At 42.2% G+C, this 220,648-nt stretch overlaps 1 protein-coding gene and 2 pseudogenes across 7 annotated transcripts, besides 13 other annotated features; 2 read left to right on the forward strand and 1 right to left on the reverse strand.

Moving 5' to 3' along the window:
• Nucleotides 30,861-31,398: an enhancer, noted in NCBI's record as "OCT4-NANOG hESC enhancer chr4:39821819-39822356 (GRCh37/hg19 assembly coordinates)". NCBI's record gives its function as "activates a minimal SCP1, AML or CMV promoter by ChIP-STARR-seq in naive H9 embryonic stem cells {active_cell/tissue: H9 hESC(naive)}" and the evidence as "EXISTENCE:reporter gene assay evidence [ECO:0000049][PMID:30033119]".
• PDS5A (PDS5 cohesin associated factor A) lies at nt 33,525-188,573 on the reverse strand. Of its 7 annotated transcripts, XR_001741185.2 has the most exons (34): nt 187,910-187,930; nt 187,102-187,279; nt 138,623-138,826; nt 137,437-137,523; nt 136,498-136,595; nt 133,284-133,410; nt 130,981-131,061; nt 127,710-127,850; nt 124,273-124,388; nt 120,906-121,000; nt 119,057-119,202; nt 114,702-114,853; nt 113,009-113,122; nt 111,088-111,169; nt 109,439-109,487; nt 109,051-109,190; nt 100,911-101,026; nt 90,390-90,495; nt 87,655-87,815; nt 84,951-85,074; nt 83,648-83,806; nt 80,056-80,124; nt 77,523-77,659; nt 73,998-74,121; nt 73,531-73,735; nt 72,881-72,995; nt 60,182-60,314; nt 59,513-59,632; nt 56,480-56,542; nt 55,318-55,463; nt 52,610-52,718; nt 48,518-48,870; nt 48,140-48,236; nt 33,525-36,150 (listed from the first exon to the last, which is right to left on the reverse strand). XR_001741185.2 is itself a non-coding variant. In NM_001100399.2 (33 exons), the coding sequence occupies exons 2-33, from the start codon at nt 187,237-187,239 to the stop codon at nt 36,147-36,149; spliced, it is 4,014 nt and encodes a 1,337-aa protein (NP_001093869.1). In that variant the 5' UTR covers nt 187,240-187,279; nt 188,119-188,573; the 3' UTR covers nt 33,525-36,146. The 7 variants fall into 7 exon arrangements, 5 of the variants coding, with proteins under 5 accessions (NP_001093869.1, XP_011511974.1, XP_047305888.1 ...); XR_001741188.2 differs by lacking the exons at nt 187,102-187,279; nt 187,910-187,930 and adding an exon at nt 142,123-142,291; NM_001100399.2 differs by lacking the exons at nt 48,140-48,236; nt 187,910-187,930 and adding an exon at nt 188,119-188,573.
• Nucleotides 147,415-147,517, forward strand: RNA5SP159 (RNA, 5S ribosomal pseudogene 159; annotated as a pseudogene).
• Nucleotides 151,750-151,799: an enhancer, noted in NCBI's record as "active region_21469". NCBI's record gives its function as "activates an Ori minimal core promoter by ATAC-STARR-seq in GM12878 lymphoblastoid cells {active_cell/tissue: GM12878}" and the evidence as "EXISTENCE:reporter gene assay evidence [ECO:0000049][PMID:35858748]".
• Nucleotides 172,646-172,705: an enhancer, noted in NCBI's record as "active region_21470". NCBI's record gives its function as "activates an Ori minimal core promoter by ATAC-STARR-seq in GM12878 lymphoblastoid cells {active_cell/tissue: GM12878}" and the evidence as "EXISTENCE:reporter gene assay evidence [ECO:0000049][PMID:35858748]".
• Nucleotides 181,451-181,745: a silencer, noted in NCBI's record as "tiled region #4409; K562 Repressive DNase matched - State 5:Enh". NCBI's record gives its function as "represses a minimal TATA promoter and a strong SV40 promoter by Sharpr-MPRA in K562 cells {active_cell/tissue: K562}" and the evidence as "EXISTENCE:reporter gene assay evidence [ECO:0000049][PMID:27701403]".
• Nucleotides 184,105-185,001, forward strand: PABPC1P1 (poly(A) binding protein cytoplasmic 1 pseudogene 1; annotated as a pseudogene).
• Nucleotides 186,912-187,820: an enhancer, noted in NCBI's record as "NANOG-H3K27ac hESC enhancer chr4:39977870-39978778 (GRCh37/hg19 assembly coordinates)". NCBI's record gives its function as "activates a minimal SCP1, AML or CMV promoter by ChIP-STARR-seq in primed H9 embryonic stem cells {active_cell/tissue: H9 hESC(primed)}" and the evidence as "EXISTENCE:reporter gene assay evidence [ECO:0000049][PMID:30033119]".
• Nucleotides 186,912-188,107: a biological region, named in NCBI's record as "NANOG-H3K27ac hESC enhancer GRCh37_chr4:39977870-39978778".
• Nucleotides 187,358-188,107: a silencer, noted in NCBI's record as "silent region_15373". NCBI's record gives its function as "represses an Ori minimal core promoter by ATAC-STARR-seq in GM12878 lymphoblastoid cells {active_cell/tissue: GM12878}" and the evidence as "EXISTENCE:reporter gene assay evidence [ECO:0000049][PMID:35858748]".
• Nucleotides 188,158-188,797: a silencer, noted in NCBI's record as "silent region_15374". NCBI's record gives its function as "represses an Ori minimal core promoter by ATAC-STARR-seq in GM12878 lymphoblastoid cells {active_cell/tissue: GM12878}" and the evidence as "EXISTENCE:reporter gene assay evidence [ECO:0000049][PMID:35858748]".
• Nucleotides 200,627-201,324: an enhancer, noted in NCBI's record as "H3K4me1 hESC enhancer chr4:39991585-39992282 (GRCh37/hg19 assembly coordinates)". NCBI's record gives its function as "activates a minimal SCP1, AML or CMV promoter by ChIP-STARR-seq in primed H9 embryonic stem cells {active_cell/tissue: H9 hESC(primed)}" and the evidence as "EXISTENCE:reporter gene assay evidence [ECO:0000049][PMID:30033119]".
• Nucleotides 209,497-210,001: an enhancer, noted in NCBI's record as "NANOG-H3K27ac hESC enhancer chr4:40000455-40000959 (GRCh37/hg19 assembly coordinates)". NCBI's record gives its function as "activates a minimal SCP1, AML or CMV promoter by ChIP-STARR-seq in primed H9 embryonic stem cells {active_cell/tissue: H9 hESC(primed)}" and the evidence as "EXISTENCE:reporter gene assay evidence [ECO:0000049][PMID:30033119]".
• Nucleotides 210,639-211,152: an enhancer, noted in NCBI's record as "H3K27ac-H3K4me1 hESC enhancer chr4:40001597-40002110 (GRCh37/hg19 assembly coordinates)". NCBI's record gives its function as "activates a minimal SCP1, AML or CMV promoter by ChIP-STARR-seq in naive H9 embryonic stem cells {active_cell/tissue: H9 hESC(naive)}" and the evidence as "EXISTENCE:reporter gene assay evidence [ECO:0000049][PMID:30033119]".
• Nucleotides 211,153-211,668: an enhancer, noted in NCBI's record as "H3K27ac-H3K4me1 hESC enhancer chr4:40002111-40002626 (GRCh37/hg19 assembly coordinates)". NCBI's record gives its function as "activates a minimal SCP1, AML or CMV promoter by ChIP-STARR-seq in naive H9 embryonic stem cells {active_cell/tissue: H9 hESC(naive)}" and the evidence as "EXISTENCE:reporter gene assay evidence [ECO:0000049][PMID:30033119]".
• Nucleotides 211,669-212,182: an enhancer, noted in NCBI's record as "H3K27ac hESC enhancer chr4:40002627-40003140 (GRCh37/hg19 assembly coordinates)". NCBI's record gives its function as "activates a minimal SCP1, AML or CMV promoter by ChIP-STARR-seq in primed H9 embryonic stem cells {active_cell/tissue: H9 hESC(primed)}" and the evidence as "EXISTENCE:reporter gene assay evidence [ECO:0000049][PMID:30033119]".

The following is a 220,648-nucleotide window of genomic DNA, read 5'->3' on the forward strand; positions in this document are numbered from 1 at the left end:
GAGGCCGAGGCAGGAGGAGTGTTAGAGGCCAGGGGTTCAAGATCAGCTTGGGCAACATAGTGTTGCCTGAGAAACACCACACCTGTTTTCTGTTTGTTTGTTTTTTGGCAACATCTCTGCCAAAACAAAACAAAACAAAACAAAACAAAAAAAACACCAGGTGTGGTGTTGCTCAGGCAAGAGGATCTCTCGAGACCAGGAGATTGTGCTCGAGGAGCCATGATTGTGCTACTGCACCCCAGCCTGGATAACAGAGTGAGACCCTGTCTCTTAAAAAATAAATATATAAAAAATTAAGTTTTGAGTGAAAAGTTAGATATTGTCAGATACTCAAGATCTCAAATTTTGTCTTCCATTTGGATTTTCTCAGGAAGCACCTGAGTGATACACTCCTCCAAAATGGAGGAGAGTAAGTCATGCAAATGAAACGGGATACAACACAGGAGCTGGCTATTTCTGGGGTGAATGAAGTCCAGAATGCCAGTTGTGCAGCAGCCTTACATGCAGCCATTCTCGTCCATAGGACCAGAACTGTGAAATACTCCAGAATGGAGATCAACAAAATAAATTGATGATAGGTTATCACATACATCTTATGTGTGTAATTACATTGCGATGAAGTGCAAAGAAGGAATTAGCAAAACTAGGAAGAACTAGTAGAAAAAGAAAACTAATCAAATAGCAAAAGATGTAAAGAAGCATTTTTACACCAACATGGCACATGTATACGTATGTAACAAACCTGCACGTTGTGCACATGTACCCTAAAACTTAAAGTATAATAATAATAAAATTAAAAAAAAACATTTTTAGTAAGCTCATTAAGCAACCAATAATTAGTCATAATGTAAGAAGAATGGAAGTTGGGGTGGACCATGTAAAAGAACCAAGTAAGTACTCAACTACCTTCAAAAAGTATGTTTTAAATGCAGTGAATAAAAGTAGGGCAGGGCGCGGTGGCTTACGCCTGTAATCCCAGCACTTTGGGAGGCTGAGGCAGGCGGATCACGAGGTCAGGAGATCGAGACCATCCTGGCTAACATAGTGAAACACCATCTCTACTAAAAATACAAAAAAATTAGCCGGGTGTGGTGGCGGGCGCTTGTAGTCCCAGCTACTCCGGAGGCTGAGGCAGGAGAATGGTGTGAACCTAGGGGGCGGAGCTTGCGGTGAGCCGAGATTGTGCCACTGCATTCCAGCCTGGGCGACAGAGAGAGACTCTGTATCAAAAAAAAATATATATATATAGATATCTATATATAATATATATGTATATATATAGATATCTATATATCTATATATATACACACAAAAATTAGCTGGGTGTGGTGGTGTGCACCTGTAATCCCTGCTACTCAGGAGGCTGCTGTGAAAGGATCACCTGAGCCCAGGAGGTCCAGGCTGCAGTAAGCTGCGATCGCACCACTGCACTTCAGCCTGGGAGAGCCTGTCTCAAAAAATAAAGTACAATACAGGCCAGGCACAGTGGCTTATTCCTGTAATCTCAGCACTTTGGGAGGCCGAGGTGTAAGGATACGTTGAGGCCAGGAGTCCAAGACCAGACTGGGCAACAAAGCGAGACTCTACAAAATTAAAATTTTTTAAATACAGTATACAGTACATTGGGACATATTGTACACAGTATACATAATTTTTGCCAATTATATACCTCAATAAAGCTGGAGAAAAAAGTGTCTAATTCAATGACTTTTAGTATATTCATGAAGTTGTGTATCTATCACCACTATCAACTTTAGAAATTTTCATTACTTGAAAAAGAAACCCAACATCCCTTAGCAGTCATGCTTTTGTTTTTTAAAATAATATTTTTAGCAATATTTGACTTTTAAAATGTATATATTCCTTTGATAAAACAAAAAATAATGCCGTCTTAAACCACTGTATGCATTTCAGATTATTTCCTTAAGGGCACTCTTCAGAACCTTCCTTTATTGCCAGTATTTCCCCATCATGTTGTACTAGTAAATATTACCACTCATGGCCGGGCACAGTGGCTCATGCCTGTAATCCCAGCACTTTGGGAGGCCGAGGCGGGCGGATCACCTGAGGTCTGGAGTTCGAGACCAGCCTGACCAACATGGTGAAACCCCCGTCTCTACTAAAAATACGAAAAATTAGCCTGGCGTGGTGGCGGGCACCTGTAATCCCAGCTACTCGGAAGGCTGAGGCAGGAGAATCGCTTGAACCTGGAAGGCGGAGGTTGCAGTGAGCAGAGATCGCGCCACTGCACTCCAGTTTGGGCAACAAGAGCAAAACTCTATCTCAAAAAAAAAAAGTATATATATACATATATATATATACACACACATATATATATACACACATATATACACATATATATACATATATATGCATATATATGTATATATATATAACCATTCATGTATATAAAAGGTTCACACTACTCATGGCAAATATAAGTATTCTCTTCAAAAATACTCATATGGCTGGACATGGTGGGTTTATACCTATAATCCCAGCACTTTGGGAGACTGAGGTGGGAGGATTGCTTGAGCCCAAGAATTTGAGACCAGCCTGGGCAACATAATGAGACCTCATCTCTAAAAATATTTTAGAAATTAGCTGAGGATGGTGGACCACGCCTGTAGTCCAGCTACTATGGAGACTGAGGTGTGAGGATTGCTTGAGCCTGGGAGGTCAAAGCTACAGTGAGCTGTGAGGGCGCCACTGCACTCCTGCCTGGGCGACAGAGCAAGACCCTGTCTTTAAAAAAAAAAAAAGTTCATATGAAGGTGAAAGTAATGGGGATTTGTGTTTAAGTGAAGATTTGGTGTGGTTGAATGTATCAGATGGCATTTTCAGTATGGCATATTATTTCATTGAATCCTTCAAACAAATTGAGTACTTTTTTTATTACAGTCTTTTTACAATTGAAGAAATAGTAATATACAACTCACCAGAACTCAACAAAGCATAACCTGACCAAACCAGGTTTCAAACTTCCTGAAACCAAAACTCTTGCTACCCGGCCGGGCACAGTGGTTCACGCTTGTAATCCCAACACTTTGGGAGGCCGAGGGGGCAGATCACTTGAGCTGAGGAGTTCAAGACCAGCCTGGGCAAAATAGTGAGACCTTTTCTCAAGAAAAAAATTTTTAAAAGAGCCAGGTGTGATGGCGTGCACCTGTAGTCCCAACTACTTGGAAGGCTGAGGTGGTGGGACTGCTTGGGCACGGGACATCAAGGCAGCACTCCATGTGTGCAGAGGATTGTGGCCTCTGCACTCCAGCCTGGATGACATAATGAGAGCCTGTCTCCCCCCCCCAAAAAAAAAAGAAAAAAAAGAATTAACTGAAAATTGGAATTATTCCCACCCTGCATGATTATCTTACAGTCACACTGCTCTTAATCAGCCTTTTAGTGCCTCACTCTTAACCATAAGGGGAACTAAGATTAAAACTTTGAGAAGACCAGCCTGGGGAACATGGCAAAAACCCATCTCTACAAAAAATACAGGAAATTATCCAGGTGTGGTGGTGGTGTGCGCCTGTGGTCCCAGCTACTAGGGAGGCTGAGATTGGAGGATCACTTGAGCCTGGGAAGTCGAGGCTGTGGTGAGGTGAGATGTTGCCACATCACTTCAGCCTGGGTGACAGAGCAAGACTCTATCTCATAAAAAAAAAATTAAAAAAAAAATTTTTTTTAGAAGAGCCTTCAACATAAAAGAAACCAAGACGAAAAATAACCTGGATGAAACTTAATCTAGGGATCAGAATTATTAAAACAAAAATCTAGGCTGGGCGCCGTGGCTCACGCCTGTAATCCCAGCACTTCGGGAGGCCGAGATGGGCGGATCACGAGGTCAAGAGTTCAAGACCAGCCTGACCAACATGGCGAGACCCTGTCTCTACTGAAAATACAAAAGAAATTACTGGGTGTGGTGGTGGGCGCCTGTAATCTCAGCTGCTCGGGAGGCTGAGACAGGAGAATCGCTTGAATCCTGGAGGCAGAGGTTGCAGTGAACCGAGATCTAGTTATTGACATCAAAGAAGTCATTGGGCCCATATAGAAACAGGATGCTATAAAAAGGAATTTTAAGAAAATAAGACTGTTAGGAATTCTATAAATTTCTTCTCCAACCCTTCCTTCCTTCCTTCCTTCCTTCCTTCCTTTCCCTTCCTTCCTTCCTTCCCCTTCCTTCCTTCCTTCCTTTCCTGACGGAGTCTTGCTCTGTCGCCCAGGCTGGAGTGCAGTGGTGCGATCTTGGCTCGCTGCAATCTGCCGGGTTCAAGCGGTTCTCCTGCCTCAGCCTCCCAAGTAGCTGGGACTACAGGCGCCCGCCACCACGCCTGGCTAACTTTTTGGCCAGGATGGTCTCGAACGCCTGACCTTGTGATCTGCCCACCTCGGCCTCCCAAAGTGCTGGGATTACAGGCGTGAGCCACCGCACCTGGCCTCCAACTTTATTTCTGTCCTGACAGGATTTAAGGGAGACCCACAGCATTCCTTGTAGGGAATAGGGGGTATAGTCTTATCTATATGGATAGACCACTATGAAAATGTTACCCACTTTACCAATGCCTAGGGGACTAATCATGCTTTTCATCTCAATTTACCTCGGTCACTCACTTCAGTATTTTCCGGTTATTTGGCATAAAACTCTGTATTTTCTTTTTTTTTTTTTTGATGGAGGGGCTGGTGGACAAGGTCTCACTCTGTTGCTCAGGCGGGAGTGCAGTGGAACCATCAGGGCTCACTGTAGCCACGACCCCAGGCTCACGTGATCCTCCCATCTCAGCCCCCTCAAGTAGCTGGGACTACAGGCACACACCACATATCCCTGGCTAATTTTTCATTCGTTAATTTTTGAGACAGAGCCGCATTCTGTTGCCCAGGCTAGAGTGCAGTGACTTGATGTCAGTTCACTGCAACCTCCACTTCCTGGGCTCAAGTGATCCTCCCATCTGAGCCTCCTGAGGAGCTGTGACTACAGGCGCACACCACAACAGGCTAATTTTTGTAGTTTTTGTAGAGATAGGGGTCTCACTATGTTGCTCAGGCTGGTTTCAAACTCCTGAGCTCAAGCAATCCACCGGCCTTGGCCTCCCAAAGTGTTGGGATTACAGGCGTGAGCCACTGCACCCTGCGTATTTCCTAATCTTTATCTAATCTTACTAACTGGCCCCCTATCTGCCTCCTTCCTCCATTCCCAAATTCTTAGGAACAGTCATGAGCAAAATTCCATGTAACTTTAACTTTTTTTTCTTTGTATGGAAACATGCTTTAATTTCTGTTGGGTAAACAGCTTGGAGTAGGTTGGGCGAGGTGGCTCACGGCTGTAATCCCAGCACTTTGGGAGGCCAAGGTGGGCGGATCACAAGGTCAGGAGATCCAGATCAGCCTGGCCAAAAAGGTGAAACCCCGTCTCTACTAAAAATACAAAAATTAGGCCCGGCGTGGTGGCTCACGCCTGTAATGCCAGCACTTTGGGAGGCCGAGGCTGGCAGATCACGAGGTCAGGAGATGGAGACCATCCTGGCTAACGCAGTGAAACCCCGTCTCTACTAAAAATACAAAAGAAAAAAAAAAATAGCTGGGCGTGGTGGCGGGCACCTACAGTCCCAGCTACTTGGGAGGCTGAGGCAGGAGAATGGCATGAACCCAGGAGGTGGAGCTTGCAGTGAGCCGAGATCACGCCACGGCACTCCAGCCTAGGCGACAGAGCTAGACTCCATCTCAAAAAAACAAAAACAAAAACAAAAAACAGCTTGGAGTAGAATGGCTATCACCACATCTCTTTATCCATTCAGTTTCTAACTCAAACATGACCATTCCCTGAAGCTACTGTTTCCACTAGAGCCTCTTCAGTTGGTGGCTATATATATTTTTTAATGTTGACAATCATGTCATGTATGAATAGAAGACTTTTACTTTTTTCTTGTCTTTCTTTCTTTCTTTGTTTTGTTTTGTTTTGTTTTGTTTTTTTTCAGAGATAGAGTCTTGCTGTGTTACCCAGCCTGGAGTGCAATGGCGTGATCATAGCTCATCATAACCTCAATCACTTAGGCTCAAGGGATCCTCCCACCTCAGCCTCCCAAGTAGCTAGGATTACAGGCATGCACTACCATGCCAGGCTAATTTTTTTTTTTTTTCTGTAGAGTGGAGTTCTTGCTTTGTTGCTCAGGGAGCTCTCGAACTCTTGGCCTCAAGCAGTCTTCCCACCTCAGCCTCCTAAACTACTGAGATTACAGGTGTGAGCCACTGCACTCCAGCCTGGCTAACAGAGTGAGACCCTGTCTCAAAATAAATACTTTATGTTGTTTAATTCTCAATATTAGGGGATTTTCCAGATGTTTTTGTCATTGATTTCTAATTCTGTTATAGCCTAAAAATATATTTTCCACGATTTTTTTTTAGGGACACTCAGCCTGGGGTTCAGTGGCATGATCATAGCTCACTGCAGCTGGGAACTCCTGGGCTCAAGCAGTCCTCTAACCTCAAGCATGAGCTATCATGTCAGGCTGAATTTTGTTATTTTTAATTTGTTAAGATTTGTTTTTTTGGCCGGGTGCGGTAGCTCACGCCTGTAATCCCAGCACTTTGGGAGGCCAAGGTGGGCGGATCACCTGAGGTCAGGAGCTCGAGACCAGCCTAGCCAACATGGTGAAACCCCGTCCCTACTAAAAATACAAAATTAGCCAGGTGTGGTGGTGGGTGCCTGTAATCCTAGCTACTCGGGAGGCTGAGGCAGGAGAATTGCTTGAACCCAGAAGGTGGAGGTTGCAGTGAGCCGAGATTGTAACACTGCACTCCAGCCTGGGCAACAAGAGCGAAAAGAACTCTATCTCAAAAAAAAGAAAAAAAGATTTGTTTTTTTACAACCTGGAATATGGTCTTTTTTTTTTTTTTTTTTTTTTTTTGAGACAGGGTCTCACTCTGTGTCACCCAGGGTATAGTGCAGTGGTGTGATCTTGGCTCACTGCAGCCTCTGCCTCCAGGGTTCCAGTAAGTCTTGTGCCTCAGCCTCCCGAGTAGCTGGGACTACAGGCACTAGCCACCCCATCCAGCTAATTTTTAAAACTTTTTTTGTAGAGGCCAGGTGCGATGGCTCATGCCTATAATCCCAACAGTTTGGGAGGCCAAGGTGGCGGATCACTTGAGGTCAGGAGTTCGAGACCAGCCTGGCCAACATGGTGAAACCCCGTCTCTACAAAAATACCAAAAAAAAAAAAAGGCCGGGTGCAGTGGCTCATGCCTGTAATCCTGACCCTTTGGGAGGCCAAGGCAGGTGGATCACCTGAGGTCAAGAGTTCGAGACCAGCCTGGCCAACATGGAGAGAACCCCATCTCTACTAAAAATACAAAAATTAGCCAGGGATGGTGGTGTGTGCCTGTAGTCCAGCTACTTGGGAGGCTAAGGCAGGAGAATCACTTGAACCTGGCAGGTGGAGGCTGCAGTGAGCCGAGATTGTACCACTGCACTCCACTCTAGCCTGGGTGACAGAGCAAGACTCTGTCTCAAAAAAGAATAAAGAAAAAAAATGTATAAGCTGACATTATTGGGTGGAGTATTCTGAGTGTCAGGTCACTTTAGTCGATAGTGATGTTGCTCAGGTCATCTATGGCCTTACTAATTTTCGTCCTGCTTCCTCTATCAATTACTGACAGGAATATTGACATCCTCAAATGTAATTGCAGATTTATGTATTTTCTTTTCAGGTATATTATTCTTTCTTTTTTTTGGGTGGAGTTTTGCTCTTGTTGCCCAGGCTGGAGTCCAATGGTGTGCTCTCGGCTCACTGCAACCTCCGCCTCCCAGGTTCAAGCGATTCTCCTGCCTCAGTCTCCCAAGTAGCTGGGATTACAGGCATGCGCCACCACGCCCGGCTAATTTTGTATTTTTTAGTAGAGACAGGGTTTCTCCATGTTAGTCAGGCCGGTCTTGAACTCCTGACCTCAGGTGATCCGCCCAGCTTGGCCTCCCAAAGTGCTAGGATGACAGGCATGAGCCACCACGCCTGGTCCAGATATATTATTCTTGCCTCAGTTGTTTGAGGTGCGTATACATTTAGGATTGTTCTTCTTAGATAATTGACCTCTTTTTTTTTTTTTTTTTTTTGAGACAGTGTCTCACTCTGTCATCCAGGCAGGAGTGCAGTGAGGCGATCTCAACTCACTACAGCTACAGCCTCGGCCTCCCAGGCTCAGGTGATACTCCCACCTCAGCCTCCCAAGTAGCTGGGACTACAGGCGCACACCACCAAGCCTGGCTAATTTTTTTTTTTTTTTTTGAGATGAAGTCTCGCTTGGTCACCCAGGCTGGAGTGCAGTGGCACAATCTTGGCTCACTGCAACCTCTGCCTCCAGGGTTCAAGCAATTCTTCTGCCTCAGGCTCCCGAGTAGCTGGGATTACAGGCACATGCCACCACACCCAGCTATTTTTTTGTATTTTTTAACAGAGATGGGGTTTCACCATGTTGGCCAGGCTTGCCTTGAACTCCTGACCTCAGGTCATCCACCTGCCTCGGCCTCTCAGTGCTGGGATTGCAGGCGTGAGCCACCGCGCCGGCCTCTACAAATTTTTGCAGAGGTGGGGTTTGGCCATGTTGCCTAGTATGGTCTGCAACTCCTGGGCTCAAGTGATCCACCTGCCTTGGCCAGACCTCTGTCATTTTCTTTTCTTTTTTTTTTTTGAGACAGAGTCTCCCTCTGTCACCCAGGCTGGAGTGCAGTGATGCAATCTTGGCTCACTGCACCCTCCGCCTCTGGGGTTCAAGTGATTTTCCTACCTCAGCCTCCCGAGTAGCCAGGACTACAGGCGCATACCACCACGCCAGGCTAATTTTTGGATTTTTAGTAGGCACAGGGTTTCACCATGTTGGCCAGGCTGGTCTCAAACTCCTGACCTCAGGCAATCTGCCTGCCTAGGCCTTCCAAAGTGCTGGGATTACAGGCATGAGCCACCTCACCAAGCCATGAGTCTTGCTTTTTAATTCAGTCTGACAATCTCTCTTTTAGCTGATGTGTTTAGACCATTTCCATGCTTTTTTTAGTAGCTTTTTTTTTTTTTTTTTTTTTTTTTTTTTTTTTTGGAGACAGAGTCTCACCCTCTCACCCAGGCTGGAGTGCAGTGGTATGATCTTGGCTCACTGCAAATTCCATCTCCTGGGTCCAAGTGATTCTCCTGCCTCAGCCTCCCTAGTAGCTGGGATTATAGGCATGTGCCAACATGGCTGGCTAATTTTTTTGCAATTTTAGTAGACACAGCGTTTCACCATATTGGCCATACTGGTCTTGAACTCCTGACCTCAGGTGATCCACCCGTCTGCCTCCCAAAGTGCTGGGATTACAGGCATGCGCTACTGCAGCCAGTCCCTAGTCCCTAGTCGCTATTATTATTATTATTATTATTTTTTTTTTTTGAGACGGAGTCTCGCTTTTGTTGCCCAGGCTAGAGTGCAATGTCACGATCTCGGCTCACTGCAGCCTCCATCTCCCGGGTTCAAGCAATTCACCTGCCTCAGCTTTCTGAGTAGCTGGGATTACAGGCCTGTGCCACCACGCCTGGCTAATTTCTGTATTTTTTAGTGGAGATGTGGTTTTATCATGCTGGCCAAGCTGATCTCGAACTCCCGACCTCAGGTGATCTGCCCGCCTTGGCCTCCCAAAGTGTTGGGATACAGGTGTGAGCCACTGCACCCAGTCCCTATTAGCTATTTTGGATCGCATGCCCCACATTAATGAAGATGGGACAGATACAGTCCTTGCTATTCATCTTTATGCAGCTTAGATTTCATAGGCCGTTACTGTAATAAGTTTCTTTTCCCTTGCTTCCTGACTGACCTTGCAAAATCTCAGTTCTCTGCCCAGTCAACTCCTATGCCTAAGTAGCAGAATTGTATGTCTCCCTGTTCACTCTCCGAGGTGACTATTTCACAACTTCTCTCATTTTGAATCCCCAACAACTTATTTGAATCCCTTACAGCTCATAAACCAATTTCTTACATTGCTAATAAATAGAAGCAAAGAGTGATGCATCTCATCATCAAATGTATCCTATCTGCACCAGTGGTCACATACTCTGTCTTCACTCGCTCTCTCATTTTTTTTTTTTTCCTGAGACGGAGTCTCACTCTGTTGCCCAGGCCGGAGTGCAATGGTGCCATCTCAGCTCACTGCAACCTCCGCCTCCGGAGTTCAAGCAATTCTCCTACCTCAGCCTCCTGAGTAGCTAGGATTATGAGCGTGCACCACCACGCCTGGCTAACTTTTTTGTATTTTTAGTAAAGACAGGAGGTTTCACCATGTTGGCCGGGCTGGTCTTGAACTCCTGACCTCGTGATCTGCCCACCTTGGCCTCCCAAAGTGCTGGGATTAGAAGCGTGAGCCACCGTGCTCAGCTTGTCTTCACTCTTGTCTCTTCAAGGACTTCACTCCTATAATTAATCCTTCTTTTTCTCCAGTATCGTTCATCTCTCTCTTTTTGCTTTAGCATACAAACATGCTATAATATCTCCACTTTAAAGAGAGAAAAGAAATTTTTGTACACTCCATGCCCTATCCAGTCTAGAATTTAATCTAACGCTGTCTTCCTCCAGAATCCATGCTTTTAACCACTGTGGTGGGACATTTCAAACTTATGTCTTTTTGTTTTGTTTTGTTTTTGAGATGGAGTCTCGCTCTGTTGCCCAGGCTGGAGTGCAGCGGCACGATCTCAGCTCACTGCCAGCTCCGCCTCCCGGATTCAGGCCATTCTCCTGCCTCAGCCTCCTGAGTAGCTGGGACTACAGGCGCCCGCTACCACGCCCGGCTAATTTTTTGTATTTTTAGTAGAGACGGGGTTTCACTGTGTTAGCCAGGATGGTCTCGATCTCCTGACCTCATGATCCGCCCGCCTCGGCCTCCCACAGTGCTGGGATTACAGGCGTGAGCCACCGCGCCCGGCAAATTTATGTCTTAGAAACAAATTCCTGGCTGGGTGCAGTGGCTCATGCCTGTAATCCTAGCACTTTGGGAGGCTGAGGCAGGTGGATCGTTTGAGCCCAAGAGTTTGAGACCAGCCTGGACAACACGGCGAAACCTTGTCTCTACAAAAAATACAAAAATTAGCCGGGAGTGGTGGCGGGCACCTGTAGTCCCAGATACTCAAGAGGCTGAGGTGGGAGGGTCACCTGAGCCTCGGTGGTTGAGGCTGTGGTGAGCCATGATTGTGCCACTGCACTCCAGCCTGAATGACAGAGTGAGACCCTGTCTCAAAAAAAAAAAAAAAAAAAAAAAAAAAAAAGGCCGAGGTGGGTGGATCACCTGAGGTCAGGAGTTTGAGACCAGACTGGCCACATAGTGAAACCCGTCTCTACTAAAAAACAAAAAATTAGCTGGGCATGATGGCGGACGCCTGCAATCCCAGCTACTCAGGAGCCTGAGGCAGGAGAATCGTTTAAACCTGGGAGGTGGAGGTTGCAGGGAGCCGAGATCATGCCACTGCACTCCAGCCTGGGCGACAGAGTGAGACTCCAACTCCAAAAAAAGGAAAGAAAAAAACAAAACCTGGCCGGGCGTGGTGGCTCACGCCTGTAATCCCAGCACTTTGGGAAGTTGAGGAGGGCGGATCACCTGAAGTCGGGAGTTCAAGACCAGCCTGACCAACATGGAGAAACCCCCGTCTCTACTAAAAATACAAAATTAGCTGGGGTGGTGGCGCATGCCTGTAATCCCAGCTACTCGGGAGGCTGAGGCAGGATAATCTCTTGAACCCGGGAGGCGGAGGTTGTGGTGAGCCGAGATCACACCACTGCACTCCAGGCTGGGCAATAAGAGTAAAACCCTATCTCAAAAAAAAAAGAAAGGAAGAAACAAGGAAAAAAAAAACAAAAACCTTATTCCACTCCACCATCACCCAGACTTGCTGCTTTCTTTGTCTGTCCTTAGGCAATTGAATGATACCATTATTTATTCAGTTGCTCAGGCTAAAACTGCCCAAATCGTCCTTCACTCCTTTCCTTGACTAATTGCCCATATTCATCAGCAACTCTTATTAGCTCGGCCTTCAAAATATATTCTAGTTCTGATTTCCATTTACTTGTCTGCTACTTTGTAACCAAGCCAGTGTAACATTTGCTTTGACCACTACGCTAGACTTATATAGGTGTTTCTACTTATACTCTTGGCAAACAGATTTTTTTTTTTTTTGAGACACTGTCACCCAGGCTGGAGTGCAGTGGCACAATCTGGGCTCACTGCAACCTCTGCCTCCCAGGTTCAAGCAAGTCTGGTGCCTCAGCCTCCCAAGTAGCTGGGATTACAGGTGGGCCACCGGGATCGGCTAATTTTTGTAATTTTAGTAGAGATGGGAACTCCAGGATTTTACCATGTTGGCCAGGCTGGTCTGGAACTCCTGACCTCAAGTGATCCACCTGCCTCGTCTTCCCAAAGTGCTGGGATTACAGGCGTGAGCCACCATGTCCAGCCAGAATGTTGTTTTTAATGGCAGTTGCCTGCTTAAAATGCCTTTTAACTAAATTAGAATAATATCCATGCTCCTTACCATGGCCACAATACCTTACACGGCCTTACTACCTCCTTTGTTCCTGACTACCTCTCTGACCTTATCTCTTTTCTTTCGCTCTTTATTTACTTTTTTTTTTTTGTTTTTTTTTTTTTTGTTTTTTTTTTTTTTTTGGTGGTGGTTGTTGAGACAGTGTCTCCTTCTGTCGCCCAGAATGGAATGCAGTGGCACCATCATAGTTTGAACTCTTGGATTCCAGTGATCCCCATGCCTCAGCCCCCAAGTATCTGAGACCACAGGCGTGTACCACTATGCCTGCATTCCTGGATTTTTTTTTTTTTCAGCGAGATGGGATCTCACTATATTGCCCAGCCTTGTCTGAAATTTCTGGGCTTAAGCGATCTTCATGTCTCAGCCTCCAAAAATGCTGGGATAACAGGCATGAACCACCATGCCCAGTCTCTCATCTCTCACCTTGCTCACTCTGCACTAGACATGCTAGCCTCTTTCTGTTCATCAAACACACTAAGCTTGTTGCAAACTCAGGCCTTCTGCCTGAAATGCTCTTCCTGGAGGTCTTCACATGACTTGCTCCATCATCTCATTCATGTTGCTGTTCAAATGTCAGGCCTTCCTTCCCTGACCATCCTAGCTAAAACAGCTTCTAGCCCCACTCACCTTCTCTTCCTCTCCTGGCTTAATTTTGCTTTATGGCGCATTTTGGCACTTACTATTAACCCACTTTTAAATTTTGTCAAAAATGAGGATGAGGATTTGTCTTATTCGTTGTTGTATCTACAATGCCCAGAACATTGCCTGGACACAGAAGAATACTGTAGGTCAGTCATCAGTAAATACTTGTTTCAGTCAATGAGTAAATGAATGAACTAAAGGATTAATGAATAGAGGAAGTCTCAATGGAAAAAATTTAAAAAAGGAGGCTAATTTAAAAAATAGGACCAAGATGCTGAGAGCAGTGGCTCACGCCTGCAATTCCAGAACTTTGGGAGGCTGAGGCAGGTGGATCACAAGGTCAGGAGTTCAAGACCAGCCTGGCCAATATGGTGAAACCCCATCTCTACTAAAAATACAAAAATTAGCTGGGCATGGTGGTGCACGCCTATAGTCCCAGCTACTCAGAAGGCTGAGGCAGAAGAATCGCTTGAACCTGGGAGGCAGAGGTGGCAGTGAGCCGAGATTACACCACTGCACTCCAGCCTGGGTGACAGAGCAAGACTCCATCTCAAAAAAAAAAAAAAAAAAAAAAGGAGCAAGAATGTGAGAAATATGTCAACCCAGAAGTTTCGATAACTGATCATCCCAGAGAGAGAACAGAGAACAATTGAGCACCATCAAGAAAAAAAAAAAAAAAGAAAATGAGGCTTACATTACCAAAGAAAGAGGACAAAAAAATTTTTAGAGCTAAAGGACATGAATTTTCAGATAAACTTACTAGTTCAGTGCAATAAAAAAAAAAAAATGCCGGGGCACAGTGGTTCATGCCTGTAATCCCAGCACTTTGGGAGGCTGAGGCGGGCGGATCACAAAGTCAGGAGATCGAGACCATCCTGGCTAACACGGTGAAACCCCGTCTCTACTAAAAATATAAAAATTAGCTGGGTGTGGTGGTGTGTGCCTGTACTGCCAGCTACTTGGGAGACTGAGGCAGGAGAATCACTTGAACCTGGAAGGCGGAGGTTGCAGTGAGCAGAGATTGCACCACTGCATCCAGCCTGGGTGAGAGAGACTCCGTCTCAAAAAAAAAAAGACTTACACATCTCTGACTAATTTTAGAGCACTGGGCAGAGGAGAGGACACTAAGGGCCCCCGGAAAGAAAAGAGCATGAATCAATCCCATTTTGTTATTTTTTTCTTTTGTCTTCTTTCTTTCTTTCTTTCTTTTTTTTTTTTTTTTTTTGAGACAGAGTCTTGCTCTGTCGCCCAGGCTGGAATGCAGTGGTGATCTCAGCTCACTGCAAGCTCTGCCTCCCGGGTTGAAGTGATCTCGTGCTTCAGCCTCCTGAGTAGCTGAGATTATATGCAGCTACCACCATGCCTGGCTAACTTTTGTGTTTTTAGTAGAGACAAGGTTTCACCATGTTTGCCAGACTGGTCTCGAACTCGTGACGTCAAGTGATCTGCCCTCCTCGGCCTCCCAAAGTGCTGGGATGACAGGTGTGCATCTGATTGGCTGTTGGCTGGGCTAGTCTGGAATTCCCAACTTCAGGTGATCCGCCTGCCTTGGCCTCCCAAAGTGTTGGGATTACAGGTGTGAGCCATTGCACTGCCAGATGCAATCTTTTTTTTTTTTTTTCAGATTTCTTATAAACTATTAATACACTATTACAAAGAAAGTGAAATGGTTTTATTTATTTATTTTTATTTTATTTATTTATGTTTTTGAGACAGAGTCTTGCTCTGTCGACAGGCTGGAGTGCAGTGGCATGATCTCGGCTCACTGCCGCCTCCTCCTCCTGGGTTCAAGCGATTCTCCTACCTCAGCCTCACTTGTAGTTGGGACTACAGGAACGCATCACCATGCCTACCTAATTTTTGTATTTTTAGTAGTGACGGGGTTTCACCATGTTGGCCAGGATGGTCTTGATCTCTTGACCTCGTGATCTGCCTGCCTCAGCCTCCCAAAGTGCTGGGGTTACAGGCATGAGCCACCGTGCCCAGCCTTTATTATTTATTTATTTATTTAACTTATTTTTTTGAGACGGAGTTTTGCTCTTGTTGCCCAGGCTGGAGTGCAATGGCGTGGTCTCAGCTCACCGCAACCTGCGCTTCCCAGGTTCAAGTGATTCTCCTGCCTCAGCCTCCCGAGTAGCTGAGATTGCAGGCGTGTGCCACCACCAAACACCACCAATGTTTTTGTATTTTTAGTAGAGACAGGATTTCTCCATGTTGGTCCGGCTGGTCTCGAACTCCCGACCTTAGGTGACCCACCCGCCTCGGCCTCCCAAAGTGCTGGGATTACAGGTGTGAGCCACCGTGCCCAGCCTATTTATTTTTTTTGAGACAGAGTTTCGCTCTTTTTGCCCAGGCTCGAGTGCAGTCATGCATCGCCGTTCACATGAATCGTGCCTCTTGGATTCAAGCGATTCTCGTGCCTCAGCCTCCCGAGTAGCTGGGATTACAGGCATGTGCCACCGCGCCCAGCTAATTATGTATTTTTAGTAGAGATGGGGTTTCGCCATGTTGGTCACGCTGGTCTTGAACTCCTGACCTCAAGTGATACATCCGCCTCGGCCTCCCAAAGTGGTGGGATTACAGGCGTGGACCCCCGCGCCCGGCCAACGGTTTTATTTTCAATCTAAATTTTCATCCAAGCTCTAAGTCATTTATTAGGATGAAATATTTTGTTTGTTTGTTTCTTTTGAGACAGAGTCTCACTCTGTCCCCCAGGCTGGAGTGCAGTGGTGCAATCTTGGCTCACTGCAACCTCTGCCTCCTGGGTTCAGCAATTCTCCTGCCTCAGCCTCCCGAGTAGCTGGGATTACAGTCATGTGCCACCAGGCTCGGCTAATTTTTGTATTTTTAGTAGAGACAGGGTTTCACCGTGTTGGCTGGGCTAGCCTGGAACTTCTGACTTCAAGTGATCCACCTGCCTCGGCCTCCCAAAGTGTTGGGACTGCAGAAGTGAGCCATCGCACTGCCAGATGCAATCTTTTTTTTTTTTTTTTTTGAGACGGTGTCTTGCTCTGTTGCCCAGGCTGGAGTGCAGTGGCGCGATCTCAGCTCACTGCAACCTCCGCCTCCCCAGTTCAAGCGATTCTCCTGCTTCAGCTTCCTTAGTAGCTCGGACTACGGGCACCCGCCACCATGCCCAGCTAATTTTTTGTTTGAGTTTTTAGCAGAGATGGGATTTCACTGTGTTAGCCAGGATGGTCTCAATCTCCTGGCCTTGTGATTCACCTGCCTCGGCCTCCCACAGTGCTGGGGTTACAGGCGTGAGCCACCGCGCCCGGCCTCAAATGCAATCTTTTTTTTTACATTCAAAGATTCAGGGCTGGGCATGGTGGCTCACACCTGTAATTCCAGCACTTTGGGAAGCTGAGGTAGGAGGATCACCTGAGGCCAGGAGTTAGAGATCAGCCTGGGCACTACAGTGAGACTCTGTTGCTACAGAAAGTTTTAAAAATTAGCTAGGTGTGATGATGGACACCTGTAGTTCAACTACTCTGGAGGCTGAGGCAGGAGGATCACTTGAGCCCAGTAAGGCTGTAGTAAGCTTTGATTATGCCACTGCACTCCAGCCTGGGCAGTAGAGTGACTCTCAAAAAAAAAAAAAAAAAAAAGAACAAATATTCAGAAGTTCTACTTAGGCACGTCATTTTAAATTGCTTGTAGGTATACTGTGGCAAAATGCAGCAAGAAATAAACCCAGCAGGAGATAGACTGCAGTGAGCTAGGATCGTGACACTGTACTCCCAGGCTTCCTTGCTGGGGTGACTGAGCAAGACTGTCTCTTAAAAAAAAGAAGGGCTGGTAATCCGGGCACTTTGGGAGGCCAAGGTGGGCAGATCACTTGAGGTCAGGAGTTCAAGACCAGCTTGGCCAACATGGTGAAACCCCATCTCTACTAAAAATACAAAAATTAGACCAGGTGCGGTGGCTGACGCCTGTAATCCCAGCACTTTGGGAGGCCAAGGCAGGTGGATCATGAGGCCAGGAGTTCGAGACCAGCCTGGCCAACATGGCGAAACCCCGTCTATACTAAAATTACAAAAATTAGCTGAGCGTGGTGGCGGGTGCCTGTAATCCCAGCTACTCGGGAGGCTGAGGCAGGAGAATCACTTGAACCTGGGAGGTGGAGGTTGCAGTGAGCTGAGATCATGCCATTGCACTCCAGCCTGGGCGACAAGAGCAAGACTCTGTCTCAAAAAAAACAAAAACAAAAACAAACAAACAAAAAACCTAAACTAAACTAAAAATACAAAAATTAGCTGGGCCTGGTAGTGCATGACTGTAATCCCAGCTACTCGGGAGGCTGAGGCAGGAGGATCTCCTGAACCCGGGAGGTGGAGGTAGCAGTGAGTCAAGACTGCACCATTGCACTCCAGCCTGGGTGACACAGCAAGGCTCTGTTTCAAAAAAAAAAAGAAAGAAAGAAGGAGAAGAAAGAAAGAAAGAAAAGAAAGAGAGAGAAAGAAAGAAAGAAAGAAAGAAAGAAAGAAAGAAAGAAAGAAAGAAAGAAAAGAAAGAAAGAAAGAGAAAGAAAGAAAGAAAAAGAAAGAAAGAAAGAAAAAGAGAGAAAAAGAAAAAGGAAGGAAGGAAGAAAGGAAGGGAGGGCGGGCCAGCCAGCTGGGCGCAGTAGCTCACGCCTGTAATCCCAGCACTTTGGGAGGCTGAGGCAGGTGAATCACCTGAGGTCGGGAGTTCAAGACCAGGCTGACCACCATGGAGAAACCCCGTCTCTACTAAAAATACAAAAAATTAGCTGGGCATGGTGGCACATGCCCTGTAATTCCAGCTACGGCAGGAGAATCACTTGAACCCGGGAGGTGGAGGTTGCGGTGAGCCAAAGATCACGCCATTACACTATAGCCTGGGCAACAAGAGCGAAACTCCATCTCAAAAAAAAAAAAAAAAGATTGCATCGGGCAGCGCAGTGGCTCACGCTTGTAATCCCAGCACTTTAGCAGGTCGAGGTGGGTAGATCACTTGAGGCCAGGAGTTCAAGACCAGCCTGGCCAACATGGTGAAACCCCGTTTCTACTAAAAATACAAAAATTAGCTGGGCGTGGTGGCGGGCGCCTGTAATCCCAGCTACTCAGGAGGCTGAGGCAGGAGAATGGCGTGAACCCGGGAGGCGGAGCTTGCAGTGAGCCAAGATTGCGCCACTGCACTCCAGCCGGGGTGACAGAGCGAGACTCCATCTCAAAAAAAAAAAAAAAAAAAAAAAAAAAAAAAAAAAAAAGCCAGGCGTGGTGGCACATGCCTGTAATCCCAGCTATGTGGGAGGCTGAGGCAGGAGAATCGCTTGAACCCGGGAGGTGGAGGTTATAGTGAGCCAAGATTGTCCCACTCCAGCCTGGGCAACAATAGCGAAACTCCTTCTCAAAAAAAAAAAAAAAAAAAAAGAAAAAAAAGAAGAAAGAAAGAAACAAACAAAAGAAAGAAAGACACTTGGAGTCAAAGAAACAGTGGATCTAACTCAGGAGCGCCATACCGGAAAGACTCGTGAAGACAGCACTAAAAGAGTCTACCTTTATTAGAGCTGGACAAGGGCTTCAGGACAGGCGGCTCTGGGAAAGGGGGACTTGATGAAGTACTTGATATGGAGACAGACTGCCTTATTGCAGAACCCTGTTTATTCTTTCCATTTGAATGAGACCCCTGGAAGTGTGCAGTTCATGACCTACATGAATGGAACTATTGGAAATGCCTAAGAGAAAGACAATTATAAACTGTAGGACAAAACTCCACAGTAAGAGTAAAAGGTGACACTTTTGAGTGTATACTAAGTGCCAGTTGTTCTAAGTCCTTTTACGTGTATTAACTCATTTAATCCTTACGAGAGCCCTGTAGGTCTTATCCACATTTTGCAATGAAGAAACAGGGACAGAAAGATTACATAACTTGCTCAGAATTAATACAGCTAGGAGGTGCCCAAGCACTTCCTAGGGTTTGACCCTAGCCGGGCTCCAAGAGCTGATAAACTCTTTTTTTTTTTTTTTGAGACAGAGTTTTGCTTTTGTTTTGGCGCAATCTCGGCTCACTGCAACCTCCACAGGAAGTGTTTCTCCTGCCTCAGCCTCCCCAGCTAGGATCCTCCCTGGGATTACAGACATGTGCCAGTGCGCCTGGCTAATTTTTGTATTTTTAGTGGAGACAGGGTTTCACCACGTTGGCCAGGCTGGTCTCAAACTCCTGACCTCAGATGATCCACCCACCTCGGCCTCCCAAAGTGCTGGGATTACAAGCATGAGCCACTGCACCCGGCCAGAGCTTTTGATAAACTCTTAATTCATATTCTATAGATCCTCTTAAGAGAAGACATATAATTAAAATAAAGAATTTGGCTCTTCATGAACAACATTTGCAAGGTAACAACTACTAATAATTGATTTAACCAAATAAATCTGTACTGCAAGATTGATAGTTCTTTTTTTTTTTTTTTTTTTTTTTTTTTTTTTTTTTTTTTTTTTGAGATGAAGTCTCACTTTTGCCCAGGCTGGAGTGCAGTGGTGCGATCTTGGCTCACTGCAAGCTCTGCCTCCTGGGTTCACCCCATTCTCCTGCCTCAGCCTCCCGAGTAGCTGGAACTACAGGCGCCCGCCACCACACCCGGCTAATTTTTTTGTATTTTTAGTAGAGATGGGTTTTCACCATGTTAGCCAGGCTGGTTTCTATCTCCTGGTCTCGTGATCCGCCCACCTCGGCCTCCCAAAGTGCTGGGATTACAGGCGTGAGCCACCGCGCCCGGCCGTTAGTTATTTCTAAGAATGTCAAGTTTTCATCTTCCAGGGCACATTTGTTGCTATACTTGATATGGTTAGGCTTTGTGTCCTCACCCGAATCTCACCTTGAATTTTAATTCCCATATCCCCGTCTGTCAAGGTGGAGGTAATAGAATCATGGGGTTGGTTTCCCAGTTTTCCCCATGCTATTCTCATGACAGTGAGTTCTCATGAGATCTGATGTAGTTTTTTTGTTTTTGTTTTTGTTTTTGAGACGGAGTTTCACTCTGTCGCCCAGGCTGGAGCGCAGTGGTGCAATCTCAGCTCGCTGCAACCTCCGCCTCCCCGGTTCAAGTGATTCTCCTGCCTCAGCCTCCCGAGTAGCCAGCACTACAGGTGCCCACCACCACGCCCGGGTAATTTTTGTATTTTTGGTAGAGATGGAGATTTACCATGTAGTCCAGGCTGTTCTCCAATTCCTGACCTCAAGCAATCCACCCACCTTGGCCTCCCAAAGTGGTGGGATTACAGGCGTGAGCCACCTTGCCTGGCCCAGATCTAATGGTTTTATAAGGGGCTTCCCTCCCACACTTCATTGTACACTTCACCTTGCTGCCTCCATGTGAAGAAGGACATGTTTGCTTCCCCTTCCGCCATGATTCTAAGTTTCCTGAGGCCTCCCCAGCCATCCTGAACTGTGAACCTCTTTCCTTTATAAATTACCCGGTCTCCAGCAGTTCTTTATAGCAGTATGAGAAAGGAGTAGTTCGGGTGCGGTGGCTCATGCCTATAATCCCAGAACTTTGGGAGGCCAAGGCAGGTGGATCAGCTGAGGTCATAAGTTTGAGACCAGCCTGGTCAACACGGTGAAACCTCGTCTCTACTAAAAATACAAAAATTAGCTGGGCGTGGTGGCGGCTGCCTGAAATCCCAGCTACTCGGGAGGCTGAGGCAAGAGAATCGCTTGAACCCAGGTGGTGGAGCCCTGCACTCCAGCCTGGGTAATAGAGTGAGACTCTGTCTCAAAAACAAACAAACAAACAAACAAAAACGAAAACAGACTAATACCCAAAATGTATACATTAAGAAATAGTTCCCATTTCAGTAGGTGTACCTAAAAAAAAAAAAAAATTCAAAGCATGTTATTTTAAAATATGGCAACTATCTGAAGAAACAGTTAAGAAATCTTGTCAAGAGTAAGCTTTGGGACTAGAAAACACTAGGGCAGAAGACTTACTTTCATTGTAAGCCTTTTGTTTCTTTAGCCACTGTGTATTCTTTTTTAAAAATAAAAGTTGATAGTCAAAGATCTTTCGTTTTCTCTGTATTTTAATTACATTTCTCCAAGTACACATTGTGCTTCCTGTCACTGCGCATTTAAAATTACTGTTTCTCCTTTTGTAATGCGATTCTCTTCCATTTCTTCTTTTTTATTTTCGAGGTAGAGTCTTGCTCTGTTGCCCGGGCTGGAGTGCAATGGCATCATCTCAGCTCACTGCAGCCTTGACCTCCCGGGCTCGAGCGATCCTACCACCTCAGCTTCCCAAGAAGCTGGGATACAGGCACAAGCCACCACACTCAGCTAATTTTTGTAGTTTTTTTGTGGAGACTGGGTTTCACCATGCTACCCAGGCTTTCCATTTCTATAAATCGAAATCTTATCCTTTAAGGCCACCTCCAAATTCGACCGCTTCCATGAAACTTCCCAAATCTCCCACAGGACTCAATTGTTCCAGTAGTGATACATATTCCACCTTTTATATTCTTTTTTGTTGTTGTTTGTTTGTTTGAGACAGGGTTTCACTCTGTTGCCCAAGCTAGAACGCAGTGGCACACTCATGGCTCACTGCAGTCTCAACTTCCTAGTCTCAATTGATCCTCCCACCTCAGCCACCCGAGTAGCAAGGATGACAGGTGGGTGCTGGCTAATTTTTTTTTTTTTTTTTGTAAAGATAGGGGTCTCGGCCAGGTGTGGTGGCTCACGCCTGTAATCCTAGCACTTTGGGAGGCCAAGGCGGGTGGATCACAAAGTCAGGAGATCGAGATCATCCTGGCTAACACGGTGAAACCCCGTATCTACTAAAAATAAAAATAAAAATAAAAATTAGCCGGGCGTTGTGGCACGTGACTGTAGTCCCAGCTACTTGGGAGGCTGAGGCAGGAGAATCACTTGAACCCGGGAGGTGGAGGTTGCAGTGAGCCGAGATTACGTCACTGCACTCCAGCCTCAGTGAAAGATGAGACTCTGTCTCAAAAAAAAAAAAAAAAAAAAAAAAGATAGGGGTCTCACTGTGTTGCCCAGGCTGGTCTCAAACTCCTGGCCTCAAGCAATCCTCCTGCCTCGGGCTCCCAAAGTGCCAGGATTACAGGCGTGAGCCGCCATGCCCAGCCTCACCTTCTATATTTTTGTTAGCTGTCTGTTGATTGTAAACTCCTTATGCACAATATTTTTACGTCAGGGCATGTAACAAGCACTTAATTAATATCAACTTTATTAAATTTGTCATAAAAATCAAGAGGAGCAGAGGAAATGGGACTAAGGAGGGTGCCATCAGTGACATTAAGTGCATCAGAAAGGTGGAGCATATTAGAGCTAGACATTGTATGTGGCCAACGGTTTGAGCATTTTTTTTTTTTTGAGACGGAGTCTCGCACTGTTGCCCAGGCTGGAGTGCAGTGGCACAATCTCCGCTCACTGCAACCTCCACCTCCCGGGTTCAAGTGATTCTCTTGCCTCAACCTCCTGAGTAGCTGGGATTACAGGCACACACCACCATGCCCGACTAATTCTTTTGTATTTTTAGTAGAGATGGTGTTTCGCTATGTTGGCCAGGCTGGTCTCGAACTCATGACCTCAGGTGATCCACTCACTTGAGGATTGCAGGCATGAGCCACCGTGCCTGGCCTGAGCATTTTGTTAGTTGTTCTCTTCCAATCCCTGAGGAGGTTTGATCGACTGATGGGATTAACAGCTAGTGTAGAAGTTAGAGGGTGATGAGCTAAAATTTTGGGGAACAATCTGACTGTTTAAAGGGAACTACAATAATTACAAAATAGAGTCAGGTGTGAGACACTTGTGCCAGGCACATTTTGTGACAGAAGGATACAAGTCTGTAGGGAGAGAGAAATGGAAGATGTTGGAGAGATGGAAAGTTCTGTCTTTTGGTGGGAAAGGTGGGATACAGAAAATGAATGAATTCTATAATCACGGAAATATATAAAGACAGTAATAAAATGCTGTCTAATGTATTGTGATTGCTTTGAGCTATTTGGGAGGCCGAAGTGGTAGGATGGCTTGCATCCAAGAGTTTGAGACAGGCCTGGGCAACATAGTGAGACTCTGGCTCTACAAAAAATAAAAAATTAACCAGACGTGGTGCTGCTCACCCTGTTGTCCCAGCTACTCGGAGGCTGCAGTGAGCCGTGATTGTGCCACTGCACTTAGCCTGAGCAACAGAGTGAGACCCCATATGGGTGCGGGTGTCTGTGAGTGTGGGTGCGTGGTTGTGATTGTGGTGTGGGTGTCTGTGGGTATGGGTGTGAGTGTGGTTGTGATTGTGTGGGTGTGGGTGTGAGTGGTGATTGTGTGTGGGTGTGGGTGTGAGTGTGGTTGTGATTGTGTGTGGGTGTGGTTGTGATTGTGTGTGGGTGTGTGGTTGTGATTGTGTGGGTGTGGGTGTGAGTGGTTGTGATTGTGTGGGTGTGGGTGTGAGTGTGGTTGTGATTGTGTGTGGGTGTGGGTGTGAGTGGTTGTGATTGTGTGGGTGTGTGGTTGTGATTGTGTGGGTGTGGGTGTGAGTGGTTGTGATTGTGTGGGTGTGGGTGTGAGTGTGGTTGTGATTGTGTGTGGGTGTGAGTGGTTGTGATTGTGTGTGGGTGTGGGTGTGTGTGGTTGTGATTGTGTGTGGGTATGGGTGTGAGTGGTTGTGATTGTGTGTGGGTGTGAGTGTGGTTGTGATTGTGTGTGGGTGTGTGTGGTTGTGATTGTGTGTGGGTGTGTGTGGTTGTGATTGTGTGGGTATGGGTGTGAGTGGTTGTGATTGTGTGTGGATATGGGTGTGAGTGTGGTTGTGATTGTGCGTGGGTGTGGGTGTGTGTGGTTGTGATTGTGTGTGGGTGTGGGTGTGTGTGGTTGTGATTGTGGGTGTGGGTGTGAGTGGTTGTGATTGTGTGTGGGTGTGGGTGTGTGTGGTTGTGATTGTGTGGGTGTGGGTGTGAGTGTGGTTGTGATTGTGTGTGGGTGTGGGTGTGAGTGGTTGTGATTGTGTGGGTGTGTGGTTGTGATTGTGTGTGGGTGTGGGTGTGAGTGTGGTTGTGATTGTGTGTGGGTGTGGGTGTGAGTGGTTGTGATTGTGTGTGGGTGTGGGTGTGTGTGGTTGTGATTGTGTGGGTATGGGTGTGAGTGGTTGTGATTGTGTGTGGGTGTGAGTGGTTGTGATTGTGTGTGGGTGTGGGTGTGTGTGGTTGTGATTGTGTGTGGGTGTGGGTGTGAGTGTGGTTGTGATTGTGTGGGTATGGGTGTGAGTGGCTGTGATTGTGTGTGGGTGTGGGTGTGTGTGGTTGTGATTGTGTGTGGGTGTGAGTGTGGTTGTGATTGTGTGGGTGTGGGTGTGAGTGTGGTTGTGATTGTGTGTGGGTGTGGGTGTGTGTGGTTGTGATTGTGTGTGGGTGTGAGTGGTTGTGATTGTGTGGGTGTGGGTGTGAGTGTGGTTGTGATTGTGTGGGTGCGGGTGTGTGGTTGTGATTGTGTGTGGGTGTGTGATTGTGCGTGGGTGTGTGGTTGTGATTGTGTGTGGGTGTGGGTGTGAGTGGTTGTGATTGTGTGGGTGTGGGTGTGTGTGGTTGTGATTGTGTGTGGGTGTGGGTGTGAGTGTGGTTGTGATTGTGTGTGGGTATGGGTGTGAGTGTGGTTGTGATTGGGTGTGAGTGTGGTTGTGATTGTGTGGGTGTGGGTGTGAGTGGTTGTGATTGTGTGGGTGTGGGTGTGTGGTTGTGATTGTGGTATGGGTGGGTGTGGGTGTGGTGATTGTGGTGTGGGTGTCGGTGTGGGTGTGGTTGTGATTGTATGTGGGTGTGGGTGTGAATGTGGTTGTGATTGTGGTGTGGGTGTCTGGGTGTGGGTGTGGTGATTGTGTGAGTATGGGTGTGAGTGTGGTTGTGATTGTGGTATGGGTGGGTGTGGGTGTGGTGATTGTGTGTGAGTGTGGGTGTGGTTGTGATTGTGTGGGTGTCGGTGTGGGTGTGGTTGTGATTGTGGGTGTGTGGTTGTGATTGGTGTGGGTGAGTGTGGGTGTGAGTGTGGTTGTGATTGTGTGTGGGTGGTTGTGGGTGTGTGGTTGTGATTATGGGTGTGGGTGGTTGTGAGTGTAGGTGTGGTTGGTTGTGATTGTGGGTGTGTGGTTGTGATTGTGGGTGTGGGGTGGTTGTGAGTGTGGGTGTGTGGGGGTAGTTGTGTGCTTGTGATTGTGGGTGTGTGGGGTGGTTGTGAGCATAGGTGTGGTTGTGGGTGTGTGGTTGTGATTGTGGGTGTGTGGTTGTGATTGTGGGTGTGTGGGTGGTTGTGAGCATAAGTGGTTGTGGGTGTGTGGTTGTGGGTGTGAGTGTGGTTGTGATTGTGGGTGTGTGGGTGGTTGTGAGTGTGCTTGTGGTTGTGATTGTGGTGTGTCTGGTTGGTGGAGCTCGGGTCGTGTCTGAGTCCTACTGCACATGCAAGGCTGGCAAGTGTGTGTTGCATTTTGTTTCCACAGAGAAAAATGGACGCTGCCTCATAAGGTAGCAGTTGTGGGGAGGGTTCCCCAAATACAAAACGGGGGCTCAGGTACTGGCTGGGCAAGAAAAGACGAGAAAGTTTTCCTGTCGATGTGGCCTCTTGGAGGCTGAACTGTGTGGCAATGTAACTAGAAACTGGAGACTTTATTTATTTATTTATTTTTTCTTTATTTTATTTTATTTTATTTTATTTTTTTGAGACGGAGTCTCGCTCTGTCGCCCAGGCTGGAGTGCAGTGGCGCGATCCCAGCTCACTGCAAGCTCCGCCTCCCAGGTTCATGCCATTCTCCTGCCTCAGCCTTCTGAGTAGCTGGGACTACAGGCGCCGCCACCACGCCCTGCTCATTTTTGCTATTTTCAGTTGAGACGAGCTTTCACCGTGTTAGCCAGGATGGTCTCGATCTCCTGACCTCGTGATCTGCCCGCCTCGGCCTCCCAAAGTGCTGGGATTACAGGCGTGAGCCACCGCGCCCAGCCCGAAACTGGAGACTTTATACCCTGGCTCAAGAAAGCCTGATGCAGGCCCAGAGCCTGGAGAGCAGATGCTGCACCAAGCAGGAACAGCGGAGTCTGCGAGCGCGCCCACCTGCTGCCTGAGGATGTCCTGGCTGGGGACACCCCTTCTGCTTCAGCAGTGGTAGCCGCTGCGAGCAGGCGAGCGGAGGCGGATCATGAGGACGCCCTGGCCGGCTGTCCCTGCGCTTCCCAGAGCTCACTCGAACTCAGCCGCCAGGGAGACTTCCCATGCAGAGAGCAAGAAGCCATCCATCATGAACATATGGGCTTCTGGTTACACAGTCTTTTGTGTCTTTGCCTTATCATAAGGGCAGTCTTGAGTGTGGCCATGAGTGCGTGGAGGAAACTTTCAAGATCTTTAGGCCGGGCGCGGTGGATCACGCCTGTAATCCCAGCACTTTGGAAGGCTGAGGTGGGCAGATCACAAGGTCAAGAGATGGAGACCATCCTGGCTAACACGGTGAAATCCTGTCTCTACTAAAAATACAAAAAATTAGCCGGGCGTGGCGGCATGCGCCTGTAGTCCCAGCCACTTGGGAGGCTGAGGCAGCAGAATGGCATGAACCCGGGAGGCGGAGATTGCAGTGAGCCAAGATCATGCCACTGCACTTCAGCCTGGGCGACAGAGCGAGACTGTCTCACAAACAAACAAACAAACAAACGAACAAACAAACAGATCTTTAAAGGTGGCTGGGCGCAGTAGCTTACACCTGTAATCCCAGCAATCTGGGGGGCCAAGGTGGGTGATCACTTGAGGCCTGGAGTTCGAGACCAGCCTGGCCAACATGGCAAAACCCTGTCTCTAGGAAAAATACAAAAACTAGCCAGGCATGGTGGCGGGCGCCTGTAGTCCCAGCTACTCATATAACTCGGTATATGTCATGCATATCATTGAATTGTACATTTAAAGCAAGTGGATTTTATGGTATGTAACTTGTATATAAGTCCCCTCCTGAGTAACAGGGTAGGTGGGAGGGCTTCCTAAGAACTCCTTTGTCCAGGAGCCCCAGCTTTAGTCTCCTGAGTTGGACTCTGCATCATTTTATTTGTTTATTTATGAGACACAGTCTCACACTGTCACCCAGGCTGGAGTGCAGTGGTACAACCTCGGCTCACTGCAACCTCTGTCTCCCAGGTCCAGGCGATTCTCATGCCTCAGCCTCCCGAGTAGCTGGGATTATAGGCATGCACCACCATGCCTGGTTAATTTTTGTATTTTTAGTAGAGACGGGGTTTCACCATGTTGGCCAGGCTGGTCTTGAACTCCTGACCTCAGGCGATCTGACTGCCTTGGCCTCCCAAAGTGCTGGGATTACAGGCATGAGCCACCATACCCGGTCTTGCATCATTTTAAAGGCACATTTCCACCCCTGCCTGGTTGCTGCCACTTGACTGACACCGTAAGGTATTCAACCCTTGCCTTACAGGATTCCTGCCGGAATTTACACAGCAAATGTTTCTCTTATATTTGAGGATTCCTAAGGCGCAGAGAATCGAGTTTCAATGCCAGCCCTTTCTGGGCTTCTGCTGAATTATCATTGTTGTATGATATTAATCATAAGCAGGGACATTAAAATGGAAATGAACTCAGGCAGAAATCCTGATCTGCTCTTCCTCTGCTGTCAGAATCCTGCTCTCCCCAAAGCCAAATGGCAGTGCAGGCCATGTGTGTGCACAATGGCTTCCTCTTGTTTCTACCTGTTCTGGAATATCTGTAATTCCTTTCATCCTTCTATATGAACTGTAAAATCTAGGTAACTGTGACCCTTAAAACACAATAATTGTCAGTAAGATAGAAATCATGCATCAGTGAAGAATAAGGTCTTCAGAGGCTGGGCACGGTGGCTCACGCCTGCAATCCCAGCACTTTAGGAGGCTGAAGCAGGCGGATCACGAGGTCAGGAGTTCGAGATCAGCCTGGCCAACATGTTGAAACCCCCTTTCTACTAAAAATACAAAAATTAGCCAGGCGTGGTGGCGCACAACTGTAATCCCAGTTACTCGGCGGGCTGAGGCAGGAGAATTGCTTGAACCTGGGAGGCGGAGCTTGCAGTGAGCCGAGATGGTGCTACTGCACTCCAACTTGGGCAACAGAGCAAGACTCCGTCTTGGAAAAAAAAAAAAAAAAGGCCTTGTGACAACAAACACGTCTCTACCATTTCCATGAAAAGGTGGAATTACCCTGAGACTGGAGATGATGTAATATTTGAGATATATATATATATATTTTAGACAATCTCCCTGTCACCCAGTGGTGTGATCATGCCTCACTGTAGCCTGTAGCTCCTGGGCTCAGGTGATCCTCCCACCTCAGTCTCCCAAATAACTGGAACTACAAGTGCACGCCTGTCACCATGCCCAGCTATATATATATATATATATATATATATATATATATATATATATATACTTTATTTTATTATTATTATTTTTTTTAAAGAGATGGAGTCTCGCCATGTTGCCCAGGCTGGTCTCGAACTCCTAGACTCAAGCAGTCCTCCTGCCTTGGACTACCAAAGTGCTGGGATTACATGCATGAGCCACTGTGACCAGCCTACTTAAAGTCCCCATTTTACAGGCAAGGAAACTAAGGAAAATTTAGTTGGTGGCTCGCCGGAGTTGATAACATCTTTGTTAATGTTTTCCTTTGAATAGCTGTGGGGACTGAGAAATGTTCGACTACCATGCTGTGTGGATGCCTTGTCATTAAGACAACCTCCAAGCTGTGTATGTGTAGAGAGAAGAAAATGAGGCCGGGCGCGGTGGCTCATGCCTGTAATCCCAGCACTTTGGGAGGATGAGGCGAGTGGATCACAAGGTCAGGAGATCGAGACCATCCTGGCTAACACGGTGAAACCCCATCTCTACTAAAAATACAAAAATTATCCGGGCGTGGTGGCGGGCGCCTGTAGTCCCAGCTAGTCGGGAGCCTGAGGCAGGAGAATGGCGCAAACCCGGGAGGTGGAGCTTGCAGTGAGCCGAGATTGCACCACTGCACTCCAGCCTGGGCGACAGAGCCAGACTCTGTCTCAAAAAAAACAAAAAGAAAATGAGAACCAGTCTACTTTTAATATCCCTAATGAGCCATGGCTTCTAAAAAGACAGATCCTGTGCTCGTAATTATAAGCTTCCATGGGCAGCCGAGCTGCCAAATGGTCAAAAAATGCAGAGCCCTTAGTCCCTGGGTCCGGCCTACATCTAAAAGTAAGGCAGTTTTGGGGTAACCAGTATTTTGCTTTTCAGCTTTTGGCCTGAGGTGGGTTGCAAAGGGACAGCTTCCTTTCAGTCCCTGCGGTTGACCTTCCTCTTGGAGGGGACATGCCAGATGCATCCAGAAGGCTAAACTGCCAGGGTTTTCTTGGGGTAGGGGTTGGGGGGCCACCAGGGTGGAGCTCTTCAAAAAGGCTCTGAAAAATGGGTGCTTCGCGGGCTGCCTTGCTTTGGAGAAGTCCACTAAGCTCCTAAGGTGGCACAAAATTTGTCCAAAGGAGCCACAGGAATTACTGACACACAGAATTTGTGCTTTGAGTGGGGCGTGTCCCCTGTCCCTCAGGACTACAGTGGATAGAGAGGTTTCAGGGCTGGGACCAGCTCTTCCCCAGAGCAGGGAAGTTTAAGGCCCAGGGAGGTTTAAGGAGTGTTGGGATTCGCTGAAGTGGTGGCCTTCTTGTCTTTCCCCAGCCCTCAGCCTGGAGAGCCACCTCCAGCTTCAGGCCCAGCTCCTTGTGCCCTGAGGTAGGGCAGTTTGCTCAGGCCAGTCACTTCTTCTTTTTTTTTTTTTTTTTGAAACGGAGTTTTACTCTTGTTGCCCAGGCTGGAGTGCGGTGAGCGCGATCTTGACTCACCACAACCTCTGCCTCCCGGGTTCAAGCGATTCTCCTCTCAGCCTCCCAAGTAGCTGGGATTACAGGCATGTGCCAGCACATCTGGCTAATTTTGTATTTTTGGTAGAGATGGTTTCTCCATGTTGGTCAGGCTGGTGTTGAACTCCTGACCTTAGGTGATCCGCCCACCTCGACCTCCTAAAGTGCTGGGATTACAGGCGTGAGCCACTGCGCCTGGCCCAGTCACTTCTTTAGACACCTACATGCTCATAACAGTTCTCAGAATTGCACTTCAGTAGAAAAGGTGAGGATTTTCTGCTTCTACGGCATCCATCAGGGTTCTGAAGTCCACACAAAATGTATCACCTGGAACAGTCGCAGCTGCCTGTGTTATGTTGCTAGTCCTTGTAAGGCACCAATCCTGGTGTTTTTAATGTCGGCTCCTGGCATCGTGCCTAGTCTCTACAGATTACAAATGCCTGAAATGATGAAAAATGGCGACTCCCTATTTTCTAGTTGGCTTTTGCAGATCCAGAATCAGCACTACGGTGGCTCCTTACATGTCTTACTGACTTCTAGTGGTTTTTTTTGTATTAGTCCATTCTCATGCTGCTATAAAGAACTCCCTGAAGCTGGGTGCAGTGGCTCATGGCTGTAATCCCAGCACTTTGGGAGGCTGAGGCGGGTGGATCACCTGAGGTCAGGAGTTCGAGACCAGCATGACCAATATGGTGAAACCCCGTCTCTACTAAAAATACTACTACTCAGGAGACTGAGGCAGGAGAATCGCTTGAACCCAGGAGGCGGAGGTTGCAGTGAGCTGAGATCGCACCATTGCACTCCAGCCTGGGCAACAAGAGCAAAACTCCGTCTCAAAAACAAAAAAACAAAACAAAACAAAAGAAAACAAAAGCCTGCCTGAGACTGGGTAATTTAGAAAGGAAAGGTTTAATTGACTCAGTTCCGGATGGCTGGGGAAGCCTCAGGAAACTTAATCATGGTGGAAGGGGAAAGGGAAGCAAGGCACTTCTTATACGGCAGCAGGGGAGAGCCAGAGCAAGGAAGGGCCACACCTTTTAAACCATCAGATCTCATGAGAACCACTATCAAGAGAACAGCATGGGGGAAACCGCCCCAGATTCAATCACCTCCCACTAGGTCCCTCCCTCGACATGTGGGGGATGGCAATTTGAGATGAGATTTGGGTGAGGACAAAGAGCCAAACCATGTCACTATTCAAGCTTCTTCAGGAAGAATGGATGTAGTGCTATTTACTAAAAATAACAGGTTTTATTCAGAATGACACGGTCCTTGCTCAAGAACAACAGGAGTAACCAGAGAATGAGGGGAGATAAGTTAGCAATCAGTATTGATAAAGAAACATTTGAGAAACACCCCAAAACTGAAGTACTGATCAGCAGCCTGGCCCAGGTTCCTTAGAAATGAGACCTGTATATGTTCCCGTTAGGCTTTTTTTTCTTTGACACAAGGTCTTGGTCACCCAGGCTGGAATGCAGTGGTGTGATCTCAGTTTACTGCAGCCTCTGCCTCCTGGACTCAAGCAATCGTCCCACCTCAGCCTCCCGAGAAGCTGGGAAAACAGGCACGCACCACCATGCCTGTCTTATTTTTTTAATTTTTTGGTAGAGATGGGTTGTATGTTGCCCTGCTAAGACTTTGAACTATGATACAATAGTGAAATAAATGAAGGTTATTACTCTCATGGGAATGAAAAGTTGAAGGTATGGTTTACAGCAGAAAGGCACTTGATTCTGCACTCTCATTTCCATCCTCCCTACCTTGCTGGCTTATAGCGAACTCCTTGTAGGAAATGCTGTCACCGTTACCTAAGCAGGCTACAAAGCTGCTTGTCAGAGCAGGACAGTTCATGTGAGTAGCAAAGACAAAAAAGTCTTGTCAGTGCAAGTATTGGGGGTGGAAGGTCAACCCATTATGGGTAAAATACAAAACTAGGCATGATAGCTTTTCCTTTTTTTTTTGAGACAGGGTCTCAGCCTGTCACTCAGGCTGGAGTGCAGTGGTGCAAAATGTACGTTTCAGGCCTTTATTTACTTATTTTGAGACGGAGTCTCGCTCTGTTGCCCAGGCTGGAGTGTAGTGGCACAATCTTGGCTCACTGCAACCTCCGCCTCCCTGGTTCAAGCGATTCTCCTGCCTCAGTCTCCCGCGAAGCTGGGACTACAGGCGTGCGCCAGTATGCCTGGCTAATTTTTTTTATCTTTAGTAGAGACAGGGTTTCACTATGTTGACGAGGCTGGTCTCAAACTCCTGACCTCAGGTGATCTGCCTGCCTCAGCCTCCCAAAGTGCTGGGATCACAGGTGTGAGCCACCGTGCCCAGCCTATTATTTTTGAGACAGTTTCATTCTTATTGCCCAGGCTGGAGTGCAATGGCGCAATCTCGGCTCACCACAACCTCCGCTTCCCAGGTTCAAGTGATTCTCCTGCCTCAGCCTCCCACGTAGCTGGGATTACAGGCATGCGCCACCAAGTCTGGCTAATTTTTTTGTATTTTTATTCAAGACGGGATTTCTCCATGTTGGTCAGGCTGGTCTCGAACTCCTGACCTCAGGTGATCCACCTGCCTCAGCCTCCCAAAGTGCTGGGATTACAGCCATGAGCCACCACGCCTGGCCTATTTATTTTTGAAACAGTTTTGCTCTGTTGCCCAGGCTAGAGTGCAGTGGTGTGATCTTGGCTCACTGCAACCGACGACTCCCAGGCTCAACGGATTCTCCCACCTCAGTCTCCTGAGTAACTGGGACTACAGGTGTGCACCACCACACTCGGCTGATTTTTGTATTTTCGGTAGAGACAGGGTTCACCATGTTGCCCAGGCCAGTCTTGAACTCTTTAGGTCAAGTGACCTACCTGCCTCGGCCACCCTCCCAAAGTGCTGGGATTAAAGGTGTGACTCACTGCGCCCAGCCATGATAGACTTTCTTACCTCTCGTTCTGGTCACCTCTTACTCCAGATACATTTATGTAATCTGCTTGCTCTCTTGAATTTGTTATGGAACTAAATATGTGAGTGCAGAACTTGCAATGAATGGATGAACCATAGACTAATATGAATCAAAGGCTGCTATTAAATTCTTAGGTTAAAAAAATAACTTCTTGGCCAGGTCTGGTGGCTCAGGCCTGTAATCCCAGCACTTTTCTAGGAGCCTGGGGCAGGAGGATTGCTACAGTGAGCCATGATCATGTCATTGCACTCCAGCCTGGGCAACAGGGTAAGATCTCATTTCAAAAAAAAAGCCACCCCCTAAAACAAACCTCGTTTGGAAATTCCGAATGTGCCTCAGAATTTATCATCCACTATGTTCTTCCTTAGCCACTGTAAGCTACCTCAGAGTACCCAGCCAGGAAGTTTGAAGGTGGCTTTTGATTTCTAATTAGGATATTCAGACTCCAGCATCTCAACAGAAAATATGCAGAGACATTTTATCAACTTGTGACATACCAGGGGTACATGAATATTCAGGGCTCCACACTACTATATAATGCTGCATTTCTTGGTTTTATTTGAAACAGTGCATATTTTTAGCATTTTATGGTAGGATTTTACACTTGTCATTTACACAAATTACAAGGTTCTGCTTCAAGTTTTTAAAAAAAATTTAAAAATTCAGCCCATGTGCAGCACAAGAATATGCAAAACTACTTTACATTATACACACTTTTTATCAAAGGAGATACAAAATTCTGGCTTGTTGTTTTAGACAAATACAAGAAGCTTCAAACTAGACACAAAGGGTTAACATTAATTCTCAAATATAAGTCTGCACTTTTGTGTTGTAGTTCTCTGAGATGTGAATACCAAATTCCTAAGGGATTTTAATGTTTTCCTTTGAAAAGGAAAACTAAAAAAATTCCCGTAAACAAGTCCCTCCCCATCAGCTTGGTCTTTCCACAACCCTACTCTTGCTTCCCTTAGTGCCAGACACTTGCATCATGTTACAAAATTGGGGTGGGCCACTTACATCATACAAGGAGCAAATCCTTTTAACTTCTCTCCTGCAAAAATCTAAACAGGAATATATTGATGCAGATGGTTCTGCTACATTTTATTTAATATGATGTAACACTTGGTAATCTAGTAAACTGTGATGCCGGGCAATTAATCAAAGGGAGGAAGAGACAAAGGTCCCTATCAATGCACTTTTTGTTGGTGACACACTGGAAACCTTAGGAATCAAGTTGTCTGATGCTAAGAGAACTTTAAACTCTCTCTAAATAGAACACACCTACTGATTGCTTGAGGGACTTCTCTGATACTTATGCATAGATACTCTTTTTCAGCATGTTGGAGGCAATATTTTATACTTTCTAAAGGGTTCTGAAGAGGCAATAAGGAAGAGTGGGGATTTTTCTGCCCCTGTAAAGGTATCATTTTCTATCATTGGTATCCATTGTTCCCTAAGCATCTTCTGATACCTAAATGTGTGTAAATGCATATTTAAAATAATTACCCATCTTTCAGTCAATACACAGCCAACTCTTGATTATCTATGAGAAACGTAAGTGACATTTACTCTCAAACTTCACTCTAACAGAATCATCCACCTTTGATACACTTGTTTGTTTTACATCCCATGTACACTACAGCCTATCAAGACGAAGTTATAACACAAATGTTGTTTCCTCTGACCCATGCTAGAAACGTGTAAGGAAATGGAGTGAGCACATTCTGCTAGGGCTTTGCGGATGACCCTACAGTGGACAGTGGGGGCAGGATAGAACTCTGGACATGAGAAAAGACAAATTTCATGTTCCTCCAGAATCAGGTCTTACATGCCTTCGTTATTTTGTTATCACAAAATTAAAAACCTGAGGCTTAGTCACTATTTTATATAGATAATGGAGAGTTGACTGTAATCATGTTATGACTTTAGCTCTTTAACATGAAAAAATTCACAAGAAAGCATATGATAAAAAGATTAAAAAGACTGCCATGACATCTAGAAGCATTTATTTTATGCAAAAAACTTAAATATGATTATGTGTACACATAAAGTGCACACATTACCTATGCTGAACAATGCCAAGAAACATAATATATTGATGCAACAGTTTTCTAAAATAAACATAAAAATGAGCCCAGACCATCAGACAAAAGCAAAACACTTATTTCCAAATAGCACAATGCTGAAAATTGATAGCAATCCTAAAACACCTCCAACTTTCCTTAAAAGCTGCCAAAGTCCAACTATTTTTTAAAAATTGATTTTTTTTACATTAATAAAAATCTGGTGACAAACATTATAAAACCAAATGCTGGACAGTCTTTACTCCTTTAAAATTCCAAATATTCCAACATAATCACAGGAGTAAAAACCATTTTAAAGTGATATGCTTTATGAAACAAACAACAATATGTACATTTATTGCAAATTATATTAAACTAAAATGAGGGGAAATCAAAATATGAACTGTTTACTACTTGCAAATCAATAATTTTAATTTTCTCACTCTGATAAAAATCAGAAAGCAACATTTATAAAATTGCTACCACATCACTTTTCATAGCAGGGAACCGAAATCTGTACATCTCATTTTTGCAGAAAAGTAGGCAGGCAGAAAGAATTATACATAAAAGTTTCCAAAAGGAAAAACAAAGAAATATTTAATCTGATCTCTTTTCTTTTAAAAAATTAATTCAGTAGACTTCTATTTTTTCCTGTGTAACATGGGAATTCCTGGCTCTAAAATGGATGAATTTTCAGTGTCAGTGTAAAGACATCTTGTTACTTTCTTTAAAATAAAAACTGCAGCGTGGAAATTAATGGTGTATTACGCATTTAAACTCCAGATAGGCAGGAACTGGAACCAAGTGTTAAGCAATTTGCTTAATTATTGACTTTTCGTAAGAAAAGTCTAGGGGAAGGGGGAGAACAGAGTTGCTTTTAGCCTCTCTCTCAAGAGTTTCTGCTGTACATTTCCATCAGAGGACTTGTGGTCATGTGAAAAGGAAGTAATAGTCTCTTTAGTTTTCAAGGCAGAGAGTGTGTGTTCTGAAGTGAGCTTCATTTTCTGTTCAGGGACATTTGTGAATCCAAGTTTTTGCAGAAGCTGGAGCCTGCTTCTGTTTGGCCTTCATTTTCTCCCTTTGCAAATGCATTTTTACCTTAGGGTTAAGAATAGAACGCAAAGTTAGAAAAGATGTGGAGAAGATATAAACCAAACGAAAATGATTTCATTTCCATAGTTGTTATCTAAAATCTTTTTTTTTTTTTTTAAACTTAAGCATCAGGATCTCACTCTGTCACTCAGGCTGAAGTACAGTGGCACGATCATGGCTCACTCAGCCCCAACTCCTGGGTTCAAGTGGTCCTCCAGGCTCAGCGTCCAGCCTGAGCCTCCCAAATAGCTAGAACTATAGGCGCACACCACCATGGCTGGCTAATTTTTAAATTATTTGTACAGACGGGATCTCATTATGTTGCCCAGGCTGGTCTTCAACTCCTGAGCTCAAGCGATCTGGGAAGCCTGCGCTTCTCAGATTCACTACTGGGATTACAGGCATGAGTCACTGTGCTTGGCATGTTATCTAAAATCCTTAAAAAGTTTTTTCATTTTTTCACCTGAAACTTGGTTTAAAGAGCCTTTCCCTAAACTATATAAAAACCAAACACCAATAAAGAAGTTTTTGTTTTCAATGACTTAGTGCTGCTATCCAATGCCCTATTTGCTTACAACATTAAAAGCTATTTATCATACTATGGCAAAATGAATTTATAAGCAGCAAAATAACTTCTGACTCATGAGCTGGGTAAACATAAACGTTTTAGCATACTAAAAACATCCCAACCAAACTGGCGTGTTTTTTTTTTTTTTTTAAACGCATTTCCCTAATAGGGAGGGAAATTCTGATCCCTGGAAGCACAGGAGAGTGGGACATGGCCTCTTTCTCACCTCCTCTCACCTACTCCTCTTTGGGAGAAGGAGGAACTCATCTAATAGATGAGATTAGGGAAAAGGAATGAGCATGTTGGGATTGACTTCATCAATATTTGTTCTTTTGCCCTGAGAAGTGCATTCTGGTTTGTCTGTGGCTGTTCAATTCAGTGGCAAGGCATTAGCAGCCCAACTTGCCTAATTCATTCCACATTTTTATTTATTTATTTATTTATTTATTTATTTGAGATGGAGTCTCGCTCTGTTGCCAGGCTGGAGTGCAGTGGTGTGATCTGGGCTCACTGCAAGCTCCACCTCCCGGGTTCAAGCGATACTCCTGTCTCAGCCTCCTGAGTAGCTGGGACTACAGGTGCGTGCCACCATGCCCAGCTCATTTTTTGTATTTTTAGTAGAGACGGTGTTTCACCATGTTGGTCAGGATGGTCTTGAACTCTAGACCTCGTGGTCTGCCTGCCTCGGCCTCCCAAAGTGCTGGGATTACAGGCATGAACCACCACGCCCGGCCCATTCTACATTTTTAATCAGCCTGATCAGTAGTAAGACTGTCTCCTTTTCCACAATTTTACACCTAAAAGAGAAAGAAAGATATATTCCCAAACTCCTTTACTACATACATATTTTATAAAGGTAACAATGCTAAAAGAGCTAAGTGATTATTACAATTCATACAGAGACTATTAATTTGTTATACTATTTGAAGCAATTTTAACAATATGCTATTAAAGAATTTTTTTTTTTTTGAGGCAGAGTCTTGCTCTGTTGCCCAGGCTGGAGTGCTTGGCATGATCTCGGCTCACCACAACCTCCACCTCCCAGGTTCAAGCGATTCTCCTGCCTCGGCCTCTTGAGTAGCTGGGACTATAGGTTGCGCCCCCACGCGCAGCTAATTTTTGTATTTTTAGTAGAGATGGGGTTTCACTATGTTGGCCAGGCTGGTCTTGAACTCCTGACCTAGTGATCAGCCTGCTTTGGCCTCCAAAGTGCTGAGATTACAGGCATGAACCACTGGACCCGGCCAAAGAATTATTTACAAGCTGCCTGCTACACCTTCAGGAAGCTTCCCTTTCCTAGCCCTGAGTCCTCTGTATTTCTTGGGCTGCTCTCACAGACTTCTGAAAGACCCAGGTCACTGGAAGAGCTCCTGGACTTGATTCTATGTACCAAGATGAACTGCCATCACTGCAAGCACTTGGCTTCTGAAAAATTTCATGTTATTTTGAGAAAAATTCACTTGTTACTAAAAAAAATTCATATTGAACTAATATATAGCTGTTTAACACATGAGGATACACATTTGAGGATATATACTTAGGGGTTAATTTTGAGATACGAACCCACATGATGGGAGGAAACCTTCTCATTATACAAATGAGCACAAAAACTCAGTCAATTCTTTGCTTTAAGAAAAACAAATTCTAAGATCCTTGAACACTCCCACACTAAGCATGCTAAACAAAACATGTTAATCCAACGACTAGAAACCCACAGTCTGTTATCCTACAGATATTCTCTTTAAATTCAAATTCCCCAGAAGTCACAAATTTGGGGTTATTTTTCCATTGATGTTTATTGACAAGCTCATCTTCAAGGAAGAATTTGGCCTTAAGTGTAAGCAAAACATACTCAACAATCAGCAAATCTATTCAGAACATATTTTCAATTCACAACACCGGGAACTGTTTGCCCTCTGAATGATAGCCTTAACACAAAGAGGAAAAACAAGTGAACTAAACTACTGAAATGATCATTCCTTCATCCGAAACTCAGAGACCCAACACTAATGTCCAGCTAATACTGTTGACTGTTTCCTGACCACACTGCAAATGGCTGATTTTTACTGGTTTTATTGGGTGAACTCAAGGAATTTTTGCAAAAGGAATAACAAGTCTAAATGCAGCCCAAAACATAAACAGGAATACTTACTGAAACCCACATACATGCAAATAGCTGAGGGAATACATTTACCACAAAAATCCGATCTAAAAATTCTAACGTTACCTTTACAAGTTAAAACCTTTAGCATCAGCTCCCAGCTAAAACTGAGGCCAGGAGAATTTTGCATATCTTCCTCTCTCTGTTTTGGTGGAATAAAGTATCCTTGAACCAGTAAATAAACCCTATAGGTAGGAATCAAGCTAAAAATAATCATTACTGACCTAATGTTTTGAGTAAAAACCTAGTAAGAGGAATTCTGCGAGGGTTAGCACTTGCCACATATTAGAAGTTATGGCTGTGGTATTAAAATGGCTCTAGAAGCCTCACACATCAGAAATCTACCTAAAAGAGCTGAAGATGAAATGAAGTTAACAAACCTAAAGTGTAAACTGTAGTTGGCATATACTAGGGCCTCAAAAATGGTTTTCACTAATTAATGATAATAAAATATGATAGTAAATACCAAGTAATACAACTGCACAAGCTTTCTGGAGGTGGTGCAAGTGTAAAGTACCACTCTGGGGTGGGATTCTGTACTCAGATCGACAAAAGAGCACCTATAGATGACTGGGGTGAGGTTAAGAGGTAAGCTCTTTTGAGATATTACTGCAGAGTTGTGAACAGAGCCGAAAATGATCATCTAGGAAGTGAAAAATAAAGCAAGTGAAAGGTGTGGAGAATCATGCAAGGAAAAATAAAAGACTGATAAATTGGGCACCTGGAGTTAGAATGCAGGGCCACAGAGAAGCACAAGGGTGCCAGGCCTTCTTTATCAAATAAAACCCAGGGCTGAACTTAGTGCAGCAATCCCGATCAGACTCCACAATGCAAGGCCCCTAAGGAGAGCTGATTCTATCACCCTGTAGCTCAGCGGTGTGTTTGATTGCTCTCAGGTTTGGCACCTCTATGTCTTCTCTTACCAGTTAGTTGGTTGAAACTGTAATGATATAAAACCTTAACAGGATGATCCTCACCAGGTCTCAGGAAAATGCAGGTGGAATGTCAAATCACTCACAGGGAATACTAGCAGTTAATGAGAGCTATGTTTAGAATCTTGTAGCAAGGTGGAAGCTGCAGTTCCACATGAAATAAAAATAGTTGGCACTTTCAGGATTTTGACCATTCAACTGAAGGGCAGTCAAAACATCAGCTGAGGCCGGGCATGGTGGCTCACACCTGTAATCCCAGCACTTTGGGAGGCCGAGGTGGGTGGATCACGAGGTCAGGAGATCAGGACCAGCCTGACCAATATGGTGAAACCTCATCTCTACAAAAACACAAAAATTAGCTGGTGTGGTGGCACACACCTGTAGTTCTAGCTACTCGGGAGGCTGAAGCAGAAAAATTGCTTTAATCCAGGAGGTGGAGGTCGCAGTGAGCCAAGACTGCGCCACTACACTCCAGCCTGGGTGACAGAGTGAGACTTCATCTCCACAAAAAAAAAAAAAAATTTCCGGCCAGGCGCGGTGGCTCACGCCTGTAATCCCGGCACTTTTGGAGGCCGAGGCGGGCGGATCACAAGGTCAGGAGATCAAGACCATCCTGGCTAACACGGTGAAACCCTGTCTCCACTAAAAATACAAAAAATTAGCCGGGCGTGGTGGTGGGTGCCTGTGGTCCCAGCTACTCAGAAGGCTGAGGCAGGAGAATGGCGTGAGCCCAGGAGGTGGAGCTTGCAAAGAGCTGAGATCGAGCCACTGTACTCCAGCCTGGGCGACAGACTGAGACTCCAACTCAAAAAAAAAAAAAAAAAAAAAAAAAAAAAAAAAAGAAATTTCCAAGCTACCGCCATGAGCAGTATCATGAGGCAGACAGACAATAAGTGATATGCTGGGATCTTAAGCCATGCCCTGTGTAGCACTAGCCAAGTGACCTGAGCAAGGTCCGTTCAGGTCTTCATTTCTTTATGCTCATATAGTGTGATACTTGCTTAATAATGGATGTTGGCAGGTCAGATATCTGCTCATAAAACACTTCCTACTGTCACTACTAATACAGATGCCAGGCACCTATCACTCAGGCTGGAGTACAGTGGCACTATCATGGCCCACTGGAGCTATGAACACTGAGGCTCAAGCAATCCTCCTGCCACAGCATCCCAAGTAGCTGGGACCACAGGTGAATACCACCATGCCGGGCTAATTTCTTTTTAAATTTTTTGTAGAGACAGGGTCTTGCTATAGTACCAAATAACATTTGAACTAATTTTTGTTAATTTTCATTTTTTTGAGACAGAGTATCACTCTGTTGCCCAGGATGGAGTGCACTGGCAAGATCTTGGCTCACTGCAACCTCCAACCTCCCAGGTTTAAGCAATTCTCCTGCCTCAGCCTCCTGAGTAGCTGAGATTACAGGTGTGTGCCACCACGCCCAGCTAATTTTGTATTTTTAGTAGAGATAGGGTTTCACCATGTTGGCCAGGCTGGTCTCAAACTCCTGACCTCAAGTGATCTGCCCACCTAGGCTTCCCAAAGTGCTGGGATTAAAGGCGTGAGCCACCATGCCCAGCCCATTTGAACTAATTTTCACCCCAGTCTTGTTCTTGGCATTGGGTGTTAGATTCAATTAAAGTATGCCACTTTCAAAAACATCTGATCTATCTCTCGGTTTTCCTCTCTAATCCTAAAATGCAAGGATTTTGTTTGCATGTACTACCAAAAGAGGTGAAAAAGATGAGTAGAATTGGTCTAATTTAACCCGTGATTATTTCAAATAAACTAGTGCTTTTACTTACAGTTCTGCCGGGCGCAATGGCTCACGCCTATAATCCCATTTATGTAAGGGATCAAAAGCTACATAGCCCTTTATACCTGGGTTTCCTCCACTTTTGGGAGGAAATGATAGTACTGGGGAGAATGCAGTACTTAGCCACATAGAGTTGTTTTTGTTTTTTGAGATGGAGTCTTGTTCTGTCATCCAGGCTGGAGTGCATGGTGTGATCTTGGTTCACTGCAACCTCCGCCTCCCAAGTTCAATTGCCTCCTGGCAATTCTTCTGCCTCAGCCTACTGAGTAGCTGGGACTAGAGGCGCGTGCGCCACCATGCCCGGCTAAATTTTGTATTTTTATTATAGATGGAGTTTCACCATATTGGCCAGGCTGGTCTTGAACTCCTGACCTCGTGATCTGCCCACCTTGGCATCCTAAAGTGCTGGGATTACAGGCGTGAGCCACCGTGCCTGGCCATAGAGTTGTTTTAAGGATTCAATGGGTTAACAAATAAAGAGCTTATTATTGAGCTTGACTTATAATAAGCACTATATTACCATTAGCTGTTTTTTAATGCAGCAAAATTTAAAATTATGATAAAATATATATCAAATACAATTTATCATTTTAACCATTTTTAAGTATAAAGTTTAATGGCATTAAGAATATAAAGGGATGGGTGCGATGGCTCACGCCTGCAATCCCAGCACTTTGGGAGGCCAAGGTGGGCGGATCACCTGAGGTCGGGAGTTCAAGACCAGCCTGACCAACGTGGAGAAACCCTGTCTCTACTAAAAATACAAAATTAGCCAGGCTTGGTGGCGCATGCCTGTAATCCCAGCTACTAGGGAGGCTGAGGCAGGAGAATTGCTTGGACTGGAAGGCGGAGGTTGCGGTGAGCCGAGATCACACCATTGCACTCCAGCCTAGGCAACAAGAGCGAAACTCGTCTCAAAAAAAAAAAAAAAAAAAAAAAAAAAAAGAATATTAGGGGTCTGGCTGCCCAACACGGTGAAACCCGTCTCTACTACAAATACAAAAATTAGCCGGGTGTGGTGGCGCACATCTGCAGTCCCAGCTGCTCCGGAGGATGAGGCACAAGAATCCCTTGAATGAACCCGGGAGGCAGAGGGTGCAGTGAGCCGAGATCTCACCATTGTACTCCAGCCTGGGTGACAGAGCAAGACTCCATTTCAAAAACAAAACAAAACAAAAACCCAAAAACAAGAATATAAGGGGTCTTCAAAAAGTTTGTGGAAAATGAATGTTACGAAATAATTATGCATGGATTTCAATTATTTTTTTTTTTGAGTTGGAGTCTCACTCTGTCGCCCAGGCTGGAGTGCAGTGGTGTGATCTCTGCTCACTGCAAGCTCCGCCCCCTGGGTTCATGCCATTCTCCTGCCTCAGCCTCCCGAGTAGCTGGGAGTACAGATGCCTGCCACCACGCCTGGCTAATTTTTTGTATATTTAGTAGAGACGGGATTTCACCGTGTTAGCCAGGATGGTCTCGATCTCCTGACCTCGTGATCCACCCGCCTCCCAAAGTGCTGAGATTATAGGCATGAGCCACCGTTCCTGGCTCAAAATTTTTTTTTTGCACCAAAATAAACTCATACTAACTTGTTATGTCTGATCAGGATCTAGTTTGAGGCACTGAAAATATTTGAGAAGTTTGAGGGCTGGGGCAGGAAGATTGCTTGGGGGCAGGAAGATTGCTTGATTCCAGGAGTTTGAGACCAGCCTGGGCAATACAGCAAGACCCAAAAAATTTAAAAAGAAATTAGCCAGCCATGGTGGTGCACACCTATGGTCCCAGCTACTTGGGAGGCTGAGGCAAGAGGATTGCTTGAGCCTCAGTGCTCTCATAGAACAAAGTGAGCCATGATGGTGCCACTGCACTCCAGCCTGAGTGACAGAGTGAGACTGGTCTCTCAAAAAAGTTTGAAGAGGCTGGGCGTGGTGGCTCACGCCTGTAATCCCAGCACTTTGGGAGGCCAAGGTGGGTGGATCACCTGAGGTCAGGAGTTCAAGACCAGTCTGGCCAACATAGTGAAACCCCATCTCTACTAAAAAAAAGAAAAAAATAATAAATAAATAAATAAATATATATATAAAATTAGCTGGGTGTGGTGGCGGGCGCCTGTAATCCCAGATACTAGGGAGGCTGAGGCAGGAGAATTGCTTGAACCTAGGAGGCAGAGGTTGCAGTGAGCTGAGATCGTGTCGTTGCACTCCAGCCTGGGCCACAAGAGTGAAACTCCGTCTCAAAAAAAAAAAAAAAAAAAAAAAAAGAAAAAAGTTTGAAGAGAGTCCCTATCAGAGCAATAGGATTCTGCTAAAATTGAAGCAAGAAAAGCATCAAATGTCTGGTGAAGCTTGGGTGGAAGAATGGCGAAATCACTGATGCTTTAGGAAAAGTTTATGAGACAATGCCCCAAAGAAATCAGTAGCTTAAAATTGGTATTTTGTGTGTGTGTGACAGGGTCTCCTCGGTCACCCAGGCTAGGGTGCAGTGAGGAGTGGCATGATCATGACTCACTGTAGCCTCGACCTCCCAGGCTCAGGTGATCCCCTCACCTCAGCCTCTGAAGTAGCCAAGACTATGGGCACATACCAGACACCTGGCTAATTTTTCTATTTTTTTTGTAGATATGGGGTTTTGCCATATCGCCCAGGCTGGTCTTAAACTCCTAGGCTCCAGTCATCTGCCAGCCTCAGCCTCCCAAAGTGGTAGGATTATAGGCATGAACCATGATGACCAGCTGGATAAATTGTTTCAGGAAGGGTTGAGATGATGTTGAACATCATGCCCTCCACATCAATTTACGGGGAAAAAAATTCATCTTGTTTCTGCCGATTCAAGAGGACTGACAAGAGCAGAAACAATAGCCAACACTGTGGTCATTTCAACTGGTTCAGCTTACAAAATTCTGACTGAAAAATTAAAGTTGAGCAAGCTTTCCACTCAATGGCTGTTAAAACCCTTTGCACCCAGATCAGCTGTAGACAAGAGCAGAGCTTTGGATAGAAAGTCTAGACAAGTACGATCAAGATCCTGAAGCACTTATTCGAAGAACTGCAATAGGAACTGAAACATGGCTTTACCAGTACAATCCCGAAGACAAAGCACAATCAAAGCAATTTAGCTGGGCACAGTGGCGCGTGCCTGTAGTCCCAGCTACCAGGGAGGTTGAGCCTGCAGTGAGGCAAGACCGCATCATTGCACTCTAGCCTGGGCAAGAGAGCCAGATATTGTCTCAAAAAAAAAAAAAAAAGGGTACTAAGAGGTCAAAGTGGCCAAGTGGTCCAGTGAAAGGAAAAGCAGACTGGTCAAGAGTAAAGGTCATGGCAATAGTTTTTTGGGATGCTCAAGGCATTTTGCTTGTTGAGTTTCTGGAAAGCCAACAAATGATAATATCTGCTTATTATGAGTGTTTGGACAAAGTCAAAGCTTTAGCAGAAAAATGCCTGGGAAAGCTTCACCAGAGAGTCCTCCTCCACCATGACAATGTTCTCGCTCATTCCTCTCATCAGACAAGGGCAATTCTGCAAGAGTTCCCATGGGAAATCATTAGGCATCCAGCTTACAGTACTGATTTGGCTCCTTCTGACTTCTTTTTGCTTCTTAATCTTAAAAAAATTTTTAAAGAGTGCCAATTTTTCTTTGGTCACTAATGAAAAAAAGACTGTTTGAAATGGTTAAACTCACAGGACCCTCAGTTCTTTGGGGATGGACTAAATGGCTTCTATCATTGCTTACAAAAAGTGTCTTGAAGTTGATGGAGCTTATGTTGAGAAAGTTTCTATTTTTATCTCTTAACTCCAGTTTTCCATGACCTTTCTGAAGTGGCCAATTATTTATATTGTGTACAACCATTACCACCATCCATCTCTAGAACTTTCTCACGTTCCCCGATTGAAACTCCATCCCCATTAAACACTAAAGCCTATTCCCGCTAACCTCAGCCCCAGGCTCAAGCAATCCTCCCACCTCAGCTCCCTGAGTACAGGCACACAACATCATGCCCGACTAATTTTGTATTTAATTTATATTTTTATTTTTGAGATGGAGTCTCACTCTGTCGTCCAGACTGGAGTGCAGTGGCACAATCTCTGCTCACTGCAAACTCTACCTCCCGGGTAGCTGAGATTACAGGGGTGCGCCACCACACCCAGCTAATTTTTTGTATTTTCAGTGGAGACAGGCTTTCACCATATTGGTCAGGCTGATCTTGAACTCCTGACCTTAAAAGATCTGCCCACCTTGGCTTGGCCTCCCAAAGTGCTGGGATTATAGGTGTGAGCCACCGCACCTGGCCATAAACATTTAATTTAACCACCTACTGTCACTGAGATTAGAAAACCATCACAGAATACTGTATTCTGAATAACACACTGCCCATTGATCTACTACTAGCATATTTAAGATCTGTAATGTGCCTTTTCAGTCTGTAAAGAGAAGGCCAAATGCCATTTGATGATATTGGGGCACATAGTGCAGCTAAAAGCAAAGCAATGGATTTTACAATGCTGTATATGAGAGAAGGTCTAAATGCTACTGAAAAAGTTTTCAGGGTTCCAGCATGTATCCGTTTTTTTGTCTTTCTGTTTTTTTGAGACAGAGTATCGCTCTGTTTCCCAGGCTGGAGTGTAGTGGCCGGATCTCGGCTCACTGCAACCCCCGCCTCCCGGGTTCAAGCAATTCTCCTGCCTCAGTCTCGCGAGTAGCTGGCACTACAGGTGTGCACCACCAAGCCCAGCTAATTTTTGCATTTTTAGTAGAAATGGGGTTTCTCCATGTTGGCCAGACTAGTCTGAAACTCCTGACCTCAGGTGATCCGCCTGCCTTGGCCTCCCAAAGTGCTGTGATTACAGGCGTGAGCCACCGTGCCTGGCCACAAGTATGTATCTGTACATTTTAGTTAGATGGTACAGGGACAGCTAATGGGAGGTAAGGTCAGGTGGCTTAGGTAGCCTGTGTGTGATGATTAGTACTTTTTTGTGTGTAGGTGAAGAATAGGACAGATCTCTTGAAACCGTTCAGAGAATTTTGGCAATCTCCAGGGAAACGTTCAACTTTTGTATAACTGAAAATGTATGTTAAGGGGTAAGGAAACTAGAATTTAAAACAATAGTAACAATAACAGTTGGGCGTTTATTTTGTACTAGGCACTTTGCTAGGCGCTTTCTTTATATTTACTGATCCATTTAATTCGTAGAGCAACCCTTTAAGATACATACTTTCATACTAATGAAAAAGGGAGGCAGAGGTTCAATAAAGGTCCAGGTTTGAGAAGAAAGTCATGTAAAATTTGTCCCTAATACTGGCTTTCATTACTACACTTATTAGTTAATAGAAACAGAAGTGAGTAGGAGGAACACACTAGTACTCAGATCAGGTTTGAGCCTTCTGGATCAGATGCCATGAGAGGATGTGAAAGATTGCCAAGAGGGCACTTAGATGATGTAGAAATTTAATAGCCCAAAATTTCAGAATTCCGTAAATGCTAATTTTTTTGTTTTTTTTGAGATGGAGTCTCGCTTTGTCGCCCAGGCTGGAGTGCAATGGCGCAATCTCTGCTCACTGCAACCTCTGCCTCCTGGGCTCAAGTGATTCTTCTGTCTCAGCCTCCTGAGTAGCTGGGATTACAGGTGCCCATGCCCACGACCACACCCGGGATTTTTTTCTATTTTTTTTTTTTTTTTTTTTGTATTTTTAGTAGAGATGGGGTTTCACCATGTTGGCCACGTTGGTCTCAAACTCCTGACCTCACGTGATCTACCCGCCGTGGCCTCCCAAAGTGTTGGGATTACAGGCGAGAGTCACTGGGCCCAGCTCATAAATGATAATATTTTAAATGTTTTTACACACATGCTTCAGTAACTTTTTTTTTTTTTTTTGAGACACAGTCTCCTTCTGTCACCCAGGCTGGAGTGCAGTGTCGCAATCTTGGCTCACTGCAACCTCTGCCTCCTGGGTTCAAGTCATTCTCCTGCCTCAGCCTCCTGAGTAGCTGGGATTACAGGCATGCACCACCACACCTGGCTAACTTTTTGCATTTCCTTTTTTTTTTTTTTTTTTTTTTAGTAGAGATGGGGTTTCACCATGTTGGTCAGGCTGGTCTTGAACTCCTGACCTCAGGTGATCCACCCACCTAGGCCTCCCAAAGTGTTGGGATTACAGGCATGAGCCACTGAGCATGGCCTGACATTGAGTTTTATAAAAATACTGAAGCAGGATAGTGGGGGTATCCTGAGCTGATCAAATCTGGGACTCTTCCCTAGAAGAAACTCAAATGCCTACAGTCTAATTCAGGGGTAAATGAGTTAGGTATGTAAGGAAAAAAGGAGGATGAGTTAAGTTCTAAGGCCAAGGTGAAAGGAGCCACCTTCTAGATTTCCAACAGGAAAAGTCTGAAATCTCAGCACAAGAATGATCAAAGATGAACAGTTTGGTAAGTTGTTTTTCTGGGCAGGGTGGGGAAGATGTAAGTTGTTGACCTGTGTTAGAATTAACTATAACACGAAGAATTAAAGAGTGGGACCTATTACCTATTGACATTTCGTGACTGTTTTCTCCATTTCTGGGACCTTGTATCCAAAAGGTAGCCCTTATTTTATGTAAACCTCTGCAACCACTTGAAAGGCACTAAGCAAAAGAAATATTTGTCTTGTTAATAAAAATAGAAATATCAAAATACCATATCCTAAATAAAAATTACACAAAGAAAAAAGATTTTTCTTCAAATTTGTGCCTTAAAACTGGAAGTTATGAGATAATAACAGATGCTATTATAAACGGACCCAGGAAAACCAGATGCAGGTTTCTCTCTCAAATGCTTAGGTGTTTGGGGTGACTGGCACTAAGAATATACTACGAATAAAACAAAATGTCTAAATTCCCACTTGAGGAAGAATGGCGTACATTACCTTTGTAAGTCAATTTGTCTTTCTGCTGGTGCTGCCTTTTTGGCTAAATCTTGCAGTTTGGGTGCTTTGGCATTACCTGCTTCCAAACCCCCAGGGCTCTCCTGACCCACTGCAGCTCTCTTCCTTCCCTTGTTAATAGGTTTATTTAGATCATCATTTTTGGTAGCATTGCCCTGAGATTCAGACTTGGGTCGACGTCCTCTCCTGGGTTTGGAAGGGGCGGGAGGTCCCGATTCATCTACTTTCTCATCTGTTTTTTGTTGGATATTCTCTGCACCAGCTGCTGTTACTGTTCTTTTCTTTCCTCGGTCACTGCTGATGTTGCCCTGGGTAGCCTGATCAGAATTAATTTCCTAAAAAAGCACAAAACAATTCTATAAACACAAATTCCTTAAATATTAATGATCTCTATTAGAAAAGAGTGTTTTGAAAGTATTTTAAAGGAGTCTGGATTTGAGGGCTTCCAGTTAACTGCTTACATCACATTAGGAAAGTAAGCTCCTTGAGGAGAGTGACTGTGCCTGGTACCTACCATGGTGTATAGCATATATAATGTGCTCAATAAATGCTCATTAAAAAGCAAAGGCTGGGAACAGTGGCTCACGCCTGTAATCGCAGCACTTTAGGAGGCTAAAGCGGGAGGATCGCTTGAGCCCAGGAGTTCCAAACAATCCCCGGCAACATAGTGAGATCCCATCTCTACAAATAATTTAAAAAATTAGCCGGGCATGGTGGCTTGTGCCTGTAGTCCCAGCTACTTGGGAGGCTGAGGTGGGAGGATTGCTTAAGCCTGGGAGGTTGAGGCTACAGTAAGCAGAGATTATGCCACTGGACTCCAGCCTGGGTGACAGAGGGAGATCTTATCTCAAAATAGTAATTGCAAGCCCGGCACGGTGCCTCACGCCTGTAATCTCACTACTTTGGGAGGCCGAGACGGGTGGATCACCTGAGGTTGGGAGTTCAAGACCAGCCTGACCAACATGGAGAAACCCTGTCTCTACTAAAAATACAAAATTAGCCAGGCATGGTGGCCCATGCCTGTAATCCCAGCTACTCAGGAGGCTGAGGCAGGAGAATAGCCGAAATTGCACCATTGTACTCCAGCCTGGGCAACAAGAGCAAAACTCTGTCTTGGGGGGAAAAAAATTGCAATAATAAAAATATAAAGCACAAATAGTACTTGAAAAATAAAATCTAACTCTCAATGTAACTCAATGTCTATGGCAATATGCATTTTTCTATGTAAGTTTGTTTAAGTCAAGACTGCTTAATTTTACACAAGGATCCCACAATATTCTAATCTATTGGTATCTGGATTCTAAGAGTTTTGATAATAAGAGGTAACTTGTTACCTGAATCCACTGACATGCTGTGTTTCAAACACCAAGCAGAAAGAGTTTAGATAGCAAGAGATTGATCTAAAAATGTAACGTCGGGCGGGCATGGTGGCTCACGGCTGTAATCCCAGCACTTTGGGAGGCCAAGGCGGGTGGATCACGAGGTCAGGAGTTCAAGACCAGCCTGGTCAAGATGGTGAAACCACATCTCTACTAAAAATACAAAAATCAGCTAGGCATGGTGGCAGGTGCCTATAATCCAGCTACTCAGGAGGCTGAGGCAGGAGAATGGTTTGAACCCAGGAGGCGGAGGTTGCAGTAAGCCGAGATCGCGCCACTGCACTTTAGCCTGGGCAACAGAGAAAGACTCCATCTCAAAAAGTATCCTCATGTAGCTGAGTTCAGAAAATGAGAGTTTGGATAGGAAAAGTTAAGCTACTGTGGTGTAACTGCATAATCCTAGTATATTTAATGTACCCAAGGGTAATATCTAAAATATTTGATGACTACAATAAGTATATGGTGAGCAATAAAAAGATAAGCACTTCAAGAATATGATTCTGGGGGGGGGGGGCAGGGGAGGAAATAATATCTTCAAGCCATTCTTACTGAGATAAATTACCAATTTCATTTAATAGTTGAGCCGTAATTCCAGCACTTTGGGAGGCCAAGGTGGGCGAATCACGAGGTCAGGAGTTCAAGACCAGCCTGGCCAACATGGTGAAACCCCGTCTCTACTAAAAATACAAAAATTAGCTGGGCATGGTGGTGCGTGCCTGTAATCCCAGCTACTCAGGAGGCTGAGGCAGGAGAATCGCTTGAACCCAGGAGGCAGAGGTTGCAGTGAGCTGAGATTGTGCCACTGCACTCCAGCCCAGGCGACAGAGACTCCGTCTCAAAAAACAAAAGAAAACAAAACAAAACAGAACAAAAAAAAAACAACTGAAAGAAGACCAGAGAAGTCAAGCGACCTGCTCAAGTCAACACTTAGCCAGTGAGTGGCAGAGCCAAGAGGCAAAAGTCAGATATGTGTGATGCTCCTATCGATTATGCACCACTCCTCTCCTGCCAAAAAATTAAGAAATTGGGTTGGGCATGGTGAGATCCTGTTTCAAAACAAAACAAAACAAAATTGGGCGGTATCGTTTAAAGATCAACAAAGTCGTCAAGCACGGCTCACGCCTGTAATCTCAGCACTTTGGGAGGCTGAGGAGGGTGGATCACCTGAGGTCAGGTGTTCAAGACCAGCCTGTAGCACAGTGGCGTGATCTTGGCTCACTGCAACCTCCACCTCCGCGGTTCAAGCAGTTCTCCTGCCTCAGCCTCCCAAGCAGCTGGGATTACAGGTGCACACCACCACGCCCAGCTAATTTTTGTATTTTTAGTAGAGACGAGTTTTCACCACGTTGGCCAGGCTGGTCTGGAACTCCTGACCTCAGGCGATTTGCCTGCCTCGGCCTCCCAACGTGTTGGAATTACAGGTGTGAGCCACTGCGCCGGGTCGCCTCCCGCATAGCTGGGACTCCAGGCAAGTAATTTTTGCACTTTGTTAGCAGAGACAGGGTTTCACTTCAGGTGATCCACCAAGTCTCACTCTTGTCGCCCAGGCTGGAATGCAATGGCATGATGTTGGCTCACTGCAACCTTCACCTCGAGGGTTCAAGTGATTCTCCTGTCTCGACCTCTTGAGTAGCTGGGATTACAGGTGTGCGCCACCATGCCTGGCTAATATTTTGTATTTTTAGTAGAGACGGGGTTTCACCATGTTGGCCAGGCTGGTCTCCAACTCCTGACCACAAGTGATCCACCCATCTTTGCCTCCCAAAGTGCACGATTACAGGTGTAAGTTACTGCACCCAGCCAAGATGAACTTTTAAAAACACAGTAGAAACAAAGCAAAGGGCTGATCTCTGGTGGGAATCAACAAACTTTTGAAATATTTCAAAAACTCTCAATTCCTTTTTTGAGACAGAGTCTCGCTCTGTCGTTCAGGCTGGAGTGCAATGGCACGATCTTAGCTCACTGCAACCTCCGCCTCCTGGGTTCAAGCAATTCTCCTGCCTCAGCCTCCTGAGTAGCTGAGATTACAGGCGCCTGCCACCACGTCCAGTTAATTTTTGTACTTTTATAGAGACGGGGTTTCGCCATGTTGGCCAGGCTGGTCTCAAACTACTCACCTCATGATCCACCCGCTTCAGCCTCCCAAAGTGCTGGGATTACAGGCATGAGCCAACGCACCAGGCCTCAATTCCTATTCTTTAAAAGAGTTGAAATGGGTAGTATAGGAAAAGGATACCACTACGGGTAGGTGACCACACAAATTTTTTTTTTTTTTTTGGAGGCAGAGTCTGCCTCTGTCACCCAGGCTTGAGTACAATGGCGTTATCTCAGCTCACTGCAACCTCCACCTCCTGGGTTCAAGCAATTCTCCTGCCTCAGCCTCCTGAGTAGCTGGGATTTTGGTGCCAACCACCACGCCCCGGTAATTTTTTTATTTTTAGTAGAGATGATTACAGGTGTAAGCCACTGTGCCCAGCCAGACCACATAAATTCTTATAAAGTGGGTGGAGGTAAGCAGAATCATTTTTGGGAAGTATAGCCGGGGTGCGGGAAGCGGGGAGAAGGTGTGTGGTAATACACACAAGTTTAAAATGTAGCATGTGCATTGAAGTGTTGGCTGTAGATTTCTTATCCCTACGGAAAAACTGTAATAATCTCCATGGAAAAAATCCACTTGTTAAATTTTAAAATTTACCTTATTCTTTACTGGGTCAATATTCTTTACAGGTGTGACTGAAATAATCCTCACAGGGTTCTCTTCATTTTCACTAACTCCAGTTTCTGCTGCCTCTGAACTCTGTTCCCTGTTTAAAACAAATAAACCAAGACTTCATATTTCCATGAAGAGAAAGTTCACTCTCTCACCGTACCAATAAAGAAAGGCTTAGGCTGGTTTCGAAACCTTGACAATTGAAGCAACAATAGCAAGATTCGGATACTCTGTAGTTATAGACTATTGCTTTAAAAATATCATTTTCCATTTAGCTTTGATAAAGTGGTATCAATTTCCATTTTGCCTTAATAACATTAAGACAGAAATGACTGCCTAAGACTACTTGACAAAAGGGTTAATTGTCAAGAGACAAAATAACACAACCACTGTAAGCTTTATCTTTTGGGAATAGAAAATCCTAAAACAAAAATAAAACTACAGACCATAGTATAGTTGTCATTTCCATAGTGTTCTACTAAAAAGGGGGCTGTCAGAAGAGGCTATTTGGTAGGTATTTGAGGCCCCACTATTCTTTAAACCATGTTAACTGATTTCATATCTTGGGCTTCATTTTTGCTAAAAGTGGTTTAAAACATCATTGGTTGAGTTTATTCTTAAGATTTCATGTGTAAGAATAATATCTATAAAAACCACAATATTAAGTGTTCCTAAGAGTAGGGTCAGAAATGATAAAGGTTTGATGTGACGGATATCCTAATTACCCTGATTTGATCACTATACATGCTATGCATATACCAAAATATCACAAACACCCCATAAATATGTACAATTATTATATATCAAAATAAGTATGTTTATGAAAAAAATTGCAGGTAGAAATTCTTATGCAGTAGCTAATATACTGAATACTTAACATGTTAAAATAAACATGGAATATTTTTATAATTAGAAAATGTTAGAACAATGTAAACTTATCCTATTTTTATATATATATATATATATATATATATATTTTAAGAGACAGGGTCTTAGGCTGAAATGAAATATGTAATCATAGCTGATATAGCCTAGAACTCCTGGGCTCAAGTGATCTTCCTGCCTCCGCCTCCTGAGCTCCCAAGTAGCTGGGACTACAAGTGTATGCCCCCATGATGCCCAGATTGGTTTCGAACTCCTGGGCTCCAGTGATTATCCTTCCTCGGCCTCCCAAAGTGCTGGGATTACAGGTGTGAGCCATCACACATGGCCTTTTCTTTTTATTAAGAGACAGGGTCTTGCTTTGTCACCCAGGCTGGAGTGTAGCAGAGACATCATAGCTCACTTTAGACTTGAACTTCTGGGCTCAAGTGATAATCCTGCCTTGGCCTACTAAAGCGCTGGGATCACAGCCATAAGGCACTACACCCAGCCCTCCTATACTAATTTGAGTTAAAAATTAAAAAGCATTTCAATTTATTTAAAAGTTAATGTTTTCATAGTTTTCCTAAGGGTTGAATTTTCTTACGTATAAAAAATAAACATTTTGGGCCAGGCGTGATGGTTCATGACTGTAATCCCAGCACTTTGGGAGTCCAAGGTGGGCAGAGACTAGCCTGGCAATCATGGTGACACCCTGTCTCTACTAAAAATACAGAAATTAGCTGGGAGTGGTGGCGTGTGCCTGTAAGCTCAGGAAGCTGAGGTGTGAGAATCACTTGAAACCAGGAGGTGGAGGTTGCCGTGAGCTGACATCCCATCACTGCACTCCAGCCTGAGTGACGGACAGAGACACTCTGTCTCAAAAATATTAAAAATAAGTATTTTGATATAAATTGGTTGTATTATTAACTCTTATATTATTTTCTGTTAATTTTTCTATACACTTAGAATGCTATATATTAATAGTTTCAAAGTGTGCAGTACATTCTTGATTTCCTCATTGAAAATACTAAAATGTGCCCAGGTGCAGTGGTTTGCGCCTGTAATCCCAGCACTTTGGGAGGCTGAAGGGGGTGGATCACTTGAGCCCAGGAGATCGAGCCCGACCTGGGGAAGATGACGAAACTCCATCTTTATGAAAAGTACAAAAGAAAATTGGCTGGGGGTTGGTGGTGCATGCCTGTAGTCCCAGCTACTTGGGATGCTGAAGCGAGAAGATCCCTAGAGCCCAGGAGTCTGAGGCTGCGGTGAGCTATGATCCTGCCACTGCCCTCCAGCCTAAGCAACAAAGTGAGACCCTGTCTCTTAAAAAAAAATTACATAAAATTAAGAAAAAAAAGAAAATACTGGCTGGGTGCGGTGGCTTACGCCTGTAATCCCAACACTTTGGGAGGCTGAGGCAGGCGGATCACCTCAGGTCAGGAGTTCGAGACCAGCCTGGCCAACATGGTGAAACACCGTCTCTACTAAAAATACAAAAATTAGCGGGGCGTGGTGGCAGGCGCCTGTAATTCCAGCTACTCGGGAGGCTGAGGCAGGAGAATTGCTTGAACCCGGGAGGCAGAGGTTGCAGTGAACCAAGATTGCGCCATTGCACTCTAGCCTGGGCGGGGACAAGAGCGAGACTTTGTCTCAAAAAAAAAAAAAAAACAAAAAAAAACCCAGAAAAGAAAATACTAAAATTCATCAATATTATTTTGTACCAGAACACCGCTAATGACAGAAGACCATTTTATGAGACAGCACTTTAGGAATAAAAGATAAACCAAGTAGTGAGTGCTAGTAACAAAATAATTGGAGAGAAAAGTTGCCTTGATCGATTTCCGGTTGAAGGGTTCAGCTCTGAATTTACATTAATATTGCTTCCAGTCTCAGTGCCAGTGCTTCTAACATAGGGTTTCCTTCCCGTTGCTGATAAAGGCTTATTTACTGCACCTAGTACTCCAGCAGGCTTTGGCTAAAAACAAAAACAAAAAACCCCCCAAAAACACACACGTTTATACCTTACCATGTATACATGTAAATTTAGACACAAGTAAGAGATATTGTTAAGTGCTAATTAGTTAAATTTACCAGAAATGTTCATTCTGGGCCAGGCATACTGGCTCCTGACTGCAAATCCCAGCACTTTGGGAGGTGGATCACTTGAGGCCATGAGTTCAAGACCACTCTGGCCAAAAGAGTGAAACCCAACCTCTACCAAAAATACAAAAATTAGCCAGGTGTGGTGGTATAAGCCGGTAGTCCCATCTACTCGATAGACTGAGGCATGAGAATTGCCTGAACCCAGGAGGTGAAGGTTGCAGTGAGCTGAGATCGCAACATTGTACTCCAGCCTGGGTGACAAAATGAGACTGTCTCAAGAAAAAAAAAGATCATTCTGTAAAATTGTGTTTGGTTGCCTTAATACAATCAAAAGTCATAAGCATATCTCTACTTAATAATAACTAGGTAATATTAATGTATCCTTTATTATTCAATCAAAATACAAAGTTCCCCTAAAATATAGCAAAATACATACATAATAAATGCTCCTATAAATAAACTATTGGATATATATATAGTAATAGTTTAGGAACTATTTACAAAAAACTAAATTTCCTTTTGCTGTTTTAGGTGTCACCATATTACTTACATAGAACATGAATTGTCTAATTCATTAGTAGTATAAAATTATTTCTTTTATCTTATATACCTAAGTTGGTTATACCATTTCCCAGGAAAGTCTTCTTTGTGAATTGTAAATAAACTGTGCTTAACATTACTGATGAGAACACACAGTGGCATTTCAGAGGAGTGGTTGCTGGCAGAAAAATTCTAAAAGCATGGCTGCTTTAGATGCTTTAAATCCATAATGTGATCCCTAAGAATCAGGAACTATACAATCTAGTGGTCATTTAAAGGTATTTCTAGGAATAGCAGAAGCAAGATACACATGAAACAAAGATCTCAAAATTATTAAGTAAATAATACCTTTCCTGTTAACAGAAGTACTCTTGTCTCTTCTGAAATATAACTCTTATCGTTACAGAAGTCCTATTAAAAAAAAAAAAGAAAAAGAAAAAAGAAACACCAATCAAAGGAACATGAGTATTTTAATTATCTCAATAAGGCTTTTTAGGTATTGTGCCTTGCAATAATAAATACACTTGTGCTAACACATATACCAATTTATCAAACAATCAAAACAATCAAAGCCATACCATAAGTCTAGCTTTAAATTAAACTGATGGCACGCAGACTTAGGCAAATGTCAAAGATAAATTTCCTAAATCACACCATAAATAAAGCACACACATGTTTTCATACGGTTCAATGCAGTTTATTCATTAAATTTATTCACTGAATTCCACCACATCATAAATTCGGGCCGGGTGTGGTGACTCATGCCTGTGAGCCTCATCCCAGCACTTTGGGAGGCCAAAGTGGGTGGATCACCTGAGGTCAGAAGTTCGAACCCGCCTGGCCAACATGGTGAAACCCTGTCTCTACAAAAATACAAAATTAGCTAGGCCGGGTGGCATGCGCCTGTAATGCCAGCTACTCAGGAGGTTATGGCAGGAGAATCGCTTGAACTCGGGAGGCAGAGGCTGCGGTAAGCCGAGATCGTGCCATTGCACTCCAGCCTGGGTGACAAGAGTGAAACTCCATCTCAAAAAACATAAGTAGACCAACTGTCAAAATACAATTAAGTGAATTATGTTCTTTGACAGCTGTGATATTAACAATACACGATTTAAACCAAATGTGGAAAATGATAGCACTTTGAGAGTTATATCTATATAAAAATTAGGAGTTCAAACTTGATCTCTTGATGCCTTTTCCTGCTTAATATCTGAAAATGGCAAACAAACCACAATGTTGTGTCAGTGAAGCAAAACTAGCTACTAAACTCAGGAAATATAATTAAGTTTTAAATAATCCTATTAAAAAATATTTTTTATTGTATTAAATTTACCTTCACAGAAGTAGGAAAGAACAAAGTGTGCCTGTGAGGAAATCACAGTTTTGTCATGTGTGCTAGGCAAAGCTGTATCATTTCTTTTGCACAAAGTCTTCTATGCAGCTAAAATAAACATTAAGAAACCTGTGTACCAAAGTTCATTCACTTCATTCATAAAGATATAGTATAGCTTCACTAGGTTGACTAACTTCACAAACCTAGTGTTCTAGGGTTTATGAATTTATAACACATTAAAAGCAACATGTTACATAAATAAGGAACGTTGCATACTGAAAACAGAAAAACCTAAGTTGTTATTATTAAGAAGACTAAAACTCTGTAACACTGAAGGTAACAAAAGAAAAAAAAAATTGTTATCTATGAGTCCAGATAAGGTGTAGTGACAAGTAGGAATTTAATTCTTGATGATGGTATCACCACTGTTACATAGATTCTATTTGGTACTATTCTATTCATGATGGTCCTGGGTCAGCAACAGGATTAATTTTAATTCAACAGCTCACTTAAGAATATCTTATAGGCTGGGCATGGTGGCTCATGCAATCCCAGCACTTTGGGATGCTGGAGGTGGGTTGATCACTTGAGCCCAGGAGTTTGAGGCCTGGCCAACATGATGAAACCACCTGTCTACAAAAAAGTTAAAAAATTAGCCAGGCATGGTGACACATGCCTGTAGTCACAGCTACTTGAGAGGCTGAGGTAGGAGAACTGATTGAGCCAGGGAGTTGGAGGCTGCAGTGAGCCAAGATCAAGCCACTGCACTCCAGCGTGGGTGACGGAGACTCAAAAAAAAAAAATTTTTTTTATACAGATCAGTGGATTCAATTAGAGAGCATACTTTTGCAAATTCTCATTATTTCTATCAAAAGCAAGGCACAGTTATGTGTTCAATACTAAATCAGTAATAAAAATCAGATTACATTTTAGCAAACTTTTAGTAAAGTACGGCATTCAAAGTAGGAAGCTCCATTTATTTCTTGGAATGTGCATTTGGAGAATTCTCTAAGCTAGGGGTCTCCAACCCACGAACTGCAGACTGGTATGGGTTATGGGTCATGGGTCTGCGGCCTGTTAGGAACTGGGATACACAGCAGGCAGTGAGTGGCTGGCGAGCAAGCATTACCACCTGAGCTCTGCCTCCTGTCGGATCAGCGGCAGCATGAGATTCTCACAGAAGCACAAACCCTATGGCGAACTATGCCTGCGAGGGATCTAGGCTGTGTGCTCCTTATGAGAATCTAACTAATGCCTGATGACCTGAGGTGAAATAGTTTCATCCTGAAACCATCTCTCCACCTCAATTTCTCTGTGGAAAAATTGTCTTCCACGAAACTGGTCCCAGGTGTCAAAAAGGTTGGGAACCACTGCTCTAAGGGGATCATTACTGAGGCATATATATACATTTATAGGAGAAAGTGAAACAAGTTTAAAATACCACCTAACAGCAGGAAATAAACAAAAGCTTTTAAAAATCCAAATTAGCTGGAAAAACTTACAGAGCCTGCGTTACCTGAAAAATTTACTTACATGGGAAACAGTTTGCTGAAAGCAGAATAGATGCACTGTATATTAATTAATAACACCATTTATTGAATGGTTTTATGTGATAAACTCTTCATATAAACCTAGATATTAGCAATTGTCCATATGTATTATTAACATCTGCATTATAAAGATGAAGAAATGGAGGCTTAGAGGAGAGAACCTGTCCCTCCTTACACTGTGCCAAAGATTTAAAATTTTTCTTATCTGCAAAAATACTACCCATGTTTCAATAAAATGAGATTAAAATAATTTTAAAAATCTGAAAACTTTAATACTAGAAATTCCTAGAATAAACATAAGATCAACAGTATGTGTAGTCTTCTGTTCAAGTCAGAATAATGTTCAGGGCTGTGTAAGACAATTTCCCACTCTTTGATAAACCCAGATTTTTTCTTTACTCTGTGGTCAAGACAATTCAATATTTGCCACAATGGTTGATGGTAATTGACATTGAAATCAGTTTAGTGTGGTAGGAAAAATGAGAGGAAGAAAATTACCTTTTCAGGTTGTGTAAAAAATTTCATTGGGAGGACTGGGTCCTTTGGTGAATCTGCATTGCACAAAGCACTTTTACTATTTATAACACAGAGAGCCACATCACATACTGTATACAGTTTCTAGGGAGGAAAACGAATCATATATAACTTTTAGTATTGCAAAATAATCATAATTACCAATTCCACTAAATGTATAATTTAGAGTTAAAAGAAGGATACTGTGGTTGTTATTTATTCCTTGAACATTCCATATTTCTGTTCAGCACTGTTTATGCAGCCTTCTGATAAATAAAAATCCCTCTATATGAATTTAACATGGATGCCAATATGCATGGAAAATAACAAACAAATGAACCAACCCAAAGAAAGCACACAAAAAGAATAAGCATTTGTCTGTAACTCTTACTGTAAGTTCGTAATATACCATAGTTGTACATTTTATTCTTATCCTCTTGCTCTAAGGTTATAATGTCTTTTCAGAGTACTAAAGATTCCTGAAATAAAATTCACTTGTAATGAAGTGCAATAAAAACTGACTACACATTTACTTTTGTAAACATTCTAAAATTTAAATTACTACGTATGGCCAAAAAAAAAAAAAAAAAACCAAGTGGGACAATATATTTTTCTATTACATCTTAACACCCACTGGCCTAACACTCATCTTACTTCATTTGTCTTGGATTCATCTGGAGACTGGGCATCTCTGGTTAACTTGATGTTCTCTGCCATCTTCTTCATAAAGGCATGGCTATTGTTTTCATTCTTTGTCATTAAAACTTCAAGCATGAACCATAGGCACCTAAATGTAAACATATTAAAGAGACTAGACGTAGATAGATGCTTTAGCTTAAAGCAATAAATATGTTAGCTGGGAATTTCTGTTGTCTGAATAAAATAAAATAAAATGATCAACCTTAATGACTAATATATGTTATTATCCTAATAATATTCTATTCAAATGGAAAATTAAAGCATAAAATAACATATAAAAAATGAAAACATAGCTTAATATGAGAAAGTCTGACAGTTTCATAAGGCATATAAAGATTCACCCTAGCTGGATATGGTGGCTCGTGCCTATAACCTCAGCACTTTGGGTGGCTAAGGTGGGTAGATTGCCTGAACCCAGAAATTCGAGGCTGGGCGCGGTGGCTCATGCCTGTAATCCTAGCACTTTGGGAGGCCGAGGTGGGCAGATCAAGAGGTCAGGAGATCGAGACCATCCTGGCTAACATGGTGAAACCCCGTCTCTACTAAAAATACAAAAATTAGCTGGGTGTTGGTGGCAGGCACCTGTAGTCCCGGCTACTCGGGAGGCTGAGGCAGGAGAATGGCGTGAACCCAGGAGGCAGAGCTTACAGTGAGCTGAGACTGCACCACTGCACTCCAACCTGGGTGACAGAGCGAGACTCTCTCTCAAAAAAAAAAAAAAAAGAAATTCGAGACTAGCCTCGTGAGACCCCATCTCTACAAAAAAAATACAAAAATTAGCTGGGCATGGTAGTGGGCTCCTGTAGTCCCAGCTACTTGTGGGGCTGAGGTGGGAGGATCGCTTGTGGTTGCAGTGAGCCATAATCACACCACTGCACTCCAGCCTGGGCAAAAAAGTGACACCCTCTCAAAAGAAAACACAGATTCACCCTATAGGTAAGTTTACATAATCTGATATAACTTAACACCCAGCAATAATGAGCAAATCAACACACAGCAGTCTTGGGATTTTGATTATTTGTAAGCTATGCAGAAGTTCTACAATTGGTATGCAGTTCTGCCGAGAAACAAGTCTAAGTTGCATGTATTATGAGGCTGATGTGTGTGGTACCCAGCCACCCAATTAAGGAGTCACAATCTCAAACCACTTTTGCTATTCCACACTTGTCACTGTATATTCATTTAACACATTGTGTCTGAAGGGAACATTTGAATTTCTAAGTAAAAGTGAACCCCAAATCAGGCTGAACATTAGAATTGTTTGGATAACTTAAATAGACAAATCTGGAAATGGGGCCTGTTTTTACAAAGATCCCAGTATTTTCAGGCAGTGACATGACTACTGCATTCCTGCATCAACAGGGGAGAAACTATTTGATGATACTCTGTAAAAGCTTCTTTTCCTACATTCCACATAATTGTTTTAAGAGACTACTGTAGCATGCATTAGTTTTTTAGCTTAATGGCTTAAATGATAGTTGGTTGTTTCAATAATATTTATTAACTTAGGCAAAGAGTTGTCAACTCTACTTAGATACTGGATAGCTGCTAGAATCCTGATCAAAGAAAGGAACAGAATAATGAATAACAACAAATATAATAAAAATTAGCAAATATTTAATGAGTGCTTACTATCTACTAGGCATTAGGCTAAGCACTTTACCTTCATATAATCCTCATGACTCTATAAAGAATAAGAAAAATCGTCACCATTATATATAGAACCTATTTTTTTTTTTTTTGGTCTGTCTTTTGAGACAGAGTCTTGCTTGCCTCTCAGGCTGGAGTGCAGTGGCGTGATCACAGCCCCAGCAACCATGGTGTCCTGGGCTCACACTATCCTCCTACCTCAGCTTCCTGAGTAGCTGGGGCTACAGGCATGTGCCACCATGTCTGGCTGATTTTTATAGAGCTGGGGTTTCGCCAGGTTGCCGACTGGTCTTGAACTCCCAGGCTCAAGCAATCTACCTGCCTTGGCCTCACAAAGTGCCAGGACTGCAGGCGTAAGCTACCACTCCTGGCTATCTAAATATTTTTTTTGAGGCATTAAGTAACCTGTTTAGGGTCACAGAGATAAAAAGATGGAGCTAGGATTAGAACCAGGTCTGCTTTTATACTTTTAACAAAAATACACAAAATAAATATAATAAACATTATCTGAGCAACTATATACTAAACAAAGGTGACAACACTGAACACATCGGTTCTATAGGTTTGAGGATTCTATTTGTTTATATAAACACTGAAATCATTTCCTTAATTCTTGGGTCAGAATTCTGTTGAGTTTCTATTAACTTGAAGATTTGTTTGATCCCTTTCCACAGAAGTATAGGGTCAGGATTACTCTCAGTTTTAGGGGATAAGGTGAGGAAGCATTCCTATGCAGGGTTTCTTTAAAAAGTTGTAACAAAAAAATCTTGCAATAAGGTTTTAAACATTAGTATATACATAAAATACTTGAATGTACATCAACATAATAGAGAATTTATTCCTTGAAGTAACTGGAAAAAAGTATGATTGTCTTGTGATAAGAATGCCAATTCCACCTTAATTTTATGCAGATATGCTGAGACTAATGTGCTATCTAACATGAACCAATTGACTCAATAAATTTTAGTACTTGGAAGTTGTTCAATATAATGTTACATTTAAAACAGGATACAAAACAATACATATATGTATTATAAAACAATATATAATAGATATTAAAACAGCATTTTTTGAAATTAGAATATGTTGAAATCCCTGGGGCCATGTCTCACTTCTGCATCCTCAATACTGCCCAAGAAATGTAATCATTAATGTTTACCCATCCTACGAAGTACACAGATTCCCATGATCCTCTGCTTCTTCTTGCCTTATCCAAGGGAGCTAATTCCTCTCCATCTCGTATCTTTTCACTGAACTCTCTAGAATATACTTTCCCTCCAAAAAGAATCTTCAATGAATGCTCACTTCACCTTTTTGCCGTAACTGAAACCATACCCCCACCCCAAGAATGCTTGCCTTGCATTCCCCTAAAAGTTATAACTGCTCATTCTATTAGATGATGCATACTTAGGGTCAGAGAGTGAGTTCAGCTTCTATCATCCCCAAAGCTAATTCCAGTTATTCTTCCAGGTTTATGTAAAATTACTCCTAGGAAGCTTGTGCCATTTGGCTGCTTCTACCATCCTCTCCTTGTCAATGTTATCTATCAGCTTCCCTATGTTCCTTGCGTTGATTTAGTTTCTGGATGACATTTTTCCTTGACTCCATCTTTAAGTCCTGCCAATTTTCTGGGCAATCTGTTCAACACGATTTCCTAATTCCTTGGCTGTTCTAATCCTGGTAAATTTTATCTTTGCCTAAGACATTTCACTGCCTCAGACATTCCTAGACTTTGTTAATCTTTAGAAATTGTTCGCCTGTGAAATTATAAATTCACTGCAGCCTACCTCCTGGGCTCAAGCAACGCTCCTGCCTCAGCAGGGACTGAGTAGCTGGGACTGCAGGGACTGAGTAGCTGGGACTACAGGCACATGTTACAACACCAAGCCAATTCAAAAAAATTATTTGTAGAGATAAGATCCTGCTATGTTGTTCAGGCTGGTCCTGAAATCCTGGACTCAAATAATCCTCTTGTCTTGGCCTCTCAACATTTTAATCACTTTTTTGAAAACAGTATCAACTCTTAACAATTTTCCTTCTGGTACACTTGCTTTGAAAAACTCAAGAACAATCCAAATCTTTGGCTTCTTGACAGCTATATTTAGAATTGTTTAATGCTACAGAAAAACCATGTAGCTGAGAAGCTTGATATAATTATAAATTTAAAATTTTTAGCTTGGTACTTTATGCTACCCAGCTATCCTATGTGTCACCAGGATTTTTAGCCACTTCTTCACAGCAGCTGTTTCCAATCTTTACTCTACTCATATCTAATTCTGTCACCCTCACCTACCAGTAGACTCTGCTCCTATATCATTTAGAAACCTAAGTCATTAAGATGAGACTTCCTCAACTACTTAACAGCAGTCCTGGAAAATTATTTTTATTTCCTGGCCTTCCCTTTATCTATCTTTAAGATCCCACCACCCCATAAATTCTTCTTTTTGAAGACCTCACCTCAATTTATTACCATCGTTTCTTTTACCTACAACCACACTTTTTCCCCTGGCTCCTTAAATACTTTCTATTGCCTTCTTCCTCCCCAATTCATAGCCAATTTTTAAAAAAGATTTGTCTAAACGATATGTATTCCTTATCTTTTGGCAATTTGGCTTTCACCTGCATTGCTTTACTACAGCTGCCCCTGCCAAGGTTATCAGTGAGTGCTTTGTTGCTAAACACATTTTAAACAATTTTTCCAACCAGTAAGCAAATAAACACAGTTTGTTCTTAAATTCAAAGGACACGTATTAGCTGTGTGACTTTACCCTTGCTGGTATCTTCATTTGTAAAATGGGAACAACAGGATGCGTGCGGTGGCTCACGCCTGTAATCCCAGCACTTTGGGAGGTCAAAGCAGGTGGATCACCTGAGGCCAGGAGTTTGAGACCAGCCTGGCCAACATGGCGAAACTCCATCTCTTAAAAAAAATACAAAAATTAGCTGGGCATCGTGGTGCATGCCTGTAGTCCCAGCTACTCGGGATGCTAAGGCAGGAGAATCACTTGAACCTGGGAGGCGGAGGTTGCAATGAGCCAAGATCACACCACTGCACTCCAACTTGGGCGACAGAACGAGACTCCATCTCAAAACATAAACAAAAACAAAAATAAAATGGGAACAACAGTAATTATCCCATTGTTTTGAAGAATAAATGAGGTAACATTTCCAGTACACGTAACATATAATAAAAAGCCAATGAATGTTAGCTGGTTCCTGATCATTTTTCCAAACTGCTGTTCCTTTGACCTCCAATATTCTTCCTCCAGGTCGTTTTCTGATTCTCTGTTCTTTCCAGTAGTGGTATGTCTGAAGTCTACACTATTAGAAGTTCTGCTCTACAGATTATTTTTTTCTTCCTCCTCTTTTTAACTTCTGACTCCCTGCAAGTGTGAGTTATGTGCCTATTCTAGGTACTCCCACAATAGCAGAGCATATATCACATATCATATTGTAACCACCTCTTTATCTTTCTTCATCTTCCATTAGATTGTAAACCTTAAGGGAATATATATGATATTCATATTACATAACCTCACAACCCAAGAACTTAGCGTACCTGGCACATTGAAAGTACTCTATAAATATTTGTTAAGGAAATATGAACATATGAAGAAGAAAAAGTGTTGAAAGATACAGACCAAATTGTTAACAGCAATGAAGGGCTTTTAGGGGGTATAATTACGAATAATTGTTTTCTTCTTAATGAATTCATTTTCAATTTTTTCTTACTGAATATCAATAAAGGAGAAAGGTAATTATTAAACATTAAAGGCTATATTTAAGTACGATTTTTCAAATTCAAATACATTATTACTGATGTCAGAAAAATGGCAGAGTAAGAAATTTCAGATATCAATTGCAACAACAAAACAACTATTAAGCTGGAAAAAAACAATCATAATCACCTGTGCAGAACTCTGGAACCTCATGGGACCCAGCAACCAGGGGTAAACACCTGGTCTGATGGAGGAAGAGGGGATGAACCTCAACAGTGAAGGGAATCTATGTCAGGGTCACAGGCTGACCATAAAGATAACAGAACTATAACTTCAAGGTCTACACAAAACAAGGAATACAGACTTTGTGAAAGTAGTTTGGAAAAGTCAGAATGGTGGACTGCGCCCTACAAGAACCAAAAGCAATCTAGAAAGAGAGGAAGAACCAGATTTTTAGAGTTATCACATTATAGTACTTAAAATGTCCAATTCCTAACGAAAAACTACAAATCACATAAAGAATCAGGCAAATATGACTAATTCACAGGGAAGAAGAAAGAATTAGGAATTAACCCTGAGGAGGCCCAGATTTTAGAGTTACTAGTCAAAGACATTAAATCAACTGTCTTAAATATGCTCAATGAGATAAAAGAAATAAAGATAATCATATGTATGAACAAGTAGAGAATACTGATAAAGAGACAGAAATAATTAAAAGGAACCAAGTAGGAATTCCAGGACAGAAAATTATAACAGCTGAAATTAAAAATTCACTCTAGGAGGATTCAATGGCCGACTACAGCAGGCAGAAAAAAGATTCAGTAAACCTGTAGACAAGGCAATTGAAAATACTCAGTCTGAACAGAAAGAAAAGAGAATGAAGAAAAACAATCTAATGAACCTGCAAGAAACAATCAGAAATACTAACATTAGACATCATGGAATTTCCAAACGGAAAGACAGAAAGTAGCAGAAAAAATATTTGATGAAATAATGGTCAAAAACTTGCAAATTTTATGAAAGATGTGAATTTATACATCCAAGAAACTCAGTGATCTCCAAGCAGGATGAAATCTGAAACCCACACTGAGACACATCAGGGTCAAATGGTTGAACATTTGATAAAGAGATAAAGGATAAAGGTCTCTTGAAAGCAGCCAAGAAGGAAGTGACTCATGTTAAAGGATCCTCAATAAGAATAACAGCTGATTTCTCATCAGAAATCATAATGGCCAAGAGGCAGTGGGATGACATCTCCAAGTTCTAAAAAAACAAAAAACAAAAAAACCCCAACAACTCGTCAACCAAGAATCTTATATCCTATATAAGATTTGTCTTTGTCCAAGAATAAAGACAAAATCAAAACATTTTCCAAATAAACAAGAGCAAAGGGAGTTTGTCATCAGTAGACCTGTCTTATGAGAAATGCTAAAGTGAGTCCATCAGGCTGAAATGAAAGAACACTACATAGTAATTTAAAGCCATAAGAAGAAATAAGTAAATCTGGTGAAAGTAACCATACAGGTACATTTAAAAGACAGTATTACTGTACTTTGGCTCATAACTCACTTCTTTCATACATGATTTAAAAGGAAAATGCGGCTGGGTGCAGTGGCTCATGCCTGTAATCCCAGCACTTTGGGAGGTCAAGGTGGGTGGATCACCTGAGGTCAGGAGTTCAAGACCAGCCTGGCCAACATGGTGAAACCTTGTCTCTACTAAAAATACAAAAATTAGCCAGGCGTGGTGGCGGGCACCTGTAATCTCAGCTACTCGGGAGGCTGAGGCAGGAGAATTGCTTGAACCTGGGAGGCAGAGGTTGCAGTGAGCCAAGATCACGCCACCGCACTCCAGCCTGGGCAACAGAGTGAGACTCTGTCTCAAATAAATACATAACTAAATAAATAAATAAAAGGAAAATGCATAAAACAGTAACTGTAAATCTAAATCTAAGTAAATGGGAATACAGCCTATAAAGATGTGATTCGTGATAATAAAAAATAAAGGGAGGGAAAATACAGATGTAGAAGAGCAATGTGTCCATATGCTATTGAAACAAATTTGCTACTATTCAAACTAGGTTGTTAGAAGTTTGAGATGTCAGCTGTGATCTAAAACCTAATGAAATACTAAAAATGGCCGGGTGCAGTGGCTCATGCCTGTAATCTCAGCACTTTGGGAAGCCAAGGCAGGTGGATCACGAGGTCAGGAGATCGAGACCATCCTGGCTAACACGGTGAAACCCCGTCTCTACTGAAAATACAAAAAATTAGCTGGGCATGGTGGCAGGTGCCTGTAGTCCCAGCTACTCAGGAGGCTGAGGCAGAAGAATGGCGTGAACCCGGGAGGCGGAGCTTGCAGTGAGCCGAGATCGCGCCACTGCATTCCAGCCTGGGCGACAGAGTGAGACTCCATCTCAAAAAAAAAAAAAAAAAGGAAAGAAATAGCTAAAAACTTTTACAAAAGAGAAGTCAGAAGGTTCACCACAAAAAAGCCAACTAAATACAAGACAAAGAGGCAAAATTGGAGGAATTCAACAAAAAACAAATAAGACATGCAGAAAATATACAGCTATTTTGCAAAACTAACTCCTTCCTTTTCAGTAATTACTTTTAATGTAAAAGGATGTAAAGATATTTCATGTAACAGTAACCATAAGAGAGATAAGTGGCTATTTTATTATTAGATAAAATAGATTTAAACTCAAAAAGGTAAGAAGAGACCACAAAGACTGTAGTGATAAAAGGTCAATCCAGCAAGAAAATGTGACTGTAATAAATATATACAAAACAAACAAGAAAGTCCCCCAATCTATGAAGCAAAAAATGGACAGAACTGAAGGGAGAAATAGTGAGTGCCTTAATAAGAACTGGAGACACCAATAACCCATTTTCTTTTTTCTTTTTAATTTTTAAAAATAGAGACAGAGTCTCACTATGCTGCCAGGCTGGTCTCAAATTCCTGGGCCCAAGCAATTCTCCCGCCCCGGCCTCCCAAAGTTGCTGAGATTACAGGTGTGAGCCACCATGCCTGGCCAAGAATAAAATGTTTAGAAATAAATTTAACCAAGGAAGACGAAGACCTATACCCAGAAAACTACAGAACAGTGCTGGAAAAATAAATAAATGAATACATAAATAAAATAAAAAATTAAAGGTCTAAATAAATGCAAAGACATCCTGTGCTAATAGATTAGAAGACTTAATACTGGTAAGATAACAATATCACCCAAGGCAATATACAGATTCAGTCCCATTCCTATCAAAAGTACAATGGAATTTTTTAGAAATATAGATAAATGCAACCTAAAATTCACAGGAAATATCAAAAGCCAAAACAATCTTGAAAAAGAACAGAAATCAGACTTCTCAATTCTGAAACTTATTATAAAGTTACAGTAATGACAGAGTTACATGGCATAAGGCCAGACATACAGACAAATTAAATAGGATTGAGAGCCCAGAAGTAAGCCCTTGCATATATGGTCAGTTGATTTTTGACAAGGGTGCCAAAACCAATCTCTGGGGAAAGAACAGTCTCTTCAAAAATGGTACTGGAAAAACTGGATATTCACAAACAAAAGAATGAATCTGAATGTTTACCTTATACCACATGCAACAATTAATTTACAATGGATCAAAGATCTTAACTAAAGAGCTAAAAACTATAAGTCATGGAAGAAAATGCAGTAAAATTTTCTTTTTTTTAAGATGCAGTTTCACTCTTATTGCCCAGGCTGGAGTGCAATGGTGTGACCTCGGCTCATTGCAACCTCCACCTCCCAGGTTCAAGCAATTCTCCTGCCTCAGCCTCCCGAGTAGCTGGGATTACAGGCGCCCTCCACAACGCGTGGCTAATTTTTTATATTGTTAGTAGGGACAGGGTTTCACCATGTTGGTCAGGCTGGTCCTGAACTCCTAACCTCAGGTGATCCACTGTGCCCGGCTGAAAACACAGTAAAAAATTTTTATGAACTTGGATTTGGTTCCTTAATTATAACAAAAGTACTGTATAGGCAACAAAAGAAAAAATACACTGGGCTTCATTAAAGTGAAAACTTTTGTGCATCAAAGGCTACTTACTATCAAGAATGTAAATCATATACCTGATAAGAGATAAATACCCAAATATATAAAGAACTCTTACAACTCAATAACAAAAAGACAACCCAATTAATAAAAGGGCAAAGTCACTGGACATTTCTCCACTTAAATGTATGATTAAAAGTGGTAAAAAACTGCAAATTTTGCTATATATATTTACCACAATTAACAAAAAAATTGTTTCTGACACAATAACTTACTAATTTCCATAAAGTTATGTAACTACATTTTGAAAAACTTAAAAAAACAAACAAACAAAAAAAACCAGACTGGGTTTCCTGTCACCCAGGCTAGAATGCAGTAACTGGATCAGAGCTCACTGCAGCCTTCCACTCCTGGGCTCGGGCAATCCTTCCACCTCAGCCTTCCAAGTAGCTGGGATTACAGGTGAGACCCACCACACCCACCATGAAAAACATTAGTTGGAACTTCAAATTACATGGTAATTTAAACATTATGTTTAAAGATACACAAAAGTGGAAATGATTTCAGCAAGATAGTAGAACATCTAGAAAACATTTAAGACAAGAATACCATCTTTAATGCACCTGAAGTAGGGGGAGAAGAACTAAGTGATGCCACCACTGGTAAGAGAAACAGTTCAATTTCAGAGTGCACCACCCTGGTCTCCTAAACTGTCAGAACACCACTCGCACACAATTTCCCTAGACTCGTGGTTTCTGAGATGAGAGGAACTAGATGTGGAACTCCGAGCTCTCCACAAGTCTGGGAAGCCCACTCCAGTCCTGTCCCATGGGAACCACTGGGAGTGCTAGATGGGCAGAACCACCTGGGATGAACTGGGGACAAAGAGCAGGGCACTGACTGTGCTTAAACTCTGGTGACTACTCACTGCTCCAATCAGTGGGGACACCATGTTGAAGCTACTATGGAAAACAGTATGATGGTTCCTCAGGCTGGGTGTGGTGGCTCATGCCTGTAATCCCAGAAATTTGGGAGACCAAGGTGGGAGGATTGCTTGAGCCCAGGAGTTCAAGACTAGCCTGGGCAACATAACAAGATCGCATCTCTATAAAGAGAGAGAAAAAAAAAGGTTTCTCAAAAAAACAAAAACAGATCTGCCATATAATCCAGCAATCTCACTGCTGGATATATATCCAAAATAAAGGAATTCAGTACATCTTGGCCGGGCACAGTGGCTCATGCCTGCAATCCCAGCACTTCGGAAGGCCCAGGCGGGTGGATCACTTGAGGCCAGTAGTTGGGAGACCAGCCTGGGCAACATGGTGAAAACTGGTCTCTACTAAAAATACAAAAATTAGCTGGTTGTGGTGGTACACGTCTGTAGTGCTAACTCCTTGGGAGGCTGAGGCATGAGAATAGCTTTAAGTGGGGAGGCAAAGGTTACAGTGAGTTGAGATCATTCCACTGCACTCCAGCCAGGGCAACAGAGTAAGACACTTGTCTCAAAAAAAAAAAGGAAAAAAAGGAAAAAAAGAAAGGAAATTAGTAGATCTAAGAGATGGATGCATTTCCATGTTTACTGTAGCACTATTTACAACAGCCAAGATATGGAATCAACCTAAGTGTCCCTCAACAGATAAATTAATTAGGAAAATGGAGGATATACACACATACAATGAAAAATTACTCATCCATAAAAAAGAATGAAATTCTGTCATTTTCAGCAAAATGAACAGAACTTGAAGTCATTATGCTCAGTGAAATAAGCCAAGCCCAGAGACAAATATCGCATGGTCTCACTCATATGTGGGCACTGAAAGAGTGAAGGCCAGGCACAGTGGCTCACGCCTGTAATCCTAGCACTTCAGGAAGCTGAGGCAGGAGGGTCGCTTGAGTCCACGAGTTTGAGACCAGCCTGGGCAACACAGTGAGACCCCATCTCTACAAAAAATACAAAAATTAGCTGGGCATGGTGGCACATGTAGTCCCAGCTACTCAGGAAGATGAGGTAGGAGATTGCTTTAGCCCAGGAGGTCAAGGTACAATGAGCCCTGATCACACCACTGCACTTCAGCCCGGGGGATAGAGTAAGAACTTGTCTCATTAAAAAAAAAAAAAATAGAATAAAAATGAAGATCTTATACAGGCAGACAGTAGAAGGGTGGTTATCAGAGCCTGTCAAGTGTAGAAGGGAAGGGGGAATAAAGAGAGACTGGTTGCCAAGTGCGGTGGCTCACGTCTGTAATCCCAGCACTTGGGGAGGCTGAGGCAGGGGGATCACAAGGTCAGGAGAGCAGCCTGGCCAACATGGTAAAACTCCATCTCTAACAAAAATACAAAAAAAGATTTAGCCAGGAGTGGTGGCAGGCACCTGTAGTCCCAGCTACTCGGGAGGCTGAGATGGGAGAATCACTTGAACTAGGGAGGCAGATGTTGCAGTGAGCCAAGATCGTGCCACTGCACTCCAGCCTGGGCAAAAGAGCAAGACTCCATCTCGGAAAAAAATAAAGAGAGAGAGACTGGTTAATGGGTACAAAAATACACTTAGATACAAGGAATAAGTTCTGACATTTGATACCATGGTAGGGTGACTATAGTTAACAATAATTTATTTGTATTTTAAAAATTTTATTGTTACTATTATTTTTCAGAGACAGGGTCTCGTTCTATCACCCAGGCTGGCATGCAGTGGCTTAATCATAGCTCATTGCAGCTCCAATTGCCTGGGATGAAGAGGAAATGGATATCTTAATTACTCTGATTTTCTCATTACACATTGTATGCATGTACCAAAATATTACGTGTACCTCATAAATGTATACAATTATTATGTATCAAAATTTTTTAAAAGATATTTGAAAGTGTTGCATGCTAGAGAGAACAAAGAATAAAAAATATGCTCCACTGTTTTCAGTTCCAACTCCAATTATTTCACATACTTCAGTACTCTTCCCATATTCAAACCCTCTCAATATAAATAGTAAAAATCAAATATAATAACTAAGATAACCAAACTAACCTATTTCAAAGACTTAGATAGCTTAACTAGCTGCAAACAAACAGAAAATGAACAACCAAAACCTGGTAGATGGGAAAATTTTTGAAAGACGAAACTGGAAATTTATAATAAATGAATAAAACCATAAGGAGATTCTAATTCTAATGTAAATAATAAATAAAAATAATAAACAAAAAATTTACCATTTTTTGAAAACTAAACATAATTTTTAGAGTTCTTGAAAAACAACAAGACTTACTCTTTGATATCACGAAGCTGATCAACATCTTGTGATCTTGTAAAATCTGGATCATGGGCTAGCAGGTGAATCATGTATGGAACTACATATTCAGGCAACAGTGATAATAATTTCTCTGAAGTAAAAACATTATTAAAAACAACCTTTATAAAATGCCTTAGTGGACTGAGTTCTAACCACTTAAGTTTTCATTTTTTCCCTCAGTTATTTCTAAATTAGGCACAACATGATACCTGGATACTAAAATACTTTACACTTCACTTTTCAATTTCTTTTTCTGGTACCTGGTATGCAGTTGTATTTCACTTTTGAAAGATACTGAAGTCAAAGGTATCAGATATTAAACCCATTAAACAACAGGTCCCTGGCAAAGCTAGGAAAAAATTATTTAGTCTGACATCCGAGCAATATGTTCAAATTAAACTACACTCCTGATCCCATAGGAAAAATGCAGTTTGCCAGAGTTAATGCAGCATAAATAGGACTCAGGAGTTCAGTTTTTAAGTACATCATAACTACAATGACAGCATTCTATAAAACTCCCAGTTTTATTATAAACTATAATAGAAACACATGACAAGAAAAAAAAAACCTAAAAATGGATACATTGACAAAATATATTTGCACACGGAGAACTCTGAGTTACTTACCAGTAGCCATAGGATTCTGCTTAATGTATTCCCTGCGTATACTGATATTTTTCAGTAAACATTGTCGTGCGTGTGCTCTTCTCTCCTTCACAGGATCTTTGGCACACAAGGCAAAGATCGCCATATACTCCAATGGGAGCAGTAACTTCACAAGTGCCTTATGCAGCTTCTGAGCAAATATCTGCCTTACTTGGTAACACTCATCCTACAGCAGCACAGAAAAACTTAAATTGGCAACCATTTATTAAATAAAAAACAGCAGTTTAAGTATTTTTAGTGTCTTCAATTAAAAAGAAGATAATTATATGGGAGAATAAATAATGTAATAATTGGAAGACAGTTAAACAGGTAATAATAGTAGTGACTTTTGTGCATATATTCACATTATAAATGGATTTGTATCCATAGAAAAGTAATGTATTCAACTTTGAAGATAAGTAATTGACAAAAATAAGATTGTTACTTACATTAATAACAAGTGCACAGAGCTGAAACTGTTCTGGGGTAATAATTTCATGGTAACAAGGTTCCTGAGCAAGCTTCATTATGGCACTACCAGCAGCTAATCGCAAGCGAGACATATCAGATTTACTATAAACAAACAAAAAAGAAATAAACATTTCCTATAACCACTATCATTCATAAAAATGCTTTCGTCCCTTTTTGAATGTAAGGTCCTTAGAGCATAATTTATGTTTAAAATGACGTACAAATATGGGAAAGCTACTTTGAGTCCATGAACTTAACACAGGGGATTGTGACTTTCACAATCAAATCAAATCATTGTGACTTTCTGATTACAAATTTACCTGCCTTCATTTCTAGTCAAACTCTAGCTTAGATACTTCACCACAACCCAAAAACTCTGCTTATTCTTGCAACCATAGTAATTGCAAGGCTAGGAAAAACTCTTTACATCAGGAGCTGTATCCCTCATTTTAAGAGAAATACATATTGATTGTAGAAAACTTGATTAAAGTGGCCAGGCATGGTGGCTCACACCTGTAATCCCAGCACATTGGGAGGCCGAGGTGGACGGATCACGAGGTCAAGAGATTGAGACCATCCTGGCCAACATGGTGAAACCCTGTTTCTACTAAAAATACAAAAAATTAGCTGGGTGTGGTGGCACGCACTTGTAGTCCCAGCTACTTGGGAGACTCAGGCAGGAGAACTGCTTGAACCTGAGAGGTGGAGGTTGCAGTGAGCCAAGGTCGCACCACTGCACTCTACCCTGGCAACAGAGTAAGACTCTGTCTCAAAAAAAACAAAAAACAAAAAACAAAAAACAAAAAAACTTGATTAAAAAAACCACAAAGAATTAAAAAAAAAATCACCTATCATCATTTAAAATCTATTTCCTGCATATAAACATGTAACAGGAATCTAGTTTAATGCCTGCTGAAATGGCAGGGCTGCAGTTAAGAGTGAAGAAGTATCAGACAAATACCTAAAGGATATGAAATATAAGAGGCCAGTGTCTGTCTTAGGTACTAGTTCCTGGGGCTGATCTCCTTTTGCAGAGTAAAGTTTTCAAATGGAACCTATGAAGCCTTGGCACTCCCACCCCGACACTGTGGATTTTTATTACTTACGTGGTAAAATGTGGTAATGAATGGGATGGCATGGGAGTCTTTCTACTTCGACTTCTATGTGGAACATAGCATGGCTTTTGTATTTATTGTGACCACTTTACGAAATGCAGAAAGCTAGCCGGAACCCACTGGGACTGTTGCTAAGCATAGAGAGAAGAAAACCTGGCACTCTTGGACAACAGGATTGTTAAAATGAGCACTGGTAACAATGAGGGAGCCTCAAATGGTTTCTATGGCATTCATTCAGGAATCAAAGTTAATAGCTATTATGTGAGTGCTTACTCCGTGCCAGGCAGGTGTGAAAAACACTTTATAGGCTTTATCTCAATTAATTTTCACTCCATAAGATGAGGAAATTGAGGCTTACAAAAGGTAATACTATATTATATGATATCCAGTTAGGATCTGTCCAATGGGTGTTCATTCTATGGTTAACCATTCCCCTATTTTTTGTGATGGAAAATAATGCTGGAGGAACATGCTTGTGTATAAGCTTTCATATGATTCTTTTATACTCATGAATTATGAGTGTAAAAATAAAGAGTCAAGGATAACATTTTTGAGGATCTAGATGCAAAATGCCAAAGAGTCCTGCTAATTTATACTCATAGGAGTAATGAAGGAACCCATTTCCATGATCATACTGAGGAATGATTGCTTATAACGTTTTTTTTTCTTTCTGATTTGTAATGAAAAGAGGTATTGATTAAGTTTAAATTGTATTGACTGCATTTAGTGATGTTAAACTTTTAAAAGTAAACTGATAATAGCTAAACTTCATCTCCACTGGGGGTCCTGCCTAGGTATCACTGACTTGTAAGAGCTCATTATTATGCCTTTGCCATGTACTGTACATAATTACCCCCAATTTAAAGCTTTCATTATCCCTAACTCAGCTCTAAACAGTGTTATAAAAGGCTGCCTTTGGCTTATTCTATGATAAAAATAGAGCGTAGTGGTGCACACCTATAGTCCCACTACTCAGGAGGCTGAGGCAGGAGGATTGCTTGAGCCCAGCTAGCCTGGGCAACATAGTGAGATCCCATTCCTAATCACAATAATTTTTAAAAAAATTAATAGCATAGCAGTACCACATAACTAGCCAAAGCTGGAGTACAATGGCGTGATCTTGGCACACTGCAACCTCCACCTCCTGGGTTCAAGTGATTTTCATGCCTTAGCCTCCCCAGTAGCTGGGATTATAGGCACGTACCACCACACCTGGCTAAATTTCTATATTTTTAGTAGAGACAGGGTTTCAACATGACCTCAATTGATCTGCCTGACTTGGCCTACCAAAGTGCTGGGATTACAGGCGTAAGCCACTGCACTCAGCCTCATAAAGAATGATTAAACCTCTGTCCTCTAAAACAAATTTTTAAAAAGGAATGCATCATATGTAGAATACTTTAGTTATCTATGTTGGTAATCTTGGCCCCTACTAAATCAAGAATTTGACAGAAACCAGGATCATGAAAAACTGAGCTTCTATTTTCATCTTAAAATGAGATGGCAATTTTAGAGATTAAAAGTGAAAATGTGTAACAATGTAAACAATCTCTGTGTGCACATACAAGTGTACACACCCAAATCTGTAGAACAACAAGAAGGCTTCAACTCTCCCTTGAGTTGCCATTGCAATTTTTATTTTTATTTATTTATTTATTTTGAGACAGGCTCTCGCTCTGTTGCCCAGGCTGGAGTGCGGTGGCACGATCTCAGCTCACTGCAACCTCTGCCTTCTGGTTTCAAGCGATTCTCCTGCCTCAGCCTCCTGAGTAGCTGGGATTACAGGCATGTGCCACCATGCCTGGCTAATTTTTGTTTTTTGTTTTAGTAGAGACGGGGTTTCACCATATTGGCCAGGCTGGTCTTGAACTCCTGACCTCGTGATCTGCCCGTCTCGGCCTCCCAAAATGCTGGGATTACAGGCATAGGCCACCGCGCCTGGCTGCCACTTAAATTTTTATTACTTTCATGGGACTCAAGTCACTCCACTTATTTAATCGCTTTAATACAGGGATGCTCTTTGAAGGCAGGGACTTTTCCTACTTATTTTTGCTGCAATGCTTTTCACAGTGTTTTATGAAGTAGAAGTTTAACAAATACTTGTTTAATTGAACCAAATGTTGATGCTAACTGTAATAGTACAATATAGTGATTATGATTATGTATTTACTGGAAAAAGTTCCTCTTCTTTAGGAATGAAGAAAAATATATTGGCACTATTAAAATAACAATACTGACAGACAGACAAACCCTAAATGAGTACATAAGATCTGACCCTGAAGATCATGGTGTAATTACACCATTCAGTATTCATTAGGTAAATAATTCCTATGTAAATTCCACCAAAATTTCAGCACTAAGAAAACTGGAAAGAAAGAAAAATCTCACCTGATCCTCTTTTGCTCTGTCAGGTCACCCTCACTAACCAACATCGCTGATAATAACCGAAGGGTTGAATTGGCAGATTTAGACTGGTTGTTTTTCATACCCAACAGCCACCTTACCAGAAGTTTAATTGCCTGTACCTATAAAATATTAACATGCTAAAAAAAGAAAGCAACTTAAAATTCCAATTAAAGGGAAAATTAATTTAATTAGATTAATGAGATTACTCATCTCCATCAGCAGACATTTTATTAAATAAGTCTATGGGATAATAACAGCAACAATACGAACTAATATTTACTCTGTGCTTAACCAGTGCCAGGCACTTTTCTTAGATCTGTAAATGTATTAACTTATTTAATCTCCCAAAAAATTCTTATGAGGAAGATTTTTTTTTTTCCAACAGATAAGGCAATTGAGACACATTATTATCATAGATAACTTGCTTAAAAGTCTGGTTCCAGAATTTAGGCTTCTCATACTTAGATGTTTGTGCAAGATTTTGAAACTATTTGAAAACATATACTTTAAAAACAACAATTTAAACTATACAGGCCGGGGGTGGTGACTCACGCCTGTAATCCCAGCACTTTGGGAGGCCAAGGCAGGTGGATCACTTGAGGTCAGGCGTTTGAGACCAGCCTAGCCAACATGGTGAAACCGTGTCTATACTAAAAAACCCCGTCTCTACTAAAAAAAAAAAAAAAAAAAAATTAGTCAGGCATGGTGGCACACGCCTGTAGTCCCAGCTACTCAGGAGGCTGAGGCATGAGAATTGCTTGAACCCGGGAGGCAGAGGTTGCAGTGAGCTGAGATTGTGCCACTGCACTCCAGCCTGGGTGACAGAGCAAAACTCTGTTTCATAAAAAAACCAAAACACACACACACACACACACACACACACACACACACACACACCCCACAACTGTACTGATTGTGGTGACTGAAAATAACTTGAGAGTTTCAGTTTTGTGGTATTGAAAAACTACTTTGAAGAAACCATCAAGTCTGATTCAGTCTCATTTAACATTGTGACCAAAAAAATGGGATTTTGTGTAATTATTGGTAGTCATAATTACTTAGAAATGTCTAGTCAAAAGATTGTTACCAATATATGTGAAAAAGCTAGCCAAAAAATCAAAGTATTATTTATTATATTTATTGACAACCTGGAAAAATGAACTGATAGAATATATGATGACTACAAAGCAACACAAAGTGAAAGATTATCAAAGAAGATGATACAATCTTATTTTAAATCCCAAATCTGCCACTTTTCAACTGAGCTTTACATCTATTAAATGTCACAAATTTAGTAACAATCATCTCTATCTGCTCTGTCACCCAGGCTGGAGTGTACTGGCATGATCACAACTCACTGTAGCCTTGACCTCCTGGGCTCAAGCGATCCTCCTGCCTCAGCTTTCTGAGTAGGTGGAACTATAGGTATGCACCACCACACCCGGCCAAATTATCATTATTATTATTTGAGACCGAGTTTCACTCTGTTGCCCAAGCTGGAGGGCGGTGGCGGGACCTTGGCTCACTGCAACCTCTACCTCCCAGGTTCAAGTGACTGTCCTGCCTCAGCCTCCGAAGTAGCTGGGATTACAGATGTGCAACACCATGCCTAGCTAGTTTTTGTATTTTTAGTAGACAAGGGGTTTCACCATGTTGTCCAGACTGGTCTTGAACTCCTGACCCCAAGTGATCTGCCTGCCTCAGCCTCCCAAAGTGCTGGGATTATAGGCGTGAGCCACCATGCCTAGCCCAACTAAATTATTTTTAATATTTTGTAGAGACATGGCTCACTATGCTGCCCAGGTTGGTCTTGAACTCTTGGGCTCAAGCGATCCTCCTGCTCTGCCTCCCAAAGTGCTGGGATAATAGGTGTGAAAAACAAATCAAAGTATTATTTATTATATTTATTGACAACCAGGAAAAATGAATTGATAGAATATATGATGATGATGAAGCAACACAAAGTGAAACAGATTATCAAAGAAGATGATACAATCTTATTTTAAATCCCAAATCTGCCACAGTGCCCAGCTTGACAATTACCTATCTTTGCCAAGTTAATATTCATATGCTTGTAGATAGTGGTGATGAGGCTGGATTTAAGATGCCTCTGAGCACCGTCATTCTATAAACAGTCTCTCTATAAAACAGCCTCATTAAGATTGCTTTAGCAGGCAGAAGACACTGACATGTAATAAACAATGACAACCACAATGTCTTCAATAAACCATTTTTTGCAATGGATTTTAAAATAAAGTACCTCCTTAACAAATGCTTATTAACTATTAGGTTTAATTAAAAAAGGCTCCCAGCTAGGCACGATGGCTTAAGCTCATAATCCCAGCACTTTGGGAGGCTGAAGTGGGAGGATCAGCTGAGCCCAGGAGTTCAAGACCAAACTGAGCAACACAGCAAGATCCCATCTCTGTTTATTAAATTTTTTAAAGGTGAGGAAGATAACTACAAAATGTCCCTTTTTTAAACATGAAGATTATCAAGGCCTAAACAAATTTACCTTTGCTAGTACTTCAGGGGAAACCTCTTCATCTGGAGACCACAGTTTTCCATTCTTTTCACCTGTTGACTATAGACAATTGAATAAATTTAGCTATTAGCATGAAAAAAAAAATTTATGTTTTTGCTGATTAAGTTTTTCATGTTGATCAACACAGCCTCTGAGAAACCTACGGGAACATCACCAACCAGAGCTTGGAAAAGGACAAAGTTAGAAGACTCATACTTCCCAATTTTGAAACTTACTATAAAACCTACAGTAATCAAGACAGTGTGGCTGGTACTGGCAAGGATAGACATATAGACTAATGGAATAGAGAACTCAGAAAACCCTTGCATATATGGTAATTCATTTTTGACAAAGGATGCCAAGACCATCTTTAGTGAAAGAACAGTCTCTTCAACAAATGGTGCTAGAAAAACTGGATATTCAGCCGGGTGCAGAGGGTCAAGCCTGTAATCCCAGCACTATGGGGGGATGAGGCAGGTGGATCACTTGAGGTCAGGAGTTTGAGACCAGCCTGGCTAACATGGCAAAACCCTGCCTCTTCTAAAAACACAAAAAAATTAGTTGGGCATGGTGGTGCATGCCTGTAGTCTCAGCTACTCGGGAGGCTGAGGCTGGAGAACTGCTTGAACCTAGGAGGCAGAGGTTGCAGTGAGCTGACATTGCGCCACCTCACTCCAGGCTGGGCTACAGAGTGAGACTCCATCTCAAAAACACAAAAGCAAAACAAAAAAACTCCTGGATATCCACAAGAAGCAAACACACAAACAAAAAAAGAAACTAGATTGTTAATACATATAAGAATTAACTCAGAATTAATCAAATATCTCAATTTAATAGCTAAAACCATAAAACTCTGAAAAGATGACATAGGAAGAAATCTTCATGATCTTGGATCTGGTAAATAGCTGACAAAGGTTTAATATACAGAAAATGTAAATAACTCTTAAAACTCAACAAGAAGCAACCCAACTAAAAGTGGGTGAAGGCAGCATGGGCAACATGGCGAAACCCTGTCTGTATAAAAAAATACAAAAATTAGCCAGGCATGGTGGCGTGTGCTGATAGTCCCAGCTACTCAGGAGGCTGAGGCAGGAGATATTGCTTGAGCCTGGGAAGCGGAGGTTGTGATGAGCCAAGGTTGCGCTAGTGCACCCCAGCCTGGGTGACAGAGTGAGACCATGTCTCAAAATAAAATAAAATAAAATAAAATAAAATAAGAGTGGGGTGGGGGAAGGAATTTAATACACAGCTCTCCAAAGAAGATATACAGGTAGTCAATAAGCACACAAAAAATATCCTTGACATCATCATTCATCAGGAAAATGCAAATCAAAACCACAATGAGATATCACTTCTTATCCACTAGTATGGCTGTTGCTTTTTTAAAAAGGAAAATGACATGTAACCCAACAATGTTATTCCTAGATATATACCCAAGAAATGGGAGAACAGGAACATAAATGTTTATATCAGCATTATTCACAACAGCCAACACGTAGAAGCAACCCAAGTGTCCACCAATCAACAAAAAAATGTGGGATATATACAAACAAAAATATACATATAAAAGAACACTGCTTAGCCACAAAAGGAACAACATTCTGATACATACTACAACATGGAAGAGCCCTGAGAACATGCTAAGTGAAATACAACAGACACAAAAGGACAAATATCATATAAGAGATACCTAGAATAGGTAGTCATAGAGTCAGAAGGTAGAACAGAGGGCAATGGAGAGTTGTTGCTTAATGGGTACAGAGTTTCTGTATGGGGTGATAAAAAATTCTGGAGATGGATGGGGTGGTGATGATTAGGTAACAATGTGGCTATTATGTTAGTGAATTTTAACACTTAAAAATAGCAAATTTGATACTATGTATAGTTTATCACCATAAAAAAAGACCGTCTGAAAACACAATCTATCAACAATCATCATTTAAGAGGTATCTTAAATTTCACATTTGTTGAAAACCACATCTATCGAAAGTAAAAATAACAGCAAGGATATGTAAGGGTAGAAAATGAGACTTAGGCCACGTTCTTCTCTTCTTGTCTGCTGCGTTCAAAAGTGGAAGGTGGTACAAATACAGAAGGGGCACTAGCAGGTGTCTTTAAGTTCCTGATACTGAGGCCTCAAGATTACCGAAACATGTGAGAGTTAGGAACTTTGGATAAGCTGGATTTGTGGCAAACTAACACTTAAATGAAAGTCATCCACAATGATCCAGCATATCTGTGTCTTTATTCAATAACAACAGATTTAATTTAGATCCATTTGGTAAAGCAGTGATTCTTTTATTTATTTATTTATTTTTTTGAGACAGTCTTGCTCTTGTCGCCTAGGCTGGAGTGCAATGGTGCAATCTTGGCTCACTGCAACCTCTGCCTCCCGGGTTCAAGCGATTCTCCTGCCTCAGCCTCCCGAATAGCTGGGATTACAGGCACTCGCCACCAAGCCCGGCTAATTTTTTTGTATTTTTAGTAGAGACAGGGTTTCACCATGTTGGCTAGGCTGGTCTTGAACTCCTGACCTCAGGTGATCCACCCACCTCGGCCCCTCAAAGTGCTAGGATTACAGGCGTGAGCCACCAAGCCCTGCCAGTAGTGACTCTTAATCAAGGTGTGTTTCCGAAATCATTTGGGGAGTCTTTTCAATCTATACATTCCAACCCAGAGGTAATAAATCAGAGCACACAGACATCAATAAATCTAGTGCCAAAAGTACAGTGTATTATCTTAAAAATTAGTCAAATTCAAGTCCACTTACTTTTTTTTTTTTTTTTTTTTTGAGACAGAGTTTCGCTCTTGTTGTCCAGGCTGGAGTGCAACTGTGCAATCATGGCTCACTGCAACCTCTGCCTTCTGGGTTCAAGTGATTCTCCTGCCTCAGCCTCCTGAGTAGCTAGGATTACAGCTGCCGTCACCACACCCGGCTAATCCACTTACATTTCTAACAATGTTTGATAAAACAAATTTTAGCCCGGCATGGTGGCTCACACCTGTAATCCCAGCACTTGGAGAGGCCAAGGCGGACGGATCACCTGAGGTCAGGAGTTCAATATAAGCCTGGCCAACATAGCGAAACCCCGTCTCTACTAAAAACACAAAAATTAGCCAGGCGTGGTGACAGGCACCTGTAATCCCAGCTACTTGGGAGGCTGAGGAATGAGAGGAGGCCAAGGTTGCAGTGAGCCGAGATCGTGCCACTGCATTCCAGCCTGAGGCACAGAGCGAGACTCTTGTCTTCAAAACAAAAAACAAAAATAACCCAATTCTAACATTCCAGAAAATGATAAACTGTCTTTTGAGGGTCAGGAAAATAGCTTTTACTTATATGTAACTTTCATGATTCACCAATCCCGTGTTCTAATTTTTGTTTCTTAAGTGTGAAATTCTAGTAGTAATAGCTACCATGAAATAAGGAAGTAGTTTCGAATTTAAATAAATAAAAAATAAGTAGAACCAATATAGAATAATTTAAAAGAAAAAGAGAATTACACAGAAACAGAAGTGTTTCTGTGATGAAGATGTAAACAGCCTTAATCTCATGATTCTCAATTTAATTAAATGAGAAACTTACCCTGTCATTCATTAGCAGATCTTTCACAATAAAATTTGCTACTACAGATTTCATTGGGGAAGCAAACTGATCTGGTGCTAACATAGAAATGTGGCCCAATGAAACTAATGGAGTTATAAGTTGTTCTGGCACATCAGCATTCAGACTCCTACTGAGTGGCTATAAAAATAAAACAGACAAAATTACCAATTTGTTTGATAAATATCTAGACACTCTACTGAAACAGTACATTTTCCTGAGTCCTCCTGAATTTACCATGCCCAAACCAATCTTCTCTAATACGATCATAACTAACTTCAACCATGTTAAGACACCTGGTTCTTAATTCACCTACTAAAATTTAGCAAGATTGAAAGAATGTAGAAAAAAGATAAAAGAAAAAATAAAATCCAACAAAAAGAAGTTTAAAGAAAAACATTTTTGCTTCATCAAATCAGCATTATTTTTGACTAATCTACAACAATGGATTTGCTATACCAGTGGTTTTCTTACCCTGTGGAAGCATTTTAAATGACCTTAAATCATACAAAGTAAGAGTTCACTGGGTTTTGGTCACACTATCTCCAATTTATGATAATAGGAATACATTTCTAATAGTAAAATGAGGCCAGTCATTATATGTAAAAAAAAGGGAAACAGGATTAATTTTCAGGTAGGGTTCTTAGGTACTTTAAACTGGATTGTTCAAAATTATCTACTAATACTTTCCGAGGATAAATGCACCACTGAACCAATAAGGCTAAAATTAAGTAAAATGTTCTAACATAAACACATAAGGCTAGGTGTGGTGGCTCATGTGTGTAATCCTAGCACTTTGAAAGACTGAAGTGGGTGGATCGCTTCAGTCCAGGAGTTTGAGACCAGCCTGGGCAACATGGCAAAACCCCATCTCTATAAAAAAATCCAAAAATTAGCTAGGCATGGTGGTGGTGCCTGTACTCTCAGCTACTTGGGAGGCTGAGGCAGAAGGACTGCTTGAACCTAGGAATTCGGGGCTGCAGTGAGCAGAGATTGCATCACTGTACTCCAGCACTGGTGAGAAAGTGAAACTTTATCTCAAAAACAAACTAAAAAACAAAAACCACAAAACCCTTCAATATGAGGTGTTTGAACATATAATCTGATCTACAGGCTGGGAATGCAGTACCACATAAAATAGACAGAATCCTTGCTCACAAGGAATTTATAGTCTAAGGTAGGACTTCATATAAACAGCTTTAAAAAATCTAGCTTCCATCTTCATCAAACTATAGAGCTTAAAAAATAAAGACCAATATAAACACAACCTATATATTAGATATACCTCAAAAATCTGTGCAAGCTGGACTTCTTTATTTGTGAATATGGCGTGTATACAGTGCACAGCCTGTTTTGCTTGGTGTGGAGTACCCCTCTTTGCTTTTTGATGTAAAATGGGAATTAAGGTCCTGCAAAAAATAATATAGTTGTTTTTTTTTCTTAAACCCATAAACCAACAAGTATTCCTTTGGTTGACTTCCACTTCCCCTATATGGATGGATGCTAGTAGAGAAGGCTCTCTTAAAAATTATCTGATCTAAAGAAAGTTGTAAAAAAGCTCCATCTCTGCCCCCAAGTATAAACCAAGAAATACAATGCCTCAAGAAAAAGCCTACTTCAGGAGACAATTTTTATTTTAAAGTTACCTCACAAATATGCAAAATAACAAGCAACCCTTAATTCATAATCTAAAGCTTACCCCATGACATATTTTTGCATTTACCTTCTAAGTAGCAATATTGCTAATTTTTCAATTCCCTTTTATAATCCCCTTCAGTTATTTCAAAGTAGCTACAGAAAGAGAGTAGCAAAAGGCCAAGTTGTATTAAACAGCTGAAATAATACTAGTGAAAGAAAGTATGCAAAGATACAGCTACATATATATCAGTAGAATGGCAATAAAAATATCTAACTATTATGTGCCAGGCACCATTCTAGGTATTTCCGCATGGATTAATTCAACTAATGTTCACATCCACCCAAAGAAGACTATCATAGTCATTACACAGATGAGAAAATTAAAGCACAAAGATGTTATTTAAGCCTCCTAAGATGACGAAGCTAGGAAACTGGGAGTTGGGATTTGAAAATTAGCATTTCTTTCAAAATCCACATACTTAACCTCTACACTGACAATGAAGAGTAAACTAAAACAGTCTTCTTTTAGGATGACAGAAAAACATAAAGCATTCTTCAAAAATTAAATGTTGATGACATGAAAAAGCATTAGGTAGAATGAAGAAAATAGTGTGCATATATGAACTTATAAAAAATAGACAAACACATCTAGTAGATGAACATTCATAGAAAGTATATATATCAAATGTTAATGGTGACTATTTCGTTATATTTTTTCTAGTTTCAGTTTGCTACAATGAACGTAAGTATTTTTATAATCAGAATAAAATTGATAAAACGAAACAAACATTTAAGGAAAGATATTTGTCATATATTTAATGTTATTAGAGAAGAGCCTATTTTATAAAGTTAGTGGCATCAAATGCAAGGGTGACAATGCCCTCTTATGATAATGGAAGGCTACATATGAAACCTATACTGCAGGCTCCAGGCCATGCACTTTAACCAAAAATGGGAACATATGCTAGTTGGTATGAATCTGATTTGACATGTATAAATATGCCTGAAGTTTGCCTCTATGGACTTTGGAATTATGAGATAGGGATGTCCATGACCAAACAGACTTCCTTGACTGAGTATTGACTATGCTTCTAAATGGAAGATGTCTTTCCTCTCTCCTATCTGTTTAGTCTTTCACCATTCCATTTACCAGACTGAGATTTCTTATAACACTGGTGAATGACAAAGGAAGATAGTTTCAATCAAACTGTTGTTAAATGTATTATTATTATTAGCCAAATAAAATAATACAGAAAGTCAACTTTAACCTTTCTTCTTGTTTTTTCTAGAGCAGTATAATCTAGTGATGCCATCAGAGTTGTTATTGAGGTCTTTAGCATTGTGCTTTTCTGCTTTCCAGTGATTATCTCCTTTCTTCTCCATTGGTCTTATGAATAAGGTATTTTATTCCTCACATCCAAAGTTAACTCTTCCACCTATGCTCATTTTCAACTGTGTCCTTTGGGGTAGAATTCCTCTAAGAATAGTTTCTTTGCCTTGAAAAAATGTATAGGATTTCCTCCCTTGAAAAACTCATCAAAAACTATCCTATTGTGTCAGTGATCTTTTTCTAATAATGTATAAAATTTATTATTTCTAGTCTATAAACTCCTTGAGGGCAGGGACTAATTGTGGTAACTTTTTATTATTAGCCAGAACAATGCGGAGAATGAAGAGAATGTACAATGGACACTGAATTATTTCACAAGTTAAACTATTAGCTCACAAATTTAATAAAAACTTCAGGAGACTGCTTGTTCTATGATTATCATGTGAGGAAAATGGTATGTAGTTGAATATACTCTGAACTAATTGCCAATACCCTGAACATATGATTCAACTGCCATTTGCAATGTATTGTTTCCTTCAAAAGATGTCTTCTGCATATTTTAAGTCTAAATATAACATCTCAGCACAAGTTTCACCTTAACCTTTTTAAGATGCCAAAGTGAACTATTTGCCCCATTTTTTGGTAGGATAGCAAAGTGACAGTTATTGAATTTATAACCCATTTATAGAAAAAAAGATGAATATACATGGATTAGAAAGACATTAGTCATAAATATAATAAAACACTAAATTCTGTGATAACTTTTGATTCTTAATATCTTAAAATACTTTTGTTATAAACAAACATGTAGTTTCAGTTTATTCTGCTGCCTGCATTCTAATGGTGGGAGAGGGGTGTGAAGCAAGGGAAAGACAAAGCAGAGGAGGACACAGAAAAGTAGCTTCTAAATCAAAGTTGTCTTTCTTCCCTCCTATCTTCCTACACAGAAGGAAAACAATGATTTTATGGTTCCCATACTTAGAAACTTTTGTATTTACCACGGGAGAAAAAATGTACTCACGATCGTATCTGGGGAAGGTCTGTTTCTATTTTGTGACCTGTATTTCTAAAAATTTGAATAGCAGCTTCTGCTACCTTGTCATCCTCCATTCTTAGGCACTGTAACAAGGACTCATATGTCTCTGCAGAGTGGAACGAGGTAGGATGTGTAAAAGACAGAACCTGAAAAAACAGATACAGCTTTAGAAGTACAGACAATGGTTTTAATCCATTAAAAAAGAATTACTTCCCGCAAAAGAAAAAAAAAATTAAATTCTGGGGTAAATATGCTAGCTACACAGAATAGAGATACATCTCCTAGCCGTCCTTGCAGTTAGTTATGGCTAATCAGAAATACTGTATGGTGTGGTAGCTTCCAGTTATTCCTTGACACAACTAACAGACAGCCTTTGTCCTATTTTCTTCTTCACCTCTTAGTCTACTCTGCTACTTAGAACACAAAACACATGGCTCCTTTTTTATGGAATGTGATTTACAATATTAATAACTATTATCAGTTTATAAATATATTGTATTTAGGTGAAGGAATGCTTACTTGAGATAAAACCTCCATACGTAATGACTCAATCTTTGTGTAACGTAAACAAAATGCAAACTCAGAGCTTTCTTTGACTGGCAAAAAGATAATCTATGAGAATTTTTTTTTTTCTTTTTTTGAGACAGGATTTCACTCTGTCACCTAGGCTAGAGTACAGTGGAATGTCACAGCTCACTGGGGTCTCAACCTCCCACCTCAGTCTCCTGAGCTGAGACTACAGGTGCACCACCATGCCCGGCTAAATTTTTTGTTTTTTTTGTAGAGATGAGGTCTAGCTATGTTGCCCAGGCTGGTCTCCAACCCCTGTGCTCAAGAGATCTTCCTGTCTTGGCTGGGATTACAGGCGTAAACCATTGTACCCAGCCAAAAAAATATCTGAAGTGAAATCTATCACTCAACATAATTATCAACAAAGAAGCCACTATTGTGAACTTTTAATTATGATTACAATATATAATTATTCCCTTATTATAACACCAGCACGAGCCTGTCCTTAAATAACTTTTAGCAAGTTAGATACATGTCTAAAGAGTTAACCTTCCATAAAGTAGAAACAATTCAGTTAGTGTAGTATCAAGATTAGGAAAATAGAGAAGCAGGGAGAAAGGGGAATGAGCAGATGGTCTTCATTAATTTTTCAATAAGCACTTATTTAATGGTCATTAAGTGTAGACACTGTCTCACTTGGCAAGGTTTGGAGTGATAATATTTACTTACGTGGTTTTAATTATTTACAGAAAATTGGAGAATTAAATTAGAAAAATGTAATAAAAAGCAATCTACTGGCCGGGCGCGGTGGCTCACGTCTGTAATCCCAGCACTTTGGGAGGCCGAAGCGGGCTGATCACAAGGTCAGGAGATCGAGACCATCCTGGCTAACATGGTGAAACCCCATCTCTACTAAAAATACAAAAAAAATTAGCCAGGCATGGTGGCGGGAGCCTGTAGTCCCGGCTACTTGGGAGGCTGAGGCAGGAGAATGGCGTGAACCTGGGAGGCGGAGCTTGCAGTGAGCCGAGATCATGCCACTGCACTCCAGCCTGGGCAACAGAGCAAGACTCCATCTCAAACAAACAAACAAAAAAAAGCAATCTATTAAAAAATGTTACCTTAAAGGTGGTTTCACTTTTAAAACAACTTAAAAATACAACTCAATTACTAAAAACAATTAAAATCTTATTCATGAGGCATCATATCAATTCTATTAATGAAATGATTTTTTTTTCTTTTCTTTTTCGACAGTCTCACTCTGACGCCAAGCTGGAGTGCAGTGGTGTGATCTCAGCTCACTGCAACCTCCACCTCCTGGGTTCCAGTGATTCTCCTGCCTCAGCCTCCGAAGTAGCTGTGACTACAGGCGTGTGCCACCACGTCTACCTAATTTTTGTATTTTTAGTAGAGACGGGGTTTCCCCATGTTGGCCAGGATGGTCTCGATCTCTTGACCTTGTGATCTGCCCGCCTCGGCCTCCCAAAGTGCTGGGGTTACAGGCATGAGCTGCCGAGCCCAGCTGAATGAAATGATATTTAAGACCCTTGGAATATGATCCCATCATTCTTTTTCTATCTAACATCCATTGCACTGGTTTGTCTCTTCTCCTGTATGTCACAGTGGTATCATGTCTCTTTGCCTTCAATTTCTTCCCTTCTTTTACTCAATCCAATGAAAGCTCTATCAAGGGCTGCAGCTGGTTGTAAGCCAGGTTAAAAGCCCGTGACACTACCTTTCTTACCCAGTGGCACTCGACAATCTGGAACCAACCTTGTCTCCCATCATTCCCCAAAGCACCCCTTTTTTCTAGTCATGCCAGTCTCCCAAGAATCCCACAAATATACCAAGAAATACTCCCTTTAATGATGATATTCCCTCCTCTAGATTTAGTCACATACCCTGTCCACAAAGTCTAAAGTCACATCTTGCTATTACTAAGTTAAGAATAGATTGTACAGTAATCACTACCAAGCATAGAAGGCATGGAAATGATAAACAGTGAAACAAATATTAATTTATAATGTAAAATAATTACATTATTATATTATGTTGTAAAAACATTACTTTTACATCATCTAATTTCCAACACAAGTTTTAAATCTTTCAAATAGTTTCCTGTGAAATAAGCCTGACTCTTGCATATCCTGAAGGGAAGGCAAATTATGACCCCACGGAAATACATGGCAACAAAACTGTTTCAAAAATACCTTAAGAAGTTCAAGTCCTGAACGGATAGCTGTATCTGGACTTACACCCTCCTCTTCATCATCTGCTGTCCCCTCTATTGACTTATTCATCAATTTCACTAGTGCACTATAAAAAGAAGAAAATATAAATCAGTAACCACTGTAGTAGTAACTATATCCTAATCACACTGTGACAGAACATATATAGAACCTTAAAATATTAAATTCAAAGGAGTTTCTGTGGGGGAAAAAAGTTCAACCTTGTCCTCTACTTGATAACTAAACTTCTACTTAGTTTATCCCCCTAAAAAACTTAATGTATAAGAGTAACTCTTCTAAAAAATAACAAAACTAAAATTAAATGACACAGCACTCTGGTAATATATTCACATAAGTAATTTAATATTCATTTCCATATATACAGAGATCATTTTCAGTTTTAAGAAAAATAATAATATAGTAGTTGCTAAGTGAGCAATGACAACTGACTCAAAAAAATACAAATAATAAACATACACATGGACAAATGAATTAATCACTGATAATTTACTGAATCAGTAACTTTATTTCTATAAACTTACAGCAAAGAAGCAAGTCATTGGAAGCATCATGCTGTATTTATAAAGATTCATTAATTAGGAACAATTTAATTGTCAAAAATTAAGGAATTAGTTTTTCAAAATACCTACCACCAGGAAATAGAATATTATCTGGTCAATAAAAATCAGATGATGTAGCAACATGGTACTATTTTAAGTAAAAACAAATGTGACTTCTGGTTTTGAGATCAGTAAACTGAAGAAGATATTACCCTATTATGAGAACATTCAATTATTATTACAAATGTTCAAAACAAGATTTTGGCTAATTTTTTTTTCCTTTGGTGTTATGTCAAAGTATTCATTAAAAAAAATTTAAGTACCAAATATGCATAGGATGCAGATGTTGAAATTCTTTTCACTTATAAAAAATTAACAAAAATTATAAATATTCATGGGGTACACAGTGATGTTTCCAGACATATAATGCATGGTGATCAGATCAGGATAATTAACACATCCATTATCTTAAACACTTATCATTTCTTTGTGTTGGGAACATTCAATATTGTCCTAGCTATTTGAAACTATGTTATTGTTAACTATAGTCATCCTACTGTGCTATGGAACACTAGAATTCATCCACCCATCTAGCTGTGATTTTGTATCCTTTTTTGTAATTTTGTATTTCTCCCTAATCCTCCCTTCCCACTACCTTTTCCAGCTTCTTGTTTCCTCTGTTCTGTTCTTTGCTTCTGAGAGATCTACTTTTTTTTTTTAGCTTCCACCTACCAGTGAGAACATCTGGTATTTAACTTCCTGTTCCTGGCTCATTTCACTTAACATAATGTCCTCCAATGCCATTCATATTGCTGCAAATGACAGCATTTCATTCTTTTTTTTATGGCCGAATAGTATTCCATTTATTTATGTACCATATTTTCTTTACCCATTCATTCCTTGGACACAGGGTGATACCAAATCTTGGCTATTGTCAATAATGCTGCAATAATAATGAGTATACGGATATCCCTGATAAACTTATTTCTTTTGGATGTATACCTAGTAGTGGGATTGCTGGATCATATGGTAGTTGTATTTTTTAGTTTTTTTTTTTTGAGGACCCTCCATACTGTTCTCCATAATGGCTGTATTAACTTACAGATGTTGAAGTTTAAACTAAGTTTAGCACTTACTTTCCTTTCCCTCTTACATCACAAGAATTATTTTAAAATTCATTATCTTCAGTTAATCTGATAACATTAAAAAAACAAATTGCTGTATATGTGTATAAACATTAACTTAAAGTATAATATACCACACAATTCCCTGAATTAAAATGTACAACTCAATGGTGTTTACTATATTCACAAGGTTGTACCACCTAACTGTAGAACATCCCATCACTATCCTAAGTCAAACCCCTTACCTGTTAGCAGGAACTCATTCACCATTACTCCCTCCAGCCCTAGGCATTTACTAATCTATTTTCTCCCCTAAACACTTGCCTATTCTGAACATTTCATATTAATGAAATCATACAATTTCATAGGGTTTGGCTGTGTCCCCACTCAAATCTCACTTTGAACTGTAATAAGCCCCACATGCCAAGGGCGGGGCCAGGTAGATAACTGAACATGGGGGCAGTTTCCTCCATATTGTTCTTGTGGTACTGAATAAATCTCAGGAGATCTGATGGTTTTATAAAGGGGAGTTCCCCTGCACATACTCTCTTGCCTGTCACCATGTAAGATGTCACTTTGCTCTTGCTTCATCTTCCACTGTGATTGTGAGGCCTCCCCAACCACGTGGAACTGCAAGTTCATTAAAACCTCTTTCCTTTATAAATTACCCAGTCTGGGTGACAGAGCCAGACTCTGTCTCAAAAAGAATAAATAAATAAAACAAAATAAAATAAAAATGTAAAAATCTGAATTTGCATTTCCCAAATGAGTATTAATACTAACTGTCCTTTCTTGTGCTTATTTACCGTCTTAACTAGTACCTGTTCAAATATGCCCATTTTAAAACTGAGTCATCTGTCTTATTGAGTAGTTCCTTATATAGCCTGGATATAATCCTTTACCAAATACATGCTTTTCAAGTATTTCCTCCCAGTCTGTGGCTATTATGTTCCCTCTAAGAAATCTTTGCCTATCCTATATGTTTTCTGGAAATTCTAGCTCTGACTTTGTATTTTAAAGATTCATTCAATTTGAGAAAATAATTCCAAATTGAGCTTTTTATTAAGAAATCCTAGTCAACATTGCTTGAATTTAACAAAATTACAAGTGTGTTTCAAAAAAATTTATAAATATGTAAATACATGTGATAGGTTCCATGCACACGATTATTTCATGAGTATTTATTAACTACCTGTCATGTGCCAAGTCTTATGGTCTACCTGAGAAATACAGTATGAAATGAGAGACATAATCTCTGCTATCATTGTAATGTTGGTAATCACCAGTATGCGTCAAGGAGCTATAAGCGAAAGAGCAAAGTCTTCAAACCAGGTTCACAGTCCTTCCTCTTATAAAGTATTTTTCCTCTTTTATAAATTAAATAAATAATATATATTTCACAGGGCTATCATGATGAAAAAGACGATCTCAAGTGCCTCTTCAAAACTGCTTGGGAAGTCTATGCTATACAACCACTGTTACAAATCTTCACCATTCTAAACGAAGTCTAAATACTCCCATTGGCAACTTCATCTTTAACAGAAGGAAGAGTAGTAATGGACGCCTTGAGTGAAAACTCTTCTAATTTTCCATACCTAATCTTCTAACCTCCTCTAATTTGTGTGTATTATTTTGTCATGTCATAGGTTAAGATGTCCTTCTTCTTGCTCTGCTTCCTTAGGAATGCTGCTCCCTCATACCTATATTCCCCTTCCCTTATCTGCAATCTGTCTTCTTTTCAACTAGCATCTTTTTTTTTAAAAAAAGAAGAAGATGGAGTCTCACTTTTTGCCCAGGCTGGAGTGCAATGGTGCGACCTCAGCTCACTGCAACTTCCGCCTCCCAGGTTCAAGTGATTCTCATGCCTCAGCCTCCCGAGTAGCTGGGATTACAGGCACGCACCACCACACCTGGCTAATTTTTGTACTTTTAGTAGATATGGGGTTTCACCATGTTGGCCAGGCTGGTCTTGAACTCCTGACCGCAGGTGATCCGCCCACTTCGGCCTCCCAAAGTGTTGGGATTACAGGCGTGAGCCACCACACCCAGCCTTCAGCTAGCACCTTTTCAAGGTATTTAAATATTCAAAATTATTTAGTCAAAAACAACAGCAGAAGATTCTTCTTCAAGCTTACTCCGTTTCCATCATCTTATTTTTCTGTTACTTTTCTTTTGAGGCTCAAACTCTGACTTTAGCCCAGTTTTTTTGTTTTTGTCTTTTTTTGAGACACAGTCTCATTCTGTTGCCCAGGAGAGAGTGAAGTGCCGTGATCTCAGCTCACTGCAATCTCTGCTTCCTGGGCTCATTCTTCCACCTCAGCCTCCCACATAGCTGGGACCACAGGCGCATGCCATGGTATCCTGCTAATTTCTGTATTTTTGTAGAGATAGGGTTTTGCCATACTGCCTAGGCTGGTTTCTAACTCCTGGACTCAAGTGATCCACCCACCTCCGCCTCCCAAAGTGCTGGGATTTCTGGCGTGAGTCACCACACCCAGCCTTCTCCTTTGCTTTTTTTTTTTTGAGTCTCGCTCTGTCACCCAGGCTGGAGTGCAATAATGTGATCTTGGGTCACTGCAACCTCCGCCTCCTAGGTTCAAGTGATTCTCCAGCCTCAGCCTCCTGAGTAGCTGGGATTACAGTTGCGTGCCACCACGTCAGGCTAATTTTTGCATTTTTAGTAGGGACGGGGTTTCACCATGTTGGTCAGGCTAGTCTCAAACTCCTGACCTCGTGATCTGCCCGCCTCGGCCTCCCAAAGTGCTGGGATTACACGCATGAGCCACCATGCCTGGCCTCCTTTGCTTTTTATCCAAGATTGGCGCTGTCTACACTGATTGTCCCCACTGGTGCTGTCAATTTATCTCCTAAGCAGGGTTTAGAAGGGTGACAAGGCTATGTATCCCTTTAACATGCTCAAGCCTCAGTGTAGCCAAGTGGTACCTAGTGGCTTTCTATTGAGCTGGGCCAGTAAAAAACAGACTCAGTAGTCTTCTCTGCCTAAGTAATACTGATCACCTTCTCTGTGTACCACGATGTACATGTTGGAAAGGACTGTCCTATGCCTTTCTGAATCCATGGCATTCTGGCTTTGTCCTTGCTACCGCACAGAAACTGCTCTGTTCATTGTGATTTTTTCCCATTTCCTAATCCATTCGATGATTCTTAGTATTTAATCAACTTCTGGATATCATCTGACCCCTCCTTAGCCCCTCTTTGGTTTCTGTGATAACACTCTTTCCCAATTTTCTGCTTTTGACTATGTCTGCTCAAAACTTAAAAAGAAAATTTAAGTCCGTTATCTTCTGCCAGCCTCTTAATTGCTAATTTCCCTCACGATTCAGTCCTCAACCTTTTCCTTTTTAAAATTTTACTTTCACCTGGGTTCCAGCCATCATTACAATGACTACTTCATTTTCATCTACTTCCTATAGACCATTAACTAACTGTAGCACACATATGTCAAGGTGTATGGACATATGTATAGGGGGGAAATTGATTATATTTAGAATGATTTTATATTAACCCCAATCCTTTCTTTCAAAATTCTAGGCCAGGTGCAGTGGCTCATGCCTGAAATCCCAGAAATTTGGGAGGCCGAGGTGGGCAGATTGCTTGAGCACAGGAGCTCGAGACCAGCCTGGCCAAGATGGTGAAACCCTGCTCTACTAAAAATACAAAAAATTAACCTAGCATGGTGGCGCACACCTGTAGATACAGCTACTCGGGAGGCCGAACCCGGGAGGCAGAGGTGGCAGTGAGCTGAGATCGTGACACTGCACACTCCAGCCCAGGTGACAGAGCAAGATTCCTTCTTAAAAAAAAAAAAAAAAAAAGAAAGGAAAAGAAAAAGACAAAAGAAAGGAGAAGAGAAGAGAAGAGAAAAAAAACTTCGGCATGGTGGCTCATGCCTGAAATACCAGCATTTTGGAGGCCAAGGTGGGCAGATCACTTGTGCCCAGGAGCTCGAGACCAGCCTGGGCAACACGGCAAAACTGCTTCTCTACTAAAGAACTTTTAAAAAAATTAGCTGAGCATGGTGACGCACACCTATAGTTCCACCTACTCAGGAGGCTGAGGTCTGAGATCGTTTGAGCCTACACAACAGTGAGCCAGGATCGTGCATTTCAGCCTGGGCGACAGAGTGAGATCGTGTATCCAAAAAAGTAAAGAGAAAAAGAAAAGAAAATCTTAATAAAAAAGGGCTGCGTATAGTGGCTCACGCCTGTAATCCCAACACTTTTGGAGGCCGAAGTGGGTGGATCGCTTAGGTCCAAGAGTTCGAGACCAGCCTGGACGGCATGGTGAAACCCTGTCTCTACCAAAACCAAAACAAAGCAAACAAAAAACAAACAAAAAAAAACACCCTCACAAAATTAGCCAGTTGTGGTGGCATGTGCCTATGGTCCCATCTACTCTGGAGGCTGAGGGAGGAGCATCACCTGAGCCCAGGAGGTCAAGGCTGCAGTGAACTATGATCATGCCACTGTACTCCAGCCTGGGTGACAGAGCAAGACCTTGTCTCAAAAAAAGAGAAAGAAAAAAAAGCCAATTTTGATTTTTTTGTATGTTGAGAGATGAGAGATAGCGGTCTAGTTTCATTCTTCTGCTAATCAGTTTTCCTACCACAATTTATTGTAGAGACTATCCCTTCCCTCCTTGTATGTTCTTGACACCTCTGTCAGAAATGAGCGGGCCAAAAAAGCACCAATATGTATCTGGGTTCTCAATTCTGTTCCTTTAGATGTGTCTAGTTTTTATGCCAGTATCATGTTGATTTGGTTACTGTAGTTTTGTAGTATAAAGTCAGGTAGTTTGATGGCTCCAGCTTTTGTTCTCTTTCCTCATATTGCTTTGGCTATTTGAGTCTTTTGTGGTTCCATGTAAATGTTAGGATTGTTTTTTCTATTTCTGTGAAGAATGTCATTTGTATTTTGATAGATATTGCATTTAATTTGTAAATTACTTTGAGTAGTACTGTCATTTTAACAATATTGATTTTGGCCGGGCGGGGTGGCTCACACCTGTAATTCCAGCACTTTGGGAGGCCGAAGTGGGCGGATCACCTGAGGTTGGGAGTTTGAGACCAGCCCGACCAACATGGAGAAACCCCATCTCTACTAAAAATACAAAATTAGGCAGGTGCAGTGGCGCATAACTGTAATCATGGCTACTTGGGAGGCTGAGGCAGGAGAATTGCTCGAACACAGGAGGTGGAGGCTGTGGTGAGCCAAGATCGCGCCATTGCACTCCAGCCTGGGCAACAAGAGTGAAACACCATCTCAAAAAAAAAAAAATTTTTTTTTAATTTTTCCATTTCACGAGCATGGAATATCTTTCCATTTTTTGTGTGTTTCCGTTAATTTCCTCCATCAGCGTTTTAAAGTATTTCTTGTAATAGATCTTTCACTTATTTGCTTAAGTTGATTATTAGGTATTTAATATTCTTTGTAGCTATTATAAATAAGATTGCTTTCTTGATTTTTCGGATTGTTTGCTGTCGGCATACGTAGATGCTACTGAGTTTTGTATGTTGATTTTGTATCCTGCAACTATACTGAATTCATTTATCTGTTCAAAACAGTTTTTCGGTGGAGTCTTTAGCTTTTTCTGTGATAATGTCATCTGCGAACAAGGCTAATTTGACTTCCTTCTTGCTAAATTTGGATGGCCTTCTTTTCTTTTGACTAATTGCTCTAGCCAGGACTTCCAGTAATTTGTTGAATAAAGGTGGTAGAAGTGGCTTCCATATCTTATTCCAGGTATTAGATGAAAGCCTTTCAATTTACCCCATTCAGCACAATGTTCAGTGTGGGTGTGTCACATATGGCCTTTATTATTTTGAGGTATGTTCCCTCTATACCTATTTTGTTGAGGGTATTTATCATAAAGTAATGTTGAATTTTATTGAATGTTTTTTCAGAACCTATTAAAATGACTATACGGTTTTTATTCTTGGTTCTATTAATATGATGAATCATGTTTATCGATATATGATTTATGAACCATCTCTGCATCCCTGGGATGAATTCCACTTTATTGTGATGAATATTTTTAATGTGTTATTGAAAGCAGGTTGCTAGTATTTTTGAGGATTTTTGTATCTATGTTCATCAGTGATAGACCCCTATCCCTCACCCTCTAAAAAAATCAAATCAAAATGGATTAAGACCTAGTGGATGAAACTACTAGCAGAAAATGCTAGGATAATGCTTAAAGACAGTGATCTGAGCCAAGTTTGTTTGTGTTAACATCCCAAAAGTACAGGCAACTAAAGCAAAAATAGAAAAATAGGATTACATTAAGCTAAAATGGTTCTGCACAGCTAAGGGAGCAATAAAAAAAGCGAAGAGACAACCCACAGAATGAGAAAATATTTGCAAATTATCCCTGTGTCAACGGATTAATAACCAGAACATGTAAGGAGTTCAAACAACTCAATAGCAAAATAACAAAACAAAACAAAACAAAACAAAAAAACACCAGACAAACAAAAAATCAAAACCATACAAAAAAATCCAATTTAAAAGTGGGAAAACAGGCCAGGTGCAGTGGCTCACGCCTGTAATCCCAGCACTTTGGGAGGCTGAGGCGGGCAGATCACGAGGTCAAGAGATTGAGACCATCCTGGCCAACATGGTGAAACCCGGTCTCTACTAAAAAACAAAAATTAGCTGGGCATGGTGGCATGCACCTGTAGTCCTAGCTACTCGGGAGGCTGACGCAGAACTGCGTGAACCTGGGAGGTGAAGATTGCAGTGAGCCAAGATGGCGCCACTGCACTCCAGCTGGTGACAGAGCAAGACTCCGGCAAAAAAAAAAAAAAAAAAAAAAAAGGGCTTTTTATCAACAAGACAGGGAATAACGGATGCCGGCGAGGATGTAGAAAAAAGTGAACCCTCATACACTGTTGTTGGAAATGTAAATTAGCATAGCCACTAAGGAAAACTGTATGGAGGTTCCTCAAAAAACTAAAACTGGATCTACCATATGATCTAGCAATTCCACTACTGGGTATATATTTTTTAAAAAGGAAATTAATATATTGAAGAGATATCTGCAGTCCTATGTTTATTGTGTCACTATTCACAATAGCCAAATATGGAATGAACCTAAGTGCACATCAACGAAGAAAGAAAATGTGGTATATATGTACAATGAAAAATTATTCAGCCATAAAAAAAGAATGAAATCCTGCCATTTGTAGCAACATGTATGCAAATGGAGCTCATTATGTTAAATAAAACAAGCCAAGAACAACAAAAAAAAAACAAATATTGCATATTCGCAGTCATATTTGAGAGCTAAAAATGTGAACCTCATGATGACACAGTAGACTGGTAGTTACAAGAAGCTGGGAAGGGTGAGAAAGGCGGAATGAAGAGAGGTTAATTAATAGATATAGAACGACTAGTGTTTTAGAGATCGGTAGAGTGACTACAGTTTAATAGCTAAAGAGAATTTGAATGTTTCTAGCATAAAGATGAATATTTAAGGTGATGTATATCACCAATACACTGATTTGATCTTCACAAATTGTATAAATGTATTAAATTATCAGACATAGCCTGAATATATGTACATTTATTATGTTATGGGCTGACATGTGTTTCTCCCAAATTCATATGAATTCTAATCCCCAGTATCTCAGAATGTGACTGTATTTAGAGATAGGGCCTTTAAAGAGATAATCAAGGTAAAATAAGATTGAATGGGTGGGGCCTAATCCAATATGACTATTGTTCCTGCAAGAGATTAGGACATAGACATGCTGCGTGCACAGAGAAAAGACCACAAGAGGACACAGTGAGAAGGAAGCCATCTGTTTATGAAGATGAGAGGCTTCAGGAAAAAAATTAAAAATTGCTGATACCTTGGATCTCAGGCTTACACCTCCAGAACTGTGAGAAAATAAATTTCTTTTGTTCAGGCCAGGCACTGGGGTATTTTGTTATGAAAGCCCTAGCAAATGAATATAATCAGCATTTCAATACAGCCACATCAGTGATTCACCTAAGGTGAAATAAACAGCGAAGCTTGGGTACTGGAACTGATCTCTGAATTCTAGGCTGTTTGGAAAAAGAACCAACAAGTGCTGCATAGTAACTGAATATGGAAAGATATATAGCTTATCTACTGGAAAAATGATTGGTGCAAGAGAAAAGCATTACCAGACGTTTGAAAAGTCTGAAATCATGAGAATACGTAATAAAAAATCAATAGCTCTTAACTAATGTCTATGATGCCAGGCTGCTTACCTTTTATATATTACCTCAAATTAACATAATCATCCAACAAGATTTTATGCCCATATTAAAGTTGAAAATAAATGAAAATTCAAAGACAATCCAAAGCCACAAAGTAGACTTATGTTTTGAAACCAAATTTGCCTAAAGATAATCCTCTCCTCTTTCCAACATACCATTCTGTTCTCACACATCAAATGAACAGTGGTATAATATGTACTACAGAATATTACAGGGCCATTAAAATGCTTAAGAAAACTCAGAGGTTGGTCAACAGCCACACAGATCTAAAATATTCCTTTTTCTGTCTTTCTCTTTGTTCTAAGTTTTCTTTAATGAGAACGCATAAGCTAAAAATAAACATAAGAACTCTTTAAAAACAGAAAGCATTATATAAAGCCAAAGATCATAAAATGAGAAGGCTTTCCCTTCAACTTGAATGATGTACAACCCTGTGATTAAAAAGAGACATACAGAGGTTTTCAGGTATCTTTAGGAGCCCAGAATTTAAATTAACAACATTGTCGTTGCAGATTATTATTTATTTTTGAGCGAATATACTTCTTGGCTTACCTTATGGCTTCTGAATCAATGTGCACAGGTGCGATTCTTTCCAACAGAAATTTGACCATCTCTAGAAAAGGATTTGTTGGTTGCTTAGGATTTGCAAGTTTCCGGGCTATTTCTCTCTATAGAAAGAAAGGAGTTTTACCAAAAACGTGATTTGCTTTCATATTTTTGAAAAGAAAAATGACTAAGGAACTGAAATATTCAAAACCAGCATAAGTGGTTAAGAATTGTCTGCTCTAGACCCTGACTAAAATTTTTACACCCCGAGCAATGACTGAAAAATCTGGACAGCAGAGAAAAGAAGTGGATGATGTGGTTTCTGAGTGAACACAGCCTTGCCTCACAATTCTTTGATGAAATTATTGGTTGATATAGCAACTTTTTTTTTTTTGAGACGAGTCTAACTCTGTCACCAGGCTACAGTGCAGTGGCACGATCTCGGCTCACTGCAACCTCCACCTCCTGGGTTCAAATGATTCTCCTGCCTCAGGCTCCAGAGTAGCTGGGATTACAGGCACGTGCCTCCATGCCCAGCTAATTTTTGTTATTTTTGTAGAGACGGGGCTTCACCATGTTGGCCAGGCTGGTCTTGAACTCCTGACCTCAAGTGATCCACCTGCCTCGACCTCCCAAAGTGCTGGGATTACAGGCGTGAGCCACCACACACCTGGACTATGGCAACCTTTTTAATACTCTAATTTAGAATAAAAACAATTTGTACTTTTATGGGTATGCTTTATTGGTTTTAATTATTTCATAATTTGACAGAACATTGTGTTTTGTTTCAGTTATTTTTTTTTTTGAGCTGGAGTCTCGCTCTGTCAGTCACTCAGGCTGGAATGCAATGGTGCAATCTTGGCTCACTGCAACCTCCGCTTCCCAGGTTCAAACAACTCTCCTGCCTCAGCCTCCATAGCAGCTGGGTTTAAACATGCACGCCACCATGCCCGGCTAATTTTATATTTTTAGTAGACATGGGGTTTCGTCATGTTGGCCAGGCTGGTCTCGAACTCCCGAACTCAGGTGATCCAACCCGCCTCGGCCTCCCAAAATGCTGGGATTATAGGCATGAGCCACTGTGCCTGGCCAGTTAATTTGTTTCTTAAAAAATACATATTCAGGCCGGGCGCAGGTGGCTCACGCCTGTAATCCCAGCACTTTGGGAGGCTGAGGCGGGCGGATCACCTGAGGTCAGGAGTTCGAGACCAGCCTGACCAACATGGAGAAACCCCATCTCTATTAAAAATACAAAATCAGCCGGGCTTGGTGGCGCATGCCTGTAATCCCAGCTACTCGGGAGGCTGAGGCAGGAGAATTGCTTGAACCTGGGAGGCGGAGGCTGCGGTGAGCTGAGATCGTGCCATTGCACTCCAGCCTGGGGAACAAGAGCAACTCCATCTCAAAAGAAACAGAAACACATATTCGTACATATATATATATATACTTGCAAAATTTTTCAGTTCTGGAAGAACATAGGTGGAGGATAAATGAGAACTCTGTACACCCTTAGAATTTTATTTATAAGTTAGACATACAGTTATGGAAGGCTGATAGATAACCCCAATAATAAAAGTAACTCTCAGCCAGGAGCAGTGGCTCATGCCTGTAATCAAAGCACTTTGGGAGGCCAAGGCAGGTGGATTGCCTGAGCTCAAGAGTTTGACACCAGTCTGGAAAACATGGCAAAACCCTGTTTCTACCAAAAAATACAAAAAATTAGCCAGGCGTGATGGTGCATGCCTGGGGTCCCAGCTACTCAGGAGGCTGAGGTGGGGGGGATCACTTGAGCCTGGTAGGCAGAGGTTGCAGTGACCACCTGAGATTGCACAGCTGCACAGACTCTGTCTCAAAACAAAAAACAAAAAACAAAAAAAAGTTAACTATCCATTTAAGCTCAAAGATTATGGTATTAGGCCGGGTGCAGTGGCTCATGCCTATAATCCCAGCACTTTGGGAGGCCGAGGTGACGGATCGTTTGAGGTCAGGAGTTTTGAGACCAGCCTGACCATTCTCAGAGGCCATTCTCAGATTTGTCTTCTCTTTCATTTCTTCTCTACCTCCTCCAAGTGATGTAATTGTGCTAATATATAGAACCAGGCCTGAATCCCAACACTTCTGAACACAACTGCAAAGACGCTATCTTCTTCCCTAAAGCATCTCCTCTGATATCCAGTCAGCCAAACTGAAAATATAGCAGTCATTCTTCACACAATGGTCTAATTCCTATTCATCCTTTAAGACTCAACTTAGGAGTCACTTATTCTAGAAGAAGCCATTCCTGGACCTATTTCCACCCCTGCCTGGAATGAGTAATGCTTCTTTATTTTACCAAAGCACACAATTCAATGGAAATATTTGTCAGCCTCTGTCACTTATTCTGCAAGCTCCATGAGAAACCATGTATTATAAAATTTATTTAATCATGCAGTGAATTATAACAGTGTGTGCTTGATCAAGAAAGAAGATATTTGGACTTCTGAAGATATAATGCATATCCAGGTAACTAGGTAGAGGAGGGTTTTTAAAAGTGTAGTCCATAAACCACTCATGTTGAAACTTGGTTAAAAGATGGAGAGATTCATGATGCTACATCATAACCTATTTTAAAGATGCCTACTCTTTGTAAGGGTAAGACCTATAAAAATGACCATTTATTGAAACCCTGTAGGCAGTGCAGGGGGGCCCTGCATTAGGCCACATATAAAATTTCATTTTACATTATTCTTTTAAAAATTCTATGAGGTTGATAATATTTATAGGTGAAGAAAATGAATAAGGAGGCTTGAAAATACTGAGTAACTTACTAAAGGTCATACTGGTAGTAAACGATATTCAAACCAAGGACTGTTTCATTAAATGTCAAATAAACAAGCTTCCTGGAAAATATTAAAATTTGGGGACCACTCTCATGGGGAGGGGGGCAATGGAGCATAAACTATGACGCACAGCTGAAGCTATGGCAAGTATGTGGTCCTTCTCTAGGGTCAAGGTGTAGAAACCTAAAACCTGAATTCTAAAGGGAAAGTAAATCTATATATCACATTTCAATTCCACTGCTCACTCTCATTCATTATATCCCCCACCCCACACACAAATACACGTCTCTTTTGATAATCTTTGCTCAAAGTATGTTTGCTAAGATTTTTCAGAAATGGAACTTGGACAAAGAGGGAAGAAAATATTAGATTTCTATGCCTACTAACTCTCGTATCAAGTAATATCTACCTCTTGAGAAGTGAGATATGAAAATAAGGAGGTAGTGACAAATACGCATTAGGGTACAGAGAAGGAACTCTCAAGGATGGAATGCAAGCTACATAGAATGAGAGAAACTAAATTTTACATTTGCATTATTTTTCTTTATTCTTCTACATCAGAAAAGGAATGGGGATATTAGAGGAAATATGTAAATAATATTCAGTAGCCCATAGGGGAAAGGACAAACTCATAAAGGTACTCTAGCAGAGGTTTGTTTTCATGTGTGCCTAAGGGAGGTATTCTAAGTCCCACTTTACGTATGAGAACACATAGTTAAATAACATACTCAAGTCACACAATGCTAATATAAGAGCTAGGAAAGAAGGTATAATGAACTCATGCTCTTACCACTGCAAGTGCAGTATTCATTTCTACCTCACTGGTTCCTAATATCAAGAGCACTGATTGGCTATACTGTGTGGCTGTTGCAGTCACAGTGTTGGGATTACAACAGTGAGCCACCGCGCCCAGCCTTTTCAAGCTATTTCATTGTCTGATCTAATTATAATAGTAGATTCTCTGCAGGACACAGTACTCTGGAACTAGAATTCTAAATGCCAAAGAAGTCAATGAAACTTTTAAGCGTTTTCAGCAAATTACTCAGCTCAGAAGTACAAAGCTTATTGGGCATGGTGGATCATGCCTGTAATCCCACTACTTTGGGAGGCCAAGGTGGGTAGGATCACTTGAGTCCAAGAGTTCAAGACCAGCCTGGGCAACATGGTGAAATCTCATCTCTACTAAAAATACAAAAATTAGTCAGGCATGATGGCGCATGCCTGTAATCCCAGCTACTTGGGAGGCTGAGGCAGGAGGATCATTTGAGCCCTAGATGCAGAGGTTACGGTGAGCTGAGATTGTGTCATTACACTCCAGCCTGGGTGACAGAGCAAGACCCTATCTCAAAAAAAAAAGAAAAAAATAAGTAAGTAAATAAAATTTAAAAAAGAAGTGCAAAGGTTGAGGTTGTCTGGGCATTTGGCACATCCACATTCATAGCCCTGAGAGACAAGCCCACTCTTCTCTTCCCTAAATTGGTTTTCCTCCCCATGTCCTCCTAATTATTGGTATTTGTAATGGTATTCAGATCTCTATGCTGAATAAAAGATACATGTTCTATGCAGCTAGACCTCTCCACATATACATCTATTATAGTCCTTATCCTTTATAAGTTATTTTAAAACCATCAACTCTAATCCCTTCTAGAACAAAGTTAGACATATGTAATTGAAATTACATTTCTCTTATTTGTCTCTATAAGCCTGGTCCCAAGCATAGTACTTGACGTTTATGTCTAACATTGTGAGAAGGATTATTTATTTAAATCCAATAGGGCAGTGCAGGGCCCTTATACAGAGAAATACATACCCTCCCCCTGCCCACACACACAAAGAATTATCCATCACTCAATGGTGGAGACAGATTTTGAGAAATGTGTTGTTGGCCAGGCACGGTGGCTCACACCTGTAATCCCAGCACTTTGGGAGGCCGAGGCGGGCGGATCACGAGGTCAGGAGATCGAGATCATCCTGGCTAACATGGTGAAACCGCGTCTCTACTAAAAATACAAAAAATTAGCCGGGCGAGGTGGCAGGAGCCTGTAGTCCCAGCTACTCGGGAGGCTGAGGCAAGAGAACGCAGTGAGCCAAGATCGCGCCACTGCACTCCAGCTTGGGCGACAGTGAGACTCCGTCTCAAAAAAAAAAAAAAAAAAAAAAAGAGAAATGTGTTGTTAAGGCAATTTCATCATGTGAACATTAGAGTGCACGCACACAAACCTAAATGGTATAGCGTACTACTTCTATGCTACAAAATTGTACAGCATGTTACTATGCTAAATACTGTAGGGAACTGTAACACAGTGGTATTTGTGTATTTGAACATTATCTAAACACAGGGTAAAAATATAAAAGATAAAAACACAATATAAACCATATAATAAAAATGCCATATAAAAGATAAAAAACAGTACACCTACATATAGAGCACTTACCATAAATGAAGCTTACAGGACTGCAAGTTGATCTGGGTAAGTCAGTGAGTAAGTGGTGAGTGAATGTGAAGAAACAGGACATTACAGTACACTACTGTAGACTTTATAAACACTGTACACTTAGGCAGCACGATATTTAAACACTTTTTCTTTCTTCAATGATAAATTATCCTTAGCTTTTTGTAATATTTTTACTTGATGAACTTCAAGGGTTTGTTTTTGTTTGATTGTTTGTTTTTGAGACAGAGTCTCGCTCTGTCGCCCAGGCTGGAGTGCAGTGGCATGATCTCAGCTCATTACAAGCTCCGCCTCCCAGGTTCACACCATTCTCCTGCCTCAGCCTCCAGAGTAGCTGGGACTACAGGCGCCCGCCACCATGCTCAGCTAATTTTTTTTTTTTTGTATTTTTAGTAGAGACGGGGTCTCACCGTGTTAGCCAGGATGGTCTCGATCTCCCGACCTCATGATCTGCCAACCTCGGCCTCCCAAAGTGCTGGGATTACAGGTGTGAGCCACCACACCTGGCCCGGTTTTTTTTTTTTTTAGCTTTTAAAAAAATTTTTGGAGACAGGATCTTGTTCTGTCACCCAGGCTGGAATGCAGTGGTGTGACCATAGCTCACTGTAGGCTTAAAATCCTGGGCTCAAGTGATCCTCCCATCTTGGCCTCTGGAGTAGTCAGGACTACAGGTGTGCGCCACCATGTGCAGCTAGTTTTCTTTAATGTTTTGTAGAGGCGGGGGTTTTGATATATTGCCCAGGTTGGTCTCAAATTCCTGGCTTCAAGTGATCCTCCTGCCTAGGCCTCCCAAAGTGCTGAGATTACAGGTGTGAGCCAATGTACTGATCTTTTTTTTTTTTTTTTTTAGCTTTTTGACTCTTTTGTAGTAACACTTAGCTTAAAACACATTTTGTGTACAGCTGTACACAAAATGGTTTCTTTCCTTATATCCTTATTCTACTAGCTTCTTCCTATTAAAAATTTTTTTGGCTGCATGTGGTGGCTCACACCTGTAATCCCAATATTTTGTGGGGCTGAGGCAGGTAGGTTTCTTCAGCTCAGGAGTTCCAGACCAGCTTGGACAACATGGAGAAACCCTGTCTCTACAAAAAATAAAAAATTAGCTGGGCATGGTGGCATGTGCCTATAGTCCCAGCTACTCAGGAGATTGAAGGGAGAGGATCACGTGAACCCAGGAGGCTGAGGATGCAGTGGGCCATGATAACATCACTGAACTCCAGTCTGGGTGACAGAGCAAAACCCTGTTTAAAAAAAAAAAAAGAAAGTTTTAAAACTTTTTTTTGTGCAAAACTAAGATACAACCACATACAATAGCCTAGGCCTACGCCAGGTCAGGATCACCAAGATGTCACTAGGTGATAGGAATCCTTCAGTTCCGTTATAATCTTTTTTTTTTTTTAATGCTTTAAGTTATGGGATACATGTGCACAATGTGCAGGTTTGTTACACAGGTATACATGTGTCATGGTAGTTTGCTACACCCATCACCCTGAGTTCTGTTATAATATTATGGGACTCCCAAAATACATGTGGTCTTATCTTTGGCCAAAATGTTGTCATGCAGTATACCATTTTAGATACATCAAGAATCTTTTGCCTGGGTGTGTGGCTCATGCCTGTAACCCCAGCACTTTGGGAGGCCGAGGTGGGTGGATCACCTGAGGTAAGGAGTTCAAGATCAGCCTGGCCAACATGGTGAAAACCTACCTCTACTAATAATACAAAAAATTAGCCAGATGTGATGGCTCATGCCTGTAATCTCAGCTACTCGGAAGGCTGAGGCACAAGAATCGTCTGAACCCAGGAGGTGGAGGTTGCAGTGAGGTGAGATAATCACTTGAAGGAGTTTGAGACCACCCTGGGCAACACAGAGACAAAAATTTTTATTTTTTCCTTTTCTTGAGACAGTCTCATTCTGTCACTCAGGCTGGTGTGCAGTGGCATGATCTCGGCTCACTACAACCTCCACCTCCCGAGTTCAAGCAATTCTCCTGTCTCAGCCTCTTGAGTAGCTCAGATTACAGGCATGTACCACCACACCTGGCAAATTTCTGTATTTTTAGTAGAGATGGGGTTTCACCAAGTTGGCTAGGCTGGTCTCGAACTCCCAACCTCAGGTGATCCACACGCCTTGGACTCCCAAGGTGCTGGGATTACAGGTGTGAGCCAATGTGCATGGCCTCCAAAAAATTTAAAAACTTAGCTGGGTGTGGATGCGTGTGCCAATAGTTCTAGCTATTCAGAAGGCTGGGGTATAGGATCACATGAGCACAGGACTTTAACGCTGTAGTGAACTATGATTGTGCCACTGAACTCCAGCCTGGGTGACAAAAGCAAGACTATCTCAGGAAAAAAAAAAAAAAAGCTGAATAAATGAATGCATAAGTTTTCCCTCCTGATAGCTTTAAGAATATTGGTTTTAAATGAGTTCAAGAGAAGAATGAAGACAAAAGTCTAGATAGGAATTTACTTTATCTGTAAATGAAACCAGATATATGGCAATGTTACTACTACTAATTTATTGACGATTATTTCCATTCTAATACATGAAAGAAGAAAATGCACATGTACACAAGCATTCAGAAAATACTTATCATTACTCAATGAATGTCTACTAAGTTCAAAGTACTTTATCTTGTAAAATTCCTAAGACCAATCTCCCTGGCTTAGTTCTTTAGTTATTTTCCTGGAATGTGGCTGAGAGTGAATGGTAAATAGAGAATTAACTTGACAATAGATATACTCCAAAGTAATTCAGAGCTCACAATATTGTTACATTTACACAAATCACTGTATGTAAAACAGGCTTTAATAAAATACATATTTCTGTAAGTAAAGCTAGAGAAAAAGTGTGAAGTATGATTTACTAACCACACAAATATCTGCTTGTTTGCAAGAACAGGTTGGGCTAATTAATAACTCCAACTGAGACCGAAGTTTCTCATCATCGCCGAGAACCTGGTTAAATTTCTTCACAAAATCTTGTGCTTTCCCGGGGTCAGGCAAATTCTCTATAAAATTAAAAGAGAATCAATATTAGAGAAGGAAAAAAAAAAAACTATTCTACTAAGCTAAAAACAGGTGCCATCAAAATATTGCGGAGCCACTAAAAGAAAATCAGCCTAGCTGGTTCTTAGAAACAAAATTAAGATAAAGATTATTTTCTTTTACTTAACATTAAATCAGTAGTCCCACTGGGTAAATACTTTGTCTGCATTTACGTTTACTACATGTTTAGTGAGTAAATAAACATACTCACTTGCTATGGTCATCAGTTTTCCAAACATGGCAGAACAGTTAGCCTCTGACTGAAATTTAAAACAGAAACAAAAGAACAACTAGTCATATGTGTTAACAAATTTCCCTAACAAAAATCAATACTCATTACTGTACATTTTTCATGACGTTAAAAAATAAAGTTCATCACAGTCTGCTCAATGGAAAATGGTTTTACCACATATATACGCTAAACTAACAACAAAGAATTACATAGTAGCAACTATTAAGACAAATAGAAGGAAAGGAGATGTTGGGAGGAAGGTACTTAAAAACCCACAAGTATATAACTTTCACAGGAAAGTTACATTGCCAGAAGATTGAAAAAAGATCAATGAAGCAATCAACATATAAACTTATCATATCAGAATTACTATGAAACTACATGCCACAAAAAATTAACTAAAAATATAGAGAAGAAACTTTTTTTTCTGCAATAGAGTTCTGTTAGCTACTTTGTGGCCCGTTACTTAAATACCTTCAGGAAAACCTCCTTTCTAAAACGTACTTCCCTTTCCTGTATCCCATAAAACATTACTTATTAGTTTTCATTTATACTAAATTTGAATAATTTAGTTCAAAAGTTAGAAAACTATGCCCCCATGAGCTACCTGTTTTTGTTAGTAGTTTCGATGGAATATAGTCATGTCCATTCATTTATTTATCGTGTATGACTAATTTTGCAAAGGCAGGGTTGAATATCTGACCACAGACTCTATGCCTTGCAAAATATGTTTTTGCTATCTGTTGATTTATTTTCAAAGTTTGCTAGGCTAGGTGCAGTATCTCACACCTGTAATCCTAGCAATTTGGGAGGCCTAGGCAGGCAGACTGCATGAGCCCAAGATTTTGAGACCAGCCTGGGAAACATGGTGAAAACTCACCTCTACAAAAAACATACAAAACCTAGCTGGGTATGGTGGAGCACACCCGTAGTCCCAGCTATTCAGAAGGCTGAGGTGGGAGGATCACCTCAGCCCAGTGACATCGAGGCTGCAGTGAGCTGTGATCATGCCACTATGCGACAGCCTGGGCAACAGAGTAAGATCCTGTGTATTAAAAAAAAAAAAAAAAAAAAAAAAAAAAGTTTGCCCGCCCCTGTTCCAGCATCCATGTGTCCTTGAGGGGTCTGTTTATATGGTCCCCTGGTTAAGAACACCTATTCTAGTGAACACACGTAAAAATGTAAAGTTTTTTTCCCCAACCTTGCAAAAATTTAATGGCATTTCTTTTTTAGTTTGCCATTGGCATATTTATAGGATTGATATCTGATATTCACTCTACACTGAGAGACCATGAATCATGCAGTGAAAAAGAAATATGATGTTTAATGTAATTTTATCTCAAAATTTAATTCTAATTATTTGAAAATTGATTAACTATAAACTCTTAGTGTCTGAAAACTTTATATAAACTAGAAAACACCATTTCTTTGCTCACACTAGAAAATAAGAGTTTGTTATATTTATTTTAAATGGAAATTTAGCTTGGACAACTACAGAAATTATATTTAACTGACATTTGGAAAATAAAACAACTGAGATACTTTTTCCCTGCTTCATTACGTAGAACTACAGAAAATCTGAACAGTGACTATAATAAACTATGAATTTAAACAAATCATGAACCTACTGTAGGCTGCTTGTGCAAATCCAATAGTTCGCGTACATGGCTCCGAAGCATGTTCTGACACTTCCACATTTCGTTGAGAGCTCTGTAAAGTTATGAATATGAAAACACACATTACATAACAATACTGGAAATTATTCAGCTTTACAACCTTTCTTGTTGCATGCTGTATATACACCATTCTTCTACATCTACCTAAAAGTTTAAATACCGGGAAATATATTTATTAGGATTTAAAACAATTTAGTACAAATGGTAAATATAAGCCTTCTTATGAGAGAAAATATTTGAGAGGTTTAGAAAGATTAATAAGTAATACAGGGATTGAAAGATGTACTAAATACAGGTAGCTAGAAAGTTTTGGTACAAGGAAAGAAAATCTCAAAGTGCAAGGGACATAAAACAAACTGAAAAACATGTATACGCTTGGAGCACAAGGCATGTGTGTGGAGCATAAGGAAGCTGGAGCATTCCACAGACACAGATCAAATCATGAAGGCCTTATTAAAAAGGCTAAGGCATATACATGAAGCACTATAGACTATTTTGAAAAATGAAGTATCAAAAATGATGCAGATTCAAGATGCCAAATTTACATTATTGTGTTTATTCTAAACTTTTCTCTCTCCAGGAACACAGATTTTCTTCTCTCAGAAATCCCATCCATATTTCCAGGTGCCCAGATGACCTCTGAGAATTACTAATCTCTAAACACTCTTTGTCAGATATTTTGAAATGTAAACAAACATCAAAACCTTAAGCAAGGAAAGGGATTAGTAACCATGATACAACACTATCGTAATAGAATTTCTGCCAAAATGACAGTCTTTTTTTCTTTTCTTTCTTTTTTTTTTTTTTTTTTTTGAGACAAGTCTCACTCTGTTGCCCAGGCTGCAGTACAATGGGATAATCTCGGCTCACTGCAACATCTGCCTCCTGGGTTCAAGCAATTCTCCGGCCTCAGCCTCCCTAGTAGCTGGGATTACAGGCGTGCACCACCATGCCCAACTAATATTTTTGTATTTTTAGTAGAGATGGGGTTTCACCATGTTGGCCAGGCTGGTCTCGAACTCCTAACCTCAAATTATCTGCCTGCCCTGGCCTCCCAAAATGCTGGGATTACAGGGGTTAGCCTCCACGTCCGGCCTAAAAATGCAGTCTTAATCTAATAATGCAGGAACACTTGAAGAAGCCACAATGGCAAACAGTCAAATTCCTAACTCAAAATTCTCTCTCTTTTTTAAGACAGAATCTCACTACATTGCCCAGGATGGTCAAGCTTCTAGGCTGAAAAGATCCTTCCATCTTCAGATCAGAATTCTTAATGACATCACTCATTTACTTTGTGTATTTTTGACAAAAATTACATATACGATGGTGTACAACATAATATATGTATATATTGTAACATTTACTTTAAAAAAAAAATCTATTAAAGTGAAATGACCACACATCCTGGTTGGCCTGGGACAGTTTGATTATGCTATTTAAGTAAAAATATCAATAGTGATCCCTTTCAGTCTGAAAATAATCCAGTTGGACCATTAATCATATGGCCATCTTACACAGAGAAGATCTGAATATGTTCACCCAACAAAGAATCAGTATTCAGTTATTAGGCTTAATATTTAGTCTGGAAGGATAAAGCACCAGTAGTTTTAGACACTAGCCACAGGTATTTTGACGTGGTCATTTATTTGAACACCTGAAACCATCCTACTACTGACCTGGCTGCCAAACAAGCCTACACATATAAGAATAACCTGAACATAAATCGTAACATTTTGTCTATAAATATTTACCTGAGGTTCTTGATTCAACTATAGAAGCAGCAACAATCCAATCAATAACAACTAATTAGATAAGATGAAGTAATTTTACGAAATCCTTAGAAAATACAGCAGTTATTTGAAAAGTAACTTACTTTACAGCATTTGGATCCAAACTAGCATATAAGTAATATAAGCATTTCATTCTCTCTTCTGTTTCCAGGTTGTGGGGGACAAGATACTGAGCAAAGATTTTCTCTACCAACAGTCTAGGAAATAACAACAACAAAAAAAACCTAAGTGACACAATTATTCCATTTTTAAGAAGCAATTTTTTTTTTTTTTTTTGGAGACAGGGTCTTGCTCTGTCACCCAGGCTGGAGTACAGTGGTGCAAACTCGGCTCAATGCAACCTCTGTCTCGCAGGTTCAAGCGATTCTCCCACCTCAGCCTCTCCAGTAGCTAGGACTACAGGCGCGTGCCACCATGCCCAGCTAATTTTTATATTTTTTGTAGAGACAAGGTGTCCCTATGTTGCCAAGGCTGATCTGGAACTCCTGAGCTCAGGCAATCCGCCTGCCTTAGCGTCCTGAAGTGCTGGGATTACGACGGGCATGAGGCACCACACCCAGCCAACATTTTAAGTTTTAACCATCTTATGCCAGGATACCATATCAAGATAATAGCTATGTGTGCACATACAATGGAAGATATCAGTTTATAATGACTTCCTTCTTGGAAAGCTTTCAGTACAGTTTAACTTTAGAGACACGGTTACTGTCTGTGGCTTTATAATTTGTCAGTATGAAACATTTGTTCTAGAAGGTTTAAATGTTATTCCTAAACACAGGGTGCTAGGCTGTTCCGCCTATTCTTCTTCAGCAGTCTAGAACAAAAGCAAATTCATTAACGCAACATATAAAGCTATGATCCGCGGTAGAGCTAATTCTCAAGAAACTCATTAATTTCCTCTGATTACAGTTCAGCCCATTTTCCATGTTGTCACATAGTTAAAAACAGGGGGACCCCCCTTCATATTACTTCCAGAAAATGTAGTTTTTCCTGTGTACATCTGATTATTGTTCTCTCCATGATCTAAATTCCTTACCAATATTGGAATATCCTTCTTGCTAGTACCTATTGCTTGTATCTTCTTGCTTCTATTATTTAATATCACTGGATTAAGAATATACAAGATCTCTTAATTAACAAATGAAATACATATCCAGTGATGCCAGAGAAGTTAGTTTAATTAAACAAAACAATGGAAACTATTCTGCACACACCAAGTATCATTTGTACGATCCAATATAGAATTATAAGTAATATTCAGAAAATGAAAACAACTTAGTAATTCCTCTATTGGTAGTGGTGTAAAAAGGAAAGTAACTAGCAGTTAACTCAATAGTGCTCTCTTGCCACACATTGGGCTAGGATGCTTTATATTCATTATTTTATTTAATCTACATGATAATCCTGTGGGAAAGGCACTATTATTTTTCCTTTTTATATAAAACTGAAGCGCACAAGACCTTAATGAACCTATGTAAGAATACACATCTAATAAAGGGCAGAGTGAACATTTGGTCTCTAACTCCAAAGTTCATGCCTATTTCATATTATAAGGCTACCTTATAATCGTGGACAGTCTTGTTTAAACACAGTACATAAAAATATGTAAAAAGCTATCTCTAAACTTAGAAATAAATGATTAATCAAGTTGAATAAACTTAATTTTATTTATGAAGTAAATACATAAAAATAAGAAATTACTAAAATATTAAATAGACATTTTTTAAGTAAAAAGTAGTTTTACACTCAACCATTCTACCAACATATTAAACTCACTTGTCGTCAATGCTGTTCTGATAATAAATATGCAGAAGTTTGTCCTTTATCCAGCTGACTTTCTCTGCAGCTTCCTTTCCTGCTTCACCATGAAGACAGTATTTCTTATAAAGCTGAGCCAGACCCATCATAGCTTCTTTTCTTACTCGCCACTAAAAAGCATAAAATTTATTAGATGAGCAAGATAACAAAACTCTGTACTAATCTCCAAAGACTGCCTTGGCTTCATTAGGTTGTACAGTCTTATGTGTGCCTTTATAAACTGGCACACTATTTCTCTTCAAAAGAGGCTTTACAAACAATTTTATTTTTTTTTTGAGACGGAGTCTCACTCTGTCGCCTAGGCTGGAGTGCAGTGGCAGGATCTTGGCTCACTGCAAGCTCCGCCTCCCAGGTTCACACCATTCTCCTGCCTCAGCCTCCCAAGTAGCTGGGACTACAGGCGCCCGCACGCCCGGCTAATTTTTTATTTTTAGTAGAGACGGGGTTTCACCCTGTTAGCCAGGATGGTCTCGATCTCCTGACCTCATGATCCGCCCGCCTCGGCCCCCCAAAGTGCTGGGATTACAGGCGTGAGCCACCGCGCCCAGCCTACAAACAATTTTGAATCTGTTCCTATTTAGAAATTTTCCAATGCAAATATTGCTAAATGATCTACTTTTTTCTTTTTAAAGAAATGGGGTTTCGTTACGTTGCCTAGGCTGGTCTCAAATTTCTGGGCTAAAGTGATCCTCCTGCCTTAGCATCCTGAGTACCTAGAACTACAGGTTACTGATTTTTTATTTCCCTTGAAAACTATTAATAACCTTATGGGAGAGTTCATTTGATTCTATTGAAAGAAAATTCACCAAGTTTTAGAAGTGATTATAATTCCCCTTGCAAACAAAACCCCTATTATCTGGAATGTTTTAATTGCCAGTTACATCCCTTTAGATGTTAACTTCGGATAAGAACAAAGTTCACTATCAAGAATTCTGGGCCAGGCATGGTGGCTCATGCCTGTAATCCCAGCACTGTGGGAGGCCAAGGCAGGTGCATCGCTTGAGCTCAGGACTTGGGGAACTGACTACCCAGTGAATCTAAAATCCTAGTAAATCTAAAATTGTAGTGAATCTAGGAGTTGAGCTGGCTGACTAACCAGTGAATCTAAAAATATGCTCACAAGCTGACAAAACCTGCCCACTCAAACAGAGCTTCCAATCAGCTGTGCAGTGAGTCAGTTAAAAATCTGACCAAGGGCGGGCATGGTGGCTCACACCTGTAACCCTAGTACTTTGGGAGGCCGAGGCAGGTGGATCACCTGAGGTCAGGAGTTCGAGACCAGCCTGGTCAAAATGGTGAAACCCGGTCTCTACTAAAAACACAAAAATTAGCCGGGCATGGTGGCACGCACCACTAATTCCAGCTACTTGGGAGGCTGAGGCAGGGAAATCACTTGAGCCTGAGAGGCGGAGGTTGCGGTGAGCCAAGATTGCGCCACTGCACTCCAGCCTGGGCGACAGAGTGAGACTCTGTCTCAACAAAAAAACAAAAAACAAAAAACTGACCAACTATTCAAGGATCATCAGACCTTTGAGGAACGCTTTCAACAGTAAAGAGAGGGACCAAAACAAACAGGCCAGAGGAGGAAAACAGGACTCAGCAGAAACAGAGATAATACAGGCAGTAAAAGACACTTCCAAACATTCTCAGGGAGATAAGATTTTACACCATAAAATAAGACTCAATGCCTCTGACGAAGAAAGGAAGGAAGATAGGGAGAGAGGCAGGGAGAAAAGGAGGGAAGAAAGCAAGGAAGAAGAAAAGGAAAGGAGGGAAGAAAAAAAGGAAAGGAGGCAGGGAGAAAGGAAGTTAGAAAAATTAATGATTCAATCTGAGGAAACTGATTTAAAAAATAAAAAAGAAAAGAAAAACAAAGACAAATTAGATAACAAGAGGTGCTTTTGGAAATTAAAAATGGAGATGAAGTAAAAAAAAAAAAAGATAAGAAAATTAAACTATCAGTCCAAGAATTTCAACATCAAATTAAAGAGTTCCCAAAAGAGAGAACAGGCTCACGCCTGTAATCTCAACACTTTGGGAGGTGGAGGTGGAAGCAGGCACAGATCCCTTGAGCCCAGAAGTTCGAGACCAGCTTGGGCAACATGGTGAAACCCCGTCTCTACAAAAAATACAAAAATTAGCCAAGTGTAGTGGTGCACACCTGTAGTCCCAGCTACTTGGGAGACTGAGGTGGGAGGATCGCTTGAGCCTGGGAAGAGGAGGGTGCAGTGAGCTGAGATTACACCACTGCACTCAAGCCAGGGCAACAAAGTGAGACCCTGTCTCAAACAAAAAAAAAAAACCTTAGTGATCACCGTAAGTGAACTTCCTTACGTTGCAAACCTAAAAGGCAAACGATTTAGCTAGTTGGCAGAAGATTCTTTGGGACTTTTAGAGGTTGGGAAGGTTTAATAGGGTAGGAAAGAAAAGTTGTAAGAGAAGAGACAGGAAAGGAGACCATAAAAACTTAGAATGAGGATCATCATAAGATGTAAGAAAAATAATAGTAAAAAAAAATCTGTGTATTAAAAAAAAAAAAGCAGCAGCAGCAGCAGCTGAGTGTGATGGTGGGAGCCTGTAGTACCAGCTATTCAGGAGAATGAAGCAAGAGGATCACTTGAATCCAAGAGTTCAAGTTCAGCCTGGGTAACATAGTAACACACCACCTCTAAAAAAGAGGGGTGGGTGGGAGTATATTATCTTTGGTGTATTTAAGTCAATACTTCTTTATAAATTTTTTTGTATCATTTTCTCATTTTTTAGGCCCCTTATTAGATGGAATAAAACTTTGTTCCTATGTAACAGGTTAGCAAAAGCCTTTTGAGATTTCTTACATAAAAAAAAAAAAAAAAAAAAAAAAAACAAGCAATAAAATCTTAAGATGAAATCCTGTTCCCAAATTTCTAGAGGCTATAACCAAGGACATCTAACTTATTAAACCAAAATATGGGTCAGAAAATATCCAGTAGGTGTTACTGTTACCACACCATACAGTTTCAGTTAGGAAGATTCATTTATTCAACTTTCTGAAACTATGAAAAAACTGTAATAGTAGTGAAACTTTTTAAATGGGGGAAGGGAGGAATGCCAAATAACCACTAGGGAGAGAGTCATTTCATTTAAATTAAAGCCAAGGGAAAAAAATCTTCAAAGTTAAAATTACTAACACTGTTGAACAACTTAAAAGGTATCTGCCTTTTTTTAAACATCTGGCTCCTGTGACAATTTTAAAAGTAAAAACTTAAAGAATACCTCTTTCTATATTTTAAAACCCAAACCAATTACTATTCTACCCTGAAATTATAATACTCATTTGCAGACGAAAGTAATTTTCAACTACACCTCAAATAAAATAATAGCATGTTGCAAGGTAATCATGAAACATGCTAGAAATGTTAGGCCTAATCAGCCTGCCTTACACATCTGTTTCTTGTTTACACCTGACGCTATTCATTAGTTGTATTCTTAACACTACTTTTCCTTAACAATCCATGTTTTCTTTTCTTTTCTTTTTTTTTTTTTTGAGACAGAGTCTCGCTTTGTCACCCAGGCTGGAGTGCAGTGGTGCAATCTCGGCTCACTGCAAGCTCCGCCTCCCGGGTTCACGCCATTCTCCTGCCTCAGCCTCCCGAGTAGCTGGGCCTACAGGTGCCCGCCACCATGCTCAGCTAATTTTTTGTATTTTTAGTAGAGACGGGGTTTCACCGTGTTAGCCAGGATGGTCTCGATCTCCTGACCTCGTGATCCGCCCGCCTCGGCCTCCCAAAGTGCTGGGATTACAGGCGTGAGCCACCGCGCCCGGCAATCCATTTTTTCAACTGCATCAAATGGAGAAAATCACAGGAAAAATAACTAAACATATAACCATCATTATTGTCCTTAGCTTGGCACATCAATATGTAAACGTCACTTTCTTAGGAAGTAAAGTTCAATGAATGGCAGACCCAGCTAAGTTATTCAAGAAAGTCATATGTGAAAATGTTAACTATAAGAATAGACGATCAATCACTATTCTTTTGAAACTCATCATGTAAATAAAAAGGTAAAATTTTGATTAACTTAGTGGTTCTCTTATGAAGGTATGATAGAAAAGAAACCCATGCTTAAGATCTCAAAAGGTATAGAATCCATTGTATTTATTCATAAGGATAATTAAAAGATATGCAGGAAACATACAAATTAGGAGCTCTTTATCATTGTTATTAATTTGATTTTCACACAGAAAGACATTAAATGTAACAGAAAATGATACCCAATTGTATTTAGCAATTTAAACAGTAAATTACAGAAGAATAAAATGCCTCAGATTTTACCCGTTTATCCAGTGTTCTTTCCCTTACAAAGCCAAGCAGCTGATCATTTACTAAGGCCAGGTCCCTCTTGGCAGCTGTTATTATAGTAACAATGACATCATGACGAATAGCTTCTTCTGGATCATGTGATCTAACCTTTAAATATTCTGTAATAAGAGAAAAAAAACTTAGGCTAAATGTTAGCTATGTAATTTGTCATGATTTAGAATGGCAAGAACAGAAATATGTTAAGTTTTTGTCCATACTAAAGCAATGTTTGTAAAATATGGCATGAAATTAAATCATGTTATTTTTACAGCAGCAGTACTCTACTGTAATCACAAAACTGCACTTTAAACTCCCAAGTTGGCCAGGTGTGATGGCCCACAACTGTAATACCAGCACTTTGGGAGGCTGAGGCAGGCAGGCAGGTCGCACAAGCTCAAGAGTTCATACCAGCTTAGGCAACATGGCAAAACCCCGTCTCTACGAAAATTACCAAATAAAAAAACTCATTAGCCAGAAGTGTAGTGGCCCGCCCCTGCAGTGCCAGCTACTTGGGAGGCTAAGGAGGGAGGATAACTTGAGCCCAGAGGTCAAGGCTGCAGTGAGCCAATATCAAGCCACTGCACTCCAGCCTGGGTAACAGAGTGACGCCCTGTATCAAAAAATAAAATAAAATAAAATAAAATAAAATAAAATAAAATAAAATAAAATAAAATACTTCACAGTTACATCTTTTTTTTAATTTTTATTTTTTGTTGTTGAAACAACAACAAAAACAGCCTGTCACCCAGGCTGGAGTGTAATAGAGCAATCTCGGTGCACTGCAACCTCCGCCGCCCAGGTTCAAGCAATTTTCGTACCTCAGCCTCCGATTAGCTTAGATTACAGGCATCTGCCACCATGCCTGGCTAATTTTTGTATTTTTAGTAGAGATGGGGTTTCACCATGTTGGCCAGGCTAGTCTTGACCTCCTGGCCTCAAGTGATGCACTGCCTTGGCCTCCCAATGTGCAGGGGATTACACGCGTGAGCCACCATGCCCATAGTTACATTTTAATAATGTATTTTCATCAGTTATCCTGGAAAAGTCAACTCACAATGCAGTATCTGATCTATGTCAGCTTGAATTTCAGTTACTAATTAAAAAGCTTAAAAGAAAAACAGTGAAAATGCTTATGGCAATTTAGCTGACAGGTATATACTTGCAAATTACACAATATAAAATCCAGAATATTTTATAATCTGTTCAAAAAATTCTTAAATAATTTATAATACAAACTAAATCTAAACAAAAACATGTTGTTTCCCCTGTTCTTTTTGGTAAATAACAGCCTGCTGATAAAAACCACTTATGTGCTGCTACCAAAAAGGTAGATTTAAATGCTCTAGATTCAAAAGAATGAAAAATTCTAGTCTAGTGCAGAAGATAATCATGTTCCCACTTATTATTAAATGCCACTATATTTAATTAAATAGACATAATGATTTCTACCCAAATCCAATGTCTTAAGAAATACACTACTTCCTTAAATTATGATTTTCAAAAAATTTCAAAGGATTAAAATATGAAGATTTTAAGCTGGGCATTGTAGCACCCGCCTGTAATACTCGGGATCTCAAAGTGAGAGGTCACTTGAGCCCAGGAGTGAAAGCCTTTCTCTTAAAATAAACAAACAAACAAATAAAGAGATTTTAAATGTAATTTTATTACATGAACATGAAATCATTTCTTAGTGCACAACAAATGAAAACACGAGACCATACCAGAGTTAAAACCTACTTGGAAAGTGAAGTTAGGTCACAAGTCATATCTACAATATAGTTGTATGGTTATGCTAATATGTGTAATAAACCAGCTAGCTTACCTGTGAGATCCTTCGCTAAATCTGGGTGATTCATTAAACAATGACTGGCAAATTTCACACTTTCTAATCTCACAGGAACATGAATATCATTAAATCTACACAGAAAAAGATTGCTAAACATTAATTGTAAGGCAAAATAATCACTCTCAAATCAGGTATATCTAACATGAAAATACTTATACGCAACAATAGTTACTGATTAGAAAATTTGTTATGAGCTAAGGTATTCTGAAGGAAGAATATAAAGTACACTATAAGGTGAAAGGATACAATTTCACAAAAACATATTCACAAACAGAATTTCTTTACCATGCTAAAACTAACTAACAAAAAACAGTATAAACAAACACATCCTTCAACCCAAACTATACACTTTATGGAGTTAAAATCTGAGAGCTTAATATTATGCTACAAAGTAAAAAATATTCAAAACACACAAAATCAGTTTGAAGAATAAGTTTATAGGAGATTCCAGGCACGGTGGCTGACACCTGTAATCACTGCACTTTGGGAGGCGGAGACAGGTGGATTGCTTGTGGCCAGGAGTTTAAGACCAGCCTTGAACACATGGCAAAACCCTGTCTCTACAAAATATACAAAAATTAGGCAGGCATGGTAGCATGCCTCTGTAGTCCCAGCTATTACTCAGGAAGCTGAGGTGGGTGGATTGCTTGCACTCAGGAGTTCAAGATCAGCCTTGAAAACACAGCACAGCCCTGTCTCTACAAAAAAACACAAAAATCAGCCGGGCGTGGAGGCATTCCCCTGTAGTCCCAGCTACTTGGGAGGGTGAGGTGGAAGGACTGCTTGAGCCCAGGAGGTCGAGGCTGCAGTAAGCCATAATTGTGCCACTGCACTCCAACCTGGGTAACAGACCCTGTCTCAAAACAAAACAAGACGAAAGGTTTATATGAGACAAACACTGGGAAACTTGAGGTAGAGAGCAAACCATATATAAGGGGCAAATCCAGAAGTTCAAAGATGAGTGCAGAAAATGTGTTACTAGCTCAGGCATGGTGGTGGGTGCCTGTAATACCAGCTACTCAGGAGGCCGAGGCAGGAGAATTGCTTGAACCCGCCAGGCAGAGGTTGCAGTGAGCAGAGATCACGTCACTGCACTCCAGCCTGGGCGATGAAGTAAGACTCCGTCTCAAAAAAAAAAAAAAAATTTGTGTTGCACTGTCTCACCACTTAAGTTTCTTTTGGCCAGCACCAACTTGTATTACAGTGCTCTTTTAAAGGTCTAGTATACGTTAAGAATTCAATTAACATACAACACAATATGTAGACTCAAAAATGCACATGTTGGCCGGGCGCGGTGGCTCACACCTGCAATCTCAGCACTTTGGGAGGCCGAGGCGGGCAAATCACGAGGTCGGGAGATCAAGACCATCCTGGCTAACACGGTGAAACCCTGTCTCTACTAAAAATACAAAAAATTAGCCGGGCGCACTGGCGGGCGCCTGTAGTCCCAGCTGTTTGGGAGGCTGAGGCAGGAGAATGGCATGAACCCGGGAGGCGAAGCTTGCAGTGAGCAGAGATCGCGCCACTGCACTCCAGCCTGGGCGACAGAGTGAGACTCCGTCTCAATTAAAAAAAAAAAAAAAAAAAATGCACATGTTAAGGATAAGGTAAGGAACCCTCAAATTTAAAACAGATTATTAGGCAACTTTTAAAATATACTGATTAATGATAAATAATGTGATCTGAAATAGCTGGAAGTATTTTTATTTTTGAAATGATCTCATAAAAAAACCAAGTAAACAAAAATTGTTTAATAAACGTCTTAATGTCTATGGCCTCCCACTTTCTTACCCAGATAAAATTTTCATGTGTTAATAAAATACTGCATTTAGGATTTGTAATTCTCTGGCTGGCAGAGAAAAATTATACATTATTAATGATCAAGTAATTACAAAGTATCAAAACACTTAACGCTATAATTATGGAAAATAATACTGCAGACTGTGACTTGTTTCTATGAATCAGAGACACCACTACAGTTAGCAGTGAGTGTAAAATAATGAGTGTCAGAAACTTATATTGGGTGATTTCATTTTTAAAAGTAACCAAAGTGAAAAATGAAGCCTTGCGTTTTTGCTTAAATGATTTACAAAAAATATTTGATGTCCATCCTGGGATAGGGAATTCCTCCCCCATAACTTTGAAAGTGCAGTTGCTTCATTCCCACCATTCAAAATTCTCATGGAGTCACATTTAGTTATTCAACTATTTAGCATTTATTCCTATAAGACCTTCAAAATGGCGTGTTCTGGGCAAGTAACTGCTAAGATAGCAGTAGGCCTTGTCAGCGATTTCTCAGAACCTAGGATTAGTATGAGAACTATTATGGTGAATTTACATCAAGAAAAATTCTGGCACCAACTACTGAATCAGTTGAACTAAAACAACGGAGAATCTCGAACATCTCCAGAATATTAATAGTAAATATCTACTTTCCAATCAGCTTTTAAAGCAAAACAGGTAAATGGAATGCAAGGAGAAATTTAATGAATTTCATAAATTTGTCAACACTACTATCAAGCCAAATAGAATTTAGTCATTCTAAGCTCTTGAGAAGAAACATTAAAAACTATCTGAGTTAATGGCAATCATATTTTCCACTTAAAAATCATACAATTATACCAAATTAGTTAAAACACACCATACAATGTGTTCAGATAAGTTACAGACCCAAACGACAAGCACTAGTAAATGAAAAAGTTGGTAGGCTGACAAATGGCACAGGTTCTTAAATTTGGATCAGTATGTATTCAGTTTCATGATTTAAAGATCTTAAGACTTAGAATATACTGCAATGCTGTTTATTTATTCTAATGACTTTCTTTTTTTTTTTTTTTAGACAGAGTCTCACTCTGTCACTCCGGCTGGAATGCAGTGGCTTGAACTCAACTCAGTACAAACTCTGCCTCCCGGGTTCAAGGATTCTCCCGCCTCAGCCTCTTGCGTAGTTGCGGTTCCAGGTGCCGGTCACCACCCCTGGTTAATTTTTGTATTTTTAGTAGAGACACCATGTTGGTCAGGCTGGTCTCCTGAACTCCTGACCTCAAGTGATCCGCCCACCTCAGCCTCCCAAAGTGCTGGGATTACAGGCATGAGCCACCACGGCTGGCCATGACATTATTTTAACACAAAGAAGTTAAAAAGAGTTACACAGATAAAATACTAAGCTTTCTTCATAAAAAATTTTTCATACAATTTATTCCATAAGAAGGATGGAAACACAGATGACAATGAAACCAACATCTATTAATGAAAGTTTTGATATGTATAGTTTTAATCAAGTGGACTGCACCCTACTGACTATTTTCTAAAATATAAACATCAGAATTATATGTTCTCTTACCGTCCAAGAAAACATTGCCAAAGAGGACGATTCTGTGTTGCCAAATCAGAATCTTTGGAGCCAAACAATTTAGCTAGAAGTCGAACAACAGCTAATCGCTCTTCTCCATCATTGCTCTAAGAAGGGAAAACAGAAAGTGAAGCCTAAGCTTTATTCACCAGATTACAGAAAATATCTTGAAACATTCTCAAGAAGATACTATTTCATATTTCTGCTTATAACTGTGAGAAGTTTAAAATATCATATGTCCTCACTTACTATGCAGAAATTGATTTAATTTCATGTTAGATCATCTGGGTTTTTGCTCTTATTTCACACCCTCCCAACTGCTAATTTATGTCTACTTCACTGATTAATTGCATTCTATACATTGGTTATGGACACTGTACAAATATGAGACATACAATTCACTTCTAACATTAAGAACCCTATAAAAACATCTATGAAGGACAAAGTTACAGTTACCACCCTAATAAGCTTACTTTATAGGAAATCTGCAATTTACGTTCCAACATAAACACACATCAATTAAAGTTTTGATATACAAATTTGTTTTTTTTTTTTTTTTTTTGAGGAGTCTTGCACTGTTTTCCCAAGCTAGAGTGCAGTGGCACGATCTCAGCTCACTGCAACCTCTGCCTCCCGGGTTCAAGAGATTCTCCTGCCTCAGCCTCTCGAGTAGCTGGGATTACAGGCGCCCACCACCGCACCAGGCTAATTTTCACATTTTTAGTAGAGATGGGGTTTCACCATCTTGGCCAGGCTGGTCTCGAACTCCTGATCTCGTGACCCAACCACCTCGGCCTCCCAAAGTGCTGGGATTATGGGCATGAACCACCGCACCTGGCTGATACACAAAGTTTTAATGAAGGATCCCCTACGACTGGAGAATACGACACTACAGAATTTCATGATTCATGGAAACTCATTTTAATAGCAATGCAAGAATCAAAAGATGATCTGAAGGTCAGCTTAAATACTATAAAAAAGCAAAACTTCATTGTTTTCTAGTAAGATTATATTTTCTTATCCTGAAACAGTATATGCGATAAAAATTCTGTTCCAGTTTCAGTAGTGATGCCATGCTTTAATGTAAAATAAGTTATTCTAAAACCATATGGTGTGTGAAACTTTTCAAAAATCATATTCACTAGGAAAATAAACATAGTATCTAAAAGCAACTGCTAATTTTTTTTAGGTGTTCAAATATAATATGTGCCTAAAGCAATACCAGATATCCAATAAACAAAATAGTTTTGGAAAAGAGAAGTAAAAATAGAAAAATAAAGACCACAGGATAAAATCCTTTCCTTATGAATGTTTTAACGTTCAAGAACAGGGGTTTTGTGGGTAAAACAGGCACACTTAACCAATGTAAAAATGAAAATTACATCAAGTATTAACTATTTTAATTTTAAATGACAAAAATGATTTTTTTTTTTTAAGAGGTAAGAGTCTTGCTCTGTTGCCCAGGCTGGAGTGCAATGGCAGGATCATGGCTCACTGCAGCCTTGAACTCCTGGGCTCAAGTGATCCTCCCATCTTAGCCTCCTGAGTAGCTGGACATACAGGTGTGCATCACCACACCTGGCTAATTTTTTATTTTTCTATAGAGACAGAATCTTACCATGCTGACAAGGTTGGTCTTGAACTCCTGGCCTCAGGCAAGCCTCCTACCTCAGCCTCCCAAAATGCTGGGATTATATGGACATGAGGTACCACAACCGGCCTGATTTTTTTTTTTTTTTTTTTTTTTTGGGTGAGACAAGGTCTGGGTGTGGCTCTATCACCCAGGCTGGAGTACAGTGGAGCAACCTCGGTTCACTATAACCTCTGCCTTCCAGGCTCAAGCCATCCTCCCACCTCAGCCTCCTGAGTAGCTGGGACTACGGGTGTGTGGCAATATGCTTGGCTAATTTCTGTATTTTTTGTAGAGATGGGGTGTCACCATGTTGCCCAAGCTGGTCTCAAACTCCTGGGCTCAAGAGATCTGCCTGCCTCCACCTCCCAAAGTGCTGGGATTACAGGTATGAGCTACCGCACTTGGCCCAGCCTGATTTTCTTTGACAAAATTTTTCTCAAGCAAAATGACAATAATGCAGAGTAGCACAACCTTCTAATAAGTTCAATTTATTAGCCAATATGATTTACTTCTTAAAGAAAAAGTAATCTATCCCTTAAATATGAAACAATATATGGAAATTTTATTCTAATAGCAAGTAACTGTTTTAGTAAATCAGTGATTATTTCAAAAGAGGACATTTCACATCTATAAACTACAGAAGTAAAACTAACTGAAAACTCGCCCCTCTGCTATTTGTAAAAGTCAAAATATATTCCTTGACCAGGCTCAGTGGCTCATGCCTGTAATCTCAGTAATTTGAGGCCAAGGCAGGAGAATTGCATTAGGCCAGGAATTTGAGACCAGCCTGGGCAACATAGTGAGAACCCCTCTCAAACAAACAAACAAGCAAAAAATTGCCAGGCATGGTGAGGTATACCTGTAGTCCCAGCTCCTCAAGAGACTGAGACAAGAAAAGCCGGGCACTCCAGCCTGGGCGACAGAGCAAGACTCCGTCTCAAAAAAACAACAACAACAAAAAAAGAGACTGAGACAAGAGGATCACTTGAGCCCAAGAGTTCAAGGCAGTATTAAACTTTTACAAATAGCAGAGGGGCAAGAATTACGAATTACTTGCTCAGTTGTCTATAAAAAATAGATATACTATTTTTAGGACAGTCAAATTTCTGTCCTTAATCTGTACCATGAAAAGGTCATAAAATTGTAAGCAATACCATATGAGGATTACATTTAAAATATTTTGATGTTCTAAAACATATCTATCTAATAATGGATACCATTTAATACCAACATGTATTATAAATCTCTAAGATAATACCATTTTTCCTATCTATTGCTTGTGTCACTGTGATTATCAGTAGATATTTAACAATTAAAAGTATTATAATTTTGTGGCCAGGCGTGGTGGCTCACGCTTGTAATCCCAGCACTTTGGGCAGCCGAGGTGGGCAGATCACAAGGTCAAGAGATTGAGACCAGCCTGGCCAACATGGAGAATCCCCATCTCTACTAAAAATAGAAAAATTATATGGGCATGGTGGTTTGCACCTGTAGTCCCAGCTACTCGGGAGGCTGAGGCAGAAGAATCGCTTGAACCTGGGGGGCAAAGGTTGCAGTGAGCCGAGACTGCGCCATTGCACTCCAGCCTGAGCAATAACAGCAAAACTCCGTCTCAAAAAAAGAAAAAAAAAGATAAATTGAAGTCACACTTTATTCTTCTACAGTTACAGAAAAATTATGCGGTATACATTTTTCCTGGAAAGTTTAAAGGGCATGAAAATTGGTCAATTTTACATTGTGCCTGCTCTAGAAACAAAAAAATTAAAAAAAAAAAAAGAAAACTGGTCAATCTTACCTTTAGTTTGAATTCAAGCTGTGGCATGACGGATAATAATAAATGAGGATCTATAGCAAAAAGTTCCTGAATCAGATCAAATACATGTTCTGACAAATCACTTACTGATGATCTTCCCAGCACCAGGACTTGATTGAAAAACTGTAAGAGATATTAAAAACAAAAAGAAAACATCCAGTTCATTTAAAAACATGGATACATTTTTAATAAACATTTTTTATAAATAATTTAATTAGGTATTACATATACAATTGAAGGAGGTGATACAAACAGGTGTGTGATTACTAATATATAATAGGACAGTCATCTAAACAGCAGAAGAAATAATTTCCTAATAATATCAAATCATGAATGTTACAAGGAGAAAAGCAAAAAAAAATTGGTTTGTTGGGTGTATTTCAAATAAGGACATTTCTAGGAATCTTTGTTTTCATTAAAACAATTTAGACAGTCTGTGTAGTTCATTACAAAGGATTTTAGAAAAATTTCCTTGTAGCAGAGAAAAATTACAAAGTCTCAATCTTTGATTTTTTTTTTCTTTTTATGAGATGGAGTCTGGCTCTGTCACCCAGGCTAGAGTACAGTGGCGTGATCTCGGCTTACTGCAACTTCCACCTCCGAGGTTCAAGCAATTCTCCTGCCTCAATCTCTCGAGTAGCTGGGATTACAGGAACCCGCCACCATGCCCAGCTAATTTTTGTATTTTTAGCAGAGACAAGGTTTCACCGTGTTGGCCAGGCTGGTCTCGAACTCCGTACCTCAGGTGATCTACAGGCCTCGGCCTCCCAAAGTACTGGGATTACAGGCGTGACCCATTGCGCCTGGCCTCAACCTTTGATTTTTAAAAAAATCAAAGGCACAGCAGCACACGCCTGTAATCCCAGCACTTTGGGAAGCCGAGGCACGACAATCTTGAGCCCAGGAGTTGGAGACCAGCCTGGGCAACACAGTGAGACCCTTGCCTCTACAAAAAATAAAAAAATTATCTGGGTGTGGTAGTGCATGCCTATAGCCCCAGCTACTCAGGAGGCCACGGCAGGGGGATCATTTAAGCCCCAGGAAGTCGAGGTTGCAGTGAGTTGTGATCACACCATTGCACTCCTCCTGCATGGGAGACAGAACAAGACCCTGTCTCAAAAAAAAAAAAAAAAAAACAGAATAATTTTTCCATGAGTTTAGTAATAAAGAGTATTTAAAGCTGAAGGATTTTTTTTTGTTGTTGGGTTGTTTCTTTTAATACTCAGAGAAAGTCAAATATGTTTTGACTCGCATGACAAAAAGAACAAAAAGTTGGTAATACAAAAGCTGATTTTTTTTTTAAATGCTAGACAGAAATAAAGAGTATACAAGGCCAAGAGCGCAAATTAAAAGATACCAGCACTGCACACCACCGTCACACATGCAGAAGAATTAAATTTTTAAAATGCCTCAGGGGCAATTGTATGCAACTGATACAAGCATACACTTCTGGTAGTATCATAAGTTGAAAAGCAGCATGAATTAAGTTAGAAAATATTCATTATTGGCCAGGTGTGGTGGCTCACACCTGTAATCGCAGTACTTTGGGAGTCTGGGGCAGGCGGATTACCTGAGGTCAGGAGTTCAAGACCAGCCTGGCCAACATGGTGAAACTCCATCTCTACTAAAAATATAAAAATTAGCAGGGCGTGGTGGCACACATCTGCAGTACAGCCACTAAGGAGGCTGGAGCAGGAGAATCGCTTGAGCCTGGGAGGCGGAGGTTGCAGTGAGCTGAAATCGCACCACTACACTCCAGCCTGGGCAACAGGGCGAGACTCCATCTCTAATCATTCCCACTGGATAAGAGTAATATCAAAAAATTCATATTTACTATGCAGACATTGAAAATAATGAAGAAGATAGTTTTATCAAAATATATGCATACACACACACAAAAAAGCACAGAATACTACTTCTGAAAGGATATAAGAAAACCTAATGGGGATGGTTATTTCTGAGAATTAAGAAATGTATTCAAGGCTGAAGACAGACACTTCTTTACTACTATTATTGTTTAATCTGTTTAAATATTAATTTAGTAATCCAAGTAATACTAATAGGATAACATTTAAATTAAAAGCCTCATTTGGATTTTTATCCATGGAAAATAATTCAACAATATATAAATGTTAGATTCACAAAGATGATTAGGAAAGGAAAGAAACACTGAAAAGACCTAGATCTATGACAATAAGGAAATACGTATCAAGAAACATTTACAGTCATTCTTATATATTTAAAAAGAATGTCAAAATACGTAAATACAAATATGACGATAAAAATTTTACATAAAATAGCCGGGTGCGGTGGCTCACGCCTGTAATCCCAGCACTTTGGGAGGCTGAGGCAGGCAGATCACGAGGTCAGGAGATCAAGACCACCCTGGCTAACACGGTGAAACCCTGTCTCTACTAAAAATACAAAAAATTAGCCAAGTGTGGTGGCGGGTGCCTGTAGTCCCAGCTACTCAGGAGGCTGAGGCAGCAGAATGGCGTCAACCCGGGAGGCGGAGCTTGCAATGAGCCGAGAATGCACCACTGCACTCCAGCTTCAGAGACAGAGTGAGACTCCGTCTCAAAAAAAATTTTTTTTTCATAAAGTATGTGGGAAAATAGTTATAAATATGAGCAAATGAACAATGGAATTAGTTGCTATAAGGTAGTGAGATTGCAAACTTTTTTTTCCAAATTATTGATTTTTTTAGGAAAAACAAACCCAGAACAAATTCCTCAGTAAACCTTTTTTTAACTATTACTATGTAGCAACTATCACAATCTTTCATTACTGAAAAGTATTTAAATCTTTGCCAAAAACAACAGGCAAAACAACCAAACCATTTTCTAAATAAATCTCTGTAATCTTAAAAAAATAAAATAAAAAAAAAAGGAAGAAACATTACAGGACTTCAGAAGAATGACCCAAAAGAAACAAAGAAAAAAATATATAGAGAGAGACACAGAGACCCAAGGAAAATATGAAAGAGATCAGCATATCTGGGAGACAATGAAATAAACATAAATACAAATGCAGATAAGGGGATGGGAGTTGCAGACGACTTTTCTTATAGTAATATCCACCCTTTAAAAACGTCATGAAACTTATGCTGCATTTCTCTAACCCTGGTCACATCTGGACATAAGTTATTTTATATTTATAAGCTAAATAAACTTTTATGTAAGAGGTTCTAATAAATTAATACAATGGATTAAGAATTACAAAATATAGAATAAACATAGAAAGAAATACATACATTAGCAATGCATGCCTCAATAGTCTGGACTGTTCTTTTCAATAGCACTTTTGCAAGGTCAAAGGACTGTTTATTTAAGTTCTGAAAAATAATAAAAACATGGAAAGTTACAAATAAATGTTAATTTATGAGATAGTAACATTAGAATACTGTAGTCTTCAAATCTGTAATAAAATATGAATTTTGCTTCACTAAAATATGAAGCAAAAATAAAAATAACTGAGTTCTCTTCAAGGTTTTGCCAAATATCCTCTAGTCAAGTGATCTTAAATGCAGACGTTGCAAATCGAACTAATTTATTAATCAAAAACTAAAATGGGTTAGTTAGCAAAAGCACAACACTATATTGTTTTATTAAACTCAAAACAGACCTAATGCTTTTTGGTTTTATCTGTTAACCAATGTAAACTGACAACTACACCCACGTATCTTAAACACATACACTCCCTGATCTAACACAACATGCTCAATTATTTCATTGTTTAATCAATGCGTGCTCTGGAGAAGAGTAGACCTGGTAAGCGTTTCAAATAAAAAGCGTTCTTGATCAATTGTATTTTTGAAATGCTTAATACTATGCTCCCGTTTCAAGAGTCCCAATGTACTCAAATAAATTAAAGGATCTGAGAAGGACCTTAGAAAATATATTATTTAATTTTTTTTAAATGCCTGAAAAGGGAATTCTTGTTTTGAATAATACCTATTAACATTGCTATATCTTGAAGTTTTGGATCAAACAGATTCATTCACCATCATCTAACACCTCTTCCAAAACAAGGCTAGGAAACCCTACACTCTAGGCCAGGGGTCAGCAAACTTTTTCTATGAAGGGCCACATGGTAAATATTTTAGGTTTTGTGGGTCATACAAATCACTGCAACAACTACACAACTCTGCTGTTGTAGCATGAAAGCAGATATAAACAAAACGAAAACGAATGAACATGGCTGTGTTCCAATAAAATCTTACTTACATAAATAAGCAATAGTCCAAATCTGATCAACAAGCCATAGCTTCTTGACCCCTGCTCTATACTTTTATTTCATTGGCAAAGGATAAGATTTGCTTAAAATTAAGTTAACATTTCTATTTCTTAAAAGAAGTCTATTTCCTACTACTAATAAAAATGCTCTCAAGCCAGATGTGGTTGCTCATGCCTGTAATCTCAGCACTTCGGGAGGCTAAAACGGGCAGATCGCTTGAGCCCAGGAGTTTGAGATAAGCCTGGGCAACATAGCGAAACCCTGTTTCTACAAAGAAAACTTAAAAAAAAAAAAAAAAAAAAAAGCCAGGTATGGTGGCACATGCCTGTATTGCCAGCTACTTGGGAGGCTGAGGTAGGAGGATCACTTGAGCCCAGGAGACAGAGGCGGCAATGAGCCAAGATAGTGCCGCTGCACTCCAGCCTAGGTGACAGAGTGAGACCCTGTCCCAAAAAAATACCACCAACCTACTTACCTAGTATATAAAAACCAAATATACTGTCTTAATCTGCCAAAATATACTCTCCTTTGCCATAGTCTCAGAATTTTTATAAACTACAGAATTTTGTAAACTACATTTGAATTAATAAAATGTAAATAATATTTAAACTCGAGAAGAATTTAAAATTAATTATATCTTTCTGTGAATGAGTATAATTGGACAGATTTTTCCTCTAATGTCTGATAACAGGATACTGAACCACTAGAAGAAAAGAGCAGGAGAGCAAATATCAACATTGGGGTAGGCCTGAGTAGAGCCCAGTGGTGGAGCCTGAGGGCAGCCAAGTCCTTCAGATTCTTAGGAGGATCTGGTGGAGATAAATAGAAAAAGGAAACAGGGAAGAATGATACACCTTTGAATCATCCTTTTCTTCTTAACATTAACCATATAGCTTCTGCCCAAATCTTTTTCTGAGAGTACCTAAGAAAAAGGTACGATACGGATTCTGAAAAGAAATCCAAACTCCTATGTTTCACATCTATGTTAAAAAGGAGGAAATACATTTCTTTTCCAAACAAAGTTAACCAAAAGGCAACACCCCTAACCCCTTACAATTCTCAGATTATTTGTGTGAATACAAAACATTTTCAGTTTCCAGAAAACAGCACTTAAATGAATGAAACTCCTACATGATATGTTAATCAATATATTTTGTAAAAATAATAGCCACAAGACTAATGCATGTTATTTTATTTGAGGTGGAGAACGGTCATGAGAACAATTACATGGGATTGCAAATGGCCATAAAACAACTGTTCATTCTTATGTGTGGCGTGACTGTTAAACATTAACCTTGAATATCTTCATACTTTACAGACCTTATGTGCAGGAATGAGGTTAATAAGAATGGAGTCCAATAATTCTTGAGTAACTCCATCACCTTCCATGATGATAGAACTCATCAAATCTAGCATGTGCATTTGTACCTTCTTATTGTGGCTATTGCTATAAAAAAAAAAAAAAAAGAATAAGTAGTAGGAGGAGGAAAAGAAGAGAATTCAAGCTTCTAATAGGAAATTAAACGTCCTAGTTTAAAACAACAATCTCACATGTAAAGGATTTTCACTTGAGGGACAGTGCCAATAATGGCAGAGAAATTTTGGCTGCTCTATTTTCTTTCTCCTTTTGTTGACTATTACAACAGTTGTAAGGTACTGTTGTATTTTATAAAAACAAAGACAAACCTAATTTCTAATAAACTACATTTTCTTCCATTCACTTTTTTTTAAAAAGAAAAGAAAAAGGCCGGGCACAGTGGCTCGGACCTGTAATCCCAGCACTTTGGGAGGCTGAGGCAGGTGGATCACCTGACATCAGGAGTTCAAGACCAGCCTGGCCAACATGGTGAAACCCCGTCTTTACAAAAATACAAAAATTAGTGAAGCGTGGTGGCGGGCACCTGGAATTCCAGTTTCTGGGGAGGCTAAGGCGGAAGAATCACTTGAAACTGGGAGGCGGAGTTTGCAGTGAGCAGAGATCATGCCACTGCACTCCGGCCTGGGCAACAGAGTGAGACTTTGTATCAATTAAAAAAAAAAAAAAAGAAAAAAAAAAGGAAAAGGAAAAAAAGACCTTTTAAAATAAATTAAGTCTTTACACAACTAGGATTCCAAAAGTAAATTAAATTCTGCCTTAAAAAATGTCAATTTTAGCCTGGGCAACATGGCAAAACCCTGTCTCTACAAAAAAATTAAAAATTGGCCAGCTGAGTAGCCCCAGCTACTCAGAAGGCTGACATGGGAGGATCACTGGAGCCCAGGAGGTCGAGGCATCAGCAAGCCATGATCGTGCCACTGCACTCCAGCCTGGGGGACAGACCAAGACCCTGTCTCAAAACACACACACACACACACACACACACACACACACGCATCCACTTCAAGGAAAGAACACTTCTGCTTACATGCCCCAGATTTTTAAAGGTGATAAAATTTTAAGGAAACAAACAAAAAAGTATACAATAATAAAGGCAGACATTTTTTTCAACTCCCACACCTTAAGTCTTAATAAATTCCTCAAACTAAGATAAAAACCTATTTAAACACCCCCAAATGCATAAGCCAACATAAGCAATTATTGCTGTATCCTTGCCACTAGAAGTTTTAACTCACCAATACTGAAAATCAAAAGTTTCATCTAAAATGCTTTCAATAACTAGAAGGCTTTTCTGAAAATGTCATCCTAGTACCTCCTAAAGAATTTCAAACAGACAAATGAAAAATCAATAAAGCATAAAATATAAGGCCAAGAATCACTTTCAAGTGCTTCCACAATGAGGCCTGCCCTTTCTTGCTACTTTTGAACCCAGTCAGCATACGAACAGGCCTGGGCTGTCCTCCTGAATGGATGAGACATGTGACCCAGTTCTATCACTTCAGCCCACCTCAGCTTACGGCCAGATATTGACCAGATATCCTGCCAACTGACTACAAACACAGGTGCAAATCCAACCCAAATAAAATCAACTGCCAAGCAGAATCATGAGCTAAATAAAATGGTGGCTGTCTTAAACTATCAAGTTTTAGGTTACTTTGTAATGCAGCAAAAGCTAACAAACACAAAGGTTTATATGTTCTATCATTTACTTTAAGGGCTTACTGCTAGTCAAATGCCACAGAAGTTTCTTCTCATGCTATCTTTCTACAAGCTTCTATCCTATGCCAAGCTGGAGTGATCCTTTCCTGTTTGTTTCAGGATAATGTCTAATCCTACCATTCCATCTAAGGAAAAAGAAAATATGATATAGCATTCATTAAAACTCTGGAAATGTGCTGTTCAATATGCAAGCCATTTGCCACATATGGCTGGTGAACATGTGAAACATGAGGAGGGCCACATGTTGGAATGAAAATACTTTTGGATACAGTGGAATAAATAACATATATTATCAATATGAATTTCACTTGTTTTTACTTTTCTATTAATGTGACTACTAGAAAACTTATGTGAGGTATGTTTGCATATAATGTAATGCTCTAGAACACTTCTCATAACAGTGCTTAATTTACTATACAAAAAACAAACCAGGCTGGGTGTGGTAGCTCACACCTGTAAACCCAGCACTTTGGGAGGCCGAGGTGGGTGGATCACTTGAGGTCAAAAGTTTTAGACCAGCCTGGCCAACATGGCAAAACTCTATCTCTACTAAAAATACAAAAATTAGCCGGGTGTGGTGGCACACACCTGTAGTCCCAGCTACTCAGGAGGCTGAGACAGGAGGACTGCTTGAACCCGGGAGGTGGAAGTTGCAGTGAGCCAAGATGGCACCACTGCACTCCAGTATGGGTGACAGAGCAAGACACTGTCTCAAAAAAAACAAAACAAAACAACCCACACAGAATAAAACAATAACAACAAAACCCACACACAAAAAAAACCAAACCAAAACAAAACAAAAAACCCACAAACCAAAAAACATGGGCTAAAATCAGAATTTGAGCCTCCTGTCCAGCAACTGGTCCTTGGGCAAGCCACTACACTTCCTGACTCTGGATTAGTTTCCCTATTTCTATAAAGAGAAGGCCAATTTAGGCAATGTTTAAGATTTTTTTCTAGGTCTAGAATAAGAAGTTGTCAAAGTTAGTGAGCTTAAAGACTGAGCTATTACGTCTCCCAGAACTAATGGTACATACAATATGCATAATTTCTACCTCATAATTTAATACTTCATTGTATTAACGTAAGGTTTCAGACGATTTGCTTTACAACCATATGTGGTTGCCTCTATTAGATAGTAAGTCCCTTCAAAACAAGAGCACCACTTTATACTTCTCTACTGGTCCATGGCCTCCAGGACAGCCTGGGCGACTGAAGAGCCAACCAGTAAATTGGTACCATAATTTAAAATTCGTAGTATAAGGTCAAAGGCAGTGTTCGGACAACAGAATTTTTACTTTCCCCTTTATGTTAAGTTTTCTAAGGAAAACAATTCCTTATAACTCTGAAATATCTTAGTGTACATGTAGAGTATACAACATCTGAATACATAATCAAGAAAAAGAGACAAACAGAAATGCTTAAAAAATAACTTACTTGATCACTGAGAAGAGAGTTCTAAAAAGCTGAATAAAAATTTCATTGCAATCTTCCAATTCAAAGCAGATGTTATATGATTTAACCCAAGCTAAATTCTTAAATAAATAAAAATAATTATTGAATTATACATATATACAGAATAGTTATATAATAAAAAACTCAGTAAAAAATTAATTTTTAGAGTTAGAAACATATTAAAGTCTATAAAGACTCAACATATAAAATTTTAAGTGTTAATCACATATTCTGACCTTGAAAAAGATATATACCTGATGGCATCAATTTTCTCAAACTGAAAAATACTCAATATTTTTAAGTTGGTAGATATATTTCCATACAAAATTTAAGAAGCAGTAAAAATCTGTTTTTAGAATAGAAAAAAATAAAAATAAAAAGATAGAGGCCGGGCCCGGTGGCTCACGCCTGTAATCCCAGCACTTTGGGAGGCCAAGGTGGGCGGATCACCTGAGGTCAGGAGTTTGAGACCAGCCTCAACATGGAGAAACCCCGTCTCTACTAAAAATACAAAATTAGCCGTGCGTGGTGGTGTATGCCTGTAATCTCAGCTACTCGGGAGGCTGAGGCAGAAGAATTGCTTGAACCTGGGAGGCGGAGGTTGTGGTGAGCTGAGATCACGCCATTGCACTCCAGTCTTGGCAACAAGAGTGAAACTACGTCTCAAAAAAAAAAAAAGAAAGAAATAGATACAAACAAAAGATATAGTTTCAAATAATCTACAGTTTTTCCATCAGAATATACTTTATCTCTTCAGGATAGGAAGAAAAATAAAATAATATTTTCCTTATGAAATGTAAAAGACATTTTATTATAGGCTTTGAATAAAATAAACACTCATTTTACATTACAAAGTTAACATGAAGAATTTGCTATCATGTGAAATAATGTTAATAGTTATTAAAGTTTTTTTTTTTTTACCTCTAATAAATAAAAGTATCTATTAAACTGTGGACTCTTTGTATCCTCCAAACCTTTTAATTGTCTGGTAATAAACAAAAATATGTCCTGTTAAAAAAAAAAACACATTAATTTAGACACAAATACTTTTCTTTCACAACACACTAATAGTATGTAACTTTATTATTTGTGTACAAACTACAATAAAAGAAAATTCTCCTTTAGATGAATGTCTTGGGATTGGCCTAATCCATTATTCAAAATGATTCAAAAGATCCAATCAAATAAAATTATACTCTTTAGAAGCAAAAATAAACTATAAATCTTTAGGCTTTCTCTTTCAGAGCGGACCACAGGCTCTATATCTCATTATAATTTCTTCTACTATCGTGCTTTCACTTTACTCACTATCTCCACCTTGCATCGGGGCAAAAACTATCTTCATTTTAAGGAGTTGGATATGAGTATTTCCATTACTATTACCTACAAGTAAATAGTAATTTTTAGCCAATGTTTTGAAGTTGATGTATGATTACGAAGTTGTGTGTGAAAAAAGGCAACAGACTAGTCCAATGGTTCTATGATTCATGATGGTAGTCTTTCATTTCTTAATAAGCTTTCTTTAGAAATTTTAACTCACAGTAGTATCAATATAATACAAAATGATTTTAGGACTATTTTTAAAGAAAGCAGTCTACAGGATTAAAATTTGCCAAGAATGAAATTATTCAAAATACAAAATCTCCCCAAGAGATCAATGTTAAGAGTTCCACAAACACTTGAACAAAGGCAGAACAACCAAGATGAGCATATAGTTTTGCATGCTGAATAACTTATAGGGGAAAATAGTCATATGAATATGTAAATTCTGGTATGCTATTATTTTAAAAAGTATCATTAATCTGCTATTTATCCCTGGAACATAGCTATCTGGGCTTTTGTGATGAATTAGCCAGAAAATTGGATTTGAGCATACAGGGACTAGTTTTGAACTATACCTTTCTATGCTTCAAATCAAACAACCAAGCAACCCAGTCATTTGTGGAAATACTAACTGAATGAATAATTTTGCAACTTACAATATATTCTTAAGATGAAGAGACTAATATGAAACCTATGTTCATAAAGGTAAAATATAAAAATAAAAGTATACCTTCTGAACAGTGGTGAATGAAAAATACAATAAAGTGAAAAAGGCTGTATTTACCTTAAGTTTATCATGGGAAGTATATGGAGCTTCTGGGGCATAGATACGAAAGATATCAGCCAAACAACATGCTACAAGGAGACGCACATCTTTATTGGGGTTCCTGAGGAAGAATTCAGATGCAAGATGCAAGGCTAGTGGGAGATACTGCTGTTTTTCATCTTCTGAGTCCTGATCCATATCCATAAAGGTTTTCACTACCATCTGTAAAAATGTACAAAAACACAAAATAATTAACTCCTGGAATTTAGAAATCAGTGGAGGATGTGATTTAAAAAAAAAAAAGTCATCTCCATTAGCAATCGGTGGCCACCAGACAGTTCACAGTCAACTTTTTATAAATCTTCATTTAAGAATTTCAGAAAAGATCACAAGCATGAAACGGCTAGTCTAAAAAACCCATAAACAAGTATCACCTTCTCAGGCACATTGTCTGCACTAGTACCTCATTTATGAGGAACTTAAGCCTCTTATTATTCATTTTAAATCTAGCCCAGATAGTTCCTGGCCCCATATGGACAATAACATTCATTTGATATTTGGCAACATCATTAACTATGCTTCTTTTATATTTTATTATTAAAGGAGCCTTCTTCAGGCTCCTTAAAATTGCTATTTCATTTCATGCTTTAATGAGTTTTACACTTCATAATAAAAAGTCATTTTCCATGCTGGACAACATGGCAAGACCCTGTCTCTACAAAAAATACAAAAACCAGCTGGGTATGGTAGCATGTGTCTGTAGTCCCAGCTGCATAGGAGGATGAGATAGGAGGGTCCCTTGAGCCCAGGAGGCGGAGGCTGCAGTGCGCCAAGATCACACCACTGCAATCCAGACTAGGCAACAGAGTGAGACACTGTCTTTAAAAAAAAAAAAAAAGGCATTTTAAAATTATATTAATGCAGTTGTATTTCTAATTAAAACATTTAATTAACCTGCTTTTATGGTTATAAAATTAACCAATGCACACTTTGGAATCATTATAAAATGCAAAGAATCATGAAAAAAAATAAAAGAAAAATCCATAATTTATCAACTCCAGAAACTACCATTCACATTTTTGTGTACTTTATGCTGGCCTGTTTTCTCTGTAATTATGCAAATAACTATAATTCTTTATGTATCAAATCACAATAATTTCCTCAGATCTTAAAAATGATTCTCTAATTATAAATCACAGTTTACTTAATCTGTGTGATGGTTAATACTGAGTGTCAACTTGATTGGATTGAAGGATACAAAGTACTAATCCTGGGTGTGCCTGTGTGTGTGTTGCCAAGAGATTACATTTGAGTCAGTGGGCTGGGGAAGGCAGGTCCACTGTTAAGCTGGTGGGCACAATCTAATCAGCTTCCATCGAATATAAAGTAGGCAGAAAAACATGAAAAGGGACGGCGGGACTAGCCTCCCAGTCTACATCTTTCTCCCGTGCTGGATGCTTCCTGCCCTCAAACATCAGACTCCAAGTTCTTCAGTTTTGGGACTCGGACTGGCTCTCCTTCCTTCTCAGCTTGCAGATAGCCTATTGTGGGGCCTTGTGAGTTAATACTTAATAAACTATATATATATATATATATATATATATATATATATATCCCATTAATATCCTACATACATATATCTCCTATACATATCCTATTGGGGCGTGTGTGTGTGTGTGTGTGTGTGTATTCCTGTTAGTTCTGTCCCTCTAAGAGAACCCTAATACAATCTGTCGCCACTGTCAAATATTCAAGCTATATTTTTATTCTGCCAAGATTTTTTATCATGAGTGTAAAATTTTATTATTATTATTTTTTTTTGAGAAAGGGACTTGCTTTGTTGCCTAGGCTGGAGTGCAGTGAAGCGATCTCAGCTCATTGCAACCTATGCCTCCCAGACTCAAGTGGTCCTCCAACCTCAGCCTCCCAAGTAGGTGGATCTACAAGCATGTGTCACTATACCTGGCTAATCAAAAAAAAAAAATTTGGGGGGCCGGGCGAGGTGGCTCATGCCTGTAATCCCAGCACTTTGGGAGGCCGAGGCGGGCAGATCACGAGGTCAGAAGATCGAGACCATCCTGGCCAACACAGTGAAACCCCGTCTCTACTAAAAATACAAAAAATTAGCCGGGCACAGTAGCACACAACTGTAATCCCAGCTACTCAGGAGGCTGAGGCAGGAGAATCTCTTGAACCCGGGAGGCAGAAGTTGCAGTGAGCCGAGACTGTGCCACTTGCACTCCAGCCTGGGCAACAGAGTGAGACTCCATCTCAAAAAAAAAAAAAAAAAAAAAAAAAAAAAAAGTTTTTTTGTTTTTTGTTTTTTTTTTTTAAGAGACAGGGTTTTGCCATGTTGCCCAGGCTGGTCTCGAACTCCTGGGCTCAAGCGACCTGCCTGCCTCAGCCTCCCAAAGTGTTGGGATTACAGGCATAAGCCACCATGCCTGGGCTATTGAGTATTTTTTGACACCTATTGAGATAATCATACTTTTTCCCTAATTCTGTTAATATAGTAAATCCCAATGGCTGATTTTCTAATTTTAATTCAAGTTTGCATTCTAATTTTACTATTTTAGTCCAAGTTTGCATTGCTAAAATAAAGACAACTTGGTCATAACATTTTAAGGTATTACATTTTATTTGCTATTACATTATTTCTATTTCTTTGTAATTATATGAAAGAAACTGGCTTATAACTTCTTAAGACAACCGTATCAGGTTTTAGTACTAAATTATACTGGCTTGAAACAAAATAAGCAGTGATCCCTCTTTTTTTCTAACATAGTATATCAAAAGTGTGATAGTAAGACTGGTTTTATTTCTTCCCTAAATATTTAGGGAAGTATAACTGATAAAAGAAGGAATCATAACGGAAATGAGAAAATATTTTGAACTGAATTATAATGTAAATATGAACTACCAAAACTCATAGGATGCACTTACCACTGTACTTAAAGGAAATTTATAATCTTAAATGTGTATTTTACAAAAGAAAGAATGCAATCATCTATATTTCCATCTTGAGAAATTAGATAAATCCAAAGAAACTAGAATCAGGGTTTGTGAAACAAAAGATAGAGAAGGGCTGGATGTGATGGCTCACACCTGTAATCCCAGCACTTTGGGAGGCCAAGTCAGGAGGATCGCTTGAGCCCAGCAGTTCCAAGACAAGGGTCTGGCTCTGTCACCTAGGCTGGAGTACAGTGGCGCAATCTCAGCTCACTGCAACCTCCACCTCCCAGGCTCAAGAGTTCCTTCCACCTCAGCCCCCTGAGCAGCTGATACTACAGCACACGCCACCACACCTGGCTAGGTTTTGTACTTTTTTTTTTTTGTAGGATGGGATTTTGCCATATGGTGCCCAGGCTAAAAAAATTTTTTTTAATTATTGCTATGTAACAAAATACCCCAAAACTCAGTGCCTTAAAACAATAACATGTATTTATCATATGTGGTTGAAGAATTGGAAAGTGGCTTAGCTAAGTCGTGTGGGCCTGGAATCTCTCAAGAGGCTGTACCTGGTCAAGGCTGCAGTTATCTGAAGGCTTGACTGGGCGTGGAGGGTGTGTTTTGAAGGTAACTCATTCTTACGGTTCTAAGTTGACACTTGCTGTTGTTGAAAGGCTTCAGTTCCACACTACATGGGCCTTTCTAGACAGCTCAAGTGAAAAGGCAGTTGGTTTTCCCCTGGTGCAAGATCCAAGAGAGCAAATATGAAGTGGCAGTCTTTTACGACCTAACCTTGAAAAGCATACATTGTCACTTCTACCACAGCCTGTTCCGTTACTCAGGACAGCCCCGTTCAGTGTTGCAGGGGACTATACAAGGGAGTAAATACAAGGAAATAAGGATCATTCAGAGCTATCTTGGAGGCTATGATACAATGCCTTCTCATATGTATACCTTATATAGTCTTCTTCCACAATGACTCTGGATTTGGTCAGGTGACTTTTTTTTTTTTTTTTTTAAGACAGAGTCTTGCTCTGTCGCCCAGGCTAAACTGCAGTGGCATGATCTTGGCTCACTGCAATCTCTGCCTCCCAGGTTCAAGGGATTCTTCTGCCTCAGCCTCCCAAGTAGCTGGGAACTACAGGCACTCGCCACCAAGTCTGGCTAAGTTTTGTATTTTTAGTAGAGACAGGATTTCACCACGTTGGCTGGGTTGGTCTTCAACTCCTGACCTCAGATGATCCACCTGCCTCAGCCTCCCCAAATGCTGGGATTACAGGCATGAGCCTCCATGCCCAGTCCATGTGACTTATTTTGGCCAAACAGACATTAGCAAGCCTGATGCAAGAACAGGCCTGATAAGCATTTGTACGTTGAGATTGCAATGCCCCTATGGGAATGTACCCACCATGCTATTAGGAATCCCAGACTATTCAAAAAACAGAGGCTGTGTATACCACATAGACTACGTGGAAGAGAACTAAGGTGGCCTAATTGAGCTGCCATCTAAACTTAGCCATAAGAGTGACCCTGTAGAAGCAAAGTAGAGCTTCATAAATACACACAACCAAGGGGAGAAAACCTGTGGTGGCTGTGAAGGTCCTGATGCCATGTATGTCAAACTGGTATCTTCCGATGGTCATGAATTTATTGTAAAAAGAGAACATGCAGCGCTAAGCGCGGTGGGTCACAGCACTTTGGGAGGCTGAGGCAGGCAGATCACGAGGTCAGGAGTTCGAGACCAGCCTGACCAACATGGTGAAACCCTGTCTCTACTAAAAATACAAAAATTAGCTGGGCCTGGTGGTGCGCGCCTATAATCCCAGCTACTCAGGAGGCGGGGCAGGAGAATCGCTTGAACCTAGGAGGCGGAGGTTGCAGTGAGCTGAGATCACGCCACTGCACTCCAGCCTGGGCTACAGGAGCAAGACTCCATTTCAAAAAAAAAGAGAGAACATGCACTAACATGAGGAACAATCAAAAGGCCATGCTGAAGCCAAGCACAGTGGCTCATGCTTATAATCCCAGCACTTTGGGAGGCTGAGGAGCGTGGATCACATGAGGTCAGGAGTTCGAGACCATCCTGACCAACATGGTGAAACCCTGCCTCAATCAAAAATACAAAAATTAGCCGGGCATGGTGGCAGGTGCCTGTAGTCCCAGCTACTCGGGAGGATGGGGCAGGAGTAACGCTTGAATCCAGGAGGCAGAGATTGCAGTAAGCCAAGATCGTGCCATTGCACTCCAGCCTGGGTGACAAAAGCAAAACTCCGTCTCAAAACCAAAACCAAAACCAAAACCATGTTGAATGACCCAGATCAGTTTGCTGAGAATGAACTCATTGAGAGCAATTTTAGAGAGGTCTGTTCATGTGTGCTATCAAAAGTATGTATGTATTGTCAAGAATGGTGGCTTGCACTTACAATCTCAGCTACTTGGGAGGCTGAGACAAGATGACTGCTTGAGCCCAGAAGTTCTAGGCTGCAGTGAGCTATGATCATGCCAATGCACTCCAGCCTGGTGACAGAACAAAATGCTACCTCTAGAAAAATAAAATAAAAGTTAAAGCATGCATATATTTTTACCTACGAGATTCACTAAACTAACAGTTCCACTGAAATTTCTGAATTCCCAATTGCACTTGATATTGCACTAGAACCGCTGATGCAGACTTCCCAGATTGTTATTAAATTAAAATAAACTGTTTAAAAAAAAAACCAGTGACCCCAGAAGGCACCACATGGAAAAGAAGGACCACAAAGTCTATTCACAGAATTGAAAGAAACAATTATTCATTTTAAGCCACTAGATTTTGCTTTACCACACAGGAACAGAAATGAAATTCCATTCATTCTTCCCTTTTTTAAATATGTCGTTACTGTGCACATTTTTAATGTGCTGTACTGAGGCAGGAAAGATAAAAGCTACATTTCCTAGATTCCCTTGCAATGGAGTTGAAGTCATAATTCTCGTATAGCCCATCAGAGGCACTTATTCAAGATTTGGAAGGTGAAAGTTCAGAAGAGGTGGTGGTGTAGTTTCTGCTGTTGTCAGCTGGCAAGTATGGAGTGAGCTGTTGTGTGTATGTGTGTGCGGGCAGGCACATACACAGCAGCTTTCTACTAACTGGCTGTTAGTATTGTGAAGATAGAGGGAAGAAGCATCCATTTTGTGCTGGTACTAATCTATTAAACTGTGTGAGGCTCTGTACCAAATTATACCAATGGTGACTTCCTAATCACTGGATTACGGCTAAACGTGTGTCCCTACTTAAGAGCTCCAGGGTGGCTTCCTGATTTTCCCACCTTTCTGATTAGAGCACAGGATTCAGCTCTCCTTGTGGGCCAGCTATACGAAGTGTTCTCGGAGTCTAGTCCTGTAAGCCTGAATTAAGGGTGCTCTTCCAGCAATTCCAAATCACTTTTTAAATAGCAAGTTCCCTGTCTGCTTAAAATAACATAACTAAAGCTTGACTGGTGTTTGAAACATGACTCTGATTTTCTCTCAGATCCTTCAACATGTCAGAATCCCCTGTGCCATTCAGGCCTTTTTAAATGCTATTGGCTCTTTGTAGACTAATCTCTTCTTACCTCATCTAATTTATCATACACTTATGAGAATTAAACAATTTCTTGGTAAGTCTGTGTGAATTTTTTCCTGTGGATTGTGTTTTAATACCCTCTGGCTATTTATCTATTGCGGTCTTAGTATTTCTTTTTTTTTCTTTTTTTTTTTTTTTTTAAGAAATGAGCAGGAAAAAATCAAACTAAGTTTTTTTGCCCACAGCTAGGTTTTTATAATATTGATAAAAAAGAAACACTAACACCAATACTATTAATAATGATTAACATTTACTGAATATTTACCACATTCCAGCACTCTATAAATATTTTTTTGAGACAAATTAACTCAAAATTAAGCATCTTTTCACGTATTTGCCACCTACTCTACGTTTTCTTGGTGACGTGCCTCTCCAAATCTCTTTTCTTTTTTCCTTATGTGTTTTCAGCTGTCATATATTCTGGGTACCAATCCTTTATCAGATACGTATATTGCAAATATTTTCTCCCAGTCTGAGGCTTGTCTTTAACAGCATAGAAAAATTTAATTGATGAAGGATTTAACGTAATCTAACTTTATCAATTATTTTCTTTTATGGTTTGTGCTTTGTGTGTCCTACCTAAGAAATCATTACCTAACCAAAAGTTGTAAAGATTTTCTCCGCTGTGGTATTGATTGATTGATTGATTGACTGATTGGGACGGAGTCTCACTCTGTTGCCTAGGCTGGAGTGCAGTGGCACAATCTCGGCTCAATGCAACCTCCTGCCTCAGCCTCCCAAGTAGCTGGGATTACAGGTGTGCACCACCACACCCAGCTACTTCCAGTAGAGATGGGGTTTTGCCATGTTGGCCAGGCTGGTCTCAAACTCCTGGCCTCAAGTGATCTACCCGCCTTGGCCTCCCAAAGCGCTGGGATTATAGGCGTGAGCCACCGCGTCTGGCCTTCCGATGTGTTCTTGGAAAAGTTTTATAGTTTTAGGTTTTTATATGTATGTCTATATTCATTCTGAGTTAATTTCTGTATGTACTGAAAGCTTTTGGGTCGAGGTGTTCAAGCCTCATTTCTAGAAAAGACTATTCTTTCTCTTTTTCTACAGGATTGTTTTGGCATCTTTGTTGAAAAAAACTGCTATACCATGTAGGCCTATTTCTGGACTCTGTTGTGTTCCTATTTTCTGTGCCCTTTTACCAATACCACATAGCTTTGATTACTGTAGCTTTATTAAAAAGTTTTGAAATCAGGTAGTATGTGAATCATCCAACTCAACATAAAAATGAGGAAAAGATCTGAACAGACTTAACAAGAGAAACATACACTGGAGGTAGATATATAAAATGGTACAACCACTTCAGATAACTGTATGGCAGTTCTTCATAAAATTTAAAGATGCATTTAACATTTAAGCCAAAAATTCCATTCTTAAGAATTTACTGAAAACATTTCACACAAATACAAGTACGTGTTCCTAACAGCTTTATTCAGCATATCACAAAACTGAAAATAACCAACTGTCCTTCAAAAGGTAAATGGATAAATCCATTGTGGTATACCCATACAAAAGACTTCTAATTCGCGATAAAAGGAACCTGACAGAAGCAAGGCGCAAATGGGGAGCAGAGAGGACTAAAAAGCAAAAGGAGGAAACTTATGAGGGTGATAAGTTCACTTTAATTGAAGTGATGGTTTCAATGCTGTGTATGTATGTCAAAACTTGTCAGGTTGTTATTCCCCGACAGCAATTCTCTGACACCAAATAGGTGTCCTACATTTCAATTCAGTTCTGACACTACCCACCTTAGCGCAGAACCCCACAGGCAAAGTTCTTCCCAAGACTGCCTCCACTTCCGATGCCAGCCCCAATTCTCAGGGACAACTTCCATTTCTGACAGACCAGCTATAAATTTCAGGTTTCCTATAGCCTCCTCAGGTTTAAAAATTTGCTAGAATAACTCACAGAACTCAATGAAAGCACTATATTTATTATTTATTATTTATCTATTTGAGACAGTTTCGCTGTCACCCAGGCTGGAGTGCAGTGGCACAACCGTGGCTCATTATAACCTCCGCCTCCTGGGTTCAAGTGATTCTCATGCCTCAGCCTGCCCTAATAGCTGGGTGCATACCACCACATCTGGCTAATTTTTTTTATTTTTAGTAGAGACGGGGTTACATCATGTTGGCCAGGCTGGTCTCAAACTCCTGCCCTCAGGTGATCTTCCCACCTTGGCCTCCCAAAGTGCTGGTTCACACATTACAGGTGTGAACCACTGCACCTGGCCTGAAAGCACTATGTTTACTGTCACAGTTTTATTATAAAGGAAATACTTGGAAGCCTAAACAAGATTGAGCCTGCTCGATCTTGGATGGTAGATCACTGGGGAATACCAGGTGCTGTGAGCTAGAAGGAAAAAGAAAGAAACAGAAAATAACAAGGTGGAAGAAAAGTATGTAACTCAAGAACAGTCAAACTGAAGAGACACATCAGCCAAAGTCTTGGGGGTGAAGAGGGGTGTGTGGATGGGATGGGGACACAGAGCTTCGTATACTCTTCTCATTGAATCTGGACATGTAATCCTCCCAGCATATCACTGTGTTCACCAACCACTAACCTCCCCTGAGCTTTAGTGTTCACAGGATTCACTGGGCTTTATGACGCAGGCATGAATGATAAAATCAAGACTGAACTCAATCTCCAGCCTCCCTCTTCTCCTGGGAGAAAGTTTCAATCCTCTAATTTAAGTGACCAGCCCCATCCTGAAGCTATCTAGTGGCACTGCCAGGAGCTGCCTCATTAGCGTAACAAAGACACTCTCACTTGGGAAATTCCAAGGGTTTTTGAGGCTCTGTGCCAAGAATCAGAACAAAGATCAGATCGATTATTATATGTCATATAATTTAAATATGTCCAAATTATTGTTCAGTAATTCAATTACACCTCAATACAGCTATTAAAAATTTTTTTTAATTTTATTTTTTGAGAAAGGTTCTCACTTTGTCGCCCAGGCTGGACTGCAGTGGTGTGATCAGGGATTACAACAGCCTCAACCTCCCTGGCTCAAGTGATCCTCCTGCCTCGGTCTCCTGAGTAGCTGGGACCACAGACGAATGCCACCATGTGCAACTAATTTTTATTTATTATTATTGGTAGAGATGGGGTCTTGTTATGTTGCCTAGGCTGGTCTCCAACTCTTGGCCTCAGGTGATTCTCCTGCCTTGACTTCCCAAAGTGGTGTAAGCCACTGTGTCCAGCCAAATGAACTTTTTGTAAGTCCAACATAGCAAATGAGAACTCTCACTCACTTTTTAATTGAAATGTAAATTGGTAGAACCACTTTGCTGCTTTCAGTTAAGTAGAAGACATACATGCCCAATGATTCAACAATTTCACCTCTGGTGGTGCCCTAAAGCAGCTAGAGTATGTATACAAGGATGACTGGAGTGTTAAGTTTAGCCTAAAGCTGCTTCCTTGCATAAATTCAGCCTAAAGGATTCTCCATACATAGTGAGCTGTACCTAACCAGATTGTAAAAAGACTGTAACCTACTCTCCTACCAATCACACAGAATTGTGGCCAATCACAGGTGGCTGACTGTTCAAACCGTGATCAAATAAGGCAAACACTGAGCTGTAACCAATTCACCTATTTCTATACCTCACTTTCGTTTTCTGTATATCACTTTCCTTTTTCTGTCCATAAATGTTATCTGACCACTTGGCAGCTCTGGAACTGTTCTGAACCTACTCAAGTTTGGAGGGGGCTGCCCAGTTTGTGAATCATTCTTTGCTCAATTAAATTCTGTTAAATTTAATGTGTCTGGGCCGGGCACGGTGGCTCACACCTGTAATCCTAGCACTTTGGGAGGCCGAGGTGGGTGGATCACCCGAGGTCAGGAGTTGAAGACCAGCCTGGCCAACATGGTGAAAACCCATCTCTACTAAAAATACAAAAATCAGCCAGGCGTGGTGGCAGGTGCCTGTAATCCCAGCTACTCGGGAGGCTGAGGCAGGAGAATCACTTGAACCGGGAGGCGGAGGTTGTAGTGAGCCAAGATCGTGCCACTGCACTCCAGCCGGGGTGACAGAGCAAGACTCTGTCTCAAAAAATACATATATATATATGTCTGAAGTTTTTATTTTAACAACAGCAATGTGGTTTGTAAAAGCCAAAAAACTACAAGTGAAAAATGTCAATAGAAGACTGATTAAACTGTATAATGAAATACTATATAAGTTAGGCCAGGCGCAGTAGCTCATGCCTGTAATCCCAGCACTTTGGGAGGCTGAGGCCGATGGATCACAAGGTCAGGAGATCAAGACCATCCTGGCCAACATGGTGAAACCCCATCTCTACTAAAAATACAAAAATTAGCTGGGCGTGGTGGCGCATGCCTGTAATTCCAGCTACTCAGGAGGCTGAGGCAGAAGAATCGCTTGAACCAGGGAGTCCGAGGTTGCAGTGAGCCAAGATCACACCACCGCACTCCAGCCTGGCAACACAGCGAGACTCCATCTAAAAAAAAAAAGCAATAATACAAAACTCAAACATAACACTGAAGACACAGTAACACAAGGAACCATATAGTATGATTCTAGCCATATAAAATTGAAAAAGTAAAACTAGAAAAAAGCCAGTCATGTTGGCCAATACCTGTAGTCCCAGCTACTTGGGAGGCTGAGGCAAGAGGATGGCTTGAGCCTAGATCAAGGCTATGGCTGAGCTATAGTTGTACATTGTACAGTGGCTCATGCCCGTAATCACACTTTGGGAGGGCGAGGCAGGAAAATCGCTTGAGCCCAAGTGTTGGAGACCAACCTGGGCAACATAACAAGACCTCATCTCTACCAATAATAATAAATAAAAATTAGCTGTGCATGGAGACATGCGCCTGTAGTCCCAGCTACTCAAGAGAATGAGATGGGAGGATCGCTTGAACCTAGGAGGGTGAGGCTGTAATGACCTCTGATCACACCACTGCAGTCCAGCCTGGGCGACAGAGTGAGACCCTTTCTCAAAACCTAAAATGAAAAAAAAAATTTTTTTTAAATAGCTTTACTGCGGCTGGGCAAAGTGGCTCACGCCTTAATTCCAGCACTATGGGAGGCCAAGGTGGGTAGATCACTTGAGGTCAGGAGCTGGAGACCAGCCTGGCCAACATGCTGAAACCCCTTCTCTACTAAAAATACAACAATTAGTCAGGCATGGTGGCACACGCCTGTAGAAATCCCAGGTACTTGGGTCACTGAAGCAGGAGAATCACTTGAACCCAGGAGGCGGAGGCTGCAGTGAGCTGAAATTGCACCACTGCACTCCAGCCTGGACAAAAGAGCAAGACTTCGTTTCCAAAAAAACAAAAACAAACAAACAAAAAAACAGCTTTATTAAGGTATAGCTGAACTACTGTATAATACTTTGGATATATTTAAATTGAGCTATGGTTGTACCAGTGTACTCTGGCCTGGGCAACAGAGACTCTGTCTAAATAAAGTAAAAAATAAATAAAACTAGAAAAATATGAAACTGGCCAGGAGCAGAGTCTCACACCTGCAATCCCAGCACTTTGGGAGGCCGAGGCAGGAGAATCACTTGAAGTCAGGAGTTTAAGATGGGCCTGGCTAACATGGCAAAACCCCATCTCTACTAAAAATACAAAATTTAGCCGGGCGTGGTGGCAGGTGCCTGTAATCTCAGCTACTTGGGAGGCTAAATGAGATAATCACTTGCCACTGCACTCCAGCCTGGATGACAGAGCGAGACCCTGTCTGGAAGAAAAAATAAAAGAAAAAAGAAAAAAAGAACCTATTATTTTTAAGAAATATGTAGTGAAAATGTAAGAAAACCAAGGAGACTGCATTAACATGGTAATGGAGGAATTACGAATGAAGGAAGAAGCTTATGATTGAGGGGAACACACAACTTCTGGGGGTGCTGATGATATTCTATTTCTTTATACGTATATTCACTTTGTGGTTACTTATTAAACTGCATTTGTTTTATGCACCTTTTATGTTACATTTCAGATATATAAGAATCTAAAGATATATAAGAATTTTAGATACATAAGAATCTCAGGTTCTCTTTAAAGCAGTTAATCTAACCACCTTTTAGATAATGTAGGGGCTTCAGAAATGTGAATTCCTTCACATAAAAATAAAGAAGAGACGAGGAGGAACAGGAGAGAAAGAGAGGAAGAAACAGACCTACAGATTTTTATTTTAATTTTTTGGAGACAGGGTCTTGCTTTGTCACCCAGGCTGGAGCGCAGAGGCGCTCACTGCAGCCTCCACCTCCAGGGCTCAAATGATCCTCCCACTTCAGCCTCCTGAGAAGCTGAGTCTACAGGCATGTGCCACTATGCCTGGCTAAATTTTGGGGTCTTGTTGTTTGTTTTTATTTTTGCAGAGACAGGATTTCATCATGTTGCCCAGGCTGACTCAAACTTCTAGGCTCAAGCAATCCACCCGTCTTGGCCTCCCAAAGTCCTGGAATTACAGGCATGAGCCACTATGCTCAGCCTAGAGATATTAACTGAAGAAACATAATGAGTTAATGGTAGGTCTAGAACTGAAAACTAAAACCCAGGTTTCAGGATTGCCAATCTAATACTTGCAAGGACACCATTTTAACTCATATGCTGTAAAAGCACTTTCTCTTCGTAGTTTTACTTTTCTCCAATTTTTCTTACATTTTACTTGCTTATTCTGTCTTTCCTGCACTAGACTTTTAAGTTCTGTGAAGGCAATAGATTTAAAAATTTGTGTAGTCCTAGAGTCTACAAAAAATGTGCCTCATACAGAGTAAGTACTCAGTATTTCTTGAATTAATGAAACTATTATCCCAGAAAACTTTACATGTATACCAATCTTTGAGCAACAAAAATCAACCTGTCAGGTGTAAAGACAAAGTGAGTTCTGAATTAAACAGGCCATCTAACTTTTATATTAAAATGGCAGTTTACTCACTGAGCATATACATGGACTGCTGGCTAAGATTGAGAATGAACAACCTATTTGCCAATACGTGCTTCTTTGCAGCTTCCTTTCCTATTTCGTACTATTATTTGTAACATAGCCCTTTTATTTATTTAATATGCATTCAAGGTGAAAACTACAGCAGGTGGTGCAGGAGCACAGTTAATGCATAAAGCCATTAGAATTGAAAGTCCACCTAATACACACAAACTAACTTTGGAGTTTAGCACATTAGAGCAACTTTTGGGCCTAAAGCTCAAGTTGAAGTGGCTTACTGACCAAGTTTATCACATCATTATTATGCCTTTTCATTGCACCTAGATGGTAAATTCCTTTTAAGAAAACCTCACAGGCAGGAGTGGTGGCTCATTCTGTAATCCCAGCACTTTGGGAGGCTGAAGAGGGAGGAGCCCTTGAGGCCAAGAGTTCAAGTTCAAGGCTGCAGTGAACTATGACTGCACAACTGCTGCTCCATCCTGAACCACAGAGCAAGACCCCATCTCAGCAACAACAAAAAAAGTGAGCTAGTTTCATACTGAATAAAGTTGGTAACATTTAGATTCCATTGCCAAAATGCTTAGTTTAGGCCCTTATTGCATCATACCCAACTTGAGTCTCTTTAGATTTTAAAACCAAACACAGTGCTCCTAAATTAATGTTATCCCAACTCAAAGAGTGATTTCCTATGGCCGCATTCCTTATGACATTTTAAACATCATAATCAATTTTATAATTTTGTTTGCCTTTTCCACGTCTATACTTATACATATGTATATGTTTATATATAATTATAAAACATTATGTAATGTCAACCCTCCGCTCTAGTCAAACTGGGTTAATTCATTATCTTCCAAAAATATCTTGAGCCTCTTTACAGCTTTACACAGAAAAAAGAAAGCTCACAGAGTTCGACACTTTTTTAAATATGTGAATATGTCCTAGAATTGCTTCTGCTCCTCAATACATACCTACCCTACCCAAACATACGCTCTTACTAAATTCTTACCCATCCTTAATGTTTTTGCCCAAATTCCATTTTTTCTTGAGACAGGGTCTCACTCAGTCACGTAGGCTAGAGTGCAGTGGCATAATCACAGGTCACTACAGCCTTAAGCTCTCAGCCTCCCGAGAAGCTTGGACTAAAGTCATGCACCACCACACTCACCTAATTTTCGTATCTTTTGTAAAGACCGGTTTTGCCATGTTATCCAGACTAGTCCTGGACTCCTGGGCTCAAGCGATACACCTGCCGAGGCCTCCCAATGTGCTAGGACTACAGGTATGAGTTACTACACCGTCAACTTCCTCTTCTGAAGGGATCATTGACTCCTTCGTACTGGAAACACTGTACCAATTATGAAGCAATTATTTTACAGCATCTAATGCTGTGGTCATTAGCATAAAAATCGTGTCTTCTCAAGAAGACACTAATCCCAGCACTTTGGGAGGCTTAAGTGGGAGGATCGTTTGATGCCTGGAGTTCAAGGCTGCAGTGAACTCCTAAAGGATCTCCTGAAGGATGGGGGCTGTGTTTTACATATTGCACATCTGCCCTACACACTAAGACATATGTACAAGGTATTTTCTGAAGGAATGAAATGCATTAGTATATTTTTTACATATTCTAGATTTCAGTAATTGACCAAGTCTGAGAACAGAAATGCCTCCAAAATTTGCATTTGGCAAAAACTATGCAAATACACACACACACACACACACACACACACACACACACACACACACACGCACGCACACATATATACATATATCTCACAATACTAAGTACTATTAATAAAGCAACAAAGACAACAAAGCATCAAAATATTTCTTTCAATTTCATTCAATTTCAACAAATTATTCTTTGGGAAAAATTCAATGACCTGTTTTTCTAATACACCAGCATAGACTACTTGATATATAATTTATTACTAATATATTTAGTCAAGGTTAGCATTACTTAATAAGACAAGGTTATTATTTCATACCTAAATTGTGTGGTGCAGAAAAATTAGATGCCACACATTTTACTAGCTTCTTCCTGAACTCCAAACCCAATTCTATTTTAAAGATCCATTCTGGCCAGGTGCAGTGACTCACACCTGTAATCCCAGCACTTTGGGAGGCCAGGGCAGGCGGATCACTTGAGGTCAGGAGTTCGAGACCAGCCTGGCCAACATGGTGAAACCCCGTTTCTACAAAAAAAAAAAAAAAAAAAATACAAAAAATACAAAAATTAGCCAGATGTGGTGGTGCGCACTTGTAATCCCAGCAACTCGGGGGGCTGAGGCATAAGAATTGCTTGAACCTGGGAGGCGGCGGTTGCAGTGAGCCGAGATCGTATCACTGCACTCCAGCCTGGGCAACAAAGCGAACCGTATCAAAAACAAACAAACAACAACAACAACAAAAAGATCCATTCTACCAGACCTAAACCATTTAACAAGCACATACTACAAAATACACTATTAGTCGGCCGGGTGTGGTGGCTCATGCCTGTAATCTCAGCACTTCAGGAGGCCGAGGCAGGTGGATCACGAGGTCAGGAGATTGAAACCATCCTGGCTAACACAGTGAAACCCCATCTCTACTAAAAAAACAAAAAAATTAGCGGGGCGTGGTGGCGGGCACCTGTAGTCCCAGCTACTCAGGAGGCTGAGGCAAGAGAATGGCGTGAACCCAGGAAGGCGGAGCTTGCAGTGAGCCGAGATCACACCACTGCAGTCCAGCCTGGGAAACAGAGTGAGACTCCGTCTCAAAAAAAAAAAAAAAAAAAAATACACTATTAATCATTATGGAAGGTTTCTAATGTAGGTAAGAAATGGTTTACTCCATTTATTTCCGCCTTCAAGATAACCCACAAACACGATTCTTAAAAATTACCTGGATACTGACTGTAACAGAACAATCATAATAGAAGTTATTTTTAGCCTCAAGGGGAATTCATAAGGTCCTAAAACATTATGAGTGGCCTTAAAGGCTGAGAGTGTGGCGGGGCACAGTGGCTCACACCTGTAATCCCAGCACTCCGGGAGGCCGAGGTGGGCGGATACCTGAGGTCAGGAGTTTCACACCAGCCTGACCAACATGGAGAAAGCCCGTCTCTACTAAAAATACAAAAACTTAGCCAGGCTTGGTGGTGCATGCCTGTAATACCAGCTACTCGGGAGGCTGAGGTAGGAGAATCGCTTGAACCTGGGAGGCGGAGGTTGCAGTGAGCCAAGATCACACCACTACACTCCAGCCCGGGCAACAACGGCGAAACTCCATCTCAAAAAAAAAAAAAAAAACAAAAAGCTGAGAGTTTGATACATGCATGGCGGGTTCAAAGGCTTTGAGACTTGGTTTTAACATAACCTCAGATGCTCTCTAATCTTTGGGTATTTGTAAGATGGAAGAATAAAACGAGTGAAGACGATATGATACAAACAAATCATTCTATATTTTGACCCTCACATAATAAATCCTCTATTCTTTTTTTCTTTACAGCTCAAACTGTTTCCATTTTATTTTCTTTACAAATTCTTAATTCTTAAAGCCTATTTGTTTATAGGAACCACTTGCAATAGTACTAATAGCTGCTAACATGTATTGTGTTCCTGCTATGCGTCAGGTACATTTCAAATAATTTGAATACACTATTAACTTATGTAATACAATGATATCTATGAGAAGCATTATTATTAATACCCCCGTTTAACAGATGAGGAAACAGGCCAAATAAGTTGTCCAAGGGCATAAAAATCTAAATGCAGGCGGCCGGGTGCAGTGGCTCACACCTGTAATCCCAGCACTTTGGAAGGCCAAGGTGGGCGGATCATGAGGTCAGGAGATCGAGACCATCCTGGCTAACATGGTGAAACCCCCGTCTCTACTAAAAATACAAAAAATTAGCCAGGCGTGGTGGCAGGCGCCTATAGTTCCAGCTACTAGGGAGGCTGAGGCAGGAGAATGGCATGAACCCGGGAAGTGGAGCTTGCAGTGAGCAGAGATCACGCCATTGCACTCCAGCCTGGGCGACAGAGCGAGACTGCCTCAAAAAAAAAAAAAAAAAAAAAAATTAAATGCAGGCAATGTAGCTAGTCACTCACTGCTTAGTACTCTTACCTATATGTTACATATAGTATAGTAGGAGGAATGCTTCCCCAAATGACTACTGAAATACACACATTATACTATAAAAACTGTACTGTATTAGTTATAACTACTAAGTGATTATGTTCCCAGGCAAACTCAAAAAGCCTACTTTGTCACAATTTAGTTAGATGAAGACTACAGTAGAAAATTTAGATGGGAGCATCTAGCAACTTAATAGATCTCTTAATCCATTAACTGAATGTCAAGTACTCTGGCTTTCCTTTTCCTTCATAAAGGTAAATCGTTTGCCTTATGCTTAAAATGATCAAACATTATGTAAGGTGTTTTTGCTCAAAAATAAAATAAAACACAGCAGTTTTTCTAAGGTTAAACGGATTAAGAGTTGAAAGAAAAAAAAGCAGGACAGGCGCAGTGGCTCACGCCTGTAATCCTAGCACTTTGGGAGGCCGTGGAGGGAGGGGGGGATCACTTGAGGTCAGGAGTTCGAGACCAGCCTGGCCAACAAGGCGAAACCTCGTCTCTACTAAAAACACAAAAATTAGCTGGGCATGGTGGCAGGTGTCTGTAATCCCATATACTTGGGAGGTTGAGGCAGGAGAATCGCTTGAACCCAGGAGGCAGAGGTTACAGTGAGCTGAGATCACATCACTGCACTCAAACCTGGGTGATGGAGTGAGACTTCATCTCAATAAAAAAAAAAAAAGAAAGAAAAAAAAAGGAAAGGAAAAGAGATTCAAGCAGACAAGCGTACATATGTGGGAAAAAGGCAGATGGAATTAATTATGGCAGGAGCAGTGAGAGTTTAGAGGAAAATCAACAGTAAGTATAGGGAAATTCCCCTACAGGCACGATGAGAAACGGGTGGTGGGAAAAAGCAGACAGTGGCAGAGAAGCAGAAGTGGGCATCGCCTTCCTATATCAGTTGCCAAAAATATTACCACCCAGAAGAACATGATGGCAGCTAGAGAAAGGGAAACAAAAAGCTGGTTCTTTGAAAACATCAACAAAACTGACGACTTTTCAGCTAGACTGACCAAGAAAAAAAGACCAAATTACTACATTCAGAATGAAAATAGACATGTTACTAATTACCTTACAGAAATAAAACCCATTGGCCAGGCGTGGTGGCTCATGCCTGTAATCCCAGAACTTTGGGAGGCCAAGACAAGCGGATCACTTGAGGTCAGGAGTTCGAGACCAGCCTGGGCAATATGGTGAAACCCTGTCTCTACTAAAAATACAAAAAATCAGTCAGGCGTGGCGGGCACCTGTAATCCTAGCTACTTGGGAGGCTGAGGCAGGAGAATCGCTTCAACCCAGGAGGTGTGGATTGCAGTGAGCCAAGATTGCACCACTGCACTCCAGCCTGGGCGTTGCAGCAAGACTTGTGTCTTGGGAAAAAGAGAAATAAATAAAACTGATCATAAAGGACTACTATAGGCTGGAAGTGGTGGCTCACATCTGTAAAACCAGCACTGTGAGGGGATGAGGTGAGGGGAATTACTTCAGGCCCATGAGTTCGAGATCAGCCTGGGCAACACAGGAAGACCCTATCTCTATTGAGAAAAAAAAATTAATTAAAATATGTTTTTTAAAAATCCTATTTCTATACACTTGGAATGAATAATCTGACAAAGAAATTAAACAAACATGACCAGGCATGGTGGTTCACGCCTGTAATCCCAGCAATTTGGGAGGGTGATGCTGGCGGACCACTTGAGGTCAAGAGCTCAAGACCAGCCTAGCTAACATTGTGAAACCCCATCTCTACTAAAAATACAAAAAATTAGCCTGGGATGGTGGCATGTGCCTGTACTCCCAGCTACTCAGGAGACTGAGGCAGATAACTTGAACCGGGAGGCGGAGGCTGCAGTGAGCCAAGATCATGCCACTGCACTCCAGTCTGGGTGAGAGAGAGACTGTCTGAAAGGGGGGAAAAAAAAGAGAGAGGAAACATGAAATAAACATGAGGGAGTAAACCTGCTTTCTAACAGTAGTGTCCAATCCTTTGGCTTCCCTGGGCCACACTGGAAGAAGAATTGTCTTGGACCACACATAAAGTACACTAACACTAATGATAGCTAATAACCTTAAAACAAACAAAAAAAATTGCACAATAGTCTCATAATGTTTTAAGAAAGTTTATGAATGTGTGTTGGGCCACATTCAAAGCCATCCTGGGTCACATGTGACCCACGGGCTGTGAGTTGGACCAAGCTTGTTTATAAGAACCCACTTTTTGGGTAACTAATCCAGTCCCAGAAGAGTGAGAACTCACTCTCACAAGATGGCATTATCTATTCATGAGGGACTGGCCCCATGATGGAACACCTCCCAGTAGGCCCCAATTCCCAACACTGCTGCAATGAGAACCAAACTTCAACATAAGTTTTGGTGAGGACAAACCTTATCCAAATAATGGCAATGTCCACACAAAAATTTGCACATAAGCCAGGAATGGTGGCTCACTCCCATGATCTTAGCAATTTGGAAAGACAAGGAGGGAGGATGCCTTGAGACAAGGAATGCAAGACTAGCCTGGGCAACAACTGCAAGACCCCATTTCTACTAAAGATTTAAAAATTAGCTGGGTATGGTAGCACGTACCAGTAGTCTCAGCTACTTGAAAGACTGAGGCAGCAGGATTCCTTAAGCTCAGGAGGTAGGCAACACAGCAAGATATCCCGTCTCAAAAAAAAAAAAAAAAAAAGAAAGAAAGAAAAAGAAAAGAGAAATTTGCACAAGAATGTTTATAGCAGCATTATTCACAATAGCCAAAAGGTGAATCAAACCTTTTTTTTTTTTTTTTTTTTTTTGAGATGGAGTCTTGCTCTGTCACCCAGGCTGGAGTGCAATGGTGCGACCTCGGCTCACTGCATTACTGCAACCTCCGCCTCCCGGGTTCAAGCAATTCTCTGCCTCAGCCTCCCGAGTAGCTGGGTTTATAGGCGCCTACCACCAGGCCCTGCTAATTTTTGTATTTTTAGTAGAGATGGGGTTTTACCATCTTGGCCAGGCTGGTCTTGAACTGCTGACCTCATGATCCACCTGCCTCGGCCTCCCAAAGTGCTGGGATTACACGTGTGAGCTACCACGCCTGGATTTTTTTTTTTTTTTTTTTTAAAGACCGAGTCTCACTCTGCTGCCCAGGCTGGAGTGCAGTGGTGCCATCTCAGCTCACTGCAACCTCTGCCTCCTGGCTTCAAGCAATTTTCCTGCCTCAGCCTCCTGAGTAGCTGGGATTAAAGGCATGTGCCACCATGCCCGGATAATTTTTCTATTTTTAGTTGAGATGGCATTTCACCATGTTGGCCAGGCTGGTCTTGAATTCTTGACCTCAGATTATCTGCCCACCTTGGCCTCCCAAAGTTCTGGAATTAGAGGTGTGAGCCACTGAGCCCAGCCCAACCCCATTTATTATCAACTAACAAACGGATAAACAAAATTTGGTACACCTATACACTACAGTATTATCTGGCCATAAAAGGTATAATGAAAGCCAGGCATGGTGGCTCACACCTGTAATCACAGTACTTTGGGAGACCAAGGCCAGAGATCACCTGAGCACAGGATTTTGAGACTGGGCAACATAGTGAAACCCTGTCTCTACAAAAAACACCAAAAAAAAAAAAGATAGCCAGGTGTGGTGGCACATGTCCATAGTCCCAGCTACTCAGGAAGCTGAGGCAGGAGGATTGCTTGAATGCGGGAGGTCGAGGCTTCAGTGAACCCAGATGGAGCCACTACATTTTAGCGTGGATGAAAGAGCAAGAACCTATCTCAAAAAAAAAAAAAAAAAAAAGAACTGATGGTATGACTGGGCGAAATGTTATGCTAACTGAAATATGCCAGCCACAACAGACCACTTGCTTATGATTCCATTTATATGAAATGTCCAGATCGGGGAAATGTACATAGACAAAAAGTAGGTTAGTGATTCCTTAGGACTGTGGGGAGGAATATGAGGGTAATAGCTAATGGACACAGGGACTTCATTTTGAGATGATAACTGTTCTAAAACTGACTACGAGCTGGTCAAAGTGGCTCACACAATCCCAGCCCTTTGGGGTTCTGAGGCAGGTGGATGGATCATTTGAGCCCAGGAGTTCAAGACCGGACTGGGCAACAGGTGAAACCCCATCTCTAAAAAAAAAAGTTTCAACAATTAGCTTGGCATGGTGGCGCACACCCGGCTACGCAGGAGGCTGGGGTGGCACAATCACTGAACTTGCAGGGGCCAGGGCTGCAGTGCATTGCACCACTGCACTCCAGCCAGGGCGACAGAATAAGACTCTGTCTCAGAAAAAAAAAAAAAAGAAAAACACCACAAAAAACCTGACTGTGGCAATCACTGCAAGCATTTGTGATGATACTAAAAACAACCATACATTTTATTTTATTTTTGAGACAGAGTTTGCTCTTGTTGCCCAGGATGGAGTGTAATGGCATGATCTCGGCTCACCACAACCTCCACCTCCCGAGTTTAAGTGATTCTCCTGCCTCAGCCTCCAGAGTAGCTGGGATTACAGGCATGCGCCACCACGCTTGGCTTATTTTCTATGTTTTTAGTAGAGATGGGGTTTCTCCATGTTGGTCAGGCTGGTCTCAAACTCCCAAGTGATCCGCCCACCTCGGCCTCCCAAAGTGGCGGGATTACAGGTGTGAGCCACCGCACCCAGCCAATTGTACGTTTTAAATGGGTAAACTCTATGGTATGAGAATTATATCTCAACAAAGCTGTTTTTAAAAAAGAAAATTTAGGCCGGGCACGGTGGGTCTCACCTATAATCCCAGCTACTTAGAAGGCTGAGGCAGGAGAATCACTTGAACCCGGGAGGTGGAGATTGCAGTGAGCCGAGATCATGCCACTGTATACTTCAGCCTGGGTGACAGAGCAAGACTCTGTCTCAAAAAAACAAGTTAGAAATTATTAAGATGGCCAGGCACAGTGGCTCCCGCCTGTAATCTCAACACTTTGGAGGCCGAGGCAGGTGGATGAGGTCAGGAATTCAAGACCAGCCTGGGCAACATGGTGAAACCCCATCTCTACTAAAATAAATAAAATAGAATTTTGTTTGTTTTTGAGATGGAGTCTTGCTCTGTCGCCCAGACTGGAGTGCAGTGGCACCATCTCAGCTCACTGCAACCTCTACCAGGTCATGGGTTCAAAAGATTCTCCTGCCTCAGCCTCCCAAGTAGCTGGGACTACAGGTCTACGCTACCACACCAGGCTAACTTTTGTATTTTTAGTAGAGACAGGGTTTCGCCATGTTGGCCAGGCTGGTCTCCAACCCCTAACCTCAGGTAATCCACCAGCCTCGGCCTCTCAAAGTGCTGGTATTACTACAGGTGGGAGCCACTATGCCCACCCTGAATTTTTTTTTGGTTTTAATTTTTAAAATAGATAGGGTCTCCCCTCTGTGGACCAGGCTGGAATACAGTGGCACAATCATAGCTCACTGCAGCCTTGACCTCCTGGGCTCAAGCAATCCTCACATCATCCTCCCAAGTAGCTGGGACTACAGGAATGCATCACCATACTCAGCTTTTTTTTGTACAGCCAGGGCTTCACTATGTTGCCCAGGCTGGTCTCAAATTCCTGGGATCATGTGACCCTCATGCCTCAATCTCCCAAAGTGCTAGGATTACAGAAATAAACCACTCCATCTGGCCTCTGTTCTGCCTCTTAATGGATAGGTAATCTGAATTACTTAGTCTTTCTGTGACTACATAATGAGGACAGCAATATAATCTTGTAAGATTTGATATTTAGAGATGATAATTGCCAGATCTACTGTCTGGCATACATGGGGGCTGTGATAAATTAAATAACCATGTTTTATGAATTCTAAGGCTCAGATCTCTGAAATTGTGATGTGTCTCAAAATCAGCAGTTTTCCAATGAGAGACAGCCAGAAGCAATTGTAAGGAAACTACTGTTACTTGCACTTACACAAATTTCACTTTGAAAATCTTGTGCTGATAACAACTGATAACATCTAGAAAGCACAAGCATCAAATCTTGCAGCATTAAGTGTTAATGGCTCAGAAGAACATCTCAGCAACAACAGTTGGAGCACTCAAAAGAATTCTACATCACGCTGGGCAAGGTGGCTCACGCCTGTGATCCCAGCACTTTGGGAGGCCAAGGCGGGTGGATCACGAGGTCAGGAGATCTAGACCATCCTGGCTAACACGGTGAAACCCCTTCTCTACTAAAAATACAAAAAATTAGCCGGGCATGGTGGCAGGCGCCTGTAGTCCCAGCTACTCAGGAGGCTGAGGCAGGAGAATCGCCTGAACCCGGAAGGCAGAGGTTACAGTGAGCCAAGATCGCGCCACTGCACTCCAGCCTGGGTGACAGAGCAGAGTCTGTCTCAAAAAAAAAAAAAAAAAAAAAATCTGTATCACTAACACTACTGGTGATGACAACACTGTGTGGAAAAACACAAGCATCAATTACTAGTTTTAACAAAAAAGATCACAAGGGTCAAACTATGAATGTGAATGTAGGAATAACAACCAATTGTCCAGGCACGGTGGCTCATGCCTGTAATCCCAGAACTTTGGGAGGCAGAGGTGGGCGGATTACCTGAGTTCAGGAGTTCGAGACCAGCATGGCCAACATTGTGAAACCCTGTCTCTACTAAAAATACAAAAAAACAGCCGGGTATGGTGGCATGTGCCTGTAGTCCCAGCTACTCAGGAGGCCGAGGCAGGAGAACTGCTTGAACCCGGGAAGCGGAGGTTGCAGTGAGCTGATATCATGCCACTGCACTCCAGTATGGGCCACAGAGTGAGACTCCGTCTCAAAACAAAACAAAAACCAATTATTTCAATTTTATTTTCCTTTACATATGTAAGAAGGTGATGTGGAAAAAATTTGTCTAAATGAGTTAATTATAGGAGCTCTTTCAGCAAGTATAAAATTAAAATTTTGTAAGTGTTAAAAATCACCAGATCATAATTTGTTAATCTTTTTTTTTTCTAATGATGGGCTCATAGTCATCAAATTCCTTGGTCTTTCTATCCTATCACTCAGGACAGCCAGCTTAATAGTAAAGTGGAATAGCTTACTGTGATAATACCAGCTGAAAGATAACGCGCTGAGAAGATGAGGTGCTTACTTATTTTATAACATGTGATACATTACCTAAATCAGTGACCAATAAATTGTCACTTGTCCCACAGTACACAGATCTGGAATTTTTTTTTTTTTTTTTTTTGAGACTGAGTTTTGCTCTTGTCACCCATGCTGGAATGCAATGGCATGATCTCAGCTCACTGCAACCTCTGCCTCCCGGGTTCAAATGACTCTCCTGCCTCAGCCTCCGAAGTAGCTTGGATTACAAGTGCCCACCACCATGCTTGGCTAATTTTTGTATTTTTAGTAGAGTCAGGGTTTTGCCATGTTGGCTAGGCTGGTCTGGAACTCCTGACTTTAGGTTATCTGCCAGCCTTGGCCTCCCAAAGTGCTGGGATTACAGGCATGAGCCACCACGTCAGTCCAGATCTGGAAATTAAAAGATTGAATCAGAGTGCCCCCTCTCATTATCATACCTAATAACCTACTCAAAAAACATTTTTTCCTCCATCCTTAAAACGCTTGGTCAGCTGGTTTAGAGGTCTTGGTTTCTTGGTTTAGAGGTCTTGGAATACTTCTACCTTAGGACACAACAACCGCTCCACTACAGTGAAGCTGAGTTTGTCACTTGACCATTTTGAGCTCATGCCAACTGAAACAACAGTTAAAGAACAGTTTCACCGTGGCTGGGGTAACTGATCTCAACTATTGTGAGAAACCTAGGTTGTTGGTATGAAATAAGGGCAGGGGGAACTATTTCTGGAGCTCATCAGGTGATCCAGGGCAGTGTTTTTCAAACCATCAATGGTGAAGAATCAGTTTTTTTTTTTTTTTTCATTCCAACACACTGGGAGTGGTGGCTCACAACTGTAATCCCAGCACTTTGGGAGGCTAAGATGGGAGGATCGCTTGAGCCCAAAAGTTTAAGACCAGCCTGGAAAACATAGTGAGACCTTGTCTCTACTAAAAATTTAAATTGTAGCTGGGTGTAGTGACACATGCCTGTAGTGTCAACTACTCAGGAGGCTGGGGCAGGAGGATCGCTTGAGCTGGGAAGTCAAGCCTGCAGTGAGCCATGATCGTACCACTGCACTCCAGCCTAGGCCACAGAGCGAGAACCTGTCTCAAAAGAATAAGTAAAGTAAAATTCCAACACATTTGTAAAATATAAAACACTGAAATGCACTTAGACGTTCGTAATCAATAGCAAATGACCTATAAATGTTTCTGTTTACTCTCAATTTCTGCATTTGTCCTATTGTGAACTGACACCACACTCTCAATAGCCAAAGCACAATATGCAATATTAAAAGTTCATGGGAAACTTCAGTGTCCTAATGAAGTCAGAATGCCTTGGAATGAAGTTTTCATACAATCTACCAAGTTAAAAACAAAACAAAACCCAATAGGCCCCAACTGAGGTACTAAGTGAAGGAAAAAGAAACAATGGGATGAGGCAGGGCATGGTGGCCCACGCCTGTAATCTCAGCACTTTGGGAGGCCGAGGTGGGAGGACTGCTAGAGCCTAGGAGTTTGACAGCATCCTGGACAACATAGTGAGGCTCTATCTCTACGGAGAAAAAAAAACAAACAAACAGAAAAAGAAATTAGCTGGGCAGGGTGGCATGTGCCTGTAGTCCCAGTTACTTAGGAGGCTGAGGTGGGAGGATTGCTTGAGCCCAGGAGTTTGAGGCTGCAATGAGCCATGACGGTGCCACTGCACCTCAGCCTTGGTGACAGAGCGAGACCCTGTCTCTTAAAAAAACAAAACATGCCACGATCTCAGCTCACTGCAACCTCCACCTCCCAGGTTCAAGCGAGTCTCCTGCCTCGGCCTCCTGAGTAGCTGGGATTACGGGCATGTGCCACCACCCTCGGCTAATTTTTGTATTATTTTAGTAGAGGTGGGGTTTCACCATGATGGCCAGGCTGGTCTTGAACTCCTGACCTCAGGTGATCCACCCGCCTTGGCCTCTCAAAGTGCTGGGATTACAGGTGTTAGCCACCGTGCCCAGCCTGAAATACATTGTCAAGACATAAATAAGTACCCATTGTCAAGAGATAAGTAAAAAAAAAAAAAAAAAAAAAAAAAAACAGAAACAGAGGTGGACCAAACGCTAAAGCTATCAGACAGAGACGTTAAAATAACTATGAGGCCAGGCAGAGAGCCTCATGCCTGTTAATAGGCATGAACACTTTGGGAGGCTGAGGCAGGAGGATCACGTGAGTCCAGGAGTTTGAGACCTGGGCAACATGACAAACCCCGTGTCTACAAACAATACAAAAATTAGCTAGGCGTGGTAGCACATGCCTGTAGTCTCTACTACTTGGGAGGCTGAGATGGGAGGATGGCTTGAACCCAGGAGGTGGAGGCAGCAGTGAGCCATGATCATGAAACTGAACGCCAGCCAGCCTGGGTGACAGAGCGAGACCCTGTCACAAACAAAAAATATAAATAAATAAATAAAGCATGCTGATTATCATCAGGATTTAAAGTAAATCAGCACTTAGAGCTCACCCTGGCCAAACAAGAAAAGCCAAAATTAGGAATATTAAAGGACAATATGCTAAATCTAACTTAGAGTTTAAACCAAGAGCATTACATGAATAGAACATTTGGGATTTACCATGCTGAAAAATATACAAGGAAACAATACACGAATATGGACTTTGAGTGATAATGTTGTGATGTTGGTTTAGAAATATAGCACTCTAGGGCCGGGCGTGGTGGCTCAAACCTGTAATCCCAGCACTTTGGGAGGCTGAGGTGGGCAGATCACCTGAAATCAGGAGTTCGAGACCAGCCTGACCAACATGGTGAAACCCCGTCTCTACCAAAAATACAAAAAATTACCCAGGTGTCGTGGCGGATGCTTGTAATCCCAGCTTGGGAGGCTGAGGTGGGAGAACTGCTTGAACCCGGGGGAGCGGAGGTTGCAGTGAGCTGAGATCATGCTACTGTGCTCCAGCCCGGGTGACAGAGCGAGACTCTGTCATAAAAAAACAACAACAAAACAAACAAATGTACCACTCTGGAAGGTGACTGAGGGGAGGCATTACTGTGGGAGGCATGTGTGACTGGGGAGGGGAAGTCTTCCTGGGGGACGGGAGTGTTACTGAGGAGTGAGTCCAGGGGGTTTGTTGGGAATACTCTGTACATTCCAGCAATTTGGCTGTGAACCTAAAACTGCCCTAAAAAAAAAAGTCTGTTTAAAAATTTGAACAGTTAAGGCCGGTGTGGTGGTTCACACCTGTAATCACAGCACTTTGGGGGGCCAAGGCAGGTGGATTACCTGAGGTCAGGAGTTCGAGACCAGCCTGGCCAACATGGCGAAACCCCATCTCTACTAAAAATACAAAAATTAGCCAGACATGGTGGTGGCACACACCTGTAGTCCCAGCTGCTCGGGAGGCTGACGTGGGAGGATTGCTTGAACATGGGAGGCAGAGGTTGCAGTGAGCTGCGATCTCGCCACTGCACTCCAGCTTAAGAAACAGACTGAGACTGCCTCTCAAAAAAAAAAAAGAACAATTTTAAAAAACAGTATAAGAAAAACGTATAGAACAATTGAGATAGCAGCAGTGGATTACAGTATTAAACATTTGGCAGGGTGCGATGGCTCACACCTGTAATCCCAGCACTTTTGGGAGGCTATGGCAGGCAAATCACTTGAGATCAAGAGTTGGAGACTAGCCCGGCCAACATGCTGAAACCCTATGTTTACCAAAAAATACAAAAATTAGCCAGGTATGGTGGCTCATGCCTGTAGTCCCAGCTACTTGGGAGGCTGAGGTGGGAGGATCGCTTGAACCCAGGAGGCAGAAGTTGCAGTGAGCCAAGATTGCGCCACTGCACTCTAGCCTGGGTGACAGAGCGAGACTGTCTCAAAAAAAAAAAAAAAAAAAGTCTGATAAAATATCAAGGAAATATGAGAACTGAACACAGCAAACAAAGCTATACAACATTATTTCAAAAACATCTAAAGACAATTTTATTTTATTACTACCTGGTTTTTACCCTTTCTTCAAAGCTTTATAGGTATATGCTTCAAGAAGAAAGACAGATTTTCTTACTTTTTTTTTTTTGGAGACAGGTTCTCACTCTGTCACCCAGGCTGGAGTGCTGCGGCACAATTATGGTTCACTGTACACTTAATCTCCTTGGCTTAAACAATCCTCCTGCCTCAGCCTCCAGAGTGGGCAGGACTATAGGCGCCTGCACCACATCCAGCTAATTTTTGTATTTTTTGTAGAGAAGAGGTTTTGCCATGTTGCCCGCGCTAGTCTCAAACTCCTGGCCTCAAGTGATCTGCCTTGCCTCAGCCTCCCAAAGTGCTGGGATTACAGGCGTGAGCCACCTCACCCAGCCAAAAGACATTTTCTAAATAACTTCTGCCAGAAACAAAGTATTCTCTTTATCTACACTGACTCAATCTTCATGAATCTTAGGAAAAATTTTTATTCAATGATTTTCTTTTCACACACAAGGAATCCACCTCTACTTATTCTATAGTGGCTACGTGAGGGATATTCAATAAGCATTTGAAGTTATAGGATAATTATACATGGCCACAGAACTTAACCCAATTTTCAAGTATTAAACTTAACAAAATAAAATAATGGCATCAATTTACTATTAAGGTTTACTTAGGGCCAGCGTGGGGGCTCACACCACTGCACTCCAGCCTGGGGGACAAGGCGAGACTCCATCGCAAGAAAAAAAAGAAAAAGAAAAAGCATACACTAAGTGATTTTTTAAAATTCATATTATAATTAAGTACATAAAATGTTGCTAGCCACTCTTTAAATTTTACTCATCCACGGCTTTCACACCTATTGTCAGATGACTATAATCTCAGCAACAAACAAATTTACTCAGACAGCATCAATTAGAAATGGATTCCTGGGCCAGGCACAGTGGCCTGTAATCCTAGCACTTTGGGAGGCCAAAGAGGGCGGACCACGAGGTCAGGAGATGGAGACCATCCTGGCTAACACGGTGAAACCCCATCTCTACTAAAAGTACAAAAAAATTAGCCGGGCGTGGTGGCGGGCGCCTGTAGTCCCAGCTACTCGGGAGGCTGAGGCAGGAGAATGGCATGAACCCGGCTAGGCAGAGCTTGCAGTGAGCTGAGACTGTACCACTGCACTCCAGCCTGGGCGACAGTGTGAGACTCCATCTCAAAAAAAAAAAAAAAAAAAAGAAATGGATTCCTGTACAAACAAAGATGCTATGTGATCTGGACATGAGGCTAAAAAAAGACTCCACAGGCCGGGGGTGATGGCTCACGCCTGTAATCCCAGCACTTTGGGAGACTGAGGTGGGTGGATCACCTGAGGTCAGGAGTTCAAGACCAGCCTGACCAACACAGAGAAACCCTGGCTCAGCTAATCCTCCCAACTCAGCCTCCTGAGTAGCTGGGACTACAGGAGCACACCACCACACCTAGCTAATTTTTTGTATTTTTAGTAGAGACAGGGTTTCACCATGCTACCCAAGCTGGTAGCAAACTCCCGAGCTCAAGTGATCCGTCTGCCTTTGCCTCCCAAAGTGCTGAGATCATAGGCATGAGGCACCACGCCCAGCCAGGCATTAATTTTATAACAAAAACAACACATAAGGCCAGGCATGGTGGTTCACACCTGTAATCCCAGCACATTGGGAGGTCGAAGCAGGAGGATCTCCTGAGGTCAGGAGTTCAAGGTCAGCCTGGCCAACATGGTGAAACCCCGCCTCTACTAAAATTACAAAATTTAACCGGGCATGGTGGTGTGCGCCTGTAGTACCAGCTACTCAGGAGGCTGAGCCAGGAGAATCGCTTGAAATCAGAAGGTGGAGGTTGCAGTGAGCTGAGATCTTGCCACTGCACACCAGCCTGGGCCCAAGAGCGAAACTGTGTCTCAAAAAAAAAAAAAAAAAGGTACGGGTAGGGAATTACCTAAGCCTTACCTAACCCTAACTTGCCTCAGCACAAGCAAAATAGTAGTACTCATTTCTTGTCTTTTTTTTTTTCTTTTCTTTTTTCTTTGAGACAGAGTCTCACTCTATCACCTAGGCTGGAGTGCAGTGGCACAATCTCTGCTCACTGCAACCTCTGTCTCGTGAGTTCAAACTATTCTTGTGCCTCCTGAGTAGTTGGGATTACAGGCGCACATCACCACCCCTGACTAATTTTTGTATTTTTGGTAGAGATGGGGTTTCACCATGTTGGCCAGGTTGGTCTCAAGCTCCTGGCCTCAAGTGATCCACCTGCCTTGGCCTCCTAAAGTGCCGGTATTATAGGCATGAGCCACTGCGCCCTGCTGTACTTATTTATTTTCCTTAAACACACCAAACATGCTTCTGCCTTTCTGCCATTCATCTGCCTGGAATGTTTTACCATTCATTTGCCTACCCAAGTCTGAGACTTCAAATCCCAGCCCAACTGTCACCTTCTCTATGAATTTCTTGACAATCAAAATTCTTAGTGATCTTTTTATCTAAAGAAACAAATGCAATCCAACCACATAATTGGCACTCACATTGTAAATTACAATCATCTCAAAATATGATAATCTCACATGAAAATCCATTCTACTGTTATTCCCAGTGTCACTTTCCCTTACTGAACTAAATGCTGTTATTTAAGGGCTGGCTTTACCAACACAAATCACAATGCCACTACTTTAGTAGGAAGTGTTAAATGTTTATCTCTTTTTAAATTTTTTTATTTTATACCCTAGTTGCAAGCTAAAAATGTTTAATCTAAATTTTTTTGTTGTTGTTGGAGATAGGTATCTCACTGTCGTCTAGGCTGGAGCACAGTGGCACGATCATGACCACTGCAGCCTCTACCTCCCCAGGCTCAGGTGATCCTTCCAACTGGCCTCCTGAGTAGCTGGGACTACAGGTGCACACCACCACACCCAGCTAATTTTTTGTATTTTTAGTACCATGCTGCCAAAGCTGGTAGCAAACTCTCGAGCTCAAGTGATCTGTCTGCCTTGGCCTCCCAAAGTGCTGGGATCACAGGCGTGAGCCACCACACCCAGCAAGGCATTAATTTTATAACAGAAAAACAACACGTAAGGCCAGGCATGGTGGTTCACACCTGTAATCCCAATACATTGGGAGACCGAGGCAGGTGGATCTCCTGAGGTCAGGAGTTTGAGACCAGCCTGGCCAACAAGGTGAAAGCCCGTCTATAGTGAAAATACAAAAATTAGGCCAGGCGTGGTGGTTCACGCCTGTAAACCCAGCACTTTTGGAGGGCAAGGCAAGCAGATCATGAGGTCAGGAGTTCAAGACCAGGCTGGCCAACACAGTGAAACCCCGCCATCTCTACTAAAAATACAAAAATTAGGTGGGCATGGTGGTACGTAACCAGCAGTCCCACCAACTTGGGAGGCTGAGGCAGGAGAATCGCTTGAAACTGGGAGGTGGAGGTTGCAGTGAGCTGAGATCGCGCCACTGCACTCCAGCCTGGGCAACAGAGTGAGACTTCGTCTCAAAAAAACAAACAAGAAAACCACAAAAAGTAGCTGGGCGTGGTGGCACGCACCTGTAATCCCAACTACTCGGGAGGCTAAGACACAGAATCGCTTGAACCCAGGAGGCAAAGGTTGCAGTGAGCCGAAATTGTACCACTGCACTCCAGCCTGGGTGACGGAGTGAGACTCTGTCTCAAAAAACAAAAACAAAAACAACAAAAACAAAAAAACACATATATTATGGAAGTTACCAACTTTTAAAATATCACATAATACACAAAAACAATGATATGTGTATAAGTTCCAAAGGCTGAGGGATTCTGGGTCTAGGCACAATTGTAACTGTGTAGAAGCAAACTAGCTAGGAAGCTATGAATTAATGTCAAAGACCGAATGCCAACAGCAAGGGAAAGAAATTTAGAAAATTTCTTCATTATGCTTATGTTCAACTTTCTATTGCAACAGTTATCTTGAACATTTTTTTTTTTTAAGAGACAGGGTCTTCCTCTGTCACACAGGCTAGAGTGCAATGGTGCAATCCTAGCTCACTGCTCAGGTGATACTCCCACCTCAGCCTCCCAAGTAGCTGGGACTACAGGCACCTGCCACCATACAAAGCTAATTTTTTTTTTTTTTAACGGAGTCTCACTCTGTCGCCCAGGCTGGAGTGCAGTGGTGTGATCTCAGCTCACTGCAACCTCCACCTCCCGGGTTCAAGCTATTCTCCTGCCTCAGCCTTCTGAGTACCTGGGACTACAGGCACACGCCACCAAGTCCAGCTAATTTTTGTATTTTTAGTAGAGATAGGGTTTCACCATCATGGCCAGGATGGTCTTGATCTCTTGACTTCGTGATCCACTTGCCTCGGCCTCCCAAAGTGCTGGCAGTACAGGCGTGAGCCACCACACCCAGCCTAATTTTTTATTTTTTGTAGAGGTGGGGGTCTCACCGGCCTTGAACTCCTGGCCTCAAGCAATCCTCCACCTCGCTCTCCCAAAGTGCTGTGATTACAGGCATGAGCCACCACAACTAGCTAGAACTTTCTTGATCTGTTGTCTTCAGCAAATAAAAACTATCAGGATTTCATATATTGTAACGAACTGTAGAATTGATCCCTGAAAAGTATAATCTTGGATTTCATATATTGTAAAAACTCCACTCACTCCATTAATTTTATCTTTCTGCACCAGGGAATTCAAGAAATCTTTTCTTTCCTTTTATTTTTTATTTATTTATTTTTTTTGAGATGGAGTCTTGCTATGTCGCCCAGGCTGAAGGGTAGTGGCGCCATCTCGGCTCACTGTCTCAGCCTCCTCAGTAGCTGGGAGGCGCCCGCCACCATGCCCGCTAATTTTTTTTGTATTTTTGGTAGAGACGGGGTTTCGCCATGTTGGCCAGGCTGGTCTCGAACACCTGACCTCTGGTGGTCAGCCCACCTCGGCCTCCCAAGATGCTGAGATTACAAGTATGAGCCACCGTGCCTGGCCATCTTTCCTTTTTAATAGAGTCTGGGTCTCACTATTTTGCCCAAGCTGGTCTGGAACTACAGAGCTCAAGTGATCCTCTTGCCTTGGCCTTCCAAAGTGCTGGGATTACAGGCATGTGGCACCGCACCCAGCCATGTGGAAATATTTTAATGTGCCAATAACCTCAGCCAAACTGTTTAACAATTAACTGTGAAAATAAAAGCCAACAGAAATAAAATTCATTAATGTCCTTAAACCTGTTCTCTTACTGTGAGCATTATATAGATTTCTGATACAAGATATATAAATCATAGTATTGGCCTTCATACATGTCAATGTTACTTACTTCATATATGGTTTTTAATAAGCCTTAACCTAATTTCTATTTAATTCAAGATCTTCAATTAAGACCTAAGTGAGGCTTGAAGCTTTCAACATTATTTCTGTTATTAAAATTCTATCCCCATCCCTTCCTACCCGCATTTCTCCAAACTAAAAAGGTATCACTCAATTCTGAGTTTTTGTTTTTTTTTTTTGAGACGTAGTCTCGCTCTGTTGCCCAGGATGGAGTGCAGTGGCACAATCTCAGCTCACTGCAAGCTCCGCCTCCCGGGTTCACGGCATTCTCCTGCCTCCACCTGCCCAGCAGCTGGGACTACAGACACAGTCCGCCACGCTCGACTAATTTTTGTATTTTTAGTAGAGACGGGGTTTCACTGTGTTAGCCAGGATGGTCTTGATCTCCTGACCTTGTGATCCGCCCGCCTTGGCCTCCCAAAGTGCTGGGATTACAGGCGTAAGCCACCGCGCCCGGCCTCTTCCTGAGTTTTTAAGGAAATCTAGAGTTCTTACCCCACTGAACCTCAACATGACACTTATGTTTAATTATTCTCACACAGAACTACTCTTGTTGCCAGGAAGCAATAAGTTGGCTTCATTGGAAAACATTAATTAGCTTATTTGACTGCAAATTAAAAGTAGGCAGGTTGGGCGCAGTGGATCATGCCTGTAAACCTAGCACTTTGGGAGGCCGAGGCGAGCAGATCACAAGGTCAGGAGGTTGAGACCATCCTGGCCAACATGGTGAAACCCCGTCTCTACTAAAAATACAAAAATTAGCCAGGTGTGGTGACACAAGCCTGTAATCCCATCTAGTTGGGAGGCTGAGGCACGAGAATCGCTTGAACCCAGGAGGCGGAGGTTGCAGTGAACACACCACTGCACTCCAGCCTGGCAACAGAGCGAGACTCCGTCTGGCGAGGAAGAGGGGGAATTAACCAGAGGTCGTGGCACATGCCTGTAGTCCCAGCTACTTTGGAGGCTGAGGCAGGAGAATCACTTGAACCTGGGAAGTGGAGGTTGCAGTGAGCCAAGACTGCACCACTGTGCTACAGCCTGGGCGACAGAGCAAAACTCCACCTCAAAAAAACAAAAAATAATAAAAATGGTTAAGAGAGTAAATTTTATATGTTTACCACAATTAAAAAAAAAAAAATCAGGCCGACCTGGTGGCTCACGCCTGTAATTCCAGCACTCTGGGACACCAAGGCAGGTGGATCACTGGAAGTCAGGAGTTCAAAACCAGCCTGGACCAACATGGCGAAACCCCGTCTCTTTTAAAAATACAAAAATTAGGCCAGGCACAGTGGCTCACAGCTGTAATCCCAGCACTTTGGGAGGCCGAGGCAGTTGGATCACCTGAGGTCAAGAGTTCGAGACTAGCCTGGCTAACATGGTGATACTCCATCTGTATTAAAATAACAAAAAAATTTAGCCGGGCATGGTGGCAGGCACCTATAATACCAGCTACTCAGGGGGCTGAGGCAGGAGAATCGCCTGAACCTAGAAGGCGGAGGTTGCAGTAAGCCGAGATTGCACCACTGCACTTCAGCCTGGGCAAAAATAGCCAGACTCCATCTCAAAAAAAAAAATTAGCTGCACACAGTGGCCTGTAATCCTAGCCACTCTCAAAATAATAATAATAATAAAGCAAGGATTACATTTGCCAGTGGAAATAAACGGTTGACTGGGCACAGTGGCTCATGCCTATAATCCCAACACTTTGGGAGGTTGAGGTGGGTAGAATGCTTGAGCCCAGACTGGGAAACATGGCAAAACCCTGTCTCTTCAAAAACTATAAAAATTAGCCCAGCATGGTGGTGCATGCTTGTGGTCTCAGCTACTGGGGAGCCTGAGGTAGGAGGATCACCTGAGCCTATGGAGATCCAGGCTGCAGCAGTGAGCCGTGATCACACCACTGCACTCCAGCCTAGGTACCAGAGTGGGACTCAGTCTCAAAAAGCGGGGGTGGGGGAGAGGGAGCGTCAAGAAATAGATATATAAATTGATAAACAGAACACAAAGAAATTAGCTTTTTTTTCCCCCCCAGACCGACTCTCGCTCTGTCACCAGGCTGGAGTGCAGTGGAGCAATCTTGACTCACTGCAACCTCTGCCTCCCAAGTTCAAGTGATTCTCCTGCCTCAGCCTGAAATTAGCTATTTATAAAAATTGATTAACATACAGAATTCAAATTTAACTAACTAACAAACATGGTACTTCATATACTTTTCATGGGACAAAAAGAACCACAGAGAAATTCTGTAAAGGATACTGGTAAAGTAGCTCTGTATTTAGACTGTGTTTACAGTAGGGTAGTACAAATAACCTTATGGATGTTAGAGGAAATCCAGGTTTTGCCTGTAGAAGACAGAAATATGGAATGGAGGAAGCTTAGAAGTACTCTGTGCTAGAGGTTCAAATGGAGGTAACAGACTGAACTCATGGCTGACTGGCTGATTAAATTATGTAAATAAGGGGGATGTATTTCTCAGCCCTATATACTGAAAGGGCCTGAAGAAATTATATCATAATAGCAATGCAAGCCAGACTCAGAGGCTTATGCCTATAATCCCATCACTTTCGGAGGCTGAGGTGGGAGGATGGCTTGAGGCCAAAAGTTCAAGACCAGCCTGATCAACGTAGAGCGACCCCCAAAACTACAACAAATTTAAAAAGTACATGGTGGGGTTTTGCGCCTGTAGTCCCATCTACTCCAAAGGCCAAGACAAGAGGATCACTTGAACCCAGAAGGTGCAGTGAGCCGAGATTGTGCCAGTGCACTCCAGCCTGGGCTATAGAGCAAGACTCCATCTCAAAAAATAATAATAAAATATGCCCTGGTGTGGTGGCTCACACCTATAATCCCAGCACTTTGGGAGACCAGCCTGGCCAACATGGTGAAACACATAAAAATTAGGTGGGCATGGTGGCACATGCCTGTAATCCCAGCTACTTGGGAGGCTGAGGCAGGACAATCGCTTGAACTTGGGGGACAGAGGTTGCAGTGAGCCGAGGTCGTGCCACTGCACTCCAGCCTGGGTGACAGAAAGACTCTGTCTCAAAAAATAATAATAATAATAATAAAATAATAATTTAAAAGTACACATGGTTAGCATACTTTGACTTGTCACAAGAGCTCCTGTGGTAGACTAATCATGGCTACAAATTCTTTCCTGCTTCTATTGAGAGGTAAGGCTCATCTTTTTTCTCCCCTTGAGTATGAGCTGGGTTATGACAACAGTACTTTCTTTTAACCAATAGAGTAAGGTAGAGGTGATAATGCCATTTCTGGACCAATTTCTGGCAACCTCCTCCATGGTGTCTTGGAACCCTTAGCCCAACTACTCTGCTAGAAAGACTATGTGGAAAACCCTAAAACTACATCTTACAGAAAAGAACCCAGCTGGGTCCAGCCTTTCAGCTGTTCCCACTAAGGTATCAAGCGTTTAAGTAAAGCCACTGTGGATCATCTAGACCAATCTAGTCACTAGTTGAATACCAATGAGTGAGCCCAGTAGCCATGTGTAGCAGACGCAAGCTAAACCCTGCCTGAATTCCCGATCCACAAAACTGTGAGACAATAAGAAAAGTTGCTCACAATTGCTAAAAAGTGGAAACAATTCAAGTGTTCACTGACAGAGAAACAAAATGTGGTACATACATACAATGGAATATTATTCAGCTTTAAAAGGGAAGGAAGTAATAACACATGCTATAATACGGATGAACCTTAAAGGTATATGCTAAGTGAAATAAGCCAATCACAAAATGACAAATATTGTATGATTTCAATTATTTGAGAGTAAGGTAATCGCTTCTGAGCCTTTTGGCTAAGATCAAGTGGAGAGTAAGTCAAAGTCATCTAGACAAAAAGCAGAATGGTTGTTGCCAGGAGCTGGGGAAGGGAAAAATGAGGAGTTAAGAGTTTAATGGGTAGAGTTCCAGTTGGGGAAGATGAAAAATTCTGGAGATGAATGGTGGTGATGGTTTCACAACAATGTGAATGTACCTAATGCCAAAGAACTGTACACTTAAAAATGATTAAAGTGATAAATTTTATGTTATGTATATTTTACCATAATGAAAATTTTAAAATACCTTTTAAAAAGTTTGTTACACAGCAACAGATAACCAGAACAGTTCTACACAAACAGAAGTCTGAAATAAGAACTATACTGCACTAAGCCTCCCTTCACAAATGTACACTGGCTATTATTTTAGGACATGATTTTAAGAAATCTTGCCTCCCCATTTAATTTTTAATGTTCTGAGCAGAATCTTCTGCAATACAAATATTAAAACATATGAACAGAACTCAGAGTTAAAATTATATACTTAATTACATGCAAAATTATCACACTGTGTAGCAATGAGGGATAAATAAAAATCATTCATGGAAGTAAAAATAATTACAACCAAACCAGTACTTCAGGGGTCCTCCTGGAGGAAAGCAAAGGGAAAGAATTATGGCCGTCCTGCCCTTAATCTGTTCATCACCTCTAACAAGGTTTGTGAGGAAAGGGGGATGGCCCTACGTTAATATCAATTCCACCATATCCTAATTCCCACTAAACCATCAAATAGGCCAGATGAGAATGGTTGATACAGGAAGAAAGATTAGAGAAAATATAAGGAAAATACACCTGGTGGGAAAAAACGAGGATACTTTCACAAAACCCTACTTAATTTTTCGAATTCTTAGCAACAAAACAGTAGGTATTTTTATTTGTTTCTGTGACAGAATAATATAGCAGACCAGGGTAGCTGTATTAATGTCTGGAGCACTGCTCTCTGAGATCAGATAGTTAAGAGAGGAATATAAGAAACAAATTTCAGGCCGGGCATGGTGGCTCATGCCTGTAATCTCAGTCCTTTGGGAGGCCAAGCTGGGTGGATCACTTGAGGTCAGGGGTTCAAGACCAGTCTGGCCAACATGGTGAAACCCCGTCTCTACTAAAAATGCAAAAAATTAGCCGGGTGTAGTGGTGGGTGCCTGTAATCCCAGTTACTCGGGAGGCTGAGGCAGAATTGCTTGAACCTGGGAGGTGGAGGTTGCAGTGAGCTGAGATTTTGCCACTGCACTCCAGCCTGGGAAACAAGAGTGAAATTCCCTTTCAAAAAATAAAGAAAAAAAAAATTTCAGGCTGGGTGTGGTGGCTCACGCCTGTAATCCCAGCGCTTTGGGAGGCCGAGGTGGGTGGATCACTTGAGGTCAGGAGCTCGAGACCAGCCTGGCCAACAAGATGAAACTCCATTTCCACCAAAATATAAAAAGTTAGCTAGGTGTGGTGGCACGCACCTGTAATCCCAACTACTCAGGAGGCTGAAGCAGGAGAATTGCTTGAACCTGGGAGACAGAGGTTGCAGTGAGCCAAGAGCTTGCCACTGTACTCTAGCCTGGGCAACAGAGTGAGATTCCATCTCAAAAAGAAAAGAAAAGAAACAAATTTCACTCTATCCATCCCTCCGTTTAAAAATCAAGAAATGCCTGGCGTGGTGGCTTATGCCTGTAATCCCAACACTTTCGGAAGCCGAGGTGGGTGGATCACGAGGTCAGGGGTTCGAGACAAGCCTGACCAACATGGTGAAACCCCGTCTCTATTAAAAATACAAAATATTAGCCAAGCCTGGTGGTGCACGCCTGTGACCCCAGCTACTCAGGAGGCTGAGGCAGGCGAATTGCTTGAACTCAGGAGGCGGAAGTTGCAGTGAGCCAAGATCGCGCCACTGCACTCCAGCCTGGGCGACAGAGCAAGACTCCATCTCAAAAAATAAATAAATAAAATAAAAATAAAAAGGCCAGGCACAGTGGCTCTCTCCTGTAATCCCAGAACTGTGGGAGGCCAAGGCAGGCAGATTATGAGGTCAGGAGTTCGAGACCAGCCTGGCCAACATGGTGAAACCCCGTCTCTAACTAAAAATACAAAAATTAGCTGGGTGTGGTGGCAGAAGCCTGTAGTCCCAGCTACTCAGGAGGCTGAGCTGAGATTGCGCCACTGCACTCCAACCTGGCAACAGACCGAGAGACTCCATCTTAAAAACAAACAAACAAACAAACAAAAAAAACACCAATAATTATCAAGGCCCTCTTACCTCCAAAGTAGCAAGAAAGAAAGAAACAAAGTATGTGTATAGTAAATAGCTCTGTAGTAATCCATGATATAGGATATACTACATAACTAACTTAATTCCATTAAGCCCTTTATGGAATTTGCACAGCTATTTATAAGTGTATTTTATTTTTTTAATTTTTATTGTAAATGAGGTTTTGCCATATTGCCCAAGCTGGTCTCAAACTCCTGAGCTCAAGTGATCTGCCCGTTTCAGCCTCCCAAAGTGCTGGAAATACAGGCATAAGCCAGAGGACACCAGACCTATAAGTGTATTTTAAATGTCACTTATTAGATGTGAACCCTGTATTAGTTTCAGAACCCACAACTATATGGGAGGATGGCTATTTGTGATTCTTTTTTTTTTTTTTTGAGATGGAGTTTCGCTCTTGTTGCCCAGGCTGGAGTGCAATGGTGCTTAGATTACTTAATTATAATATTAATTTTTTTTTTTTTTTTGAGACAGAGTTTCACTGTTGTTGCCCAGGCTGGAGTGCAATGGCACCATGTCGGCTCACCACAACCTCCGCCTCCTGGGTTCAAGCGATTCTCCTGCCTCAGCCTCCTGAGTAGCTGAGATTACAGGCATGCGCCACCACACCCGGCTAATTTTATATTTTTAGTAGAGACAGGGTTTCTCCACGTTGGTCAGGCTGGTCTCGAACTCCCGACCTCAGGTGATTCACCCACCTCGGCCTTCCAAAGTGCTGGGATTACATGCATGAGCCACTGTGCCCGGCCTGTAATATGAATTTTTTAAAAAATCACTTGCTCAGTGTATGCTTTTACTTTTTTTTTTTCTCGTGACAGAGTCTTGCCCTGTCCCCCAGGCTGGAGTGCAGTGGCGTGATCTCGGCTCACTGCAACCTCTGCCTCCCAGGTTCAAGGGATTCTACTGCCCCAGCCTCCTGAGTAGCTGGGATTACAGGCATGTGCCACCACACCCAACTAATTTTATATTTTTAGTAGAAACGGGGTTTCTCCATGTTGGTCAGGCTGGTCTTGAACTCCTGACCTCAGGTGATCCGCCCGCCTAGGCATCCCAAAGTGCTGGGATTACAGGCGTAAGCCACCGTGCCAGCTATTTGTGATTCTTAATGTAACAATGATACTAAACTATTGGCCATCCTTCCACATAGCTAACTTTAGTATGGTTTTAATATTTGTCAATTAATATATAATTGTAACTTCTATTATCTAAGTAGCAGAAGTTAATGACACTTTTCAGCTTTAGGTGACTAGCGTTGTTCACAACCTATCAAATGGTCAGTTTCTTCACCTGAAAAATTAGAACAGAAATACATAACCTCTGAACTACCTGTTGACTCCAAAATTCTAAGTACTGTACCTATGTTACCATCTCTAAGACACAAACTCCTTAGTTTGAAAAGTCCTAGCCAGGCAGAGTGGCTCACGCCCTAATCCCAGCACTTTGGGAGGTCGAGGTGGGTGGATTACCTGAGGTCACCAGTTCGAGACCAGCCTGACCAACATGGTAAAACCCCGTGTCTACTAAAAATACAAAGTTAGCCAGGCGTGGTGGTGGATGCCTATAATCCCAGCTATTCAGGAGGCTGAGGCAGGATAATCACTTGAACCCAGGAAGCAGAGGTTGCAGTGAGCCGAGATCAGGCCATTGCACTCCAGCCTGGGCAACAAGAGCAAAACTTGGTCTCAAAAAAAAGGAAAGTCCTTAGCTGCAATTTGAAATTTTTTCAAATTATCCTTTACTTTCAAAAATAAAAATATTTCTCTAATTCAGTATTAATACAAAATATTCATTCATTCACTTAACAAGTATTTGTTCAGCACCCAATTATGTGCCAGGCATTAAGCTTGGCACTGAGAGGAATGAAAAACAGACACGGTATCTGTATTAATAAGGTTTACAGAGAAGCTAAAGAGACAAACCAAATAAATGTATGGATAAATGTAATATGAAGGAGTTGAAGGGTATGTAATGTAGAATCTTTTTTTTTTTTTTTTGAGACAGAGTCTCGCCCTGTTGCCCAGGCTGGAATGCAGTGATGTGATCTCGGCTCCAAGAAAAAGGGTTTCACTATGTTGGTCAGACTGGTCTCGAACTCTTGACCTCGTGATCCACCCACCTTGGCCTCCCAAAGTGCTGGGATTACAGGCGTGAGCCACCGCGCCCAGCCTGTAATGTAGAACCTTAAAGGCTTCCCTTAAGAAGTAACAAATGAATGACAAATGAACACATGGGCTATTTAATGTAAGGAACCTGTCTAGACAGAAATAAACATGGCATGTTCAGGAAACCAACCGAAGACCACTGTGGCCTGACATAACAAAAATAGGTAAAGTAATGCCCTGGAAACAGGAATGAAAAGCTCTAGTATAGGAAAACATATCTTAGCTCTTTCAAAGACATACTCTAAGAATTATTGTCAACGAAGCTTCAAAGCTTCACAATAGTTTCTCTCAAATGCTTAAAAAAAAAAAAAAAGCTGTCCTTTTTCTCCCTACAAAAGACCAAACTCACTCTCATTCTCTTCACATTTCACTGTAATGTCTTCAACTACATGATAAAAGTTACAACTTTTTAGTTCTACTTAGTTTAGATTCCTTAGAAGAAAGCAACTATATAACAACCAAAGTAAATATGGCGTTATTGCCCCTGCCCTCTGCCACTAAACTGCCCTGTGACTGATTTTGGTAAAGGTTACTTGAATACTTTGGCCTAACTTTCATTATCTGTGAAGTAAGAGGAGGTTCCAGAATTTCCTTTAAGATCCTTCTAATTCTAAGATTATGGTTCCACTGTAAAACCGCTTGTTCCTTTTTTTTTTTTTTTTTTTTTTTTTAAGACAAGGTCTCACTCGGTCACCCAGGCTGGAGTGCAGTGGTAGGATCACGGTTCACTGCAGCCCTGACCTTCCTGGGCTTGAGTGATCCTCCCACCTCACCCTCCTGAGTAGCTACGACCATATTTGCATTTTTTGTAGAGATAGGTTTTTGTCATGTTGCCCAGGCCTATCTCAAATTCCTGGGCTCAAGTGTTCCTCCCACCTTGACCTCCTGAAGTGCTGGGATTACACAGGCATGAGCCACCACACCCAGCCTTGTTCCATTCTTGAAAACTGACGAGAACAGGACCAAACACCGCTGAATTCCTTTGTAATTGCCTTTAAGATGTTTTTTGTTTTGTTTTGTTTGTTTGTTTTCGAGACAGAGTCGCGCTTTGTCACCCAGGCTGGAGTGCAGTGGTGGGATCTTGGCTTACTGCAAGCTCCGCCTCCTGGGTTCATGCAATTCTGCCTCAGCCTTCCAAGTAGCTGGGACTACAGGCCCCGCCACCACGCCTGGATAATTTTTTTGTATTTTTAGTAGAGATGGGATTTCACCTGTGTTAGCCAGGATGGTCTCGATCTCCTGACCTCATGATCCACCCGCCTCGGCCTCCCAAAGTGCTGAGATTACAGGCGTGAGCCACCGCACCGGGCCTGCCTTTAAGGTCTTTTTTAATGAGACAGAGTCTCACTCTGCTGTCACCCAGGCTATAGTGCAGTGGCATAATGCCTCACTGCAACCTCTGCCTCCTGGGTTTAAGTGATTCTCATGCCTCAGCCACAGGAGTAGCTGAGATTACAGAGGTGTGCCACCACACCTGGCTAATTTTTGTATTTTTAGTAGAGATGGGGTTTCACCATGTTGGCCAGGCTGGTCTCGAACTCCTGAGCTCAAGAGATCCACCTGCCTTGGCCTCCCAAAGGGCTAGGATTACAAGCATGAGCCCCTGCGTCCGGGCTTAAGCTCTCTTTGTGTTTGTACAGCATTTCAACACTGTTGCTATGTTATAATAATAATAAACTCCTGAATTTATAAAATTATCAATAACTAAGATTCTAATAAAAAAACAAAATTTCAAAAATACTTAAGTATTGTTAAAAATCTACATTTCCAATGAGACATAATACTTTAAAGAAGGATCCCTAATTAAGTACAAAGTCAAAATAGAAAGGAAGGCAGAAGAAATACAAAATCAAAAGAATTTTTCAGAAAACATTTTGGCAGTAGGACATTGAAGTTGGTTGATATGAACGTCGATTTTAACTTCCAAAAGAACTCATAACAAATGGATAATCAAACTCGATGCTCATTCTCCACTGGATTGTATGTCCATTTATAGTTAACAGTACTTCTGATAATCGATTTTCAAACAGAAAATGTACATAAGTAGTCATAACTTTCCCAACACACCTTAAAAAAATAATATTGAGACACGGTTGGCTGGGCGCGGTGGCTCACGCCTGTAATCCCAGCACTTTGGGAGGCCGAGGTGGGCGGATCACGAGGTCAAGAGTTCGAGACCAGCCTGACCAACATAGTGAAACTCCGTCTCTACTAAAAATACAAAAATTAGCTGGGCATAGTGGCACGCACCTCTAATCCCAGCTACTTGGGAGGCTGGGGCAGGAGAATCGCTTGAACCCGGGAGGCGGAGTTTGCAGTGAGCCAAGATTGCACCACTGCATTCCAGCCTGGGCGACAGGGCGAGACTCCGTCTCAAAAAATAAATAAATAAATAAAAAATAAAAATAAAATTGAGACAGGGTCTATGTTGCCCAGGTCTGAACCTCCTGGGCTCAAATGATCCTCCTGCCTCAGCCCTCAAAATGCTGGGATTACAGGCATGAGCCCCTGTACCCAACCACAACTTTCCTTTTTTTTTTTTTCACTGTTTAAGGAATTTTTTATTAAAAAAAGAATTTTATAATCCAAATTACGCTTCCTTGCTCAGTTATCAATTCTGTTACTTAAAACAGAACTGATATTTTGAGCTATTCCACAGTAAAGATTACAAGGAATGCTTTAAATTTTTGTACTTTGCTGAAAATTATTTTTCCCAGGATCTATAAAACATTAATTTGTCTTTATATTTTATTATTTTTTGTGGGGTTTTTTTTGTTGTTTGTTTTTAAATCAATAAGTAATCTAGGACTAATATTATGTTTGCTAGACCTGGCATTTGCTCGGTACATAATGTTCAAAGTTTCCTTTCCTTTTTAAATTTATTTTATATTTTGCAATTTTTTTTTCCATATTTAAGTTTTTCGATGTTTAGATATTTTTCTTTGGTGAAGCACAAGTTTCTTTTCGTGGTCTCTGATCAATTTTAAACAGCAGGAACACCAATGGCACTGTTAACTGCTTTCTGGGTAGCCTCTTTAGCTTGGTGGGCTTGTAATATAGCTAGCTTCATGAACCTTAGAACAGAGTGACTCTGGACTCTCGAGCATATGAACATTTGCTTTTGCTCTTGAGGGGCAGATGCCAACATGGAAGCAGTCAAAGGTTCCTGACCTTGTACATGAACAGCAGGCTGTTGCATTGTAACTTGTGGCTGTGCATTAAGATGTTGCTGAGGATTGCGAACTCCCGCAGCATATTTATACTGTGGAACGGTGTGGACAGCAGGAGTAGCTGCAGCCAGCAGATACCAGGGTGTTAATATTTACGTGAAAAATCTTGATGATAGTATTGATGATGAACGTCTCCAGAAAGAGTTTTCTCCATTTGGTACAATCACTAGTGCAAAGGCTATGATGGAGGGTGGTCACAGCAAAGGGTTTGGTTTCGTATGTTTCTCCTTCCCGGAAGAAGCCACTAAAGCAGTTACAGAAATGAACGGTAGAACTGTGGCCACAAAACCATCGTATGTAGCTTTAGCTCAGCGCAAAGAAGAGTGCCAGGCTCACTTCACTAACCAGCATATGCAGAGAATGGCAAGTGTACGAGCTGTGCCCAACCATGTAATCAACCCCTACCAGCCAGCACCTCCTTCAGGTTACTTCATGGCAGCTATTCCACAGACTCAGAACCGTGCTGCAAGACCGGGCGCGGTGGCTCACGCCTGTAATCCCAGCACTTTGGGAGGCCAAGAGGGGCAGATCACGAGGTCAGGAGATCGAGACCATCCTGGCTAACACGGTGAAACCCGTCTCTACTAAAAAAATACAAAAAATTAGCCGGGCATGATGGCGGGCGCCCGTGGTCCCAGCTACTCGGGAGGCTGAGGCAGGAGAATGGCGTGAACCCGGGAGGCGGAGCTTACAGTGAGCCGAGATCGCACCCACTCCAGCCTGGGCGACAGAGCGAGACTCTGTCTCAAAAATAAATAAAAACCGTGCTGCATACTCTCCTCCTAGCCAAACTGCTCTACTGAGACCAAGTCCTCGCTGGACTGCTCAGGGTGCCAGACCTCATCCATTCCAATATGCCAGGTGCTATCCCCAAGCTGCTCCTATACCACCACTTAATACTATGAGACCAGCTTCTTCACAGGTTCCATGAGTCATGTCAACAGAGCGGTTGCTAACACATCAACTTTCCATTTTTTAACCAAATTATCCAACATTAGAATTCAAGGTTTCAATATTCTTAATTTGAAAACAATAAATATTAACGATCCATCAATTGTTTAAGTTTTATATTTCATAATTTCTCACTCCCAAAACAGTGTAACTTTTAGAAGCATCAATCAAGCAGCTCAATTCATGTATAATCTTTAGTATCAATATTTGCTTTATTTATTTTATTTTACTTTTTTGAGATGAAGTTTCACTCCTGTTGCCCAGGCTGGAGTGCAATGGCGCGATCTCCGCTCATCAAAACTTCCGCCTCCCGGGTTCAAGCGATTCTCCTGCCTCAGCCTCCCAGTAGCTAGGATTACAGGTATGCGCCACCACGCCCAGCTAATTTTGTATTTTTAGTAGAACTCCAGACCTCGGGTGATTTGCCTGCCTCGGCCTCCCGAAGTGCTGGGATTACAGGCTGGAGCCACCACACCAGGCCCAAGATTTGTTTTAATGAAAGGGGCTGGGAGCAGTGGCTCACACCTGTAATCGCAGCATATTGGGAGGCCGATGCAGGCAGATCATTCGAAGTCAGGAGATCGAGACCAAAGTGACCAACATAGTGAAATCCCATCTCTACTAAAAATACAAAAATTAGCTGGGCGTGGTGGCAGGCACCTGTAATCCCAGCTACTAGAGAGGCTGAGGCAGAATTGCTTGAACCCGGGAGGTGGAGGTTGCAGTGGGCCGAGACGCGCCACTGCACTCCAGCCTAGGTGACAGAGCAAGACTCCGTCTCAAAAAAAAAAAAAAAAAAAAAATTTAGCCGGGTGTGGTGGCACACGCTGGTAGTCCCAGCTACTTGGGAGGCTGAGGCAGAATAGCTTGAACCTGGGAAGTGGAGGTTGCAGTGAGCTGAGATCCCGCCGCCGCACACAGATTTGTTTTAATGAAAGGAACTGTTGTCTTATTCCTTCCAAAAAGGCAACAAATTGCAGAACCAAATTAAGAGTCTGAAAACTAAACCACAGGAATATTTTAAATACTGTACTCATTAAAATGCAACATTAGGTACATTTACTGGGCTCCAAGAGCAAGAGGCCAAGCTCATTCCCTAAAATACATTTGGCCAAGTGGCCCAAGGTGGAAACATTGTCAACAATGTTGCTTCCCTCACCTCCCACCAATTCTGATTGATTCTAACTCTGAAAAGTTGTTAAATCATTTCCTAGTCACTATTACCAATGCCATAGCCCTACCTGAAGATTTCAACGTCTTTCACCTAGACTACTGTTTACAGTTTCCTAGCCGGACTCACTGCCTCTGGTCTTCCCCTACTCCAATCTAGCACCAATTGTGACAACCAAAATGTCTCCAGCATTGCCAAACATCTCCTGGAGGTCAAAGTTGCCCTGACTCAGAACCACTGCTTCAAGCTGTTCCTACAAGAAGAATATTACTTATTTGTTAAGATTCTGGCCACAATCTATGTCAGTGGAACAGAAACCAAAAAAACTAACAAACATGAGGTTGAAATTTAAAACCTTAACCTTAGGACTGCCATGCTTAAACAAAATTAGCTGACACCTCATAAAAAGGGCCATAATACTCTTAAACTCCTTTGAACGTATAGACTTAAATCATCTTACTTTAAGCCTGAATTATGAAAAGTCTGTACCTTCTGTCAAAGTTTAACCACCATATATACATATTTAAGCTTCTGGATATAGAAAATTATGCAAATTTTTAAAAAGGACTTTGCGCTTTAATCAATCCCCTTCAGAAGCTGAAAATAGTAAACTTCTTAGGCAAATTACTGCCTACACCTAAGTTTGCAAGCCACTCTGAACAGTATTCTCATTAAATACCTCCAGAAAAAACTCTAAAAACACAAATTCTTATGCTTGAAAACCAGTAAGTTTTTGAAAAATCACACTCCTTTTAAATTTCCCACAATGGTTATATCCCTACAAAACTCACTCAAAGATGTTATCTGAGATACAACAGTACCTTTCAGAGGGGGTAAGAGATCTAAAAAACTTGGAACTTTAAAGGCCAGACTGAGCAGGGTAGCAGTATCACAGGAGAAAGCGCCTTCTACCAAAGACATCAAAATCCGTCCAGACACTTACCTTCAGGCGTTTGATCATCTCGTCCGTGGTGATCTTGTCGGTGATCTCTTTTACCCCCGGAGGGTAAGCGATCTTCCCGTCGGCACTCACGACGCCACAGAGGGCAGTGGCAGGCTTGGGCTGCGCGGTGAAGTCCATCCTGGGGGACAACTTTTGGTTCACAGTCCTCTACCGGCCTCTATCGGTCAGAAAACCAAAGTTCAGCGGGAAAGGGGCGACTTTGTAACCTCTTTTTTCATTTCAAATCTCTCTAATCTGGAAAAGGCCCTGTCTCCCCAGAGGCCGGGGACCCGGCAGCGGCCTCGCCACCCGCTCTTTCCCAGGGATCGAACCCCGCCGGCCCCGCCAACCCGGCCCTGCCAGCCCCAGGCTCACGGGGCTCCTCCGCACCAGCCGCCGTGGCCGCCGAACAGCGCCAGGAGTTTCCCATTCCGCCTTTCACAATGAAATCCACCCCCGAGCACCAGGGTCCGAAGTTTGGCGGCCCCGGGAGGCCGGCAAGGACCCCAAGGCCCCCGCTCGGCGGTGGGGAAGCACCCAGTCCCGCCCGGCCAGTCCCCTCCGGGAAACCAGACCCGAGGCCTATAGGGCTCGGCTTAGGCCGCAAAACTAGGGACCCAGCGGACCCACGCGCAGCGGCGGCTGCCGGGAACAAAACGCCCTTGCCCAGCCGAGCCTCGGACCCGGGGTAGTCCCCGCCGCGCTGCCACCCCTCCCCTGTTCCGCTCCCTCACCCCCGCGGGAGGGGAAAACAAGCCGCCCTCCACCCTCAGCCCCACGCCAGGAAGCGGCTGACGCGCCTCCGCACTTCACATTTTGTTCCTTCAACTTCGGCTGAGGGACCCCAGCTGCTTCTCTGGCCCCCGGCCGCTTGGCGCCTCCGGCACCGCCGAGGCCTTCCCGGCACCCTCGGGCGGCCCCACCGGGCCTCGGACCCGCGGCCCCCCCCTCCAGTCTCCCCTTCCGTCCCCTCCCTCCAGCAGCCTAGGGCGGGAGCCGAGCCGCCGCCGCCTTTACCTCCTCCTCATGCGGGCGGAAGGTGCATCGAGCGCCCGGGCCTCTGTCAGGTGGTTGCGCCGCCGCCCCTAGTCGGGCTGCACACAAAGCGGCTCCGCGGGTCCCGCCGCCGCCGCCGCCGCCGCCCGCCCGCCCGGGAGCGGCGCTGGGGCTGGCGGTGCCGAGGAGGAGCAGCCGCCGCGGGGGGAGACGCGGGGCGAGTGAGCGCTGGGCGGGGAGACAGTGCCGCTCTCCGTCTGGCCGAGGAAGAGCAGCCTCGAAGGCTCCTCCGGGAGTGTGTGCGCTTGTGTCCGTCCGGGACCCCCGCGGCCCGCCCGCACGCACCTCGCGCCGGCCCGGACCGCCGACTCGGACCCGGACGCCCCTCGCAGAGGCGCGCGCCCGGCCGTCCGTGCCCCGGGAGCCGGGGCCTCGCGCACACACCGGCCGGTCACGCGAGCGGCGCGAGAGCACGCGAGAGCAGCGCGCGCTCCTCGCTCCCTCCCCTTCCTCCGCCGGCCGTGCATCCGCCTCCCTCGGGCCCGAGGCGGCCGCGCGCAGGGCGGACAGCGCCGCCACCCGGTTGGCGCCAATACCTGCCGCGCGGGGCGCCTCCCGGAGGACCCGACCGGAGAGGGCGAGAGGAGGAGGAGCCCGGGTGGCGGGAAGCGAGCCCAGGTTCCCGCGGCCTTGCGAGGGCACGCAGGGCAAACAGTGCTTTATCTTTCGCAGCGGCGATGAGCTGGTGACTTTTGGGGGTCATCCTGAGGGACATAGACGAAACTGGTTGGGAGGTAGTTAATTGCTCGGTGAAAATGAACTGATTTCCTCCTCAGGGAGAGATCTGCAAAGTCAAGGAAAGTTGTGCAATGGGGCGCAGCGTGAGCGGCTCACTCTCGGGTCTTCTGACAGCCACCCGAGTTGCCCACCCTCCTTAGATTTCTGAAGTTAATATTTTGAAAGCTGCAAAACATGAAAATAGCATTGGGTCGAGTCGTTCTCAAGGTATGGTCTTTGGGCCACCAGGCCTCACAATCACTTTGGGTACTGGCTGAAAACGTAGGTTTCCAACTCCAAAGATTAAAAAACATAAAAATATATGTTTTTTTAACGTAAAAATATATATGAACATAAAACATATAAAAATATAACATATAAAATAAAACACTAAAAAATATAAAAATATACATAAACATAAAAATCTCTGAGAGTGGAACCCAGAAATAAGCATTTATTAATTGGGTGGGTGATTCTTGTAAATAAGGAAGAGCTCATTTTTTAAAAATGTTTTAAACCTACCAAGCATTAACGTTTTCTGTCATCCAAAGGAAAACCACTATCAGGTAAAAACAGTGCACGCAGCAGTGTTTGAGCAATTTAATGTATGTAATTGAAACAAATTAACGCAAGAACATACACTTACCTATTTAAAAAAAATCAAGAGCATACACAAAATTTCCGAAGAGAAAGTTGAAAAAAGGATACGATAATATGAAATCACATTCAGCTCTTGAAACTGACCACTACCATAGTTTAAAATGATATTCGATTGTTTATTCAAATTATTCTTGATGGGTACCCATTGGTCTATTTTTTTCCCACATCCTTTAACGTCAACTTAAAAATAGTAAAGGTACTGCATTTCAGCTCACTGACTTGTTTTTGACGTATTACACAAGAGCAGTCATTGCGAATCTGACACTCCACAGTTGCTGATTTGCTAGAACTCTGCCCAAAAGTCAATGCTTTGTTCTTGGGCATTTACAGTACCAGGCAGAATCCATTTAAAAGTGTCCTCATCCAAACTATTAAGTGGACCAAAAGCTGCTCTCTTTTTAGGCTCTCCCTGTCACTTTTGATATTTATTTTTTTCTTTTGAGACGGAATCTTACTCTGTCACCCAGGCTGGAGTGCAGTGGCGTGATATCGGCTCACTGCAAGCTCTGCCTCCCGGGTTCACGCCATTCTCCTGCCTCAGTCTTCCGAGTAGCTGGGACTACAGGCGCCCGCCACCACGCCCGGCTAATTTTTTTTTTTTGTATTTTTAGTAGAGACGGGGTTTCACCATGTTAGCCAGGATGGTCTCGATCTCCTGAGCTAGTGATCCGCCCGCCTCGGCCTCCCAGAGTGCTGGGATTACAGGCATGAGCCACCGCGCCCGGCCAAATTTGATATTTCTTTGTGTGTTACATTTAATTAAACAACAATGATTTTATCTTTCATCCTCCTCAGTAGCTTGCCCATTATTAAATGGAGTTTTGTATATGTACATATATTTTATTTTATTTATTTTTTATATTATTTTATTATTTTTTGAGATGAAGTCTCACTTTGTCGCCCAGACTGCAGTGCAGTGGCATGATCTCGGCTCACTACAGCATCCGCCTCCCAGGTTCAAGCGACTTTTGTGCCTCAGGCCCCCAAGTAGTTGGGACTACAGGTGTGTGCCACCATACCGGGCTAATTTTTTTTTGAGACAGAGTCTCCCTCTGTCGCCCAGGCTGGAGTGTGGTGGTGTGATCTTGGCTCACTACAACCTCTGACTTCTGGGTTCAAGCAATTCTCCTGCCTCACCCTCCCAAGTAGCTGGGATTACAGGCGCCCGCCACTATGCCCGGCTAATTTTTGTTATTTTTAGTAGAGACAGGGTTTCACCATGTTGGTCAGGCTGGTCTCAAACTCCTGACCTCAGGTAATCTGCCCGCCTCACCCTCCCAAAGTGCTGGGATTACAGGCTTGAGCCACCGTGCCTGGCCTTACTGGTTGATTTCTTTTTTTTTTTTTTTAACATGGAGTCTCACTCTATCACCAGGCTTGAGTGCAGTGGTGCGATCTCGGTTCACTTCACCTCTGCCTCCCAGGTTCAAGCGATTCATCTGCCTCAGTCTCCCAAGTAGCTGGGACTACAGGCGTACACCACCACGCCCAGCTTATTTTTATATTTTTAGTAGAGATGGAGTTTCACCATATTGGCCAGGCTGATCTCGAATTCCTGACCTCGTGATTTGCCCGCCTCGGCCTCCCAAAGTGCTGGGATTACAGGTGTGAGCCCCTGCGCCTGGCCTATTTTATTTTTTCGAGACGAAGTCTTGCTCTGTTGCCCAGGCTGGAGTGCAGTGGTACAATCTGGGCGCACTGCAACCTACGCCTCCTGGGTTCAAGCAGATCTCCTGCGTCAGCCTCCCAAGATCTGGGACTACAGGCATGCGCCACCACGCCTGGCTAATTTTTGTACTTTTAGTAGAGACAGGGTTTTACCATGTTGGCCAGCCTGGTCTCGAACTCTTGACCTTAGGTGATCCACCCACCTTGGGCTCCCAAAGTGCTGGAATTACAGGCATGAGCCACTGCACCCAACCTCCACCAAGCTTTTCTTCCCCGCTCAGTGCCCAAAACAATGCCTTATATTATAGGCCTCTTTAAATAATTGTTTCACAAATGAAGGCCTGCCCTCCTGGTGGACCTTAATTTGTTTGGGGAGAAATAGACCAAAATAACAATAATACATGTATATGAAAATAAAGTAGGGAAGAGTTGGGCACGGTGGCTCGCACCTGTAATCCCAGCACTTTGGGAGGGGGAGGCAGGCAGACTATTTGAGGTCACGAGTTTCAGACCAGCCTGGCCAGCATGGTGAAACCCCATCTCTATTAAAAAGACAAAAAATTAGACTCAGTGGCTCAGGCACGGTGGCTCAGGACTGTAATCCCAGCACTTTGGGAAGCCGAGGTGGGTGGATCACCTGAGGTCAGGAGTTCCAGACCAGCCTGACCAACATGGTGAAACCCTGTCTCCACTAAAAATACAAAAATTAGGCAGGCGCACTGGCACATGTCTGTAATCCCAGCTACTAAGAAGGCTGAGGCAGGAGAATCGTTTGAACCGGGGAGATGGAGGTTGCAGCGAGCTGAGAAAGCACCACTGCACTCCAGCCTGGGCGACAGAGTGAGACTCCCTGGAGTGAGAGAGAGTACAGATCACATGTAGCCTTTTAGACCTCTGGTAAGACTGTGGCTATCCTCTGATTGAGGTGGGGAACTAATGGACTGTTTTAAGCAAAGAGGTGATATGATGTATGTCCTGAGTTAGGCAATGTTGGTCAAACCACTTAATTCTTCTGTGCCTCATTTTCTTCATCTGTAAAACAAGGATAATGATAGTATCTTCCTCACATGATCATTATGAGGAATACATAACTTAATTTTTTTTTCTGTCGCCCAGGCTGGAGTGCAGTGTTGCAGTCTCGGCTCACTGCAACCTCTGCCTCCCAGGTTCAAGTGATTCTCTTGCCTCAGCTTCCCTAGTAGCTGTGATTACAGGCACGCACCACCATGCCCAGCAATTTTTTGTATTTTTAGTGTGATGGGATTTCACCATGTTGGCCAGGCTGCTCTTGAACTCCCGACCTCAGGTGATCCGCCCGCCTTGGCCTCCCAAAGTGCTAAGATTACAGGTGTGAGCCCCTGCGCCTGGCCATAAGTTAATATTTGTAAAATGCCTAGAATAGTAACTCGCATATACTAAGCTCTACATAATTTTTTTTAATAAAATAAAATAAAAAAATCAAAGAGTTTTATGTGGTTAATAATTGCACAAAGGGGTGGCTTTGTGAGTCTTTATTCTACCTCCCACATAATTTCAATCAGTGTCCCCCTCACACATACATTCAGTTATATAATCTATGTACAAAATTGCGTCCAATGCAATTTGAGGACAAACCCCTAACCCCCAATTTCACTACAGCTCCTTCTATATACAAATTCTAGAGCTCCTGACCAACATGGCAAAACCTCATCTCTACTAATATATATATATATATTTGCATATATATATATATGCAAAAATTAGCCTGGTGGGGTGGCGCACACCTGTAGTCCTAGCTACTTGGGAGGCTGAGGCATCAGAATTGCCTGACTCTGGGAAGCAGGGGTTGCAGTGAGCCGAAATTGCACCACTGCACTCCAGCCTGGGCGACAGAGAAAGACTCCGTCTAAAAAAAAAAAAAAGACCTGAGCACGGTGGCTCACGCCTGTACTCCCAGCACTTTGGGGGGCCGAGGCAGGCAGATAACCTCAGGTCAGGAGTTTGAGACCAGCCTGGCCAACCTGGTGAAACCCCATCTCTACTAAAAATACAAAAATTAGCTGAGCAGGGTAATGGGCACCTGTGTAATCCCAGCTATTCAGGAGGCTGAGACAGGAGAATCACTTGAACCTGGGAGGCAGAGCTTGCAGTGAGCTGAGATCGTGCCATTGCACTCCAGCCTTGGTGACACAGTGAGACTCAGTCTCAAAAAAAAGAAAAAAAAAAAAAAAAGAAGAAGAAAGTAAGAAATTCTAGAGCAAAAATCTAGGGCAGTTCTGTCCAATAGAAATTTCTGCAGCAATAGAAATGTTCCACACATACATTGTCCAGAATAGTAGCCACCAGCCATACGTGACTGTGCAGCACTTGGAAAGTGGCTAGTGCCACGAGAGAAGTGAATTTTTAATTTAATTTATTTTGATTACTTTCTTTTGTTGTTGTTGTTATGAGACAGTCTTGCTCTGTTGCCCAGGCTGGAGTGCAGTGGCACAATCTCGGCTAACTACAACTTCCGCCTCCTAGGTTCAAGTGATTCTCCTGCCTTAGCCTCCTGAGAAGCTGGGATTACAGGTGCCCGCCACCACCCGGCATATTTTTGTATTTTTAGTAGAGATAGGGTTTCCCATGTTGGCCAGGATGGTCTTGAACTCCTGACCTCAAGTGATCTGCCCACCTGGGCCTCCCAAAGTGCTGGGATTACAGGCATGAGCCACCAAGCCTGACCCTAAATATTTTCAAGTATGAAAAAAACTGCAGGTATAAGTGACATGGATAAATCTTAGTGACATAAAGTTCAACAGCAAGGTTCAGGATAATGGTTACCCTTAGAGTACAAGGAGAAGCAGGGAACACAGTGAGACAACACGGGAGAATGAATATATTGGTAGATGTATTCTGTTGAAGCTTTATTCTTGGGTGAGATGGTGACTTCACATATGCTAGCTATGCTAAAGAATGAATGGTTGAATGACTAAAGGCAACCCATGGACTAATGAGAGATGTGTTCATAACCCAAGAATTATAATTAATCTAGTCAGAGCACATGAGGTCCAGAAGAGAAAAAAATAAAACCAAACTCAACAAATTTCCAAACATTTTAATATTGTAATTTAATATTTTTTCAATTATATCCCCTGAAGTCAAAGAAATTATACCCTCATGATAATTATAATTTTTGTCTAGTAATGGTAGTACCATAAGAAATTATTTAGAGTTATATTTTGTACAAATGCCACTTTTTAACCCTTTCTCAAGTTGCTAGTATTAGGATGACAGATGATTATAGGACTGAAAGAGTTTTCAGAGTAAATAAAATTTCAACAATCACATTGCAGTGCATTTTTGTTATGAAGCTTGGGATGTTAGCCTCCTGTTGTCCTATATAACTTAAAATAGGCTGGGCATGGTGGCTCACGCCTGTAATTCCAGCACTTTGGGAAGCCAAGGTGGGCAAATCACTTGAGGCCAAAAGTTCGAGACCAGGCTGGCCAACATGTCGAAACCCCATCACTACTGAAAGTACAAAAATTAGCTTGTGGTGGTAGCACACACCTGTAATCCCAGCTACTCGCGAGGCTGAGGCAGTAGAATGGCTTGAACCCAGTAGGCAGAGGTTGCAGTGAGCCAAGATCATGCCACTGCACTCCAGCCTGGGCAACATCAATGAAGCTCCATCTCAAAAAAAAAAATTTTTTTTGAGACGGAGTCTCGCTCTGTCGCCCAGGCTGGAGTGCGGTGGCGCGATTTCGGCTCACTGCAACCTCCGCCTCCCGGGTTCACGCCATTCTCCTGCCTCAGCCTCCCGAGTAGCTAGGACTACAGGCGCCCGTCACCACGCCTGGCTAATTTTTGGTATTTTTAGTAGAGTCAGGATTTCACCGTGCTAGCCAGGATGGTCTCGATCTCCTGACCTCGTGATCCGCCCCCTTGGCCTCCCAAAGTTCTGGGATTACAGGCGTGAGCCACCATGCCCGGCCACAAAAAAAAATTTTTTTTTAAACTTAAAATAATTGGCCAAGTGAGGTGGCTAATGCCCATAATCCCAGCATTTTCGAAGGCCAAGGCAGGAGGATCACTTTAGCCCAGGAGTTCAAAATCAGCCTGAGCAAGATAGTGAGACTTTGTCTCTACTAAGAATAAAAAATTAGGCCAGGCGCAATGACTCACGCCTGTAATTCAAGCACTTTGGGAGGCTGAGGTGGGTGGATCACTTGAGGTCAGGAGTTCGAGACCAGCCTGGCCAACATAGCGAAACCCCCTCTCCACTAAAAATACAAAAAATTAGCTGGGCATGGTAGCGGGCACCTGTAATCCCAGCTACTTGGGAGGCTGAGGCAGGAGAATTGCTTGAACCCAGGAGGCAGAGGTTGCAGTGAGCTGAGATCAGGCCATTGGACTCCAGCCTGGGCAACAGAGCAAGACTCTGTTACACAGACACACAAAATTGTTTTCTTCATGTAAAATCTCTTTTATCTGAGCTAATTTGCAGTAAGCCAAGATCGTGCCACTGCATTCCAGCCTGGGTGACAGAGTGAGACTCCTTCTCAAAAAAAAAAAAAGGCCGGGTGCGGTGGTTCACACCTGTAATCTCAACACTTTGGGAGGCCAAGGCTGGTGGATCACGAGGTCAGGAGTTCAAGACCAGCCTGGCCAACATGGTAAAACCCCGTCTGTACTAAAGATATAAAAAATTTGCCAGGCGTGGCCGGACACGGTGGCTCACGCCTGTAATCCTGGCACTTTGGGAGGCGGGCAGATCACCTGACTTCAGGCGTTTGAGACCAGCCTGGCCAATGTGGTGAAGCCCCGTCTCTACTAAAAATACAAAAAATTAGCCAGGCATGGTGATACAGGCCTGTAATCCCAGCTACTTGGGAGCCTGAGGTAGGAGAATTGCTTGAACCTGGGAGGCGGAGGTTGCAGTGAGCCTAGATCACACCATTGCACTCCAGCCTGGGGGACAAGAGCGAGATTTCATCTTTTTTTTTTTTTTGAGACGGAGTTTCGCTCTTGTTGCCTAGGCTGGGGTGCAATGGCACAATCTTTGCTCACTGCAACCTCCGCCTCCCAGGTTCAAGCGATTCTCCTGCCTCAGCCTCCTGAGTAGCTGGGATTACAGGCATGTACCACCACACCCGGCTAGTTTTTTTATATTTTTAGTAGAGACGGGGTTTCTCCATATTGGTCAGGCTGGTCTCGAACTCTTGACCTCAGGTGGTCCGCCTACCTCGGCCTCCAAAAGTGCTGGGATTACAGGCGTGAGCCACCACACCCGGGCATGATTATCTTCTCTAATACATTTGATAAATGAGTCTATTCTGCCCATAACTGTAGTAAAGAAGTATGTGTCATAACTTTACTTTCTTATTTTATTTTTATTTTTTTGAAACAGTGTCTTACTCTGTCACCCAGGCTGGAGTTCAGTGGCATAATCACAGCTCACTGAAGCCTTGATCACCTGGGCTCAAGTTATCCTCCCACCTCAGCCTCTTGAGTAGCTGGGAATACAGGTACGTGCCATGATGCCTGGCTAATTTTTTTTTTTTTAGACTGAGTCTTGCTCTGTTGCCTAGGCTAGAGTGCAATGGCACATCTCGGCTCACCTCCTGGGTGCAACCTCCACCTCCTGGGTTCAAGCAATTCTCTTGCCTCAGCCTCCCAAGTAGCTGGTATTATAGGTGCCTGCCACCACACCGGGCTAATTTTTGTATTTTTAGTAGAGATGGGGTTTCGCCACGTTGGCCAGGCTGGTCTTGAACTCCTGACCTCAGGTGATCTGCCCGCCGCAGCCTCCCCAAGTGCTGGGATTACAGGCGTGAGCCACCGTGCCCGGCCCTAATTATTTATTTGTTTGTTTGTTTATTTATTTATTTTTGAGAAGGAGTCTCACCCTGTCACTCAGGCTGGAGTGCAATGATATGATCTCGGCTCACTGCAACCTCCGCCTCCCGGGTTTAAGCGATTCTCCTGCTTCAGGCTCCAGAGTAGCTGGGATTACAGGTGCATGCCACAACACCCAGCTAATTTTTTTTTTTTTTTAGACGAAATCTCAGGCCGGGCTGAGATTTGGGAGGCTGAGGCAGGTGGATCACAAGGTCAGGAGATCAAGACCATCCTGGCCAACACGGTGAAACGCCCTGTCTACTAAAAATACAAAAATTAGGCCTGGCGCGGTGACTCACGCCTGTAATCCCAGCACTTTGGGAGGCTGAGGCGGGCGGATCACAAGGTCAGGAGATCGAGACCATTCTGGCTAACACGATGAAACCCTATCTCTACTAAAAAATACGAAAAATTAGCTGGGCGTGGTGGCAGGTGCCTGTAGTCCCAGCTACTCGGGAGGCTGAGACGGGAGACTGGCATGAACCCGGGAGGCGGAGCTTGCAGTAAGCCAAGACTGCGCCACTGCACTCCAGCCTGGGCAACAGAGTGAGACTCTGTCTCAAAAAACAACAACAAAAAAAAATTAGCAGAGCATGGTGGTGGGTACCTGTAATCCCAGCTACTTGGGAGGCTGAGGCAGGAGAATTGCTTGAACTCAGGAGGCAGAGGTTGCAGTGAGCTGAGATCAGGCCATTGGACTCCAGCCTGGGCGACAGAGCAAGACTCTGTCACAAAAAAGAAAAAAAAAATTGTTTTCTTCATGTAAAATCTCTTTTATCTGAGCTAATTTGAGTACATTTCTGATGTTAACCACCAAATATGACCTAATTTAGAATGAATAATTGATTGGACTTTATGAAATCTTAACCAAGATTCATGAACCCACCTGTACTGGGTTGAATAGTGCCCCACGACACACACACACACATACACACACACACACACACACACACACACACAAAATTCATGTCCACCTGGAACCTCCTAATATGATCTTATTTGGAAGCAGCATCTTTGCAGATGTAATTATTTAAAACAAACTCATACTGTATTAGGGTAGGTCCTAAATCCACTGACCAGCAGTGTCTTAATAAGAAGATATGAAGACACACAGGGATGAAGTCCCATGTAGGGATGGAGGCGATGATTGGAGTGATGACTGCAAGCCAAGGAATTACAAGGATCACCAGCAAGCACCAGAAGCAGAGAAAGAGACAGGGATTCTTCCCTCGAGGCTTCAAAGCGAATATAGCCTTGTTCACACCTAGACTTTGGACTTCTAGCCTCTGAAACTGTAAAAGTGTAAGTTTCTGTTGTTTTAAGCCACCACGTTTGTGGTGCAACAGCAGTCCTATGAAACCAATACACCAGCCATATGCAAAAATTGTTTTGGCTGGGTGCGGTGGCTCATGCTTGTAATCCCAGTACTTTGGGAGGCCAAGGTGGGGGGATCATGAGGTGAGGAGTTTGAGACCAGTCTGGCCAACATGGTGAAACACCATCTCTATTAAAAATACAAAAATTATACAGGTGTGGTGGCGGGTGACTGTAATCCCAGCTACTCGGGAGGCTGAAGCAGGAGAATCGCTTGAACCCAGGAGGCGGAGGTTGCAGTGACCTGAGATCACGCCATTGCACTCCAGCCTGGGTGACAGAACGAGACTCTGTCTCAAAACAAAAACAAAAACAAAAACAAAAACAAAAAAAAAGAAGGAAAAAAACTGTCTTAAAGTGGGATAGTTGGTAGCCATAAGAAAGCAAAAACATTTACCCTCTGAGAGACAAATGTCACTCTCATGTTGACCTAAACATTTGCTTTTGAAGGAGAACTGTGAAACATCTATACAGCTGTAAACAACAGCTTACCTGATTTCTACATTTTTTTTCAATTGTGTTAACTTTGTGAGCATAAATCAATTTCTTTATTTACTCTTCTTTAAATTTTAGGTGGCCGCGCGTGGTGGCTCACGCGTGTAATCCCAGCACTTTGGGAGGCCTAGGTGGGTGGATCACGAGGTCAGGAGATCAAGACCACCCTGGCTAACATGGTGAAACGCTGTCCCTACTAAAAATACAAAAAAATTAGCCGGGCTTGGTGGCGGGTGCCTGTAGTCCCAGCTACTTGGGAGGCTGAGGCAGGAGAATGGCGTGAACCCGGGAGGCAGAGCTTGCAGTGACCTGAGATCACACCACTGCACTCCAGCCTGGGCGACGGAGTGAGACTCTGTCTCAAAAAAAAAAAAAGTAATAATAATAATAATAATAATAAATTTTGGATTCGGGGGTACATGTACAGGTTTGCCATAAGAGTAAATTGTGTAATGATAAGATTTGGGCTTCTATTGATCACATCACCCATACAGCGAACATAGTACCCAGTAGGAAGTTTTTCAGCCCTTTTCCCTCTCCCTCTCTCCTTTTGGAGTCCCTACTGGCTAGTGTTCCCAGCTTTATGTCCACGTATATTTTCTCATTTTCTTTTCTTTTTTTTTTTTTCTTTTTGAGATGGAGTTTCGCTCTTGTTGCCCAGGCTGGAGTGCAATGACACGATCTTGACTCACTGCGACCTCTGCCTTCCGGGTTCAAGCGATTCTCCTGCCTCAGTCTCCCAAGTAGCTGGGATTACAGGAGCCCCCCACCATGCCCGGCTAATTTTTTTTTTTTTCAGACGGATTCTCACTCTGTTGCCCAGGCTGGAGTGCAGTGGGGCCATCTTGGCTCACTGCAACCTCCTCCTGGGTTCAAGCAATTCTCCTGCCTCAGCGTCCTGAGTAGCTGGGATTACAGATGCATGCCACCATGCCCAGGTAATTTTTGTATTTTTAGTAGAGACGGGGTTTCACCATGTTGGTCAGGCTGGTCTCAAACTCCTGACCATGTGATCCACCCACCTCAGCCTCCCAAAGTGCTGGGATTACAGGCATAAGCCACCGCACCCAGCCCCCTAATTTTTGTATTTTTAGTAGAGAGAGGGTTTCATCATGTTAGGCTGGTCTTGAACTCCTGACCTCAGGTGATCCACCTGCCTCAGCCTCCCAAAGTGCTGGGATTACAGGCATGAGCCGCTGTGCCCATCCCATTTACACACATTCTTATGCAATAGAACAATATGCAAGCAAATATTTAAGTAATTATGAAACTAATGTGGAAAAACTGCAAAAATGGAACTGTTGTATGGCAGACAGCTCTACCAAACCTTAGCTTCAAGTGTTGATTTGTCATTTTTCAGCTATGCAAAAGTCCAAACTAAAGTTTTAAAAGCAGTTTAAGAATGGAAGTATAGGCTGCACGTGGTGGCTCACACCTGTAATCCCAGCACATTGGGAGGCTGAGGCGGGCGGATCATGAGGTCAGGAGTTCAAGACCAGCCTGGCTAACATGGTGAAACCCCCGTGTCTACTAAAAATACAAAAAATTAGCCGGATGTGATGGCAGGCGCCTGTAGTTACAGCTACTTGGGAGGCTGAGGCAGGAGAATTGCTTGAACCCAGGAGGCAGAGGTTGCAATGAGCCGGGATCACACCACTGCACTCCAGCCTGGGTGACAGAGCAAAACTGCGTCTCTGAAAAAAAAAAGAAGAAGAAGAAGAATGGAAGTATAGGCTGGGCCCAGACTCTCATGCCTGTAACCCCAGCACTTTGGGAGGCCTAGGCAGGCGGATTACCTGAGGTCAGAAGTTCAAGACCAGCCTGGCCAACATGATGAAACCCATCTATACTAAAAATACAGAAATCAGCTAGGTGTGGTGGCGTGCGCCTGTAGTCCCAGCTACTTGGAAGGCTGAGGCAGTAGAATCGCTTGAAACCCGGAGGAGGACGTTGCAGTGAGCCGAGATGGCGCCACTGCACTCCAGCCTGGACAACAGGGCCAGACTCCGTCTCAAAAAAAAAAAAAAAAAATGCCGGGTGCAGTGGCTCATGCCTGTAATCCCAGCATTTTGGGAGGCCGAGGTGAGCAGATCATGCGGTCAAGAGATTGAGACCATCCTGGCCAACATGGTGAAACCCCACCTCTACTAAAAATACAAAAATTAGCTTGGTGTGGTGGCACGCGCCTGTAGTCCCAGCTACTTGTGAGGCTGAGGCAGGAGAATTGCTTGAACCCAGGAGGCAGAGGTTGCAGTGAGCTAAGATTGCGCCACTGCACTCTAGCCTGGGGACAGAGCGAGACTCCATCTCAAAAAAAAAAAAAAAAATGGAAGTATATAATGAATAACCGAGGTTGTGCAAAATTGAAAGGACAAAAGTCAAGGAAGTTACTTTGTTTTGTTTTGTTTTATTTTGTTATTTTGAAATGGTGTTTCACTATCACCCAGGTTGGAGTGCAGTGGCATTATCTCGGCTCACTGCAGCTCGGACCCCCAGGATCCAAGCAATCCTCCCACGTCAGCCTTTGGAGTAGTAGCTGGGACTACAGGCACTCACTAGGATACCTGGCTTATTTTTGTATTTTTTGTAGAGACAGGGTCTCACTAGGTAGCCCAGGCTGGTCTCAAACTCCTGAGCTCAGATGATCCACCCGTGTTGGCCTCCCAAAGTGCTGGGATTACAGACGTGAACCACTGCTTTCTCCCTACCTGTTTTTCTTTTTTTGAGGAAGAGTCTTACTCTGCCCAGGCTGGAGTGCAGTGGCGCAATCACAGTTCACTGCAGCCTTGATCTCCTTCCTGAGCTCCAGCAATCCTCCTGTCTCAGCTTCCCAAAGTGCTGGCATTACAGGTGTGAGCCACCGAGCCCAGCCAAGAGAAACACTTTCTATTATTTATAACCAATCAAATGTCATTATAGGCCGGGCACAGCGGCTCACGCCTGTATTCTCAGCTACTTGAGAGGCTGAGGCAGAAGAATCACTTGAACCCAGGAGGCAGAGGTTGCGGTGAGCCAAGATCATGCCACTGCACTCCAGCCTGGGGGACAGAGTGAGACTGTCTCAAAAAAAAAAAAAAAAGTTGTTATATAATACCCAGCAGATTGTTAAGTACTTGAACTTCAAATTTCTAGTTTAACTGGAAATGTAACCAAATTAGAACTGGTAGCCAACACTATTTGACTTGTCTGAGAGATGTGCCAAGGATTTGCGCAACTTTTGCCTTATGAAGTTTTCCAAGTAATTATAGAAACTGCACAGTTCTTGGAATGTGGGCTACCTAGATAAATACTGTTTTGGGAAAACTCTACAGGGTTCAGTTATGCAGAGACTTGTCTAGAGACTAAAGAAAATTAAGCAGAGTCTGCAGGAAATTTAAGGACTAATTTCACTTTCTAATCATAACTGAGATATATCATAATTTTCAGGATACACGAAGTTTCTTGTTAATTGAATTATTTGATAAATTAAATCTTAACCAGAAAACTCCTTTTCTTTCCACTCTTTTGGAAATATTTCTAGAATACATCAGTTATTTTTTCAGTCCTTAGAAAGCACAGGATAGGCTGGGCACAGTGGCTCACACCTATAATCTCAATGAGATAAAGTACCTAAAAGTGCTTAACACAGTGCCTGGAGTATAATATGTGCTTAATAACTGTTGTCTACTATTTTCTTTTTCTTTTTCTTTTTTTTTTCAAGACGGAGTCTCATACTGTTGCCTGGGCTGGAGAGTAATGGCACGATCTTGGCTCACTGCAACCTCCGCCTCCCGGGTTCAAGTGATTCTCCTACCTCAGCCTCCAGAGTAGCTGGGATTATAGTTGCCTGCCACCACACCCAACTAATTTTTTGTATTTTTAGTAGAGACAGGGTTTTACTATGTTGGCCAGGCTGGTCTTGAACTCCTGACCTCATTATCTGCCTGCCTCGGCCTGCCAAAGTGCTGGGATCATAGGCGTGAGCCACCGTGCACAGCCTACTATTGTTAATATTGTTCATATTATTGCCATTATTGCTGTTAGTTCTCTTTGGTTTCTAGGAGCAAAGGAAATGAACTTAAGCTAGCTTAAGCAAGGAAAAAAATGTATATATATATATATATAAAATCATCATCATATGTATAATAATGATAACAGGGGTGCTTCATGGAACCCAAGTAAAATTACAGCTAGACTTCAAGAAAGGAGTCAGGTAAGAACTGAAAGATGGTATCAGCAATACATTCTACTCCTAATTTCCCTCTCAACATCTCCTTCATTCTTTTTTTTTTTCCGAGACAGAGTTTCACTCTTGTTGCCCAGGCTGGAGTGCAATGGCATGATCTCCACTCACTGCAATCTCTGTCTCCTGCGGTCAAGTGATTCTCCTGCCTCAGGCTCCCAAGTAGCTGCGATTATAGGCATACGCCATCATGCCAGGCTAATTTTTGTATTTTTACTAGAGATGGGGTTTCACCATGCTAGTCAGGCTGGTCTCAAACTCCTGAACTCAGGTGACCCACCCGCCTTGGCCTTCCAAAATGTTGGGAGTACAGGTGTGAGCCACTGTACCCGGCCCTTCATACTTTGCTCTTTAAAAAGAGCTCCTTCTTTGCTTTTCAGTCCACATGACATGCAGTAGAGAATCACCTCTCATCTTTTGTTTGCTTGTTTGTTTGTTTGTTTTGAGACGGAGTCTCTCACTGTCACCTGGGCTGGAGTGCAATGGTGTGATCTTGGCTCACTGCAACCTCTGCCTCCCAGGTTCAAGCAATTCTCCTGCCTCAGGCTCCCGAGTAGCTGGGATTACAGGCACCAGCCACCAAGCCCCGGCTAATTTTTTGTATTTTTAGTAGTGATGGAGTTTCACTATGTTGGCCAGGCTGGTCTCGAATTCCTGACCTCGTGATCCGCCTGCCTCGGCCTCCCAAAGTGCTCGGATTACAGGCGTGAGCCACCATGCCCAGCCTTGTTTGTATTTTTAGTAGAGACAGTGTTTCACCATGTTGGCCAGGCCAACTCCTGGACTCAATTGATCTCCCTGCCTCTGCCTCCCAAAATGCTGGGATTATAGGTGTGAGCCTCCACACCCAGCCACCTCTCATCTTCTGAGTTTACATAGCCTACATCTTAGATTAGCTCAGACTAAACTAGAATCTCTTAGTCCAAATAAGAAATGCCAAGGACAACAAATGGAATTCTTTTTTCTTTTTCCCATAGAACTTACCATCTAGAATACAAAATAATTTACTTATTTTTTTTTGATGATTTATGGTTTGCCTCTCCAGATGCGCATGCCTTGTTTAATCAACTGGGGCCAAGTGTGCAGGGTCATGTCTAAAACGTGAAGTGAACCACCATTAATGAATTGGGAAACGAGTAACAATTTTCAGAGAAAGGAAGAATCATGCACCAGATATATCCTCCAAAAGATCTCCACCAAAGTTTTATTTCCGTTAAAGTTAGTGCCAACTCGGTGTTCTTTATATTACACACACCCAACATTCACAATAAAAATAAAATCTCTCTCAGCATCACATTTAATTATTTAAATGAAATTTTCAGAGTTTGACTTTTTAAATTCTTTTTTTTTTTTTTGAGATGGAGTTTCACTCTTGTTGCCCAAGCCGGAGTGCAATGGCATGATCTCAGCTCACTGCAACCTCCACCTCCTGGGTTCAAGCGATTCTCCTGCCTCATCCTCCTGAGTAGCTGGGATTACAGGTGCAAACCACCAAGCCTGGCTATTTTGCATTTTTAGTAGAGACGGGGTTTCACCATGTTGGCCAGGCTGGTCTCGAACTCCCGACCTCAAGAGATCCACCCCCCTTGGCCTCCCAAAGTGCTGGGATTACAGGCGTGAGCCACCAACCCAGGCCCACTGTTCACATTTTAACAAGTAATCTTTAATATATATTTATAGATTCAAAATTAATAATACAGCTGGGTGTGGTGGCTCAGACCTCTAATCTCAGCCCACTGGGAGGACAAGGCAGGCGAATCACTTGAGGTCAGGAGTTGGAGACCAGCCTGGTCAACATAGTGAAACCCTGTTTCTACTAAAAATAGAAAAATTGGCTGGGTGTGGTGGCGCATGCCTGTAATCCCAGCTACTTGGGAGGCTGAGGCACCAGAATTGCTTGAACCTGGGAGGCAGAGGTTGCAGTGAGCCCAGATTGCACCACTGCACTCCAGCCCGAGTGACACAGCAAGACTCCACCTGAAAAAACAACAACAAAAAAAAAAAAAAAAAAAAAAGAAGAAGAAGAAGAAGAAAGAAAGCTATTACTCATAAGAAACTCCATGGCTGGACCATGATCTGCATCCCTGAGTCTGTCACAGTTAGTGTTGCAAGACAGACTTATTCCTCCTTGTGTGCCATTCCCTTTCTGGGGTATTTAGCACATGCCATGGGGAACAGAAGGGATATTTGGCAATGTGACTAAATGCAGGGAGAGAGACAGACAGAGACTGTTTTTGAATATTAACAGAGAAGGGCAGTCTTTTCAATGTGAACAGTCTGATTGTATATACACCATGGATAGGATTGATACACTCCCGATCTCATCTAAAGTGGAGCAGAGCTGAATGGCTCAAGCCTGTGCCAAATGTAGAAAAGAGATAGGATCCTAGGGAAAGGGTGCAAGTCTCTGTCATGGAGGGAGGAGAAAAGAAAGAGAAGATCCCAAAGGGAGATTGTATATTTGTGGGAAAAAAGAGGCGTGGCCATGTAGGGCAGCTCAATGGACCTAAATGAAGGTGTCCTAAATGGACCACTGCCCATTAAGGATAAATGGGAAAGCTGATATGAAAAGAATAGAGGAACTCTTTCCGAACTCTTACTTCCTTGGTACTTGGAGTTGGGAGCTCTGACACTAACTTGAAGCAAGGGACTATTATGTACATTCTGTAAGAATGAAGCTCTGTGGGGGCAAGGATCTTTATTTTGTTCACTCATGTATCCTAAGTGCCTGGCACCTATAGGTACTCAATAAATATTTGTTCAATTAAATAAATTATAGATTGTGTATATATGCTTGACTGGCTAACAGAGGGATTGTTTTATATTGGATTGTACCACCTCTGCATTTCCTATTCAGAGCATAATTCTGATGTTTCGTTAGAAATCAGCTGGACGTGGTGGCTCACGCCTGTAATCCCAGCACTTTGGGAAGCTGAAGCGGGCAGATCACAAGGTCAGGAGATGGAGACCATCCTGGCTAATATGGTGAAACCCCATCTCTACTAAAAATACAAAAAGTATCTGGGTGTGGTGGCGTGTGCCTGTAATCCCAGCTACTCGGGAGGCTGAGGCAGAAGAATCGCTTGAACCTGGGAGGCAGAGGTGCAGTGAACAGAGATCACACCACTGCACTCAAGCCTGGTGATAGAGTGAGACTCCATGTCAAAAAGAAAGAAAGAAAAGAAACCAACTAGTAAGGCAGGGCGCAGTGGCTCATGCCTGTAATTCCAGCACTTTAGGAGGCAGAGGAGGACGTATCACTTGAGGTCACAAGTTCAGGATCAGCCTGGTCAATATGGTGAAACCCCATCTCTTCTAAAAATATAAAATTTAAAAAAAACAAAAAAACAAAAACAAAAATTAACGAGGCATGGTGGTGCATGCCTGTAGTCCCAGCTACTGGGGAGGCTGAGGCAGGAGGATCACTTGAACCTAGGAGATGGAGGTTACAGTGAGCCAAGATTGCACAGCTGCACTCCAGCCTGAGCAAGAGAGCTGAACTCTGTCACAAAAAAAAAAAAAAAAAAAATCAACCAGCAGGGCTGGGCGTGGTGGCTCAAGTCTGTAATTCCAGCACTTTGGGAGGCTGAGGCAGGCAGATCACTTGAGGTCCCAAGGTACTGGGATTACAGGAGTGAGCCACCCCACCCAGCCAGATGGGTTTTATTTAACCCTATATATCTTGACTGACTTTCCAACCTGACTCTGGCATAGAATTACCAGATAAGGAATAAAAGTATTTTTATTTTTATTTATTATTATTATTTTTTGAGACGGAGTTTCCCTCTGTCGCCCAGGCTGGAGTGCAGTGGTGCAATCCTGGCTCACTGCAACCTTTCTGCCTCCCGGGTTCAAGCAATTCTCCTGCCTCAGCCTCCCGAGTAGCTGGGATTACAGGTGCCCGCCACCACGCCAGGCTAACCTTTGTATTTTGTTTTTTCTTTAAGACAGAGTCTCTCTCTGTCGCCAGGCTGTAGTACAGTGGCGCGATCTCAGCTCACTGCAACCTCCGACTCCCTGGTTCAAGAGATTCTCCTGCCCCAGCCTCCCAAGTAGCTGGGATTACAGCAACGCACCACCACGCCCAGCAAATTTTTGTATTTTTAGTAAAGACGGGTTTTCACCATGTTGGCCAGGCTGGTCTCAATCTCCTGACCTTGTGATCCACCCACCTCGGCCTCCCAAAGTGCTGGGATTACAGGCGTAAGCCGCCGCACCAGGCCCGGCCTTACTTTTTTATTTTTAGTAGAGACGGGGTTTCACCATGTTGGCCAGGATGGTCTCAATCTGTTGATCTCATGATCCGCCTGCCTCAGCCTCCCAAAGTGCTGGTATTACAGGCGTGAGCCACCGCGCCTGGCCAGAATCAAAGTATTTTACCCCAAAACATGTTTCTTTGGCGTATTTTAAAATGGCCCTGCAAAGCTGTTCTTTGTGGGGGAAATTTGCATCTGTAAAGGATCTCTATTAACGTAGCTATATCTTTTTCCTCCAGACACTCCCAATGCTAAAGAGATTAACTACGATCTGAACAGAAAACATTTGTCATCTATTGTCTCTAAGGGGAGTCACTATAAGACTTCCAAAGAACTTTGGTCTCCACAATCTTTATCTTACCCTGAACATTCCCTTTCTATCAATCTCAAATCTTTAGTCAAACTCGACCAATTGTTAACCAGAAAATGTTCAAATTCACCTATAGCCTGTAAGCGCCCCCTCCCACCCCTTTGAGTTGTCCCCCGTTTCTGGACCATAGCAATGTATTTCTTTTTCTTTCTTTCTTTCCTTTTTTTTTTTTTTGGACACAGAGTCTCCTTCTGTCCCCCAGGCTAGAGTGCAGTGAACTCACTGCAACCTCTGCCTCCTGGATTCAAGGGATTCCCCTGCCTCAGCCTCCTGCGCAGCTGGGACTACAGGTGTGTGCCACCACGCCTGGCTAATTGAGACTATCTTTTCATTCTCTATATGGAAAATAATATTATAAAATTGTTGCCCTATGAGAAGATGACCAAAGATCACCAAATTTTTGGAAAATGAGAAGATGGAAACATGGATTCTTTCATTTGACTGTTGGCTTAATCCATAAATATTTATTAGTTGCCCACTATATTTTCTTTTTTTTCTTTTCTTTTTTTTTTTTTTTTTTTTTTTGATATGGAATCTTGTTCTGTTGTCCAGGCTGGAGTGCCATGGCAATGTCTCAGCTCATTGCAACCTCTGCCTCTCAGGCTCAAGAGATTCTCCTGCCTCAGCCTGCCAAGTAGCTGGGATTACAGGTGCCCGCCACCACGCCCGGCTAGTTTTTTTTTTTGAGATGGAGTCTTGCTCTGTCGCCCAGGTTAGAGTGCAGTGGCACAATCTTGGCTCACTGCAACCTCCACTTCCTGGGTTCAAGCAATTCTCCTGCCTCAGCCTCCTGAGTAGCTGGGATTACAGGCCCCCACCACCACACCTGGCTAATTTTTGTATTTTTAGTAGAGATGGGGTTTCACAGTCTTGGCCAGGCTGGTCTCGAACTCCTGACATCAGGTGATCCACCTGCCTTGGCCTCCCAAAGTGGTGGGATTACAGGCTTGAGCCACTGTGCCCGGCCGCCCACTATACTTTCAAAAATGCTGACAGAGGTTGGGAGTAGAACACTAAATAGATGTAAATAGTCCTGCACATCAAGGAATTCACAGTCTAAGGTGGAATAGGCCCCTAACAAGTAAACTTACCAATTATTACTTATTTATAATTAGTATAATTATGACAAAAAATAAGTGCAAGAGAGCTAACCAGAAAGATTCCTTGAAAAACAGGATGTCTAAATTGGGGTAGTAATCCAGATTAAAAGGGGAAGAAAGAATAACCTATTTTGGGGGAATAGCAGAACAAAAGGCTCTGAGGTAGGAAAGTACTTGTTAACTTCAAAGAACAAAAAAATAAAAAAATAAAAAAAAAGGCCGGGCACAGTGGCTCACGCCTGTAATCCCAGCACTTTGGGAGGCCGAGGCAGGCAGATCACGAGGTCAGGAGATCGAGACCATCCTGGCTAATACGGTGAAACCCCGTCTCTACTAAAAATACAAAAAAAAAAAAAATTAGCTGGGCGTGGTGGCGGGCGCCTGTAGTCCCAGCTACTCAGGAGGCTGAGGCAGGAGAATGGCGTGAACCCGGGAGGCGGAGCTTGCAGTGAGCCGATATCGCGCCACTGCATTCCAGCCTGGGAGACAGAACGAGGCTCTGTTTCAAAAAAAAAAAAAAAAAAAAAAAAAAAAAAAAAGCTAGCGTAGCTACTGTGAAAATAAATTTAAAATCTAGCATGTTGGAACTGTAAATTATTTTGAGCCTTAAAGGAGAGAGATTATAAGGCCTGAATCATGTGACAGGCAGCTGTTACCTAGGCAACTAGAAACTTTGTTTCTCTGATTATAGATTATTCTTATTCCTTATCTACATTGTTTTTAAAATACTGCAAAGGACTAAAAGGGCCAGGGCAGACCTCTTCCCTCTTCACAGTTAATCTTCATTATAGATTAACTTCCCTCTTACTTTTCTCACACAAAGACTTCATGGCTATCACATCCTCTTAAGATGGAATGTTAAGTACATTCTTTTAAATTGGAAAGGTAATGAAAACTAGCACAAAGAAAAGAAAACAGGCTGGGAGTGGTGGCTCATGCCTGTAATCCCAACACTTTGGGAGGCCAGGGTGGGCGGATCACTTGAGGCCAAGAGTTCCAGACTAGCCTGGCCAATACGGTGAAACTCCGTCTCTACTGAAAATACAAATATTTGCTGGGTGTGGTGGCAGACCACCTGTGGTCCCAGCTACTTGGGAGGTTAAGGCAGGAGAATTGCTTGAACCTGGGAAACAGAGGTTGGAGTGAGCCAAGTTTGCACCAGTGCATTCCAGCCTGGGCAACAGAGTGAGACTTTGTCTAAAGAAAAAAAAAAAAAGAAAAGCGGCCGGGCGCAGTGGCTCACGCCTGTAATCCCAGCACTTTGGGAGGCCGAGGCAGGCGGATCACGAGGTCAGGAGATCGAGACCATCTTGGCTAACATGGTGAAACCCCGTTTCTACTAAAAATACAAAAAATTAGCCAGGCGCGGTGGCAGGCGCCTGTAGTCCTAGCTACTCAGGAGACTGAGACAGGAGAATGGCTTGAACCCGGGAGGCGGAGCTTGCAGGGAGTCGAGATCGCGCCACTGCACTCCAGCCGCCTGGGCGACGAAGCGAGACTCCGTCTCAAAAAAAAAAAAAAAAAAAAGAAAAGCAAGAAAAAAGAAAACAAGCCATATGGGAAAAAAAGTAAACTATAACTAATTAAATTGTTGTAATTCATAAACCAGGCTAGTATATAAAATGTTATAATCCTACTAAACTTGTTTTCTTCTGTCTTTGTAAGAAGGAATTTAAAGGCAGGGTGCAGTGGCTCATGCTTGTAATCTCAGTACTTTGGGAGGCCAAGGCAGGAGGATCTTGTGGGCCTGGGAGTTTGACACCAGCCTGGGCAATATAGTAAGATCTCATCTCTTAAAAAAAATTAAAAACTGGCCAGGCGCGGTGGCTCACGCCTGTAATCCCAGCACTTTGGGAGGCTGAGGCAGGAGGATCACGTGAGATCAGGAGTTTGAGACCAGCCTGGCCAACATGGGAAAACCCCATCTCTACTAAAAATACAAAAAATTAGTGGGGCATGGCAGCAGGCGCCTGTAATCCCAGCTACTTGGGAGGCTGAGGCAGGAGAATCACTTGAACGCGGGGGTGGAGTTTTCGGTGAGCCAAAATCGTGCCACTGCACTCCAGCTTGGGCGACAGAGCAAGACTCTGTCTCAAAAAATAAAATAAGGCCGTGCGCAGTGGCTCATGTCTGTAATCCCAGCACTTTGGGAGGCCGAGGCAGGTGGATCATCTGAAGTCAGGAGTTCGAGACCAGCCTGGCCAACATGGTGAAACCCCGTCTTAACCAGGTGTGTTGGAGCGTGCCTGTAATCCCAGCTGAGGCTGGGGCAGGAGAATCGCTTGAAGCCGGGAGGCGGCGGTTGCAGTGAGCAAAGATTGCACCATTGCACTCTAGCCTCAGCAACAGGGCGAGATGTTGTCTCCAAAAAAAATAAATAAATAAAATTAAAATTAAAGAAAAATAGAAAGAAAGAAACTTAACTTTTAACTTTAGAACACTGACCCCATTTTCCTGTAGCCTTTGTCTCCCAAGTGGCTATTTCCAATTTTTTGCTCGAATAAAGTCTTTAAGGTGGATTCTGATCCTTTTGATTATTTCAGGTTGACACTAGTGTGCCATGAGCAATGGGAAAGTGGTGAATGAATCCAACAAGTTAATTTTGCCTGTTCTGAAACTTCATACTGTCATCCTTCAGTATCTGCTGGGGATTGGTTCCCAGAGCTGCATGGACACGAAATATCCTCGCATGCTCAACTTCCTTATATAAGAGGCCTAGTATTTGCATATACTAGATGTACCTCCTCCCATATCCTTTTTTCTGTTTTTTTTTTTTTTTTTTTTTTGGAGACGGAGTCTCACTTGGTCCCCAGGGTGGAGTGCAGTGGCGCAAAATCGACTCACTGCAACCTCCACCTCCTGAGTTCAAGGAATTCTCCTGTCTCAGCCTCCTGAGTAACTGGGATTACAGGCACCCGCCACTACACCCAGCTAATTTTTGTATTTAGTAGAGGTGGTGTTTTGCTATATTAGCCAGGCTGGTCTCTAACTCCTGACCTCAAGTGATCCATGTGCCTTGGCCTCCCAAAGTGCTGGGATTACAGGAATGAGCTACCATGCCTGGCCCCTGTCATAGATTTTAAATCAAATTTAGGTTACTTATAATAACAAATACAATGCAAATACTATTTAAATAGTTGCTATACTGTATTGAGTTTTATTTGTATTTTTTAAAATTGTTTTTCTAAACAATCTTTTTTTTGCCTTGCTATTGAGCTGTATTTTTTTTTTAATTTTCCTTTAAATACAATATTTAGGCCTGGCATGGTGGCTCACGCCTGTCATCCCAGCACTTTGGGAGTTCGAGGCAGGTAGATCACTTGAGGTCACGAGTTGGACACTGGCTTGGGCAACATGGCAAAACCCTGTCTCAACTAACAATACAAAAATTAGCCGGATGTGGTGGTGCACGCCTGTAATCCCAGCTACTCAGGAGACTGAGGCACCAGAATCTCTTGAATCCCAGAGGCAGAGGTTGTGTTGAGCCAAGACGGCACCACTGCACTCCAGCAGGCCATCAGAGGGAGACTGGGCGACAGAAGGAGACCCTCTCTAAATAAATAAATGAAGATTACACATTTTTTTTTTTTTTGAGATGGAGTCTCGCTCTGTCCCCCAGGCTGGAGTGCAGTGGCATGATATCAGCTCACTACAACCTCCGCCTCCCGGGTTCAAGCAATTCTCCTGCCTCAGCCTCCCGAGTAGCTGGGACTACAGGCACGTGCCACCACTCCCGGCTAATTTTTTGTATTTTTAGTAGAGACAGGGTTTCACTGTGTTAGCCAGGATGGTCTCGATCTCCTGACCCCGTGATCCGCCCACCTCAGCCTCCCAAAGTGCTGGGATTACAGGTGTGAGCCAAAGCACCAGGCCAGATTAAAGATTTTTTAAAATTTAAATGTACATTTATTTATTTATTTTATTTTTTTTTGAGACGGAGTCTGGCTCTGTCGCCCAGGCTGGAGTGCAGTGGCGTGATCTCGACTCATTGCAAGCTCCGCCTCCCAGGTTCACGCCATTCTCCTGCCTCAGCCTCCCCAGTAGCTGGGACTACAGGAGCCCGCCGCCACGCCCAGCTAAGTTTTTGTATTTTTAGTAGAGACGGGGTTTCACTGTGTTAGCCAGGATGGTCTCAATCTCCTGACCTCGTGATCCACCCGCCTAGGCCTCCCAAAGTGCTGGGATTACAGGTGTGAGCCACTGCGCCTGGCCTTTACGTTTACATTTAAACTTTAACTTTAATTTTTTGAGACAGGGTCTTGCTCTGTCACCCAGGCTGGAGTGCAGTGGTGTGATCACGGCTCTGTGCAGCCTCAACTTCCCAGGCTCCAGTGATCTTACCACCTCAGCCTCCCCAGTAGCTGGGACCACAGGCTCAGGCCACCACGACTGGCTACTTTTTGTATTTTTTGTAGAGATGGGTTTTCACCATGTTGCCCAGGCTGGTCTCAAAACTCCTGGGGTCAAGCAATCCACATGCTTCAGCCTCCCAAAATGCTGGGGTTACAGGCCTGAGCCACCATGCCCAACTGCTTTGTTTTTATTTCCTGAATTTTTTTTTTTTTGAGACGGAGTCTCGCTCTTGTTGCTCAGGCTGGAGTGCTATGGCATGATTTGAGCTCACTGCAGCCTCTGCCTCCTGGGTCCAAGCGATTCTGCTGCCTCAGCCTCCCAAGTACCTGGGATTACAGGCATGCGCCACCACGCCTGGCTAATTTTGTATTTTTAGTACAGACGGGTTTTCTCCACATTGGTCAGGCTGGTCTGAAACTCCTGACCTCAGGTGATCTGCCTGCCTAGGCCTCCCAAAGTTCTGGGATTACAGGCATGAGCCACCTCACCTGGCCTGAATATTTTGTATTTGTGGTTGGTTGAATCCATGAATGACGAACCTATGGATAAGGAGAGCCGACAGGATAAGTGAAATTTAAAGAGTATACAACATATATGCTTGTGTGTAAGGCTTTTAAAACTTAGAATAATGTGGGCCGGGCCTGGTGGCTTAGGCCTGTAATCCTAGCACTGTGGGAGGCCGATTTACGGGGATCACCTGAGGTCAGGAATTCGAGACCAGCCTGGCCAACATGGTGAAACCCCATCTCTACTAAAAATTACAAAAAAATTATCTGGGTGTGGTGGTGTGCGTCCGTAATCCCAGCTACTTGGGAGGCTGAGGCAGGAGAATTACTTGAACCTGGGAGATGGAGGTTGCAGTGAGCTGAGATCACACCATTGCACTCCAGCCTGGGCGACAGGGCAAGACTCTGTCTCAAAAAAAACAAAAACAAAAACTTAGCATAATGTTTTCAGATTTCATCCATGCTGTTGTATTTGTAAGCATTTGTTCCTGAGCATTATTTTATTGTAAGGATATACCACGATCTATTTATCTATTCACGGGTTGATGGACATTTGGGTTATTTCCAGATTTTGGCCATTGTGAATAGAGCTGCAATGAACATTCTTGTATAAGAGATGTGAGATTTTTAGTCCACTGTTTTCCCCACCTCACTGCAGAGTAAAAGCAAGAATATACTCTTTGTTATACAGCAATTTTAATAAAAGAGCTAGGAATAGTTTAATACCTATCTGATCCTTTCATTGACCTCATGAAAGCACTTGGGTTCTAGCAACTGCAGGTAAAAAGAGCTGGGTCAAGTAATTCAGCACGGCCATAGCATCACCCTGGCCTGAGTCCATATCACCAAAATTTGATATATGAATCACACTTTGAGATGGAAGGTGTCCAGATACCAAAGGGTCCTTGTTGATGCTTGGAGGTGGGGAATTGATCTTGTCTATACCCTCAAGTTTAATAAAGAATTCCTAACTGCAGAAGAGATTCTTTATCTGCTGCCAAATAGTCTTAATCCTACTTCCTCTTTCCTACTTCCCCCACAGGACTGACCTCAAGCAAAGATCTGTAACTCTAGCCTTACTGTGCAAGCCCATGGCACTTTTAGTATATCTGCATGTTCAGCAGAAGCTAGATATGTCCCTGCTTTGCAACAACTGGTAATGGTGAGTCGGCTGTGTAAGGTCAAGTGCTACTCCCATATGCATGGAATGCTTTCTGATGATCACAACTGTAGTCACTTTAAATTGAATTACAACACTGTACAAATATGATAGTATTAAGAATATCAGTCTTCAGTGAATTTTTCATATTTCTCTCTCTATATAAACAAAGACAGTATTTTTAAACTTTTTTTTTTAGACAAGGTCTTGTTCCATTGCCTAGGCTAGAGTGCAGTGGCGTGATCACAGCTCACTACAGCCACCACCTCCCAGGCCCAAGCAATCCTCACACCTCAGCCTCCCAAGTAGCTGGGACCACAGGTGCACACCACCACGTCCAGCTAATTTTTTTTTTTTTTTTTGAGACCGAGTCTCGCGCTGTCAGCAGGCTGGAGTGCAACCTCTGCCTCCCGGGTTCAATCGATTATGCTGCCTCAGCCTCCTGAGTAGCTGGGAACAGGTGTGCGCCACCACGCCCAGCTAATTTTTGTATTTTTAGTAGAGATGGGGTTTCACCATGTTGGCCAGGATGGTCTCGATCTCTTGACCTCGTGATCCACCCAGCCCATTTTTTTTCTTTTTTTTTTTTTGAGACAGAGTTTCACTCTTGTTGCCCAGGCTGGAGTGCAGTGGCATGATCTCAGCTCACTGCAACCTCCGCCTCCCGGGTTCAAACGATTCTCCGGCCTCAGCCTCCCGCATAGCTGGGATTACAGGTGCCCGCCACCATACCCGGCTAATTTTTGTATTTTTAATAGAGACCGGGTTTCGCCATATTGGGCAGGCTAGTCTAGAACTCCTCACCTCAGGTGATCCACACACCTCGGTCTCCCAAAGTGCTGGGATTACAGGCCTGAGCCACCGCACCTGGCCACATCCAGTTAATTTTTACATTGTTTTTGTAGAAATGGGAACTCTCCATGTTGCCCAGGCTGAAAACTTTTTTTTTCCTTTGAAAAGAAACATATCTTGCAGGAATTTTCTTTCAAGGGAGGACTCCTAAGGCCTTTTTGTGTGCTAATTTCTTTTTGTTTTGCTATATTTCTTCTTATCTCTTTTTTTTTTTTTTTTTTTTTTTTGAGACAGGGTCTAGCTCTCACTCAGGCTGCAGTGCAACGGCCACGATCTTGGCTCACTGCAATCTCAGCCTCCTGGGTTCAAGCAATTTTCCTTTCTTAGCCTGCTTAGTAGCTGGGATTACAGGTGTGTGCCACCACGACTAGCTAATTTTTGTATTTTTAGTAGAGATGGGATTTTGCCATGTTGTCCAGGCTAGTCTCAAACTCCTGGCCTCAAGTGATCCACCTACCTCGGCCTCCCAAAGTTCTGGAACTACAGGCCTGAGCCACCATGCCCAGCCTTCACATTCTTTTCAATGCACAGCTGAGTCCACAAGAAAGTAAGTGTTACAGATCGTTAGTAGAGACGGAGTTTTGCCACGTTGCCCAGGTTGGTCTCAAACTATTGGGCCTAAGTGATCTGTCCGCCTCTGTCTCTCAAATTGCTGGGATTACAGGTGGGAGCCACCATGCCTGGTGCTAACATATGCCCAACAGTGGTTTAGCAGCAGAGAATAACATGAAATGGAATATTCAAAGAAATAATGTCTCAATATTCTAGAATCAATGGATTACAGTGAATAATGATATATTCTTACATGGCCTATAAGACCTCAACTGATAGCCCCTCTTAAGCTTTTTAATTTTTTCCTGCCATCATTCCCTCAACTTTATATGTCACTCACTAACTGGGGCAAGTTTGTTCAACCTGCAGCCCCAGATGGCTTTGAATGCAACCCAACACAAATTCGTGAACTTTCTGAAAACATTATGAGATTTTTTGGAGATTTTTTGGAGGTGTCTGATTTACATAGGGCTCACAGATTGGTTCCATCAGGTATGATGTCTACATAGCTCTCAGGGAAGGCTGGCGTCCCCACCCTAATCTTATTATGCAAAGGAACTTTCCCCTTGGTTGGAGCCATCTTGTCTGCTCCTTACTGTACAGGGCTGGCAGAGAAGGGAAAATGGAACTGCCATTTTGAACATGACTAGCACAACTGCCGGCATCTATGTCTGCAGCTCTATTTCATAGACTGCTCTTTGTTAGAAAGGAAAATGATTTGGGGCTGCTTTTCTTCCCTCCCTCCCTCCCTCCTTCCTTCCTTCCTTCCTTCCTTGATGGAGTTTTGCTTTTGTTACCCAGGCTGGAGTGCAAAGGCGCCATCTCGGCTCACTGCAACTTCTGCCTCCCAGGTTCAAGCGATTCTCCTGCCACAGTTTCTTGAGTAGCTGGGATTACAGGTGCCCACCACCATGCTCGGCTAATTTTTGTATTTTTAGTAGAGACTGAGTTTTACCAGTTGGCTAGGCTGGTCTTGGGGGCTGCTTTTCATTAAAAGAAAAACTTTGGCTGGGCGCGGTGGCTCACTCCTGTGATCCCAGCACTTTGGGAGGCTGAGGCAGGCAGATCACTTAAGGTCAGGAGTTCAAGACCAGCCTGGCCAACATAGTGAAACCCCATCTCTACTAAAAATACAAAAATTAGCTGAGCGTGGTGGTGCATGCCTGTAATCCCAGCTACTTGGGAAGCTGAGGCAGAAGAATAGCTTGAAACTGGGAGGCAGAGGTTGCAGTGAGCTGAGATTGCACCACCTTACTCCAGCCTGGGCAATAGAGGGAGCCTCCATCTCAAAAAAAAATAAATAAATAAAGGAAAACCTTATCCAGGACTTCCGTACCCTTACTATTTGCCTAAGTAATTTCTTCTTTTGTTTTTTTGAGACAAAGTCTTGCTTTGTTACCCAGGCTGGAGTGCAGCGGCTCAATCTCTGCTCACTGAAACCTCCACCTCTGGGGTTCAAGCGATTCTCCTTCCTCAGTCTCCTGAGTAGCTGGGACTGCAGGCAACTGCCACGATGCCTGGCTAATTTTATTTTTGTATTTTTAGTAGAGACGGGGTTTCACCATGTTGGTCAGGCTGGTTTTGAACCCCTGACCTCAGGTGATCCACCCCCCTCGGTCTCCCAAAGTGCTGGGATTACAGACGTGAGCCACCGCTCCTGGCCATCTTTTAAGGTATTTAAATCATTGGTCCCCAGCCTTTTTGGCACCAGGGACTGGTTTCACAGAAGACAGTTTTTCCACAGACATGTGGTGGGTTGGGGGGCATAGTTTTGGGATGATTCAAGCACATTACATTTATTGTGTATTTTATATTATTATTACATTGTAATATATAATGAAATAATTATACAACTCACCATAATGTAGAATCAGTGGGAGACCTGAGCTTGTTTTTCTGCAACTAGATAGTCCCATCTGGGGGTGATGGGAGACAGTGACAGATCATCAGGCATTAGATTCTCATATGGAGCACATGACCTTGATCCCTCACAATAGGGTTCATGCTTTTATGAGAATCTAATGCTGCCACTGATCTGACAGGGGGTGAACTCAGGCATTAATGCAAGTGATGGGGAACGGCTCTATATACAGGTGAAACTTTGCTGGCTCCCCCTCTGCTCACCTCCTGCTGTGCAGCCCAGTTCCTAACAGGCTGAGGACAGAACCGGTACCTGTTGGGGATCCCTGATTTAAATGAAATAGCTGGAACTCCATTTTGTAGTTAATGGATGGTTTATTTTCTCCCAAGAGTTTCTATATGCACGATAAATCCAGTAACCCCAGTGGTTTACTCTGGCCTGAGAACAATTGCCCTCAAATAACCAACAGGCTCATTCTATTTGTTTTGTTTGTAGATATGGGGTTTTGCTATATTGCCTAGACTGATCTTGAACTCTTGGGCTCAAGCAATCTGCCCACCTTGGCTTCCCAGAGTGCTGGGATTACAGGCATGAGCCACCATGCACGGCCTCCAGTTGCTTTTTACTGATTGCTGTGTCAGCCACGGAGGGACCCTGACTACTGAGTTTCCCAAGGAAACTCAAGGGCTGAAGCTCAAATGGCTCCCTTTGAAGTTGAGAGTCTGCTACCAGTGCCATAGTTACTTTCTCAGCACCACCATGGGTAGCCAGAAAGACAGTGGGGGCTCAGGGTACTGTTTGTGTAGGCCTGTTCCCCACACCACTCCGGCAATCTCAACAGCTGTTCCCTCCAAGCTCCCTGTGCATTTCCTGTATGATCTTGTAAGTATGAAGATCAGCAATAAAATGGTAAGTTGCCTTTGCTTTTCTCTGTAGTTGGCCTAAATCACCACAGCCCCTGACTCCCAACACTAGTTACACACACAGAGCATGGAGCAAGCCAGCCTCTCCATGGCATGCCTCAAGGGCCAGGATTTAAGTCACTCAATCCTGATCGTTCTGTCTCCTTCCCCCGCCCCTCAATTTGTGTTCTATTTTTCATCCTTCCTGCCACCCTCCTGGCTCAGGTCCTAACATTTATTCTGATCACTACAGAATAAGGAGACAGTAGTCTTCTTATTCGTGTCTTGCCTTCACCCATCATTCATACCACTCTGCTTACCTGCTTGCCACTGCTACACCCTTTTTTTTTTCTTTTTTTTTTTTTTGAGACAAAGTCTCGCTCTGTTGGCCAGTCTGGAGTGCAGTGGCACAATCTCAGCTAACTGCAACCACTGCCTCCGAGGCTCAAGCGATTCTCCTGCCTCAGCCTCCTGAGTAGCTGGGATTACAAGCATGTGCCACCACGCCCGGCTAATTTTTTTGTATTTTTAGTAGAGACAGGGTTTCACCATGTTGGCCAGGCTGATCTCAAACTCCTGACCGCAGGTGATCCGCCCACCTCAGCCTCCCAAAGTGCTGGGATTACAGGCATGAGCCACCGCGCCCAGCCAACTGCCACACCCTTACTCTTCCTTTTTTTTTTTGAGAGAAGTCTTGCTCTTGTTCCCCAGGTTTGAGTGCAATGGCTTGATCTCGGCTCACTGCAACTTCTGCCTCCTGGGATCAAACGATTCTCCTGCCTCTGCCTCCCAAGTAGCTGGGATTAAGGTGCCTTCCACCACGCCTGGCTAATTTTTGTATTTTTTAGTAGAGACAGGGTTTCACCGTGTTGGCCAGGCTGGTCTCGAATGCCTGACCTCAGGTGATCCACCCGCCTCGGCCTCCCAAAGTGCTGGGATTACAGGCGTGAGCCACCAGGCCCAGCTTTTTTTTTTTTTTTTCTTTCTTTTTTGAGACAGAGTCTCTCTCTCTCTCTGTCTCCCTGGCTGGAGTGCAGTGGTGTAATATCTTGGCTCACTGCAACCTCTGCCTCCTAAATTCAAGCTATTCTCCTGTATCAGCCTCCCAAGTAACTGGGATTACAGGTGCATGCCACCACGCCTGGCTAATTTTTTGTATTATTTGTAGACAGAGGATTTCACCAAGTTGGCCAGGCTGGTCTTGAACTCCTGACCTCAAGTGATCCACCCACCTCGGCATCCCAAAGTGCTGGAATTACAGGTATGAGTCACCATGTCTGGGCCAAATTCTTTTACGCTTTTACCAGAGTAATATTTATTTTATTTTATTTATTTTTTGAGACAGAGTTTCACTCTTGTTGCCCAGGCTGGAGTGTAGTGGTGCAATCTCGGCTCACTGCAACCTCTGCCTCCCGGGTTCAAGTGATTCTCCTGCCTCAACCTCCTGAGTAGCTGGGATTACAGGCACCTGCCACCACGCCTGGCTAATTTTTCTTTTTTCTTTTTCTCTTTTTGAGACGGAGTCTCACTCTGTCGCCCAGGCTGGAGTGCAGTGGCGCGATCCAAGCTCCGCTTCCTGGGT

The sequence above is a fragment of the Homo sapiens genome, chromosome 4, assembly GCF_000001405.40.
Source record: "Homo sapiens chromosome 4, GRCh38.p14 Primary Assembly".
NCBI lineage: Eukaryota > Metazoa > Chordata > Mammalia > Primates > Hominidae > Homo > Homo sapiens.

Excerpts from the sequence above, each read along its gene's own strand:
- PDS5A (NM_001100399.2), bottom strand. The coding sequence starts at position 187,239 with ATGGACTTCACCGCGCAGCCCAAGCCTGCCACTGCCCTCTGTGGCGTC. Across the intron at positions 124,389-127,709 it reads AGCTTGAATTCAAACTAAAG|AGCAATGATGGAGAAGAGCG; the intron begins GTAAGATTGACC and ends TTCCCTTCTTAG. Across the intron at positions 119,203-120,905 it reads TTTAGCGAAGGATCTCACAG|AATATTTAAAGGTTAGATCA; the intron begins GTAAGCTAGCTG and ends CTCTTATTACAG.